This window comes from Aquarana catesbeiana, linkage group LG06, assembly GCF_042186555.1.
Source record: "Aquarana catesbeiana isolate 2022-GZ linkage group LG06, ASM4218655v1, whole genome shotgun sequence".
NCBI classification, from domain to species: domain Eukaryota; kingdom Metazoa; phylum Chordata; class Amphibia; order Anura; family Ranidae; genus Aquarana; species Aquarana catesbeiana.
This window is the reverse complement of record NC_133329.1, coordinates 100938589-101226946: the sequence shown is the minus strand read 5'-3', so window position 1 is coordinate 101226946 and position 288358 is coordinate 100938589. Positions and strand designations below refer to the sequence as shown.

At 44.6% G+C, this 288358-nt stretch overlaps 4 protein-coding genes across 14 annotated transcripts; 3 read left to right on the top strand and 1 right to left on the bottom strand.

Annotated features, from left to right (window-relative positions):
* Nucleotides 1-22537: 22537 nt before the first annotated feature.
* Nucleotides 22538-64468, bottom strand: ASB8 (ankyrin repeat and SOCS box containing 8). Of its 9 annotated transcripts, none has more exons than XM_073636539.1 (6): nt 64361-64468; nt 59618-59672; nt 46210-46260; nt 30874-30989; nt 27910-28014; nt 22538-27163 (listed from the first exon to the last, which is right to left on the bottom strand). In XM_073636539.1, the coding sequence occupies exons 2-6, from the start codon at nt 59646-59648 to the stop codon at nt 26531-26533; spliced, it is 936 nt and encodes a 311-aa protein (XP_073492640.1). In that variant the 5' UTR covers nt 59649-59672; nt 64361-64468; the 3' UTR covers nt 22538-26530. The 9 variants fall into 9 exon arrangements, with proteins under 9 accessions (XP_073492640.1, XP_073492645.1, XP_073492646.1 ...); XM_073636544.1 differs by lacking the exon at nt 46210-46260 and adding an exon at nt 34446-34532 and having other exon boundaries at nt 64361-64452; XM_073636545.1 differs by lacking the exon at nt 46210-46260 and adding an exon at nt 34446-34532 and having other exon boundaries at nt 64391-64438.
* A 32090-nt stretch (nt 64469-96558) lies between these two features.
* NHLRC4 (NHL repeat containing 4) lies at nt 96559-106467 on the top strand. The gene is made up of 2 exons (XM_073636538.1): nt 96559-96692; nt 104636-106467. The coding sequence occupies exon 2, from the start codon at nt 104637-104639 to the stop codon at nt 105705-105707; it is 1071 nt and encodes a 356-aa protein (XP_073492639.1). The 5' UTR covers nt 96559-96692; nt 104636; the 3' UTR covers nt 105708-106467.
* Nucleotides 96572-157553, top strand: PIGQ (phosphatidylinositol glycan anchor biosynthesis class Q). Of its 3 annotated transcripts, none has more exons than XM_073636537.1 (11): nt 96572-96692; nt 124002-124647; nt 126008-126139; nt 129335-129455; nt 131792-131918; nt 132232-132385; nt 138042-138153; nt 140827-140907; nt 143655-143769; nt 145697-145758; nt 152583-157553. In XM_073636537.1, exons 2-11 carry the CDS (start codon nt 124007-124009, stop codon nt 152733-152735), a joined length of 1698 nt encoding a protein of 565 aa, XP_073492638.1. In that variant the 5' UTR covers nt 96572-96692; nt 124002-124006; the 3' UTR covers nt 152736-157553. The 3 variants fall into 3 exon arrangements, with proteins under 3 accessions (XP_073492638.1, XP_073492637.1, XP_073492636.1); XM_073636536.1 differs by lacking the exon at nt 96572-96692 and adding an exon at nt 113311-113409; XM_073636535.1 differs by lacking the exon at nt 96572-96692 and adding an exon at nt 119235-119396.
* A 17675-nt stretch (nt 157554-175228) lies between these two features.
* ERN2 (endoplasmic reticulum to nucleus signaling 2) lies at nt 175229-280572 on the top strand. The gene is made up of 22 exons (XM_073636534.1): nt 175229-175526; nt 192839-192956; nt 221320-221353; nt 222620-222692; nt 224620-224692; nt 230726-230848; nt 235681-235782; nt 239447-239708; nt 241293-241371; nt 245334-245481; nt 249341-249459; nt 250336-250521; nt 250611-250851; nt 251715-251805; nt 251889-252078; nt 254865-254964; nt 256966-257165; nt 257719-257866; nt 258008-258135; nt 260288-260411; nt 264175-264242; nt 279749-280572. Exons 1-22 carry the CDS (start codon nt 175470-175472, stop codon nt 279929-279931), a joined length of 2847 nt encoding a protein of 948 aa, XP_073492635.1. The 5' UTR covers nt 175229-175469; the 3' UTR covers nt 279932-280572.
* The last annotated feature ends 7786 nt before the right edge of the window (nt 280573-288358 follow it).

Here is a 288358-nt window from a genome sequence, read left to right as displayed (position 1 = left end):
GAAATGTGGGTTGGGCCCATCTGAGGTATGGGAGTCCCTTCCTAAAAATACGGTGGTAACATCGGGGTATTAATTAGGTTGTATCTGGTAGTACATAAGTGGTTAATTGTCCCTGAGCCGGTCTAGTTGCGGCTGGGGGCCTTTGATTGGGTGGCAGATACAACTGGTTAATTGTGAGTATATAGGCCTTCAAAGATCTTAGGCCGGGCATAAGCTGAGGTTGGTTTATTTGTTATGCATTGACTGTATTATATTCATTTAACTTGTTTTCATGTGAATGTTGTATTTAATGGTTTGTAATAAAAGGCTGCTATGGCCATTCGAATCCAAATAAAATGTGTCATCTGGTCATTTTCGAAGGAGGGATTGGTCAAGTGTTTAATATTTTATAGATAATCAGAGCCTCTACACTCTGCAGGTCCCACAGTCAAGTACATGGCCTGGAACCTAATGAAATTAGGAGGAGGGCCAGCATGACTGGGGCATGCAGAAGAGGCGGAGTATTAGTTAGCGATTTTGATATGCTGCAGTCTGCTTAGCAGATTGAAGAGTTCAAGGCAGAGGGTGTGTCCTGTAGTGGGTAGAGAGGAGGGGGGGTGTTGGAAAAGTACAACAGAAAAGTTGTTTATAAACTGACTATATACTGCATATGCATAATGCCTGTCTAAGCAGCAGGTGGCGCTGTAGTATTATAGTGCATAGTTATGTTATCTAGTTATGTTATATAACAGGATGTTTGTCTATCCTCTCTCTATGTACTTGGATGCTCCTTGTTCCTGTGTTCATGTTTCTCCATTCTGTAAAGACATGCATTGATAAGCCGTATTACTGAACACAACAAACTTCCAGCATGGATTTCAATACCTTTCTAACAGGGGGATCGTGTCGGAGCTCAGTCAGAGCTCATCACAGCATCAGGCAGTTTTTTCCCACCTTCCCTCCCTTGTGTGTCTTGGTTTGGAGGAGACTCCTACTTTCTCAAGGTGCTGGGGTATTTGTAGTGGGTTTTTGGGTTTTATGTTAGCTTGCCATTCAATTTCGTGGTCCTTTTATTTAATTGTCATAGCAGCAGGCAGGTGGTCCATTGGGTATTTGAAGGCGGTGCAGGTTAAATATCGGTGGGAAATAGTGGGTTGGGCCCATCTGAGTTATGGGTGTCCCTTCCTAACTGTGAGTTGGGCCCATCTGAGGTATGGGTGTCCCTTCCTAACAATACGGTGGCAACATCGGGGTATTAATTAGGTTGTATCTGGTAGTACGTAAGTGGTTAATTGTCCCTGAGTCGGTGTAGTTGCGGCTGGGGGCCTTTGATTGGGTGGCAGATACTACCGGTTAATCGTATATAGGCCTTCAAAGACCTTAGACCGGGCATAAGCTGAGGTTGGTTTGTTATGCATTGACTGTATTATATACATTAAACTGGTTTTCTTCTGAATGTTGTATGTAATGGTTTGTAATAAAAGGCTGCTATGGCCATTCGACTCCAAATAAAAGGTGTCGTCTGGTCATTTTGGAAGGAGGGATTGGTCAAGTGTTTAATGTTTTATAGATTATTGGAGCCTCTACACTCTGCAGGTCCCTCAGTCATGTGAGTTAGGAACCTTAGATTGTAAAGCTCTTTGATGGCAAGAACTGATATAAATGTAAAAGTTCAGTGTAAAATTGTTAGCACTATATACTGTACATACCTGTAATAAATAGGAGAAGGGCATACAAGATACCTTTTTGACATCCTCAAAAAAATGATCTACAGGTTTGACCTGATGGCAAGCTTGGGTAACAATGGTATCCAAAACAAATCCATAACTATAGCACATTGTGGTATGAAATATGATGAAAATAAAAATGTTATAAAATGATAACCTCAGTTTTAGAAAGTTTTTTTTGCCAAGCCTTCCTTACCTTTCCCACCCTCCCTAAACTCCCTACCTGTCAGAAACGATGAAATCAGACCGAGACAGAAGTACAATTAAATCACACTTGTTAAATAAAAAAAATGAAAAGAACAAACATAGTCAAAAACATAGCCAGATTTCAGTAACTGGAATGGATAGTCAGCCAAGCCAGAAGTCAGGGATCAATGTAGTGGAACAGCAAGCAGGATCTGGAGCCAGAAGGGATGTCAGCAAAGCAAGTCTTTAAACAGGAACACAGGAGATAGGCTCTGTGATGTTGACCAAGGTGAAGGCAGAGATCCTTAAGGCTGGTCGGCTTAAGTAGGCAGGACTGAAGAGCAGGATATCATCAACAGCTGAGTAACTGTGGAGAGATAGGAGCTGGTAATTAGCCGACAGGTGAGCGGCCAACTCTGAGAAGGAAGGGCTGAGCCCAGCCCTGACACTACCAGAGCCTGATCATTCTCAAAGCAACAAAGGCAGAAGCCTATGGCCCAGTTGACACCAGCTACAACCTTCACACTCCTACGTAATTACAGGGAGTTAGGAATTTGGTAACAATTGTGCACCTGTCTGTCACTTCACAAGTGAGGATCAACCTAAAGGTAGTGGGTGTGTAAGGTCATGGACCATGCCAGGTTAGACTATGCAAATGGTGCAACTTCTCTTTGTCTACTGCAATCCTAATCAATATCAAGAGGATGGGGGAGCCAAGAAGAAGAGTTGGAGTGCATTGTTTACACTTGGTGTTTCTCAATAGGCCCCCAAAAAAAACATCTCTCTTTAGAGTGACAGTTTCTGCATTGAGGCTCATGGACAAAAGACTTGCAGGAAGATGGTTTCTCTGTTGGGGCCTATAGAAATAAACCATATATTTGCATTATGCCGCTGCCTCCAAACGGTAGCTAGGGGACTGCAGGAATCAACATAGGCCTTGGTGGGTGAAGAAGGTCCACAGCTAGTCTGTGGCCTGCGGTAGGAGGAATGGAAGGGTTAGCATTTTAGATTTTAAAAGCAAGCTTATCCTTTGACACATTAATAAGTAAAAAGTTACCATTCACTGTGTATAATTTTCTCCCAGTGTCTGTTTACTTATATATTACAGATATTTATATAGCAACAACAAACAGTCACTGCCCTCAAAGAGCTTACAATCTAAGGGCCTTATCCCACATGCATGAATATAGTGGGAAAAATAATTATATGATCCCCTGCAGATTTTGTAAGTTTGCCCACTTACAAAGAAATTAATGGTCTTTAATTTTTATCATAGGTGTATTTTAAATGAGAGAGACAGAATATCAATCAAAAATCCAGAAAAAACACGATACAAATGTTATAAATTGAGTTGCAGTTCAGTGAGTAAAATAAGTATTTGATATTCTACCAACCGAAAAACTTCTGGCTCACACAGACTGGCTACAGTATGTGTTCATGTGGTACACAGATTAGTTCCGTCAAGAAGGTGCTCCTAAGGACTACTCATTATGTGTATAAAAGACACCTGCCCACAGAATCTCTTTCTTCCATTCAAACCTCACCATCATGGGCAAGACCAAAGAGCTATCAAAGGATGTCAGGGATAAGATTGTAGACCTGCACAAGGCTGGGCTGGGCTACAAGACCATCAGCAAGAAGCTTGGTGAGAAGGAGACAACTGTTGGAGCGATTATTCGCAAATGGAAGAAATACAAAATATCCATCAATCGCCCTCGGTTTGGAGCTTCATGCAAGATTTCGCCTCAAGATAAAATTGAGGGATCAGCCCAGAACTACACGGGAGGAGCTTCTGAATGATCTCAAGGCAGTTAGGACCACAGTCACCAAACAAACCATTGGTAACACAATATACCATCATGGATTGAAATCCTGCAGCGCCTGCAAGGTCCCCCTCCTCAAGAAGGCACATGTACAGGCCTGTCTGAAGTTTGCCAATGAACATCTAAATAATTCAGAGAAGGATTGGGAAAAGGTGCTGTGGTCAGATGAGACCAAAATTTAGCTCTTTGGCATTAACTTGACTCACCGTGTTTGGAGTAAGGAAAATGCTATGACCCTAAGAACACCATCCCTACAGTCAAGCACAGAGGTGGAAACATGACACTTTGGGGCTGTTTCTCTGCTAACGGTACAGGCCAACTTTGCCGCATTGAGGGGCCAATGGATGGGGCCATGTATTGTAAAATCTTTTTATGAGAACCTTCTTCCCTCAGCCAGAATACTAAAGTTGGGTAGTGGATGGGTCTTCCAGCATGACAATGCCCAAAACATACCACCAAGGGAACAAAGGAATGGCTCAAGAAGAAGCCTCGCAAATCTCCAGACCTTAATCCTATAGAAAATTTATGGAGGGAACTGAAACTTTCGAATTGCTAAATGATAGCCAAGAAACCTTAAGGATTTAGAGAAGATCTGTAAAGAGTGGACGAAAATCCCTCCTGAGATGTGTGGAAACCTGGTAACCAACTTCAAGTAACATCCTACCTCTGTGCATGCCAACAAGGGTTTCTCCACCAAGTACTAAGCCATGTTTTGCTTGGGGATCAAATACTTAATTTACTCACTGAACTGCAACTACATTTTTAACATTTGTATCATGTTTTTTTTCTGGATTTTTGATTAATAATCTGTCTCTATCATTTAAAATACACCCATTATATAAATTATAGACCCTTCATTTCTTTGTAAATGGGCAAAAACAAAATCTGCAGGGGCTCAAAACGGAAAATTTATATCAAATACTTACCGTAATTTTCCTTTCCTGATAGGCTCCATGGCAGCATACGTGTGGGTAGGCTCCGCCTCCATAACTACCCAATAGGACCCCCTCTCCCATAAATCTTTGCTCTAGACTGCTATCCATATTCCGTAACTAGCCTACTCCAGACATTTGGGAGGGACTCCTGCTGCCATGGAGCCTATCAGGAAAGGAAAATTACGGTAAAGTATTTGATATAAATTTTCCGTTTTCCTGACAGGCTCCATGGCAGCATACGTGTGGGAAATAACTCGCCCAAAAATACACACGGGCGGGAAAAAATGTTTGCGCAAAGAAACCAAATTTATTTTACATTGTCAACCGACAATACTTGTAAACCAAAATTAATGGATGACAGAGCCGCAGGCTCAACACAGTAGTGAGAAACAAATGTGTTAATAGAAGACCAGGAAGCCGCTTTACAAATGATTTCAGGCGCGACATGCCGGGAAGCTGCCCACGAGGTCGAGATACTCCTGGTCGAATGAGCTGTCACTGCCTCTGGAGGAGCCAAGCCCTTTGCCTTGTATACCCTCTGAATGGTCTGCACAATCCAAGAAGAAATTGATCTGACCGAAGCTCGCATTCCCTTGTTTTTACCATGGAGAAGAACGAAAAGGAATTCCGTTTGTCTGAATGGAGCCGTGACCTCCAGATATTGTTTTAGAGTGTGGCCTACATCAAGTGGATGAACATCCTGATTATCCGTTGTTCTGAAAGTAGGAAGTACAATCTCTTGATTTTCATGAAAGACTGAGGTCACTTTAGGGTTTGACCCAAGCATGGGAATCAACACTACCCTGTCTGGAAAGAAGGTTAGGAAAGGTTCTTCTGAACCTAGACTTCTAATCTCTGACACTCTTTTAGCCGATGTCACAGCTACTAAGAAGGTGGTCTTGAGCGTGAGATCTCTCATGGAAAGAGGTTTGTCAGGATCTGATCCGAGATTGGAGAGAAAATCCAAGACAATAGGAAGGTCCCATTTGGGAAACCTAGGTCTTCTTTGAGGTTTACGCCTGATAGCTCCTTTAAAGAATTGACGGACTAATGTGTGATTAGCCCAAGATACTCCTGTGAAGGCCGAGATGGCTGAAACTTGAACTCTTAGTGAGCTGACTGCTAAAGATAGGTCCAGCCCTGATTGGAGAAAACTTAGAATGTCCTGTACTGCTGGAGAATTACACGGATTTGACCAGGAAGACATATGATCAGAGAATTTGGACCATATCCGTTCGTATACTCTGTTCGTAGTTCCCCTCCGGGCACTAAGAAGAGTTGGAATAGCTTCTTCCGGACAACCTAGAGATTCAAGCCTTTCCCTCTCAAGAACCACACCCTGAGGTGTAGGCAAGATGGGCATGGGTGTAACGTCGAGCCTTGCGACAGTAGATCCGGCCTGAGAGGAAGGGGTACTGGGTCTTGATAACTCAGGAGCGATAACAGAGGAAACCACGGCCTGTTGGGCCAGAAAGGAATCACTGCAATGATCTCCACCTTCTCTGTTCTGAGCCTCCGGAGGAATTGAAGAATCAACGGTACCGGAGGGAAGGCATAAGCCTTCTGAAACTTCCATTGATCTGAGAGAGCATCTATCCCATAAGTCTGAGGGTCTCTGAACCTCGAATAATATCTGGGCATTTTGTGATTGCATGGAGAAGCAAATAGATCGACCTCTGGAAGTACTCCCAGGATCAGAAGCCACTCGAACACCTCTCTGTGGAGAGACCACTCGTTGTTGTCCATTTGCACTCGCGAGAGGAAGTCCGCCTGTACATTCTGAATCCCCGGAATGTAAACTGCCGAGATGTTGGACAAATACTTCTGAGCCCAGCTCATTATTGGCTCCACTTCCTGTAGCAGAGAGCAGCTGCGAGTTCCACCTTGCTTCTTTATGTAAGCCACCGCGGTTGTATTGTCCAAACTTAGCATCACAGATGACCCTTCTATTAGATGGTGAAATGACAGGAGTGCCTGAAAGGCAGCCCTCAGCTCCGGAATGTTGGAGACAATCCCTCGAGCAGGGAAAATCCATTGGCCTTGCGCCACTTCTGAAAGGCAGTGAACGCCCCAACCTCGATTGCTGGCATCCGAAGTTAACGTGACCCATGAGATGGGCATGATTGAATGGTGATTGCGCAGATTCTTCCCTTAAAGCCACCAAGGGAGAGACGTCCTCATGGATGACGTAAGGTGTATGCGCTGGACTTGGCTGGAAGAATCCCATTGTTGAAGGAACCCTTTTTGGAAGGGTCGTGTATGCCATTGGGCCCACTTCACCATAGGAATGGTAGCTGTCATCGTGCCAATTACTTTCAGGCATTGGAGAGCGGAGAGGTGAGACGACGCAAGGGCTGCGTGTATCCTGTCTCGAATCACTCCAATCTTCTGCTCTGGAAGGGAGATGGTGCCTTCCAATGTGTTGAAGTGAGCCCCTAGAAACACCAGAGATTGTGTTGGTTCTAGATGGCTCTTCTCTAGATTCAGAAGCCACCCGAATTCCTGCAGGGTGGAGATGACTAAGCTCCTGTGCTCTAACAGTTGATCTTTGTTCTGAGCTAGGAGAAGTAGGTCGTCTAAATAGTGGTGGAGACGAACCCCCTTGATACGAAGTAGAGCCACAACAGACAACAGGACCTTTGAGAAGACCCGAGGTGACGTTGTTAGGCCGAAGGGTAGACATGTGAACTGCAGATGCTGATTGCCTACCGCAAAGCGGAGGAATTGTTGGAACTCTGTTGCCACTGGCACGTGAAAGTATGCATCTTTCAGATCGATTGAAATCATCCAATCTCCCAGATGTATTGATTGTTGGATCGTAATTAAAGACTCCATTTTGAACTTTTCTTTTCGGATAAAGGAATTGAGATGTGTTAAATCTATTACTGGCCTCCATGTACCGTTTTTCTTCTGTATCATGAACAGAGGAGAATACATGCCTTTGCCTTGTTCGTTTTCTGGAACAGGGATGGCTGCGCCTTGATCCAATAAACAGCTCACGTAGGTTAATAGGACCTGCTTTTTCTCTTCTGAACCTGGAAGAGATGTGGGAACAAATCTGAGTCTTGGGGTATTGTTGAAGACCCACTTGTGACCGGAGGAGACCGTCTTGATGGTCCAGTAATCTCGGATTGAGGCCGCCCAGACATGCCCGAAGTGGCGAAGACGAGCCCCCACCTGGCATGCCTGAGCGGGCCCAATCTCAAAAGGACTTTGTGGCATCCTGGTTGCCAGAGGAACCCCCTTTTGCGGGTTTCTTGAAAGAAGACTGCCTGGATTTCCAGGATCTTGAGAACTCCCGACCAGGTCTGTAGCTGCGCGCATCCCTAGCGCGATCAGAGTTTTGTCTTCTAGGAAAACTGCGTTTCTGATTTTGTAGGCGTCTGTCTTGAGGGAGGAAACCAGACTTCCCACCTGTGGCCCGGGTTATGGCACTATCAAGCTTATTGCCGAACAATGAAGAACCTTCAAACGGAATTCGGCACCAAGCTTGCTTGGAAGCTGGATCCGCCAACCACGGACGGAGCCATAAAGGCACAACGAGCTGAAACAGCTGCCAACATAACCCGGGACATCAGGCGGATGACATCAATAGATGCCTCCCCAAGAAAGGCTGATGCCAGCCTGATCTCTTGGATAGGAGAATCCTTAGCTGTTTCAGTAGAGATACCTCTTAAGAACTCATCCACATTATCAGACCAAGATTCCAAAGCTTTGGAGACTGCAGCTATCGCAAGTACTGGCTTACATGCCATCCCTGACGTCAGGTAGATCCTCTTTAAATCCGAATCAATTCGCCTCTCCAAAGGATCTTTAAAAGATACAGTGTCTTCTAAGGGAAGCGTTACATATCTTGCTAGCCTCATTAAAGCTGCATCCACTAATGGAGCTGATTCAAGGTGCTTTACTTCCTCTTCCTTAAAAGGATATAGTTTCAAGACCTTTGACTGCATGGAGCTTTTCTTGTCCATTTTGCTCCATTCCTCAGAAATGACATCGCCCAGCTCAGAGAGAAAAGGAAAATACTGTCGCTCCTTATTGAGCTGCTTGAAAAACTTCCTCTGTTTTGGGGGGGAAGTAACTGGATCTTCCCACTTCAAGGCCTCTTTTACTGCCTTCACCAAAGAAGGAACTAAAGCATACTCAAACCCCACGCCAGGATCTTCCAGATCCGATTCGCTATCTGAAACAGGAGCAGAAGGGTGACTTGGCTGGGAAGATTCCCATGTCTCATGCACAGAACCTTCACCCACTGGAGGGCATAATGGGTCTGGTGGGGAATCACGGGGCTGCTGGGCCTCTCTCTCCTGTAGAGATTCTTTCACAACCCGCCTCACCATAGATTCCAAACGCTGGTCTGCACCATCCCTCTCATCTGCAGCTTTAGAGAAGCAGTGATCACAGAGAGATTTGTCTGTTGGAACAGGCATCCTGCATCCCCAGCATGATTTTCCTGAACTCTCTCTAGAGTGAGATGAAGGGGGGTGAGAAGGATTTTTATTGCGCTGTTCAGATCTGGAAGGAGATCTATGATGGCTAGACCTAGAGGAAGATTGCCGGTGGTGTGATTTTGATGATCCACTTCCTTTATGGGAACTACCGTGTGGATCAGACCTAGAAGGGCTGTGAGGAAAGAAACACAGAGAAGACAGAGAAAGAAATCAGCTGGTGTCCTAAAATCCTACTCTCAATCCTTGTACAGGCAGAAAAGCAAAACTGCAAACATACCTGCTACAAGCGGGCTGGCCACTAGGGGGCAGTGACGAGTCCATAGTGTCAATACAATAGGAAGCTGCAGAGACAGATTCACAGATTCAGCTGACTGACAACAGACCTCCATCCCAGACAATAGAGATTGTCTTACCTTGAATCGCCAAGATAGTTGCCCCGGGAAGTCGCCGTATCCCCCACGATCATTCCCAGGGCTCTGTAAGCTTTCCACAGCTTTTAAAAGTGGCGCCCGTGACGTCATCGCCGACGTCAGACGCGAGACGCTCGCGCGCATGCGCGAACCAAGCCTCGACTTCGTATTGGGTCCGCGCATGCGCAGAGCACACGCCGGTACCCGGAAGTCACAGAGAGAGCGGCTGCTGGAACGCAGAGAGCGTCAGCGCCGATCTAGGACACCAATGAAGCAGGAAAAACACACAGAGGTATGATAACACATAAACACTGCTGCCATATGTGAATGAATGTAAAAACTTACCCCTCCACCTACGATCACCTGGGCCGAGGAACGCCATCCATCCACACACACACCGGACTTGGCAGCAGATAATGGTCGCCTGAAACATTAGGCAAACAGACCGTGCGCACATAGATGAACCGATCCAATCTTCAGCGCTACTCTGCTATACACTCCATACCCTGCTTAACAGTCAGGGCCTATCGGAGGAATCTTTGGCACTCGGCAGCATTGATCGTAGGGAGGTTTATCTTCAGGTAGGAGAACCAACACCTGGTCCTACGGAGGAGGACAAAAAAGGAACATGGATAGCAGCCTAGAGCAAAGATTTATGGGAGAGGGGGTCCTATTGGGTAGTTATGGAGGCGGAGCCTACCCACACGTATGCTGCCATGGAGCCTGTCAGGAAATAATTTTTTTCCTCACTGTACATACTAGGACCAATGTAGACAAGAATCAAATAATTTGACTTTAGAGTGTGGGAGGAAACCAGAGTACCCTGAGGAAATCAATGCCAGCCCAGAGAGAACATGCAAACTCCATGCAGATGGTGTCTTGGTTAGGATTTGCCAGTGTTGTTTCATACGCATGTGGATCATGAGTACGTAAATTATAATAAAGATCTTTTGGCAGGATACGTTACCATAAATTTATATATTGGACTGGAGTTGCCTTCTATAAGATAGCCTTGGCATTGATTTAATTTTTCATGTCCATGCAGCAGCCTTTCATCCGCTGGCAAGACACGGGGAAGAAGGTGACCCCAGCTAGTCCCTAAGACTGGTTCTGGCAGGGACAGGGCAGCAGAGAGATCTGATGATCAGAGAGAAGGAACTGATTAATGAGCCATTGCCCATGTCTCTTCTCTGCCAGGCCCTGAGGCATGATCTGCTAGATACTGACTGATAGTCATCTGAATAGGTCACAGGTGAGTTATGTTAAGTGGTGCGCGATCGTTTTTCCCATCGTTATGAAAAACCTATTAGCGTGCACGGATCAGTGCTCCTATCCCTGGCTCCTGTCCATAGGCCGTACGACTGGGTTTACTCCTATTCAATGCTTCTGAGCTGGAGCCGCTACAGCTGTGTTCTTCTACCATCATACCGTGTGCATGTCTGTTCATACGGATGGAAACCAACTGGAATTCCGCTTTTCCAGTTCTGACCTCTGCACATATTACATTGTTCTTAGGGGTTACATTGCTTCACACTGAAGGCCAAGGTGAGATATAGCTAAGCTGAGCAAAAATTGAAATACACAATTTAAATACAGATGACAGCAGATAAATAAAAAAAAACAAAAAAACAAACAGTTTACTGCAGTTGTGAAATTTTTAAAAATATTTAAATTTATCTTTACAGATAAGTAGTGGAAGTACGTAATCTAACTTAATATCAGCATTCTGTCATCTCTTTTACAGTAAAGAGGGAGGCAGTGCATATTCACAAGGAGGGAAAAGGGGAAAGTGCCCAGGACCCCCTTGATTGAAGGGCTCCCCCACTATACAAAAATAATATAAAAACAATAAAAAATAATAATAATAATAATAATAAATAATAGTATAATAATAAAAAATATATATTTTATCAAATGTATCTTGGGAAGTAATATTTTGCCGACCATCATCTCTAAAAGTTTTTACTTTGGACTGGTATATTGTATCATTTTTTAAAAATTTATTTTGACAGCTTAAGTGAACCACACATAGAGCACTTACACTCTTAAATAAGGTAGCCTATGACTGCTTGTGTGAGTATGCACACATGACATCAGAATGAAATTGTGTCATGCATTTTGAAAATGTGTGACCATCATTGAGAATGTAAACTAACTCTGTGTATGAGGAGCCCCCAGCCCAGAACCTGAAGTGCCCTGAGCCCCCCAAGGTCTAAATCTGGCCCTGGAGGTAGGGTTTATATTTTTAATCCAGTGTTGAGAGTTACTAGACAAGAAAACATGCAAAAAACAAAATGTTACGTTTTTCAGGCGCTCCCATTGAAGTTTATTTTTTGTCAAAATTTGCAACTCTTTCTCAAAATAACCTTTGAGCTTTAAAGTGGAAGTAAACCCATTGACTTAATAGTTTCAGGAAATAATTATCTTCCTGGCATGCCAGGATTGCTGGCTGTCACATTTGCTTGTGCTGTCAGTCCATCTGTTGGAAAAAGAAGGGTTCCCCCTTACGGGACTTTTAAGGTCCTGGCGATAGTAAGCACAGTCACCATGGATACTACATAATCATAGTAAAGAGTAGAAAAATAAAATATAGAAAAATAATATTTTTTATTCTTGTATAATGAACTCAAAATAAATGTAAATATAATACGTGGCTGTGCAAATGCATGTCAAAACGACACAATAAGGCTGTATACTACTAGAGGGTTCCGGACCACCAAGAAAGTCCTTGAACCACACCCAAAGCGTTTCAGAATTTCTTCTTTCCTCAGGGGTGTTTTAAAAGATGAAAAATGATCACACTAGGCTTCAAACAAATACAATTTAGACAGCCACAACAGTTTAAAAGCAGCAAAATTAATCCAGGGATCACTCAAGATCTAAAACCAACTCGCCACACTAACTAGTCTAACCACAGAGGCCCAGGAAGACTGGGTATAGGGAACACCCCCAGCAAGGTCCTGGAGTGGCCTAGCCAGTCTCCAGATCTCAACCCCATAGAAAACCTTTGGAGGGAGTTGAAAGTCCGTGTTGCCCAACGACAGCCCCAAAACATCACTGCTCTAGAGGAGATCTGCATGGAGGAATGGGACAACATACCACCAACAGTGTGTGACAACCTCGTGAAGACTTACAGAAAACGTTTGACCTCTGTCATTGCCAACAAAGGATATATAACAAAGTATTGAGATGAACTTTTGATATTGACCAAATACTTATTTTCCACCATAATTTGCAAATAAATTATTTCAAAAATCAGACAGACAATGTGATTGTCTGGATTTGTTTCCACATTTTGTCTCTCATAGTTGAGGTATACCTATGATGACAATTACAGGCCTCTCATCTTTTTTTAAGTGAGAGAACTTGCACAATTGGTGGCTGACTAAATACTTTTTTGCCCCACTGTATACAGTATAGTAAAGTTGGTAGAGTATATTATCCAATCATACTATTGATATTCACGATGTCAAATGACATAGAAGCATGATAATGACAAAGTAAATATATATATATATATATATATATATATATATATATATATATATATATATATATATACACACACATATACATATACATACACATACACACACACACACACACACACACACACACGGCTCCCAAAAAGTGAGTACATAATTTTTTATATATACAGCCAGATACTCATGGCAGGATGTACTAAAAGTTAAATAGTTGACAAGTTGACCATTTGTTAGACATGTATATGTATAAAGATGCATAAGGCTATAGCCGAGAGACAGGTAAAGCAATTAGACATAGACAGCCCATAGAAAATATCGCTGCCAGACTGCAACCCCCTGCCATATAAAAACCTCATTATAGCCCCATATATATTACAACAAGTCAGTAAAAGTTAGCTAAGCTGGGGAGCTTTGATATAGAAGCCCCCCTGGAAAGACAATCAAGCAAATAACTTACCAAGAGATTAGTTGGCATACAGCATGCCCTGGACGAGCAGTGTGAGGACACAGCAGATGGTCACAGAGAGTGAATGGCCATCATAAGTGCGGACACGCTCCTTAAGTAGCCCTACAGCCAGATCTCCACACGCTGCATTGCAGCGTTGGAACGCCATGCTGGGGTGGCGTGCGTTCCACCCAGTCCCCGAGAGTGCGTCACGCACATATGGGCGGAGCCATGGCCAAGCGATAGAGTCCCCTAAGGCTGCATTGCAGCCAGGGGAAAAGGGGATCACAGCCTGGTGTCAACGTCCAGGATGATACAGCTGCCACCCTATGCAGGAAGCAAACTGTCAAACCAGCCAATGGCTGGTCTCATAACTGATCACATGTGCAGTATCATGGCTGTTGAAGATTAAACAGAGGCAAAGATGGCAGCTTCTTTGGCTGAAAATGATAGGAGGGTTTACTTCCACATTAAGTGACCTCACCACTTAATATAATGTAAATCCCAATGTTGAGCATTGAAGCATTTCTCTTCAGCTTGCAATTCTTACAGGGAGGTGAAGAGATATATCTTTGGAAGAGACAGTTGTAGCAGATAGAACAAAACACCTCCTGGTCTAGCGACCACTTGTTGCTGTAAAATGCTTTTGAAAGGCATGGGTCTGGATTTCTGGAAGGTTGGGATGCCTTAGCCCAGCTCATAAGCATCACCACCTTCTGTAATAGGGTCTGGCTGTAGGTTCCCTGACATATTCAAGACCACCACTCAGTTGTCTATCTGGAGATGAATGGCCTGCCATGGACCAGCCAGATAAAAGATCCTAGAGGTTTGTACAGAATTCATAGTTCCAGTATGTTGGACACATCCACTACTGTCTTTAAATTCCATGTCTACAGAATCTTGTGGCCATGACACTAGGCTCCCGAGCCCTTTCAGCTGGCATCTATATTAATTATGGTCCAGGTTACAGGTCCTAATCAATGACTCCAATTCTCAGTCCGGTTCTCAGTTCAGGTCCACTACCACAGGATGCTCTTCATCCAGCTTAATATTATACAGGATCTATATAGAGCCAACAGTTTCTGAAGCATTTTATAATATAAGGGAAGACAGTACACTTACAATACAATCCTGCTCAAAAGGAGCTTACAGTCTGAGGCTCCATTCACAACAAAGCGTTTTCTCATGCTTTTTGCAGAAATGCAAGACATTTTTTTAACATGGGTTCCTATGGAACATGTTCACGTCAATGCATTTTTCTGCCTCTGCGCTTTTTGGAAAGGGTCAGGGACTCTTTTTAAACGCAAAATGGTGCATTTTTTTGGTTCAATAGATTTCAGTGGCGAAGCTGCAGAAAAACGTGCAGTGATTTGCGATTTTAAATCTGCCCAACAAATCCCCCCCCCCCCCCCCCAAAAAAAAACAAAAAAAACCCCAAAACATAAAAAGCGCAAATCGTGGCAAAAAACCTGCAAAAGGCACTGCAGAAACACTCAAAAGCTACATGCATAGATGTGAATCAAGCCTAATAGGGAGGGACATGAGGTAAAAAAAAAAAAAATGCTAACTGCGAGGGAGAAAGCTAAAGATTTTAGGTGCATATGTGAATAATCTGGACCAATGACGGTTTGTTCCACTGGGCTAGGAAGCCCAACTGAAAGGCACATAGAGGCCATTGGGCCAAATGTACCATCAGGATACAAAAAGACACAAGAAAACTTCAGGCAGAGGGATGCCCATACACTGTTCTCTGTAACAATGACAAAACCCTGGTTTGTATTTTCTGTATCTTCTCCTGGGGAGAAGCACTGATGCATCCCTGGTATAAAGAGTGCTCCTAAAAAAATAGATACCATGTGGGTGTTAGGTGCCTCTTCTATAAATTTTTCAGCCATCTGGAGGGTGGAAATAACTGTATACCTACAGTATATGCCATTAGAGATTCCTCGAATTTCACCTGCAGGAGAATGTCATTCAAGTAATGTTGCACTCATAGCGCCTACTTGCGCAGAATTAAAATATAACTAAAGGCAAAACACTTTATTTTTTTTTTTAAGTTTTGCATATAGTGGAAATGGATTAGAACATCTGTCAGTTTTTCTGTGTCACCGTTAAGGAGATTCATCCTCTCTCTCTGTCCTGTTTACCATTATCGATGAAAGTGAAAGTAAAAGAAAGTCCCAAAATGTGGGTTGCCCCCAGAAAAGTAATAGAGGAAAAATCTTCCAGTGGGGACACTAGTTCCGGTGACCTGGGGGCCCCCTTAATTTGCAGAGACTTCTTCTCACTTCCTGTTTGGCTATGGGACAGGAAGTGGAGAGAAATCTCTGCAATGGGACACAGATGGTGAAAAAAAAAAAAAAAAAAACCTATAACCCTCTAACCCTCCCTTGCTAAAAATTTTAAAAAATGTTTGCCTATAGTTCTAATTTACGATAGAAATGAGCACATCCTGGGGAATATGGACGGCCCAAACAAGAGACTGGTGGATTGCAGATGAGGGCCCTTCAGTGCAAACTGCAGATATTTCTGAATGGCAGGGAGTTGGGAATATACAAGCAAGTACCTTCAGGTTGATTGAAAATAGCCAGCCCCCTGGTTAGATCACCAAAATTATAGGCTGTAAAGACTCGGTCTTGAACTTTTTCAGGAATATAGTGCGATTGAGGTTCTTGAGATCAGCAGACACTAAAACCTACCGGTAACTGTATTTCTACGAACCTTCCAGGATGGCACACCTCCCTACAGGAAACACAATCAATTGACAGCTTGTCCCCACCCTTCCCCTTGCTCCTCAGTTTGTAATAAAGTACTCCTGAAACCAGTTCACAAGGGCAATCATTCCTCCTAGGTACTCACTACCTAGTGTTCAACAATTTACCCTCCTCCAATGGGCGGGAAGTAGGCCTGCCATCCTGGAAGGTTCGTAGAAATACACAGTTACTGGTAAGTCTAACATAGGTTTTCCCCTATCACCTTTCAGGGCGGCACACCTGAGAGGATAATAAAGTAACCACAGAGCTACCTTAGGGTGGGACCCCTGCCTGCAAGGCCTTTCTGCCAAATGCCAGGTTTTGAACTGAGTTTTACCTCCACTCCATAGTGCATGATGAAGGTATTCTAGCTGGATCATATAACTGATCTGCAGGTCTGCTCCACTGATGTCCCTGACTTCTCTTCGGATGAAGGATCTAGGTGGAATGGGCTCTTAAAGTTGGAATCTGTAAATTTTGTAAGTTAGAAGGATTGACAGTCTCAATCTTCTAGCAATCATTGTCTACCATGCCTGTAGCTGCTGCTTAGGACCACTAAAAAGACTAATCAGAGATTTGTTCTGTGAAACAAGGAACTACATTGGTCAACAAAGAGGATCTGGTTTTAAACCACTGGTCTGTTCAGGAGAATGATTTAGAAAAGGCTCCCTGACAGACAATCCTTGCGGGTCCCCTTTTATTTATTTTCCATAGTCACGGTCAAATGGAAAAACCCACTTAAGGATAATCGATTAAAGTGGTTGTAAACCCTTACAGACCACTTTGTGCTTTAGGCATACCTCCCAACTTTTTGAGATGGGAATGAGGGACACCCATCAGCAAAAGTATGCAGGCGTAGAACACACCCCTTGCCACACCCCCTTAAAGGAAAATTGTACAAAAAAACAAAGATTGGTTAAACCTACAAGTGCTTTTTTTACCACTAATATTCCTTTATATTGGCTTTTGGAAGTTATAAATGCAGCAATTTAGAAATTGGATGAAAGGTTTAGCACTGGGAAACACTTTTTGATAGATAAAAAGTGCATTTTATATACATATATAGATCAGACCAAAATGAGGGACAAATGAGAAGGAATGAGTGACAGAGGGATATTGGTCCAAATCAGGGACAGTCCCTCGAAATCAGGGACAGTTGAGAGCTATGCTACAGGTAAGCCTATAGTAAGGCTTACCTGTAGCTACCCAGGATATCTGCTAAACCTGCACGGTTTAGGTGATATCCCCTGTATTTGCATGTGCGAACGTCATCGGCACATGCGCACTGACACAAACTGAAGCAACGGCACATATGTGCCGTTGCTTCAGTGAGTGTGCCGTTACCGCGCGCATGCGCGAGAGTGACGCCGTCGCGGCTCTGGCCAATCACAGCGCCGGAGCCGCGATACTCGGAAGTAACCCCCGGGAGTGATGTCGGCCGCCGGAGCGAGGTCTTCGATCTCAGGTGAGTATTACATAATAAGCTATTATGCTATGCCTACCAGAGACTGGCAATCAGGCTCACCTGCACGAGGAGGGATAGGAGGAGACAGAGAGGCAGAGACAGGGTAACCCGGTAGAGAGAGCTGGAGGGTCCAGCTCTAGCAGGTTAGTTCAGCCCTCCCTGACCTCCCCTATGCCTGTCTCACAGGGGAACCATCCCCGGTCATCTGGTAAAGAAAATAACAAACATGCTGCTGTGTTCGGGAGAAACACAATCAATACTGAGGAGCAAGGGGAAGGATGGGGACTTATAACAAGCTGTCAATTGATTGCGTTTCCTGTAGGGACGAGCCCCTCATCTGTCAGGTGTGCCGTCCTGGAAGGTGAAAGAATGGTCTGTATTTTACCAATAAAATCAGAGAATAAATCTTTCTGAACCTGGTACTAGACATACTGCTTTCTGCTGTAACGTCTGAATGCTTTGGTATAGAATAGTCACTTTCACCCTGACATTGGAATGGAGGTTGGGAAAAAATATCCTGGGAGTCTGTTTATAGGTACAAAAATTGGATTTTTGTACTCACCGTAAAATCCATTTCTCTGAGTTCATTGACAGGTACAGCGCCTCCTTAATCTTGTCCATTGGGTTAAATCGCCTCCACAGGAGTAGGACTAGGCAGAAAAAAAAACACCTGGCTATGCCCATGAGCTGTCCTCAGTCAGTCCCTGCTCTAAGTATTCAGTTTAGTAGCAAACAGTAATAGAAGTATCAAAAACTCCATAGAGGGGTGGGTGCTGTGTCCGTCAAACTCAGAGAAATAGATTTTACGGTGAGTACAAAAATCACATTTTCTCTTTCGTTCATGGATGGACACAGCACCTCCTTAATCTTGACCATTAGGATGTCCAAAAGCAGTTCCGAAGAAACATGAGGGGTGGGCAAAATAACCCAAGGCTAACCACAAGAGCCCTAACCAGGACACAGGAGTCTTAACCGGGTCCCAGGAGCCCCATTTAAAAAAAAAAAAAAAAAATTGAAGAAAAAAATAAATAAATAAAACACCCCTCAAGAGGGAACCCCCTTCTTTAAACAGCAGCCTGCAAAACCTTGCAGCAAAAAAAACCGGAGTCCAGCCAAACCAAGGGAAAATGGCCGCCGTAATATCATTGGACCTCCCAAACATGGCCGCCGAACATTTGACATGCTGAAGCATGCTGCCTGGATCCTCTGTGCCCTCAACATCGCTGCACCCTCTGCAAGGGGGCCCCCCTCCAAAAAGGTACTGTACTCCACCAGGCAGGGTGAACGCTTAAGGGGACTTTGTTGTGCACTCAGCACCACTGTGCGCTCTGCACTGGGATCCCCAAACTGCCCAATACCTCACACTGCACACACAATTGGGCATGCACCTAGGGGTCTCCGCTGCACCCTCTGCACTGGAACCCACCATACAGCCAGGGCAGGACACACACCACCCAGAAGGGGAATGGGGGGGGGAGACCCCCAGGGGTCTCTGTTGCCTGCCCTGGGACTCCCACCAATCTGTGGGGGGAGGGGGAAGCCCAGCTTAACCAAGGGACTTTAGAATGGGAGGGATCCTGCAGGCAGGTCCATCCATCTCTGGAGGATACCCGCGTCCACCCCAAACTGCACAAATAGGGGACTGTACTTACCGATCCATGGTGTGGGTGACCCTCCAGACAGATCTCCTTGCCACCGAAGTGGCGGGCTTTCGGCCAAGGGACTGCTGCGACTCGGACCAGAGCCTGGTCGTATGTGACCTTGCGAGACGTTTAACTTGCGGGCCAGCCTCCGTCCGTTGAGGCTATGTCGCGGCCGACCTAGCGCGTAGCTGCGGTCTGCACGCGCTCGCTGGCTGGACTGGGGAGACCACTGAATCTAGATTATCCAGCCCGGCAGTTGATTGCAGATCTTCCAGGAGAAAATGCATGTAAAAAAGAGACAAAAAGTAAAATTTGCTAGGACCACAAGGTCCCAGCAATGACCTAGGTCCTTACTCCTGACTAGACAGAAATAAACTGAATACCTAGAGCAGGGAGGGAGTTATATACTGACGCAGGACAGCCCATGGGCGTAGCCAGGTGTTTTTTGTTCTGCCTAGTCCTACTCCTGCGGAGGCGATATAACCCAATGGTCAAAAATAAGGAGGCGCTTTGTCCGTCGATGAATGAAATAGAAAATGGCCTATTGTGCTGTGGAGCTTGCCCAAGGATCCTAAGATTTTATTGCCCACACTCACAAGAAGTGTTTTGGCCTCTCTCTCCCACTAAGCAAGCATTGGTGACCTAGGAGTTAAAAAGGCTTGGGTTTCTCCTGAAGGGCTTGCTTAGATTATGACGAATATGATCTCACATCCTTAAGCCGGATCGAATTTGGCCAGTTCAGCAGGGACCAAATTTTAATTAATATATGGGCAGGGTGTTTGTACACAAGTCAATCTATCAATTTACTTGTGTACAACCAGCCTGTTGGGTTTTTCCCAAAGGATCAGTGCTGCAAGCTATACCTGGCATTAAAGGAAGTGCTGCAGCAAACTAACTTACAAGGCATAGCAAGTCAATGAGTTTTTGGATCCCTCTTCTGGTTCTGCGTAAGAAAGCGCTTTCTTGATCATGGTAATAAATGACTCCAAGGACAAATTTGAAGCCTGAATATAACACATTGGCCTCCATCTCCTCCTGTTCCTAATGCCGCGTACACACGAGCGGACTTTACGGCAGACTTTGCCCGGCGGACTTTGATGGACTTTATGGCGGACTTTCCGAATAAACGGACTTGCCTACACACAATCCACCAAAGTCTGTTGAATTCGTACGTGATGGCGTACGACCGGACTAAAGCAAGGAAGTTCATAGCCAGTAGCCAATAGCTGCCCTAGCGTGGCTTTTTGTCCGTCGAACTAGCATACAGATGAGCGGACTTTTCGACCGGACTCGAGTTCGATGGATAGCTTTAAAACATGTTTCAAATCTAAGTCCGTCCAACTTTTGAGAAAACAAAGTCCGCTGGAGCCCACACACGATCGAATTGTCTGACAAAATCCTGTCCGCCGGGCAAAGTCTGCCGTAAAGTCCGCTCGTGTGTACGCGGCATTATCATCAGAAAGCTATCCTTCCTTTGGAATTGGCTCTTACCTCTAGGGAAGGGGGGAGGATGGTTGGGACAGAGGGAATGGGGCTTGGGTCAAGCCACAAGGTGTTTTGGTTATATAAAAAGTCCACATTTGAAGGACCTGGGCATTAAGAGAATTCCGCTACACATGACCTGGTGTAGGACAGAGACCTTTGCCTTTCTTTTGGCACTCTTGTCCCTGGCTACCTCTATCAGTCATGACACACATGCTTGTCCAGTAAGGCCAATTTACCACAAGCTCAGCAACAATTTTTCTGAAGACATAAACAGCGGGTAGGAACTCGGACTGTCAGTAGCTATTCTCTCTAACAGAATCTTTTCATAACTTTGGGCTCTCCATGATCCAAGCAGGACCTCTCATGCCTTTGATTAGATCTCTGGCTTCATTTCCGTGGTAAGCTCCCGGCGGTTAGGTGCTGGGCTAAACACAGAGAGCTTGGCAAGCACCTGAATGCACTCTTTTGGCTTCAAGCTACTTACCTGGGAGGTGACCCCTTATCTATGCCAACATTGTGGATCTTATTCATGTGGCGACTGCATGATCCAGACATCTGGAAAGAACACTCCTACAACATGCAGTGATAGGTCTCACTTCACTTGCTGGATTTTCCATTACATAGGATTTAATTCTTATTAAAGGACAAAATTATCCTAATTTTATATCTGGTTAATACTAAAAGAAAAATAGTACATTTGTTTACAAATGTTGGTATTCTAGTGAGCCTCTGGTTCTCAAGAGTCTTCTCAGTCATGGCAGTGATAGGAGTGAGACTCCTATAGTGAAGGTGGTTGGGGATCTGAGCTGAAAATTTGTACAAGGAGTCTTCACTGACTGTCCTGAGAGGGGCTGCCATGGCACCCCTCTCATTCTGCAAATGCTAGCTGCCTAGCTGGCATGCTGACTATCTTGGCTTCAAGGCTTTCAGTCATTGGGGCTGATTAACTAAAAGCAAATAGATTGTTCACCTTGCAAGTGAAGTTGCACGCTGCAAGGGAAGTTTCCCCAGAAAATAAGGCAGGCATACATGGGTCGATATTTGGCCAGTTCAGCAGGGACCAGTCAAATTTTGATCCATGTATGAGCAGGGTGGTTGTACAGAAGTCAATCTACCAATTGACTTCTGTACAACCTCCTTGTTGGATTTTTGCCCAATCAGCGCCACGGGTTCAAGCCGGCAGTGTTGATCAGTGTATTATGGCAGGGAAGCCTACCTGCTGTCAGAATACAATAGCTTAGCAGGAAAAATTCCCCCATCCACCTTGAATGTGTGGATGGGGGAATCGAGTCATTTTTTTTTTTTTTTTATTCATTCAACCCCTTGATGAAAAAAAAAAAAAAAATGACTCATCTATGGCCAGCCTTAGTGAATTTGGTGAAGCTTCACTTTGCAAAGCATACCCAATCATGTGCAAGGAAAAAAAACAGCTTTTTTGCTTGCACATGATTAAAGCTCCACCTCATTGATTGGAGCACCAAAGACATGCTGGTAGGTTAAAGAGCGCCCTGTGGCGATTCAGTTCGCATAGGTAGCGCTATACAAGTCACTCAACAGATCAACTCAACAGATCATTCACCAAGCTCTGGGGTTAATTCCCTTGTAAAGTGCAACTGTACTTCTAAAGTGAACAATTTGCTTTTAGTAAATCAACCCCAATATTAGAAATATATTAGAAAGCTGTTTCTTTTTCCTGTACAGACAGAGAATTAGCTCACTTTAACTCCCCAAGATATGACAAGTCACTTGATTAATTACAACCTGTGCAATACTTTATTTCAGTATTGTAATCTGCTGAGAGTCCGATATCTTGAGTCTAAATTTCATACAGTACAAAAGGGTTCATATACTCATTAGTTCTGTCCATTGGCAAAACATTAAAAGGACCAGTCCACCCAATACATGTATTTTAGTCAGGATGGATTCCATGCTTAACGGAAACCTTATTTAAGAGAAATAGGTAAGCTGCCATTGCTAACCCCTTTCCAAGAATGCTAGTTGCCTGCCTGTTATAGTCACTACTAAAGTCACTACCCCAAGAACAAGCATGCACATTAGGAAAGGCAAAGTGAAAACAGAATGCCTAATATGCATATTTATTGCAGGTCTGTAACTCAAGGGATTGAAGGCACTATATCAGCATGACAGGAAAGCAACTAGCACTTTCAGAAAGGACTGCCACAGCCCCCGTGTTTCTCTGTATAGGTCTCCCATCAGCTTCTTATATATTTTGTGGTCTCCAGGGTTCTCCAATCTTTCCACCTTTGAACACAACACGTAGATCTCACTTTCTAAGCTGGAGTTTCCTATGTTCTATATTGAGGCATGCAAAGTTGGAGGTTTCCTGATACATAAGGAAAAAAAAGTCTACATAGAGGAATGACACAGGTAAAGACCTGGAGGGAGCATCTTCCAGACACGGTTCCCAAGATATATATAAATAGCCAAGTGTGGTAATTCACCACTATCTGCTTATAAATGGAACAACAGTTTTGGGTGGCCTAACTCTTTAAAGACAACCAGTCATAACAGGGGTTATACAAGGACCTGAACATTCAGTCTTAAATTTTGTCTTAGGTTTACAAAAAAAATACAATTTAGATTTTTTCCCCCCCTTGCTTAGTGTAAATTGGTCTAACACTTCATATTGACTTGTCAGGGGTCACTTAAAACCTAGGAGTAGATGCCCTGCTAACTGTCTGGCCTCAAACCAGCTCCTAAGCATGTAAAGGGTAAACCATCTACAGTGCTCAGTTAGCTTAGGCTAGGTTCACACTTGTGCAGGTGGTTGCTGCTGGTCGCTGGTGCAGGAACACACGTTCCTGCACCAGCAACCAACCGCAGACAAAAATGTTCTGCAATTTAGAACATGCATGGGGGTGGCATTAATTTCTAATGGCAACCCCCTGCACTGGAAACTGCAGCGCAAGTTCCCCCCACACTGGTGGTTTGTGTGCAGGCTGCATTTTCAGAAAAGGTGTAGGGACCTTTTCCCTGCATTTTTAGGAGGCACAAATGAATAGGCTGCTGTGCCCATGCAAAATTTGGCTCGCAGAGCCGCACTGACAAAGAAATGACAAAACTGACAAAGAAATGATGAGTCTATAATTTTAATGGTAGATTTTAACAGTGAGAGACAGAATCACAACAAAAATTTCCACAAAAACGCATTTCAAAAAAGTTTTAAATTGATTTGCATTTTAATGCGTTAAATAAATATTTAATCCCCCATCAAGATTTCTGGCTCCCAGGTGTCTTCTATACAAGTAATGGGCTGAGATTAGAAGCACTCTATTAAACGGAGTGCTCCTAATCTCAGCTTGTTACCCCGTATAAAAGACACCTGTCCACAGAAGAATTCAGATTTCAAGCTCTCCACCTGGCCAAGACCAAAGAGCTGTCCAAGGATATCAGGGACAAGATTGTAGATCTAAACAAAGCTGGAATGGGCTACAAGAGCATCATCAAGCAGCTTGGAGAGAGGGTGACAACAGTTGGTGCGATTATTAGCAAATGGAACAAACACAAAATTGTCAATCTCCCTTGGTCTGGGGCTCCATGCAAGATCTCACCTCGTGGAGTTTCAATGATCATGAGAACGATGAGGAATCAGCCCAGAACTAACACGGGAGAATCTTGTCAATGATCTCAAGGCAGCTGGGACCATAGTCACCAAGAAAACAATTGGCAAGACACTAAGCTGTGAAGGACTGAAATCCTGCAGCGTCCCAAGGTCCCCCTGCTCAAGAAAGCACATGTACAGGCCAACTGAAATTTGCTAGTGAACAGCTGAATGATTCAGAGAACTTGGTGAAAGTGCTGTAGTCTGAGACCAAAATCGAGCTCTTTGGCATCAACTCAAGTCGCCGTGTTTGGAGGAGGAGGAGGAATTCTGCCTATGACCCCAAGAACATCATCCCCACCGTCAAACACGGAGGTGGAAACATTATGCCTTGGGGGTGTTTTTCTGATAAGGGGACAGGACAACTTCACCACATCAAAGGGACGATGGATGGGCCCCATATAGCGTCAAATCTTGAGTGAGAACCTCCTTCCCTCAGCCAAGGCATTGAAAATGGGTCATGGATGGGTATTCCAGCATGACAATGACCCAAAACACACGGCCAGGGCAACATAAGAGTGGCCAAACGTCAGCCTTGAAGCCGTAATGACTTGGCGAGGATCTTCAAAGAGGATTGGGACAAAATCCCTCCTGAGATGTGTGTAAACCTGGTGGCCAACTACAAGAAACATCTGACCTCTGATTGCCAACAAGGGTTTTGACACCAAGTACTAAGTCATGTTTTGCAAAGTGGTCAAATACTTATTTCACTCATTAAAATGTAAATCAATTTATAACTTTTTTGAAATGTGTTTTTCTGGAAATTTTAGTTGTTATACTGTCTCTCACTGTTAAAATAAAGCTACCATTAAAATTCTGGACTGATCATTTCTTTGTCAGTGGGCAAAGTACAAAATCAGCAGGGGATCAAATACTTTTTTCCCTCACTGTAACATGTTTGTTATTTTAATAAAAAATCAACTCTAACTTTACAATCACTTTAAGGTATTCAGCTGGTATTGTTCCTTATTTCGTGCCCCCAGTAGGCAAATTTCTGGATCAAGAGCAATATTTACTTGCAACACATTGTTCATTCCATATTCAACCTCCCTTCAATACCAGGATTAGTTTAGGGCATTTCCCCAACGCATGAAGTAGATTTCCTGGCCCTCTTCTATATTTAGGGCAGTTTGGTGTTTTTTTTTTTTGCCACACTGAAACAATTTTGCTAGCATACAGTAAATTCCAAGAAGGATAAAGCTCTAATGAGGTTTTGAGGGGGATGAAAGTGATACAATAAGGATTAATGTTGATGCTGTATTCCATGGTTACTCATCTTTCTCCCGGCCAGCGCTACTCAGCAGAGTAATTTGGATTTGATAAGACACAAAAGAAAGATATATGTGGGAAATCAGAAAATGTTTTAGTGAAATTCATTGAAGACAATGGGGAAGGTGAAATTAAAGGGCAAGGAAGCTTTCAAATAATATTTCCCATGATTTGCCACCCCTCACTGAGCTCTTTCACACTGGGGTGCAGGCTGCGTTAGGGGTAAAGCGCTGCTCATTTTAGCGACACTTTACCGGCGCTGTGCGGGCGGGAGTGGGGCGCTTTTAACCCCAAAGAAGGAGTTAAAAAAGCTCAGCTGCCGAAGCGCTTTGAAGGCACTTCGACAGCACTGCCCATTGATTTCAATGGCAGGGGTGGTTTTATACACCGCTCCCGCACCGCCCCGCCCCAAAGACGCTGCTTGCAGGAATTTTTTTCCGTCCTGCAAGCACACCGCCCCAGTGTGAAAGCACTCAGGCTTTCACACTGGGGAGACAGTTTACAGGTGCTATTTTTAGCGCTAAAACGCCTGTAAAGCGTCTTCAGTGTGAAAAGGGTCTAAACTATCCTCCCTCCACAGCTGCATACTTACCTACAGTAGTTCAGGTGCCCTGTCCAGCTGTGCATCTACTTCTGGCTGGCCGGTTCTCTTCTTATGCATGCACAGTAGAACTCAAGACTTCTATGGGGCTTTTTCCCATCCTTAGGGGAGACGCCCAGGTAGCGGACATAGCATAGAAAAACTAGGAAGGGGGCAAATACACATCTTTCATAAGCAAGCCTGTAGAGCTATAATTTAAGATGAATACTGATATTTGTGCATATACTCAGGCATGACTGGTTCTCTTTAATTTACTCTATAAGTAGAAGATAGTTCTGGATAGATTTAGGAACAGGCAGCTTAGTCACTACATTTGAGAGGAGGCGTTCTCCAAGACTACTCCTAACCACTCTCCTCGCCAGAGCTTTCAAAGAGCCAGGTTCTGAACACAGCTTGAGAAGGCGTTGGCACAGTTCAGCATGTCGTGCGGCCTCAGGGGGCACACCTCCTTCCCTTCTCATCCGCAGATTCCCACAAGCTCTGTGCAACAGTTCCAGACATTGCTCCTCCCTCTCACCTCCCAAGCCTCTGCCCATCAGAGCTGCAAGCCTCCCGGCAGGGTACATCCCTTTGAGGTTGGTGGTATCAGGCAGTGCTCCATAGTCTAAAAGCAACCGAACACTCTCCAGATTGCCTTTCATGACGGCCCAGCTCAGAGGTGTGTCCTGATTATAGTCTAAGGTGTTCACCTTGGCCCCGCCCTCCAAAAGCACCAGCACACAGCTGTCCATGTTTTTGAAGGCTGCCCAGTGTAAGGGTGTGTCCTGATTGCCGTCCAGTGCATTGGGGTTGGCGCCATACTCCAGCAGGATCTCCACACACGTTTCATCCTTCTCTGCTGCATAGTGGAGAGCAGTGCGCTGGTAACCATCTTTGGCATTTACCTATAAGAAAGGATAACTCAGATATGACAATGCACACTCTACTACCAAAAAAAAAAAAAAAAATGGCCGGGCGGCAAAAATTCTACCCCTCTTCTACGTTACACCTACTCCATCCTTTCTTTCCCTAAGCGGCTTCCTTTTTCTCTCTTTTCTCCTTTCTGTTGCGGTCTCTAAATGCCTATTATGAGATATCAACCAGCCATTCAGCTGGTGGTTTTCTGGTTGGTTACTTTTTTGCGCCTTAGTGGGCATGTGGTAATTTCTGCTTGGGATTTTTTCCCCTTAAGTGGAGAATGCCTGCAATTTATACTCTATTTTTCTCCATTATATGCAATGTTAGTGTTATTCTTTCTCTATGTCTTGGCTTAAGTTTGCAACTACATGCTACTACTGTTGTTCTTATGTGTCTGATTGTAACACATTCCACCTGTGTTGTGGACGATCACTTGTTTCTGTAAATGATCAACACCATTGTTCCGGTTTAACCTTTTTTATGGAAATCTTCAATAAAAAATGTAAAACAGAAAGACTATCATAAACATAGAATTATGAATTGCTAACTGGGATTCAGGATCACAGTTTGGCTACACAAAGCTAACTTTAGTGATGTGTACTCCCTTGATCTGTAGTGTGCGGCTAACTGAAACTGAAAACTGAAGGCATAAGATGCTATGGCAGCCATATGTAACTAATAGAAGATCATTGGTATAACTGTTTTAACTGAGAAAATGATTGGTTGCACTGACGTTGGCTCCATTCTCCAAAAGCAGCTCTACGCAGTCCGCGTCACACACCATACAGGCGCTATGCAGTGGCAACAGCGTGTCATGAGGAATGTTCACATCTGCTCCCTGCGGAAAGAGAAAGACAGGATATCACTGCTTAGCACCCTGAGAGTCAGTTCTTATAAAAATACCACTAGCTGCAGTAACCATACAGGTCTTGCTGGTCATTAAACTTCTCCACTTACAATTTTTGTTTACTCCAATTAATTCAACTTGGTAAATTTGAATATAATTTTTATTCACTCCTACCACTCCAATTGTAAGAGGAGTGTGCCAACTCTGATATGTAACAGATAGTATGGTCCCCACCAGCATTTACTCTAAAGCAGGGGTCTCCAATCTTTGTAAACAAAGGGCCAGTTTACTGTGCTTCAGACTTTAGGGGGCTGGACAATGGCCAGTAGGAGGAAGCAACTGGTATTAGGAATTATTAGTGCCCCCCATTCTTGGCGTCAGTGGGAGGAACAGCGCCCCATTCTTGGCGTCAGTGGGAGGAACAGCGCCCCATTCTTGGCGTCAGTGGGAGGAACAGCGCCCCATTCTTGGCGTCAGTGGGAGGAACAGCGCCCCATTCTTGGCGTCAGTGGGAGGAACAGCGCCCCATTCTTGGCGTCAGTGGGAGGAACAGCGCCCCATTCTTGGCGTCAGTGGGAGGAACAGCGCCCCATTCTTGGCGTCAGTGGGAGGAACAGCGCCCCATTCTTGGTGTCAGTGGGAGGAATAGTGCCCCATTCTTGGCGTCAGTGCATAAATAATTGCCTTAAAGTTTTTGTCAGTGGGAGTATGGTGTCCCATTGTTGGTGTCAGTAGGAAGAATAGTGCCCCACTGGTGATGTCAGCGCAGAAACGATTTCCCCATTGTTTTTGTCAGTGGGAGGAATAGTGTCCCAAGGGCCGAACAAAGGCAAGTAAGGGGCCACATTCAGCCCCTGGGCCTCAGTTTGGAGACCACTGCTCTAAAGCAAAAGAGGACATGATGTAGGCAAGACAATTGGAACATAAAGCAGATACGTGGTCTATGATGTCATCAAACAGAAAGGCTGTCTTTCCTTCTCATCTCAGACAGGTTATTACACTGGTAGTGGTACAAAAACACAGAAAAGCTTTTCCTCGCAAAGCGTTTATTGACAAAAGCTGCGTGACATGCATTGAATGTATGGAGTTTTAAATTAACTCTGTCACCAAAACTGTACAATAAATGCCCCCCTTCAATGAAAATATGGAATAATCACCTCTCCCACTGCTCATGCCACTAATCTCTACAGTAGAAAGAAAAAAGGGTTAACGATGATCATGCCAAATCTAACACTTCTGGGAGTGTCCATCTCCTGTTCTGCCAGTAGGGGACACTGTGGTGATGTAAAGTTTGGAGGATTAAATCAGCAATCAGAGCCACTACAAGCCGATCTGACAGCCTAAAATTTTACTGTTGTTCAGGGGCAAAATGGCAGCCTCCAGCAAGAAGAAACGGGAGCAATGCTGGAGGCAATTTAGAGCACACACTGATTTAGGTAGCATAATTATGAATGTGGAATGTATGTTCCTTGATAAAGAACATTTTTTAAAATTTTTTCTTAAAGCGGATCTTTACCCATAACAACTTGATAAAAAATAAAGAATATAAATGCACATATTTTCGCAGGAAAAATATATACATTTATAATTTTTTTTTGCACAGAAACTTGCAAAGCTTTGCACTTGTGATCAGTGGATTGCAAGTGCAATGTCAGGCCTTCCTCCCTCCAGCTCTTCCCGTACCTCAATAGCAGGGGTGTCAAACTAAGTTTCATCGCAAGCCGCATCAGAAATAGGATTGCCCTCAAAGGGCCGATTGTATCTGTAAGACTATATAAATGTATCTACTCTGTAGGATACCAGCGGTGTGCAACCCTCCCTTTTCAACCGGCATAGAATCGTATTATTCTCAAAATTATTATAAGCAAATGTCCTGAGCATGTAAGATGTCAAGAGTCCCCCACCCCATCTTACATCACAGTGTACCCCCCTAACCTTGTGCTGCGGCCAGGAAGAAGCTGAGGGTGAAGCTTAGAAGCAGAAAGTGCAGGGTCTGGAGGAGGACCAGAGGAGGGCTGGAATCAACTGCCGGAGTCTGCTGAGACGAGGGGGTGCTGCAGCTGCACAGAGAGGTGTAGAATCTGTAGGAGGAAGGAGGAGGAGTTCTGTCCTCCTCTCTGCCACTGACTGCTGAGAAAGGTGGGGGGGCAGAGACGAGCATCTCCGTGGATGCAAGGAGAAGCACAGGATCTGGCGGAGGAGTTCTGTCCTCCTCTCTGCTGCTGACTTCTGAAACAAGGTGGGGGCAAATTCAATAAAAAAATGTGACAAGCCGTAGCTGCAGCAGCGGTGCGAGGGCCACATAAAATGGCCTGGCCGGGCTTCGCCCGCGGGCCTTGTGTTTGACACATGTGCTCTACATGCTTTCAGGTGGAGAGCTGGAGGAAGTGTCAATGGACTACAAGTGTGCTGATTATTGCACTTCTATTCCACTACAAGTCTGTCTGTGGTCTGCAGCTGCAAATGGGACTAGTAGTTCATTTGTTTACAGATGTGTGTGAATGAATGACGTGGGCAGGGCTCTGTTCAGCCTCACCAATTTTAAAAGTAACAGCAGCTTCTGAAAAGGAGAACCCCAACACAAGTCACTTTAATACTACAAACTCCACACACGTCACGGGTGATGCTGGTCACTTGTGGACTTTGTCACAGGCCCCTGATTATATTAGTGATGATGCTTTCAGAATTCAAGTTTATTATTACGCTCTGCTTGAAGTTGAAGAGAATGATGCCGATCAGGTACTCTAACTTTACTTCTAGAATGCTTGCTCAGGACAGCCAGGCAGCTAGCATTTTATAGAAGACAGTAACGGCAGGTTACTTGGAACAATTCTACCTCTTTCTACTCACCTTGCGAATCAGAGATTCCACAGTGTCGCCAGGCAACGACCGCACGGAGGAGATTGTACGGATTAACCTCTCGGAGAGAGAGTATTTTCTATGCACCTCTATCATTTTTCGAATACCTGAAATATAAAAAAGGAAAAATATATACAATATAAAAAAGGGATTTTTACCCACAGATTTATCCAATAACTAATAATTATATTTGAATGTTTCATTTATCCAATAACCGTCTTAGCCTCTCAATACCTAAAAATTTAGAATGCCAAAACATTGACATTTTTGGCTGTTCAGACACCATAACAATAGTAACCAGAAAATCCCCAGAATGATCTCCTTTAGGGCTCCATTCAATTGATGTTCTTGTCAAGCGCAGCATTTGCTATTCAGGCACAAATGCATGTCTTTGAATAGCAAACAGTGTTTGCCAAGAAAAGGCTGCGAATGACCTGCTTTGGCTGCAGTTAACATGCACCTCTATAGGACATGCTGCGTCCAAATAAACGCAGCTCAATGCAAAACAGATCGAAATGCAGCATCTGAACTGCTATGTGTACTGTTCAAACTCAAGTCAGCAACATTTGACTCCAAATGCACATCAAATGCAGGAAAACAACATTGGTCAACATGGGCCCATACTCACAGACATTTGTTTATCGGGAGTAATCTATATACCAGGAGTCCTTATAGCCAAACTAAACTTATAGCCAAAATGCAGATCAGCTGCATCAAACCAAACAGTGTACAGACTTACAGTTAAAGTGTTACTAAACCCACAACAGTAAAATCAGTCTGTACTGTATATGCAGTAAAGCAGGGATATGCAATTAGCGGACCTCCAGCTGTTGCAGAAGTACAAGTCCCATGAGGCATAGCAAGACTCTGACAGCCACAAGCATGACACCCAGAGGCAGAGAAATGATGGGACTTGTAGTTTTGCAACAGCTGGAGGTCCGCTAATTGCATATCCCTGCCATAAAGAATGCTCTTTATACTCACTGTGGATCCTAAGGGGTTAATCCTCTGCTTTGTGTAAAAAGGCTGTTTGATCCTGTCTTCTCTGATCCTCCCCTTCTTTTACCATCCCCAAACCATCTTCTGATAGAACAGAGCCTTGGGGGCACTCTGCACATGCTTAGTTTGGTGTGTATTGCTAAAGTCTTTTTTCTTGGGAGGGTGCATGTGATCAGCACAGGGCCAATTAGCCCTGTCCAGACAGAGGGTCAGGGGCCCTGCAGCTTCATAGGGCAGTAAGAGGAGAATGAAAACTCCTCCTACAAGTTTTTACCAGACACTGATAGAAGTTACAAGACTGCTATATACTACTGATGAGAAAAGGTATTTAGCAGTTTATATTTACTAAAATAATTGCATTTCCATAGTGAATGCAGGGTCCTGGGTTTAGTAACACTTTAATTTTCCTAAGAAAGCAATCACAGCCCAAGTACGAAAAGCTGTCCCCAGCCATCGTACTATCAGAGAGGATCTTTGATTCTTGTAGGGAAGCAGTGGTCTCTCCTCCAAGGATTGAAACGCTGTCTGCTGCGTCAGACCTATAGTTCTGCAATCAGAAAGTAACTCGAGCTTTGCATATTGCAGAGAATTAGCTTTGCCTTTTGCACCTGCAAAGTGAAGTTGAGCGCTCACTATACTGACGGTTTAATTTTTTAAATTCAGTTTCATGCCACCACATGGTCTACATGCTAATACACATATTTGTAAAAGCGAGCTACCTGGTTCTTTTCCATTTCCCGATGGACCTTTGCTGCTCCTAATTATATATTTAGCTCGTCTCGATCATCACCGGGCTGCAACTGCCCGACCTCAGAGATCCCCTCAGCTCCAGATTCAAAATCAGCCAAAGTAAGTGTTAAACCTACATTTTTCACAGCTAGGTTCCATTAACATATATGCGAATTGGATGCTTTTGAACCGCATCTGATTTGCATTACATGCAAATCAAGCCGCCTTTCTATGGAGCCAGTTCACATATATGCGATGCAGCAGCAGTGCGAACTAGCTGCGAATTTAAAAAGAGTCCTGTACATTTTCTGAGCACTGTGGTGCGATTCAGATGCAAATTTCAGGCTCACTGCTTTCTATGGAAAAGCAACTGAAATCGCACATCTGATCAGTTTTGAACACTAATTCAATCCAACAAAAAACAGCGTGGGGGTCTCCCACCCCCACATCCTTTAGGTCTGGTATGGATTTCAAGTGGAACCCCACACCAAAAACAAAACAAAAAAAACAAAAAACGGTGTGGCCCCCCCCCCAACAAATCCATACCAAACCCCTTGTGATGTCACTGACCCAGCATGCACCAGTCGATAACGTCACAAGGGGGCGGCGCCACCGGATGACCCCGCTACTTAAGAACTGGCAGACAACAGAGCAGGCAGACGGCAGGAGCCTTCGGCGCAAGGTTTTTTTTTTTCGGGTCGGCAGGTGTCGCGATCGACGATGGATCTACACCGGGGGACAAGGTTTTTGATTTTTTAATAAAGGAATTTTCAGAAACGGTCTTTTATTTCTTTTTGACACTTTTTGGTGAATAAATCTGGGGACCAACCTTGTTAGATTCAGATAAGCCGACCGCAGACCCCCACAACCACCGGCCAGGGCTGTGGGGAAGAGGCCCTTGTCATAGGGACAAGGTTCCTTTGGGGTGGGGAGGGGGCTCGCTCACATGCCCCCCCCCCTTCTCTTTTTCTGGCCTGCCAGGTGGCATGCTAGGATAAGGGTCTGCTGTGGATTTAGGGGGAGACCACACCATTTTTTTGTTTTTTTATTTTGGCAATGGGTTCTCCTTAAAATCCATACCAGACCCAAAAGGGCCTGGTATGGATTTGGAGGGATCCCCATGCTGGTTTCTTCACAATTTTTTATTGTGCCCATAAAGTGACCCGGTCATTATACAAAAGTTGCTCATGCAAGGCAATCTTGTGAAAGTTGTCTGTAATCTTTCACACTGCCCAAGACACCAAATGCCTCTTCAATGCTGATAAATTGTACCCCAAAGTCTGAGAAAAAGAGTGTCAAACTTCTAGGTTCCCTGCAGCTCTTAACAGTTACAGTTCCTCCTGTTGACCTTCACATTACTATGGTATCCTGTAACGAGTGGGGCCAGAGGGAGAAGCCAGAAAAAGCTAGAGAGACCCAGGATCCTCAAATCAGGATCTGCGCAGTCTGCTACATTTAGGATAGAGTCTTCCAGAATGTTATTGCTATCTTTGTCCAAAACTGAGGAGATAAACCCTCTCTATTTGACCGAATGGAATATCAAAAATGTTACAGTTGTCCTCAGAACATGGGATAAGGGTAAATATTCCAGTGGGGATACCTGTTCCAGTGGCAGCTGTCTAAGAGGGGATTAAGTCTCAGGTTGGAGATATTTTTTTTATAGGTCACCATGGTGCCTTGAGGAAGGGAATGTGCGAGGCCCCCAAAATGTCAGTTTAAGATCTAATGCGGTCTTCACAATAAATATGTGAAATGTATTTGGAGCGTTATAGTCTTCGTATTTGGTTTTGGCAGGGCCTCATCCATAGAAGAAGAAGATCACTTCAAGCACTTACCTATTATCTAAAAGGTCAAGTGCTGTGAGGAGTGCAGCTTCTATGTGGACTTCTTGCTGTTTTCCAGGAAGTAAAAGGGAAATCTCTCTAATGGGACACAGAAAAAAATAAATAAATAAAAACACAATAGGAGGTTTTAAATCCAAAACATTTTTTTAGCCTTAGGCCTCTTTCACACAAACGATCCGTTCAGGTCTGCCTGTCAGTTTTTTAGGCGGACCTGAACGGATGCTCCATAGACTGCTACATGTCCGCTGACATCCATCCTGCTCCAATCCGAAAAAGTGTGATGGAGGAAAAACCCACTTTTCCATCTGTCTGCGGATCGGATCGGGTGACAACGGACTCTACGGTCCGTCTTCATCCGATCCCCCATAGGAAAGAGCGGCGCTCTGACAGGTCCGTCATTGCACACCTGTCATCTGCCTGCTCAGCGGGGATCAACGGAGCGATCCCCCGCTGAGCAGAGCAGGCTCCGTACAGGGACACATCCGTGTGAAAGAGCCCTAAAGCACCGTACACACGGGCTGAATATCAGGAGGTATCGGCTGGTTCAATAGAGACCAGCCAACATTCTGTGTGTACGGCAGCCAGTCTGGTTTCTGATGAAGGGCATGACCAAAAAAGGTCTGCCGATCAGCATCCAATGGCTGAGAAGGCTGAACGGTGTGTTCTGGCAGGGGGGCTGTCCCCCTGTCAGAACAGGATAGCTCGGTGGGGATATTGTTGTACTAACATCGGATTGTTAGTACAGTATCTCCTCCCGAACGTACCAGTCCACTGGGTTGAATGAAAAAAAAAAAAAAAAAAATACTGATCTAGCAGTGAGTCAGGAGGGAACAGGCCAGCCATCAATTTTCCAAGTCAGTATTTGCATATTACAACAAATTTGGAGGGTCATGGGGTGCTCAAGAAGATACTGATACAACATTCCAGTTGTGGGTTTACAGATGTTTGTCTATGGAAAGGCATGCTTTAACAACAAATATAAAAACTCTTGTGTAAGCTACATGACTAGTTCTCTAAGTTTTGCAACTGGTTTTCTTTAAACCTCTGACTGTGCACAGCATGCAGAACCTTTCACAATTTTTTTTATATCTGAGTCTTAATATAGAAAATATGATACTGGAGAGGATAACGAAGGTCTCTGAAAAGGCCAGATTAGGGCAGGATGCGTGACTGCCCATGTCCTGGTAAACAAGGTTACAGGCATAGTCTGAGGTCCCATTTCTATGCACTCTTCCTGACGCATTTGAGGTCTTGCGGAGGTGCTCTGTTCTCCCTCCGCTCCCCCTCAGGGAGGCTCCCTGCCTCTGGCACTCAGAAGGCACATGAGACAGTCCAAGGCGATGCCTCCCAGGGCTGCTTTTAATGGATGAAGAGCAGAGAGCATCTCCTTCCATTAATTCCTGCTCGGATGGGATGAAATATTCAGTAGCCATCAGAAGGAGGAGGGTAGGGGGGGAAATCAGCTCGGGCTCCCTCCTAGCCAAACAGACTGTGCTGCCAAATCCTCACACACAGCAAATATTAGGGGAGACGTTAACCAGTTTGTTGCCAGGGGAACCAGATGTAAAGTGCTAGTCTGGTAGTACGGAACAACATGACAGGACTTGGAGCTATAGGCTAACACACAGCAGCTGGAAACTGTCAGCTAGATTACAAGAGGGAGGCTGTATTCTCCATGCTGCTAACTTTGCCCCCTTTAGTAATTTTAGCACTTATGACATACAATGTTAGCATAAGAAAGCACATGCACAGAACTGACATGTAACATATTACACAGAGAAATGGGAAAGGTTACGCTGCATTGTAAGCCCCTCACAAGGAGCCATCACAAAATAAACGTATTCTGCTTTTTGGAGGACACCATGTCAAAGGAATCACCAGATACCTTGAGATCATTTCACCAATGAGTTGTTATAGGAACACAAAAAAAGGTTAAATGTCTCAAAAGCCCAAAGTAAAAACAGCAACCAATCTGATCAATGTATATCTAGCAAAAGTGAGGTGCACATGAAAACGGCACAAAATATAATTAGGATTATTTCCCCAGTGCACTTACCAGTTACTTAGCACAGAGTCCACTCTAAACTGTATGAACAATTTGTGTTGAAATCAGAGGTTTTTGTTGAAGTTAAGACAGTATAACCACACGTTATGGTTCGAAGAGACTAAAAGGAATCAAAAAGCCCTCCAACCGAATACTTAGCTACACTGATTCGATCGGAGGGCTTTTTGATTCCTTTAGTCCAGGGGTCTCCAAACTTTTGAAAACAAAGGGCCAGTTAACTGTTCTTCAGGCTTTAGGAGAGTCAGACTGTGGCCAGTGGGGTTAGAAAGAATTTTAGTGGGAGGAATGCTGCCCCACTGTTGGTATTTAGGGGAGGAATGGCGTCCTATGATTGGTTTCTGTGGGAGGAATGGTGCAGTATCATTGGTGTCAGTAGTTGGAATGGTGCCTCAAGGGTCGGATAAAGGCAAGCAAAGGGCCACATCCAGCCTACAAGCCACAGTTTGGAGATCACCGCTTTAGTCCCTTCCCATAATAACTTGTATGATTATCCTGTATAGTTGGGTCTCTAATCCATAGAAGCCACGGATTTCCATAAACTGCATTTATGATGGCCAAAAAGTCCGAAACAGCTGTATGCACTTTGAAATAAATGGCTCTATATTAGGCTATATATGAACTATACACCAGCAGTTTTGGATGTTTATCTAGCCAATGGGCCATAAAGTTGGCTCCACCCACTGTCCTGAAATGAGGAATGATCCTCATTTTTTGGATATGTGATGGAACAAGACATGTAAATACTTTATGTTCTATGAATGCGTTACTGCGTTACTACGTTATATATATTTGCAAATATATGTGTAGCCACGCTGTTGCACCAAAGCCCCTCTGCAAAGTGATCTTTCACTCTGGCCTAACAGAGCTCCCACCTTGGGACATACACTCACTGGCCACTTTATTAGATACACCCATTAGATGCTTGGTAACACAAATTGCTAATCAGACAATCGCATGGTAGCAACTCAATGCATTTAGGAATCCAGACTTGTTGAAGATGACTTGCTGAAGTTCAAACTGAGCATCAGAATGGGAAAGAAAGAGGATTTAAGGGACTTTGAACATGGCATGGTTGTTGATGCCAGACGAGCTGGTCTGAGTATTTAAAAAAAAAAAAACTGCTGATCTAATGGGATTTTCACATATATTTCATTCCTAGAGATGGCTGTAAGAACTCACCCAAGCTCTACCACAATAAAAGGATGATGGCCTGTGTGTCAGTGCTCTGGCTATCCTATTCAACATGAATCTATAGAAATCAAAAGCCAGCACACGATCGCTCTTTCTTATGAAATTTTATTTTGCACTGAAGCAGTTACAACAAGAATTTAAAAAGATGCTGTAACTGCTTCAGTGCAAAATAAAATTTCATAACAAAGAGCAATCGTGTGGCGGCTTTTGTTTTCAATACGACCATATCTAGGGTTTACAGAGAATGGTCCAAAAAAGAGAAAATATCCAGCGAGCTCCAGTTATGTGGACGAAAATGCCTTGTTGATGTCAGAGAAGAATGGTCAGACTGGATTGAGATGATAGAAAGGCAACAGTAACTCAAATAACCACTCGTTACAACCGAGGTATGCAGAATACCATCTCTGAACAGACAACACATCGAACCTTGAAGCAGATGAGCTACAACAGCAGAAGACCATACAGGGTGCCACGCCTGTCAGCTAAGAACAGGAAACAGAGGCTACAATTTGCACAGGTTTAACAAAATTGGACAACAGAAGATTGGAAAAATGTTGCCTGGTCTGATAAGTCTCGATTTCAGCTGTGAAATTCAGATGGTAGGGTCAGAATTTGGCGTAGAATGAAAAATGCAAGGATGGATCAAGGCTGGTGGTGGTGGTGTAATGGTGTGGGGGATATTTTCTTGGCACACTTTGGGCCCCGTAGTACCAATTGAGTATCGTTTAAACACCACGGCCTACCTGAGTATTGTTGCTGACCATGTCCATCCCTTTATGACTACAGTGTACCCATCTTCTGATGGCTCCTTCCAGCAGGATAATGTACCATGTCACAAAGCTCAAATCAGCTCACCACTGGTTTCTTGAAAATGACAATGAGGTCACTGTACTCCAATGGCCTCCACAGTCACCAGATCTCAACCCAATAGAGCACCTTTGGGATGTAGTGGAACAGGAGATACGCATCATGGATGTGCAAGCGGCAAGTCTGCAGCAACTGCGTGATGTGATCATTTCAATATGGACCAAAATCTCTGAGGAATGTTTCCAACACCTTGTTGAATCTATGCCAAAAAGAGTTAAGGCAGTCCTGAAGGCAAAAGGGGGTCTAACCCGGTATTAGCAAGGTGTACATAATAAAGTGGCTTGTGAGTGTATATCACAATTAATAAATTAGCAGCATGCATTAGAAATAGCCCATTTCTCCTTAAAGGTGCAGGGACACACCAGAAGCCCAGTCTCCCTCCATGGCAGTTGAACTGGTGGATATCAGCACTATAATAACAAGTGTGATTCTCTGCAGTATTCTCCTATCAACCCAGGGTGGATTGCAGATTGGCGAGTCTGCAAGGGACAGGCTCAGAGATAGGATGAGAATTTCACTGAGAGCTGTTTTTTTTATTCACAAATTACCAGGGCTATTTATTTTTCTAAAAAGAACATCATAAGCCGTATTAGGCTTTATAGTGGAAATAAAAATCATTGAAAAAAACTGCAAGCAGAGTGGGTCAGGGACCTCTTTGTCAGCTTAGCGTTGGGACAATGGCAGAAAAGTAATCAATATTCCTTTCAAGGAATACTGAATGTCTCCTTATTCAATGCAAATCACACAGAGTTGACTAGGTGGTACATATACACACACACATACACATACACACACACACACACACACACACACACACACATATATATACACATACACACACAAACAATACAACAGCCCCAAATTGCCTTGCTAAATTAACCTATTAAAAGGACACACCCCTTGGCTTGCAAAGATTAATCTGCTTTGATTTTCTGATGGCCACAATTACTGTATGTAAGCGTGGAAGGAAACTTCAGTCTCTATCTACAGCCAAACATAAGATCTCATGGATTATGATCCATGAAAAAAATAGTATTCATTATCAGTGGCAACTGGTGCTCCATTTTTTGGGGGGGGGGCGTCAAACAAACCATTCGCCAACCACTCCCACCCCCCCAGTCTCTCCCTCATGTGCCCACCAGCCCGGCACTTACCTCATCTAGGTCATGGGCAGCTTCGGCTCCTTGCTGCATCTTCCCTCCTTAGTGGCTTCATGGCAGCTTCCCTTGCGTCTCCTCCTCCTCTACGGTCACTTCTCCTCTCGGCCAATCGGGACCCACTTCCTGAATGGCCTGGAGGAGAATTAGGAGGACAATAGCAAATATTAATTTGCTATTGTCACACAACTGGGTGGGCCCCAAGCCCACCCTTTTTTGAAGCCAATTAGAGCCTCAGGCTCTAATCATGTGCCTCAAAAAAAACATGGATTAGGGGGGCGGCGCCCCTGTACCCCTTATGCCAGATAAACGCTTGTCCGGCTATTCTATTAATACAATATAGGCCTTAATATTATTTGCGGTCTCCATGTCCGGTACTTCTTTCCCTCTTTTTCCTTACTCGTCTTTTGTCTCTGAACTATTCAAGTATGGTCAAATGTTTGATATATTCATTACGATACTAATTCTCTGCACATACTGTCTACATATAACTACCGGTATATATCGTAAGATGAATATTCCAGCTCTATAACTCGTCGCATTTGAGTTTGTATTTTTGAGATATCTATCTAGATATAGCTATCTAGATATTACCATCTATCTATCTATCTATCTATCTATCTATCCCTTACGACCCTTGTTTATTCATGTGCCTCTTTTCACTGGTTCATACTGTAAATTCTTCCTACAAAATAATACGTAAAAATATTAAACCAAAAAAAACTGCAAGCAGGCAGGCTGTTTAATGCAGAAGAGACATTTCTGCAATAAAATAACCATATCTGCATGTTTGCAGTTATCTGTAGAATGTACAATGAGCTGCGCATGTGCATCTCAGGTTGCATCCCGACACAGGGCCAGTGCCCCAGGATGACTTTACTCCTGCGCACACGCGGGAAAGACTTCATCCTAAGCCCATCAATCAAGATGGTCGAAAACTGGCACCCAGGAGAAGCCAAGGGCAGGATGCCAGTGCTGGTGAGGGAGGTCGGACCATTGAAACAGAAGTATTGCCTTTAGTTCAGTTTTTTAAGACAAACCCAATTTTTGCTGGTTGAGGGATGTGCTATCATGTATGGCATACTTGCACATTATTGCAAAATGACCTCTTATGTGCCCTCCTGTAGCAGTAACAGGCTACAAGAACCACTCCACCATCTCCCCAGCCATGGCTTCCAAGGTGATCTTCTTTGGCCACTGATAATGCACAGAAGTTGTCTCGTCCACAGCACCAGATTCTTTTCTATTCTCAGCATACCAAGAAAGAGCCGGGATACATAAACAAAGAATTGTAAAAAGGGGCAACTTTTTCTTTTTTTTGGACAAAGAAACTTTGCATGTCTCCGCCAGCACACAGCTTTCGTAAACATCCAGAATATCCACACCCTAGAAAACCAGAATATGTAAAATATTGACCAGCTGGGGGCATGGACTGGAGCTGCATGGCGTAGGGTGTGCAGACTGAGAGCTCCGTCTGAGAATCCATCCTTTACATCGATCCTGTGGGGTAATCCTCCCTTAAATACACTGACCGGCTGCCCGTAGTGTCTCCCTGCACTCCTGCTGCTGCCGAAGCGGGTCTTTGAGGCTTTGGCCAAGCTTGATAAGTATCGCCATGAGGGACGAGAACATGTGGAGGAAGATGGCGCCGCTCCCATTCAGGAAGCAGAGGAGCTACCCTCCGGAGAAACTGCCAGAATCCTTGAGGCTGTCTCCCTGTGCCAAACTACCCTCACTTCTAAAATAGAGGAGGTGAAGGTCGACATCTCTCTCATCTGATATCCACAAATTGAGGGAGAGAGCGACAGACCGAATGCAGGGTAGGTCACATGGAGGCTGAAATCCCACCATTGCAAGTGACAACTGAACGGCTGCACCATCAGCTCAGTGTCGTCCTGAATAAGCAGGACATAGAGAACAGACTCCGCAGATGCAATCTCCGATTTGTGGGTCTACTCGAAAGAGCGGAGGGCTCTGACCACCCCCCCCCCCCCATTTCTTGAGAACCTACTTATTAAAACTTTCAGCAGAGAGGCCTTCTCGACAACGTTCTTGGTGGAGCGTGCTCATCGCCAGGCTGCTCGACCTACGCCCGCCCCCCCCCACGCACCTTTATTGCAAAGCTTCTAAACCACCGTGACACTGTTCTGCGCCTAACCCGCGAGAGAGGCAACATCCCATTCGGCAACATGAACGTCGAGGTGTTCCCAGATATCTCCGCCGAAGTACAAAAGAAGAGGGCACAGTCCACCGAGGCTAAGCGACAACTCCACATCCACCACTTAACCTATGCAATGCAGTTTCCAGCGAGGCTCCGCGTGGTCTGTGATGGCAAGGCCCAATTCTTTGAAGATCCCACAGCAGTCCTGTTATGGCTGGAACACCGCAACGCAGCTGGCCCTGCACCTGCCTAGGTCTCCAATCAACTCCCCTCTCTCGACATGTGAATGGGATTTCTTGGTAGTGGCTCCATTGTTTCGGCCCCGGACCGGACAATCTTCCACGAACCGCGAGTCAGGCACTGCCTGTTATTTCTCCCCTTCTGCACCCACTTTGATCTCTTTCGGCCAGTCCGGGCGCTATCTGCGCCCCTTGTACCAGTGTTGTAACCCGAATTACTTCCCCATCCTCTTCTACTCCCCACTTCATTGATCCTAACTGCCCTCAGACGCACTGTCTGCACCCACCTGAACTGTCTGTAAACTTTCCACCCCGCACCGTTGTGCGCGCTTCAGTTACTAGCCGTCCCCCTGAGCACGCCATGGTCACACTTGAACTCATGTTCCTTTTTCTGACCTGGCGACCACTGACGCTTTTGTTTCCCTGGCCAGCCGCTACCACCACGGCCATGGAGGGTAGTCGTTTGTTTATTCTGTCACGCTGGTCCAGAGTAGGCAAAGTTCACGTGTTATATGTATTAAGTTGCTTACATTTGACTTCCCTCGTAACTCAACCTCATTGTACTCAATATATACTGAATCCTTATGGTCATTCACTACCCTCCTTGGCTTTCTGTGCAACCAGTACTAAAAGACTGTTGGCCCCTGCAGTCTGCTTGCACAGACCCGCCGCACTCACATGTGTAATGCTTTTTTTTCCCCTTGTACTGCGTGCTGTTCTGCACTGTATTTGAAATGTTTGACTGCTCTGTGGGAGGCTGTTCCCTGTGGATTCGACTGCATGCCCAAATACCCCCGAAACTGCCATGGCTTCTCTCAAATTAGTTACATGGAACGTGCGCGGACTACGCACTAAACCCAGACGAGTAGCTGTCCTTTCCCACCTCAAGTCCTTGCGAGCAGACGTCTCTGTCCTTGTTGAGACTCACATCAAGGGTCAGATTCAGATGGCGCTCAAAAAACCCTGGGTCGGCTGGCTCTACCACGTCCCCTACACCTCCAATTCCCATGGGGTAGCTATTCTGATCCCTAAATCAGTGCAGTTCCAACTCCACTACCTGCAGTCAGATCCGCAGGGTCGGTTTCTATTTCTCCACGCCGACGTTGGTGGCTTGGAGGGTCTCCTTATGGCACTTTATATCCCACCACCATTCCAGTTTACTGTCCTGCAGGTGGAAATAGCCTTTATGGCCAAACATCCCACAGTACCTACCATCTGGATGGGCGACTTAGACTTAGCTCATCTGCCCAGATGCCACCCCTTTACCAGATTCGGGAGGTTTCTCTCAGAGTTCGCCATGATAGACACTTGGAGACACAAGCATCTGACCATGATAGCCTACTCCTGCTTTACTCCCTCACAATCTGCCATGTCCCGTATTGATCTACTGTTGATCTCCCCCGCCCTAGTGCCTGACCCCCTGAATGTGGGGTAAGGTGCTCTCTGATCATTCCCCGTATTATTATTTTATTATTCCCCGCTTATTAGGTCTCCCTTCCATCTCCGAAGAGGAGAAGTACCTAAATATATTTTTGCAAGAGTCTGGGTTTATGGCCAGAATGCAAATAGCCCAATCTTGGATCAAAGCGTCTCTTCTACCATTCAGCAATGGATCAGGGCAGTAAACACTACATTTCCCTATAAAAAAGGTACTGTATTCACACAGAGGCTGCCCAGCCAAATATAACAAAATCTGGGACAGGTGGTTGGAGGATTCCTCCACTTGCACAGACGAGCAATAACTCATTTAAAAGCTATGTTCTCCGATGTAGCTTACGTAATTGCCTTTCGCTCTCAGTTTGTATGCTTGTATGCCTTCATGTGACGTGCTATGATACGCTTCCTGCTATTTTTCTTTTCCTTTTAAAAATTTGCTATTCTTGCACTCGGGCACCATAGGCTCAAGTGGGTAGGTTCTTAGGACTATCCTAAATAATATGATCTGGTATGTACCCTGCACTTGCGAAGGTTATCTCAAATGCTTTATCCTTCTGAATAGTGCCTGTTGCACTTTGTACTTGTTTGCATATCCTTTTCATGCTCAATAAACTTCATTTTGGTTTAAAAAATAAAAATACAGACCAGCTCCTGTGCGTGTCTACTGATCCAGTACTATGATGGGCAGCCCAACTAACCAAGAGTGTGGCATGGGGTGGGCCAGAGTTCAACTTTGGCTCTGGCAGTATGAATTTGAATAGTAGAGCACCTTGGATTTCTGGACTCCCATGTGTTCTGGAACAAGGCAGGGGGCACCTTTTTCAGTAAAACTGTGGTCTGCTTGATACCCATATGACCCATTCGTTCCCAGTTACAACACAAAAGATACACCAAATGAACCTGCGGGATACTCTGTGGAGGTCTTTAGCCTCCTCCAAATCCTCCCAGGTTGACTCAAAAGAATCAAAAGTAGCTATGAGAGCTTGAATTAGCAGTTCTGTATTTTACCATAACTACAAAAACTTATTTTTTTTCCTCATTGGACGATATTTATCCATACTCTTTAATCCTCAAATTCAGACTACCACTAAGTGAGGGGGATAGGTCTAAGAGAGGCAGGACATCCCCTGGCCAGTGGCCATTGCTGGGCTCTAGCCAAAGAGGACTAAAGCAGGCCATACATGGATCAAAATTAAGCTGGCTCAGCAGGGTTGGGCTGAATTTTTGATCCATGAATGGCCAGCCAGGGCCATAACTTCCCCAGCGGCGCCCATCACTGTGGTTAAACAGAAATCGATCTACAGTCAGTTTCTTTCAGGTCAGTGACTGATGGCTAGCCAAAAATCAGAAGATAGCTTCACAGCCTGCATATTTAAAAACAAAGTCAGATATATGAGGGATTTCATTGCCAACCTAAAGGCTTTAATAATATTTTTAATCCCTACCCTAGAAAAAAAATTGTGGGGAAAATGATTATTTGATTCCCTGTAGATTTTGTAAGTTTGCCCACTTACAAAGAAATGAAGGGTCTATAATTTTTTTTATCATAGGTGTATTTTAAATGATAGAGACAGAATATCAACCAAAAATCCTGAAAAAACACATCATACAAATGCTATAAATTGAGTTGTAGTTCAGTTAGTAAAATAAGCATTTGATCCCCCTACCAACCAACAGTAATTCTGGCTCCCACAGACTGGCTACAGTATACACAGATTAGCCCTGTCAATTTAAGAAGGTGCTCCTAACAACAACAACTCATTATGTGTATAAAAAAAAAAAAAAAAAAAAAATCTCATCATCATGAGCAAGACCAAAGAGCTGTCAGGGACAAGACACATGGCTGGAATGGGCTACAATACCATCAGCAAAAAGTTTGGCAAGGAGGAGACAACTGTTGGAGCGATTATTCGCAAATGGAAGAAATACAAAATAATCATCAATAGCCCTCGGTCTGGAACTCCATGCAGGATTTTACCTCATGGGCAAGGATGATGAGAAAAGTAATCAGCCAAGAACTACACGGAAGGAGCTTGTGAATGATCTCAAGGCAGTTGGGACCAGTCACCAAACAAACCATTGATAACATAATACACCAACAGGGATTAAAGTCCTAAAACGCCCACAAGGTCCCCCTCCTCAAGAAGGCACATGTACAGGCCCATCTGAAGTATGCCAATAAACATCTAAATGATTCAGAGAAGGATTGGGAGAAAGTACTGTGGTCAGACGAGACCAAAATTGAGCTCTTTGGCATTAACTCAACCCGTCGAGTTTGGAGGAAGAGAAATGCTGACTATGACCCGAAGAACACCATTCCTACAGTCAAGCTCAGAGGTGGTAACATGATACTTTGGGGCGGTTTCTCTGCTAAAGGTACAGTCAGACTTTGCTGTATTAAGGGGCCAATGGACAAGGCCATGTATTGTAAAATCTTGGATGAGAACCTTCATCCCTCAGCCGCAACACTGAAGATGGGTCGTGGGTGGGTCTTTTATTGAGAATATTTATGGAGGGAGCTGAAACTTTGAGTTGCCAAGAAACCTTAAGGATTTAGAGAAGATCTGTAAGAAGATTAGACCAAAATCCCTCCTGAGATGTGTACAAACCTGGTAACCAACTACAAGAAACGTCTTACCTCTGTGCTTGCCAACAAGGGTTTCTCCACCGAGCACCAAGTCACGTTTTCCTTGGGGATCAAAATACTTATTTTACTCACTGAACTGTAACCTAATTTATATCATTTGTATCGTGTTTTTTCTGGGTTTTTGGTTGATATTCGGTCTCTATCATTTAATATACACCTATGGTAAAAATTAAAGACCCTTCATTTCTTGGGCATACAGTGGGGCAAAAAAGTATTTAGTCAGCCAGCAATTGTGCAAGTTCTCCCACTTAAAAGATGAGAGAGGCCTGTAATTGTCATCATAGGTATACCTCAACTATGAGAGACAAAATGTGGAAACAAATCCAGACAATCACATTGTCTGATTTTTGAAAGAATTTATTTGCAAATTATGGTGGGAAATAAGTAAAAGTTCATCTCAATACTTTGTTATATATCCTTTGTTGGCAATATCCTTTGTTGTCACACACTGTTGCTGGTATGTTGGCCCATTCCTCCATGCAGATCTCCTCTAGAGCAGTGATGTTTTGGGGCTGTCGCTGGGCAACACAGACTTTCAACTCCCTCCAAAGGTTTTCTATGGGGTTGAGATCTGGAGACTGGCTAGGCCACTCCAGGACCTTGAAATGCTTCTGACGAAGCCACTCCTTTGTTGCCCAGGCGGTGTGTTTGGGATCATTGTCATGCTGAAAGACCCAGCCATGTTTCATCTTCAATGCCCTTGCTGATGGGAGGTTTGCACTCAAAATCTCACGAAACATGGCCCCATTCATTCTTTCATGTACACGGATCAGTCATCCTGTTCCCTTTGCAGAGAAACAGCCCCAAAGCATGATGTTGCCACCCCCATGCTTCACAGTAGGTATGGTGTTCTTTGGTTGCAACTCAGCATTCTCTCTACTCCAAACACGACGAGTTGTGTTTCTACCAAACAGTTCTACTTTGGTTTCATCTGACATTCTCCCAATCCTCTTCTGGATCATCCAAATGCTCTCTAGCAAACCTCAGACGGGCCCGGTCATGTACTGGCTTAAGCATGGGGACACATCTGGCACTGCAGGATCTGAGTCCCTGGTGGCGTAGTGCGTTACTAATAATAGCCTTTGTTACGTTGGTCCCAGCTCTCTGCAGGTCATTTCACTAGGTCCCCCCGTGTGGTTCTGGGATTTTTGCTCACTGTTCTTGTGATCATTTTGACCCCACGGGGTGAGATCTTGCATGGAGCCCCAGATCGAGGGAGATTATCAGTGGTCTTGTAGGTCTTCCATTTTCTAATTATTGCTCCTACAGTTGATTTCTTCACACCAAGCTGCTTGCCTATTGCAGACTCAGTCTTCCCAGCCTGGTGCAGGTCTACAATTTTGTTTCTGGTGTCCTTCGACAGCTCTTTGGTCTTCATCATAGTGGAGTTTGGAGTGTGACTGTTTGAGGTTGTGGACAGGTGTCTTTTATACTGATAACAAGTTCAAACAGGTGCCATTAATACAGGTAATGAGTGGAGGACAGAGGAGCCTCTTAAAGAGGAAGATACAGGTCTGTGAGAGCCAGAAATCTTGCTTGTTTGTAGGTGACCAAATACTTATTTTCAAAATAATTTACAAATAAATTCTTTCAAAAATCAGACAACGTGATTATCTGGATTTGTTTCCACATTTTGTCTCTCATAGTTGAGGTATACCTATGATGACAATTACAGGCCTCTCATCTTTTTAAGTGGGAGAACTTGCACAATTGGTGGCTGACAAAATACTTTTTTGCCCCACTGTACATACCAAATCTGCAGGGGATAAAATAATTTTTTTTTCCCACTGTATAGAGATCAGATAATCTGACTTTATTGACTTTCCATTACTGCATGCTTAGTCTGGGCTAATGGTTTAGAAATACTGAAGCCAGAGGATTAGCATGACAGCCAGACAACTAATTTTCATAAGGAGGTCAGCAGTAGCATCCTCCAGTTAAGACTTCATTCACATAGGCATGTGTGTATTTTCTGCATGGTATGTGGGTTCTTGCTGGCAGAGCTAGCAGAAGATCCTGCATAAAATATGCACCTAAAAGTACTTGCTTTTTAAAGCGTATGATTCTTCTAGGGGCTTTTTGTGAATACACATAGAATCTACAGATATGTACAGCCCTAAGGTGCAGCTCTGTGCTAGTTTATTTGTACGCTGCTAAATGTATTGCACGTTGCTGTTTGTAGTTGCAGCTGTGTGTATGGACACTAAAGCTGAACTCCAGCTCTGTTTTAGGTCCCTGTTCAATACAGTGTTTGCGTTTTCCTAAAAGTTAAATGCTAAATACTTTCTTTGCAGAGCCCTGCAGTCCTGGGACATACAGTGCCTTGAAAAAGTATTCATGCCCCATGCAATTTTCAACATTATTCTTACAACCAAAAACGTAAAATTATTTTATTGGGATTTTATGTGATAGACCAACACAAAGTGGCACATAATTGTGAAGTGGAAGAAAAATGATAAAGGATTTTACCAAATTTTTTACAAATAAATATGTGAAAAGTGTGGCGTGCATTTGTATTCAGCCCCCATGAGTCAATACTTTGTAGAACCACCTTTCACTGCAATTACAGCTACAAGTCTTTTTGGGGATGTCTCTACCAGCTTTGCACATCTAGAGAGTGACATTTTTGCCCATTCTACTTTGCAAAATAGCTCAAGCTCTGTCAGATTGGATGGAGAGCGTCTGAACAGCAGTTTTCCAGTCTTATCACAGATTCTCAATTGAAATTAGGTCTGGACTTTGACTGGGCCAATCTAACACATGAATACGCTTTGATCTAAACCATTCCATTGTAGCTCTGGCTGTATGATTAGGGGTCCTGCTGGAAGGTGAACCTCCGCCTCAGTCTCAAGTCTTTTGCAGACTCAGAAGTTTTCTTCTAAGATTGCCCTGTATTTGGCTCCATCCATCTTCCCATCAACTCTGACCAGCTTCCCTGTCCCTGCTGAAGAAAAGCATCCCCACAACATGATGCTGCCACCATCATGTTTCACGGTGGGAATGGTGTTCTCAGGGAGATGTGCAGTGTTAGTTTTATGCCACACAGAGTTTTGCCTTTAGGCCAAAAGGTTTAATTTTGGTCTCATCTGACCAATGCACCTTCTTCCCCGTGTTTGCTGTGTCTCCCACATGGCTTCTCTCAAACTGCAAATGGGACTTTTTATGGCTTTCTTTGAACAATGGTTTTCTTCTTGCCACTCTTCCATAAAGGCCAGATTTGTGGAGTGCACAACTAATAGTTGTCCTGTGGACAGATTCGCCTATCTGAGCTGTGGATCTCTGTAGCTCCTTCAGAGATACCATTGACGTTTTGGCTGCTTCTCTGATTAATGTTCTCCTTGCCCGGCCTGTCAGTTTAGGTGGACGGCCATGTCTTGGTAGGTTTGCACTTGTGCCATATTCTTTCCATTTTCGGATGATGGATTGAACAGTGCTCCGTGAGATGTTCAAAGCTTGGAATATTTTTTTTATAACCTAACCCTGCTTTAAACTTCTCCACAACTTGGCCTTCATTAAGCTGTTTGGTCACTAAGGTTCTCCAACAAACCTCTGAGGGCCTCACAGAACAGCTGTATTTTTACCAAGATTAAATTAGAGACAGGTGGACTCTAGTTACTAATTAGGTGACTTCTGAAGGCGATTGGTTCCACTAGATTTTAGTGTGGGGTATTAGAGTAAAAGGGGCTGAATACAAAATTTACACCACACACTTGAAATATATTTATCAATTTCCTTCCACTACACAGTTATGAGCCATTTTGTGTTGGTGTATCACATAAAATACATTTACGTTTTTTGGTTGTAGCATGACAAAATGTGGAATATTTCAAGGGGTATGCATACTTTTTCAAGGCACTGTAGGTGATGGTCTTAGGGGAGTATAAAACAGGCTAGCCATTTAGTTGAAAATAATATGCTGATTGAGGGGCAAGAGAGCAATATGTTTTTTCCAAAGTTGGGCTTTCAAGTATACCTACTGGGAAAGAAGTATGAAGGCTCCTACCACTTACATTCTTAAAGTGGAACTTCACTCGCTCAATCCACATTGACTATTTTTAATCTTTATGCTTCTAGCATTAGTAAATAGAAAGGAAAATATATTATATTTACTTGTTTTAAAGTGTAACTTTACCCATAACAACTTGATAAAAAAATAATGTTCTTTAGCCACAAACATACATTCCACATTAATAATTCTGCTACCAAAATTGGTTTTAAAAACAGTATAAGCACTTCTTTTTAATCTTTTACATAACTATACCTGCAAAAGGGGCCATCCTGAAGTGATCTAGCAGAACTTCATTTTCTGACTAAAGTTGCACATTAACCACTTCAGCCCCGGAAGGTTTTACCCACTTCCTGACCAGGCCATTTTCTGAGACACGGCTCTGCGTCGCTTTAACTGATAATTGCGCGGGCGTGCTATTTTGTACCCAAACAAAATTGACGTCCCTTTTTTTACCCACAAATAGAGCTTTTTTTTTGGTGGTATTTGATCACCTCTGCGTTTATTTTTTATAAACAAAAAAATATTTATTTTCTGCTATAAAACACACCCAAAAAAAAAAAAAAAAAAAGTAAGAAAAAAATCTAATTTCTTCATCAACTTAGGCCAATTTGTATTCTGCTACATATTTTTGGTAAAAAAAAAAAAAAAAAACGTATATTAATTGGTTTGCACAAAAGTTATAGCGTCTACAAAATAAGGGATAGTTTTCTGGCATTTTTATTATTTTTAAACTAGCAATGACGGCGATCTGCGATTTTTAGCGTGGCTGCAACATTGCGGCGGACAGATCGGACATCTGACATTTTTTGACACTTTTTTGGGAAGCAATTTTAGTGATCAGTGCTAAAAATATGCACTGACATTATACGAATGGCACTGGCAGTGAAGGGGTTTACATCAGGGGCGATCAAGGGGTTAACCGTGTTCCCTCAGTGTGTTTACTAACTGTATGGGGGATGGGCTTCCTGGGACAACATCTTCCTTCATAGCAGAAAGACAAAATCGGTGTGTCATCCCCTGACAGAACGGAGATCTGCCTCGTTTACTTTGGCAGATCCCCGTTCTGTCACTGCAGGGAACGTTCGCAGGCAGATATCGAGTCTGCCAGACTCGTTGATTGGCTCCCCCGCTGGCCAATCGGCATGTTCGCGTCCACAGATCACTGTGTACGATTCCGACGTACACCTAAAGCGATTTGCGCAGCCGAGCCAACCTGCCGCAGTATAACTGCGGCGGCTGGTCAGCAAGTGGCTAAAGGTGAACCTAGCCTTTAAATATTCACTTTGCCCACGTATCCGTTTCACTTTAAAAAAATTTTTGTATTTTTTTATTTCTTCAGTTACTTCCTGGTTTCTGGCCTAGCCAAATGAGGTCATACACCCCAAGAATCTTCAGGGGGGGAGGAGGGGTTTTCTCAGCTAAGCACACCCTGTCTGCATGCCTGAGCTAAGGGCAGATGGATTCCAGGAAGTAAATGCTACATGAATTATCTGCCCTTACTTAAGATGGCCACAGCCAGAAATGCTAGAGTGTTTTTCAAAGTGATCCCTCAACAAAATAAAGCATTGGAGACATGGATGGATGGACAAGTTTGTGTCCAAATATTTAAAATAAATTAAGTAGCGTTTTTGGTTTGTGGTGCTCGGATGTGGCGTAGTCCTGCTTTAAATTTTTGCTAGTTGCCCAAATTTCTTAAATCAATACTTATGAATCACAGACCCAGAACAACCATACAGCAAGTTAAAGCCAGGGAAAGGTCAGAAGACCTGATGTTTACACTTATTCAGTATTAAAGCCGCAGCCAGGAAAACAACATGTTCATGCCAGGGGCACTTTAAGTGAGCCCATAATCTCCGACAAGCCTATCAGTATCAAATCCTTTCTTATCTGTCCTGTACAAGATTTACGGAATTGCTTCTTGTAGGAACCTGTCAGTCATTTACTGCAACTGTCACACCTTCCCGTCAAGATTTCAGAAACAATTCTGACTTGTGGATTGTCCATTTCTTCCACAAAAACAGCTGCCTTGGTAAGAAATAATAAATTATGTAGGTGTTAAAGGAAAATAAAAAAAAAAAAAAACATTCCCTGTATTTACTAAAAACAGCACCATAGTTAACCCAACCACTCCACAAATCAGTAGGAAACCTTACATGACAAGCTTCCCACCAGGTTCAGCAAAAATGGACCTCATGGCTACCTCAAGGCCCACATCCCCTTCGAAGCTTCTAACCTGGCAAACTACCCAATCCCATCCCACATTCTGTCTTGCCTCACTATAAATACCTCTAAGCTGTGGACAGGCAACGTGGATACCTCTGAGCTCTGAGCTGTGGATAGGCAACGTTGATACCTCTGAGCTGTGGATAGGCAACGTGGATACCTCTGAGCTCTGAGCTGTGGATAGGCAACGTTGATACCTCTGAGCTGTGGATAGGCAACGTGGATACCTCTGAGCTCTGAGCTGTGGATAGGCAACGTTGATACCTCTGAGCTGTGGATAGGCAACGTTGATACCTCTGAGCTGTGGATAGGCAACGTTGATACCTCTGAGCTGTGGATAGGCAACGTTGATACCTCTGAGCTGTGGATAGGCAACGTTGATACCTCTGAGCTGTGGATAGGCAACGTTGATACCTCTGAGCTGTGGATAGGCAACGTTACATAGGCACTCAGATCACCAGGATGGACACCACCCTCCTGAGGCACTTCCAGAACAGAGCAAGTAGCAGGTAGGCCACAACATCCTCTCTGGAGCCACCACACACCACCAGGCTTAAAGTGGTTCTCAAGGTAAAAGGTTTCCCCCCCCCCTTAAATACTCATCTGAACCTAATCTCAGTCCATCGCCGCAGCTCTTCTCTCGGCTCTGACATGCTTGGCTGAGAGTAGCCAGAGTCATTGGCCTGTCAAAACCTGTCAGCAGAGAGCGGGGGTGGGGCCAAGCCGAGCTGTGTGTCTAAATTAGAGATGGGCCGAAACATATCTATCAAAAATGGTGTTAACAGCTGTTTGCCGATAAGAGAAAAAGGTGCAGAAAACGCTCGTAATTTTGCAGCGCTTATGATGCGTTTTTCATAGGTCATGCAATTCAAAAACTGCATCAAAAATGTAACACGGGTGCGTTATTGATGCGTTTTCAATGTATTTCAATGGGGAGGTGCGTTTTTTTAACTGACCAAAAATGCAGCAAGCAGGATTTTTTAACACCACAGCAGACCAGGTGAAGACATACATAGAATTTAAAGGGATGCATTTTTCTTGAGCTAAAGGTGCTGATAATGGCAGACAACAAATTCACATTCATTTAAATTCATGGATATTCATTAAAAAGCCAAATATAATACAATTATATATAAAAATATATTGGATTTAAAAAAAAAAAAAACTGATTTTTGGTTTCGGCCAACTGCATCCTGCATTTTCGATACCAAAATATCAATTCGGTGCACCTCTAGTCTGAATAGAGGCAAACAGTCTGGCTCTGGATCGAGCACGCACGCGCGCCCCATGGTAAGCAGTTTTCTACAGCAGCACTCAGTGGGGGGACCCATAACCGCCGGCAGGGGGGACCCAAGAAGAGGATGATCCAGGCTGCTCTGTGCAAAAACCACAGCACAGTGCGGTAAAATATTACGTTTGTTGTTTTTCTTTTAATTCAAGCTTTAGGCCCCTTTCCCACGGGGCGGATCCGCTCAGCTGACTCTACTAGCTCAGCGGGAGATCGATCCATTAATCCCTGCAGTGCAGGCGGATGACAGGTCCGTCTCTGTACACTTGTCAGAGTCCCGCTCTCTTCTATGGGAAGATCAGATGAAAAGGGACAGCATGTTCTTTTTTATCCAATCCGATGGCGATCCGTTCGATAGGGTTTCAGTGGATCTTGTCAGATTGGATGGCAGGCAGGTGCATCTCCGCTGACATCCGCCTGCCCATACAAGTCAGTGGGTGGCCTGCTCGGATCCGCCTGAAAAACGGACAGGAGGACCCGAGCGTGTGAAAGGGGCCTTACAAACACTTAAGGCCAAACTTCAAGGAAGAGCCTTTATTAAAGGGGAAAGGTTAGGCCACCCAATGATACTTACCTGCCACTCCATTGGTCTTTGAGAGCATAAAAGGCTTGTTCACATGGGCGGCTAGGTTTTACCGCCCATCTGTTATTATTATACAGAATTTATATAACGCCAACATTTTGCGCAGCGCTTAACAAAATGAAGGCCGACAATACAGTTACGTTACAATATGGTACAAGAGGAATCAGAGGGCCCTGCTCGTCAGAGCTTACAATCTAAAAAGGGAGGGTCAATGGATACAAAAAGTAATAGCTGTGGGGGGTGGGGGGGGTTTGATGGAAAAAAAATAAAACAAACATCGAAGGAAAGGCATGCAGTCACTCAGTGCTGGTCACACGCCGTGGTCACTATGCTTTACTTCTCAGCAAAAATGAAACCGCATGTAGCATTCGGCACACGGTATCCCTGCAAACTGCAACCCAGTCATGCGTACGGCCAGGCCGCAACCATCCTGCAAACACGTGCAATGCACGGTTGCAACAAGGCGATTCAACCTTTTTAGGGTCAAAACAGTAAGGTGAGGAGGCAACAGATCACTTCCTTACTGCCTGTTAAACGCCCCCTGAAAAGTGTTCCACAGCAGGTCACTATTCAGAGGGGTGGCAAAGTCTGCCACAAGCAACTAGACCTCAAGCCTCGTACACACAATCGGATTGTTGGCCAACAAAACCGTGGAATTTTGTCCAAAGGGCGTTAACCCAAACTTGTCTTGCATACACACGGCCACACAATTGTTGGCCAGCAATTACCAACGTAGTGACGTACTACGTTGTTTTTCAGCTCTTTAGCGACACCCTTTCGGCTCCTTCTGCTAATTTCGTGTTCGGAGAAGTTTGGCGAGTGTTGATTCGCGCTTTTCATTTCGTGCTTTTCATTTAGTTTCTGAACGGCCGTTCGTCAACCAGCCATGTTGCAGAATCGGAGGAGATAAAGTGTTATTTATTATTGGCCTTGGAGTTATTGCTTTCACATTGTTTTTTTGGTTGAATAATGATTTGATTTGTTATATTTTCTATATTTTTGGATGCATAGAATGAACATTTTGGATAAGTTCTATTGGCAGATTCCATGTCTAATTTTATTTGTTTTCTTTTTTTAATGCACAATAAAATAATTGTGTAGAATAATACTTGGCTATGTGTTTTACTTCAAATGACAGTTTGGGAGTAGGCAGTTACATTTAAAAAATATAATGTAAAATTGACAAGAGACACCAACATAGCTGTATCTTTGTTCTTAAAAGCTACGGGATAATGGTGTTGTGGTAACTTGCCCTAAAAAAAAAAAAAAAAAAAAAAAAAAAAAAAAGGGATAATATCATTCTTCTTATCACTAGAAAAAAAAAAAGCCTTTGAAACTTTGATTGTAATAACTCCATCAGTATCACCAGCAAAGCAGCTTCATTATTATCCCATTAAAGAAGAAGAGAATTGTGCGCTGCATTTGGAGATTTCATAATTTGCCACGTCACGAATGTTAATTCTCCATTACGAACGCTAGTTTACAAGACCGACCGCTTCTGGCTCCTCCTTGCTTCCGAGCATGCGTGTTTGTACTTTTGGCCAACGGACTTGTGTACACATGATCCGAAAATCCGACAACACACATTTGCCCATGGAAAATGTTAAAGCCTGCCATCCAACATTTGTCCGCAGAAAATCTGACAACAATTGTCCAACGGAGCGTAAAAACAGTCGGATTTTCCGCCAACAGCCTATCATCGCACATTTCCCGTCGGAAAGTCCGATCGTGTGTATGAGGCTTTAGTCTAAACCTATGTAAGTTTTGTGTCAGAGGGTTCAACAGAGTTTCTGATCCTCTCCACTCCCCTATGTGACAGCGATTGTGGTGGTTCAGCCTTTCGATCGGCCCCTTAGATCTTTATTGCAGTCAGTGCCACCACTAGGAGATTCGCACCCTTTTTTGTGCACCAACACAGGAGAAATGAACACCTGTGCCACGCAATACAGGTCTAAAAAGGAAAATACCCATCATGTAGGAGAGAGTTCCTCCTACCTTTTTTTTTTTTTTTTTTTTTTGTGTGCATTACCTAGGATGGTCTGCAGGCAAATGCAGCCTAACAACATCAAATCCTCTCAAGAGCCAGCCCACTGCTTGGATTATGGCTCCAGGCTCTTGAGAAGAGTACCAAGGCAGGGAGCTGTGATGTTTTCGGGAAGCTACGTACAGCTCCCTGCTGACCCATACCTCCAGCCATGAACTGCCTGCATTGCATAGAGCAGCACATAGACCCAGTGATGGCATCATCAGGTCTAAAATAAGGTATGTAATAAAAACAAAAGGTTTTCTTATAAAATTGTCATTAGCGTGTTGAAGGTGGTGTGTGGAGGAAGACAAAATAAAAGCAAATTAAACTTTAGCTTTAAAAAAATAAATAAATCAGTCTTCAGAATGGGGAACAAGCGATTTCATTAGTAATACACCATTTATTTTTTTACGAAGGACCCACTATGCTCAAATCTGTTCACCTCACACATTTGACAGCCCTTGTCCTCTAAATGTAAAATTCCAGAGGGTGAATGTCATAGAATCAAGTCCAGGGATTGTCTGGATTCAATTATTTTTAATGGGAAGTCGAATGCAAGTAAAAGGTGAACTGAAATGCAAATACACTGATTGCTATTGGGTGGTTGAAGTGCTCACACCCTGTACATGGAAATATCAATCAGCTTATTGCAAAACAAAAAATAATAAGATCTCGATAACCTACCAAGAGTTTGTTGATTGAAAGATTGGAGGTGTAGGTGGACTTCAAATCTTCGATGTTTTTGCATTTGAAAACTGGTTAAACTGCCTGAAAACGAACTTATCTATGGCCAGATTCGCAGACCTGATTGCACTAAACTGAAAACTTATATCAGTGCGTTTAACCGCTTCCCGACCAGCCGCCATCATTATACTGCAGCAGGTTGGCTCGGCTGCGCAAACCGCCGTTGTGTGTACGTCGGCCGCTTTAAGAGCAATAGCAGACGTGCGCCCGCGGTGCCGGGGTGCGTGGCCAGCGACCACCCGTGATCGCTCCACACAGAGTCAGAACAGGGATTTGTCAATGTAAACAAACAGATCCCCGTTCTGACAGGGGAGTACAGTGAGATCGTCTGTTCCTAGTGATCAGGAACAGCAATCTCTCTCTACTCCCAGTCAGTCCCCTCCCAGTTAGAAACACCTCCCTAGGGGACACTTAACCCCTTGATTGCCCCCTAGCTTCACAGAACAGAAAAAGATGGGAAATCCCTGCCAGTGTCATTTCTACAGTAATCGGTGGCTATTTTTAGCACTGATTGCAGGAGCTGCACAATTAATCGTTAAAAAATCTTGTGATCTTGATTCAACCCCCCCCCACGATCTCTATGCAGAATTTCAGGATTCATTCATGTAACAAGTCTAGAAAGTTCTCTGCTCACTCAGCTATCAAAAGGAAAAAAAAAAAAAAAAAAAAAAAAAAAAAAACGGGCAGCCTGCCAAGATTTTCACAACATTGTCCACACAAGTAGATAACTATAAACATTGTAACATTTTCTTAGTTCAAAGGAATGAACTTCTGTGTGTAGATGAGGGAAGTTTACCCATTTAAAAACTAAACCTTTTTCTGACACTTGTTTCTTACAAAGTTAAAATCTATTTTTTGCAAGAAAATTACTTGGAACCCCCAAACATTATATATATATTTTTAGCAAAGACCCTAGAGCAGGGATATGCAATTAGAAGACCTCCAGCTGTTGCAAAACTACAAGTCCCATCATGCCTCTGCCTCTGGGTGTCATGCTTGTGGCTGTCAGAGTCTTGCTATGCCTCATGGGATTTGTAGTTCTGCAACAGCTGGAGGTCTGCTAATTGCATATCCCTGCCCTAGAGAATAAAATGGTGGTTGTTGCAATATTTTATGTCACACTGTATTTGCGCAGCGGTCTTTCAAACACAAGTTTTTGGGAAAAAATACACTTCAATGAATAAAAAAAAAAAAAAAAACTAAACCATAAAGTTAGCCCAATTTTTTTGTATATTGTGAAAGATGATGTTACGCCGTGAGGGAATTGTAATCTTTATTCTAAGCAAAGAAAAATTGTGATTCTCATTTTAGCCAGAATCGTGCAGCTCTACTGATCGGTGTATAAATGTCACTGGTCCCAAAAAAAGTGTCCGATCTGTCCGCCGCAATCCCGCTAAAAAAAAAAACGCCATTACTAGTAAAAAAAAAAATTATATTATATTAATATATATATATATATATAATGCAATAAATATATCCCTTATTTTGTAGACGCTATAACTTTTGCGCAAACCAATCAATATACGCTTATTGCAACTTTTACCAAAAATATGTAGAAGAATACATATTGGCCTAAACTGATGAAGAAATTAAGATTTATTTTTTTTTTTTTTTAATATGGGATATTTATTATAGAAAATAAGTTAAAAAAAATAGTTTTTTTTTTATAAATTGTCGGTCTTTTTTGTTTATAGCGCAAAAAATAAAAAATGCAGAGGTGACCAAATACCACCAAAAGAAAGCTCTATTTGTGGGAAAAAAGGCCATAAATTTTGTTACAATGTCGCATGACAGCGCAATTGTCAGTTAAAGTGGAGTTCCACCCAAAAATGGAACTTCCACTTTTTGGAATTCTCCCTCCCTCCGGTGTCACATTTGGCATCTTTCAGGGGGGAGGAGGGAGCAGATACCTGTCTAATACAGGTATTTGCTCCCACTTCCTGGCATAGATCACCGCGGTGATTGCAGTGACCTACGCCACTTCCGCCGCCTACCCCGTCCCGTGAGACACAGAATACAGCAGGGACCTGTGAGGACACGCAGCGCGGCTCGCGCATGCACAGTAGGGAACCAGGAAGTGAAGCCGCACGGCTTCACTTCCTTATTCCCTCACCGAGGATGGCGACGGCAGCAGCCGAGAGCCGAAGGACGGATTGGCTTCGGCTGCCGACATCGTGGGCTCCCTGGACAGGTAAGTGTCCATATATAAAAAGTCAGCAGCTGCAGTATTTGTAGCTGCTGGCTTTTAAAATATTTTTTTCAGCAAACCTCCGCTTTAAAGCAACGCAGTGCCTTGCAAAAATTGGCCTGGTCATTAAGGGGGTAAATCCATCCGGGGCTGAAGTGGTTCATTTATTACATTTTTTGCAAATTTTGTTCCTCTCTTTATTGAATAAGTGTGACAAAGGGCTGTTATGATAATATGGACTTGTGTCAATGAATGCAGGCATTTTGAAAGACACCTTCCCACAATACTGTAAAACAGCGAAGAAATAGTATGCACACAGTCTAGTTCAGCGGACCTACCTGTGAAATCACAGGATGGGTTTAGGGTCATAGTGCTGAAAAGCAACAGCACCACCTAGTGGAGAGAAGCACAAAAGACATTAGAAAATGGAAATGAATGCTAAGGTACAATGTGCCCTTTAAAGGGATAAGTTCACTTTTATAAGAAAAAAAAAAAAGATAAATGAACATATTTTAGCAGGAAAAAAAATGTGCATTTTTTCCTGCAGGAGCCTGGAAAGCATTGCAGCCTTGATCTATAGATCGCAGGTGTAATGTAGGCTCCTGCAGACATGTCCTCCTGCTTTCAGCCTTTGCCTCTGTATGGGCTTTCTGTTTAAATGTCGGAGGACATGGTCAGTGAACTATAAGAATGCTTATCAGCACCCCCTCCAGCCCACTGAAACTACAAGTCTGTCTGCTACAGTGGCAGAAAGTACTTGTAGTTTTATTAATTCAGAGGAATTTGTGAATGAATTATGTGGATGTGAAGGTGGAGCCCCACTGTTTTTAAAAAGTCACAGCGGATGCGGAGAGAAGACTCCCCACCTGCTGTCACAGCAAATATGGGTGGAACATGTAACATGTTGCAAAGGTTAACTTAGTCTTGCAAGCAGGGGTTCTCAACCGGTTGCCTCCAGAGCCCTTTGATTTGGCCTGGGACCTCATGCTCTGGGAGGGTGGGTCATCAAGCCCAGATCGCTAGTTGCTGACCCACCATCCCAGAGCATCAGAGGGGATGGAGCCAGTGCCAGACGAAGCAAGCGGCTGCGGAGGGAGCAGGAGCCGCATAAGCCGATGCTTCCTCTGGAGTGCCGGCTCCTGTCCAAGGTGAAGTGCATTTGGTATCACTCTGCCTGGGAAAGAAACCGCCTAGCTATGCCAGCAGAAGCTGAAAGACAAGAAGGTCAGTTCATTAATCACTTGCCGACCGCTGCACGCCGATATACGTCGGCACAATGGCAGCGGTGGGCAAATGGGCGTACCTGTACATCCCCTTGGTGGGTGCACAAACGTGCGGCATACAGTACGACCGTGCCCGCGGTCTCCTGCCGATCGTGTCACGGAGCAGCAGAACAGGAAGATTTCTATGTAAACAAGGCATTTCCCTGTTCTGCCTAGTGACATGACAGATCACTGCTCCCTGTCATCAGGAGCAGTGATCGCTGTCATGTGAGTTGAAGCCCGTCCCCCCCACAGTTAGAATCACTCCCTAGGACACCCTTAACCCCTTCATCACCCCCTAGTGGTTAACCCCTTCACTGCCAGTGCCATTTACAAAGTAATCAGTGCATTTTTATAGCACTGATCACTGTATAAATGACAATGGTCCCAAAAATGCGTCAAAAGTGTCCGATGAGACCGCCATAATGTCGCAGTCACAATAAAAATCGCAGATCACCGTCATTACTAATAAAAAACAAATAATAAAAATGCCATAAAACTATGCCCTATTTTGTAGATGCTATAACTTTTGCGCAAACCAATCAATATACACTTATTGTGATGTTTTTTTACCAAAAATATGTAGAATACATATCAGCTTAACCTGAGGAAAAAAATAGTTTTTTTATATATTTTTGGGGGATATTTATTATAGCAAAAAGTTAAAAATATTGCGTTTTTTTCAAAATTGACGCTTTTTGTTTATAGCGCAAAAAAAGGTGATCAAATACCACCAAAAGAAAGCTCTATTTGTGGGAAAAAAGGGAAGTCAATTTTGTTTGGGTACAACGTCACACGACGCGCAATTGTCAGCTAAAGCGATGCAGTGCCGAATCGCAAAAAGTGCTCTGGTCAGGAAGGGGGTGAAATCTTCCGGGGCTGAAGCGATTAAACATCACATAGTTTTGCAATGGGCATTTATTAAACATCATAGTTTTATAATGGGTATATTCGCAATTTAAAAAAAAAAAAAAAGAAAAAAAACAAAAGGGGTTTTTATGCTTTCACCCTGATCTTCAAGTGCAGTGCACCTGCGGTTTTCCTTTGGGTTAGCTACTCTGAGCCATAGACTTATTATATTATTACTTATTATACATTATATCCTGTGGGTTTGGTGCGCTTTGTGAAAGTGCCCCACACCTGCAAGATATAATAGAAGTCTATGGCAAATCGCAACTAACCCAAAGGAAAGCCACAGGTGCACTGCGTTGCGGGTAGACCCCACCACATCAGTGTGAAGGCAGCCTTATAGGGGGCTGAGCACAGTAAGGGATTATTTACATCTGTGGTTTGGAGGGGTGGTAAAACCCCATGTTTTTACAACACCCCCCCCCCAACCACTGGTGTAGCATCAGGGGCCGCAATAGTGACTCCGCTCCATGCTCCAGGGGGCCTATGTGGCCTCCCTGTCACATTCTGCTTTACACTTGGGGACAGGAGGGGCAGTGGGAGCGGCATATACAGGAACCAATCTTCTCCATTTTCCTCCTGAAAACGCTGAAATCCGGCTTCTCTTCCACTCCCTCCCGCCGGCACTCAGAGGTTGCAGGAGTAAAATGTTCATTATGCTATTTTGAACCATTTCATTTCATTGTGGCTCGTGACCAGTTACCAAATCATTTAAGTGGCCCTTGCTCTTCAAAAAGTTGAGCGCCCCGGCTATAGGGCATTTTACCTGTGATTAGCAGATCGCAGGTGCAATGCCAGGTACCTGTAGACTCTCAGTACATTGTCTGCCTTTACCTCCCATACGGGCAGGCAGTTACCGAATTGCAGGACGAATCAATGAAATACGAGAGCGCTCATCAGCGCCTTGGTAGTTCATTGAGAACTTTAAGCCGCGTGGCTAATGGTAGTTGTAGTTCATTCATTCACAGAAATCTTTGAACTAATGATGCAGCCGTGTTGTAAATTGTGACAGCGGGAGCAGGGAGAGGATCCTCCACCCGCTATCACAGGACAGAAGGCAGGAGATCGAACATGTTACATATTCTACCCTAAATACCGGTGGAACATGTTCCAAAAAGTGAACTTATCCTTTAAAGAAGAAAGGTGGTGGCACAGCACATAATATCGGGCAAGAGAAGAGGAGAACACTGGATCTATTGGGCTGTATGCGATTACAGCAGAAAACAATCACCAAAGGTAAGTGGGGGAATATTTAAAGGAGAAGTAACAAACACATACTCAACTCCATGCTGCAGCATTGCTGTTCCCCCGCCAGCTCTATTAGGTTGGGTTCATACTGCCGCGACTTTGAATCCAACATTCCTGCGTGACTTCATGTCGGCTTGCATACGACTTCTTTAACAGAAGTCAATGCAAGCTGTATTGAAGTCACACCAAAAGTAGCTCAGGAACACTTTTCCAAGTCGGAGCAACTTGAGCTGCACCGATTAGAACGGTTCCATTGCAGATAATGGGGTGCAACTTGACATGACAAGTTGCGGCAGTGTGAACCAGGGCTTACTGAGAATTGACTGATCACATGACCGCTGATTGCTCAGTTCTTGGTCTGCTCTGAGCAGCACCACTCTGCCCCTCTAGCACTCACTGGAGCACCAGGCTGAAGCAAAGGCAGGAGCGGTTGGCTTAGGCTCTTGGATTGCTGTCTATCATGCAGCTGGGTGGATCCCGACAATATGGTCAGGATCCTTTCAGATCCTGGAGCGGCTCTGTGACGTCAGCTGACTTTAGTTTACTATAAGTTGTCTCTGGGCCACCAGAGAGCAAAGGTGCCACCTGTGACCCACAAGAGAAGCGTGACCAAAAAAAGCTTTGGCCATACTTCTTTTAATTCGGGTGGGTGAAGTTTCTCTTTGAGGCTGGGTACACACTACTGCAAATTGGATCCGGGTTTTCCCCACATCCAATATGCATTTCAGGAGTCTGTGACCGGCTCTCTATGGAGCCGGTTCACACAGCACCAGTGCAAATTGCACAGGCGTCCTGTGCATCTTCTGGTCTGTTTCAGGTCCAAATTCAGCCAAAAAAGTCAGACCGAAAATCGGACCTGAAACGGTGAACAGGGATGCACTGGACCCCTGCTGTGAGCCGCTCCGCACGGCAATGTGAACCCAGCCTAAAGCTGAACTCCAGGTTTGGATTTAATGGCACCCAATGTAACTATGTACATACCATACCTGTGAATAACTGTGGAAGTGGAAAATCTCTGTAGTAGTCGGCACTACAACAGCGATCACTTGCAGGACCTGTGCTACATAGTGAGCACGGGGCTCATTCACTCAGCATGGGCACCATTTACAGAACACCTTGCATTTTTCCTCAATGAAAACAAAGCATTATCTGATTGGATAGGGTGGAGAGGCAGGGCTGTATAGTCACAATCTCCACCTCATCCAATCAGAGAATGTTTTGCATTTATTAGGAAAAAATACAAAGCCTTCTGTGAATGGCGCCCCTGAGGTCACTATGCAGCCCCAGAAGACCGCAGTGATCAGTGTAGTAGCAGTGACTACTACAGTGATTCTCCACTTCCACAGAGGTCCCATAGGTATGTCATATGTATACTTACATTGATCCAAGCTGGACCTATGTGACTATACAATAAATTCCATATCTAGGGTGCAGTTAAGCTTTTGCTGATCAATACAGTTCAATGTCCATGCTGTGCATGAGCCATGCCCCTCCCCCTTTGCATTGTGACGTGTTATCTTGGTGACAGGGTCACTTTAATCCCTGGGACACAGCCATTCTCTGCTACACTTGGGGTATATACAGCTTCATCCCCCCCTTCCACCATCCAAACCCACTCCATGCTCTTCCAGCACTGACACCGCAATGTAAACACACACTCACCGGCTCAGCTCTCTAGCACGCTGGACTCACCCAACAATCTACAGCTGGCTATAAGCTCAGCCAATCACAAGCATATCTGCTTAGATAGACACAGCTCTTCGCCAATCGCAGTGCAGCACACGCCTAGGCAGGGTCAAGCCAGAAAGACGCACAGTGTTCTGTCAATTTTGCGGCGCAACGTGCTTCCGTGTACGGCGTACGTACTATTTTTGACCGTGCGTTCCACCGTAGTTCGCCATATTTGGTATTGGCAATGTGTTATGCCCATTATTGGAGTGTAGGTACATGACTGTCTGTTGGTGTTTATTATCAGTAGTTGTGCCCATGAGACAAATAATGTAAAGTAATCCATAACAACCAATCTGTAATTGCACTAAAGTGCTGAAATCGAATTGTAATGATTGCTGCCAATGCCGTCCATACACATAACTGTTTTCAACTGATGTTATTTTAGAGCCCATTCAGATTTGTGTATTGCAGCAAAACACAATAAACCACGTGTTTTACTGTGCGTTACTGCAGTGCCTGGTGATAAACTAAATGTGGTACATCACAGTGCGATTTATTTTGGAAAGGGCCCCAATTCACCTAGAAAGAGCAACAAAATGCACAGATGTGAACCATAATGCAGGTCCATTAAGATATGATTGTGCTACCTTACTGCAACATGTGTTAATGCAACAAATGGGCAATCAATATAATACACATGTAACAAACAGACAGTCAATACAATACACAGGTAACAAATGGGCAATCAATATAATACACATGTAACAAACAGACAATCAGTACGATACAAGGTAACAAACAGACAATCAGTACGATACACAGGTAACAAATGGGCAATCAATATAATACACAGGTAACAAATGGGCAATCAATATAATACACAGGTAACAAACAGACAGTCAGTACAATACACAGGTACACAGGTAACAAATGGGCAATCAATATAATACACATGTAACAAACAGACAATCAGTACGATACACAGGTAACAAACAGACAATCAGTACGATACACAGGTAACAAACAGGCAATCAGTACAATACATAGACAACAAACAAGGAATTCGTACAATACACAGGCAACAAATGGGCAATAAGTACAATACACAGGCAACAAACAGACAATTAATATGATACACAGGTAACAAATGGGCAATCAATATAATACACAGGTAACAAACAGGCGATCAGTACAATACATAGACAACAAACAAGGAATCAGCACAATACACAGGCAACAAACAGGGAATCAGTACAATACACAGGCAACAGACAGGGAACCTGTACAATACACAAGCAACAAACAGGTGACCAGTACAATACACAGACAACAAGTGGGCAATAAGTACAATACACAGACATCAAAGAAGGAATCAGTGCAATACATAGGCAACAAACAGGGAACTAGTACAATACACAGGCAACATACAGCAACAAATACAGCATGTCTGCAACAAACGGACAGGCATCACAATATGTGGGTAACAAGTAGGCTGCTGTTACAATATGCAGGTAACAAGATGGCAAATGCGACAATATGTGAGAAACACATTTCCAATTGTATTACTACATGGACAACAAGTGAGCAGTCAGTACAACATGTGGGCAACAAACAGCAACTATTACAATCTGCGTAGCTCATATCACTGATGTCACTACTGCTACTACCCAATCAGTGGCTGAGCTGGAGGAAACGCCACTAGGCCCAAACAATCCAAGGCAATTAGTCGATACACAGGCAACAAACATGCAGTAAGTAAAATACACAAGCAACATAAAAAATAAAAAAAACAGTGTCCCCCAATGTAAATCCATTGTCAATCATGCCACTCGCCGCAGTGCCGACCCGAAAAAGAAAAAAAAACCTACTGCAGGCTCTGTTGTTTGACAGTTCCTTTTATAGGTAAGGGGTGAGGCTGTCTGGCGACATCACCTGGTGGCACTGCCCACTTGTGACTTCACGGATCATTGCATGCTGTGTCTGGTATGGACTGGGGGGGGGGGCACACCTTTTTTCTCTGTTCTGTTTTTTTTTTTCAATAGCCGGATGCCAGCAAATGCAACCTCGAGTCAATTTCAATGTGATTTGACTTGTTTTTTTTCTTCAGAAATGTAATTTTTGCTGCAGCATGTTCTATGCATGCTACAGATGTAGGCAGACTAAGGGGAGCTCCATAATGTGGAAAGTGCGCCACTGTCACTAAGTGACTTAGTTAAAGCAGGTGCACATTTTATACTACCTGTCTAAACTGGTGACCACTGTCACCAGTTGGCAAAAATTGGCAAAAAAAAAATTGGCAAAAAAAGGTATCAAAAATCATATTTTTTTGGGAGGGGGGTCCCTGAATGGCAGTTGGAAAAAGGGGTCAGAAATGTGGTCACCCTAGTACAATACACGGTCAACAGATGGGAAACCACTGTTTCACACAGGCAACAAATAAGCAATCAATATAATACACAGGCAACAAAACAACCAATAGATACACTGCAAGCCAAAGATAACCAGTCATTACAATACACAAGCAAGAAACAACCAATCATTACAATACACAAACAAAGAACAACCAATCATTACAATAGACAGGAAACAAACGGGCAACCAATATAATACATGGGCAACAAACAGCAATCATTACAATATGCAGGCAACATATGGGCAGTCGTCACAATACTCGGTAACAAGTGACTCATTTTTGCAATATGCAGGCAACAAAAGGGCAAATATAACAACATGCGAGAATCGGCCAGTTGTCTTATTTGTCTTATTACACAAGAAATTATTTGGCAGTCATTGTAATATGTGGGCAACAAATTGCAACCATCACAATCTGCACAGCTCATGTCATTTCTCTAATCATGATGATGAGTAAGCACGTCTGTGTAAAACACGTGCACTGAGCACCTTTTTTGTATTGATGTTTGTCGTGTTCACTTGATTTTATGGACTTTCAATAAATTCTTTTGATTTTACTTCCGGATGTGCTGCCATTCTTCTTTGTTTCCATTGCACTTCTCTAATCAGCCAATCGGTGGCCGAGCTGGAGGGGTCACCAAGGGGCCCGAACCAATCCCAAGGTGACTGACAGCCTGTCCCAAGTTTTTGTTAGTAAGAAGCAAGCAAGTTTTTTTTGGGAGCTATCTTGCTTTTTGAAGGGTTCCATACTTCAAAGCTAATGGATAATGGTTCGCTGTAAAGTGGCCTTTGAAGCTCTTAGTTGTAAATTCCTCCACAATACTTTATACTGCCTGATTGGGACATTCCATAGTCAAGGCTTATAGTGACACATTTTTGAAATCCAAATATCTATTGCTTTCTACTTTTCTAAAATATTTTTGGTGCTAATCTTGCTATCTTCAAATGCTTCTAGTATAATGTCAAAATACTCAACAGTGGTGGGATGTTTATGGCTCATAACCGTGAGGCCACCAATTAAAAAGATGGCAGAGGGTCTGACCTCTCTCCACACCAAAAAGAAGAATGCAACATCTAGGATTATGTTCCTCTTTATGTGAATGATAAGTGTACATAGACATTTTTCTGTGTATCTGTGAGACCTTACTGAAATCTCCATGTGGCATATCCAAAATAGAGCTGACTGACCCAGCCTAATCCAGAGCAATGGAAGTGGACTGGCGTGTATGTGGCTTCTGCCTGGCATGGTGTGGTAGATCAAATAAGGTGCCAAGTGATTACATCCTGTCTAAGGCTACATTCACATGGGCATTTTCCCACACCGAGTGCTTCCAGCAATGATCACTGCAGGTACCGTATATACTCGAGTATAAGTCGAATTTTTCAGCACATTTTTTTGTGCTGAAAGTGCCCCCCTCGACTTATACTCGAGTCAAGCACTTTTCTGCAGCAAAAAATTTAATTTTCCGAACCAACTTTGGGGCCTCGTATCTCAGGGCCACTTGGTGCTAGGAACCCCAAATTTGGTGTGCAAACCCAGTGGAACATATCCAAAGCTGAAGTTCCTAGCACTAAGTGGCCCCGAGATACGGGGCCCCAAAATCGGTTCGGAAAATGTCATTCTCTGCTGCAGAAAAGTGCTTGACATTTTCTGAACCGAATTTGGGGCCCCATATCTCAGGGCCACTTGGTGCTAGGAACTCCAAATTTGGTGTGCAAACCCAGTGGAACTAGCACCATAAAATTTCCAAAGCTGGTGTTCCTAGCACCAAGTGGCCCTGAGATACGGTACCCCAAAACCGGTTCGGAAAATGTCATTCTCTGCCGCAGAAAAGTGCTTGACATTTTCTGAACTTATTTTTGGGGCCCTGTATCTCAGGGCCACTTGGTGCTAGAAACCCCAGCTTTGGAAATTTTATGGTGCTAGTTCCACTGGGTTTGGGGTTCTTAGCACTAAGTGGCCCCGAGATATGGGGCCCCAAATTCGGTCAACTGTGTCCATCTGCAGCAATGTCATTTCGGGACCCTTTGGGTTCAGAGACCCCAAATTTTGGCTGCAGCTAGGGGGCATCTAGGAACCCTTAACTACCGAGTTTGAAGTTCGGGGGACCTATGGCTGCAAATGGGCACAGTGAGGCATGCAAATGGGCACAGTGATGCTGCAAATGGGCATTGTTGACCCTCTTTTCCACTTACAGTAGCTGTGCATTTCTCACCCTCGTCTTATACTCGGGTCAATACGTTTTTCCCATTTTTTTTTGTGGTAAATTAGGGCCTCTACTTATACTCGGAACGACTTATACTCGAGTATATACGGTAATCGTTGCCTGTGTGAACAGCCACAAACAGCTGCAGCCACTGACAGCCTGTAATTGAAATGTACCGGCTCAGCGGCTGCAGTTAGGCCCTCACACCTGTCAAACGGAGAAGCAGGAATGAGTTGATTCCTGCTGCTGCTATTTGCGCCATGCCAAAACACCCGTGCGATTGTAGCTGATGTTGCTTCATCATAAGTAATTAAATGTACCTAGTAGTTTGAATCCAATAAAACACAGCTAAACCTAAAAAAAAATGCCTCGTACTTACTTTGCCACAACGCAATGGTGTGAACCGTGGACATAGGAGACAAAGCATTTTGCCTTGTCATGCGGTGAAGTGGGCTTGGGTTTAAATATATTTTAACCATATGGAGATGGCTAATGCTAGATCTACCCCAATAAGCCTGACCATTGGCAACCAGGGGGTCATTTTTTTGTTTTACAATATATTTCAATAGGCATTTGCATCCATAGGTGCATCATATCTCCATCCTTGTGTGTTAAGCGCCAGTCAAAGAAAAAAAGACTTGTGATTGGACGCATAGTTGTAAGCCTCCCAGTGGTGATCACTGTCACCTGACACTTATGCCTTAAAGAAAGATGGCATGAAATGGTTTTTAATCAAAATTCTACCGCTCCTACAAAGTGAATTTGATTTACTAAAGCAGTAGAGCATGTTCATTTTGGCACGTAAACGGCCTATACGCTTTCAGTAAATCAACCCCAGTGTGCTCTAACAGCAGTTATGAAATGCATACAGTAAGGAACAGGTTAAGACTAAGGCCAGGTTCAAACTAGTTGTGGCTATGGCTCAGAGTATGGGGTCCGGTGCGTCTCTGTTCTCCGTTTCAGGTGCGACTCAGGTGAGAATTTTTGCCTGAATTTGAACCTAAAATAGAGCCAAAGATGCACAGAACTCTTTTCTAATGCGGGCTGCGGCCATCTCAGAGGTGGGTGAACCGTCTTCATTGAGAGCCGGTCATAGTCTCCTGTCATGCATAAGTGTGAACCCAGCCTTACACTACAATCTCTTAAAGCTCTATGATGATCAAAGGTTACTACAGGGCACACTGAAAATTAGCAAATCAGAAGACCAGAAATAGATGAATTTCTTGTTTGCTAAATGTATGGAGGTGCATTTTCATTAGCAGGAAATTCTGTTCATTATGGAAATAAGTGGAGATAAATAGAGAGCAGAAATTGTCACCACTATAAAGAGAGAGAGGGGGGATTCTAAAGCCTTGTACACATGGTCAGATTATTGGACACATTTTCAGCAGTTTTTTGTTTGATGCTAGTCTCAAATCGAAAGTGAAGAGGGTACTCACCATCAGAACATTTTTTGACAGAATTCAACGTCAGAAGTAACGTAATGTGTTGAATTGTTTTGTATGTGTTCTTTCATTTCTGAGCATGCCTAGTCTTGCTCTTCAGATTTTTTTTTTGTCAGAAAACCGTACTAATGAAAGGAAAATCGGACGTTGTGGTCACATCAGACATCATCCTGCACATCCACTTTCTGTCTGCCGAAAATTAGTAATCAGCTGTCAAAAGCAAGCATACTAATGATCAGAAAATCGGCAGATCGTTCATCAGATGAAATTTATCTTCAGATTTTCTGACCGTGTGTACGGGCCTTTAGAGAATCCACAAACTACTTCAGTCAGGATCAACATTTGAACTCTATGCCTGGTTCCTGCTATTTTTTTTTTGATCAAAACAAAGTTTTATTGAGCATGGAAAATATATTGACATACAAATGAGAAGTGCAACAGGCACTACACACAGGGTAATAATGTTGACATACATAGAGATTTATCAATTTTCAGTAAGGGTTCCGACACGTTGTACATTGTTGAGTGATAGGGCAGTAAAAACCCATGGGGTGAGGGGAGGGAGGCATACAACGTGCCGGGGGGGGGCTGTTTAAGTAGGGTAGGATTCAGTCCTCTGTATTGCAGGTGGTGGCATCTTCCAGCCACCTATCCCAGATTTTGTGGTATTTGTTTGGGCAGCCCCTGTGTAAATACAGTACTTTTTTACAAGTGAGGGTGGTGGTGATAGCTTTGATCCATTGCTGTATAGTGTGGGGTGTCTCCCTCATCCATGTCCTGGCGATTTGCATTCTGGCTAAGAATAACATTTCTTGCAAAAATATATTTAAGTATTTTTCGCCCTCGGAGAGAGAGAGAAGCCCCAATACACATCGACGAGGGAATAGGGTCAGTGGAGAGCCCATGCATCATGAAGGAACTGGACGACCTGTATCCAGTACCCCTGAATGGACGGGCAGGTCCATAGTAGGTGGTAGAAGGAGCTATTGGGGTTTCCACATCAGGGACATTTGGGGCTTTGCCCCGGCCGGTAGTTGGAGAGGCGATAGGGCGTCAGGTATGACCTATGTAGGACGTAGTCATGGGTGAGGCGATCAGAGAGCTTAGGGGACACATACATGCAGCGAGTGCCTCCTCCCAATCCTCATCCGTCACATCGCCCAGGTTGGGCTCCCAACGGGACTTCAGCTGATAAGCAATGGCAGTAGCCGTGGGCAACATGAGGTAACTATATATTTGGGAGATTCGTTTTTTAGGGTCCCGACCCGTGATAATGTCCACCAATAGTATGACTTTGAGTGTTGGGATGGACTTCTGGAATTGAGTGTTGAGTGCATGTCAAAGTTGGAGGTAGTGGAAGAGCATGTGGTTGGGTAGAGTGAAGCAGTCTTTTAGTGTTTGGAATTACATGACCGCCCCCTTTGCTACTACTTGTGCAGGTATATAACCCCCTTATTGATCCACAGACTGTGGTCAGGGATGGAAGATAGCTCAAGCATTTGTGGGTTGTCCCACAGTGGTGTTTGGGAGTGGAGAGTGGGAGCCTTACTGTGATGCATGGCCAGTTGCCAGATCTTGCGGTGGTGGAATAACATGCTGTTGCTATTGCCAATATGGGGCACTCCGCGGGTTCCACAGAGCAAGGTATAGAAAGGGTGGATCACTGTGCCGAGGGCCTGGGAGCAAACTAGGGTGGAGTATCGTTCTTTGTCAGTATGATTAAAGTAAAAAAAGTGGGAGAGTTGGGATGCAATGAGATAGGGAGGGAGAGGTCAGGTATTCCGGTGCCACCCAGACCAGTTGGACATTTCAGGACTCGTCACGACAGTTTGTGTCGGGAGGAGCCCCAAATGAATGTATTGGGAATGGATTCTATGGACTTGAATATGCGTGGTGGAATGTAAAGAGGAGCCTGACAGAAAACGTAAAGTAACTTGGGAAGGAGGATCATTTTTACTAGGTTGATTCATTTCATAACCCCGAGGGGGAGACGGGACCATGTCTGTGTTTTGGTTTTAAGAATGTCGTATAAGGGTTTAATGCTAAGGGTTGTGTAGTCTAGTAGGGAGCAGGAGATGTGAACGTCCAGATATTTAATCTTGCTAGCTCTAACCAGGGGGAGTGTGGATTGTTCAGCCGTAGGGGCGCCTAAGTCGAGTGGTAGAATGTGGGACTTGGCCCAATTAATCTGAAGGCCGGAAAATACCCCGAAGCCTTTAATGAGTTGCAGGGCAGCCTGTAGTGATGGGCCAGCATCGGTCAGATACAGGAGCATGTCGTCGGCATACAGACTAATTACCTCAGTCATCCATCCACAGCGGAGGCCCTTGACGTCTGGGTGGGTTCTAGGTGCGATGGCTAGGGGGTTCCACGGATAAGGCGTATAGCAAGGGGGAGATAGGGCAGCCCTGGCAAGTGCCGCGGAAAAGAGGGAAGGAAGAAGAGACTCTACCATTAACCTGGAATGCGCGCAGTGGGAGCCTGATAAAGGAGCTAGAGCCATCTGGTCAATTTTGGGCCAAAGCCAAATCTGCGGTGGCACACCCAGAGGTAGCTTCATTCCACAGAATCAAACTCTAGGCTGACCACTACTCTGGAACCGGTGTTATCGTGTTGGGATTGGAGGTTCATATAAAGCCGTCTGAGGTTGAACGCTGTGTTTTTGTTGGGCATGAATCCGGTCTTATCTGGGTGTATTAGGCTGAGGATTACTTTATTGAGACATAGGGCTAGGATTTTGGCAAGTATCTTAACGTCTAGTTGGAGGAGAGAAATGGGGCGGTATGGTTCGGGGAACAGTGGGTCTTTGCCGGGCTTGGGTATCAGAACAATGAGGGCTTCACCCATGGTCACTGGGAGTGTATCTGTGTCAAAGATGTGGGTGTACAGCTCGTGAAGTTTAGGGACAAGGATCTCCCCAAATTGACTGGGGAACTCGAGGGGGAGTCCATCCGATCCAGGTGCCTTGGAGGTTCGGAGTTGTGCTAGGGCCTCTATTATGCAGTCCGTGGTGATTGGTGCTTCAAGTTGGGCAACCTGTGGGGGAGTCAGCGAGGGAAAGGCGACATCTTGCAGGAATGCAGACAATTCACCAAGGGGGTGGTGGGCGGTGGAAGTGTATAGGTCAGAATAAAAGGATCTGAATTCCTCAGCCACCAGTTCGGGATCTGCTATCTTGGCCAGGGAGGCCGACTGGAGGGAGACCACCACCAAGGGTTTATGATCAAGGTGTGCCATGTAGGCAAGTAATTTGCCAGCTCGCTCACAGAGTTTAAAAAATGCATTGTTTGCTGAAAAAGATACCTTGTTTGGCTTTCTCAAAGTGTAATTGGTCGGTAAGTCTGGTCTGCATTCGTACAAGTGAGGCATTAGCGGCCGACAGATCTTTCAGGAAGACCTGTTCAAAGGATTTTTGGCGGTCCTCTGCTTGTTGGAGCACCAACTTGGAGGTAGCCTTATTTCTGTTGATACGTGAGGAGAGGATCATGTATTTTGAAAGCTTCCCAGACGGTCCCGTCCGGAGCAGAACCACCATTGATGCAAAAGTAGTGCACCCATTCCCTTTGGATGGTAGGTAAGACAGGGTAGAGAGCCAAAAGAGGTTCAGCCTCCAGATCTGGACCATGGGGGGAGCAGGCAAGTGCAGTGACCCAGTATGGGGAGTGGTCAGATAGCACCCTGACGCCGAAGCCCACATCAAGGATACTAGGTAGTAAAGAGGGGGTGACAAAGATAAAGTCTATGCGGGACATGGCAGAGCGGGAAGGGGTGAAACAGAGGCATGACTGTGATGGGTATTTATATCTCCAGGTGTCTACAAGGGTGAATTCTGTGAGGAACCTCCCGAATCTGGTGGTGCAACCGGGGGGGAGGTGGACTTAGTTTGTCTAAGCTCAGATTGATGACCATGTTAAAGTCGCCTGCCCAGATAGCTGGCACTGAGGGGTGTTGGGCCATAAAGGTCACTCCCAGCTGTAGTATGGCTAATTGGAATGGGGGAGGGATGTAGAACACCACTAGGAGAACTTCTAGGCCGTTAATAGTGGCATGTAAAAATAGTGACCGACCCAGAGGGTCCAACTGCAGGGTGTGGAGCTGGAATTGTACTGATTTGGCTATAAGGATGGCTATACCAAGCCCCTAACACCTTCAACTCCACAGGAGTTGGAGGTGTTAGGGGCTTGGTATAGCCAGCCTACCCAGGACTTCTTAAGACTCATCTGCATTTGACCTGCGAGATGAGTCTCCACTACGACTGAGACGTCTGCCCATTGGGATTTGAGATGAGAGAGGACAGCTACTCGTTTGGCCCTGGCACACAGGCCCCTGACGTTCCAGGTCACAATTTTGAAGGAGGCCACGGTGTATTAAGGGGGGCTTTGGTATGCAGTCGGACTCTCAGGGAACAGCCAACAGCATAAAACAGTAACACAAGCATAAGACATTTTGTAAATAGGTAGACATGCATTTGGGGCACATGTGACCCGTGGGATCCAGCAGAGTAGTAGTGGGCTGACACAGCCAGATGCTCATGAACATGGGCCAGGCACATATAGAATAGTGAACACATTAGGGCAGAGTAAATTGTATGAGCAACAGCAAAAAAATAAAAAAATAAAAAAAAAAGGGTATGAACATACAGAAAATAACAAAAAACAAAGTCTGCAGCAACGCTGGACCAGCAGAGCAGAATAAACAGGCTGCTGCCCACTGCAATTGAGAGGGCAGAGGCTGGCCAGGGAAACAAATCTTGTACCAAAAAGGTGGAGGGCAGGGGTAGCATGTGTTTGGGGTGACCGTTGGGGTCTTGGGGGCGATAAAACGCTGAAAAGTGCACAACGGTGCTGGAAGGTGTCCAATTGTGGAAGGTGGGGATGCAGGTGAGCCGCCCCAGGTTTACAGTGTCAATATGATGGTGGGGGAATACAGGGTGGGTTGCGCTGTAGTTGGGGGAACAAGGTGGGTGGAGGGCATCAGGATCTGTGAGCTGGGGTAAAAAGAGGGAAAAGTCACACACGCCTCCCGGTCAACTCACGTTTCGTGGGAAGGAGGGTGAGAAGCAGGTTGAGCAGTTCAGGCAATCTTCTATCAGGAGGCAGCTATCGGTGGCAGTAAGCGAGGGTCTAAGCAGGGGCCGGGCCGGCCGTGTCGCATTGCTCCAGCCAGGAGATGACAGCCTCCGGGTGTTCGAAGAACTGTGCTTTGCCGTCACTCACCACCCGGAGCCGTGCCGGGAAAAGCAGCACGTATGGCAGGTGGTGTATCCGGAGCTGCCGCTTTGCCTCGCTGAATCGTGCTCGCTTCTTCTGGACCTTGGCTGAGAAGTCTGGGAGCACTGCAACATGCACATTGCCGAGGGGGATATTACCATGCTTCCGGGTAAGTCGCAGGATGGTGTCCCGGTAGTTTAGGAACTTAGGAATGAATGTGCATGGTGGAGCGCCGCTAGGTGGAGGTTTCGCTGCAAGGCGGTGGGCGCGCTCCACCATGAACGTGGAGGAGAGGGCCTCTCTGCCATAGGTCTTGATTAGCAGGTTCTCCAGATAGAAGGGGGGGGGGAGTCAGAGCCCTTGGACTGCTCAGGGAGCCCCACAAAGCGGAGGTTTCAGCGTCAGAGGCGGTTCTCCATATCGTCCTGCTTGGAGAGGATGGCGTTCAGCTGGTGTTGCAGCCGTTTGGTGGTGACTTGGAGCAGATGTAGGCCGTCTTCCACGTGGCCGACTCGGCGTTCGGACTCAGTGACCCTCTCCCGCATCCTGTGGATGTCCTTCCTGATCAGGGAGATGTCGACCTTCACCTCTTCAATCTTGGAGGTGAGGGTGGATTGACACAGGGCGATGGCCTCCAGAACTCTGGCGGTGTCTCCAGAGGCTGGATCGTCTTCCTCCGGGAGCGGGGCGACGCCATCTTCCTCCCCCGGCGATATTTATCGAGTTTGGAGATGGCGCCGGATCTCTTAGGTGGAGACATGTCGGCGTGGGGTCAGATGGTTAGTATGAGGCTTCTGGTGTCTTTTTGTGGGAAGGATAACCCCCAGGATCGAAGAAAAGGATGTTGCTTGAGCAGAGCTCTCATACTGCACTCCTTACTCCATGCAGCTCCAGACCACGCCCCTGGTTCCTGCCATTTAATGAAAACACATGTTGGTACATGAAATTGTCTAGTGACCATGGGCTCAATTATCCGATCTGCTATCTACGAATGATTAAATAGCACAGGAGCCAACTGTAATGCCCCGTACACACGGTCGGATTTTCCGATGAACAATGTCCGATCGGAGCGTGTTGTCGGAAATTCCGACCGTGTGTGGGCGCCATCGGACATTTTCCATCGGATTTTCCGACACACAAAGTTGGACAGCAGGAGATAAAATTTTCCGACAACAAAATCCGATCGCGTCAATTCAGACCGTGTGTGGCCTGTTCCGACGCACAAAGTGCCACGCATGCTCAGAAGAAATTCCGACACGGGACAGCTCGTTCTGGTAAACTTAGCGTTCGCAATGGATACAGCACTTTCGTCACACTGCAATGTTCAAAATGGTTTAATACAGCGCACTCTCTTCTTCTTTATAATGTGACAAGAATTAAGTCTTTTTGCTGCTCATATTCACACACACTTCTCACAAACTTTTATTTGTGTTTTTTTAGTGGGATTCCCTGAATATATTGTTATTAGTTGTCACATCTGACAGTTTTATATTTTTTTTTTTTTTTTTTTATTTTGGATTTTAAGCCTTTTTTTTTTCTTTAATGTTAGGATTTTTTCCAAGGCTGATCTTTGTTCAATGTTATTTTTATTTTTACTCCAGAATATTTTTGTGTGTGTTTTGTGTGTCAAGTTACCCCAACACCATTGATATCTTTCATTATTTAATCTCAAGGAGATTGTTTGTTGTTGGTGTCCCTTGTTCATTTCACATTGTATATTTGAAATGTACCTGAATCCTCACAAACCAACTGTCCTTTTTGAAGTAAAACACATAGGAGAGTATAATTCAAAACAAAAATCCTTTATTAAGGGCTCAGAACCAAACAAAGAGGAAGGCAACACTGGATCAACAGGAGAAATTAGCGAAGCCTGGGACCCCCACGGCAGACATCAATTCTTCAACATTAAAATTGGTGGCCTGAGGAGTCCATATGTAAGGGAGGGCAGTCTGGTCCAGAATTCGCAGAGATCCGGATAGCAGCAGATGACATCTGTGTCCCCAGGCTGTGGTACCACAAGAGGCTGCATCTTTTGGCCGACCAGACTGAACCCAGGGCAATCACTGTCTGGTCTTCCTTCCACGCTTCCTTCCGGGCTGTGGCTGTGCAGTTGGAGATGTGGCAGGAGGAGGAGTAGGACCTGGAGGAGGAGTAGGACCTGGAGGAGGAGGAGGACTGGGGGGACCTGGAGGAGGACTGGGAGGACCTGGAGGAGAGGGAGGAGGAGGAGGAGGAGGACCATCCCAAAGATGTGTGTGAGGTGTAATTTGGCCCCTCATACCTTTCTCCAGAGCCTCCGATATGAGGGCCTCACACATGGCTTTTTGGCCCTCCTCCATCCTCTGCATTTTATAGGCTATGAAGGCAGCAATGTTCTCCTGCATGGTGTGGGGTGCTCCCAGGACCTCTGTAGCCCTCCAAAAGAATGCTATAGCAGCCTCCTCTAGGGTACTCCTCCTACTGCCACTTTCTGTTTTCAGGGGGGGTGGAGGGACCTTAATATCAGCCAGCTCGGCCCGGCCACCTCCTGGCTGAGACTTCCCTGTGTATGAAAAAGGGACATCGTTTTAGTTTTTGCATCATCAATCACAATCCTAAATTAGTACTCCAAACTAACATCTAGTTAACATCATTGATTGTACAAGCAGAAATATTTAGAGGAATGCTATACCTGGCTCAATCTGGGCTCCTCTACATGTGGCCTGGAAGGCCCAGGTTGGTCATCAGAAGCCTCAGCCGGGGGGCAAGGAAGCGTGGAAGGAAGACTGGAGAGGGATGGCCTGGGTTCAGTCTGGCCTGCCAGAAAGTGCAGCCTGTCATAGTACAACATCCTGGGGACATAGATGTCATCTGCTGCTCCGGATCTCTGTGAATCCTGGACTTTCTTGCGCTCCCTCAGATATGTGCTCCTCAGGCCACCAATTAAGATCTTAAAATAAGTGATGTCTGCCGTGGGGATCACCTGCTTCACAATTTCACACAATTGAAGTCATTGTCTTTCATTAAGATATCCATGTTCACTGCAAGACACAACACAAGACAAAGCCTAATGTCAGACAAAACTCTCCTAATCTTGTTACAATATAGGCCTCAATCTAGAAGCAGTATAGGCACAAGTTTGTCTCTTACCTTCGTTATTACGATCGGCGCGTCCAATGCTCCTTCCTCCGCTCACAGATCGTACGTAATACGCACGCGTGTTACGCTTTATACACACTGCGCATGCGTGTAACTCCGCCCGCCCCTGACGTTCTTTCTAGTGTATTCCCCGCCCCTTTTCGTTCGGCGCAGTGGGGGAAGAGCATGATGGCGGAGTTACAACAGGTGCGTGCTAATTCTAGCAACGAGGAGGAGGAAAGCCCGGATCCAGGCACGTCCCGATCCAGAAGGAGACGTTTTAAGGCCACAAATATGTCGTTTGGGGAGATGTTGGAGATGGTCGACATCATGAAGAAGTCCGACTATGACGGAAAATATGGGCCTTACCCCAACCCCAACATCCGAAAGGCCAAAATCATGGCGAAAGTGGTCAGGAGTCTTGAGCGGAATTTCGGGGTACGAAGGTCTAAAGATCAGCTCAGGAAGCGGTGGTCGGACCTGAAGTTGAGAGAGCCAGAGCAGTACCGAAAGATCCGGAGAGTGCTGCAAAAAAGTAAGTAGTTGTGCTGTGTTCCTATTCTTTCTGTCTTTATTACGTTCGTTCTGCTCCATATGCTTTTATTAATTGTAACGTTTAAAAAGGTCAACTTTAATGTTCATGGGCCCATTATTCGTTCGTATCAAACATTTTTCTTTTGGCCTCTAGAACACCATTGTTTAGGCCATATGCATTTTCACACATTTTTGGGGGCCTACTTGGATGCCAAATATTTGTTTGTGTAGATGGGTTTGTTACTAGAATGAAATGCAAACTAGATTGTGTGTAAGGAGAGGACACTGAGCAGCTGTTTTCACATCTGGACACTGGAGCACTAGTGTGGGACACAAGAACACCATTTTTATTAGGGGGGGCACACTGATGCTCCAGTGTATACTATAGGGGGGGCTACATCTGTGAAGCTTGTACTAAACAGGTAAAGTATTGCAGCTTGACAAAGGGCAATAAAAAATATACATCTTGGAACTCGGCTAAAATAGACAATTGTACCCCACTTCCAAGCAATGTTTCCTATTTCTAGTTCTGCCATCAAATATCTGTGTGCTAAGTATACCATTTTTGTTTTACATAGGGGAGAAAAGACTCGGACACCCCTCATCCCAGGAGACCAGAGACCCCCCCCCCTCTGGAAGAAGGGGAAATACCAACCCAAGAAGAAGAGCAGGAGGAAGAAGAAGATGTGGTGGAGATTGGCACCACAACAGGTGAGTGTCTGCGACCACAGACTCAGGTAAAAGAGATGGATGGTGGCAGATTTTTGAGACCTTTTTTTTTGTTCTTTATCTCTTTTTAGGTGATCGTGATCCAGAACGCTTTACATCTGAAAGTGCCCAGATACTGATCGGGGAGATCATGGGGTGTAATCTCCAATTGCAAAACATCCAGCAACAAATCAGTGATGTTATTAAAAAAAATAATAACATCATTGATGTTTTGGGGCGAATTTAAACCCCACAAAATCACCTGTTTTATCGTGGTCCAATCTTAACAAAATTTTTTCAATGTTTAGAAAAGCCAAATTTGGAGGATGCACACAGTGTGCCAACATGTGCTATCTGCCATCATGGGAGATCAATGGACGCGTTTTGGGGGTGCAACCCCTTCCTCAATTATAAAGTAGCGTTGAGGAAGGGCTTGCTCCCCCAAAACACGTCCCTTGATCCCCCCGATGGCAGATAGCACATGTTGACATTCGTAAATTGGTGTGCATCTTCCAAATTTGGCTTTTCCAGGGGTGATTTCCCCCCATCTGAACGCTAGATCAAACCCAGTTCCTAAATACTGATGTCTGATATAGCCTTCAGGTTTTACCATATGTGAACTTTGTAAGTTCAAGTTTTTTGGCTTTCTTGTTGGTTTTACACAGGCCTGTTTTATCTGAAATGGATATTTCGATTTTTGATAATGCTACTGCAAACATTGTTATACAACAAACATGTTAGTTTGTTTTAAAAACCTTTCGTAAATGCACATGTGATTGTGCAGGTATAAAAAAGTGCCTTACTCAAGAATGTGTGGATTATTGTCTCAACACTACAACACTTTTGGGGTGATGTAATTGCTGTTTTATGCAAAAATGGGGGTTATTTCCTAAGTGCAAATACACTTTGCACTACAAGTGCAGGTTCAGTGCAGTTGCAAGTGCACTTGTAGTGAAATGTGTTTTTGCATTTAGGAAGTACCAGCCAACAGTGTTTTTTATAAGGTTACCCAATCCCGACATTTTCTGCACTCAACACATTTCTGTCAGGGTCAGCTAAAACAAACACAAGCAGTAAATGTCCACAAAGAATTTCTTTTGGTTGTTTTTTATTTGAAAAAGGTGTCACAGATTGTCTGGCATATTGATAGCCCCCCTACCCGCAAAGAACTCCAGGTAGCATAACCGGACATCACGGGCATTCAGGGAGGGCAAGCCAGGACGGCCACTTTCAAGTTCCGTCAGTGTTGATGGATTTGGGATTCCGGCCTCAGGCCCAACTGAGCCAGCATAGTTGGCTGAATGTTTTCTTAAAAAATTATGGAGAACACAGCAGGCAAGTATTATATGGTTCAGTTTATACTCCGCCATATGGATGGGTGTCAGAAATAATCGGAACCGGTTGGCCAGGATTCCAAATGTGTTCGCCACCACTCTTCGGGCTCTGGCCAGCCGGTAATTAAAAACCCTCTGTTCCGGAGTGAGGGTCCTCATCGGGAATGGCCGCATCAGGTGGTCCCCCAGCGCAAATGCTTCATCAGCAACGAACACAAATGGGAGACCTTCAACATTGTCCTCTGGAGGTGGCAAGTCCAAGCTGCCATTCTGGAGACGCCTGTAGAACTCCGTCTGGGCGATCACTCCACCATCGGACATCCGGCCATTCTTCCCCACGTCCACATACAAGAACTCGTAATTAGCCGACACCACCGCCAACATCACTATACTATTAAACCCCTTGTAATTATAATAGTACGACCCCGAGTTGGGTGGTGGGACGATGTGGACGTGTTTCCCATCAATTGCCCCTCCGCAGTTAGGAAAGTCCCACCGCTGGGCAAAGTGGGAGGCCACAGTCTGCCATTCCTGTGGCGTTGAAGGAAACTGTTGAGGAAAAAACAATAAACATTACTATTTTTTCAAAGATACATGGCAAGCAGATTATACACAAACATTATGGGGCAACCTCCAGATAGCATTTACTAAGGGGAATTTAACAACAACAAAGTATAAGGTACACCTATCATATTCCCCCTCCCCCCCTCTCATGGGCCATTTCTAACATTATAGGGGGGGGACTCTTGGACAGGTAACCCTCTTCACTTCATTGAGAGATGAATGCCTCTCAGGGTATTACTTGGAACAGCCCCTCCTTAGTTACACTATTGGCAGACCACTGGACAGGTAAGAAGTGTCATAATACAAAGATATAAATACACACTGTACACATTTGAGCACATTTGAACATTCTGATATTACCTATCAAGATAATAGTAGGATACAAAAACTTTAAACAGTACCATTGGAAAGTATACAGGCAGGCCCTTGCACTACATGCTTTGGGGAATTCATCCATAAATCTGACCAGTAAAGAGGTGGGTATAGTGTGTATGGATTTGGCAAAGTCAGCAGATAGATGATTGAGGATAGAGAATTGGGATCAGCTGACTTAGCAGTTGGGGGAGGGAGGGTTACAAAAAATTTGGGGACACCACAAAAAACCCCTCTGGCACTCTGCCTGAATTTAAATCAAAAATAACATTTCCAAACATTTTAGGGGGTGTTTGGGGTAAAGCACTACTATGGAGCTGATAAAATACATTGTTAACTGACTACATGAGGTGAATATAGGGCAGGAGACACCATGCTGGAGAGGTTATTGAAGGGCAAATATGTATGAAGGACATAAAATAATAATTACATAAAAATCCAGCATGCATGAGAACAAAGGGGACATTCACAGCATATTACAATCATGGTAATTAGGGAATGAGGGAAGAAATACAATATATTAGCAAACATTCAATACAATAAAATGTGATATAAAAGGATAAAAATCTTACCTTCATATACTCCTTCTGCAGGACCTGTATGATGGCAGAACAGGTCTCTGGGATAATGATCCCCAGAGCCTGGGGGGAGATGCCTGTTGAGAACTTCAAGTCCTGCAGACTTCTCCCTGTGGCCAAATACCGCAAGGTAGCGACCAACCTCTGCTCCGGAGTGATGGCTTGCCTCATGCAGGTATCCTGCCTGCTGATATAGGGGGTCAGCGAAGCCAACAGACGGTGAAACACGGGGTCCGTCATCCTGAGAAAGTTCCTGAAATCATCAGGATTATTCTCACGGATCTCACGGAGCAAAGGCATATGACAGAACTGGTCACATTGAAGCAACCAATTCTTGGTCCATGAACTCCTCCTCACCCTGTTCATGGACTGGACTTGTGTCAAGGTCAGGACCCCAACACCAAGCCCCCGCACAGCACGAACTCTACGAGGAGTACGCATACGAAACATGGCTAGAAAATGGTCGGCTGCTCAGAACGAAGTAACAGAACGCACTGAAGAACAGCAAGGCCTGTGAAGAGCGACCTGAAAACCAGTAACGAACGAACAAGAATACAATGACTACTTAAAGTCACGCGGAACTTGCTTGCACGCACTGAAGAGCAGATACAAACCCACAAGCACAAACTGAACAGCAGAAAACGATCTGAAAGCCACGAGTCTGAAAAAGCGCGAATCGTCTCTCACCAAACTTTTGCTAACACGAGATTAGCAAAAGGAGCCCAAAGGGTGCTGCGCTTGGTTCTGAACCGGCCTTTTCTAGTCTTCTTTCTTTTCTTCGTACGTGGTGTACGTGACCGCGTGGTTGTCGATCGGAAATTCCGACAACTTTGTGCGACCGTGTGTAGGCAAAACAAGTTTGAGCCAACATCCGTCGGAAAAAATCCTAGGATTTTGTTGTCGGAATGTCCGAACAAAGTCCGACCGTGTGTACGGGGCATAAGAAACCAGAATCTGTGCTCATTACTCCTTATTTACATTTAAATGCAATAGATCAGAGGTCCTCAGACTTTCTAAACAAAAGGCCACTTCCCTGCCCTTCAGATCTTAGGGTGCCAGACTGTGGCCAGTGGGAGTAAAAAATGCCCCAGGTTTAGTGAGCAATGGGAGTATAAAATTACATAAACACCTCTGGTTTTATAGGGGAGGATTAACGGCCCAAGGTTGGTATCATTGGGAGGAATAGTGGCCCATGGTTGGCATCAGTAGGAGGAATAGTGCCCCACCACAGTTCCCAAAGGACTGGTTAAAAGTAAGCAAAGGGCCACAGTTTGGGCACCGCTGCAATAGACATTGTGAGAAAACACACAGGTGAAAGAATTTATTTTATTTCTAAAGTATATTATATACAGTATGCATGATGTAAAAACATGTAGTTGTACAACTATGTATTGTAAGAGTAAGTTAACGATTTACATATAAATACAGTAAATATAATAAAAATACAGTTTCCAGCATCTCAGCAACGCACAATATTGTGTCATTGAGGACAATAAAGGATAAGTGTAATTTTACAAGCTTTAGAAGTCCTAGTCTCCAGTCTTATATAGTTTTGGTTTAGTTTTAGTTTAGTCTTTGAAAATCAGTTATAGGCAAGCCTGCTCACCGCCATTAGGCTGCAAAGAGACTTCTGCTGTATGCGTGAAAGCAGTGGTCTCTCTGCAGTGGTCAAACACCCTCTCCTGAATCAGAGCTAATTAGTGGAGCTCATGCTGAATGTCCTAACCCAGTAGGATGGGGGTGTCAGACCGATGTTCCCACACAAGCAGCAGCAGTCCATCTGTACAGCCTGATGGAGGGGGAACAATATAATAAATATATATATATATATATATATATATATATATATATATATATATATATATATATATATATACATACACACACACACATCAAAAAACATTCCATATAGATAAAAGGTCATTCAGCAAATCTAAGTACATATGCAAATATAAATAAATGATTTAAAAAAATATTGGATTTGATACTTCTGTATAAAACTAATATAACAACTATATACAAACACAACACATCATACAAGGAATGACTTATTACAGTAAAAAGTCCCATGTAAAGAATTGATGTTCTATTCAATATGGAATTATGAAGGGAAAGGGGGTATTACATGGTCAGATCCAAATACCCTTCACAAGACCACAAGGAAAGAGACGGCAGGACTGTGGCTGCACCATAAATGCCGGGGGAAAGAGATGAAGGAAGATTACATGCATCTCCTGATGGTCCAGTTGCTGGTTCACATTTGAATTTTGCATTTTTCACGTTTCTAAAATGCAAATGAGTAAAGAAAAAAAAAACATGAGCTGATCACACACACAATGACTATGTGGTAAAACAAGCACAATTTCAAATACATTTTTAGATTTATATAGCTATAGCCCTAGAGCAATCACTTAAAGTGGTTGTAAACCCTTTTAAAAATTAAAAAAAAAAACCTGCAAGACAAAAAGGCATAATGTGCATAGCATACTAGCTCATTATGAATTACTTACCCGAGATCGAAGCCCCCGCAGCGCATGCACATGGGAACCGCCGGTAACTGCACAGTACAACTGAAGCAACGGCACGTACAGGCCGTTGCTTCAGTTTGCTTAAAGCGGTTGTATAGTCTTTTTTTTAACTTTTACCTACAGGTAAGCCTATAATAAGGCTTACCTGTAGGTAAAAAAAATATCTCCTAAACCTGTACAGTTTAGGAGATATTTCCCTTGCTATGAGCCGCTGACTGAAGCGGCGCGTGCGCACAGGGGATTCTCAGCTGAAGGCCCGCCAACTGCCGGACCTTGCCGGGAAAGAAATCTCCCGCGCGCATGCGTGGGAGTGATGACATTGCAGCTCCAACCACTCACATCGCTGGAATCGCGATACCGGGAAGACACGCCGAGGCAACATGTCAGCTACCTCGGCGTGGACCAGGTAAGATACCGACGCCTCGTTCTAAGGTAAGTATTTCATAATGAGCTAGTAGTAGCTAGTAGTTTGCTTTACAGGGGTAAAAAAAAAAAAAAATTTTCAGCGGGTATACAACCGCTTTAAGTGTGCATGTGCCAATGGCGTTGGCAAATACAGGGATATCTCCTAAACCGTGCAGGTTTAGGAGATATCCAGTGTAGCTACAGGTAAGCCTAATTATAGGCTTGCCTGTAGTATAAAGTGGTTGCAAAGGGTTTAAAACCACTATAAGGACCGAGCCTTTTTTGACACTTGTTGTTTGCAAGTTAAAATCAGTTTTTTTTTGCTAGAAAATTACTTAGAACTCCCAAACATTATATATTTTTTTCCTAACACCCTAGAGAATAAAATGGCAGTCGTTCCAATACTTTCTGTCACACCGTATTACCAGCGGTCTTACAAGTGCACTTTTTTGGGGAAAAATACACTTTTTTGTATTAAAAAATAAGACAACAGTAAAGTTAAACCATCTTTTTTTTATATTGTGAAAAATAATGTTACGCCAAGTAAACTGATACCCAACATGTCACGCTTAAAAATTGCGCCCGCTCGTCGAATAGCGACAAACTTTTCCCTTAAAAATCTCCATAGGCAATGTTTAAAAGCGTATTTTACTTTTAATTTTTTTATTTTGACAAAAAAAAAATTGGGTCACTTTTTTTCCTATTAAAAGGAATATTATCCCTTGTAATAAAATGCAATAAAAAAAAATAAATAAATAAATTCTCCTTTAAAGAGCTATGGGCTATGAGCTATTTGACGTTGCTTCCGCCCTCCCATCCTATGGAGCTGAGCGGGGGCCATCTTCCCCTCAGTCGGCAGCCAGGCATCCACGGGAAAGGACGCGATCATCTCCACCGCTACCGGCGGGTCCAGTAAGCGGCAGAGACGACTGCCACCAATAAAAGTGATCTCGCGGTGAGTACGCTGCAGAGACCACTTTTGTCCTAAAGAGAAACGCACAGCATTCCTGAAAATACTGGGGTTATGGCAGCTAGCTGCTGCCATAACCCCGGTATTTAGCGTCAAAGTACCAACGTACGGGTATGTCGCTTTGCGTGAAGTGGTTAAGGGAACCGTTAGGTTTAAAGTGTACCTGTCACCACTATAAAAGACACTGATGGGGCTGTGGTACTTGGTGCCCAAATCCAGAGCTATATAGAAGATTGAATGTTTTGACATTCCTGGTACTAGAATTGCCTCACCCTACTGCATGTTACTATTGGTTTATCGCTATGATGGGGGGCCTTGCTGTCCAATAAAAACAGAGGAGGCAGAAGAGGGCAGGCCAACTCTCCTCACTGTCAAAAAGTGCAAAACTGGTATGTTACATGAGATCTCAGGGCACATAAGGAGCTGGAGGGCTCATCTAATGGTTTGTGTAGGCATCACCCGGGGGAACGCCCGATGAGGGCGTCTCACAAGTGCCGTTCCAGTCCTTAGGGGCAGTGGGTGGTGAGTGCAAATGCAAATCTTTGATCAATTACTCCAATGTCATGCCCCTTTTTTCTTTCTTTTTTTCCTTACTGTATATTATGTATTTGTAATGCTGATTATTTCACTTTGTAGAAAAAGTGTACTAGGACGCCTCCTGAAGAAGCGGCTTGACCGCAAAACTGTCGAGGTTACGTTCAAAAGTACTCACAAACCTGCCTTCACTTACCCTTGCGGGCTTTGTTAACTGTTATCCCAATCAATAATACTGTGAAATTTGTTTTGTTGTTAATCCATATTTATGTCCACATATGGATGTTTTTAATATGACCACTTTTGAATAAACTGAAATTTTATCTACGTTGTATGTATTCATGAGGTACCGTAATAGTCCATAACCAATCTCCTGGAAGAGGCAGGACTTAATTGGAGAAGTCCGGGTTATTTCCTCTCCAAATCTTTCTCAATTACTCCCCTAGGATGATGGTACCAACTAATCATATATTATATTTTTTGTTTAATTTTGTAGCATTCACTTTACAATACTAGATACCTATGTTATACCACCTTTATAGTACCGACTAGATCTGCCCTAAAGAATATTGTCTGCAAAGATTGTAAGCAAATACTGACCACGTTCTAATAGTCATTATAATAGGTCCCAGCCCCCGTGTGATGATCTGATCACACTGCATGCTGCTAGGCAAGCCCCCATATGATGGCATTAGGGCCTGTATTGTGGGAGAACAGGGAGTGTCTTATGTCCCCCACAGCCACAAATACCAGACGGTTGGATCAGGGACCGAGGTGGTGGTGGGGGTTTATTTAAACATGGACATATTTTGAAACAAATCTGCAATAAACTGGGGCATCCCAAGTGGAGAATTTAATCATGACATATGGGCAGCAAAAGTTATGTGCAAATCTCTAGCTTTTCTATGATCTAGGCCCCGGCTCCCTCAACCCCACAAGCCACCCTACTGCTTTATCCACACAACACATGAGCACACTGAGAGGGATTCACAAGAGGTGGTGGGAGTAGAGTTTTAATGCAGACTATCCATTCATTAGCAGATCATATGAAGTGGCAATTATTAGCATAAGAAGCCTAAGGTCCACTTGTTATTGACTTAACCATTAAAACAGAAAACTCAAATACTTGGATGTTGCTCTACACTACAGTATAAAATGAAAAGTGTATGGTGGCCAAAATATTAAAATTGTCACTAGAATAAGAGGCAAGCGCAAGTCCTCGAGTCAGGGGCGGATCCGGGGGGGTTAACGGGGCAATTGCCACCCCCCATGCGTGTTGCCGGGAGGTTGAGAGAGCGGGCATCTCCACGAGCGGGTGAGAGCCTGCGGCTCCGTGGCGCCTCCACGGGTGGGCAAGAGAGCGAGCGGGCCGGGTGGCGCGGTTTGCGGGCAGTCGGCGGCTTGTGCGCGGGTGAGTGTGAGAAAACTGACTCGGTGTGAGCGCACAGCTGGCCAATCAGCTAGCTGGGGGGCGGAGGAGCAGAGAGATTAGATCATCTCTCACCGCCCCGCGCCTGCCCTGCATCCCTGCAGTAACTTCCGCCCTCACTGTGCAGGCAGCGTGGGCAGCAGAGAGATTACATTATCTCTCTGCTGCCTGACTCTGGGATAGCAAGAGACAAGCAAACACCACCTTAGCAGGCAAGTGACAATCTGCAAGGTGTGGCAAGTGACGTGGCAAAGTGACAATCTGCATCTGGTGGCAGGCAAGTGACAATCCCCAATGTGTGACAGGTGACTTGGCAAAGTGACAATCCACAACATGAGGCTGGTGACGTGGCAAAGTGACAATCCACAACCTGTGGCAGGTGACGTGGCAAAGTGACAATCCCCAACGTGTGACAGGTGATGTGGCAAAGTGACAATCCCCAACGTGTGACAGGTGACATGGCAAAGTGACAATCCGCAACATGTGGCAGGTGACGTGGCAAAGTGACAATCCGCAAGGTGTGGCAGGTGACAATCCACAATGTGTGGCAGGTGACGTACCAAATGACAATTTGCAATGTATGGCAAGTGACAATCCGCAACATATGGCAGGTGACATGGCAAGTGACAATCTGCATCTGGTGGCAGGCAAGTGACAATTCGCAACGTGTGGCACACTCAGGGCTCCCACTGATTCTGCATTATGGTGAGTTGAACCCTTTCATTTTATACTACAATGTATTAATAGAAATAATGCGCTTCAATCATCCTGACACCATAACAATCATGGTGCCAGGATGATTGAAGTGCCACCACCAGCCATTTCCCCGATAAATTGCCCGCAAAAAAACATTTTTTCTGGCAGTGCCCCTCCCGAGACAAGACTCTGGATCCGCCCCTGGTGCTGTTGCAATATGTAAAAATATTACTTTAGTTTAATATTTTAGAATGGGGTGCCTCGAGACTATGCAGAATTTTAAAGGATGCCTTGACTGGAAATATGTGGCAAATTCACAGGCTTTTTTAAATCTACAACTTGATTCATTTCACTACTGTCAAAGTTCAAAAGAACTAGATTTGGTCCAGCTCTGAGCATCTGAGTTTGACCACCCTTCTTCCATGGTTGCAAATACCACTTCCCGTGATCCCCCACAATCTGCAATGTGTTAACGTTATATTGTGAGACAGCCAGTCTTTAGTGAAGCCACAGCTGATACTTATTGGGTCACTTTTCACTCTTATAAAAAATGAGCAAGAATACAATTCAGATTTGCAACTAAAGTGACATTAAACTATGTTTTTAAAAAAGTCTGTTCAAGTATGTGTTCTTAACTCAAAAACATACCTTTTATTGCTCTCATCCTCCTTCAAATTCCTTTTTTTTATTGCTGCTGTGATCTAACTCCTTGTTAGAGGGTGGCGATGTTCGATCACCTTGGTACCACTGAGTGTTTCTTTCTCCCAAGATGGACTAGGACAAGGAGGTAGAAAACACAGAAAGAAACAATTTCATAAAAAGTAGATTATGGGGCCATTAAGTAATATATGAATTATATTTATAGAATAAAAATATTGGAGTGCGCACCAAGAGCCGGAGTGTCCCTATGAACACTCCATGCTCAGCTGATTTCACTCCTGCCACTGCATCTATCCCACGGATAGCACAATGGCCAAGCATTTTTGTAGCTGGGTGGGTGGAGCCTGATGGGGATTCAAAGACACTAGTTCCCCATCAGGTCCACTCTCCTTCTCCTTGACAGAAGGCAGTGCGAGGATGCATAGTCAATATACAGCCTACTATTAGCAATAAAATCTTCCTGTAGTCAATCACAAGGAGAGAGTGGACCTTATGAGGAACTAGTCCCTCAGCTTCCTACATCAGGCTTCGCCCACTGTCAGTGTCACTGATTGCTAGGAGGCTGTCTGCTGTACATCCTAAACAACCAGCGACAGGTGAGGTACTAGAATGTGCTGCAGGTGTCAGCAAAGCTACTGAAACGGGTGGCAGGGAATTTTTTTTAATCTGGCAGAGGCCATTTTAAAGTGGTGCTCCAGGCTCCTTCAGAAAAATACTGTAGCTGCTGACTTTTAATATTAGGACACTTACCTGTCCACGAATCCAGCAAAGTCTCCACCCGAGCCGATTTTTCAATTGGCTCTTGGGTGCTGCCACCACCATCTCGGCCTTGCGACTTCACAGCTGACTCCCTGCTGCGCACACGTGAAGCACACTGTGCTCTGTGAATGGACCCGGGGGGGGGGGGGGGGGGGCAAAACTTCTGATTGAGTTTGTCTTGGCGAACTCAGCTGTAAAACCAGGTACCTGCACCCCCCCTCCCCTTCGAAAGGTGCCAAATGTGGCAGCGGAGGGGGGAAGAGGCAAACAAGCAGAGCTTCCCCTTTTGGAGATAGGGTGTTATTGAATTCCCTACTCTACTTCTACTTTAGAATCCAATTAGGGGCCATTCAAATTGAATGGCACCTCACAATGGGTAGGTGAATTGCCATGCATTATGGTAACGTGCATTTAAGCATGCATTGCCACAACACACAAGAATGAATGGGCTCTCATAACAAAGGATCCTTCATTTTATTCTGTGCCATGAAATGATCCTGATTCTTCTCTGGGATTTATGTGTCATACTTGGCTGACTGGTTTCTATATCTATATATATTAAAGATGTATAGATGTGAACATTCCACACTTCCACATCAGCTTCCTAAGGATGGAGTGATAAAACACTAAAATGTCGTAAAAAACTGTGCTTTATCACTCTATCCTGAAGAAGTAGAAGTAGGAGGACGCTCTACCAGTGGTTATGCCCTCCGTTTATATTTGAGTAATATAATGACATAAAAAGCTATGGAAACTCAGTAGGGTATTGTTGGCATCAGGCGTTCCTCGTTTTTGGAATGGATTTTCCTTATCAGATGATGTACACTGATGTTGAGAAATTGTGTGCATTTTAGGATCCATACATTTTTTATCTTATTAATAAATGGAAATTGAATTTAACACAAAATTATTGTCTCTTTGTGACACATTTAAAGTCTGCATTTTCTTTCTTTGATTTGGATCTATGAATAACTAAAGCTGGCCAAATATTATACAATTTTCTTATTCAAATTTCTTCATGTTTACCTTCAACTACGTATTGCAAGGACTGCCTGGTTGCATACAAATTGAAAATATTTAGGTATGACCTGATATTATATGGTTTTGGTAAATGTAAAGGAAAATTGTACAAGAGGATAAGTATAATGTATGACCAGTGTAATAGATATGTTACTAGGTTGACCCATTTTTAACAAACATGTCATACTTACCTCCACTGTGCAGCTCGTTTTGCACAGCGTGGCCCCGAAAATCCTCTTCTGGGGTCCCCCGGCGGCTCCCGCGGCTCCTCCCCGCTTCAGATAACCCCCTGGGAGAAGCGCTCTCCCGAGGGGGTTACCTTGGAGGCGTGCTCCCGAGTCCAGCATTTGCGTTCATTGGATTTGATTGACAGCAGCGGGAGCCAATGGCTGCGCTGCTATCAGTCTATCCAATCAAGAGCCGGGACCCCGTGGAGAGAGGGACAGCGGGTCCCAGTGGCGGCTGGTGAAGTTTTAGGATGGGGGGCGCTAGATCCCGCCCTTCCTTTTGACCCCTCCCACTTGGTGAAAATGGGCGTGGTTTCAGCTAAATAGTGGGTGTGGCTCTAAGGTGATGTGGTTAGCGTCTGAGATGAACGGGGATTGAGGGAGAGGGAGAGAGGGATGGAGGGACAGCAGGCCCAGATCCTACACAACAATAGAAATATGTGTATTCCAGAAAGTTTAACAATTAGCAGATAAAGATACTCCAAAGACCTGGTGTTAGCACTTCAATCATCCCGGCATCATGGTTTTTATAGTGTCAGGATGATTGAAGCGCATTATTTCTATTATTACATTGTAAAATAAAATGAAATCATTCAACTCACCATAATGCAGAATCAGTGGGAGCCCTGAGCGTGTCGCCTGCCACCAAATGCCATAAGCTGTCCCCAGCAAAGTCCGTCCTTACATCAGGTACCCCCAACGGAGTCCGTCCTCACATCAGGTGCCCCCAGCAGAGTCCCTCCATACATCAGGTGCCCCCAGCAGAGTCCCTCCTTACATCAGGTGCCCCCAGCAGAGTCCCTCCTTACATCAGGTGCCCCAGCAGAGTCCCTTCATACATCAGGTACCCCCAGCGGAGTCCATCCTTACATAAGGTGCTCCCAGCGGAGTCCCTCCTTACATCAGGTGCACCCAGCAGAGTCCCTCCTTACATGCAGCCTGTGTCTCATCAAATGCAGCCTGTGTCACATCAAATGCAGCCTGTGTCCCATCAAATGCAGCCTGTATCACATCAAATGCAGCATCAAATGCAGCCTGTGTCCCATCAAATGCAGCCTGTGTCACATCAAACCCTCCCTTCTCCGCGGAAGGTCCGGACCGGCACAGCGGTACTTACCTTGCTGTGTTGTCCTCTCCTGCTCTGTCTCCTTCCACTGGCAGCAGCGATAGAGGAGTCCGCTCCTCATACTTCCGGTTTTCTCTCTCGGGCGCAATGGGAGAGAGAAAACAGAAAGTGAAATCTAAATCAGATGTCAATCAAACTGCCCTGCCATAATAAAAGATACTACGAGCGCTGGGCGGAAGCTACTCTGTGCATTGGAAAGCGTCACAAGGTGGGACAAAAGCCCGCAAATGAAGCGGCGCGTCTGCAATCTCGTGATTGCATAGACGTGGAGTTTCCCATAAGTGCACTGTGTCCGGCGTCCGAACACAGTGCACTTAAGGACCTTTTTATATATATATTTTTTTTAAGGGCCAGTTTTAAAATTTTTTATTTTTTTGTGACTGCCTGGAGGGGGGGCGGCGCCCGTGTGCCCCCTATGGACGGGCTACCACTGATCTGGACTGAACGGCTTACAGTGGTTGTACACCCTGTACAACCACTTTTACCTGCCGGTAAGCCTATAATAAGGCTTGGAAATAAAAAGAAAGAGGGGCGCACCAGCCATGTGCATTATCTTTTGTAAAACATTTATTGAAATAAAATGATAAAGGAATTACTCACAAGCAGTAGTAAAATCTGGTGTCATAGACTCGAACGACAACAAGCAGCTTGGTGAGGATGATGAGCGAAGCCTACCAAAGGTCTTAGAGGAATATGTAAGCTTCACTACTAGCTGACGCGTTTCGAAGGGCACGTCCCTTCTTCATCAGAGCACAGCGTCAGCTAGTAGTGAAGCTTACATATTCCTCTAAGACCTTTGGTAGGCTTCGCTCATCATCCTCACCAAGCTGCTTGTTGTCGTTCGAGTCTATGACACCAGATTTTACTACTGCTTGTGAGTAATTCCTTTATCATTTTATTTCAATAAATGTTTTACAAAAGATAATGCACATGGCTGGTGCGCCCCTCTTTCTTTTTATTTCCTTGTCTGGTAGGACTCCCCATCCTTGAGGGCAGCAAGGCCTGTGTTGTTCTTCTATCTATCTGGTCGACCACTTGTGCGCAGGAGTCAATTTGTTCTTTTGTATCGCCTATAATAAGGCTTACCTGTAGGTGCTTGAAATATCTCCTAAACCTCCACGGTTTAGGAGATATTTACTAAAAAGACGAGCGCCGATAACTACGGCGCATGCGCCCTTTAGAAAGGGCACATCGTGCTGTTTCTAATAGGGGTCATGCCGCGACTGGTGGCTCCCGCGTACCTCCACGTCACGCGACTCCAGACAATCACAGAGCCAGAGTTCGCAGCCCCGGAAGGAAGAGGGGTGAAGATGGATGCTCCCTGCTCGTGGGGACAACAGCGACATCACAGGCTTCGGTGTCAGGTAAGTGACACATAATGCAATGCATAGTAGCCCATTATGCTTTACCTTTGCAGGGAAATAAAGAGGAAATAAAACCCACCAGGTTTACTTCCTCTTTAAGTAGGCAGAACTAACGAGCAGGATATCATCAACAGGTGAGTCACTGTGGAGAGATAGGAGCTGGCAATTAGACGATTGCTGAGCAGCCAGCTTTGAGAAGGAAGGGCCCAGCCCTGAAATTTTGGTTCACAGTTGGTTCCACTTGTCATGCACACCTACTAAAGTCAACCGGAATGCACCACAACCACATACTGAATGCCTGGCACGCAGTAGAAATTTTTTTTATACCAAATCTCCTTTGGTATAAAAAAAAGGCATTCGGGGTGGACAGTATCGCCTTCTAAACAGCTACATACCACTGCTTCACCACCTGTGAAAAGGGATCCACTGCAGATCGCTTAAGCTTCCATTAAAATTAAATAAAAGAAGCAATCACTTAAAACAACAAAGAAAGTTTTTGACAAAATCTACTCAACTCCCACAGCTCTGCTTTCTGTACAGTGATGATGCCACTGCTACTTTAAAAGGTCAGATATAGGCTTGCAAAGGCTTTTTGTGCATACATTGGATTTTTATAATTTGTGGCTATTACCTGCTCTCAATGGCTGTGACCTAATTTTCACCCTCCAGTTCAAGTACCAACACATATTATTACAGTAAAAAATAGCAAATGCATGCAATCTAACATTATGTATGTAGCGCCCTGCTCCTGTTGATCAGGCGCTTATATGTAAATTTAGTGGGTTATCTTTTAATATATGATACAGATTTAATCTATGGCTAAATTTGCAGTTTCACGCTGTTGGCTGTAGGTGTCGTTGTCACCACAGGCCGGTGTTGAAAAGCAACAGGCTGAAGTGTATTGAGTGCTCTTCTTTCTCAGAAGCAACTCGGCAGAAGTGGTCCACTGCTATGTATTCTGGGAGAGAGTACTTAAGGGGCAGACGCCATTTTTGTTTTTTTCGTTCACCTGCTGGCCCTCCTGGCCTAGAGGTATGTGACGGCTTCTTTTCAGTCTCGGGGCCATGCTGACCCAAGGCTGCGTTACTATAAGTGGGCCCAGAGGTCGTCTGGGGCCCGCTGGTTTAGAGGTGGTCCTGTGCTGTCTGTCCTGCGGGAAGAAGCCAAGCAATTGAGAAGATCCAGGGGAGGACTGTGCGGAAGGCTGGTCTCAAGAGGGGCCTGGTGACTCAATTGGAGGATGCATCCTAACCTAACTTAGCGCACGGTACTGCCAGGTCAGCTTAAAGGTTTTGGTACTGTGTCGCTGTTCATCTAAAACCATTACGTCCTGTGGCAGAGGACTGTTCATCTAATATTACATCCAGTGGCAGAGGAATGTACAACAAATTTTGTTCCTTTAAAGTCTGTGGCAGAGACTTTTTGTTCGTGCTCCATTCTGGCTGCTAGGTCAGTGAGAGAGACCTATCCAGGTGGGTAAAAGATCTTTGGACTGAAGTTTTAATCGTCTCTAAGATCTTCAATCCCTCATGGATCTAAAAAAGGTGTTTGAATTTTTCTGCAACTCCCTTTCTACCTCTTCACTGCTACTTCTTTCAAATTCTTTCATTAAAGCATTGGAAATTTACTAAAGTGACTGGTGCATACATTGTTGGATACAAAGCTCAACATGGACTATAGGATCCTGATGTGGTGAAATTACAGGTAAAGGGGTGACGGCAACAACCCAAAATATTTCAGCAGCTCCTTCGGGGGTTAGTGCTACATGTACATTAATGTGTGTTTTATTTTATTCTTCTATCCTGAAGTTAGTTCTTTTTTTTTTTAAATTACCTCAAGTGTGTGGAGTCAGTAAGGATATATCATGAGTTAATAGGAAGTATTCGGTTATCTTTGTAAAGGAATGTGAAAGAACAAATACCAATTAGCCGTATCAGTGATTATCTAGTGATTCATGTTTATATAGTGTTACCTTTAATAGGTGTTGCTTAATCTTGGTCTCTAACAACATAATATCCAGGGAAGTGCGAAGGGAGGATTATAGGAGAGCGATTCGATTTTGTGGTGTACAAGAGATACACGTCTACCAGGAAGTTTAGAAGTTATCGGAATTTAGAATCACTTGTAAGTACTACAACCAATATCCATTCTATATATACTTTAAAAATGAGGGGAGGGATGCACTGTATGTGAAAAGGTTTGGTCTGTCTGACCCAAATATAGAAAACATAGAAAGAACACCTTGTACCGGAGGTACGGTGAGGAACCCCTTGGGGGCATTAATAGACAGATTAAACCACAAGTAAAAAAGTATAAATTTTATTACAAAATGTCAATAATATACATGTACAGACAATACATATGAAGCATAAAAGCCATATCTAATACCCTGATTGATACAATTGTATAGATTAGTCACCATCCTGGTGCAGGAAGGACTGGCGGCGATTGACACAGTGTATATAACACCTTACATGTTACGGACTGAAAGTCCTTCTTCAGAGGTTTTATGTTATTAATTCAGATGGGTATAGGTTTTCTACAAAAAAAGGGAGTATGCAGATAAATTTAACATTAGTGCAAAGGAATTATATCCATAATTGTTCAGCTAAACAGCAAACCATTCAATGTGTTAACATGACATGTGATATAGAACATGAACTAGTTTACTTACATGCCAAACAATTCACATTGAGCATATATCTGAAGGGATTGACTTGGTCAGGAAAACTCATTGGTCATTAGGGCATTCATCCTCCAAATCCACCAGGCAGCCAAACCGCATGAAAGAACGGGGGCTTGCTTCACTACGAGGACTCAGAAATGGTGGAGCATAGTAAGTCAACCACCAAAACTGGACCAAAGCTGCTCTAATGATATAAAAGATATATATGTATATCAGAATCAATTGCTATGGAGGTATGTCCAACAATCAATTAAAGTGGTGTTCCGGCCGAAATTATACTTTTTAAATAAAAATACCCCTATAATACACAAGCTTAATGTATTCTAGTAAAGTTAGTCTGTAAACTAAGGTCTGTTTTGTTAGTTTATAGCAGTAGTTTGTTATTTTATAAACTTACAGCAGGCCGTGGCCATCTTAAGTGTGGGCATCTGAAGCCAGACTGTATTTCTTCCTGGATCTCAACCTTGCAGATCTCGCACATGCTCAGTGCAGCACAAGCAGTGTAATAGGTTTCAGGTCAGGTTTCCATAGCAATGGCAGTGTCAGATGAAGTTGCCGCCCCTTCCCAGAAGGCATTGCAAACAGGAAATGATGCGATGGGCCGCGGCCAGGGAGGAGGAAGTGAAAAATAAATACAGCAAATATACAGTAGGTGCTGAGAAAAAAAAATTAAAAATATCCAATTCGTTTACAGTGCACAGTTTAGTGAGGGATGCTGAAGAGTTGTAAAAGTGGGTGGAACTCCACTTTAAAGATTAAGGATTAAAGCAATCATTTGCCCTTGCATCTCAAAAAGGTAATTATGCAGGGCAAAATGTACTAATTCCTATCAAATTGGGGGGACTTCAGGGAGAAGGATCTCATGATGATTTCGCACGGCCCCTCCCATTCTCTGCACCAGCTGATTTTAATCTCAATTAACATCGCGATTGGATCTTGCCTTCCTTACAGGTGTTCCTATACCAGCCCACAGGCCTCTTTTTAGATGCTGAGGGAGCGGTCGGTTAGGAGGAAGCACATTCCACTCTTAAGGTTGGTCTATTCAATTTGATAGGTATTAGTACATTTTGCCCTGCAAAATTACCTTTTTGAGATGCAAGGGCAAATGATTGCTTCAATCTGTAATTGATTGTTGGACATACCTCCATAGCAATTGATTCTGATATACATATATATCTTTTATACCATTAGAGCAGCTTTGGTCCAGTTTTGGTGGTTGACTTACTATGCTCCACCATTTCTGAGTCCTCGTAGTGAAGCAAGCCCCGGTTCTCTCATGTGGTTTGGCTGCCTGGTGGATTTGGAGGATGAATGCCCTAATGATCAATGAGTTTTCCTGACCAAGTCAATCCCTTCAGATATATGCTCAATGTGAGTTGTTTGCCATGTAAGTAAACTAGTTCATGTTCTATATCACATGTCATGTTAACACTTTGCATGGTTTTCTGTTTAGCCGAACAATTATGGATATACCGGTAATTACTTTGAAGTAATGTTAAATTTATCTGCATACTCCCCTTTTTTTGCAGAAACCCTATACCCATCTGAATTAATAACATAAAACATTTGAAGAAGGACTTTCAGTCCGTAACATGTAAAGTGTTATATACACTGTGTCGATCGCTGCCAGTCCTTCCTGCACCAGGATGGTGACTAATCTATACAATTGTATCAATCAGGGTATTAGATATGGTTTTTATGCTTCATATGTATTGACTGTACATGTATATTATTGACATTTTGTAATAAAATTTATACTTTTTTACTTCTGGTTTGATCTGTCTATTAATGACCTCAAGGGGTTCCTCACTGTACTTTCGGTACAAGGTGTTCTTTCTATGTTTTCTATATATATTTATATCACTTTTGTAATGAATCTGTAGATCAAAGAGCTGCAGAACAGAGGCTGTTCAGATTTTTACTTTTTAGATTTACACATATTTTCCAAGTAACCAACAGTGGAAAATGAGTTGTTTGTCATTTGTGTAAACCGGCCTTTCCAAACCTTTTTACCCCAATCAAAACCTTGAAATATTTTTAAAGTCTTGGGGAATCCCAGCTAAAACCAATTAATTTAGTGGTTAGGTGGTTAGTAGGAAAAATGCTCTGCATACAGTGGTGGTCAGAATAAAATCCTTACAGACAGCTAAAAATGTAATTGGTGTTATGCAGCTAGCTCTTCCAAGTACTAATGGCCCTGCACATATGCGTGCATCCTAGAATGGGAGATCAATCAGCCACAAGTCAAGAAATGCCCAGCAACCTCCAGAGCAGGAGACTCCAAACGTTCTAAACAAGGTTCAGTTTACTGTCCTCCAGACTTAAGGGGGGCTAGACTGTTGCCATTGGGAGTAGAAAAGGGTCCGACATCAGTGGGAATAAACAATGCCTCGTCTTTAGTATCAGTGGGAGTAATAGCGCCCCATCGTTGTTGTCAGTGGGAGGAATAGCGCCCTATCATTGGTGTAATTGGGAGGAATTTTCCCCATCATTACTGTCACTGGGCCACATTTGTTGGTGTAATTCGGAGGAATTGTGCCCCATCTTTGGTGTCATTGGGAGGAATTGCGCCAAGTATTTGGTGTCATTGGGAGGAATTCTGACCCATCGTTGGTGTCCTTGGGAAGAATTCAGCCCCTTCAATGATGTCAATAAGGGGAATTATGTCCCATTGTTGGTATATCAGTGGATGAAAATAGTGCCCCATGGGCCGTAAAAAGCAAGCAAATGGCCGCATCTGTCCCCCCGGCCACAGTTTGGAGACCACTGCTCTAGAGGAACCCTGGTTGAGAATGGCTGGTGTAAACTAAGGTGCACATTGAGGTGAGATGAAAGTCTCCCATTTTGGATGCTTTTGGCCATATCAGATGATGAACGCATGTCGACGAAGTAGCTACAGACAAGATCTGCTGGAAAGATCTTGATGAAGACTGGACAGATCTCGATGGATACCCTTACAAGGAGCTAATCATATCACTGGTGTCATGCTGCTGATTCTTCCAAGTGGCATTGGCTCTGCAACCATGGAGGCATCATCAAATGGGAGGCCAATCAACCACAGTTCAAGCAACACCTAGTAAGCCCTAGAGTTCCACAAAACCCTGCTTGAGAATGATTGGTGTAAACTAAGGTGCCTTTTTACATGAGGTGAAAGTCTTCCATTCTGGCTGCTTTTGGCTGTCAGGAGACAATCTCTTGTCTGTAGGGTAGATGTAGACAAGATCTACCAGACAAATCTCGATGGAGGAATTGATTAAATAGTTTATAAAATTATGCAGTGTTGGTCCCCAATGATTAGACAATAGCTGGACATTCTATAGCTTGCGGAGCCATACCTTCCTTTCCCTTAGCTTAAATAGGATACTTATGCAACACAAGTGTTCATAGGTATAGCTGTGCCAAAAAGACATCATGAGATGGTTAGACTTTGCTTCTCGTCCAGTTGTTATCAATGAGGGTTATTTACTAATACTGAGGAATGCAAAATCATGTTCAACTCTGCATAGAAACCAATCAGCGTCCAGGTTTTATTGCTAAAGCTTAAATGAACAAGCTGAAGTTAGAAGTTGATTGGCTACCATGCACAGCTGCACCAGATTCTGAGTGCACCAGTTTTAGTAAATCCCCCACAATGTGTCTGACTAGCAAGCTGATGAGCTTCATGAAGTTGGGAGCCCAATATGACAATCAGTGTAGGAATACAGAGTATTTATTCAAAATAGCTATTCTCATATTGTATTTATCAGTGCATTGTACAGTTAAACTAATCTGGATACCAACAAACAGAAACATAGATTTATCGAATTTGTGGATGACTGCATGGATTCCTTTAAATTGCAGACATATATGAGAAATCATAAAATTCTGCTATGCTGATCTTGGATCCAGTTGGAGGTTTGGATGTCCCAGACTTCAGGAAGCTTTCCCGCTGCTTGCCACCAATGTCACGGAACGTCCCACACTCCGCTTGAGTGCTTCCGTCATATACCACTTCCTCCCAGTCTGTATACAGATATCCCAACCTCTCTGAGCACAAACAAGGCGACACTTGCTTGTTGCTACCAAGAACTGACTTTATTTAGAATCACAATTACAAGACTTTATATGCTGTTGGAACCTCCTCTAACAATACAACTGTAACTTAATTAACATGACCTAATTATCTAATCCTTTATACAGCCTAGGTGACTGAGACATGACCTTTCGCCCAGACTTGTGGTCACCGAGCTTCACACAGTTATATCAACACAATAGCTGGAGCTAATTACAATTAACAATACAAACAAAACCTAATTAACATGAGCTCCAATAGGAGTCGTCCCGTCTCCTACATTGTATAGAGGACAATGTGATCATTCAATTAACATACATCCTGGGAGATATTGTGGACAAATATTACTGTCCCATTTTAAGTAGTCCAAGATATATTTTCTCCCTCACCCTGTGCCAGGATGGCACAGGGTGCCTTAGACATAAGATGTATTCTGAGTTCCACGGGCCCCCCCGTCACAATATTCACTAATAATCAGGGCTTTTTTTCTCAGAGAATAGGTGCAGGAACAGCAACAACAGATCCCCCCCCCCCCCCACAGACAGCATCAATAGGCCAGCTACAATAGACTGCTCCCTCAACAGTAAATCCAGTCCAACAGCTGACCCCCACAGCAACAATAGTTCACCCGCCAGCAACAACAGACCTCCCCCCCTGCAAAAATAGATTGCTTCCAGAGACAATAGGTCCCCCAGCAGCAACAATAGACCTCCCCAGCAACAATAAACCCCTGCAAAAAATAGCACCTCCAGTAACAATAGATCCCCCAGCAGCCAGCATCAATAGACACTGTAACACAATCCAGCACCCCTTGCCATTACATACATTCAGTGCTGAAGGTGCCGAAACCGCCTTCCCCCGCGTTCCCGCTGAAAAAAAGCCCTGCTAATAATATAGGAAATGGTCATAATGCTGTCAACAGACAAGCAGACCATCATGGCCAATTTGGGATTTTTCCAACTGAACAGTTTTGCATTCTTCTTATACTTAGACATACAGTATATGCAAGGTGTTGTAGAATAATTGTCAGTTATTGGAAAGTGTCAGCATGCTGTAAAATATTTGAAACAGATGGATGTTGGTGGTCAGAAACATCAGAATAATCCTCAATGACTTATAATTCTCTTAGTTTATTCTCTACTCAACTCACAAAATCCTCTGCTATTTAATCCAAATCCAAAAAATTAAACATGTAGTTTTACTACAGGCAGATCTGAATGGCTGGATTTCCAATGCTGGAGCCAATAGCCCTAAGCAACTCTACTCGGTTAGGATTACCTCTTTAATAGTAGGACTGCTTTCCTGGTCCTTTGACTATTTCTACTGATAATGGAAAAAATATATAACTACGAATACGAATATACCTTATTAATTATGTCTAATAGTAAATCCAGCTCTGCCAGTATGGGAACCCTGGATTACAACTCTGGATTACGCTGTGCCCCAACCTTCACCACCTTTCCCCCTCTTTTCCTTTAATCTTTCAGAGCCATTGCAAAACCCTTATGCCCTGTACACACGATCGGATTTTCCGACGGAAAATGTGTGATAGGACCTTGTTGTCGGAAATTCCGACCGTGTGTGGGCTCCATCACACATTTTCCGACACAAAAAGTTTGAGAGCAGGCTATAAAATTTTCCGACAACAAAATCTGTTGTCGGAAATTCCGATCGTGTGTACACAAATCCGACGCACAAAGTGCCATGCGTGCTCAGAATAAATAAAGAGATGAAAGCTATTGGCTACTGCCCCGTTTATAGTCCCGACGTACATGTTTTACGTCACCGCGTTCAGAATGATCGGATTTTCCGACAACTTTGTGTGACCGTGTGTATGCGAGACAAGTTTGAGCCAACATCCGTCGGAAAAAATTCTAGTATTTTGTTTTCAGAATGTCTGATCAATGTCCGACCGTGTGTACGGGGCATTAGTGTTTCAAGTGTTTCAAGGTATGAGCATGTGATGTCCTTCAAGGACTCAGTGGCAATCGCCAGGCTCATACACTGTCATGTGAGGAGAGGTTGACATCAACTCTGTGTAATCAACTATACAGAGGTTAAGTAAGGTTGGTCAGGGTTAAGTTAGGGCTCCGGGAAATTATAGGTTATAAGGGGGCTGATTTGGGCAGAGTCTCTTTAAGAAGTTGGCAAGTCAGCTCATTAACCGCTTGCCGACCAGTCATGTATCTGGTACGCCACCAGTGTTGCCAACCATCAGTAATTTTACAGACAAATCTATAGATTGAGAGGTGCTGGGTAACATGATATTCTTTACAGTTAAAGGTGGCAAGACAAGAGAGGCTATTTGATTTTATTGCTATTGTTTAGTTTTTTCACTTTTTTGTTTTTATTGTTTATTGTGATAACTGTCTATAAATATCAGGGGCTGATAATTTCTCATTCTGTGTTGACCTTTTCAGTGTAAACCAAGCAAATTACTTGTTATGGGTATTGTCAGTATTTCCATATTGTGTTTAGACTGTTTAAAATATCAATTGTCTTGAATAGGAGTTCTGTGATTTTTCAGGTCGCCAGTAAAAAATGTGTTCGGTCAGTAAATTTTCCATGTTTTGTCAGTAAAAAATGGAGGTTGGCAACACTGTACGTCACTGGACTTCAAATGGTTATATGCCTGTAGCTGCAGGAATAATCCTAGTAGCCGTCTTAGAGCCAACGGTTGGCTCTCTTTTAAAAGCAATCCTAGCAGCTAACTAGCCGCTGAATTGCTTTTACGCAATCGACCAGCCAGCGCTTTCACTGGCTGTTCGGAAAGCCGAACAAAAACTGGATATGCATTGTTCAGCTCAGGGTTATGATAACCCGAAAGCATTGACCTGACATCTTCCGGTTTACTTGAATGAAAACAATGTCATTTTCAAAATTTAAAAGCGTTCGAACACACCCATCTTAGTGTGATCAAATGCTTTTAAGGACAAAGGAGGGATTTGGAGTCTTATAGACCCCAGATCTCTCCATAAAGTGTACCTGTCACATGCCTATTGCTGTCACAAGGGATGTTTAGGGCCCTCTGATTCCTCCTGTATTGAATTGTATTGTAACTGTACTGTCTGCCTTTATGTTGTAAAGCGCTGTGCAAACTGTTGGCGCTATTTAAATCCTGTATAATAATAATAATGTTTACATTCCTTGTGACAGTGTGAAAATAAATAAATAAAGTATTCTGTCCCCCCCCCGTGCTCACGCACAAAGGCAAACTAATAGTGATTGTTACATGTAAACAAAAAGTGCCAGAGAAGGCCTGGTTTTTGTCCATTTAATGACAATCCCAGTTTTGGGTGGACTGACCTTTTACATCTATTTCCCTTTCAGCATGATGGACAGTTCTTTGGAGTTCTGTCGCCAAAAGGAAGATCTTGTCCGCACAGTGAGGACCCTGCAGGTTGCCACTCAGAACACGCTACAGAAAACAGTCCCTCTCCTCTCTTCCCAGATGGGTCTGGGGCTCCTAAGACCTTCCCATGTAAATCAGCTCTCCGAAAAGACCAGTCAGGTTTGCAGAGACCTAGAAAATGTTGGTAATCTGCTCCTATTTCGTCAGGATGAGCTCATTCAGACAATATCAGTGCCCAGGACAGGAGGCTCTAATTCTCTTCAATGGTGTTCAGATGGCTCTCTCTATGTATGTGGATATAATGGACCCTATGTTCACTTACTAAATAGCCATGGAAAACCCAGTCAAGCCCTTTATTGTCGTGATGATGACCTCTTCCTTCCAGATAGTATTGCCATGACCCGTCTTGGTTCTATAGTGGTCACTGATATCGCCAAAGGCGTTGTGCGTATTCACAATCCCACCTCACATCCACCTTGGGTGAAGGTCGGTGGTCATTTCCAGTCTCCAAAAGGTATCGCTGTGGACTCATCTGGGCAGATCCTAGTTGTAGAATACATGACTGGAACAGTCCAGGCTTTCCACATAGACAGAATTCATCGAGTACATGGAATTAAAAAGGTTTCTGGTCTTCAGGGTCCACAGAACATATGCGCTACGTCAGATGGGGGGTTTGCAGTGTCTGAGGAGTGTGGAGATGTTAAGTTATTTACAAGCAACTTAAAGCTTTGTGGTTCCATTTCAGAAATATACCAGCATAAGTTTGGGAATCCATCAGGAATTTGTGCTGACCCTGAAGGGAACATATTAGTGGCTGATGTCCAGAAAAGGAATGTCACCCTCTTCCCAGTTAGCGGGTCCCCCATTTGTATTGTCTCCAAGGGCCTTTGCAATCCATCAGGCCTATCATGCTCTCCATTTGGCCTCCTGTATGTGGCAGATTCTGGGGACAATTCTGTTAAGGTGTACAAGTATCGTGTAAAGCCATACTATGCTCCCATCAGCCCTAGGAAATCTGGAGACGCTCAGTCTCAGACCCCAAGGGCATGAGGGCACCTTCACCCACTGATACATACCTTCGCCATCCTTCACTGTTGTTGGGAGCTCTTTGAAATCCTGGTATAAAGAAACACATGGCCATCTTCTTGATCAGGCTGCAGTGTTTAGGCTTCAGGGGCCCTTTGCCCAGCCTGAATCCTGTCACATAGCGGAAGCTCTGACAATGACCAAGACTGAGCTTACACAGCAGTAAGAACCAGGACTCCTGCAGGTGAACCTTGTGGCAGAAGAGTACAGTATTTGAGTTGGCGGTGGTGGTGGTGGATCCCTATCAGGAAAACTTGTCACTTTGCCATGAAAAGACACAGTGGCAGATTTTCTCTATGAATGCCTCTCAGAAAAAAGATGATGTTTGTAGAAGACCATTTGTCATTTAAAAATTAATAATCTGGTTGTTTGCAGTGGGCAGGACCATTATGCAAAGAGCAATGGCAGACTGATAAAGGATTGGTTTTGATTGGTTGCTGTGGTTTATGAGGGGCATCATTATTCTTTGAACTACTTCATAAAGTATATTTTTATGTAACTGTCTGCAATCGTCTCTCTGATCTGGCACACCTAAATGGTATATTTCTTAGCAGAACAATGTAGTGATGATGTACAATCATAGGATGTATTGTATGCATTGTGCTTATAAGATTTTATGGGAAATATAAATGAATGTGGTGCAATATATGTATTTTATCGTGTATGTATGTACCTTGAACTGTATCCTGTGTATTGGGACAATAAACTCTTTTTTTTATCTTTATTGTTAAGTTTATTATTATTGTTAAGTTTACTTTATTATTAAGATTTTCAAGAAAAATGAACAGAGGTTACAGAGCGTAGTTATGACATTCTTCAAAACAAATAGACCTCAAAAGAGGATAAACACATACAAGAAATCAGCTGCTTAAATTTCAAAGGCAGGCCAAAGCATATAATGGAAGAACGTCAAAATAATCAAAATAATAAAAGAAATACAATAATGAGACATTTTGCTGTAGGAAGTTGTTACCAAAGAGGATGGATAAGCATTGATAAAGTAACATATTAGGGCATAGCAAGCGGAGTACCATACACTAGATTGATCCCAAGTTTCCCAGATTTTGTCAAATTGTGGTAGCGTTTGATTGGCAGTTGCAGTGAAATACTCCATTCCGTGGATCTCAGAGATAGTTTGGAGAAACAGGGAGTAGGGAGGAGGTTTCTTCGATAACCAGCACAATATAATATGATAACCCTACAAGTAGCCAATACTGACTTTTTAACCCAGGAAAGGGAAGACCCAGTAGATAGTTTCAGCAAGCTTTGGAGGGTAGACATCACCTTATGCCGCGTACACACGGTCGGACTTTCCGGCATACTTGGTCCGGCGGACCAGAGTGTGCCGGACAATCCGCCCGTGTGTGGGCGGCGGCGGACTTTTCCGGCGGACTTCTTCCCAAAAGCCCGCCGGACCTAGATTTTAAACATGTTTGAAATCTTTCCGTCGGACTCAGTTTCGGGCGGAAAGTCCGCTCGTGTGTGTGCTGGTCCGACGGAAAGCCCGCTCGTGTGTAGGCTGGTCCGACAGACCAAATACGACACGAGGGGATGGTATTGCATCTCGCGCTCGCTGCAATAGGAAAAACAAATCTTCCTATTGCGGCGAGCGCGGGGCATACCAGGCCCTTAGGTCTGGTATGGATTATAAAGGGGAACCCCGCTACGCCGAAAAAACGGCGTGGGGTCCCCCTAAAATCCATACCAGACCCCGATCCGAGCACGCAGCCTGGCCGGTCAGGAAAGGGGGTGGGGACGAGCGAGCGCCCCCCCCCTCCTGAACCGTACCAGGCCGCATGCCCTCAACATGGGGGGTGGGTGCTTTGGGGGAGGGGGGCGCCCTGCGCCCCCCCCCCAAAGCACCTTGTCCCCATGTTGATGAGGACAAGGGCCTCTTCCCGACAACCCTGGCCGTTGGTTGTCGGGGTCTGCGGGCGGGGGCTTATCGGAATCTGGGAGCCCCCTTTAATAAGGGGGCCCCCAGATCCCGGCCCCCCACCCTATGTAAATGAGTATGGGGTACATGGTACCCCTACCCATTTACCTAGGAAAAAAGTGTAAGTAATAAAACACACTACACAGGTTTTTAAAATATTTTATTAAACAGCTCCGGGGGGGGGATCTTCCTCCGGCTTCGGGGGTCTTCTTCCGGCTTCGGGGGTCCCTCCGCTTCATCTTCTCCCGGCGTCCGGTTGGTTCTTCTCCGCTCTCCGGCCTCTTCTCCCGGTGTCGCAGGTCTTCGGCCGGCCCCTCCGCTCTCTTCATGTAGCTCTATTGCGAGCGGAGGTCCGGACTTCTGGGCTTCTGGGCTTCTGGGCTTCTGGGCTTCTGGGCTTCTCTTCTCTTCCCCCAGATGTTGACACGACGCTCTCTCCGGCTGGACTGGTCTCTGAGGGCTGCGTTGTGACTTATATAGGCGGAGACCCCGCCCCCATATGATGTCACAGTCCCTGGGCATGCTGGGACTGTGACGTTTTAGGGGGCGTGGTCGACCACGCCCCCTAAAACGTCACAGTCCCAGCATGCCCAGGGACTGTGACATCATATGGGGGCGGGGTCTCCGCCTATATAAGTCACAACGCAGCCCTCAGAGACCAGTCCAGCCGGAGAGAGCGTCGTGTCAACATCTGGGGGAAGAGAAGAGAAGCCCAGAAGCCCAGAAGCCCAGAAGTCCGGACCTCCGCTCGCAATAGAGCTACATGAAGAGAGCGGAGGGGCCGGCCGAAGACCTGCGACACCGGGAGAAGAGGCCGGAGAGCGGAGAAGAACCAACCGGACGCCGGGAGAAGATGAAGCGGAGGGACCCCCGAAGCCGGAAGAAGACCCCCGAAGCCGGAGGAAGATCCCCCCCCCGGAGCTGTTTAATAAAATATTTTAAAAACCTGTGTAGTGTGTTTTATTACTTACACTTTTTTCCTAGGTAAATGGGTAGGGGTACCATGTACCCCATACTCATTTACATAGGGTGGGGGGCCGGGATCTGGGGGCCCCCTTATTAAAGGGGGCTCCCAGATTCCGATAAGCCCCCGCCCGCAGACCCCGACAACCAACGGCCAGGGTTGTCGGGAAGAGGCCCTTGTCCTCATCAACATGGGGACAAGGTGCTTTGGGGGGGGGGCGCAGGGCGCCCCCCTCCCCCAAAGCACCCACCCCCCATGTTGAGGGCATGCGGCCTGGTACGGTTCAGGAGGGGGGGGGCGCTCGCTCGTCCCCACCCCCTTTCCTGACCGGCCAGGCTGCGTGCTCGGATCGGGGTCTGGTATGGATTTTAGGGGGACCCCACGCCGTTTTTTCGGCGTAGCGGGGTTCCCCTTTATAATCCATACCAGACCTAAGGGCCTGGTATGCCCCGCGACGGGGCTAGCAAGGTGTCAATCTCGCCGATAAAAGCGGCAAGATTGACATCCTTTTCTAGTCCCGTCGCACCTGAGTCACGTTCAAAATGAACGGACTTGTCCGTGTGTGGGCAAGTCCGTTCATTCTGAAAGTCCGCCGGAACTCCGGCAAAAGTCCGTCGGAAAGACGGGCGGACTTAGCCCGCCGGAAAGTCCCGGCGTGTGTGGGCAAGTCCGTCCGTTTTAAAGTCCGGCGTATCTGGCGGACAAAGTCCGTCGGAAAGTGTGCCGGACCAAGTAGGATAGAAAGTCCGCTCGTGTGTACGCGGCATTAGCCTTGTATTAGGGAGCATTGCCAAAAAATTTGGAAAAGAGACCCAATGTCAGTGCCACCACGCCAACATATTAGAGAAATAGAAGAATCACAACAATGGAGCACTTCAGGGGTTCTGTACCAAAACATTAAGGTTTTGACAGTAGTCACTCTCTGCACCACACATCTTTATGATTTAAATATAGATGTCCAAATCTTATCCCAACAGGGTGAGAGTTGTGACCACTTGCACATATAAGAATGAAGTTCTGTATCAAGTGAGGTGGCTTCATGTAAGATTTTGTAAATATATGAGATTAAGTGGAGTTCATAAGGTCTCTGGGCACAAGTATATTCAAATATAGTGGGTTTACCTAGGTTACACGATGTCAAATATGGACATATGAGTAGTGCATTTGTTTGGGTATATCATATTTGGATTGTAATTCTCAAAAGGACAGCAACTTGCGAGTAAGTTATTTCAGCATCGTTGGTATTAGTGGGAGGAATAGTGTCCCATCATTGGTATCAGTGAGAGGAATAGTGCCCCATCGTAGGTATCAGTGGGAGGAATAGTGCCCCATCATTGGTGTCAGTGGGAGGAATAGTTCCCCATCGTTGGTATCAGTGGGAAGAATAGTGCCCCATCATTGCTATCAGTGGGAGGAATAGTGCCCCATTGTTGGTATCAGTGGGAGGAATAGTGCCCCATTGTTGGTATCAGTGGGAGGAATAGTGCCCTATTGTTGGTATCAGTGAGCGGAATAGTGCTCCATCGTTGGTATCAGTGGGAGGAATAGTGCCCCATCATTGGTATCAGTAGTAGGAATAGTGCCCCATTGTTGGTATTAGTGGGAGGCATAGTGCCCCATCATTGGTATCAGTGGGAGGAATAGTGCCCCATCAATGGTATTAGTGGGAGGAATAGTGACCCATCAATGGTATCAGTGGGAGGAATAGTGCCCCATCAATGGTGTCAGTGGGAGGAATAGTGTCCCATCATTGGTATCAGTGGGAGGAATAGTGCCCCATCAATGGAATCAGTGGGGGGAATAGTGCCCCATCATTGGTATCAGTGGGAGGAATAGTGCCCCATCAATGGTATCAGTGGGAGGAATAGTGCCCCATCATTGGTGTCAGTGGGAGGAATAGTGCCCCATCATTGGTGTCAGTGGGAGCAATAATGCTCCATCATTGGAATCAGTGGGAGGAATAGTGCCCCGTTATTGGTATCAGTGGAAGGAATAGTGTCCCATCATTGGTATCAGTGGGAGGAATAGTGCCCCATCATTGGTGTCAGTGGGAGGAATAGTGCCCTATTGTTGGTATCAGTGAGCGGAATAGTGCTCCATCGTTGGTATCAGTGGGAGGAATAGTGCCCCATCATTGGTATCAGTAGTAGGAATAGTGCCCCATTGTTGGTATTAGTGGGAGGCATAGTGCCCCATCATTGGTATCAGTGGGAGGAATAGTGCCCCATCAATGGTATTAGTGGGAGGAATAGTGACCCATCAATGGTATCAGTGGGAGGAATAGTGCCCCATCAATGGTGTCAGTGGGAGGAATAGTGTCCCATCATTGGTATCAGTGGGAGGAATAGTGCCCCATCAATGGAATCAGTGGGGGGAATAGTGCCCCATCATTGGTATCAGTGGGAGGAATAGTGCCCCATCAATGGTATCAGTGGGAGGAATAGTGCCCCATCATTGGTGTCAGTGGGAGGAATAGTGCCCCATCATTGGTGTCAGTGGGAGCAATAATGCTCCATCATTGGAATCAGTGGGAGGAATAGTGCCCCGTTATTGGTATCAGTGGAAGGAATAGTGTCCCATCATTGGTATCAGTGGGAGGAATAGTGCCCCATCATTGGTGTCAGTGGGAGGAATAGTGCCCCATCATTGGTGTCAGTGGGAGAAATAGTGCCCCATCATTGGTGTCAGTGGGAGGAATAGTGCCCCATCATTGGTGTCAGTGAGGGAATAGTGCCCCATCATTGGTGTCAGTGGGAGGAATAGTGCCCCATCATTGGTGTCAGTGGGAGGAATAGTGCCCCATCATTAGTATCAGTGGGAGGAATAGTGCCCCATTATTGGTATCATTGGGAGGAATAGTGCCCCATTGTTGGTGTCAGTGGCAGGAATTATTCCCCATTTTTAATGTCAGTGGGAGGAATAGTGCCCCAAGGGCCGGATAAAGGCAGGTAAAGGGCTGAATCTGGCCCCCGGGCTGCAGTTTGGAGACCACTGCTGTAAACTGATACATCTGCAAGAGAGCTTGTTCTTGCAAAAGCAACAGATTTATTGGCTGAATCACCAGGTGAAAATAGAAGAAACAAAGTCTAAAAAGAAAACGAATGCAGCCATCACATTTAAGAATTGGCAAGCTGCAATATAATGAATGTTTGTTTTTGGGTTTAATACTGATTTAAAGTGGTTGTAAATCTCAGACATGAAATATGAACAAAGCATACCCTTCTATAGTGTTTGCATGTCTCAATTAAAAGCACTTAGGCTCCATTCACACTTGTGCGACTTGTCATGCGTGTAGAGCAGGCGGCTGACACTTCCTCCATGTTCCCCATTTGCTCGTTGGGCGCCAAGTGTGGGTCACATAGGAGACCTTCCCCTGGCTGGGTTCTTTTGGCTATGCCAGGCGATGAACGGGGTCACTTGTCCTAGCACATGGGTAACACCTTGCCTGAAAGTGTGCTCACCAATGCCTGGGACCAGGCGAGGGCCATGGTCACGTGAAAGTCAAACATTACGGCAGTCCTCCAAGTCACAGATGAGCCACCTGTGAATAGTGTTAGATGCGGAGTTCCTCCAGAAGACATTGTCCCTTGTCCTACACACTTGGACAGGTGTTGCATTTGAAAGGACATGCAGAACCTATGCCCACTCTACCAGTCAGAGTACCTCTGTTACCTCACACCCAGTAAAAGAATGGGATCCCGCCGAACACATAGTGCGGACCTCATGTGGGCTCCACTTAACCCTTCTCATTCTGTACCAAGTGACCAGGTGTATGTCTCCGTAACTCCAATCCGCTCCCAGTAATCAATGGAGCTAGGGAGGGAGCCGAACACTAAACCCCCTCACTACCGGAGAACCTGTCACCGATCCAGGTACCATGTCCACAACATGTTCTATTTCTAGGTCCGTCAGAATTTAGGAAAGAAAAAGTCAGATGAGGCCCACACATGATTGGAATGTCCGATGAAACGATTCCGTCTGACTTTTCCTGCCAGAAAGTTCGAATGTGTGTACGTGACATAACTCTAACCCCTTACCCTAATGAAAAAAATAATTCATTAATAAAAATAATAAAAAAAGAAATAAAAATGAATGAAAAAGCTTAAAAAGCTGAAATACCTAGCAACAAATGATACATAGTAGTAGTTTTCTCTATTGGCTAATAAGAAAATGCCAAAGCTCAAAAATGCTGTATAAAAACACGCAAGTCACGCATAAAAATGCACCAAAATCGTGCATAAAAATGTGCAAAAAAACGCTAGAAAAAACACTCAAAGATGCTACGCTCAGGTGTGAATGCAGCCTTAGCTCTGTTCCCTCCAATCAGCTCTCAGCGCTCTCCCCACTGAGCTCTGCAGAGTGTAATTTCAGCATTCCGCCCCCTTTTTTTCTGAACTCTCAGACAAGCTTTATAATTCAGCACTTTGAACAGATGTAGAAAAGTGAAGACTGCAGATAGACAGATGTAGGAGGATTTGTATCACCGGAGGTTAGTCCCTTCACTGGGTATATGTAAGGGTTTACAACCATTCTTTCCAATAAACCCTTGTAATATTTGTGGTAGGAAGAACAGGACTAGGAGCCCAACCCACATTCCTCTAAATTATGGGCTTACCCCTTCACTTATCTGTACACCATATTGACACCATCAACACTAAATGTAGGACACTGGGCGGTTTCTTAGCGGCACTAAAGTCAGTAGGAGGGGGCCATTATCAGCCAGTGTTATCAGGAGTCAAAGCCTGTTCTGCCGTTACCAGCAGTTTGTAAGTATTTAAAATGTATTTTATATATATATATATATGTGTGTATGTGTATCTGTGAGTCTGTATATATTACCGCTATTACATGTATGCAAAAAACATATATTTATATGTTCTTTTGCTTTCAAAATATATTGCTGATTTCAGCCAAACACCAACGTCCCTATAATAAGTCACACTAAAATACTAAGTGACACTAAAATAAGTACCTTCTATTGCTCTCAGCCTCTATACCACCTGTTTTAATCCCTGAAAACCCAGCCCCATTCAGGTTAATTGGTTGCGTTTGGCAATCGCGACTGGGGAGATAATTTCCCCGCAATTTCTCAGCACTTTCTGTAGCTGTGACAGCGGTCACAAGAAGAAAGAGTTTGAATCTCTGAGCAAGGGCACTGACAGCAATAATGAAAACCTGACAGGGGGTTGCATAACCGACCACCGTACCTAGTACATGATCTGACACTTCCGGGGCCGGGGCCCGTGCGTGCGTGCCGCAGGCAGCCCGTACATAGCGGGAGCTGATATGCGAGTATGGCGAACTAGATGTCTGGCAACACATACCGATGCTTCGGTACGCATGCAGAATGGCAGTCTTCCTATGTAAACAAGGCAGAATGCCGTTCTGTTAGTACAGAAGGCATGGATCCTGTGTTCCTTTAAAGCATGAACACAGATCCATTGCATACTCCTGACGCTCCGCCTTACGTACTCCTGACCCCTGACTCTCTGCCTTACGTACTCCTGATTCCTGATATGTGAAGATAGGTGAACATCTGATACATGTTATGGAAGCAAGATTCTAATTAAGCTTTTATGGGATTGCTATGGAGGTATTGGAAGAGTTTTTGGGGGTGCCCTGGTGTCAGGCAGTGAGAAACCCGGGCAGAGGATGTAAAAACCGGACTGTCCGGGTGAATCCTGGACAGGTGGCAACCCTAGCACTAGATGACCTTGTCCCGGTGTTCTGTCAAATTAGCTAACCCGTCAGAACGGAAGTGACATTCGGTCAGCTGCGCATGCGTTCCATCTCTACCGGGTTTGCTAATCTGACAGAACACCTGCAGTCAGAAGGTGGCAGAGGACATCTTACTACACCCATCTACGTCTTGAATTCCAGAGTAATTTTAGCAATATAGTTAGCGAATATAAATAATTATAGTATATTGAAATCTATGATGCTGTTTTGATGTTACATTTTGAAAGAAGCTGGACGCCAGCAGGAAGGTGGTGGAGGCCATGTTGGTACACCCCGCACTATTCAGCGCTAAACCTTTAGGCTTTCAAAATTAAACATCACAGATGTCAATATACTATATTTATTTATATACGCTCACTTTATTGCTAAAATTACTCTGAAATTCAAGACTTGGCTGGGTGTAGCAAGATGTCCGCTGCCGCCTTCTGACTGCAGGTGTTCTGTCAGATTAGCAAACCTGGTAGCGGTGGAACGCAAGTGCAGCTGACGGAACGTTCACTGATCTGATGGATTTGCTAATCTGACAGAACAGCGGCACTGCTGTTATGTATATATCATGTCAGGGCAATGTCTGTCATGCAGCTCTGACACCATCCAACATCGGAGCTTACTCAGGGTCGACTCCTGCATTGGGTTGCATAGCTCCCAACTGTCCCGGATTTCGAGGGACTGTCCCTGATTTGGAGCAATGTCCCTCTGTTCCCCATTCCTCCTCATTTGTCCCTCATTTTGGTCATTTCTGATCTATATAGACCATCGGTTCTCAACCTGGGGGTCGCGACCCCCTGGGGGGTCGATTGCCGATTCTCCAGGGGGTCGCGGATGCTGGCCGAGATGCTGCCTGAGATGCTGGCCGAGACGGACCCGAAGTTACTGCCGGAGTCCGTCCGTCTCGGCCAGCGAGATGTCACTTCCTGCACAGGAGAGACTGCACGGAAGTGACGTTCCGTCGCCGCCATCTTGGTACTCTCGTCCACAGTAATGCTTAGACTTAGAAGTCGGCAAGCGGACATCTTGTTACACCCACCGAAGTCCGCTTGCTGTGGATGAGTGTACCAAGAGGGAGGCAACGACACACCTGAAGAAGAACACCTGTGTCACTGTGACATCTGGTAAGTCAGACACACAGGAGAAGCTGACAAGATAACATTTTTTTCATTATGTTACTTAACATTTATATATATATAAACGTATATATACGTTTATATATATACGTTTGCTGGCACAGTGGCGACAATTGATGGGCACAGCGGCTGCGTTTGATGGCACAGTGGCGACAATTGATGGGCACAGTGGCTGCATTTAAAGGCACAGTTGCAGCGTTTTAATGGGGGTTTTTATTTTCAGATTTTTTCAGTTTGTTTGCGCCCCCACCACTTATTTATATATAAACGTCCCGGTTGGTTCCTCAAAAGTGTTTATTCCGTGCCAGTGCTAGATACATGTTTGGGTGCTATACACTTTGTGTATCTAGCACTGGCACGGAATAACCACTTTTGAGGAACCAACCGGGACGTTTATATATAAATAAGTGGTGGGGGCGCAAACAAACTGAAAAAATCTGAAAATAAAAACCCCCATTAAAACGCTGCAACTGTGCCTTTAAATGCAGCCACTGTGCCCATCAATTGTCGCCACTGTGCCATCAAACGCAGCCGCTGTGCCCATCAATTGTCGCCACTGTGCCAGCAAACGTCGCCACTGTGCAGCCACTGTGCCCATTGTCGCCACTGTGCCATCAATTGTCGCCACTGTGCCAGCAAACATCGCCACTGTGCAGCCACTGTGCCCATCAATTGTCGCCACTGTGCCCATCAATTGTCGCCACTGTGCCAGCAAACGCCGCCACTGTGCCATCAAATGCAGCCACTGTACTCATCAATTGTCGCCACTGTGCCAGCAAACGCAGCCACTGTGCCCATCAATTGTCGCCACTGTGCCCATCAATTGTCGCCACTGTGCCAGCAAACGCCGCCACTGTGTCATCAAATGCAGCCACTGTGCCCATCAATTGTCGCTACTGTGCCAGCAAATGTCGCCACTGTGCAGCCACTGTGCCCATCAATTGTCGCCACTGGGCCCATCAATTGTCGCCACTCTGCCAGCAAACGCCGCCACTGTGCCATCAAATGCAGCCACTGTGCTCATCAATTGTCGCCACTGTGCCATTAAACGCAGGAACTGTGCCCTTTAATTGTTGCCACTGTGCCAAACGCAGCCACTGTGCCCATCAATTGTCGCCACTGTGCCAGCAAACGTTGCCGCTGTGCAGCCACTGTGCCCATCAATTGTCGCCACTGTGCCCATCAATTGTCACCACTGCCAGCAACACCGCCACTGTGCCATGAAATGCAGCCATTGTGCCCATCAATTGTCACCACTGCCAGCAACACCGCCACTGTGCCATCAAATGCAGCCATTGTGCCCATCAATTGTCACCACTGTGCCAGCAAACGCCGCCACTGTGCCATCAAATGCAGCCACTGTGCTCGTCAATTGTCACCACTGTGCCATCAAACGCAGCCACTGTGCCATCAAACGCAGCCACTGTGCCATCAAACGCAGCCACTGTGCCATCAAACGCAGCCACTGTGCCATCAAACGCAGCCACTGTGCCATCAAATGCAGCCACTGTGCCCTTTAATTGTTGCCACTGTGCCAAACGCAACCACTGTGCCCATAAATTGTCGCCACTGTGCCAGCAAACGTCGCCACCTGTGCCAGCAAACGCAGCCACTGTGCCCTTTAATTGTTGCCACTGTGCCAAACGCAGCCACTGTGCCCATCAATTGTCGCCACTGTGCCAGCAAACGTCCCACTGTGCAGCCACTGTGCCCATCAATTGTCAGCACTGTGCCAGCAAACGCCGCCACTGTGCCAGCAAACGCGACCAACGAAAATAATTTTACTGTTAGGGGTCCCCACAACTTGGGAAATTTTATCAAGGGGTCACGGCACTAGAAAGGTTGAGAACCACTGATATAGACAGACATCTCAAGTCTCCCGGAAGGTGCGGGAGACTCACACATTTCTGCGGCGGCTCCCGCACACCCGCAAGCGCCTCCCGATCTCCTGGGAATGATCGGTGCGGCGGGGATCAGCTGTGATCACCGATCTCCTTTGTATAGAGTTTTAGCTGACAGCTGCTTCTCCTTCTCTCCCTCCTGTGGCTATCAGATAAAAAGCTATACAGGGAGATCGGCCCCCTTCATGTCCTTCTCTGCCTCCATTCTCCTCCGACCCCTCCATGTCCTTCTCTGCCCCAGTTCTCCTCCGGCCCCCTCCATGTCCTACTCTGCCTCCGTTCTCCTCCGGCCCCCTCCATGTCCTTCTCTGCCCCAGTTCTCCTCCAGCCCCCTCCATGTCCTTCTCTGCCCCAGTTCTCCTCCGGCCCCTCCATGTCCTTCTCTGCCCCAGTTCTCCTCCGGCCCCCTCCATGTCCTGCTCTGCCCCAGTTCTCCTACGGCCCCCTCCATGTCCTTCTCTGCCCCAGTTCTCCTCTGGCCCCCTCCATGTCCTGCTCTGCTCCAGTTCTCCTCCAGCCCCCTCCATGTCCTTCTCTGCCCCAGTTCTCCTCCGGCCCCTCCATGTCCTTCTCTGCCCCAGTTCTCCTCCGGCCCCCTCCATGTCCTTCTCTGCCCCCGTTCTCCTCCGGCCCCCTCCATGTCCTGCTCTGCCCCAGTTCTCCTCCGGCCCCCTCCATGTCCTTCTCTGCCACAGTTCTCCTCTGGCCCCCTCCATGTCCTGCTCTGCTCCAGTTCTCCTCCGGCCCCCTCCATGTCCTTCTCTGCCCCCGTTCTCCTCCGGCCCCCTCCATGTCCTTCTCTGCCCCAGTTCTCCTCCGGCCCCCTCCATGTCCTTCTCTGCCCCAGTTCTCCTCCGGCCCCCTCCATGTCCTTCTCTGCCCCCGTTCTCCTCCGGCCCCCTCCATGTCCTTCTCCACCCCCGTAAACTGTGTTTACCCTGCTCAGTTTATGAATGGACAGGAGCCTCTGTCTCCTGTTCATTCATCTTTAGTGCCGAGAAAGGGACTGGGGAACGTGTGTCCTCATTCCCTTTGTCTGTCTCAAAGGGGAGATGTCAGGGGTCTGTTTAGACCCCTGACATCTCACCATAGCCCCCCAAAAAATATAAAAAAAAATTCTAAAAAAATGAAAAAGTGTAAAAAAAAATAAAATAAAAAAACTACTGACACCACTCTCCCCTGCCCTACCAACACTGTCCACTGCCCCAACCCCCTCCCCCCAAAAAGCATTGTGAAAAAAAATTAAAAACAAATGAAATTGTAAAAAAAAACAATTATTAAAAATAAAAAAAAACTACTGACATCATCCACATACCACCCACCCCCTTCCCCAGAAGCACTGCAAAAAAATATTGAAAAAGTGATTTAAATAATATTTTGCCGCGGGGGGTGGGGGGCGTTTGCGGGTGCAAAGCGCCACCTCCCTGAAATGAGTTTCTGGAGGTTGGGATGTCTGTATAGATGTATATAAAATGCATTTTTTATCTATCAAAAAGTGTTTTCCCAGCACTAAACCTTTCATCTGATTTCTAAATTGCTGCATTTGTAAATTCCAAAAGCCAATATAAAGGAATAGTAGCAACTCACTCATAATGGACATGTGACAGTACCTCTTTATAAACCCCTCCAGAGGACAATATAATGATCTTTTGCTCATCACAAAATTTAGAATCCCCCAATACAAAGGCAGACATCATAGGAGAAACTCTCGTTTATTTGTTGTTGTTGCCCTATAGTATATACTGAGAGGCACAAAAGTGTCTTCAGCCATCCTTTCTCCCGGAACCAAGAGACACGGTGCATAGTTCCCCCGGACACTTTAGACTTTCGGACCGCGTCCCTTAGTTACGGAAGTGGAGAAACCGGAAGTGGATGAAAATGTCTGCCTGCAGGGCCAGTGACCTCTTTATGCCACTAATTAACCTTTAGAGTGGCTGGACGGGAATGTGCCAGTGCAGAGAGGAGAGTCCGGGCGTCCTGTGAGTTCAGGTAAGGGGGGACTTTATGTGCACAGGAGTGTACTACTTACTGAACTGCATGGGGGGGCTCTGTAGCTGGGGAACTACATGCTCCAGCAAGTCATGTGATTTATTATGCAGAGCTGCATTCCACACAGGACCTGATTGTCAGGTGACAGTATTGCAGTGCTGGACACACACAATCACTTAGGCTACTTTCGCACTGAGGCGCTTTACAGGCCTTTTAGCAATAAAAATAGCGGCTGCAAAGCGCCTATTCTATCAATCCAGTGTGAAAGCCCGAGTGCTCTCACACTGGGGCGGTGCGCTGGCAGGACGCTAGAAAAAGTCCTGCGAGCAGCGTTTTTGGGGCGTTTTGGGAGTGGTGTATACACCTCTCCTAATCTGCCCCTGCCCATTGAAATGAATGGACGGCGCTGCTGAAGTGCCTGCAAGGCACTTCGCAGCGGTGCTACATGGGCGGTATTAACCCCTTCTTCAGCCGCTAGCAAGGGTTGAAAGTGCCCCACTAGCGGCAGAAAAGCACCGCTAAAACTGGCGGCGCTTTACCGCCGACGCTCTCACCGCCCCAGTGTGAAAGTAGCCTTACAGGCAGATTAACCAACTTTCAATTGCAAGAATGAGCAAATGAATGCAGACACACACACACACCAACATATGTGACTGTCGTGTATAATTTGTTGACGGCAGGGTGCTGCATTATTTGCCAGTTTTTGCAATCAATAATGGGTTGAAATCAGCCTCAAATTGTGTGCATGGGCAGCAGCATGCTTGTATCGTATGATTGTCTGATGATGAGTGTGGGGGCCTAATGTAGAACTAAATACACAACTTGTTTTCCTTTTTGATAAAGTAAGAAAGGGTTATAAACCCTGTCATCTTTTATTTTTTATTTATTTTATTTTTTTTTGCAATCTGTGTCTCATTGAGGGAATTTTCCTTCACTTCCTGTCCTGTAGCCAAAGCTGGAAGTAGCAAGAAATCCCTGCAAAATAAGGGAATCCTTGGTTGTCACCTAAATGAATGTCCCCATTGGAAGATTTCTTCTGTTTTTTCTGCGTTGGTGACAACCCAAAATTTGGTACTTTCCTCTCCCCAATGGGGACACAGACAGCAATAAAAACTGACAGGTGTTCTAATCTCTCTCTATCTAAAAAAAGAAAAGAAAAATAATGTACTTTAGTTATACTTTAAAGTGGAAGTAAACCCTCCTATGGTTATCAGCCAAGGAAGCTGCCATCTTGGCCTCTGTTTGAACTGCAACTGCCATGGTGCTGCACATGTGATTAGTTATGACAACAGACATTGGATGGTTTGGTTGAGGACACAACCGGTGTGACAGTTACATTTCACTAATTTTGGTAACATAATTATTAATGTATGTTCCTTGCTAAAGAACATTTTTTTTAACAAGTTGTTATGGGTAAAGTTCCGCTTTAAAGTGCCACTTACAAAGAAAAACCTGTTTGTGAACAGGCAGGCTTTTTAATGTAGAAGAAACACTTTATTGACTCTATTGACAAAGCATTTACAAGAGAATAAAGGATAAGTATCCACATGGCTATCTTAGCTATCTTTATTTTAGCCACATGGCTATCACTTTCAAATCTCATTGGACTTAAAGTGATTGTTAATGATCACAATTAAAAGACCAAACATTTGTGTATGGTTATAAAAAACATTATAAATAAAAAAAGCAGCAGCACACAGAGCTTCCCAGTGAATGGCTGTGCAGAGGACACGGGGGGGGGGGGGGTTCAGGACAAGTCTGATCATTGGAGGAGAGCACACTAAGTTCTCAGCATAGCTAGAGAACTGACCACGCTGTGGTCTCATGCTTAGTGTGGTCAGTTTTTACTGGGAAATCAGAGGGACTGACAAGAACACCAGGGATTTCACACAAAGGAAGCAATACAAAGAGAACGACATCCTTTCTCATACAAGTACATGGTACAGCAGGCACATATCAAGAATATGAAATGTTGGGGTAACAAACGCTTTAAGTGAAAATAACTGCAACTTTATTTTAAATTAAGGGTCTTTTCACACAGGCTTGTCCGCTGTACGGATTCTGCTTGCTCAGAGGGGGATTGATCCGCTGATCCCTGCTGAGCATGTGGATGATGGGTCCATCTCCACTCACTGTGGGGAGACGGACCTGTCAGAGTCCTGCTCTCCTTTATGGGAGATCGGATGAAAATGGACAGCCTGTCCGTTTTCGTTCAATTCCATCCAATCCGATCCTCCAGACGGATGGAAAATAGGTCTGGATTTCTCAGATCGGATATCGGTGGAGGTCAGCGAACATGTCAACACTGACATCCGCTGATCCATAGAGGCGAATGGAGCGTCTGATCAGGTCCGCCTAAAAAACTGACAGGCGGTCCTGATTGGAGCACCCGTGTAAAAGGGGCCTAAAGCAGAACAAACTGTGGGCAGGCAGGCTTTTTATTGCAGAAGAGACATGCAATGCCTCTTCTGCAATAAAATACATCTATCTGCTGCTCCCAGCATTATCTGGCATGTAAACTGAGCTGCACATACTCAGCTAACATCACCAGCATGGTCCCTGTGTACCCAGGTGACTGACTCATGCAAATGCACTGGAGTGATGTCTTCCTGTGCCATTGAATGAAGACTGACACCCAGAAGAGGATGTACAATAGGTGAGGGATGGGAACCATTGAAGAAGAGGTAAGTAAAGGTCTGCCTTAACCATCCACACCCTGGTGTGTTAGTTTTTTGAATTGAGCCTTATGTCTCTTTGTCTCTTCTGCACTAATGTATTCTTACCTGCCTGTTCACAATGTACACTGAGGTGCACATAGGCAGCTCAATGTACAATTTCTGTATCTGCCAAGATGAATGATCTCCAACCCTTGTGCAGAAGCGATGTCATGTCAGTCCAACTGATCAAAATGCCTGAAGATCAGAAGACCGGCTGAAGGTGTCAGTGGCCAGTGAGAGAACAAATGGACACAACACAACTGGAGTAGAGGTGAGTATAGTTCTGCTATAAAGTGGCAGCCACTGAATGGGACCCTTGTCTGTGGGGAAGCAGTGGTCTCTCTGCAGTGGCTTAAGGTCCAAAGACCTAACGCTCTGCAATCAGTAAAGCTCAGGGTCCCCCTCTGATTGGAGAATTCTAGCTCTGACTCAGAAGGGGTGGCATGTCAACCCCCTGAAGACTTCTCTATAGAGAGCATGGTGGCAGGGGACAGGCTTTTCCACTATAGGAAACAAATGGTAAGACTGCACACCTATGTTTTTTTTTGTACCTAGGGGTATTTAGTTAATTTGAACTGAAAGTTCAATTGTGCTTCAAGCTCAACTTTATACTGGAAAGTGCTCACAGTCTCATACCCCCCTCCCCCCCAAGTCCTCTTCCTTTATCAAAATTTTAATTCGTTTTAGCATACACCATAATACCAGCTTCCTTATGGCTGGTCACATGACGAGCTAAGGTCCTTCCTCTTCTTCTCCAGTGTCAGTGATGGGCAATCTATATTGCTGCAGAGCATTGCACTCATGTTGTGACATGTGAGTGGCATTCTCTTTATCTTTCACCTGTGTGCCCAGTCTGCATGATGATGCCCCCCTAGGGGGTGTGTCTTTGACAGTCTGCGCTTATTGGTGGTAGAATGACACTGTGCGTTATTCAAGCTCGAAGAGGACTGGCAACCAGAGACCAAGGAGGATGTGTAGGGCTGCACTAGAGCATAGAGAGAGGCAAGTATAAGTAGCACTTGAAAACTTTTTTTTTTTTGGAACAGAAGAAGTTGTGGGAAAGGAAGATGTTTTTGATTAAAAAAAATTGAGTTCTGCTTTGTATGGCCACCCAAAAGTGGAACTTCCACTCATCTGATCCCCCCCCCCCCCCCCCCCCAGTGCCACATTTGGCACCTTTCGGGGGGCAGGGACGAGAGGATACCTGCCTTTCACAGGTATCCTGTCCCCACTTCCGGGAGCCTGCGCCACGGCCCTTGACGTCACCGCTCGGCTCCCTCCTCCTTCCTCCTCTGTTGGGCCAATAGGAGAGAGAAGCGGAGCCTCGCACATGCGCAGTAGGGTTCCCGGCGTGAAGCCGTAAGGCTACACTGCCAGGTCCCCTTACCCGCAGTGGCGGCAGCAGCACCCGACATCTGATGGAAACATCAGCTGTGGGTGCCGACATCGCTGGACTCCAGCACAGGTAAGTGTCCTATTATTAAAAGTCAGCAGCTGCAGTATGTGCAGCTGCTGACTTTTAATTTTTGAAGCAGTGGGCGGACCACTGCTTTAAAGAACCTGTTATAACAATCCTCATTGGTTCTGAAAGTCTGGTGCATGTTTTCCTGTAGTGCAGACAGATCCATCTCTGCTCTCATTTGCCAGGAACAGGGTGGGCTGTAATGTCCTGGTCGCATGCATGCAAGTTAATGCTGGCTTCCTGCTCTGTGTCCTTATGCTTGCCATAGGCATGTGAGTTTTCTAGCAATTGAAATTATGAGGCTTGTTTAACACATAAAAGGTTCCCTTGAATTAATACAAATAATTGTTGATATGTAAAATGTACATCTAAAAAAGGGCAGTGTGCATTGATTTACCTGAATTCTTCTATTTGTTTTATTTGCAGTCATTATGGCTATTAAGATCTTCTTCCCCAGCTGCTGTTCTGCAGCAGAGAACGGTCTTCTTATTGGACGCTGGATGGCAGAACACAGGTCTGCTGTAGTACTGGCGACGCTGCATTTTCCTTTCATCCCAGCCAGTGTGAGGCGCTATCTGAGCCAGATGGAGAAGAAGACCGGTCTGAGCCTCTCTGTAATAGGGACGTGGAGCCACAGCAAGAAGGACAAGGACAAGGATGAGAAGATGGATAATTTCCTGGGAGAACTGGGCAATATCTTTAGTCACCAGCCTTGGCTGCGGATCGCTCGGGAGGCTTCCAGCAAGTTCTTGGATTGCAAGGTAGAGAGGATGGAAGGCGAAGAGTCAGAGGATGTGATCTTGGTGTACTATGACCAGACGAAGCTGATGCTGTCCGAGTTACATTCTGCGTCTGAATATTCTGAGATCACTGCAGTGTTTGATACTGTGGCCAAGAACCAGCCACTCTTTGCCATGGACAAGTATGATGAGGGGCCGGTGAACTTAACGCACTGGCAGTCTGAAGGGGTGGAGGCCAGTATTATTGTGGAACTGACCAAGCAGGCATCTGTGCCATTGTGTGCTGTCATCTCCTTTTTTGTCTCACTGATCACCAGCATATGTAATCTCAGGTAAGAGGCGAGTTCTGATGGACTTCAGAGGTTCTGGCACATGACCATAGTAAAATGCCTTGTTTGGGGTCCAGTAGGGCTAATGCCCTATAACATTAAAACAAATGTTTGTTGCTTTGCCTTTAGCCCTAATACCAAGAGCAGCTAGTTAGAATCGTGTTGGTCAATGATATACGCCTTTTAATACAATAACAGCAGTCACTTAGTGCCCTGGTTAAAACTGAGCACAATTTGGAGCCTCTGATGTCCTGTGGTGTGTGCATAATACTGTAGAGAACATTTGTGGGTCAAAGGAGAGCCTGTCACATGACTTTAACAGGTCATGTGATGGAAATTTCTCTGCAGAATTTCCTCCACCACCTTTATTAAAAGGAGTGGGACTTCACATGTGTCATAGCCCAAGAGCAAGTGCAGGGCAAGGCACAAAGGATTTTTTACATTTTTTTTGGAAAAGCATTAATTCGGTTAGGATGGTTTATAATTCTCCCCACTAAAGCTGGCCATACCTGGATTGAAATTTGTCTGGTTCAGCAGGGACCAGCCAAATTTCAATCCATGTTTGGGCAGACTGATTGTACCGAAGTCAATCCAGCAATTGACTTGGGTACAAACAGCTTGTCGGATTTTTCTACATACAATTAGTGCCAGCAGCTATAGACACTGACAATAATAGTATTCTGCCGGCCGAGAAGGCTCCCTATGCCCCACTGCCGGCAAAATACAGTAGTGCTGCGGAAGGCACTGGCTGTGTTGATTGGGGGATTGCGCAATCTTCTTTCCTTCCACCTGTGGTGGAAGGAAAGAAAATCGGTTTATCTATGGCTTGCCTAAGGCCCTATTCACACTTACAAATGGGATCATTTATGATTACATGTGGGAGACCCAGCAGGAGTTCCCATTGATTAGCTGCAGGAGGCAGCCCCAATTAAAGCAAGGGAAGGCTGAACGCTACATGTTCACCTTTGATTGCTCATTGAGAGATTACCTGTGAATGATCAGCTCTGGTGCTGGAGCTGTCACTGCTAGGTCTCCCGCATGTAATCACGGACAGCCCCATTCGAAAATGTAAGTAGGGGCCTTACAGTAATAGTGGATGTCAGTAGCTGGCCTTGTGCCTGTTATGACTGATTTCTGACTTTTATAAAAAAGTGTGGCAACAAGAAAATGTAAATTGCCTATGGAAGTGGTCAACAAACTGCGGCCCTGGGGCTGTATGTGGCCCTTTGCTTGCCTTTATCCAGCCTTTATCACACATCTGACCAGGCACTGATGGACCTCAGCTACTTGTGGGTGCTGGAGTGAAATAAGAGTACAGGTACTCCCTTGTCTTATTAAAAACTTTAATCCTCCTCTACTGCAGGATTCTTAGCGGGAAGCCTCTTTCTTTCCTATGGAACAAGATGTCTACTTGTGAACAGCTGGGGAGACGTTTGGAAAACCTTCGACTGGTCAGCAGCTCAGAAAAAGCCAAAGACCATATGACTTTTATGAGGTATGTGCTGCTTACCTTCCTGCTTTGTGCTGTCAATGGCTTCTTTTCACATCTGCCAGCCTCCTGTCATCTACTGCTTTTCCTTCTCTCTTGTCATGATCGTTAAGTGCATAACTATGCATGATAAAAAGGCTGCTGGACTTACCCTTTCCTGATTGTGATTGCAGTCATGGACAGATTTACTCACAAAATAATCCAAAATCTGCTCTCCTGCGCTCAAGTGATAAGCTTAGAGGTGCACAGTACATGGATTCTTTATCAGCGCCAGTGGCCTTGGTGCCCACTCAGATCAATGGGTATCCTTATAGACTGCAAAACAACAAGAGGAGGGTGCACCGACCTAGCACATTACTAAATAAGATTTTATTGAGGAATAAAAACAAGTGTTCTACTCAAAAAACACACAGCATGTATTTACATATCATAGCATATATGTGAGAACAATCGCCTTCCGGTCTGCTGTAGTCTACCAATAGTGTGGGAAGACCAGACAATGTCTGTAATGGCTGACGCATTTCAAGGGAGAACCCTCTTCATCAGAGCCAAAGAGAATGCTTTGCTTTTCTACTTTGGCTCTGATGAAGAGGGCTCTCCCTTAAAACGCGTCAGCCATTATGGACATTGCCTGCTCTACCCACACTATTGGTTGACTACAATAGACTTGAAGGCAATTGTTCTCACTTGTAATGTTTGTGAGTATAACACTTGTTTTTATTCCTTAAAAAATGTATTTTGGTAATGCGCTAGGTCGGTGTGCCCTTTTATTTTTGTGTTTCACAGCTACTCACGCCAGACTTGAGAGAGAAGCATTGGACACAAAGAACTATGAAATTGTTATCTCTCTTCAAGATAAGTATTGTAGAACATAGTACATATAGAATCGTGTCATTTTAAAAAGAGAGTTTCAGGAATTATGTTTGAAACAGATTGCAGGAGGTAAGCGTTATATTAAAACAGTTGTAAACCGCTGGGAAAAAAACCCCCTGCAAAACAAAGGCATAATGTTGCTAGTATGCATCGCATACTAGCACGTTATGAAATATTCACCTTAGAACGAAGCCCTCTCAGTGGCACCCGGTCACCGCTGAGAGGGCTAACATCTTCTCCTGTCCTTTCTTCCGGGATAGCAGGCTCCAGCGCTGTGATTGGCCAGAGCCGCAATGATATCACTTCCGCGCATACGCGTGGGAGCCCTTAGTTTTGTCAAGAAGCTCTGAAGTTCCGGTATGCCGGGCCTTCAGAGCGCATGCGCCGCTGACATCGGCTGCATGTAGGGTGAATATCTCCTAAACGGTGCAGGTTTAGGAGATATTCATTTTAACTACAGGTAAGCCTTATTAGAGGCTTACCTGTAGGTAAAAATAACAAAGCGGGGTTTACAACTGCTTTAATACATAATTACATTGGTTCAGCTTGGCCGATTTCCCCCCCCCCCAATAAGCAGTAAATCACTGAAAAAGATACTGCTACTCGCCACTATCTTCTGGGTCCCTTGCCAAGCAGTCAGCCTGATGCATTGTGAACGCAGGAGGTCAGCTCTCAGCAATCAAAGCATTCTTTGATTGGACGAGGTAGAAAGTGTTACAACAACTCCTCACTTCTCTTTCTCAAATCGGAGAATGCTTTGTGTTCTTTCCAGCTTTCAAGGTGATTTTCCAGGTAATGTAGCTGGCCCAATGTAACTTTGTATAAAATATTCATACCTGGAATTCTTCTTTAATGAATTACACTTACCTTGGTGTCCTCCTTTTGCTAGATACAGTTCTCCTAAAGCTGGGACTGCAGCACCAAAAGCTCACTGATTACATTCTCTGTCTACTTTTTGTCCCTGCAATTTTCTAAATGGAGTTAGTTGCAGCAATGGCGGCCCCACAGACTTCCAATGGAAGGCATTAATTCCAAAAAAACAAAAAAAACCATATGATATACACTTTAGTTATACATAGACCCCATGCTGGACACAGAGTCCAGAAGTAGAGGGTGCATGGACCAAAAGCTTTGCGTTAAGGGTTTACTGAGCTCTGGTCCCAGTTTTAGGAAATCTGTATCTTAGAAAGTACAGCATGGGGTCTATGTGTAACGAAAGTGTATATCAAGTGTTTTTTTTTTTTTTTTGTTAGAGCAGGGAAGGGGTAGATCACCTGTCAGGAATTGGTGATTTTCCCTCACTTCGGCTAGGTTCAAACCTAGTGCGTGTGGCTGCGAGTGTGGGAATCACATCTGTTCCCACACCTGCAGCCAAATCAAGCTGCTCTTAGCAGACACGCGGGGGTTGCCATTCTGAATGGCACCCTCACGCCTCTCAGCCCACAGCGCGTTTGCAGATGCAGAAACCGCAGGGAAATCTCATGGTAAAAAAGACCATGTGATTTCCCTGCAGCCACATATTTAAAAAAAGGTGCATGTACCTTTTTTTTTTTTTTTTTTTTTTTTGCAGAAACACAGGCACGACGCATTCAAATGAATGGGCTTCCGTGCCTGCGCGAACGCGGGACACAAAAACGCTAAGGTGTGAACCTAGTGTTCCTGTCCTGCTGACAATGTTTTTCCAGACAGGAATTGAGGGGAACCCTCCAACAGTAACACAGACAAAAATAAAATTGTTTTAGTAGAGTAGGGTAAGGCTAGAACCCCTGTCAGATTTTATATCTGTGTCCCTGTTGCAGATTTTTCGTCTTTCTGGTGAAACCATTTTCAAAAAGTAAGTATATATCTCTCTAAATGGAGCCATGGAGAGCAGTGAAAACCAGGCAGGGGTTCCAATCTGTCCCCACTCTATCTAAGAAAAAAAAAAAAGGTTGGCTTAACATACATGTTCGTTTTTTTAACATTTACCTTATTCTGCCTTTTCTGATATAATCCATGAAGCTCTCCTTTTGAAATCCAATTTTTATATGACATATATGAGTGGATGAAAAGCTTCTACATGGAGTTATTGGGGTTTATTTACGAAAGGCAAATCCACTGTGAACTTGGAAGTGCAGTTTTTGTAAATCTGAGGCGGATATACAAAAAAAACAAAAAAACTGCATTTTTGCTTGTACATGATAGAAATCAGCAGAGCTTCCCCTCAGATCTACAGTGACTGCACTTCCAAATGCACTTGTAGTGCACGGTGGATTTGCCTTTAGTAAATAAACCCCATTGTATTCCCACCTCAGTGTTAATTGTTTGTCTATGTTTTCTGATTTACAGAAAGGCTAGCACTTTCCTGTCGCTGTTTGTAGATGTAACTCTGGGCATTCTGTTGATGTGCTGGCTGTACCAGGGCAATCACATTGGTCAGATGGCTGATGCTCTCATCCCTGTTGCTGATGTAAGTGGGTTTTTTTTTAAGTGCTTATACCAGTGATTCTCAACTAGGGTTCCTCCAGAGGTTGCTAGGGGTTCCTTCAGCATCGGGCAATTTATGCCTCTCAGATAAGTTCCCACTCACACCATTGATCTTTTTAGCTATCTGTAAGGAGGTAATTCTTCTCAATGACCACAAGTGTAAGGACCATTCTTCCCACTGACCATCACACTAATGTATCATGAGTTGTAGATTTCTAATTTTTAGCAGGGGTTCCCCAAGACCAGTGAGCTATTTTGAGGGTTCCTCTGTGTTGAAAAGGTTGAGAAAGGCTGGCTTATACCATGCATCATAGAATCTTCTGCCAGCTTCCCAAGGCATATAAAAATTGACTATAGATTTCAAGCATGAAACTTTAATTTCCCTCTGTATACAGCAGGAGTTTCAAAACTTTTGTGCAGAAAAGACTAGGAATTTGTGAAGCAAGAGAAAGCAGCGACAAGCCGCTCTGAAGTCCACAGAATGCCCTCTGCCTCCAGATTCACTTTCTACTTTTGTGACAGGGCTCAGGCCTAGAAATTGCCTCTCGGGCATCAACCACTGCATTATGGGAGGGTAGGGGATAGTGTCACAACTTACCCCATACCTGAAACAGTTGCAATTTAAACTGGGTGGCAGCAGGAATTGGAGCTGTGGGTAGCAGTGCTTGGGGTGAAGGCACTGGATGGTGCCTAGCACACAGATGGGAAAAGTCATTTTTAGAAATGACAGTCTTGCTGTAAAATTTTGGCTTTTGGATATCTTGTTCAGACTGTGCTATTTATGTATGTAGTTTAGGGGTCTCTATTTAATATTGTTTCAAAGATATTGTTTCAAGATAATTAAAGCATAACTCCTATAACAACTTCTTTAGCAAGAAACATACATTCCACATTATCAATTATGCTATCAAAATGAGTGTGTGCTGTAAATTGCTTCTAGCATGATTTCTGTTTCTTCTTGTTGGAGGCTGCCATTTTGCTGAAGCCCAGAGCCCCTGAGCAGCAGCAAATCTTTACACTGTCAGCAGATTGGCTTCTACATTTTCAAAAATGGAGAGCAGCTGAGCATGTGCAGAGCAGGGCGAGACAGTGTATTACCGTCAGTATTTGTACTTTTTTTTTTTTTAATGTTTTACATAGCTATACCTGCAAAAGGGGCCAGCCTGAAGTCATCTAGCAAGACTTAATTTTCTAACTATAGTTTCACTTTAAAGGGAAAGCATGGCCAAAGCTCTTTTGGCTGTACTTCTCCTGAGGATCACAAGAGTGCAGTTCGTCCTGCACTCCTGTGACCCGTTCAGGCTGTGGAAAGATCCTGAGCATATAGTTGGGATCCACCCAGAAGCTTGGACCAACAGTTGGCTCAGACTTTCAGCAAGCCACTGAGAGCCTAAGCCAGATGCTCCCTCCCCCTCCACATCTCAGTGCTCTAGTGACTGCTGGGGGGGCAGAGCAGAGAGCCGGTGACAGAGAGTCACCGGCTCCCTGCTCACAGAACACTGAGAACTGAGCGATCAGCGGTCTTGAAGCCGGCGTGGGGACACATGCAGCATTGATGCACCTAGGTGAGTATAATTTATTTATTTTTTGTTAACCCATACTTCTCTTTCAAATGCAATATTGTATTTCAACATTTTTTGGAGAGGGACAGATTGTGATATAATATATTTGGAACACTGTGGGAGATCCATTTTGATCCTTACATGATATATACAGGCTGTGATTTAGTCCGAGGCCCTCCTGATCCACCCTCTTCCAAGCAATCGCCAGTCAACTGCCAAAGTATCTAAGTCCACTGTAGTTCTGACACTTAACAGAGGATGGGGCTTATTCCTGAACTGATTAAAACCTGGGGCCCTATATACAGCCTGGGCATTTCTGGCATTGATTTGAAGGATAACACTGGTTTCTGATAGCCCCACAAGGTGATGCATTTCAGCACTGTTGTACTTTTAAAATATTTTAGGATTAATTTAAAGGAAACCTGTGCTGAGAAAATTATGAAGCCTGCCATTGCTGTCCTCCTTCTGAAAATGCTAGTTGCCTGCCAGTTGTGCTGATCCTCTCATTTTAGTATTTGTAGTGAATGACCTGGAACAAACATACTGCCAGTTAAGGCAACATGACTGTCAGTGGCTTAGGAAGCATTGACGACATTAGATCAACAAGACAGTATGTTCAGGAGCAAGACAGCAGTGGCAGCCCCAAGACTTACTCACATCCCCAGGTTTTCTTAAAGCAAATGTTCAGTTTCCTAGTGTTTACCATTTCACATTTGTGTACTATGTAATGTGTTTTACTATATTGCTTTTTATTTAGCGAATAGCTCTAGAGCTCCAGGAGCTGCTGCAGTGGCTGATGGGAGCTCCCGCTGGGCTGAAGATGAATCGAGCCTTGGATGAGGTGCTGGGAAGATTCTTTATGTATCACATCCACCTCTGGATAAGTACGTTTTGTAGAAGATCCCAAGGGATCAAAACGTTTTTCCTTATAAGAAACCACTCTTCCTGTCAGTGCTAGACTCTGTTTTACTTCTGTCATTACTGGTGTGTTTTCTTTCTACACCATTCGCAATATGACCTAACATTTCATCAGGTATTTTCTGTACTAAAATATTAGTAATAGAATACACAGGCTGCTACTTATGACTTGCTTGTTCACACCACTTGCCAGCCAGCTCACTGCCAATGAATAATCTGATACCCCTGAAATTCTATGTACCTTGGCTCAAATGCATGACTTCATTATACTGTTTACAGGTTACATCCGCCTGATGTCTCCCTTCATTGAAGTGATTCTCTGGTATATCGGCCTGTCTGCTTGTCTGGGTTTGACTGTAGCTCTGTCCATCCTTTCTGACATCATTGCCCTCCTGACCTTCCACATCTACTGCTTCTATGTATATGGAGCCAGGTAGGAACACACTGGGGTGCATAAAAAGTCACAATAAATCCTCTGCGTGTGTGTACCCTAGGAAGAATCTGCGAAATGGCACAAGAAATTAAAGCTGAACTTCGCCCAAAAGGGGGAACGTTCAGCTTGTTTGCATCCCCCCCTTTAATAATTGCCACTTTTTGGGTGGGTGTGGAAAGCGGTACCTGTTTTTGACAGGTACCCGCTCCCACTTCTGGTCAGATCACTGCGGATTTTCGCCTCCACCCCCTTTCCTCGCACCCTTCTAGGACACATCACAGAGCCCAGAAGACTGTAGGACTAACCGCAGTGTGAAACCGGCTGTGAAAATGCAAGGCTTCACTGCTGGTTTCCCATAGTTAAGATGCTGGCGCCTGGACCCCGAAGCAGATTGAAGAATCGGCTCAGATGATGACAATGCTTGATCCCTGGACAGGTAAGTGTCCTTATATTAAAAGTCAGCAGCTACAGTATTTGTAGCTGCTCGCTTTTAATTTATTTTTTGGGGGAGACTGGAGCTACTCCTTTTTTTTTTTAAGGATGTTATTTTTTGCCATATTCATGCTATAACCTTTTACTGTTAGATTTTAATCGAACATGAACGTTTTTAAATTTAAGGAGAAAAGAAACAAAGAAATTGTGGTCTTATATCATAAATTACATTTCATAAATCACCATAGTGAGTAAACAAATCTTCATATGAATTATAAAAAAGGGGTTACCCTTGAAGACGTCAGATGTAGGCTGACGAAACGGCGTTGGGTGGTGTTTGAGATACGTCATTTTCGCTCGGCTGGAACGCTAACCGGCAATTCCTATGCAATACATGCTGATCCCGGTAAGTGCAATACAACCTTTTTTTAAAAAAATAAATTATTTTAATTCCTGCACCGTGAGAGTATTTATTCCTCTCCCTCTCTATATGGCAGAACTGGAGCCTTGAATAGGATATATATATATATATATATATAAATGACAGCAGCGGTTTGGTTCATTCCTGTGACCTCATGTATGACTTCTTGGATTTTCCCATATGCGTGTGTCTGCATGCTGGTGGAGAGGAACCTTTCCTATACTCACTGAGGATGTTATTCACGTGTGGGCTCTATACATGAACTTCACAATTTTTTTGTATTGTTCATAATTCAAATGAAGATTTATGTGTTTACTCACTATCTTAATTTATGATATAAGAGTGCAGTACTATTGGTGTTGGTATTTCCCTCTACTTCTGTGAGTCATAGACAGGAAATGGGAAGAAAATCTATCTCGGGGACCCAGACAGCATTGAAAACCTGATAGAGAATTTAACTATTCTTTATTCTATTCAAAACTCAAAAAACTGTTTTGGCTGGTGGGTTTACAGGGCCTTTTTCAACCTTTTGGGTTTTTCAGGGGTGGCTTGGCAAAATGCATATGAATTGCCCCAAAATTGTAAACATGCAAATGGGTGGATCATGACTGCTTTTTTGTTACACAAAGCCACAGTTTTTTATTGTGCAGTATTACAGCCTTGGGCACTGTACAGACCAGCCACTGGCATCCTAACAATCATGTCATTGGTTGATAAGGAGGATGTCAGGCGCAGCAACTTGTTTGTCCCTCTCTATCAGCACTGGGGTCACGTTAGCTGGGTGAGGAAGATGAATGCTGGAATATTAGTCAGTACCAGTGTGCAAGGGTATTTTTGCTTGGTAAGAATAAATTGTCTCTAATGTTGGGTGTCATGAGTGTGAATGCTATGAGAGCAATACTAAAGTGAAGCAGTGCTATAAAACTATAACCAATGAAAACACAAAACAGTAAAGTTCTAAATCCAAATACAAAAATGAAGTGCAAATGCAACTGTGTCAAAGTGCAAAAGTGCAATCATATAATGAAAAATAGTCCATCTCTTCAATTGTGCAAATAAGTGCAACAAAAAGGGGGGGAGGGGAGAAAAAGTGTCCCAAGTGCAAATCAACAGGGTAGGATGTGATGATAGCCTGTAGATAACCTTCAAAAATCTACACCCAGTGTGTTCTAGCCTCTCACCTCAGATATTGGATTGTGGCAATCTGTGCTGTCTTCCTCTTTATTGGAAGATATCCTCGCTATTAGTAGCGAGGAGATGTTGTTGGAAGTGGCAGCAGAGGAGGTAATACCCCGGATCTGGAGGAACATCGGAAGAGGTTGTTGTGGAACACATGGAAAAAGATCCATCTATCCCCTAATGCTGCAGTTGTTCCTTATCCCGCCGGGATATCTTCTATAAAGAAGAAGACAGCCCAGATTGCCACGATCCAATATCTTGATGCATGACTGGACCCATTGGGGTCTATTCCTGAGGTGAGAGGCTAGAACACACTAGGTGTGGATTTTTGAAGGTTATCTACAGGCTATCGTCACATCCTACCTTGCTGATCTGCACTTGGACACTCCCCCCCACCCCCTTTTTTTTTTTCACTTATTTGCACAATTGAAGAGACTTTTAATCATTGTAATATTTGATGCACATTTTTTCTACTGCCATTGGACTATTTTTCATTATATGATTGCACTTTGACACAGGATTTGTTTATTGCATTTGCACCTCATTTTTGTATTTGGATTTAGCACTTTATACTGTTTTGCATTTTCATTGATTATAGTTTTAAAGCACTGCTTCACTTTATTATTTATATATCTATTGGTGCTGGTGACACTTTAGAAGTTCAGCTGTATACACTTTGATTCACACTACTTCAAATCGCCAACATTTCTAGTAGCGCATAAGTATTTCACCCCTTTTTTTATGAGAGCAATACACTGCTGCTAGTTTTGACTTTTTTCTAAAAATGCTAATTATCTAGTTGTTATGTTGGTCTGCAGGTCAGAGAAAAGTCAGACATCCTTCACAAATTTTCGTCAGTGGTCCAAAGTATGGAGCAGGATGGGGAGGGTGGGGCTCCGATTTTTGTTATCTTGAGCAGCTGGCTGCAGTTCCTGTCAATTAGCTACCACCCTCTGTAGCTCAGTGTGAAATATAGGTTGCACAGATTCATGTGACAGGATGTTGCAGTCCTGTCCAGAAGCCTTACACAGCACTTGTTGATCTGGATATGATGAATTGTATTTAAGATTCTAAACATCTGCAGCACCACAAATAACATACCACAATTTACAATATAACAAAACAAAAAAAAAATCAACAATAATACAATATAACATATAAGTATCTTGGTGTCGTCTAATATCCAAAGTGCATATAATCATGAATGTGAACATAATCATATAAATATACAGTGCAATAAAAAAAAAATATGGTGCCTTAGTGCTCATATACATCAAGTACAAAAAAAAGTCCATAAAGTGATAAAGTGGCTTTTGTATTAGTGACTCATCCACCCACTGATCCGAACTGCTGCCCATTTGTCCAGTATCTGGACTGATCGCCAACCAACTGCCACTGGGGCAGAGACTTTTTTGCAGACGTCACGTCGCTGCACGATCTTGGGTCGACAGAGGCTTTACATGTGAGTTATTAGCGCATTTAGCTACAATGCATTGTTTCTTGTCAATTGGATGCTAGCTACGTACCTGTTCTAATTTTAATAAAATACCGCTCTCAGGGCCGTCTTTAATATTGATTGGACCCTGGGCAAAAATTTTCTTGGGCCCCCTCCCCCCCCCATGCAATTTCACTCTCCACCTGCTCTGAGACATACAATAAATAGCAGGTAGACTTAAAATCAGTTTACTGTATCAGATCAGGCAGCAATTGTGATTGGTTGCCAGCGGTTACAGCATATCATTACTGCTTACTTACTGGTTGCTAGAGGTTACAGCACACATTACGGCTCACTGATTAGTTGCTAGAGGTTACAGCAAATGATTTCTGCTTGTTGATTGGTTGCTAGAGATTTATGTATCATTTCTTGAATGGACTAGCGCAGCACCATATTTCTATTCATTTACTTAACCAATAGGGGCAGGGTGTACCCTATCTGGTGTAGACAGCTTTTCCCAGTTTTACATTTATTATTTCTATATTTTTTCTCTCCCTCCGCACATGGTAGCGCAGGAATAATTTTATTTGTTTGCTAGAGATTACTGTACAGTATTACTTTACTGATTGGTTGGTTGAGGTTACAGCACATCATCTCCTCACTGCAGGGGGGGCATGATATACATATGAATGCCGCCTTTATTTACATATCAATGCCACCGGCCGCTGCTATTTACATATGAATTCTGGTTATTTACATGTAAACACAGGGTCTGCAGGTGAGTCATCTGTACACAACAATAAGGCAGAGCTGGGCAGCATTAATACCAGTAATTCACACTGAGATATTGGGACACAGCACAGGACTAAAACTTAAAAGAACATAGGAATTTAAACTGGGATAGTTGGCAAGTATGAGGCAGCTGCTTTGGGCCCCACAACAATGACAGGGCCCAGGGCAGCTGCCCCTTTTGCCCTGCCTTAAAGATGGCCCTGACCGCTCTATTACGGCATTTACTGGCTCTGGTGTGAGCTTTGTTTGCTACAGCTGAAATCGAACCCGAGCATGGTACAGAGGAGATTACCATGAGCGGATGCATATGTTACCTGGGGTGACCCTTGCCTGGGATAACATGTTGAGTTTGCTACACGTATCGTCGCGTTGTCTTTGGTGAGTGTCCACTTCACAAGGTGGCGGTTAGTTGGTTGGTGATCAGTCCACATACTGTATAATTGGGCAGCAGTCTGGATCAGTGGGTGGATGATTCCCTAATACACAAGCCAATTTATGGACTTTTGTAGCACTTTATGTATGTGAGTACTAATGCCCCATACACACAAGCGGAATTTCCGTCAGAAAAATCTTGGATGGTTTTTCCAACGGAATTCCGCTCAAGCTTGGCTTCCATACACAGTCACTCAAAAGTTCTCTGAACTTTCGACTGTCAAGAACACGGTGACGTACAACACTACGACGAGCCAAGAAAATTAATTTCAGTGCTTCCGAGCATGCGTCGAATTGTTTCCGAGCATGCTTGATTTTTTGCACTTCCGAATTGCATACAGACGAATGCATTTTCGGATTGGAAATTTTTCCGACTGAAAAATAGAGAACCTGCTCTCAATCTTTTGCTGGCTGGAATTCTGCCAGCAAAAGTCCAATGGAGCATACACACGGTCGCAATTTCCGACCAAAAGCTTTCATCAGACTTTTGCTGGTGGAATTTCCGCTCGTGTGTATGGGGCATAAGGCACCTTTATTTTTTTAATTGCACTATATATTTATAGGATTGTGTTTTATATTCGTTGATTATATGCACATTGAATATTAGATAACCCTGCAGATCTTTACAATCTTAGGTTCTATAGGGTCTGTATATCAACCTATTCTGCTTGTATCACAGCACAGAAAAGACATTGACATATTATGGTTTCTATTAAACACAATGGCAAATTAAGTGGACTGTATGACTTCAGCATAAATCGTTAGAGCATTGCCAGCCCAGCTATTGATATTCTTTTAACATGAAGTTAATTTGATAGTCGGTTACTTTTATTACAACGGTTAGCTTACAGCTGTGCCCTGGCTAGTTTAGGAACACACATCAGATGACATGCCAGTGTTTACCTTTTCTTTAGAGGGCACGTGTTGTCTTTCTTGTTTTTGATTATTGTCCAATTGTCTATCAGATTATACTGCTTCAAGATGCATGGGCTCTCGTCTCTTTGGCGGCTGTTTCGTGGCAAAAAGTGGAATGTTCTGCGCCAGCGAGTGGACTCCTGCTCTTATGACTTGGATCAGGTATCTAGTCTTTTCTAGAACTGCAGTTCTACCACATTTCCAGCAGAGGGATTGTGAGCTGATGGAATTTCTGTCTTGCAATTTGAATGAATTGCTTATGCTGGGAAAAGCAGGAGGTTCATTTAAAGTGGAACTAAAGCCAGCAATACATAACTCTGCTCCAAAAGGCCAACGCCCATGAGGTCCCTTGCTGAAGCCAGCATCTTCTCCCTGATTTCTTCCAGGTGTCAGTTGTTGGCCACCTTGATTGTTCGATGCATGATGTTGTTCACCCCCACCCATGTGCAGAAGTTTTATTGTTCCTGGCACACAGGCACTGTGCCAAAATATAAACTGAGCTGCACATGCTCAGCTAAGTTTACATTTTAACCACTTCAATACCAGGCACTTATACACCTTCCTGCCCAGGCCAATTTTCAGCTTTCAGCGCTGTCGCAATTTGAATGACAATTGCGCAGTCATGCTACACTGTACCCAAACTAAATTATCATTTTGTTCCCACAAATAGAGCTTTCTTTTGGTGGTATTTGATCACCTCTGCGATTTTTATTTTTTGCGCAACAAATAAAAAAAGACCGGAAATTTTGAAAAAAAAAAAAGTTTTTCTGTGTTTCTGTTAAATTTTTTTGTAAATAAGTAAATTTTCTTCTTCAATGACGGGTACTGATATGGCTGCACTGACGGGCACTGATGGACTCTGATGGGCACTGATAGGTGGCACTGGTATGCAGCACTGATGGGCACTTATAGGTGACACTGATAGGTGGCACAGATGGGCACTGGGCATGGATGGGTACTGATGGGTGGCACTGATGACACTGATGGGTGGCATTGCTGGGCATCACTGAATTTTTTTGTTTTCATAATGGTGCCAGTCAGTGCCCATTTGTGGGCACTGATTGGCATAGATTGGGCATATGTTGGCACATGTGGATGGCCATGGGGGATGTACCTGGCCATCCACATGTTATGTGCTTCCCTGGTGGTCCTGGCAGCTTCCCTGGTGGTCCAGTGTGGGCATCCGAGGGGGGCTGCGCTGATAAACAATCAGCACAGACCCCCCATGCAGGAGAGCCGCCTATTGGCTCTCCTCTACTCGCGTCTGTCAGACACGAGTGAGGAAAAGCCGATCAACGGCTCTTCCTGTTTACATCGTGATAAGCTGTGATTGGACACAGCTGATCAGGTGGTAAAGAGCCTTCGTCGGAGGCTCTTTACCGAGATCGGTGCAGCGATGTGTCAGACCGACACACCGCACCACCGATCACCGCAATGCGCGCCCCCACGGGCGTGCGATGGCTGTTATCCTGCAGGACGTTATATGATGCCCAGTCAGGATAACTGAACCACCGCCCAGCCATCATTCTGCCATAGGCCGGGCAGGAAGTGGTTAATGAAGATGGTAAGCAGGTAGGTAGATTTTATTTTATTTTTTTTCTTTCTGTCTACAGCTGTATTTTGCAATACAAGCCTGCTTTAAAGTGGTTGTAAACCCTAACATATACACAGTGAAGTGACTAGCCCAAAGAGATGAGATAAATCCTCCTACCCAAGTTGTAGATGTTTATCTGCAGTCTGCTCATCTCTACATCAATTAAAAGTCCAGAATTTATAAAACTTGTCTGAGAGTTCAGAAAAAAGGGGAAAAGGGGGCAGAGAGCTGAATATACACAGCGCAGAGCTCAGTGAGGAGAGCTCTGAGAGCTGATTGGAGGGAAGGGACACATTCCACTTCACACGGAACACAGAAACAGAGCAGAGACTGTCAATCACAGTCTGTGTGCTGGAGCTCCCTCCCCTGTCTCCTTTTTTTTCTCTTGGTGTCAAGAAAACTTGTCAGACGTGATTCATGAAGATAGCAGAAGAATGAAGCAGCAGACAGAAATGACACTTAGTGCTCTTGAGACAAATAGACAATATGGAGGGCTATGCTTTGTTCATATTTCATGTATGAGGTTAATAACCACTTTTTTGTCCTCCCCAGCTGCACATATGTGCCTTTACATCACTCCTCATGCTGCTCCTTCAACTGTCAGAAGCAAACAGATATTTTTTACAGGGTTTCCCTGGCTAGTATTTATCATTACAATATTGTATTTATGTCTGTAAGGTGTAACGTTAGCACTGGGGGTTAGTTTCAGGTTGTTTAGGGATTAGTTGTGGTGGGTAATAAAGTTTATAGAGTTAAAGTGTATCTAAAACTAAAAACAAAAATGCAATATATTGCAGCTTACCAGTTTTTTAGATGTGATAACTGCATCAGTTTTATTTTTCTCTGGCATGTCTGCATTTTTGTTCATCTCCATTACAGGGTATGATGGGATTAGTAGTTTACATAAGAGAGAGAACTTGTTTTCAATTCCAGTTCTTTTCACAAGTGAGGACAGTGCATTTATGGCAAGATAAACCTGCATTTTCTGTACTTGCTGAAAAGGTTCTTAGTATGAAAAGTGAAAATCAATATAGCCAACACATCTAAGGAGTGGTAACCTACAATAATAATATACGTTTTTGTCTTGGGTGTAGTTATCCTCAGGTCAGTGGGGGTAAGTATATCTAGTGCTGGAACTGCTGTGGCAGCCACAAAAGGCCGAAAACTGTTGTACCCCATCCATTGTAATGTATTACTGCTACAATGTACTGCTGTGACTGAATTTCACCTCTCTCCTACAGCTCTTTCTTGGGACGTTGCTATTCACAATCTTGCTCTTCCTCCTTCCAACGACTGCCCTGTATTACCTGGTATTCACCCTGGTATGTACGATTCTTACACCTGAGGTCATTATGGCCTAGATGCCCAGACAACATTTTAGCAGCATCAGTATGCATTGGTTAGCTTGACAAAAACACTTATGCCCTGTACACACGATCGGAAATTCCGCCAGCAAAAGTCCGATGTGAGCTTTTGGTCAGAAATTCCGACCGTGTGTATGCTCCATCGGACTTTTGCTGGCGGAATTTCCGCCAGCAAAAGATTGAGAGCAGGTTCTCTATATTTATCGGAAATTCCGATCGTCTGTAGCAATTCCGACAGGCAAAATTCCTACGCATGCTCGGAAACAATTCGACGCATGCTGGGAAGCATTGAACTTCATTTTCTCGGCTCGTCGTAGTGTTGTACTTCACCGCGTTCTTGACGGTCGAAAGTTCAAAGAACTTTTGTGTGACCATGTGTATGCAAGCCAAGCTTGAGTGGAATTCCGTCGGAAAAACCATCCAAGGTTTTTCCGACGAAAATTACGATCATGTGTATGGGGCATTAGTATTTTTCCTACTGAAATGAGTTTTACATTTGTTTTTAAAGACATGGAAGGCTTTTATGCGGTATATTGTTTTAGTAAATGTCCTGCTTACACAGGCTGAGAAATGGACAATGCACTGTGACAGCCTGAGCTGAAAGGTTTGCCTTTAAACAAGTCTATGTGATCACCATGTCAAAGCTGTCATTGTGATCTTATGGTCGAAAACCACACCAACCATTAGGGGAGACCTGGAGCTGTCACCTGATAGCAGGGTCTAAGAAATAGGAATGCTCACAAATAGGCATTCCTAGTTCTCACCTCAAACTTTAATGTTCTAATGCTACAATCCTGAGAACCCTCACTTGTGCTAGCATGCTGCTGCTGCTACTTTTGAAATTTGCCCTACTGTGTGGGGCTGCGCCCGCACAGCCATTTCATTCATTCACAGAGATCCGTGAATGAATGAAGTACAAGCCCCAACCGCACCTCACTTGTAATCCTCCTCCGCCTCTCCAACTGAAAGCCTGTACCTCGGTACAGACATAGAGGTGGAGTAGAGTCTCCAGCAGCCTGACATTACATCTGCAATCCACTGATCGTGGGTGTAGTGCTTTGCAGGCTCCTGTAAAAAATAAATAAAATTAAAATAAATAAAGTGCACATTTTTTTTTCCTGCAAAAATATGTGCATTTATTATTGTGTTTTCAGGGTGGACTTAGCCTTTAATTGCCGGATTGCAAACACCATTTTGTGCTAAGTAACGTGAAATATAATTTGCCATTTCCTATAAGAGCAGCTCATAATATTTTTATAAATCTGCATCAAGAGTACAGAAAATTGTAAAGAATTTGGTATTTGCCATAAAATTGACATTTTGAAGTGGATGTGTTTCCCTAAAAACCGAACTTTTGTCTCAAACATTTTCGGTTCTGATGGCGTCCTGAAATGCATAAATAATAAAACAAATCTTTTTATTGACAATGTGTTTTAAAATAGATTTAAACACAATCACTAAAATCTCATAAAAGCTTTAAAAGGTTTGTAATATGTGGCAATATCTTCCTTTGTTTGGCACTCGCATTCATTGAAAAGGAAGCAGCACTTAACTTTAACTGGTAAAATGTAAATATTAGGTTTGTAAAGTCTGATTTATGATGAAAGAAATATGGAGCTGGCAGTGATGGTTATTTCACTTTGCTGAACTGCAAATATTTGCTGAGCGCTGTTAGCTTTTTTTGTAGCAACTAGATGCCCAGTTAGTACATTACAGAGAGCGAAAGCAGACAGTATGCATACGTGCAATCCTTGAATCTTCCAAAATGATGTGCAATCTTTATGTTTTGTAGAGATAAATTAGTATAATTAAAGGGGCATTCGGTTCAGTCAAAACTAAAATACCAAAGCCTCATTTACCAGTCAAATGTCAGCCCCCCCCCCCCTGTGCAGTGAGGCTGTAGCCCACACTGCACAGGTTAACTGTTTTTTTTTCTGGGGAGAGGACAGTGGAGATATACTTACCTGATCTGCCGATCCTCCCCGTACAAGACCGGTTTGGCACCCCTGAGCTCCAGCAGTCTTGAAAGTAGACTGACGTCAGTTCCTGACGTCAGCATGCCCAGAGCACGCTCCATAGACAGGAACAGTCCACCTCTGGACGGTGGGGGAGCACAGTTTTCTGGAGGATGGGCACATCAGGTGAGTATAAGCTTTGTGCTCACCCCTCAAAAAAATGAGCAGCTGACTAATTGTCAAACATTTAAAACCTATGGTGGGAGTTACCATAACCAATGGGCTGTCACAGGCTCTCATCAAGAGAGCCCAATGATGCCTGCCCTTTCCGCTCAGCTTCTCCATTCACAGAAATTGTACTACAGCTATTATGAATAATACAGGATCTCTGAATGGAGGATGGGTGGATAATAGATAGTTCCGCCCCCTCCATGCAGAGATTGTGCTTCATTTATATAATCTATAGTACAGCTTCTATGAATGGAGCAGTTGGGCAGAAAGGGCAGGCATAGTCGGGCTCTCTTGATATGAGCCTGTGACAGCCCATTGGTTATGTTAACATCCGCCGTAGGCTTTAGGTTTGACAATAAAAAAAAAAAAATCACAATCACAAAAATGGGAGTGTTGCCCCTCCAGACCAATCAGATTCAAGTAACCTGTAAGACTGAAACCTGAAAGCTAATTCTCATTATATATACAACAGTTTTCCACCTGCTTATATAACTCTCTATTTCCTCTTCTGTCTGACAGCTTCGTCTGCTCGTGATAATGGTACAAGGTGTCATCCAGATGACTATAAATCTGCTCAGCTCCCTCCCTTTTTATGCACTGCTACTGCGTCTCTGCCGTTCCTACCGGCTGGCAGGTGGGTCCTTTTATCACTTTAATCAAAACCTGTTCTTAAATAAGCATGGAGTCTGCCGGTAGTGACGTCCCACTGAAAATGCTGGTCTTCTGCCTCTCTGACTTTAATACCGCGACAGACTTGGAGCCAGCGTACAGCCAGTGAATCCATTGTGCAGCTAAAACATCTGATCTGCACGTTTTGTTTGAAGTCACCCGCTTAAAAAATTTGAAGCCATTGAATCAGCAAGGCAGCCAAGCAGCTAGTATTTTTAAGAGAAGTCTAGAATGGCTTCCTTTTGTATTCCTCTCAGCAAAGTTTTTATCTTTTAAGTGTATGTAAACTCTAATCATGAACATCTCTAATTTCCTCCTTTTTGGTCTGCTAAATATACCACTGAAAGTGTTTTTGTTATATCCATTCCATAATTAACAAAAAACTATTGATCCTGCCAGAAGTCTTGTAGGCTGATAACTTCCTGTGCTCTCTGCCTGTGCCCAAGTTAGGGTTATGGAGATAAGGAGGGGAGAGAAGGTGAGGAGAGATATGTGCTTGTAATCCATCAGAAACGAAGTAGGCAGAGCTGATAATGTGCTAAGGATGTTAGACCTACTGTATGTACATGTTGTCATGTCAATCAGGAAGAGCAGTGTTGGGACAAGGTCCCTTAGCACCCTTGGCGAAAAGGCCAAAGTGTACCCCCCCCCCCACCCCCATCTCCATGAGCTGTGAATTACTTTAGAAGTATAGGTTGCATGTCCTGCCCTTTTTTGCACAACCCCCTGTCCATTCCCCTCTTCCTGCTGAAGGTGCCTATGGCTGGCCATAAGGTGCCTATGGCTGGCCATACATTATACAATTTTCTTGCACAATTTTCCTTTAAATTTATCAAAACCATAAATTATGGAGGTCAAACCTAAACACTTTCAATTTGTATGCATTTAGGCAGGCCCTTGCACTACATCTGTGAAGGTAAATCTAAAGGTAATTGCATAAGAAAATTGTATAATATATGACCAGCCCTAGGCAGTCACCTCTCCTACCTAACCCTTGGCTCGACCCTGGGTAGAAACCTGCCATATTTCTGGCACATCAGCAGTTTTTTTTCTGTACTTGCAGTATGATCTTAAAGGCATAAACATGCAGGAAACGTGCATGTATTCCAAACATGTACTAAATATGATTTTTTTTCTTGCCTTGACTTTTTTTTTTTTTTTTTTTTTAAGTCCAACAACACAGATTATGTGGAATGTGTATGTTTACGTTCACATTTCAGTTCACACCAGCCCCCCAACATTCACACAACTCTTACACACCTGCTGAATTGTATTTTGAATATGATATAGCACGTTTACATAGGTTTGATTCCTAGAGAGGCAGTCCTGATATTATAGAACTGTATTGAGAGAAGTGTACATTTAGCCTTAGCATTTGGCCAGCACTATAATTATCAATATTTCTGCCCCTGCATGTATCTGGGGTCAGAGAAGAAAGCTGGCCATACATGGATCTAAAATCAGCCGGTTCAGCAGGAACTAGCTGAGATTTGATCTATGTATGGTCAGGCTAATTGTACTCAAGTTGATTCATTGATCGACTTAAGCACAACCAGCCTATCGTATTTTTTACATTCGGTTACTGCCAGCGGCTATAGCTGCTACCAGTAATCATAGTGTTCTGCCAGCCAGGAAGGCTCCCCGTGCCCTCCTGGCAGTACACATTAGCGCTGCGGGAAGCATTCAGTCAGTGTTGATGGGGAAATCAACCGATTTTCTTTCTTTCTACCAGTGGTGGAAGAAAATAGAGTCATCTATGGGCTGCTTTAGGCTATAGATATCTTAGGTTGCAGTAAACCATTTAGCAAAGAGGTATAGAAGAAGCTTGGATAAATGTTACCTTTATACCTTGCATTTCCCGCTGTTATAACTCCAGTTTACTTATGTTGCAGCGGGTGTAAAATTTTGCATGCTGGAGCAACAAAAAGGGAAGCCACTTCGATTGTTGATGCAGGTGAGTTTAATATATTATGTGATAAAAATGTATTATTCGTTGAATAAGCTGTATAAAATGCTGTTTAATTATGATACTAATGTTCTGATCTCTAGACTTGTTTGTTACGATTATCATGAAGGAAAATCCATGCGGTGGCTGCATTAGGTTTCTTTTTTCAGGCTTTTATCACTTGCGATCCTGCCAAGTGTACATTTTCCGTACTTTTAGAAAATGTACTTTGCTTGAAAAATAATGTAGCTGCCAATTTTTTTTTCTTTAAATACTCTATTAAACTTTTCCTATTTGCACAACACATATATACAATTTAATAAACAAAACACTTGTCTCCAGTTATCTTGATAGTTAGACACTCAATTGACATACAGTGAATACTTAATTATTCATAAAACACTAATATAACCATGAATATACGTACGTGCATACATATAGAAGCACATACATATACCCATACCCATATATATATAAAATAGATTTAACATACGATATCTAACAAAAGTGAGTACACCCCTCACATTTTTGTAAATATTTTCTTCTACCTTTTCATGTGACAACACTGAAGAAATGACACTTTGCTACAATGTAAAGTAGTGAGTGTACAGCTTGTATAACAGTGTAAATTTGCTGTCCCCTCAAAATATCTCAACACACAGCCATTAATGTCTAAACCGCTGGCAACAAAAGTGAGAAAGTGAGTACACCTCTAAGTGAAAATTTCCAAATTGGACCCAAAGTATTGATATTTTGTGTGGCCACCATTATTTTCCAGCACTGCTTTAATCCTCTTGGGCATGGAGTTCACCAGAGCTTCACAGGTTGCCACTGGAGTCCTCTTCTTCTCCTCCATGACGACATCACGGAGCTGATGGATGTTAGAGACCTTGCGCTCCTCCACCATCCATTTGAGATTGCCACACAGATGCTCAATAGGATTTAGGTCTGGAGACATGCTTGGCCAGTCCATCACCTTTACCCTCCGTTTCTTTAGCAAGGCAGTGGTTGTCCTGGAGGTGTGTTTGGGGTTGTTATCATGTTGGAATACTGCCCTGTGGCACAGTCTCCAAAGGGGACATTCTGAGCACCTTGCTTGACTTTAATGAAAACACACATCTTTGTACTCCTCACCTGGTTGCCGCCACACACGCTTGACACCATCTGAACCAAATAAGTTTATCTTGGTCATCAGACCACTTCTCTTCAGCAAACTGCGGACTTTCTTGTGCGTCATCTTTAGAAGAGGCTTCCTTCTGGGACAACAGTGATGAAGACTAATTTGATGCAGTGTGCGGCGTATTGTCTGAGCACTGACAGGCTGACCCCCCCCACCCCTTCAACCTCTGCAGCAATGCTGACTGCGCTCATACGTCTATTTCACAAAGACAACCTCTGGATATGACAATGAGCACGTTCACTCAACTTCTTTGGTCGACCATGGCAAGGCCTGTTCTGAGTGGAACCTGTCCTGTTAAACCGCTGTATGGTCTTGGCCACCGTGCTGCAGCTCAGTTTCAGGGTCCTGGTAAACTTCTTATAGCCTAGGCCATCTTTATGTAGAGCAACAATTCTTTTTTTTTTTTAGATCCCCAGAGAGTTCTTTGCCATGAGTGCCATGTTGCACTTCCAGTGACCAGTATGAGAGAGTGAGAGTGATAATACCAAATTTAACACCCCTGCTCCCCATTCACACCTGAGGCCTTGTAACACTAACAAGTCACATGACACCAGGGAGGGAAAATGGCTAATTTGGACATTTTCACTTAGGGGTGTACTCACTTTTGTTGCCAGCGGTTTAGACATTCACCACTTCAGCCCCGGAAGATTTGGCTGCTCAATGACCAGGCCATTTTTTGCAATATGACACTGCGTCGCTTTAACTGACAATTGCACGGTTGTGCGATGCTGTACCCAAACAAAATTGATGTCCTTTTTTTCCCACAAATAGAGCTTTCTTTTGGTGGTATTTGATCACCTCTGCAGTTTTTATTTTTTGCGCTATAAACAAAAGAAGAGCGACAATTTTGAAAAAAACACAATATCTTTTACTTTTTGCTATAATAAATATTCCACATTTTTTTTCAAAAAAACAATTTTTTTCTTCAGTTTAGGCCGATATGTATTCTTCTACATATTTTTGGTAAAAAAAAAAAAAAAATTATCGCAATAAGTGTATTGTATTGATTGGTTTGCGCAAAAGTTATAGCATCTACAAAATAGGGGATATATTTGTGGCATTTTTTTTTTGTTACTATTTTTTTTATTTGTACTAGTAATGGCGGCGATCTGCGATTATTATTTTTTTTAAAAAAATTTTTCCCCCAGGACTGCGATATTGCAGCGGGCAAATTGGACACTGTTGCCACATTTTTGGGACCATTGACAATTATACAGCGATCAGTGCTATAAAAATGCACTGATTACTGTATAAATGTCATGGCCGGGAAGAGGTTAACACTAGGGGGCGATCAAGGGGTTGACTGTGTTCTCTAGGTTTGTTCTAACTGTAGGGGGGATGGGACTGACTAAGGAAAGAGAGAGATTAGTGTTCATACTGTGTATGAACACACGATCTGTCTCCTCTCCCCTGAGAGAACCAGGATCTGTATTTACACACACAGATCCCGGTTCTCGCTCTGTCACGAGCGATCGCGGGTGCCTGTCGGTCATCGGTCGGGCACTCGCATCGGCTCAGGGCACACGCGAAGCGAAGTAAGGTAACATCGATTTGCCGAACCGAACCAACCTGCCGCAGTAAAACTGTGGCGGCTGGTCCGGAAGTGGTTAATGGCTGTGTGTTGAGTTGTTTTGAGGGGACAGCAAATTGACACTGTTATACAAGATGTACACTCACTACTTTACATTCTAGCAAAGTGTCATTTCTTCAGTGTTGTCACATGAAAAGATATAGAAAAATAATTTACAGAAATGTGAGGGGTGTACGCACTTTTGTGAGATACTGTATATGACTCTCTAAATATCTGAGAGATTCTCCACAATTTCCCATATTTCATTTTGTGTTAAGCAATTAATAGAACCACCATTTATGTACATCCTACCACCAATTTTATATATATGATAATCTTACAAACTCCCATCTATTAGCTTCCAAGTGCTTTATTGTTCCCCTCCACTTTCAAGAGAAAAAAAAAAGGGGGAGGAGAGTCCTATTTATGTGTTACACCCTAACAATTGTGACAAGATCAACCCTGGGGTGTCTAACCATTTACCCCAAAGTTTTTTAAACTTATCTGGGAATCCCCTGTGTTGATAAACCACATGTTCTCTTTGCAAAACTTCATTTACTGATTTTACCCACAAAGAGTGAGTTGGGGGAGTCGTAGAGATCCATTTCTGTGCGATCAACTTTCGCGCTATAAACAGCAATCTAAGAGTTGTCGTATAAATCTGAGGGGTATACAATTCTCCATCCAGCCACCCCAATACACACATCTTGGGTTCCATCAGGATATTATTCCTGAACACCTTAATAATAGTATCCAGGACTAAGGTTCAATACCTAACCAACTTCGGACATCTCCACATCATATGTACCAATGTACCAACCTCCCTCTCACATCGTGAACATAAAGGAGTATCCCTCTTATGCCACTTAAAAAGTTTCTGTGGGGTATAATATGCACGATGTATAATAAAAAGTTGAGTAAGTCTCTGGGATGTGGAGAGAGAGATACTTATCCTACATGTCCTACATTATTAAGGACATCTGACCACTCCTCATCTTTAAGGGGGCCAATGTCCATTTGCCAATATGTCCTGCACCTCAGAGAATTTGATTTTGACATTTTCTGTAGCAATGCACTATAATGCTGTCTACACACGAGCGGAATGTCTGACGGGAGCTTTTCATCGTATATTCTGATCGTGTGTATGCCCCGAAAATTCTGACGGACCTAGAAAGAGAACATGTTCTAAATTTTTCCAACGGAGCCAATTCCTATCGGGAAAACCGATCGTCTGTATGCTGTTCCGACGTAAAAAAAAACGATGCATGCTCTGAAACAAGTACGAGACGGAAGCTACTGGCTATCGAACTTCCTTTTTCTAGTCCCGTCGTACGTCACCGCGTTCTGGACGGTCAGAATTTGGTGTGATCGTGTGTATGCAAGACAACTTGAGCAGAATTGCGTCGGAACTCCGTCAGAAAAACCTTCAGCGTTTATTCCGACGGGTAAACCTGTCGTGTGTACAGGGCATTAGACTTTGTTGTTTGTCTCTGCTTAGAAGTTGTTACTAAACTTTGGTTAAGAATTGTAGGTGTGATATAAACCCAAGAGGTCAGTCTCGACTGTGTTTGAATAGCATGGTGGAGCTGTAAATATTGAAAAAAGCTTTAGTGCGAAAGCCAAATTCCTCCTGTAAAGTGTGAAAATCTTTCAAGAGTGTGCCATCATATAACTGTGTGATATACAATAAACCTCGCTCTGACCAATAATTAAATACCTGCAATTTTAATAACTCAAGGTAATTAAAATTCTGAAAAATTCAGGTGTATTTAGCATACCTATTATAATGACAGTGGTCTTTAATCTTGTTCTATATATTTTCTATCATGACTAATGCGGGGTACTGTCTAGTTATTCTAAATTTACCTTCCTCTAAACAGTCTATTAGCTTTTTGCCAAATTTAAGGACTTGGTAAGCTGCAAAATATTACATTTTGTTACAGGGGGTCCCCGGGTTACAAACAAGTTAGGGACTGTAGGTTTGTTCTTAAGTTGAATCTGTTTGTAAGTCGGAACAGGTACATTTTTTTAAGTGTAGCTCCAGCCAAAAAAAACTATTTTTAAGCTTTTTGGATAGCATAGGGAAGGGTTAACACCCCTGTAACATTTGTTTTGCTGTGTGTGCCCCTGTTCAGAAGATTTCACCTCACTTTCTATCCCAATGACAATTGGATTTTGAAAATTTTGGGTTGTTGTGGGAACAAGCCTTGGTGATAAAGTATCAGTGGAGGTACCTTTTCCCCATAATAGCTCTTAAGGCCTCTTTCACACGAACGATCCGTTCAGGTCCGCCTGTCAGTTTTTTAGGCGGACCTGAACGGACGCTCCATAGACCTCTATGGAGCGTCGGATGTCAGCGGTGACATGTCCACTGACATCTGACCTGCTCCGATCCGAAAAAGTGTAACGGAGGAAAAACCTACTTTTCCATCCGTTTTCGGATCGGATCAGGTGACGACGGACTCTACGGTCCGTCATCATCCGATCCCCCATAGGGGAGAGCGGCACTCTGACAGGTCCGTCGCTGCACAGTGTGCAGCGATGCACCTTTCATCTGCCTGCTCAGCGGGGATCCACGGAGCGATCCCCGCTGAGCAAGCGGATGTTCACGGGGCGGATCATCACGGATCCGTCCCGTGTGAAAGGACCCTAAAGGAGTGAATTTCCCTTCCTAGGAGAAGATTTCCTCTCACTTCCTGTTGTCTCCCTCAGTTTGTAAGAAGGAGTCGTTTTGTAAGTCGGATGTTTGTAACTAGGGGACCCCCTGTATTTGGTTTAGATATACTTTAAAGCTGTTATAATGGGATTTTTAAAAATTAAAATAACAAACATGTTCTACTTACCTGTTCTGTACAATGGTATTGCACAGAGCAGCCCTGAACCTCCTCTTCTGGGGTCCTGTGCCGGTGCTCTTGCCGCCTCCTCTTCGCCATGTGCCCACCATAGGAAGCCAATTCCTATGGGGGTGCATAGGTGGACTTGCACCTGAGTCGGGCTGTGTTCATCCATTAACACACTAACACACACACGCAGTGCGGCTCTGTCTCACCCCACAGGATTTGATTGAGTCATGAATTTATTATTAAAAGCAACAGCTGGACTCTCTCTGGATGATATGGGCAACACCCAGCTTTCTTTTCTTACATTATTTCGAATTTCAATGTGTCATGTGTCTTGATTTTGTTTTGGTGAAGTAAAGGAATGATAGAGATTATATATATATACCCCAAAAAAAAGAGCGATACTCACGGGTCTTGAAAGGAGAATGCACCATAGCGGTTTAAATTAGACAGTTCGATGAGGCACAAGATACACACACACACACACACACACACACACACACACACACACACACACACACACACACACACACACACACACACACACACACACACACACACACTAACAGTAGCATGACAATTTGATGTTGTAACAGTATCGACAATTCAAATAATAATAGCTACAAAGGTAACTAGAGGTAAAGATATACATGTAATACATTATACGATTTTATCAAATAAATTAAGTTAAAGATTGATTTAATGAGTCCTTGGATATATCGCTAGGCCATGGAGGGGAAAGAATAGGTTATTTGATGTGCAGGATATAGGACCAAGATACTTTGAGGTTAGGGTAGTGGTAGGGTGCAGGAGGGATGACAAATCAACGAAGACCAAGTGGTGAGAAATTTGTCCTGGAGCAGATGAGCTTTAGCGAACATAAATTCAAATAGAGCATGTACAGTTAGGATGTGTATGGTGGTCAAAATGTCAGAAGTGTTGCTTGTTTCCAGGATCTAGTTATGGTAAGTTTAGCCACTATAATAATGTGAGTTAATATACTGTAGTGTGAAAGTTAGGAGGTCATGAGTCCATGCCTATTCCTTAGGAGGCCAGTCTTGGGTTTGGTTTGGATGGGAGTTTGATGATGAGATTGCCTAGTTTTTAAATTAATTTTATTTTACAAATACATACACAATAAAATCTGTTATTCAACAGAACTAAATTTGTATGTAATTTTATAAGAGAACGGAAACACCATTACATTTTTTAAATCTTTTTTTCTATGCCGCTTCCTCTACAGATTAACCCGTTACCCTATGGGCAAGTGCTTGACACCTACAGGCTCCCATCCAGCAGATGTTACCCTAAAGACTCATGGGGATCTTTGTGCAAGAAGCTATTCATTGGGGAGGTCATCTACCCTTGGAAGCAGAAGCAAGAGAAACAAGACTGAGGGAGCACAGACAGTGTTTATTACATGAGGCACACTGCCAAAGGTCTTTGAGTTTAATGAAGTTCTCCAGGAAACAGTTAAATTCTTTCCACTTCCTTGTTTAGTGATTTATAGAGCCCAGCATATTAACTCCTTTCCGAACCAAGGGTTGTGTAAATCCTCAACTGACTGACTGTTACGGGATGTCCTACCCAAACTACCTATAAAAATCAATGTGGAAGTATCTCCCCTAATAACCAGTCCCTTACAGCACAGATACATTTAGATAAGAGCTTAGACTAAACACAGCCCTCAATTCCACTGAAAATTAATGAGCCAGGGGCCTTTAAATCCCTGACTAGGCTCCTCCCGTAGACTTTGGGCTTGTTCACACTTTGTCTATGAGCTGTGTTGATCAACGCAAGGGCACATAGAAAACAATTTTTGTACCTGTATTTTTACACAGTTCAACTCCCCACACTGCAATGCATCTGCCGAGGTACATAGGATTTGAATGAAGAGTTATTTTGTAACCATTTTAATAAAGTAAAAAAAAAAAACGAAAAAAAGGTAACAAAGCAAAGCACTGCCCCTACACAGCGTACACACTAGCTTGCCTGCGTTTTAGCTGGTTTGTGGAAGGGCTCTAACTTATTACTGGAGAACTTCTGCATAGGAGAGTTTTACTTTAAATGGAAATTGCTTGTCTGCTTGGGATTTTGTGGTCACACCTCCCTCAGCCCCCAGTAAAGGCGATTATAGATGTAAGAGAACGTCCGCCGCAATATTATGTCTGAAAATGTTGAGGATAATTATTATTAATATTGTTTCAGGTACTTGTATAGCGCCGTCCATTTACGCAGTGCTTTACATACATTGTACATTCACATCAGTCCCTGCCCTCAAGGAGCTTACAACCTAAGGTCTCTAACACACATACATATTAGGGCCAATTTAGACAGAGTCCAATTAACCTACCAACATCTCTTTAGAGTGTGGGAGGAAACCGGAGTACCCGGAGGAAACCCCCGCAGGCACATAGAGAACATGCAGATGGTGTCGTGGTCGGGATTCAAACCGGCCACCCTTTTTGCTGATAGGTGAAAGTGCTAACCACTACACCACTGTGCTGCCCGTATAATGAATTCTTTCCCTGAGAAGTCTCACCCAGGAGACTGGAGTGGCTTTCATGTGTTGGGAATACTGATGCCTTTATAACATGTACCCTCCTGAATGGGACTGATGGAATTGATACTATATTACAGTATTATATACTTCCATGGTGGCAGGATATACTTGCTGCATATGAGATAATCCTGGCAGAACAAGCTTCAGTGTGGGAATGCCTTATTGCTGTGTTCTTCTTAAATGCACATATGTGATGTTGGTATATTCCTTGGCCTCCTGGGATGAAGTCCCTTAAATTAATCTTCTGAATTGACCAGCTTTTGATTCTCATATATGAACATATGATTAAGAGGACTTGGAAGACACACAAGAGTCTCTTTATTGCCCCTGTAGCAGGGTTTGTCATTACTTGATACTCCAGTGCAACATGGTGAACTTGATTATCTCACATGGTTTTGGAAATGATGAAGGCCAACTCCTCATCCAGGTCCAAAAAAAAAAAACACTCAGGATTTGTCCCACAAAGATTTCTCTGGGATGAAAGTTTCTTTCCTTGCACCAGAAGTTTAAAGCGTGGATTTTTACAGTATCTAGATCACAACATATTGGTTTACAGAAAATATATATTTTTATTGACTACTTTAAAAACAATTTCTTAGTTTGTTGTTATTAATGTTATAATGTCTAAGACATTATAACATTAATAACTAGTAGGCCATTGTACTTTTGTAGTGATCTAACATTTGATCATTATCATATATACATTTTTACCAATTTCATCGTGTACAATATGTTGATATAAAAGAGGGGACAGGAGACTAGCTCAATGCATTTCCTGGAATTGGCCGGGTCGGATTTTCCTGACCAATCACTATCATGCGTTATTGCCTGAGCACCTCCCCTTCCTTTCCTTCATGTTGGACTGATATGCACAGGTATGTTTAGCAAATAATAGCAAAGCTGGTTCTGTAGCAGGATTGTACATATGTGGCTATCTTGCAGCTGTAGGCCGATTGTCAGTCTGTAGCAGTGATGCCTGGTCTTTTTAAAAGCAGATGGATGACGTAGTACGGGGAGGTGTGGAAATGCCGTGATCCCAAGCAGACTTCCATTGCCAGTTCCATTTTAAATTAACATCCTGTTAAGGGAATCCCATTCCAAATAATAGACTGGACTTAACAGCTTCAAAGCAAAAGTCCTGATTATTATTGCTATTGTTGTACTATGCAGCCGCACATTCCTTTTATTTCTATTCGCAAACTGATCTAAGCTACCATAAGATGTTGACCCATTTTATGGCAAGTACAGACACTGGAGATCTACTATGGAAATGAGTGCAGAAAAGCCAAACCGCTCAATGTATACATGAAACATATACAGTATATTTCATTTGATTGACCTACCAAAAGTTTTTAAATTCTGTTTAGTCAATCCCTCAATTCACTCTACAAAGGTGGTCATCAACCCTGTCCTCAGGGCCCACTAACAGGCCAGGTTTTATGTATTACCTTGGGGAGATACAGACTAGAATACTGCAATCACTGAGCAGCAAATGATATCACCTGTGATGTATTTCAGTTATCTTGCAAACCTGGCCTGTTAGTGGGCCCTCTACAACACTGCACAGCCAGGGCGTTGACACTAGTCACTTTTGCAGCTCTTTTCCACCCTACGTCATTTCCTCGATCATTGGACTATGAAAGAGCTTCATCATACTACTGAGGTTCCCCCTGTGCTTTCCATCTCCTGTGTGCCCCAACACCCAACCCCCCCCCCCCCCTCAGCAGCCTGGAAAAAAAAGCACTGAACACTGCAGTATGATTGGCTGACAGTGCATAACCTCCCACGCTGTCTGATTTCTGCTATGCAGGAACTTGTGGGAAGGTAATATAAAGGTGTATTATAGGCACTTATACAATCACTATTTTAAAATGCATTGAATTCATTTTTCCTTAAAGAATATGTAAATCCAACATTCCATATTCCTGATATGCATCTGCTGTACCTTGTACTTGTTTGAAAAAGTATCCTGATCTCTTTGTATTGCCTCTTTTGTGTGAAAAATCTGATGCTCCTGCAAGTCTCCCTGCTTTCCTATTAACCAATTCAGCCCCGGAAGGTTTGGCTGCTCAATGACCAGAGCATTTTTTGCAATTCGGCACTGCGTCGCTTTAACTGATAATTGTGCGGTCGCGCGAAGCTGTACCCAAACAAAATTGGCGTCCTTTTTTTTTCCCCCACAAATAGAGCTTTCTTTTGGGGGTGTTTGATCAACTCTGCGGTTTTTATTTTTTGCGTTATAAACAAAAAAGCGACAATTTTGAAATAAACACAATATTTTTTATTTTTGCTATATTAAATATCCCCAATTTTTTTTGAAAAAAAAAAAGCAAATTTTTTTCTCAGTTTAGGCCGATATTTATTCTTCTACATACTTTTGGTAATAAAAATCGCAATAAGCGTATATTGATTGATTTGCGCAAAAGTTATAGCGTCTACAAAATAGGGGATAGATTTATGACATTTTTATTATTATTTTTTTTTTTTTTTTTACTAGTAATGGCGGCAAGCTGCGATTTTTATCGTGACTTCGACATCACGGCGGACACAGACACTTTTGACACATTTTTGGTACAATTGACAATTATACAGCGACCAGTGCTATAAAAATGCACTGATTACTGTATAAATGTCACTGGCAGGGAAGGGGTTAACACTAGGAGGTGATCAAGGGGTTAACTGTGTTCCCTGACACTGTGTTCTAACTGTAGGGGGAGGGAACTGACTAGAGGGGATGACAGATTGTGGTTCCTAGCTTAGGAGCTAAATAGGAACTCATGATCTGTCTCTCCTCACAGAACAGGGATTTGTGTTCCTGTTCTGCCTCTCATGCCCGCGATCGCTCATGGCCAGCAGTCATCACGGCCATCGGCCACGAGCATCGGCACCCCCGCAGTGCAGGGGGCACGCGCCTCCGATTCCACTTAAAGGAGCCGATGTATAGCTACGCCAGCTTGCGGGAACATGCCGACCTGCTACAGTATAATGATGGTCGGCAAGGGGTTAAGAAACTGACCACAACGTGGTCAGTTCTCTAGCTGTGCTGGGAACTCAGCCTGCATTCCTCCAGTGATCAGACTTATATATATAGTTCGTTTTTTATCTATACACAAATGTTTTTGTTTTTCATTTCTATTTTAAACCGGATGGGTTGTTTTAAAAGGTGAGGGTTTACATATACTTTAAGGAATATCTTGATATTTTTTTGCCTTCTTAAATTATTAACTGTTCTTTGTATTTAAGTAGCACCAGCATATTGAGCAGCACTTTGTACAGTACACAGCAGCAGTCCCTGTCCCAGAGCAGCTGCCATATTAGCCAAGGCACAAGCGACAGCTGGGCAGCTCTTCCTGTTCTGAGGCCCCGCCTTCATGACATCATCATTATAAACCAGTGCAGGAGTGGGCAGGATATGCCTCTAATGATGTTGAACTCTCAATGGACCCCTGTGCACATAAAAGATACGAGGGTGCCTAAGCACTGCCACTGTACAGACGTGTTCTGCTGCTTCTTTTCAGGAATTATGTGTTGAAGATGTATTTTTACCTTGCTGATTTACTACACTAAAATGTTCTTACTGATCCTAGTTAGATAGATAAATGATAGATTTTAAAGTGGAAGTGGATCTTAAAAATAAAAAAATTACCAGCAGGTTGGGCCTTTTTTGTTTTTTTTTAAAGCGGAACTATACTCGCCTTAAATCCTGCGACACGCCGTCCCCAGGACTCACTGCCAGCAGTCAACGGTTTCTGGGTCTCGATCGCCAGCCTCTGTCATTGGCTGGGCCGAGGTGACGTCACTCCCGTGCGTGCGGGAGTTTTGTCAGATTCAGCATTGCTAAATTTGTGCAGTGAGCTGCGCTTGCTCAACTTACTGTACAAGGGCAGACAGGCAGGTAAGTAGCCCATCCACCCATTTTCATTGTGGAGCCTAAAGTTCCACTTTAATCTGTACATGGGGGGGTAGGCAGCCTCGGTACTCCAACTGTGATCAACTACAAGTCTCATTAACCTTAGTCTCTGAGGGCCATGTCTGTGGCTGTCAGTTTTGCAATGGCTCTTAGGATTTGTAGTTCCAAAACAGCTGGAGTGCTGAGGTTTCCTACCCCACCGTAGACTGGCTGGGGCACATGAGCAGAACAGAGTACAGTTCCAGCTTCTTATAGATGCAGGGAATGAATTCAGGTGCTGAGATAATGTAATTTTATTGTGCAGATGCCTTAGTTGCATCATGGGAGGACCAAGAAGACGGCAGACCCAGAGGAAGAGAAAATGAATATGCATGTGGGGGAGCTCAGACCTCACATCATTAGAGGAGAGCAAACCCAAAGGTAAAATCTATGCTGTAAATACATGCACTTTGTGGTAAATTCCTCTCCACCACAGTTTACTGCTTTTTGCTTTAATTATAGGTCAACTTAAACCTAAAAGTATGTCCATTGCATTCTTTAGCCCATAGCAACTCATTAGCTGCTTGCTTGCATTTCCTTCTGGGCTCTTTCAAATCTGTGGTGCCCTCTGAAGAGCGATCCATGTTTAGATTGCTTTTCAGAGGGCATTAGGCAATAAAGAGGTGTTTATATTGATGATGTAACCCTGTAATGCCCACTACCGTGCAATTGCATGTATTGTACGCTGTTGCAACACACCCCCATTGAACTTAATGGATGAATTTGACAAGTGGCACCGCTTTTTCAAACTATGCACCCCGAGTTAAAAATGCAGCTGCCACGATGCAAAGCATCACGACTGTGGTATGTGTACACTACAGTCCTGTTTTTAAGGCGCCCTGGCTGCCCATCCAAAAAAGCCCTAGCAGCGACTTTTACCGGGGATCAGTTAGACCCCTTTCACATGGAGGCAGTTTTCAGGTGTTTTAGCTCTAGAAATGGCGCCTGAAAACTGCCTCCCATGCTGCCTGAATGTGAAAGCCCGAGTGCTATCACACTGGGGCAGAAAAAGTCCTGCAAGCAGCTTCTTCGGGGCGGTTTGGGAGCGCTGTATACAGTGCTCCCAAAATGCCCTGCCCATTGAGATGAATGGGCAGCGCTTCCGAAGCGACTGAAAAGCGATTCGGAAGCGCCGCAACATGGGTGTTTTTAACACCTTCTTCAGCCGCTATCAGGGTTAAAAGTACTAGCGGCCGAAAAGCACAGCTTAAACAGCGCTGCTCAAACAAGTGGCTCGTTAGCGCTAACGCACGGGCGGCTCCAGTGTGAAACTAGCCTTAAGGTTTTTTTTTTTTTTTTTTTCCCCTGTTAGAGCTTATTGGACCACACTTTGATGTTTTTAGCCTTCCTATGGATCAGCTGTGAGTTTAGAGTCCTAAGGATTCAAGGTGTTTTGTGTTGCACTTAATAGGTCTGCAAAAAAAAAAAATGCATCTATGTGATTATAAATAGCAAATGGCATAATATCTACTTGCTATAGCTATTACCCCTTCCTCTAGAATAGCTTCCATAATGGAACCTCTTTGCTTGTATCTTTAAACTCATGTGACAAGTAGCTGTATGTAATGTCTACAGCATTTGGGGATTTTCTATTCTAGGATAGATTATGGCAGCTAAGCACAATAAACATTAATACAACATTAAAGAGTTACTAAACCCAGAACTCTGCATTCACTATATCTGGTCTCACACAATACACAGAACATGGAAATGAAATCGTTTAGTAAATATAAACCGCTAAATACCTTTTGTCATCAGCAGTATATACTGTATAGCAGTCTTGTGACTTCTATCACTGTCTGGCTGAGCACTGGTTAAAGCTTGAAGGAGGAGTTTTCATTCTCCTCTGACTGCCCTATGAGACTGCATGACCCCTGTCGCTCTGTCTGGACAGTGCTGATTGGCCCTGTGCTGATCACATGCACTCTCCCAAAAAAAAACCTCTAGGAATACACACTAAACTGAGCAGGTGCAGAGTGCAATCAGGGCTCTGTACTATCAGCAGATGGATTGGGGACAGTAAAAGAAGGGGAGGATCAGAGAAGACAGGATCAAACGGCCTTTTTACACAATGAAGAGGATTAACCCCTTAGATTCCACAGTGAGTATAATAAGCATGCTTTACTGTATATACAGACTGATTTTACTGTTGTGGGTTTAGTAACACTTTAATACAAGACAGAGACTTAATATGGAAGTGAAATTAGGCGATTGTATCTATGTGTATGGTCCATTTACTTGCAGTTCATTAATGTATGCCATGTTAAAGGCAGCCAATTAAAAAAAGAATGAGCTGTTGACGCTTCCTAACATAACCCTTTTTTGGTAATGCAACACAATTCAAGGCCACTTACTACCCTGCATTACCACTTACTTGGGTTGCCAACTGTCTGTAGATTTACAGATAGTCTGTAGAAACAGGGCAATTTTCTGCTGGCCGTAAATATTCGTGAACAGCAGAAAAGTGCCCGTAAAAATACCCGCTTGTCCCTGACTCCAGTTCCATTGCAGCCAGAGGAAACTGTATTGGTTTTTGGGCACTTTTATTCATATATTTTTTTTAATTAGTGTCCTCATCCACATAGAGAAATAGAAGGGACAATGTAAATTAAACAGTGTGCGTTTAGTATCACTTTCATTTCTTTGTCTCAAACTCAGTTTCTAACCGAATAAGTAAGTGCCTGATCCCCTGTGTTACTATGTGCACACCTGTGGAAAGGAAATAATAAAAAACCATAACAAACATAAAATGTGACCAATATTTGTGTTGGTGTCTGCTGCTGTGAACCGGGTAGTGTTCTTAATGGTTAAAATAGTGACAAACAGTGAGAAAAATGGTACAGCACTCCCCTATAATAAATATATAGATTCCCACACAAAGCACACTATATATGAGGCCCTATGTATATTATTATACAGGATTTATATAGCGCCAACAGTTTGCGCAGCACTTAACAAAATGAAGGCAGACATTACAGTTACATTACAATTTGGTACAAGAGGAATCAGAGGGCCCTGCTCTATGTATCACTTGAAACAAATACAATGTGCTGAGCTGGGTAAATAAATCATACAGACCAACAGCAGTAAATGCCATAAACCGAGACACCGCTGTGATACAAAATACCAGTGATTTACACTTCCAGAGATGTTGTATGTAATTCCAATATAGCAAAGAATCTACTCCATGAACAAAAATCTCCAGTGCACGCTTCCTTCCAAACTATGCGCTCCATTTACGACCTTCCGCAAGTCAACATGCGCCTTCCCCTTTAAGGGGCTTAAAGAACCTCTTGTAGGCAGATGGATAGCACCAGGCCCTGCCAGTTTTGTCACACATCATGTGACTTTATCAAGGAGTATATACACCTTGATAAAGTCACGTGACAAAGCGCATCGGGACGGGGCCTAGTGACATCAGCACGCACACACGGGAAGTTTGTACCCTTTTTGCTGGTGGCCATTACAACATCCAAGATCCGTAGCCTCCCTGGCGGTATTCCCGAGTGTGGCTCAGGGTTAAAATTCAGTACCATTAGCGGTAACCCCGAGCCACACTCGGGATCGCATTGCAGGATCCTGGGGCGGCGTTACTTACCTTGTCCCCGGGATCCTGCGATGTCACCCGCAGTGTCCGAGGGCTCCGTCCTCCTCCGAAGCCTCTCCGTGCCAGGCTCCGTTCCCTGCGAGCGGTGCGACGCACGGGGGTGGAGCCTGGCGGCAAATTAAAAAAAAAGTAAAAATCATAACACATACAGTACTGTAATCTTACAGATTACAGTACTGTATGAAATGATTTCACATCCCTTTTGTCCCCAGTGCTTTGGCCCATGCCCTGCATGCAGTTTTACATGATATACACTGTTCTTTCTGCCTGGAAACTGGAGATTGTCCATAGCAACCAAAAAGTGTCCCTTTACGTCAAAAGTGGCTTTAGACCATCTAGACAACAGCGATAGTAAATTAGAACACTTGCAGAATTGAGCGATAGTGAATTGTGGGGAAATTTATTTTATTACTATTTTTTTTTTTTTTTTAATTATTTATTTTTATTTATTATATTATAATTTATGTTTTTGTGTTTCAAACTTTATCATACCCGGGATATCTACTAGACTCTGGTTTGGACAGATTTAAGTGTGTTATTGTTAAGATTTACAGACCTACAATATAAAACGCAAAATTTCCATGCAAAATAATTGTACCGCTTTCAGCACCTAAAATCTGAAATAATCATACCGCCAGGTAGGTTAAGGGGGCTGCACACCCTAAATGTGCTATGCATGCTGTCTGAGTGCACCAGAGCCAGTGCACTGAAAAATGTGAGTTGTCAATTTTTATTTGTTTTAGTTTAAAGTGTTTTTAAACGATTCAGCACTATGTCAGTTTTCTGATTCCTTTAGGAGTACTACCATTAAAGGGGTTGTAAAGGCAGAAGTTTTTTTTTATCCTAATGCATTAAGATAATAAAACCTTCTGTGTGTAGCAGTCCCCCCCCTCCTACTTACCTGAGCCCCATCTCTATCCAGCGATGTACATGAGTGCCTCCGCCGTCTGAGACTCTCCCTCCTGATTGGCTGAGGGACAGCAGAGGCACCATTGGCGTTGAGAGAGAGGGGCGGGGCCAGACCGCGGCTCCGTGTCTGAATGGACACAGGGCGATGTGGCTCGGGTGCCCCCCATTGCAAGTTGCTTGCTGTGGAGGGCACTCAACAGGAGGGAGGGGCCAGGAGCACCAAAGAGGGTACCAAGAAGACCAGGATCCAGGCTGCTCTGTGCAAAACCACTACACAGGGCAAGTAGAACATTTTTTTTTCTTTAAAAATAATAAACAAGAGACTTTAGTATCACGTTAAGGCAGTGTTTCTCAACTCCAGTCTTCAAGGCACCCCAACAGGTCATGTTTTCAGGATGAAACAGATGTGGTAATTACTAAGGCAGTGAAACTGATCAAATCACCTGTGCAAAATAATGGAGAGCCCGAAAACATGACCTTGAGGCTGGGTTCACACTGGTGCGACACGACAGCCGTCCTACTTTGGATCCGACTTTGCCCTGCGACATGAAGCCGGCATGTGTCCGACTTTCAATGAACGGGGATCCGACTTGGATCCCCGCCAATGCCGGCACTGTGTTTGGTATGAATCTTTAGGGGGGAACTCCGCGCCAAATTTTAAATAAAAAACCGGCATGGGTTCCCCCTCCAGAGGCATACCAGGCCCTTGGGTCTGGTATGGACCTTGAAGGGAACCCCCTACGCCGAAAAAACGGCGTGGGGGGTCGCCCCCAATCCATACCAGACCCTTATCCGAGCACGCAGCCCGGCCGGACAGGAATGGGGGTGGGGACGAGCGAGCGCCCCCCCCCCTCCTGAACCGTACCAGGCCGCATGCCCTCAACATGGGGGGTGGTGCCTTGGGGGAGGGGGGCGCGCTGCGGCCCCCCCACCCCAAAGCACCTTGTCCCCATGTCGATGAGGACAAGGGCCTCTTCCCGACAACCCTGGCCGTTGGTTGTCGGGGTCTGCGGGCGGGGGGCTTATCGGAATCCGGGAGCCCCCTTTAATAAGGGAGCCCCCAGATCCCGGCCCCCCACCCTATGTGAATGAGTATGGGGTACAGCGTACCCCTACCCATTCACCTAGGAAAAAAGTGTCAATTTAAAAAAAAAACACTACACAGATTTTTAAAGCATTTTATTAGACAGCTCCGGGGGTCTTCTTCCGACTTCGGGGGTCTCTCCGGTTCTTCTCCACGCTCTCCGGATCTTCTGCCGGGCTCCTCCGCTCTCTTCTGCTCTTTTGCCGCTCTTTTGCTAAAGCGGAGGAGCCCGGTCTTCGGTCTTCAATCTTCTGCCTTCTGCCTTCTGCCCTCTTCTCCTGATGTTGACACGACGCTCTCTGGGGCTAGAATGCTCTCTGTGCGCTCTGCTCTGACTTATATAGGCGGTGATCCCGCCCCCTTATGCCGTCACAGTCCCTGGGCATGCTGGGACTGTGACGTTTTAGGGGGCGTGGTCATCGGGTGATGACCACGCCCCCTAAAACGTCACAGTCCCAGCATGCCCAGGGACTGTGACGGCATAAGGGGGCGGAGTCACCGCCTATATAAGTCAGAGCAGAGCGCACAGAGAGCATTCTAGCCCCAGAGAGCGTCGTGTCAACATCAGGAGAAGAGGGCAGAAGGCAGAAGGCAGAAGGCAGAAGATTGAAGACCGGGCTCCTCCGCTTTAGCAAAAGAGCGGCAAAAGAGCAGAAGAGAGCGGAGGAGCCCGGCAGAAGATCCGGAGAGCGTGGAGAAGAACCGGAGAGACCCCCGAAGTCGGAAGAAGACCCCCGGAGCTGTCTAATAAAATGCTTTAAAAATCTGTGTAGTGTTTTTTTTTTAAATTGACACTTTTTTCCTAGGTGAATGGGTAGGGGTACGCTGTACCCCATACTCATTCACATAGGGTGGGGGGCCGGGATCTGGGGGCTCCCTTATTAAAGGGGGCTCCCGGATTCCGATAAGCCCCCCGCCCGCAGACCCCGACAACCAACGGCCAGGGTTGTCGGGAAGAGGCCCTTGTCCTCATCAACATGGGGACAAGGTGCTTTGGGGTGGGGGGCCGCAGCGCGCCCCCTCCCCCAAAGCACCAACCCCCCATGTTGAGGGCATGCGGCCTGGTACGGCTCAGGAGGGGGGGGGGGGGCGCTCGCTCGTCCCCACCCCCATTCCTGTCCGGCCGGGCTGCGTGCTCGGATAAGGGTCTGGTATGGATTGGGGGGGACCCCCACGCCGTTTTTATCGGCGTAGGGGGTTCCCCTCAAGGTCCATACCAGACCCAAGGGCCTGGTATGCTCTTGGAGGGGGAACCCATGCCGGTTTTTTATTTAAAATTTGGCGCGGAGTTCCCCCTCAAGAACATCTGAGCACAAGTCGCGTGCCAAAGTCGGATCATGCAAGACGGCAATCCGACTTTGATCCGACTTCAATGATAGTCAATAGACTGAAGTAGGATCAAAGTCGGACCAAAGTAGTACAGGGAGCATTTCTAAAGTCGGAACGACTTGTGTCGGACCAGTTAGGACGGCTCCCATAGGGAAACATTAAATTTCACACGTCATGCGACATGAGCTCCCAATGTCGGAGCGTTTGTCGGACCAGTGTGAACCCAGCCTGAGGACTGGAGTTGAGAAACACCACAGGACACAGCGGTTATACAAATCAAGGATCCATCCGCCCACCGGAGGTTTTTTAAACCCCTTAAAGGGGAAGGCGCATGTTGACCTGCAGAAGGTCATAAATGGAGGTGAGCGCATAGTTTAGAAGGTGGTGGGCACTGGAGAATTATGTGAATTTTACACGGAATAGTTTTTTCATTATATTGGACTTTTGCATATTATGTTTTTTAAAAAAAATGTATATACAACATCTCTGGAAGTGTAAATCACTGTTATTTGTATCACAGCTGTGTCTTGGTTTATAGCATTTACTGCTGTTGGTCTGTATGATTTATTTATTTTGAGTTCAACACATTGTATTTGTTTCAAGTGCTATATAGGGCCTCATATATAGTGTGCTTTCAGTGTGGGAATGCCAGAAACCATGAAATTAGATGGAGACAGAAGTACAGTTAAATCACACTTTTTTAATAATAAAAGTAAATAGAACAAATGTAGTCAAAAAACATAGCCAGAGTTCAGGAACCGGAACGGATAGTCAGACAAGCCAAACGTCAGGGAGCCAGAGATGAGCGTAGTAAAAGAGCAAGCAGGATCTGGAGCCAGAAGAGATGTCAGCCAAGCAAGTCTTTTTTACAGGAATGCAGGAGATAGTCTCTGTGATGCTGACTAAGGTGAAGGCAGAGATCCTCTGGACTGGATGGCTTAAGTAGGCAGGACTGATGAGCAGGATATCATCAACAGCTGAGTAACTGTGGAGAGATAGGAGCTGGCAATTAGCGGACAGCTGAGCGACCAGCTCAGAGAAGGAAGGGCTGAGCCCAGCTCTGACAGGGAATCTATATATTTATTATAGGGGAGCGCTGTACCATTTACTCACTCTCGCCTCAAATATTACAGGTACTTTTATAGGGCTCACATTTATTTATATACATACTAGGGCCACTTCAGACTGGAGCCATTTAACCTACCAGCATGTCTTTAAAGTGTGGGAGGAAACCGGAGTACCCGGAGAAAACCCACGCAGGCACAGGAAAAACTATTTTAAAAAGGAATAGTCCCTCTTTGGGACCATGTTTCATATTACACCCATATTTGGGTGTAACATGGTTGTGTTCCCCCAAACTGCTCCCACGTTCACCTGAATTGAGGGTTGCATCTACCTGGAGCGCCCTATTGCCACTTGATTTTAATATGGCTGTGTGTGGCTCGACCAGCACAGCAACCATAGCAGAGGGACTCGGTGTACTTCCAGTAGCCCCATAACAGAAGGTCCGTGCCTCCATACAGCCTGGAGCTGGGACGTCAACCATGCAGGAACCTGTGTATTGCACCTGTGACACAATGATAATGGGCGAAATGCAAAAACTTTAAAAAAAAATTGCATTTTATTTTTTTTAAAGGTTATTAAGGCATGTGCATTTATAATTTTTTTTTTTTTTTTTTTTGACAAAAGGTGTTATTATGCCTTGAATCCATGTTTGTGTTCTGAATAGCAGATCAGATTACAGACTGTTCACAGCATAGAAGGAAATTGACTTGGCAACTGTGATAGACAACTGACTCGATGGCACAATCTGCTGGCTGTTTTTGATAAAGATCGATTCATAGGCTTTTTTATAAATATATATATATATATATATATATATATATATATATATATATATATATATATATATATATTATACGGACTATAAAGAAAATAAACACATTTTTAGCACTGAACTAAATAAAATATAGGCAACCTTATACATTCCGTCCTGCACTGTAAAACGGCAGTTGGAGAATGGAAGTTTGAATGCGATTCGTTTCCTGGGACAATACTGACAATTCCATTCTGGCACATTGACAAATAAAGGTTCTATGTTGATAAATAAGGCCCAACATGATTTTATCGTGAATGAGGAAGTGCCATCTTTTATTCTCAGATTAGAAATGTATTAGTCACTTTGCTCAATAAATCTGTTAAATATTTTGCCCAATACAGTTTTAGTTTGAAATCTGTGTTTAATCATTGCAGATATATTTTGACCAATCCTGTTTTGTAAATCTTGTAGATGTCTTAATTATTTAACAAAAAAGAAAAAAAGAAAATAAATCATTTTATAGCCAATACAAAATGACTGTTGCTTTTTTTTTTTTTTTTTTTTTTAAGGGCACCATACACAAGACAAAATTGTTGTACGGCGCAAATACTTGCAACACAATCACAAGACACTTCCACCTTTTATTAGAGAGCAAGTTTTCATATTGTTGTAGCTCTAGAATTTGGTTGTAGAAGTTGCCTCGATTAGGTGAGATGAATAGAGACATAGACAGCTTTGGGTACATTAGGCCCTGTACAGATCTTATTATTATTATTGCATCCTAATACCCAAGTTACCAAAGAGAGAAGTGGCATGGCACAGGAGTGGGTGACCTGATACAGTGGAACCTTGGATTACGAGCACAATCCGTTCCAGGAGAATGCTTGTAATCCAAAGCACTCGTATATCAAAGCGAGTTTCCCCAAAGAAGTCCATGGAAAAATCAGATAATTCGTTCCACATTGACTTCTATTGCATGCAATACCGCATGTGGCCAGAGGTGGGGGCGCGGGAGAGCCTCGGAAATACTCAGGGACAGCTCGGCTGAACGCGGAAAGGCTCCGAAACTGAGTATTTCTGAGTGATTCTGAGTATTTCTGAACGGCTCCGAACCATTCCGAGTGTCACCGGCGCCCCCCGCACCTCTGGCCAAATGCGGTACTGCACACCGCATTAGCTTGAATTCTGCTCGTGTTGCGAGACAGCACTCGCAAACCGAGTCAGATTTTTTTAAAAAAAATTGCTCGTCTTTCAAAACGCTCGTTAACCAAGGTTCCACTGTATGTTGTATTACCAGACTGATGTGCAACGTCACATGGTATTTTGAGCACAACACCCTTCCCTGGTGTGATGTATTGATACCAGTGTGATATTATGTTACTAGTGTGATTTAACGTGTGATGTATTGCTACCAGTGTAATTCTACGTCACGTGATATATTGTTGCCAGTTTAAATTCTACGTAGGATATAGGAGAGAAGTAGGATATATGGGCATTTTAACTAGGAGTCAGACATGAAGCTATATGAAGGGTGGAAGGGAGATAGAAATCTTTTATATTAAAGCAATACTAAAAGCTGAGCCTTTTTTTTTTTTTTTTTTCATGGATATGAGCAATTTAAATATAATGCACGCTTCTGGTAAACTTTTACTTTAAATGTAATTGTTATGCCTTCTATCACCTCCAGTCTATCAGCCTCCACCTTCTCTGGGTTCAGATGCTGATCTTCCCTGCTCAGTCTTTGTAATTTTTTTTTTTAACCGCTTCAATACAGGGCACTTATACACCTTCCTGCCCAGGCCAATTTTCAGCTTTCAGCGCTTTCGCAAATTGAATGACAATTGCGCGGTCATGCTACACTGTACCCACATTTTTTATAATTTTGTTCCCACAAATAGAGCTTGCTTTTCGTGGTATTTGATCACCTCTGCATTTTATTTTTTGCTCAACAAATAGAAAATGAACGAAAATTTAGAAAAAAAAAGTTTCTTTGTTTCTGTTAAAAATTTTTGTAAATAGGTACGTTTTATTCTTCAGTGGCGGGCACTGATGAAGTGGCACTGATATGTGGCACGGATGGGCACTGATGACACTTATGTGTGGCATTGCTGGGCATCACTGATTTTTATTGTGCCATAGAGGTCCCAGTCAGTGGGCACTGATTGGCATATGTTGGGCATTTATTTTCACATGTGGATGGCCATGGGGGATGTACCTGGCCATCCACATGTTAGGTGCTTCCCTGGTGGTCCAGGTTGGGCAACCATGGGAGGGCTGCGCTGATAAACAGTCAGTGCAGACCCCCCCTGTCAGGAGAGCCGCCGATCGGCTCTCCTCTACTCGTGTCTATCAGACGCGAGTGAGGAAAAGCCGATCAACGGCTCTTCCTGTTTACATCAATGATCAGCTGTGATTGGACATGGCTGATCACGTGGTAAAGAGCCTCCGTCAGAGGCTCTTTACCAGGATCGGTGTAGCGGTGTGTCAGATTGATCGCCGCGATGTGTGCTCCCACGGGCACGCGGCGGCTGCTATCCTGCAGAATGTCATATGACGCCCAGTCAGGATAACTGAACCACAGCCCGGCTGTCATTCTGCTATAGGCCGGGCGGGAAGTGGTTAAACAAACCTGTTATACTTACCTGCTCTGTGTAATGGTTTTGCACAGAGCAGCCCTGATTCTTCTCTTCTGGGGTCCCCCTCCGACACTTCTGGCTCCTCCTGCCTCCAGAGTGCCCCAATAGCAAGCTGAATAGTATAGTATAGAGTGCCCCTATAGTAAGGTAAAAAAAAATTCTGCCTTTAGAACCACTCACTTCCTGCCCAGGACTACATGTCCCACGAGACATTGCTCCTCACACATTCATAAGTTCTCAGGCAATTACTGACATATATGGACGGTGTACTGAGCTGTATGTGTGCTGCATTGTATTTTCAGATATGTAAACAAATAATGCATTCTGTATGCAGGCCAACTAATCAGCTGACCGACTATGAAAATAGTTAACAACTATTTTCATAATCGATTAGTTGTTTCGGCCCTAGCGGTGCTGCTTCCTGTGCAATTTAGGCCTCATGTACACTGCTGCTGCTAAATGTGACGTTTAGGAGCAGTTGGGCATTTTTTTCAGCTGCCCCTGAACTCTCCTCTATGTTATCTTATCAGTACATGTACACAGGGTTGTTTCTAAGCAGTTGTGTTTAGAAGCATTTTTTGGAACGCAAAAAAATGGGTCCAGATGGATGTTGAGAGGCATTTGAAACGCCAAATCCCTGTTACAGATGCTAAACGCGGTAACTCACGTTCAGTTTACAGATGTTTTTCATTCCAACCAAAAAAAAAAAAAATTGTCTTTTTTTACAAACGCTTCTAGACGCAAACGTGGCTAAACAGCCGTTTTTAGACACCGGTTTCTAGCTGTCAAGTTAAATCGTTCAGGAGATGTTGAACAACGTCCCGTGTACATGAAGCCTCAGGCCTCATGTACACTGCTGCTAGTAAACGGACATTTAGGAGCAGTTGGGATTCAGTTTAGGACGGATGTTCAGAGGCATATGAAAACGCCAGATGCCTGCAACAGCTTGTAAATGTGGTAACTTGCGTTTCATTTACAGGCTTTTTTAATGGAGATACATTTTTGACTATTTGGAAAAAAAAAAAAAAAAAAAAAAGCTTCTAAATGCAAACACAGCATGTAAACGTAGCAAAACAGACGTTTTTAAACATAGGTTGTTATCTGTCAAGTTAAATAGTTCAGGAGAGGTTTTAAAACGTCCCGTGTACATTAAGCCTAATGTGTGCCGTGCCTCCAGTGTAATACGGTGCGGACGGTGCCTCCAGTGTAATATGGTGCAGGCGATGCCTCCAGTGTAATACGGTGCGGGCAGGGATGGACCGGCCATCGGGACTACCGGGAGATTCCCGGTGGGCCGATGGCTCAGTGGGCCAGTTTCAGAGACAGGGAAGGAGAGATACATAGCGCCAAATGTAGCATTAAAACAACTTTTAATCCACTTAAAAAACGTTACTGACAAAGTAGGGTGAAAGGCATTGAAACACTGGCAAGAATCCAGGCTTGTCAACAATTTGAATTAGGAGCGGCCACCGGGAACCGATCGGGCCAGTAGATGCAGAGCGCATCGGTGTGTACTACTACTTCCTGGTGGTGGAGGAATGATGGCCTGAAGGATGCGTCAGCTCCCACATCTTGCATCATTTCCGGATGATGACATCACGTCCGCCCCATCATGCGTTCCACCGCTACCCGGAAGTAGTAGTACACACCGATGCTCTGCATCTACTGGCCCGTTCGGTTCCCGGTGGCGGCTCCTAATTCAGATCACAGTGTCTCAATGCCTTTCACCCTACTACCTTTGTCAGTAACGTTCTTTAAGTGGAATACAAGTTGTTTTAATGCTACAATTGGCGCTGTGTATCTCTCTCTCCTCCCCTGTCACGTTGTGTGTTGGGGGGGTTACAGAGCTGGGTTGGAGGTGCCCATCAAGTCATGTAGTAGCACTGCATCTGCCATCTGGTGACAAGTGACTTGGCAGGATACAGGCGACGGGGCAAGTGATATGCGGCATCTGGTGGCAGGCGACATGGCAAGTGACAAGCTGCCTCTGCTGACAAATGACGTGGCAAGTGACGTTTTGCATCTGGTGGCAGGTAACGTGGCAAGTGACATGTGGCATCTGGTGGCAGGCAATGGTGGCAAGTGACATGCAGCACCTGGTGGCAGGCGACGTGGCAAGTGACACGCTGCATCTGGTGGCAGGCGACGTGGCAAGTGACACGCTGCATCTGGTGGCAGGCGATGGTGGCAAGTGACATGCAGCACCTGGTGGCAGGCAATGTGGCAAGTGACATGCAGCATCTGGTGGCAGGCGACGTGGCAAGTGACAAGCTGCCTCTGCTGACAAGTGATGTGGCAAGTGACGTTTTGCATCTGGTGGCAGGTAACGTGGCAAGTGACATGCGGCACCTGGTGGCAGGCGACGTGGCAAATGACAAGCTGCCTCTGCTGACAAGTGACGTGGCAAATGACATTCTGCATCTGGTGGCAGGCAACGTGGCAAATGACAAGCTGCCTCTGCTGACAAGTGACGTGGCAAGTGACATTATGCATCTGGTGGCAGGTAACGTGGCAAATGACATGCAGCATCTGGTGGCAGGCGATGTGGCAAGTGACAAGCTGCTTCTGCTGACAAGTGCCGTGGCAAGTGAAACACTGCATCTGGTGGCAGGCAACGTGGCAAATGACAAGCTGCCTCTTCTGACAAATGACGTGGCAAGTGAAACACTGCATCTGGTGGCAGGCGATGTGGCAAGTGAGGTGGCAGGTGACACACTCAAGGCTCCCACTGATTCTGCATTATGGTGAGTTGAACTATTTCATGTTATATTACAATGTAATAATAGAAATAATGCGCTTCAATCATCCTGACACCATATGAACCATGGTGCCGAGAAGATTGAAGCGCCAACACCAGGTGTTTGGAGTAAAGTGGGCCGGTCTGGATGAAGTCCAGGGCCAAATTTTTGTCCCAGTCCAGCCCTGGGTGCGGGTGGTGCTTCCAGTGTAATACGATGCGGACGGTGCCTCCAGTGTAATACGGTGCGGGCGGTGCCTCCAGTGTAATACGGTGCGGGCGGTGCTTCCAGTGTAATATGGTGCAGGCGGTGCCTCAAGTGTAATACAGTGTATGGGCAGTGCCTCCAGTGTAATACAGTGTGTGGGCGGTGCCTCCAGTGTAATACAGTGTGTGGGCGGTGCCTCCAGTATAATACAGTGTGTGGGCGGTGCTTCCAGTGTAATACAGTGTGTGGGTGGTGCCTCCAGTGGTATACAGTGTGTGGGCGGTGCCTCCAGTGGAATACAGTGTGTGGGCGGTGCCTCCAGTGGAATACAGTGTGTGGGCGGTGCCTCCAGTGGGATACAGTGTGTGGGCGGTGCCTCCAGTGGAATACAGTGTGTGGGCGGTGCCTCCAGTGGGATACAGTGTGTGGGCGGTGCCTCCAGTGAGATGTGTTATGCTGCAGTGCAATGGAGCCCTTTAAGTGTAATGCAATGTTTTCCAGTGCAATGTGCTATGCTGCAGAGCGATGGATCTTTTTCAGTGCAATGAAGTGATTTTGATGTGTTTCCCGTACAATGGCATTTTTCCCCAATTTATAATTTTGGTTTACAGGGTCTTCTAACCATATCGTCCTGTTTTCTGTTAAATACAATACATGGTAAGACTTGTAGTGCACCGAGGACTGGATGACAGGCAGATCAGCCATTAGCTCCATGTAGTCAGGCGCCTTTGTTGATGTCATGAAATCCACTTGAACAGAAATGCAGCCGATTTATAATGTAAGCCATTTAATGAAGAACAAAAGCAGTCTTTAAGCCAAAAGATTGTGTTCTACAACCAGGATGTGATTTTCTAGTCCATGGTTATTATTTGACTTGTACAGGGAGCGGCTCTGACAGATCCTGTTACCGCTCATTCACCAAAGATCACACATCGATATTGCTGCTTTTGTGCTGAAATGTTTAGTTACTAGTCAGAGAGAGAGATATATATATATATAAACACACATACATACATACACTACATACTTTATAGTTAAAAAAATAAGCACTTAATTGGGGTACATTCCACACTGTACTGCGGCACAGCACATAAATACACCACATTACAATACAGTTCTAATCACACCATAAATTACATTTCCTCAGCGGCATGATGTCGAACGTGCAGAGCAAAGTTCCCCCGATCCCTCACCTCATGCATAATGCCACTTTATCTTATAAGCTGTATGTGGATCCTGAGCTGCCAACAAAATGCCAAGCAGCACACGGTCAGTTGACACCAATGATGGGCCACTGGGCACTATTCCCCCCACTAAGACCAATGATGGGGCACTATTCCTTCCACAGATACCAATGATGGGACACTATTCCCCCTACTGAAGCCAATGATGGGGCACTACCCCCCCACTGATACCAATTATGGGTGATGGGGCACTATCCCCCCCCCCACTGATACCAATGATGAGGCACTATCCCCCCCCACTGATACCAATGATGAGGCACTATCCCCCCCCCCCCCCCGATACCAATGATGAGGCACTATCCCCCTCCCACTGATACCAATGATGGGGCACTATTCCCCCCCCCCCCCACCGATACCAATGATGAGGCACTATCCCCCCCCCACTGATACCAATGATGGGGCACTATTCCCCCCCCCCACCGATACCAATGATGGGGCACTATTCCCCCCCCACTGATACCAATGATGGGGCACCATGCCTCCCACTGACACCAATGATGGGGGCACTATCCCACCCACTGATACCAATAAGCATGCGCCGGACTAACAAAAATGTGGGACTGGTGGAGGGAAGGGGAGCCATCATCAAGGGGATTCAAGTTCCTCTTTAATGGGTTAGGTCACCTTTATGTAAAGGCAAACTAACTCCACACACCCTCCCCACCCCCCTGGCCCCCGCTGTATTTGCCCTGGGTTGCTGAGCTGTCAGTTTTGCTGCAGCCAGTCAGATGGTTCAGGGATTTGCAATTCCCGCTTCACTTTGAGAATGGATGAAATCGGTGCACTGTGATGGCATAGACAACCTCGGCCCTCCAGCCGTTTTGAAACTACAAGTCCCATGAGACATTGCAAGACCCTGACAAATCACAGGCATGATGGGATTTGTAGTTTCACCACAGCTGGAAGGCAGAGGTTGCCCACCCCTGGTATAGGCCATTCAAAATTGACCTGGTTCATCCCGGAAAAGGGGAGATTTTACTGGACTGCTGGACCGGCTGCGGGGATGCTGATGGCTCAGGAACCACAGAGGTAAGTACAGCAGCAAACGGGGCTTGGGGAGGGTGCCCGGTGTTAGTTTACCTTTACATTTTTTTTCTGTAAAGGTGAACTAACCCTTTAACTGTTTATGTCTTGGGGGGGATGATTAAAGCATTTTTTCTTACCTGGTCTGCCAGACCAGTCCCTACAAGCTCTTCTCCCCTGCACTCCAGCATCTAAGGTCCCCCACCATCATCAACACTGATGCAAGGACCATAGCCCTGCACTGGATGTAAGAGCACCAAGGGACAGTCCAATGCTGTAGAATAGGGGAGTACTGTCTGCTGGGGGAGGATCAGGTAAGTAGAAGTGCTCTTATAGTCCCCCACCCCACCCCACCCCACCCCACAGAAACCACTGCAAGGAAGAACTTTAACAGAAGTCTGATTAGTAAACTGGAGTCCATCAGTCCAACGTGTATTATTGGTATTGGCCAGGGGCCAAACGCCCCACCTACCCACTCTTCCCTGTACTACACACACAAAGGAACAATCTGATCTTAGTGGGGGGAAAAAGAATATAAAGAAATGACTTCCTCCTCTTTCAATCCACCATTGCCCTGCAGTGTAATCCCCGATCTGACAGCAGTGCCTGAGCTCTGTGCGGATCTGATCGCGGATCTGATCACATCGATCATCGCTTCTCCCTTCCTGATCCTCCGACTTCCACGTGTCCACCAACAACACACCGCTCGGTTCCGGGTGACAGCCGGACACGCCCCCTGCACCCCCGGATTGGCCGGCCGGAATGACGCGCCGCCGCTGATTGGCCCCTCTCTGGCAATGATGCAATGGGGAACCCTCTGGACACATACAGGTGGATGAATGTTATTGTAGAGGAGATCCGCCTGACACCCGGAAACCGGGAGCCCATAGACACAGTACAGGTGGGGGGGCCACAGGAGATGACAGGATCCAACTTTATGTGGGGCCCACACTGACACCCCACTGAGCCCTCAATACCCAGGATGATAAGACCCCCTGTGTGCAGCTCACACCCCCAACAACATGACCCCTCCGGCTCTATGGATGACACTTGTCCTCTACATCACACTGGGGCCACAGGTGAGATATTGTTACATTTATTTCTAGGATTATGTATGAGAATGTCACTGCTAAAGAGGGCCATACACCATACAATCTGATTGTACAATCTCCTTTAGACTGGTCATACATTATACAGTATGATTGTACAGAACCCTGGTGGAAGAAAGGCTGAACTAGATCCCTGGGACCCGACCTGTGGCCCTGGTAATTGCTGTGTGGCCCTTGTAGACCCCAGATGTGGGAGTGAGAAAACTGCTGTGCAAAGGGGGCTGTAATGTAAGTGATCTCTAGCAGTCTTAGGTAATATATCCTTAGTCTCTGATCGTCTCTTCTAGTATATCCGCAGTCTCTGATCGTCTCTTCTAGTATATCCGCAGTCTCTGATTGATCGTCTCTTCTAGTATATCCGCAGTCTCTGATTGTCTCTTCTAGTATTTTTGCGATCTTTGACCATCTCTTCTAGTATGTCCGCAGTCTCTGATCATCTCTTCTAGTATGTTTGCAGTCTCTGATGATCTCTTTTAGTATGTCCGCAGTCTCTGATCATCTCTTCTAGTATGTTTGCAGTCTCTGATCATCTCTTCTAGTATGTGCGCAGTCTCTGATCATCTCTTCTAGTATGTCCGCAGTCTCTGATCGTCTCTTCTAGTATGTCTGTAGTCTGACCATCTCTTCTAGTATGTCTGTAGTCTCTGACCATCTCTTCTAGTATGTCCGCAGTCTCTGATCGTCTCTTCTAGTATGTCTGCAGTCTCTGATCGTCTCTTCTAGTATGTCTGCAGTCTCTGATCGTCTCTTCTAGTATGTCTGTAGTCTGATCATCTCTTCTAGTATGTGCGCAGTCTCTGATCATCTCTTCTAGTATGTGCGCAGTCTCTGATCATCTCTTCTAGTATGTGCGCAGTCTCTGATCGTCTCTTCTAGTATGTCTGTAGTCTGATCATCTCTTCTAGTATGTGCGCAGTCTCTGATCATCTCTTCTAGTATGTGCGCAGTCTCTGATCATCTCTTCTAGTATGTCCGCAGTCTCTGATCGTCTCTTCTAGTATGTCTGCAGTCTCTGATCGTCTCTTCTAGTATGTCTGCAGTCTCTGATCGTCTCTTCTAGTATGTCTGTAGTCTGATCATCTCTTCTAGTATGTCTGTAGTCTGATCATCTCTTCTAGTATGTTTGCAGTCTCTGATGATCTCTTTTAGTATGTTCCGCAGTCTCTGACCATCTCTTCTAGTATGTCCGCAGTCTCTGATCGTCTCTTCTAGTATGTCTGCAGTCTCTGATCGTCTCTTCTAGTATGTCTGTAGTCTGATCATCTCTTCTAGTATGTTTGCAGTCTCTGATGATCTCTTTTAGTATGTTCCGCAGTCTCTGACCATCTCTTCTAGTATGTCCGCAGTCTCTGATCGTCTCTTCTAGTATGTCCGCAGTCTCTGATCGTCTCTTCTAGTATGTCTGTAGTCTGATCATCTCTTCTAGTATGTTTGCAGTCTCTGATGATCTCTTTTAGTATGTTCCGCAGTCTCTGATCATCTCTTCTAGTATGTTTGCAGTCTCTGATCATCTCTTCTAGTATGTGCGCAGTCTCTGATCATCTCTTCTAGTATGTCCGCAGTCTCTGATCGTCTCTTCTAGCATGTCTGCAGTCTCTGATCGTCTCTTCTAGTATGTCTGTAGTCTGATCATCTCTTCTAGTATGTGCGCAGTCTCTGATCATCTCTTCTAGTATGTGCGCAGTCTCTGATCATCTCTTCTAGTATGTCCGCAGTCTCTGATCGTCTCTTCTAGTATGTCTGCAGTCTCTGATCGTCTCTTCTAGTATGTCTGCAGTCTCTGATCGTCTCTTCTAGTATGTCTGTAGTCTGATCATCTCTTCTAGTATGTTTGCAGTCTCTGATGATCTCTTTTAGTATGTTCCGCAGTCTCTGACCATCTCTTCTAGTATGTCCGCAGTCTCTGATCGTCTCTTCTAGCATGTCTGCAGTCTCTGATCGTCTCTTCTAGTATGTCTGTTGTCTGACCGTCTCTTCTAGTATGTCTGCAGTCTCTGATCGTCTCTTCTAGTATGTCTGCAGTCTCTGATCGTCTCTTCTAGTATGTCTGTAGTCTGATCATCTCTTCTAGTATGTTTGCAGTCTCTGATCATCTCTTCTAGTATGTGCGCAGTCTCTGATCATCTCTTCTAGTATGTCCGCAGTCTCTGATCGTCTCTTCTAGCATGTCTGCAGTCTCTGATCGTCTCTTCTAGTATGTCTGTTGTCTGACCGTCTCTTCTAGTATGTCCGCAGTCTCTGATCATCTCTTCTAGTATGTCTGTAGTCTGATCATCTCTTCTAGTATGTTTGCAGTCTCTGATCATCTCTTTTAGTATGTCCGCAGTCTCTGATCATCTCTTTTAGTATGTCCGCAGTCTCTGATCGTCTCTTCTAGTATGTTTGCAGTCTCTGATCATCTCTTCTAGTATGTCTGTAGTCTCTGACTATCTCTTCTAGTAGGTCTGTAGTCTCTGACCATCTCTTCTAGTATGTTTGCACTCTCTGACCATCTCTTCTAGTATGTCCGCAGTCTCTGATCATCTCTTCTAGTATGTCTGTAGTCTCTGACTATCTCTTCTAGTAGGTCTGTAGTCTCTGACCATCTCTTCTAGTATGTTTGCACTCTCTGACCATCTCTTCTAGTATGTCCGCAGTCTCTGATCATCTCTTCTAGTATGTCTGTAGTCTCTGACTATCTCTTCTAGTAGGTCTGTAGTCTCTGACCATCTTTTCTAGTATGTTTGCACTCTCTGACCATCTCTTCTAGTATGTCCGCAGTCTCTGATCATCTCTTCTAGTATGTCCGCAGTCTCTGATCATCTCTTCTAGTATGTCCGCAGTCTCTGATCATCTCTTCTAGTATGTTTGCAGTCCCTGACCATCTCTTCTAGTATGTTTGTAGTCTGATCATCTCTTCTAGTATGTCCGCAGTCTCTGATAGTCTCTTTTACTATGTTTACAGTCTCTGACCGTCTCTTCTAGTATGTCCGCAGTCCCTGACCATCTCTTCTTTTTTTTTTTTTAATCAGAAAAGATTTTATTGTGTCATAAAAAATAGATGTACATAGGATACAGATACATAGTAAAAAATTTTGTAGGATATACATTAGCAACAGTATTTTATACAGTTGATGGTTTAAAGCATGGAACTTAGTCATGACAGTTCTACCAATGTACTTCTATCAATTTAGTTCCTTTTATGCTTTTGGTTCCATATAATACTGCTAGTAGGTTGGTAACAATGTACACGATACACTAAAAGTTCTAAATCAAAAGAGGAGCTGTTAATGAACTATGTTCCTTCCAACGGGAAGGTGGAACTAACTGATGCCTTCACTCACAACCGGACCCTGTTAGGTCACAACAAACCATATTGCTGATTAACCCCCAGGATAGAAAATTATAGAAAAACACCCTAATTTTTTAAAAGGTAGACTCAGGGCTTTGTATTATTGTGACTCGGTATAGGTATATGATCACTACCCATATGGAGCCAGACGTTTACATTTGGAGTAGTCTATCAAGGACTAGCTGGGTGGGTGCCAACCCTGGAGTGTCCAGCCAGGGCTGCCAGATTTTGTAGAACTTATTACTCGCATTTCTATGTTGATATGTCAGTATTTCTTTAATTAGAGTGTTATTGACCTGTTCGATCCACTGTTTCGTTGTTGGGCTATGTGGTGTTAACCATAGGCGAGCTATCTGCTTACGTGCAATATATAATAGTCTAGAGACTGCTATTTTGGCCGGGGGGGCGTTTTCTCATCCACCGCACCCAACAAGCATGTAACCGGATGTATTGGAACAGTGGATCGATATATTGGTGATATGGTGTTACTTTATTCCAATATCTGAACAGTTTCAGGCAGCGCCACAGCAAATGTATAAGGTCCCCATTAGCCCCCCCACATCTGGGGCACCTAACCATCTCTTCTAGTATATCTGCAGTCTCTGATCATCTCTTCTAGTATGTCTGTAGTCTCTGACCATCTCTTCTAGTATGTCTGTAGTCTCTGACTATCTCTTCTAATATGTCTGTAGTCTCTGACCATCTCTTCTAGTATGTCTGTAGTCTCTGACCATCTCTTCTAGTATGTCCGCAGTCTCTGATCATCTCTTCTAGTATGTCTGTAGTCTCTGACCATCTCTTCTAGTATGTCTGTAGTCTCTGACCATCTCTTCTAGTATGTCTGTAGTCTCTGACCATCTCTTCTAGTATGTCTGTAGTCTCTGACCATCTCTTCTAGTATGTCTGTAGTCTCTGACCATCTCTTCTAGTATGTCTGTAGTCTCTGACCATCTCTTCTAGTATGTCTGTAGTCTCTGACCATCTCTTCTAGTGTGTCTGTAGTCTCTGACTATCTCTTCTAGTATGTCTGTAGTCTCTGACCATCTCTTCTTCTCTTCTAGTATATTTGCAGTCTCTGACCATCTCTTCTTCTCTTCTAGTATATCTGCAGTCTCTGATCATCTCTTCTAATATGTCTACAGTCTCTGACCATCTCTTCTAGTATATCTGCAGTCTCTGACCATCTCTTCTAGTATATCTGCAGTCTCTGACCATCTCTTCTAGTATGTCTGTAGTCTGATCATCTCTTGTAGTATATCTGTTGCTTCTGACCATGTCTGAAGTTGCAGACATTCTAGAAGAGATGGTCATGATACTTGATGCTCATAATGCATCGTTTTGGTTAATCTGAAGTTGACTGAACAATCAGATAGTAATATGCACGATGGTGATTCTAAGAAGTGTTGTGATATCACTGCAGCCTACTGATTCTGATTATAACAGAACTGTTCTCAGTACTGATACTTTCATACATCCGGCTCTGTAGTTTGCAGCTGTCTCTCTGTTTTTGAAGCACAGCCAGGTGTTTGAGGAATTGTCCTTGGAAATATCTGTCCCTGGTAACATCCTTGGTTTTCAGAGCTGGCTGGATGCACCATAAAATGCTTGTTAGATTTTAGTTCAGATCTATTTTTTTTTTTTTACATTTTCATTTTGTGTGTCAGAATTCAGAATGCTAAAATAATATTCTTTACATTTGAGAATCCAGTATTAGGACTTTTGTATGAGGGATTTTAGGATCACTTTCAGTCATAAATTGTAATTGGTTATTTTGTATTTTGTGGTCATGTCGGTCTGTTGAGTGATGACCTCTATGACATCTAGATCAGTAGCTGTCAAATTTTGGGGTATGGGCGCCTCAACAGTGGTCCCTGAAGGCATTGAGGCTTCATTCACACTAATGTGTTTTTTGGTGCTTTTTGCATTTTGCAGAAATGCAGGGAATTTTTATTTTAGCAGGGTTTCCTATGGAACATGTTCACATCAATGCATTTTTGTGCCTCTGCGTTTTTGGAAAGGGTCGGGGACTTTTTCCCCTGCAAAATGCAGAGTTTTGCATGTAATAGACTGCAATGGACCTGCATCCAAAACGCAAGTGCTGCGTTATTTCCGCGATATGAGTTTTTTTATTCACATTCACTGTATATAGCTGGTTGCTAAGGAGCGGGCCGGGAAGCCGGCCGCCGTGTCCTTAACAACCAATGAGTCATCAGCTGTCAGCGGGCTTTCCCACTGACAGCTGAATGTAAAAAAAAAAAAAAAAAGATTGCCAGCTTATAAAAATTCATCAAAAAAACGTTGTGGGGCCCCCCCCACAAAGACCATACCAGACCCTTGTCGGGGTGTGCGGGTGGAGGGCTTATCGTAATCTGGAAGCCCACCTTTAACAAGGGAACCCCTAGATCCCGCCCCCCCCCCTTTATGTAAATGTGTATCGGTTACATCGTACCCCTACCCATTCGCCAAAAAAGCAGTGAAATGTATAAAAAAAAAAACAAGAGCTGGTTTTTGACAAGTTCTTTTATTTAAAAAATAGCTCTGAGCAGTCTTCTCCCCCCAGTCTTCTCCCAGTGCCATCTTCTCCTCGAGCTCTCTTCTCCCACTGCCATCTCTCCTGCCACCATCTTCTCCCGGAGCTGTCTTCTACCGCACAGCTGTCTTCTTCTTCCCCGCCGCTGCTGTCTTCTTCCTCGCCGCCGGTTACCCGCTAAAAACAAAAAAGGCCGCTCTTGTTCACAAGGGGCGGGCTCTCTGGGTAACATCATCGGATGGCCACGCCCCATGGCTATATAAGAGATGTCAGACAGTGGGGGACGTCACAACGGAGGAAGACAGCCTCAGGACAAAAGTGATCTTTTTTGTTTTTAGCGGGTAACCGGCGACGAGGAAGAAGACAGCGGTGCGGGAGAGACTCAGGTGGGAGAATATGGCTCGGGGAGACTGCAGCAGGAGTAGACAGCTTGGAGCTATTTTTTTAATAAAGGACTTGTTAAAAACCGTCTCCTTGTTTTTTTTACATTTCACTGCTTTTTTGGTGAATGGGTAGGGGTACTATGTGCCCGATACCCATTCACATGTGGGGGTGGGATCTGGGGGTCCCCTTGTTAAAGGGGGCTTCCAGATTCCGATAAGCCCCCCACCCAAAAACCCAGACAGACACTGGCCAGGGTTGTGGTGAAGAGGCCCTTGTCCCCATTAACAAAGCACCCAACCCCCCCATGTTGAGGCCATGCGGCTTGGTATGGTTCAGAGGGGGGGGGCGCTCACTCGTCCCCTCTCTTTCCTGAGCTACCGGGCTGCATGCTTAGATAAGGGTCTGGTATGGATTTTGAGGGGGGGGGTCCACTCCATTTTTTTTTTTTTTTTTTTATTTTGGCATGGGGGTGTCCCCTCCAAATCCAGACCGAAGGGTCTGGTATGGTCTTTGAGGGGAGACCCCACGCGGTTTTTGTCGCAAATTTGCTTAGTTGCCACTTTTTTTTTTTTCATTCAGCTGTCAGCAGGTAAGCTCGCTGACAGCTGATGACTCATCGGTCGTTAAAGCAGAGTTCCACCCAAAAATGGAACTTCCGCTTTAAGTGATGGTGACCCCCTGACATGCCACATTTGGCATGTCATTTTTTTGGGGGGCAGCGGATTCCTTGTTTTTATGTGCACCCAGCTCCCACTTCCCCCCTGGACTCCATGGCGCTGGAAGGAAAATCACCTCTCCCCCCTCCCTCCCTGCAATCTTTTGGGACACGTCACAGGTCCCAGAAGATTGCCCGACCATTCACAGCGCCCAGCGCGGCCCGCGCATGCGCAGTGTGCGCCCGGCTGTGAAGCCACAGCCAGGCTCCCGCAGCTAGAATGTCGGTGCCTCGGATAGCAGGGGGAGAGGAGTGGGGCTTCATGAGCCTGCATTGCTGGACCGTGGGACAGGTAAGTGTCTGATTATTAAAAGTCAGCAGCTACACTTTTTGTAGCTGCTGACTTTTAGATGGGTGGAACACCGCTTTAAGGATGCGGCAGCGGCTTCCCGACCCGCTCTTTAGCAACCAGTTATATACAGTGAATGTAAAAAACCCCCCAAAAAACACACAAATTGCAAAATCGCGGTGCAAACACGGTTACAAAAACACAGAAAGCACAGCAAAAAGCACTGCAGAAATGCTCAAAAGCAACATGCATAGATGTGAATCGAGCCTAAAGAGACTGCAGACATACTAGAAGAGATGGTCAGAGACTGCGGACATACTAGAAGAGATGATCATAGACTGTAAACATACTAGACGAGATGGTCAGAGACTGCGGACATACTAGAAGAGATGATCAGAGACTGCAGACATAATAGAGGAGATGGCCAGAGACTGCTGACATAATAGAGGAGATTGCTAGAGACTACGGACGTACTAGAATACATGGTCTGAGACTGCAGACATACTAGAATACATGGTCTGAGACTGCGGACATACTAGAAGAGATGGTAAGAGACTGCGGACATACTAGAAAAGATGGTCAGAGACTGCGGACATAATAGAGGAGATGGCTAGAGACTGCGGACATAATAGAGGAGATGGCCAGAGACTACAGACATACTAGAAGAGATGGCCAGAGACTGCAGACATACTGGAATAGATGGTCAGAGACTGTGGACATACTAGAGGAGATGGCCAGAGACTGCGGACATAATAGAGGAGATGGCCAGTGACTACGGACATACTAGAAGAGATAGCCAGAGACTGCGGACATACTAGAATAGATGGTCAGAGACTGTGGACATACTAGAGGAGATGGCCAGAGACTGCGGACATAATAGAGGAGATGGCTAGAGACTACAGAGACATAATAGAGGAGATGGCCAGAGACTACGGACATACTAGAAGAGATGGCCAGAGACTGCGGACATGCTAGAATAGCTTGTCAGATTGCGGACATAATAGAGGAGATGGCCAGAGACTGCGGACATAATAGAGGAGATGGCCAGAGACTATGGACATACTAGAAGAGATGGCCAGAGACTGCTAACCTACTAGAGGAGATGGTCAGAAACTGCGGACATACTACAAGTGTTGTTGGGGGAAATCGCGGTGAAAACACGGTTACAAAAACGCAGAAAGCACAGCAAAAAGCACTGCAGAAATGCTCAAAAGCAACATGCATAGATGTGAATCGAGCCCAAAGAGACTGCAGACATACTAGTAGAGATGGTCAGAGACTGCGGATATGCTAGAAGAGATGGTCAGAGACTGCGGACATGCTAGAAGAGATGGTCAGAGACTGCGGACATACTAGAAGAGATGGTCATAGACTGTAGACTTACTAGAAGAGATGGCCGGAGACTGCTGACATACGAGAGGAGATGGTCAGAGACTGCGGACATACTAGAAGAGATGGTCAGAGACTGCGGACATACTAGAAGAGATGGTCAGAGACTGCGGACATACTAGAAGAGATGGTCATAGACTGCGGACATACTAGAAGAGATGGTCATAGACTGTCGACATACTAGAAAAGATGGTCATAGACTGTAGACTTACTAGAAGAGATGGCCGGAGACTGCTGACATACGAGAGGAGATGGTCAGAGACTGCGGACATACTAGAAGAGATGGTCAGAGACTGCGGACATACTAGAAGAGATGGTCAGAGACTGCGGACATACTAGAAGAGATGGTCATAGACTGCGGACATACTAGAAGAGATGGTCATAGACTGCTGACATACTAGAGGAGATGGTCAGAGACTGCGGACATACTAGAAGAGATGATCATAGACTGTAGACTTACTAGAAGAGATGGCCAGAGACTGTGGACTTACTAGAAGAGATGGCCAGAGACTGCTGACATACTAGAGGAGATGGTCAGAGACTGCGGGCATGCTAGAGATGGTCAGAGACTGCGGACATACTACAAGTGTTGTTGTAGATTAAAGACTTGCTACGGGACTGTCAGAGACTATACAGAGTATATGTTACGTGCAAATCAGTTCTCTCTCTCCCACTTCTGGAGTCTGCAGATTATATCAGTGATGTTTTTAGTCTCCTGTATGGGGTCCCTTCTACCACCAACCACCAATCTTAGGAGCTTTCTCTCCCACTGACCGCCATAGTAACAGGGCACTTCTCCACTGAATACCAATGGGATGAGGACATTCTCTTAGTGACCACCAATGTATGGGGACATTTCCTTACTGACTACCAAACTATGAGGACTTTTCCTTAGTGACTACCAATGTATGGGTACTTTTTTTTTTTTTTATAATAAACATCAAAGTAAGGGGATGTTTCTTTACTGACCTCCAATGCAAAGGGAACTTTACTTAAATGAATGGGCTGCCAGCACAACCTATTGTGCCTAAAATTGGTCATGACCCTTTCTTGTAGCACAATAAATGGCAATGCACTGTCGTTCATTGCTCTGTGTTGTAGGGTGCTACAATGCAGGTGCGTTGCTTCAGTGCATCAAAATGAATGGCACTGCAATGCATGTTATGTGTGTTACCATTTGTTATGGTAATGCATGCATTACTTTATGGAAGTTTAAATAGGCCCACAGGGCTCGTTTACACTTATAGCAGCCCTTGCTGCCCGACTGAAAAGTGATCCACACTATTCAGAGGGCAGTTGACAGGCTGCTGCGAGACAAATTGTCACCTCTTTACTCCTGTTTTAACCCTAAAAAGCCTGCATTGCACATGGTTGCAGAGAGGCTGTAGTGCAGCTGTGGCCATGAAGCAAAGCATTGCAGCCGTAGCATGTGTACAACCCCTTCCAGCCGCTGTGTTAGATTACAGGGGTGGTAAATTTGCAGATCATCTGCCTATTTTTGCCTCCCCCTGACTGCATGTATGAAAGGGTCCTTAGTGTGCTGTCTTTCATCCAATCAAAATGCTGTGGCCAGAGAGCGGACACCACTTTATTCTGTACAGAAAGGGGTGTCACCCACCTAGCTGTGCTGTCTGGCAGAGGCAGCTAAACAGACTTACAAATCCTTTGACAGACAGGACACATACAATATTACCAAAAGTATTGAGACGTTTACCTTTACACTCACATGAACCTTAATGGCATCCCAGCCTTAGTCTGTAGGGTTCAATATTGAGTTGGCCCACTATTTGCAGCTATAACAGCTTCAACTCTTCTGGGAAGGCTGTCCACAAGGTTTAGTAGTGTGTCTATGGGAATGTTTGACCATTCTTCCAGAAGTGCATTTGTGAGGTCAGGCACTGATGTGGTTGAGAAGGCCTGGCTCGCAGTCTCCACTCTTATTCATCCCAAAGGTTTTCTATCGGGTTGAGGTCAGGACTCTGTGCAGGCCATTTAAGTTCCACCCCAAACTTGCTTGCTTAGTGCAAATTATGGTTTGGGGTTGTTTTTCAGGGGTTGGGCTTGGCCCCTTAGTGCCAGTGAAGGGAACCCTTAAAGCGGAGTTTCACCCGAAAATGGAACTTCCGCTTTAAGTACTTGTGACCCCCTGACATGCCACATTTGGCATGTTATTTTTTTTTGGGGGGGGGGGAGGAGTGGGTACCTAGTTTTCACAGGTACCCGCTCCCACTTCCGCTCGGGCTGTCTAGGTGATCCGAGCAGAAGTTCTGCTCTCCCCCTCCCTCCCTGCAATCCTCTGGGACATGTTACAGGTCCCAGAAGATTGCCCAACCAATGAGGAGGCGCAGTGCAACTCGCGCATGTGCAGTGCGCACACGGTTGTGAAGGCGCAAGCTGTCACGACTGAGTGCCCACGCTTGTAGTGCCAGCTCCCACTTCATCTCCTGGCGCCGCATGGAAGTTCACTTCTCCCCCCTCCCTCCCTGCAGCCTTCTGGGACACGTCACAGGTCCCAGAAGATTACCCAACCATTCACAACGCGCAGTGCACGCCCCGCTCTTGCAATGCCGGCGCCGCAGAGAGGAGGGGGAGAGAAGCGAGGCTTCGGGTGCTGGACCATGGGACAGGCGAGTGTCTGTCAGGCCTTTTCATCTACATCAGTGCCTGATCTCAAAAATGCGCTTTTGGAAGAATGGTCAAACATTCCCATAGACACACTCCTGAACCTTGTGGACAGCCTTCCCAGAAGAGTTGAAGCTGTTCTAGCTGCAAAGGGTGGGCCAACTCAATATTGAACCCTACGGACTAAGACTGGGATGCTAATAAAGTTCATGTGCGTGTAAAGGCAGGCGTCCCAATACTTGTGGTAATATACTGTATGTAATTGAACTGCATTTAGTTGTTTGTCCGGAGTTCAGCTTAAAAGCCGAAGACAAACCTGCTGCTTAGAGAAAATGATTAAATCCTGTAATAGGAGACTGTTAGATTCTAATCTGTGAGGCTCCAGGTTCCAGGACAAAGCCTGTGCTGTGAAAACAGAATTGATCGCACGCTGTGGGGTTCTGCCGAGCCCTCCTGAACAGACATAATCATCATGTCACATTTGACATAGTGCAAATAATACTCCGCTCCTCCCATGGAAACACTCCTGTGTGAATCAATATTTGCAGTGAACAGGTGGATATCAGACACGGCTTTATCTGTGCACAGGAATCCAGAGGTGCTCCTTGTAATTAAAGTACAATGGATATAATAAGTCTACACCCCTGTTAAAATGTCAGGTTTCTGTGATGTAAAAAAAAAAATGAGACAAAGAGAAATCATTTCAGAACTTTTTCCACCTTTAATGTGACCTATAAACTGTACAACTTAATTTAACAACAAACTGAAATCTTTTAGGTGGAGGGAAGTAAAACTAAAATAATACGGTTGCAAAAGTGTGCACACCCTTACACTAATACTTTGTTGAAGCACCTTTTGATTTTATTACAGCACTCAGTCTTTTTGGGTATGAATCTATCAGCATGGAACATCTTGACTTGGCAATATTTGCCCACTCTTTGCAAAAACACTCCAAATCTGTCAGATTGCGAGGACATCTCCTGTGCACAGCCCTCTTCAGATCACCCCACAGATTTTCAATCAGATTCAGGTCTGGGCTCTGGCTGGGCCATTCCAAAACTTGAATCTTCTTCTGGTGAAGCCATTCCTTTGTTGATTTGGATGTATGCTTTGGGTCGTTGTCAGGCTGAAAGATGAAGTTCCTCTTTATGTTCAGCTTTCTAGCAGAAGCCTGAAGGTTTTGTGCCAATATTGACTGATATTTGGAACTGTTCATAATTCCCTCTACCTTGACTAAGGCCCATGTTTCAGCTGAAGAAAAACTGCCCCAAAGCATGATGCTGCCACCACCACCATGCTTCACTTTGGGTATTCTGTTCTTTTGGTGATTTGCAGTGTTGTTTTTGCGCCAAACATATCTTTTGGAATTATGGCCAAAAAGTTCGACCTTGGTTTTATCAGACCAGAACACTTTTTCACACATGCTTTTTGGAGACTTCAGATGTGTTTTTCGCAAAATTTATCTGGGCTTCCATGTTTTTCTTCGTAAGAAAAGGCTTCCATCTTGCCACTCTACCCCATAGCCCAGACATATGAAGAATATGGGAGATTGTTGTCACATGTACCACACAGCCAGTACTTGCCAGATATTCCTGCAGCTCCTTTAATGTTTCTGTAGGCCTCTTGGCAGCCTCCCTGACCAGTTTTCTTCTCGTCTTTTCATCAATTTTGGATAACTCTGGGAAAATGTCTCAGCAGTTGGGATCCCCAGAACACTCGATTACCGACAACAAGCAGTGGGGTGATTTGGTGTACTACAGCTGTGCCTGGGGATGTATTCAGTGTTCCCTATATGCGGTTTAAGGTTCAATTTTTCTCCAAAGAGAACCTGTAATCTCTGTATATATCACTGATCTAAAACATTTCAATCAAAGTGTATCTGGTGCCAATTTATTGCAGCTTTGGATGTTGTGGAGATTAGGGATTTTTTGGGGGGTTGATCAGACCCACTCACTTTCTGTCCTAAGTGACAATGTACTCTCTGTCTTACGGTGACCCTGCTCACTTGCTGTCTATCCTAGGAGAAACCACACTCACTCACTTCCCATCCTAGGGTCACGATGCTTGCTCAGTTTCTGTCTTTGGTTGACCCTGCTCACTTGCTTCCTGTTCTAGGGTGACCACACATACTTCCTGTACTAGCAGGACCCTGCTCACTCGCTTCCTGTCTTAGGGTGACCCTGTTCTCTCACTTCCTTTCCTAGGGTGACCATGCTCACTCACTTCCTGTCCTAGCAGGACTCTGCTCACTCACTTCCTGTCCTAGGGTGACCAAGCATACTCACTTCCTGTCTTAGGGTGACCGTGCTCACTTCCTGTCCTAGGGTGACCATGCATACTCACTTCCTATCCTAGCGGGACCCTGCTCACTCACTTCCTGTCCTAGGGTGAACCCACGCTCTTACTTCCTGTCCTAGGGTAACCATGCTCACCTAGTTTCTGTCTTAGGATAACCACACTCTCTTACTTTCTGTCCTAGGGTGACCACACTCAGTTCCTGTCCTAGGGTGACCACGCTCACTCAGTTCCTGTCCTAGGGTGACCACGCTCACTCAGTTCCTGTCCTAGGGTGACCACGCTCACTCAGTTCCTGTCCTAGGGTGACCACGCTCACTCAGTTCCTGTCCTAGGGTGACTACGCTCACTCAGTTTCTGTCCTAGGGTGACCACGCTCACTCACTTCCTGTCCTAGGGTGACTACGCTCACTCAGTTCCTGTCCTAGGGTGACCACGCTCACTCAGTTCCTGTCCTAGGGTGACAAGGACCACTCGATTCCTGTCCTAGGGTGACCACACTCACTTCCTGGTCTACGGTGACCACGCATAATCACTTCCTGTCTTAGGGTGACCATGCTTATTTTCTGTCTTAGGGTGACCACACTCCCCCACTGCCTGTCTTAGGGTGACCACGCTCACTCACTTCCTGTCCTAGGGTCACCACACTCCCTCACTTCCTGTCTTAGGGTGGCCATGCTTACTTCCTGTCCTAGGGTTACCAGGCTGTAGCTGCCTGCGGAGAACTAGGCAGGATTGATAACATGGTCTGAGATAACAGCGCAGAGAGCAGAGGAAGTTAGGAGCTCACTGGGTTTCTGGCAGGATCAATGTGTATTCTTCACACACAAAAGGAACAGAATGAGAGAAGTTCATAGTCAGGTGGACACTGGACACACACTGTAAGGCTGCCATTCATGACTGTGTCAGTGTTTTGTGTCCACATTGCTGGAACTGGACAATGGCCAGAAAACCAGTACCCGCACATGATTGCCGTGTCCCTCATGGTCCTCCTGTGTGTGACTTTGGAATGTTCCGGACACTGCCATTCATTTTCCTCCTGTGTGGGACAATAGCCGGGTCCCCGATGTCAGCAGCAGGACACCAGGTGGGGTCTTTTCAGGACAGAGACATGGTAACTTCTTGTCATCAAGCCTGGGGGGCCTATCATGTCATGTGTGTGTGTGGCAGCAGTTCAGTGTGACGTGGTGCTCCGTGTCATGTGACCCCGGCCTGTGCGTTCCATTGTTTGAGGTAATGGCGATAATCCACCCACAGTGTAAACATAGGAGCAGCCAGCCGTGTGAACCGTCTGCTGTGTACACTCAGAGGACTTCATAACGATGAGACAATCCTGTACTAGAGTCCTTGTTCTACTGCGTTTTTATGTGATTTTTGATGCCTTACAGTGCGTTCCACTGCATTTTTGATGCATTTTGACATGTTTTTGATGCATTTTGCTGTGTTTCAGATGCATTCCATACATAAAAAATGCAACATGATCTACGTTTGTTGACTGCACTAGAACTGAGTGCACTGGTGTGAACTACAGCCATTGAAATACATAGAAAACACTGTGCAAGCGATTTTGATGCAGATTAAAAATGCACTGGACTGCATCTGGTGTGAACCAGCCCTTAGAGAGTAATTGTGGAGGTTGCTATTGATGGCCTCTACTTTTGAAAATGCTAATTACCTGGCTGGCCTGCCAATTTTAATGGCTTCAGTACTTTATGAATGATTGACCTGAAACAAGTATGTCGATATACACTCACCGGCCACTTTATTAGGTACACTTGGTAACACAAATTGCTAATCAGCCAATAACATGGCAGCAACTCAATGCATTTAGGTCTCTAGCTGTGGTGAAGACAACTTCCTGAAGTTCAAACTGAGCATCAGAATGGGGAAGAAAAGGGATTTAAGTGACTTTGAACATGGCATGGTTGTTGGTGCCAGACGGGCTGGTCTGAGTATTTCTAAAAATGCTGATCTACTGGGATTTTCACACACAACTATCACTCCGCTTTACAGAGGATAGTCAGAAAAAGAGAAAATATCCAGTAAGCGGCAGTTGTGTGGAGGAAAATGCCTTGTTGAGGTCAGAGGAGAATGGACAGACTGGTTTGAGATGATAGAAAGGCAACAGTAACTCAAATAACCACTCGTTACAACCAAGGTATGAGGAATACCATCTCTGAATGCACAACACACCGAATCTTGAAGCAGATGGTCTACAGCAGCAGAAGACCACACCAGGTGCCACTGCTGTCAGCTAAGAACAGGAAACCAGCTACAATTGGCACAGGATCACCAAAATTGGACAATAGAAGATTGGAAAAACGTTGCCTGGTCTGATGATTCTCGATTTCAGCTGTGACATTCAGATGGTCGGGTCAGAATTTGGCGTAAAGAACATGAAAGCATAGATCCATCCTGCCTTGTATCAATGGTTCAGGCTGGTGGTGGTGTAATGGTGTGGAGGATATTTTCTTGGCACACTTTGGGCCCCTTAGTACCAACTGAGCATTGTTTAAACACCATGGCCTACCTGAGGATTGTTGCTGACCATGTCCATCCCTTTATGACTACAGTGTACACATCTTCTGATGTCTCCTTCCAGCAGGATAATGCACCATGTCACAAAACTCAAATCTTCTCACCACTGCTTTCTTTTTCAATTTTCTTTATTAAAGGTTTTACAAATTATACAAAATGGCATGAGCAATCAGTCTGCAATCATATTTTCTGTCAAATGACACAAACGCACCACTGGTTTCTTGAACATGACAACGAGGTCACTGTACTCCAATGGCCTCCACACTCACCAGATCTCAACCAAATAGAGCACCTTTGGGATGTGGTGGAACGGGAGATTCACATCATGGATGTGCAGCCGACAAATCTGCAGCAACTGCGTGATGCTATCCTGTCAATATGGACCAAAATCTCTGAGGAACGTTTCCGGCACCGTTTTGGATCTATGCCCCAGAGAATTAAAGCAGTTCTGATGTCAAAAGGGGGTCCAACACGGTACTATCCCGATTATATCTTAGCCAAAAAACGCTGTCTTAAGTAGATGAAAATTTCCAACATCACAGATGAATTTTTCTTTCCCTACAAAGATCATGTGTTCCTAAAACTTGCTACAGCCTGTCCATACACCGTACAATCTCCTTTTAGATTGATCAGAATGATGTCACATGAGTGCACACCTAAACAATCTATTCCATTAGTATCAAATCAGGCAGCCCCTTGCACTACATAGGTAATGGAGATTGTACAATCAGATTGTATAGTGTATGACCAGCTTTAGTCTGATTAAAAGGGAACCCGATCTGTACCTAATATAGAAGATTTTTTCTGACCTCTCTGTGGTAATGCTAAATCCCAGGCTGTCATGTTAATCCACTGGCCACGTCAGAGTCTCTGACTTGGAATACACTTCGCAATTAGGAATTCAGACTTCACGCCGACTTCTCTGATCTTCCTTTTATGCCAGGAGAATAAATCAGACACTGGCAGCCAGAGAGAGCCAGGCAACCAGCAGCTTCAGTATAAGATCAGCAGTAGTGGGATGTTTCTCTTAGTGCAGGTCTCCTTTTAATGGATCTGTTACCCAGAGTAACCAATCGGTTTTCATCTGTCAAGTTGCAGAAAAACGTTGATTTAGTAGCTGGTAAGTGAATGTTGGATGTGCGCGGTGTCACTCCTCTTACATGGTGTCTTGATGTCTCCTCTGTTGTAGTGTGATGCCGGGGCCTCCGTCTCCCTCCCAGAATCCCTCCTCTTCGTGTCCACACTGGACGGGAGTTTGCACGCTGTCAGTAAGAAGACTGGAGATGTGATTTGGACTCTGAGAGATGGTAAGTCGTCTGACTGTCTGCACTTACTTGTTTCCGAGATGAAAGCTCATCAAGCACCTTACAATCTGATTATGCACTCTGCTTTAGATTCAGGCATGTACTGGCCTATCGGGACTACTGGGAGTTTCCCGGTGGGCCGATGGATCAGTGGGCCGGTCAGGCGCAGTCCTGGAGCCGCTCCTCACTGACAGTGAATGATCGTGATTTCACTCCTGTCACCAAGGAGCAGCTGCCGGCACTTTTTGGAGTAAGGATTAAGCTTTCTGCTCCCTCCAGCCTGCAGGGGGAGATAGACAGCCAGCAAACTTTCCTTCCTCTCTCCCCTTATCACTTGACTGGAGAGAGGAATGAGAAGCTGCCTTCAGATCTGTGAGTACACATGGGAGGGGGAGGAGAGGGGGGACACTCTGATGTAAGGGGGTTCTGATGGGGACACTCTGATGTAAAGGGGAGCTGATGGGGACACTCTGATGTAAGGGGGTGCTGATGGGGACACTCTGATGTAAGGGGGTGCTGATGGGGACACTGTGATGTAAGGGGGTGCTGATGGGGACACTGTGATGTAAGGGGGTGCTGATGAGGACACTGTGATGTAAGGGGGTGCTGATGGGGACACTCTGATGTAAGAAGATGCTGATGGGGACACTGTGATGTAAGGGGGTGCTGATGGGGACACTCTGATGTAAGGGGGTGCTGATGGGGACACTCTGATGTAAGGGGGAGCTGATGGGGACACTCTGATGTAAGGGGGTGCTGATGGGGACACTCTGATGTAAGGGGGTGCTGATGGGGACACTGTGATGTAAGGGGGTGCTGATGGGGACACTGTGATGTAAGGGGGTGCTGATGAGGACACTGTGATGTAAGGGGGTGCTGATGGGGACACTCTGATGTAAGAAGATGCTGATGGGGACACTGTGATGTAAGGGGGTGCTGATGGGGACACTCTGATGTAAGGGGGTGCTGATGGGGACACTGTGATGTAAGGGGGTGCTGATGGGGACACTGTGATGTAAGGGGGTGCTGATGAGGACACTGTGATGTAAGGGGGTGCTGATGGGGACACTCTGATGTAAGAAGATGCTGATGGGGACACTGTGATGTAAGGGGGTGCTGATGGGGACACTCTGATGTAAGGGGGTGCTGATGGGGACACTCTGATGTAAGGGGGAGCTGATGGGGACACTCTGATGTAAGGGGGTGCTGATGGGGACACTCTGATGTAAGGGGGTGCTGATGGGGACACTGTGATGTAAGGGGGTGCTGATGGGGACACTGTGATGTAAGGGGGTGCTGATGAGGACACTGTGATGTAAGGGGGTGCTGATGGGGACACTCTGATGTAAGAAGATGCTGATGGGGACACTGTGATGTAAGGGGGTGCTGATGGGGACACTCTGATGTAAGGGGGTGCTGATGGGGACACTCTGATGTAAGGGGGTGCTGATGGGGACACTCTGATGTAAGGCGGTGCTGATGAGGACACTCTGATGTAAGGGGACTGCTGATGGGGACACTGTGGTGTAAGGGGGTTCTGATGGGGACACTGTGATGTAAGGGGGTTCTGATGGGGACACTGTGATGTAAGGGGGTTCTGATGGGGACACTGTGATGTAAGGGGGTTCTGATGGGGACACTGTGATGTAAGGGGGTTCTGATGGGGACACTCTGATGTAAGGGGGTTCTGATGGGGACACTGTGATGTAAGGGGGTTCTGATGGGGACACTGTGATGTAAGGGGGTTCTGATGGGGACACTGATGTAAGGGGGTGCTGATGGGGACACTGTGATGTAAGGGGATTCTGATGGGGACACTGTGATGTAAGGGGGTGCTGATGGGGACACTGTGATGTAAGGGGGTGCTGATGGGGACACTGATGTGAAGGGGGTGCTGATGGGGACACTGATGTGAAGGGGGTGCTGATGGGGACACTCTGATGTGAAGGGGGGGCTGATAGGGACACTCAAAATTAGAGTGGGCCTGTCTGAATGAAGTCCAGGGCCAAATGTTTGTCCCAGTCCAGCTCTGTTTAGATTTACCAATATGTAATGCAAGGACCTATCCGACTGGATACAGATTGGTTGGATAGTTTAGTTAGGTTCCCATATTACAGGAAATCTCATGGTCATATTGTAACGTATATGATTAGCTTAATGCCGCGTACACACAAGCGGATTTTCCGCCGGAATTCCGCTCAAGCTTGCCTTGCATACACACGGTCACACAAAAGTTCTCTGAACTTGCGACCGTCAAGAACGTGGTGACGTACAACACGTCGACGAGCTGAGAAAATGAAGTTCAATGCTTCCGAGCATGCGTGGAATTGTTTCCGAGCATGCGTAAGAATTTTGCTCGTTGGAATATGTACAGATGATCGGAATTTCCGATCGGAACTTTTTACGATCGAAAAATTGAGAACCTGTTCTCAATCTATTGCTGGCGGGAATTCTGCCAGCAAAAGTCCGATGGAGCATACACACAGTCGCATTTTCCGACCAAAAGCTCTCATCGGTCTTTTGCTGGCCGAATTTCCGATCGTGTGTACGCGGCATTAGCCTTTTCAGCCCACAGGGGCTGGTAACCTGGCCACGATACAATCAGATTGTACATTCTCTGTACAGAGATTTACCAAAACGATATGCTATAAGGACAAACCTAAGCAATCCATTAAGTTTGTTTTCAATCAGGCAGGCCTTTGCACTACATAGTTGATGATAAATCTAAAGCTCACCACACACATTACAATCTCCTGTAGATCTACCAACTTTGTATGTAGTACAAGGCCTGCCTGATTGGATAGAGATTGATTAGATAGTTCAGGTAGGTCCTCATATTACATAGTTTTGGTAAATCTCTACAGTTGATTGTACAGAGATTTGTATGGTCAGTTTGTAACCTGTATGGTGAACCTAAAGGAGATTGTACAATCAGATTGTATTCTTTATGGTCACCATACACAATACAATCTTTGCACAATCAACTTTAGATTTACCATAACTATGTAATATGAGCACCTATCCAATCAATCTGTTATCCAGCCAGGCAGGCCCTTGCATTACATAGTTGTTGGTGATTGGCCCAGGGGTGGAGAAGGAGAGATATATTACACACTTAGGCCCCTTTCACACAGGCGGACTCCGCCAGCAGATTTGCCTGCTCGGCGGGGGATCTGTCCACTAATCCCCGCTGAGCAGGCGGATGACAGGTCTGTGTCTGCTCCACTTATGCAGAGGGGACACGGCCCGATCTCCTCTATAGGCAGTCGAATTTAAACGGACCACCTGTCTGTTAACACCCGACTTCCATCCGATCCGCTAGACGAATTTAACCTCTGCAGCCCCGGAAGGATTTTCCCCCTTAATGACCAGGCCATTTTTTTTTGCGATACGGCACTGCGTCGATTTAACTGACAATTGCGCGAAACAAAATTGACATCCTTTTTCCCCCACAAATAGAGATTTCTTTTGGTGGTATTTGATCATCTCTGCGTTTTTTATTTTTTGCGCTTTAAACAAAAAAAGAGCATCAATTTTGAAAAAAAAATATTTTTTACTTTTTGCTATAATAAATATCCCCCCCCAAAAAAAACAAAAAACGAATTTCTTCATCAGTTTAGGCCATTATGTATTCTTCTACATATTTGTGGTAAAAAAAGATCGCAATAAGCGTATATTGATTGGTTTGCACAAAAGTTATAGCGTCTACAAAATAGGGGATAGATTTATGGCATTTTTATTTATTTTTTTTCTTTTACTAGTAATGACAGTTTCACTAATAATCTGTGATTTTTAGCGGGACTGCAACATTGCGGCAGACAGATTGGACACTTTTGACACATTTTTGGGTCCATTGACATTTATACAGCAATCAGTGCTATAAAAATGCACTGATTACTGTGTAAATGTCACTGCCAGGAAAGGGATTAACACTAGGGGGCGATCAAGGGGTTAAATGTGTTCCCTGGGAGGTGTTTCTAACTGTAAGGGGGAGGGGACTGACCTGAGGAGGAGATAGATCGCTGTTTCTAATCACTAGGAACAGCAGATCTGTCTTTCCTCCCCTGTCAGAACGGGGATCTGTCTGTTTTACATTGACAAATCCCCATTCTGGCTCTCTGTGGAGCGATCGCGGGTGGCCACCCCGCCAGCCCCACACTTACCCCATCCAGGTCACGGCTTTGGCGGCTCCCCCCCCCGCGTCTTCTCCCGAGTCCCAGCAGTCGCTCCTCGTCCTGACCAATCAGGACTTAGGACTCACGGCAAAATGGGGTCTTATGATTTGCGGTCAATCGAGTCTCGGGACCCGCTTCCTGATTGGCCGGGAGGAGAAACAGGAAGACGTTAGCGAATATTAATTTGCTAATGTCACACAACTGGGTGAACATACCCTTTTTGAAGCCAATTAGAGCCTCCGGCTCTAATTATAGGTTTAAAAAAAAAAAAAACAAAACATTGAAATCCGTGTGCCCGTCACCCTGCATGTAGATTAGGGGCCGGGCGCATGGATTGGGGGGGGGGGGCGAGGTTTTGTAAGGTTCAAATCTGCACAGCATACTCCATCTTCATTGCAGTTACCTCCTACAGCGGCCTCTTCCACCAGTCACTGCTCCAGCCAACACGGCATCTCCGCTGCCACTTCTTAAGCATCCTGCGAGGCTCCTCTATGGCCATTGGATAGCCATTAATGATGTAACAACTGCACATAGGTGAGCCAGGATGTATAGAGAACAATGAATGTGCTGTGTACATAGAAAAAAAAGGCTGCTGGGAGCCGGGGAGAGGTGTTTTGGGAAACAATACACGTTTCTTTAACTCATAGAGGTCTTTTATTGCAGGATTTTAGTTCCGCATTACATTTCTTCACATATCAATAAATTGTGTTTATTGGGTTTTACAATACATCTCATTCGTCTTACAAGGTCAAGTGCAATAAGACTTGAATGCCAAGCGTCAGTACAGACAATGTGAAGTGTCAAGGTGAATAATGCAGTAAACCATCATTGTACTGCACAAGCACAGGTGTGAGTGTAGAGCAACCGGAAAGGGAGTACTGCCGGGAATTAGAGCTGCAAGATTCTGGCCAAAATGAGAATCACGATTTTTTTGCTTAGAATAAAGATCACGATTCTCTCACAATTCTCGCGGTGTAAAATCTTTCACATTATACAACAAAAAAAATGGGCTAACTTTACTGGTTAGTTTTTTTGTAATTCATTAAAGTGTAATTTTTTCCAAAAAAATTGCATTTGAAAGACTGCTGCTCAAATCTAGTGTGAGATAAAATATTGCAACAAACACCATTTTATTCTCTAGGGTCCCTACTAAAAAAAAAAATATATATATATATGTTTGGGGGTTCTAAGTAATTTTCTAGGGAAAAGAGCAGAGAAAGAATCGGGAAATACTGTTAAGATCGCAAGGGGGAAAAGACCCCTTTTCACACAGCTTTAAACTTTACCGCCCACCTGAAAAGTGATCTGTGGTGGATTGTGTTTCAGAGGCGGCTGAGCAGCAGTTTGCAGATGTTCAGATGGTGATACTGCCACCTTCTGAATGCCTGTTTTTTTATTCCAAAGGAGATTATACATTGAAATAGTGTGTCACAACCATGTCCCATGTGCCTGCCAAACACGACATGCTGAGTTAAATTTGCCAAACAGTGAAGCATCAAGGCGGTGCGAGCGGACCTGAGCAGCTGCTGTGTACATTTGTAGGTAGGTGATTGGGGGCGGTAAGGTCACACCTGAGCATTTCTTTCTCGAACATCACAAGACACAGAGCCACAGTAATAACTGATGGGTTATGTAGGTACCTTTAGGTATTGGACACTGGTCACACCCTATCAGGAAGTTCAACCCCCTATATAATCCCTCCCCCTTGCAGGGATACCTCAGTTTTTACGCCAGTGTCTTAGGTGTTGGACGTGTAAAGATGTCCTGTGCTGAGCTCCAAAGGGAATATCCTGATATCCTATACTGGGGCAAGCCAGGCGAACCGGATCCATTCAAAGTGTCCTTTCATGGCCGAATTGGATGGTACCCGGGCCTCGTGTCCGAAGAAACGAGGTTTTACCCGTAACGCTTCTCTTTTTAGAGAGCTGGACCCCGCAGATCAGAAAATGGCTTTAAATCTCCTAATTTCCGGCTTGGTGCTTTACAGGGCCAGAACTGCAGGATCCCCCTATTTGTAGGGGGCCCCAGTCTCTCACGGTTTTTTTAAACAGAGCCCACCGTGAGAGGTGAAGATTGGGTCTGTAGATACAGCACCCTGTGGCTGGATAAGGTAAGAGGAGATTCCACAGAATTTTGAATTCTAGTAGGTTTTCTCCTTTAAGGTAAATGCATGCTATGCCTATTGTGACCACCGGGGGCTGCCAAGAGCACATACCTTCTCATGCTGATTTCTGTCTCAGCGTTCAACGCTGTACAAGCTCCTCCGACCGGCTCCAGGTAGGATGGGATGGGGGGTTTTCTCCTCTGGGATATTCCCCCCAGGCTAGGGGGAGGCCGCAAGTGGGCTGTGAGACGGTTTTTACACCGCACTGTCACCGCCACTGCCGCCGCCGCCATTGCAGGTATGCAGGCCCCATCGCTGCCGGCCTCTCTCCTTCCTCCTCCACCCCCAGCCTCCCTCCATGCTTTTCCGGAAGGGTCAGGCTCGCGCGGGAAGCGATTTTTCGAAAAAACGAAGGGGGGGCAGGGCGTCAGCACAGCGTCAGCATGCTCAGACGCCCACAGTGCCAGAAGCATGGCTATTTAAAGCACACTTTACAGGTGCTCTGAGCCTTGGAGGGACACAGAGCTGACAGTCGCATGTAAAGTGGGACACAGGCATTCTCCTAGGCTGCATTTACTAAGGTAACACCAGACTGGGCATTTGGTAGCAAGGCTTTTGCCAGACTAAATCGCTCAGCAGTCAGTTTTCATTTTGGATACCTCACACCTTGTTGCTTTGCACTATGGGTAGAAGAGGTTCAAGTACCCCCAGAACCAGAGACACTAGGGGATCTCGTTCAGGTTCTGAGGACCCCCTGTCTGCTACATCCTTCCCCCTGAGGGGCCAGGGACGGCTGGCCAGGGAGAGCCGTTGGGGTCAGGGGCTGTACCTGCTTCCGGCACTTCAGCCCCTGTATACATTACACAAGAGGTTTTTTCCTCAACCATTACTGGGTTAGAGGAAAGATTAATGGCCATGATTACAGCTTCACTCATTGGAACAAAACGTACTAGGCCTTCCTCTTTTTCCCAAGACCCTCAGGCAGAGGAGCTCTGGGATAAAGGATCCCCAGCGCCAGGGGCTTCAGCCTCCAGGCAGTCACGACGGCCTCCTCCGTCTGGGGCAAGAAACAAGAGTCAACCCCAGGGACAAAAGAAGTCCTGGGGGAAGAAGTCTTCTAGACAAGACACTAAGGCCTCTTCATGAAGGGGCGCCCCCGCTCGCTCGAGTGGGGGGAAGACTACTACAGTTCTCAAAGCTCCGGCAGGAGGACTTCCAGGACAGATGGGTAATCTCCACGGTAACCTTAGGGTACAAGCTGGAGTTCCAAGAATTTCCCTCTCCTCGTTTCCTCAGATCAACTGTTCCCAGAGACCCAGAGAAGAAGCAGTCGCTCCTTCTAGCGTTAGAGCGACTTTTGTCGCAAGAGGTCATTATGGTGGTTCCCACAAAGGATCAAGGATTGGGCTTCTATTCCAACCTTTTTACGGTCCAAAAACCAAATGGGGATGTCAGACCCATTCTGGATTTAAGGGATCTGAATCGATTCCTAAGGATTCAGTCCTTCCGCATTGAATCAATTCGGACAGTAGTCTCCATCCTGCAGGGAGGAGAATTTTTGGCATTGATAGACATCAGCGATGCATATCGACATGTGCCCATTTTTCCTGCTCATCAGAAGTTTCTACGCTTCGAGATAGGAGGACGCCATTTCCAGTTTGTGGCTCTGCCCTTCGGGATAGCCACTGCACCTCGAGTGTTCACAAAGATCTTGGCTCCTCCTCTGGCCAGATTAAGGGCTCAGGGTATAACTGTTATAGCATACCTAGACGACCTGCTCTTGATAGACCGGTCGGTAGCCTCCTTGAACGGGAACTTGAGGACCACGGTCAAGTATCTGGAACACCTAGGTTGGATCCTCAACCTAGAAAAGTCTTTCCTAAAACCAGTAAGAAGACTGGAGTATTTGGGTCTGATCATAGGTACAAGCCAGGAGAAAGTATTTCTTCCTCAGGCAAAGATTACTGCTTTAAGGGAACTGATTCTGAAAATCAGTACTAAGAAGGGTCCTTCTGTCCGCCTTTGTATGAGGCTTCTGGGGAAGATGGTGTCTTCATTCGAAGCAGTTCCCTATGCTCAGTTCCATTCAAGACTACTGCAACACAGTATTCTGTCGGCCTGGAACAAGAAGGTTCAGGCATTAGACTTTCCACTGCACCTATCGCATGCGGTGCGTCAGAGTCTCAATTGGTGGCTCATACCTGAAAACCTGCAGAAGGGGAAATCCTTTTTACCGGTTACCTGGACGGTGGTAACAACAGATGCCAGTCTGTCAGGTTGGGGAGCAGTTCTGGAACAGTCTGCGATCCAGGGGCTATGGTCCAAGACCGAGAGGACCTTACCCATCAACATTCTGGAGATCTGGGCGGTATACCTAGCCCTAAAAGCCTGGACTATCAGGCTACAGGGTTGCCCGGTCAGGATCCAGTCCGACAATGCCACAGCAGTGACTTATGTCAATCATCAGGGAGGCACCTGGAGCCGAGCTGCTCAAAAGGAGGTGAACCAGATCTTAGTCTGGGCAGAGATGCATGTCCAGGGATAGAGAACTGGCAGGCGGACTATCTAAGTCGCCAGCAGTTACTCCCAGGGGAATGGTCTCTGCACCCCGACGTCTTTTGGGCCATATGCCAAAGATGGGGAGTCCCAGATGTAGATCTCTTTGCATCCCGATTCAACAAAAAGATAGACAGATTTGTGGCAAGGACGAGGGATCCTCTTGCATGAGGGATGCGTTGGTGGTTCCCTGGCATCGGTTCTCACTGATTTATGCATTCCCGCCTATTCTGCTACTGCCATGACTCCTTCGCAGGATCAGGCAGAAAAGGAAGTCAGTACTTCTGGTGGCCCCCGCTTGGCCCAGAAGGACTTGGTATGCATAAATAGTAAAGATGACGGTGGGTTCCCCGTGGACCCTACCGGTACGCCCAGACCTGTTATCTCAAGGTCCAGTGTTCCATCCTGCCTTACAAACGCTAAATTTGACGGTTTGACTATTGAGACCCACGTTCTGAAGAGTCGTGGGCTTTCAGGTCCTGTCATATCTACCTTAATCAATGCAAGGAAGCCAGCTTCCAGAATGATTTATCATAGAGTCTGGAAAGCTTATGTATCCTGGTGTGAATCCAGGGGTTGGCATCCCAGAAAATATGTCATAAGTAGAATTCTTGATTTTCTACAATTAGGATTAGAGATGAAGCTGGCCTTGAGTACCATCAAGGGCCAGGTCTCGGCCTTATCAGTATTGTTTCAACGGCCACTTGCTTCGCATTCTTTGGTCCGAAACTTTATGCAGGGGATGATGCGTCTTAATCCTCCGGTTAGGGCGCCCCTAAACCCCTGGGACTTGAACTTGGTTCTGTCGGTGTTACAGAAACAGCCTTTTGAACCAATATGTCAGATTCATTTGGTCGTGCTGACGAGGAAGCTAATTTTTCTGGTAGCCATCTCTTCTGCTAGAAGAGTATCAGAATTAGCAGCTCTTTCCTGTAAAGAGCCTTACTTGATTATACACAAGGATAGAGTGGTATTGCACCCTCATCCTAGTTTTTTACCGAAGGTGGTTTCAGATTTTCATCTAAACCAAGACATTGTTCTTCCTTCCTTTTTTCCAGATCCCTGTTCTTCGGAAGAAAGGTCACTACATTCTTTGGATGTAGTAAGAGCAGTCAAGACCTATCTGGAGGCAACTGCTCAGATTCGCAAAACGGATGTTTTGTTCGTGCTGCCAGAGGGTCCCAATAGAGGACAGGCAGCGTCAAAAGCTACCATTACTAAATGGATTCGACAATTAATTATTCAAGCTTACGGTTTGAAACAGAAGATTCCTCCGTTTCAGATCGAGGCACATTCCACAAGGGCTATTAGTGCTTCTTGGGCAGTGCATCACCAGGCCTCTATGGCTCAGATCTGCAAGGCCGCAACCTGGTCTTCAGTGCATACATTCACCAGATTTTATCAGGTGGATGTGAGAAGGCATGAGGATATCGCCTTCGGGCGTAGTGTGCTGCAGACAGCGGTACAGGGTCCTCAGGTCTGATTGCACCCTACTTGGTTGTGATCCCCCCCCCCAGTTGGCATTGCTTTGGGACATCCCATCAGTTATTACTGTGGCTCTGTGTCCCGTGATGTTCGAGAAAGAAAATAGGATTTTTTATAACAGTTTACCTGTAAAATCCTTTTCTTTCGATGGACATCATGGGACACAGAGGTCCCGCCCCTCTTCTAATACACTTATATTGCTTTGCTACAAAACTGAGGTATCCCTGGAAGGGGAGGGATTATATAGGGGGTTGAACTTCCTGCTTAGGGTGTGACCTGTGTCCAATATCTAAAGGTACCTACAAACAAACCTAAGCAATCCATTAAGTTTGTTTTCAATCAGGCAGGCCTTTGCACTACATAGTTGATGATAAATCTAAAGCTCACCACACACATTACAATCTCCTGTAGATCTACCAACTTTGTATGTAGTACAAGGCCTGCCTGATTGGATAGAGATTGATTAGATAGTTCAGGTAGGTCCTCATATTACATAGTTTTGGTAAATCTCTACAGTTGATTGTACAGAGATTTGTATGGTCAGTTTGTAACCTGTATGGTGAACCTAAAGGAGATTGTACAATCAGATTGTATTCTTTATGGTCACCATACACAATACAATCTTTGCACAATCAACTTTAGATTTACCATAACTATGTAATATGAGCACCTATCCAATCAATCTGTTATCCAGCCAGGCAGGCCCTTGCATTACATAGTTGTTGGTGATTGGCCCAGGGGTGGAGAAGGAGAGATATATTACACACTTAGGCCCCTTTCACACAGGCGGACTCCGCCAGCAGATTTGCCTGCTCGGCGGGGGATCTGTCCACTAATCCCCGCTGAGCAGGCGGATGACAGGTCTGTGTCTGCTCCACTTATGCAGAGGGGACACGGCCCGATCTCCTCTATAGGCAGTCGAATTTAAACGGACCACCTGTCTGTTAACACCCGACTTCCATCCGATCCGCTAGACGAATTTAACCTCTGCAGCCCCGGAAGGATTTTCCCCCTTAATGACCAGGCCATTTTTTTTTGCGATACGGCACTGCGTCGATTTAACTGACAATTGCGCGAAACAAAATTGACATCCTTTTTCCCCCACAAATAGAGATTTCTTTTGGTGGTATTTGATCATCTCTGCGTTTTTTATTTTTTGCGCTTTAAACAAAAAAAGAGCATCAATTTTGAAAAAAAAATATTTTTTACTTTTTGCTATAATAAATATCCCCCCCCAAAAAAAACAAAAAACGAATTTCTTCATCAGTTTAGGCCATTATGTATTCTTCTACATATTTGTGGTAAAAAAAGATCGCAATAAGCGTATATTGATTGGTTTGCACAAAAGTTATAGCGTCTACAAAATAGGGGATAGATTTATGGCATTTTTATTTATTTTTTTTCTTTTACTAGTAATGACAGTTTCACTAATAATCTGTGATTTTTAGCGGGACTGCAACATTGCGGCAGACAGATTGGACACTTTTGACACATTTTTGGGTCCATTGACATTTATACAGCAATCAGTGCTATAAAAATGCACTGATTACTGTGTAAATGTCACTGCCAGGAAAGGGATTAACACTAGGGGGCGATCAAGGGGTTAAATGTGTTCCCTGGGAGGTGTTTCTAACTGTAAGGGGGAGGGGACTGACCTGAGGAGGAGATAGATCGCTGTTTCTAATCACTAGGAACAGCAGATCTGTCTTTCCTCCCCTGTCAGAACGGGGATCTGTCTGTTTTACATTGACAAATCCCCATTCTGGCTCTCTGTGGAGCGATCGCGGGTGGCCACCCCGCCAGCCCCACACTTACCCCATCCAGGTCACGGCTTTGGCGGCTCCCCCCCCCGCGTCTTCTCCCGAGTCCCAGCAGTCGCTCCTCGTCCTGACCAATCAGGACTTAGGACTCACGGCAAAATGGGGTCTTATGATTTGCGGTCAATCGAGTCTCGGGACCCGCTTCCTGATTGGCCGGGAGGAGAAACAGGAAGACGTTAGCGAATATTAATTTGCTAATGTCACACAACTGGGTGAACATACCCTTTTTGAAGCCAATTAGAGCCTCCGGCTCTAATTATAGGTTTAAAAAAAAAAAAAACAAAACATTGAAATCCGTGTGCCCGTCACCCTGCATGTAGATTAGGGGCCGGGCGCATGGATTGGGGGGGGGGGGGCGAGGTTTTGTAAGGTTCAAATCTGCACAGCATACTCCATCTTCATTGCAGTTACCTCCTACAGCGGCCTCTTCCACCAGTCACTGCTCCAGCCAACACGGCATCTCCGCTGCCACTTCTTAAGCATCCTGCGAGGCTCCTCTATGGCCATTGGATAGCCATTAATGATGTAACAACTGCACATAGGTGAGCCAGGATGTATAGAGAACAATGAATGTGCTGTGTACATAGAAAAAAAAGGCTGCTGGGAGCCGGGGAGAGGTGTTTTGGGAAACAATACACGTTTCTTTAACTCATAGAGGTCTTTTATTGCAGGATTTTAGTTCCGCATTACATTTCTTCACATATCAATAAATTGTGTTTATTGGGTTTTACAATACATCTCATTCGTCTTACAAGGTCAAGTGCAATAAGACTTGAATGCCAAGCGTCAGTACAGACAATGTGAAGTGTCAAGGTGAATAATGCAGTAAACCATCATTGTACTGCACAAGCACAGGTGTGAGTGTAGAGCAACCGGAAAGGGAGTACTGCCGGGAATTAGAGCTGCAAGATTCTGGCCAAAATGAGAATCACGATTTTTTTGCTTAGAATAAAGATCACGATTCTCTCACAATTCTCGCGGTGTAAAATCTTTCACATTATACAACAAAAAAAATGGGCTAACTTTACTGGTTAGTTTTTTTGTAATTCATTAAAGTGTAATTTTTTCCAAAAAAATTGCATTTGAAAGACTGCTGCTCAAATCTAGTGTGAGATAAAATATTGCAACAAACACCATTTTATTCTCTAGGGTCCCTACTAAAAAAAAAAATATATATATATATGTTTGGGGGTTCTAAGTAATTTTCTAGGGAAAAGAGCAGAGAAAGAATCGGGAAATACTGTTAAGATCGCAAGGGGGAAAAGACCCCTTTTCACACAGCTTTAAACTTTACCGCCCACCTGAAAAGTGATCTGTGGTGGATTGTGTTTCAGAGGCGGCTGAGCAGCAGTTTGCAGATGTTCAGATGGTGATACTGCCACCTTCTGAATGCCTGTTTTTTTATTCCAAAGGAGATTATACATTGAAATAGTGTGTCACAACCATGTCCCATGTGCCTGCCAAACACGACATGCTGAGTTAAATTTGCCAAACAGTGAAGCATCAAGGCGGTGCGAGCGGACCTGAGCAGCTGCTGTGTACATTTGTAGGTAGGTGATTGGGGGCGGTAAGGTCACACCTGAGCATTTCTTTCTCGAACATCACAAGACACAGAGCCACAGTAATAACTGATGGGTTATGTAGGTACCTTTAGGTATTGGACACTGGTCACACCCTATCAGGAAGTTCAACCCCCTATATAATCCCTCCCCCTTGCAGGGATACCTCAGTTTTTACGCCAGTGTCTTAGGTGTTGGACGTGTAAAGATGTCCTGTGCTGAGCTCCAAAGGGAATATCCTGATATCCTATACTGGGGCAAGCCAGGCGAACCGGATCCATTCAAAGTGTCCTTTCATGGCCGAATTGGATGGTACCCGGGCCTCGTGTCCGAAGAAACGAGGTTTTACCCGTAACGCTTCTCTTTTTAGAGAGCTGGACCCCGCAGATCAGAAAATGGCTTTAAATCTCCTAATTTCCGGCTTGGTGCTTTACAGGGCCAGAACTGCAGGATCCCCCTATTTGTAGGGGGCCCCAGTCTCTCACGGTTTTTTTAAACAGAGCCCACCGTGAGAGGTGAAGATTGGGTCTGTAGATACAGCACCCTGTGGCTGGATAAGGTAAGAGGAGATTCCACAGAATTTTGAATTCTAGTAGGTTTTCTCCTTTAAGGTAAATGCATGCTATGCCTATTGTGACCACCGGGGGCTGCCAAGAGCACATACCTTCTCATGCTGATTTCTGTCTCAGCGTTCAACGCTGTACAAGCTCCTCCGACCGGCTCCAGGTAGGATGGGATGGGGGGTTTTCTCCTCTGGGATATTCCCCCCAGGCTAGGGGGAGGCCGCAAGTGGGCTGTGAGACGGTTTTTACACCGCACTGTCACCGCCACTGCCGCCGCCGCCATTGCAGGTATGCAGGCCCCATCGCTGCCGGCCTCTCTCCTTCCTCCTCCACCCCCAGCCTCCCTCCATGCTTTTCCGGAAGGGTCAGGCTCGCGCGGGAAGCGATTTTTCGAAAAAACGAAGGGGGGGCAGGGCGTCAGCACAGCGTCAGCATGCTCAGACGCCCACAGTGCCAGAAGCATGGCTATTTAAAGCACACTTTACAGGTGCTCTGAGCCTTGGAGGGACACAGAGCTGACAGTCGCATGTAAAGTGGGACACAGGCATTCTCCTAGGCTGCATTTACTAAGGTAACACCAGACTGGGCATTTGGTAGCAAGGCTTTTGCCAGACTAAATCGCTCAGCAGTCAGTTTTCATTTTGGATACCTCACACCTTGTTGCTTTGCACTATGGGTAGAAGAGGTTCAAGTACCCCCAGAACCAGAGACACTAGGGGATCTCGTTCAGGTTCTGAGGACCCCCTGTCTGCTACATCCTTCCCCCTGAGGGGCCAGGGACGGCTGGCCAGGGAGAGCCGTTGGGGTCAGGGGCTGTACCTGCTTCCGGCACTTCAGCCCCTGTATACATTACACAAGAGGTTTTTTCCTCAACCATTACTGGGTTAGAGGAAAGATTAATGGCCATGATTACAGCTTCACTCATTGGAACAAAACGTACTAGGCCTTCCTCTTTTTCCCAAGACCCTCAGGCAGAGGAGCTCTGGGATAAAGGATCCCCAGCGCCAGGGGCTTCAGCCTCCAGGCAGTCACGACGGCCTCCTCCGTCTGGGGCAAGAAACAAGAGTCAACCCCAGGGACAAAAGAAGTCCTGGGGGAAGAAGTCTTCTAGACAAGACACTAAGGCCTCTTCATGAAGGGGCGCCCCCGCTCGCTCGAGTGGGGGGAAGACTACTACAGTTCTCAAAGCTCCGGCAGGAGGACTTCCAGGACAGATGGGTAATCTCCACGGTAACCTTAGGGTACAAGCTGGAGTTCCAAGAATTTCCCTCTCCTCGTTTCCTCAGATCAACTGTTCCCAGAGACCCAGAGAAGAAGCAGTCGCTCCTTCTAGCGTTAGAGCGACTTTTGTCGCAAGAGGTCATTATGGTGGTTCCCACAAAGGATCAAGGATTGGGCTTCTATTCCAACCTTTTTACGGTCCAAAAACCAAATGGGGATGTCAGACCCATTCTGGATTTAAGGGATCTGAATCGATTCCTAAGGATTCAGTCCTTCCGCATTGAATCAATTCGGACAGTAGTCTCCATCCTGCAGGGAGGAGAATTTTTGGCATTGATAGACATCAGCGATGCATATCGACATGTGCCCATTTTTCCTGCTCATCAGAAGTTTCTACGCTTCGAGATAGGAGGACGCCATTTCCAGTTTGTGGCTCTGCCCTTCGGGATAGCCACTGCACCTCGAGTGTTCACAAAGATCTTGGCTCCTCCTCTGGCCAGATTAAGGGCTCAGGGTATAACTGTTATAGCATACCTAGACGACCTGCTCTTGATAGACCGGTCGGTAGCCTCCTTGAACGGGAACTTGAGGACCACGGTCAAGTATCTGGAACACCTAGGTTGGATCCTCAACCTAGAAAAGTCTTTCCTAAAACCAGTAAGAAGACTGGAGTATTTGGGTCTGATCATAGGTACAAGCCAGGAGAAAGTATTTCTTCCTCAGGCAAAGATTACTGCTTTAAGGGAACTGATTCTGAAAATCAGTACTAAGAAGGGTCCTTCTGTCCGCCTTTGTATGAGGCTTCTGGGGAAGATGGTGTCTTCATTCGAAGCAGTTCCCTATGCTCAGTTCCATTCAAGACTACTGCAACACAGTATTCTGTCGGCCTGGAACAAGAAGGTTCAGGCATTAGACTTTCCACTGCACCTATCGCATGCGGTGCGTCAGAGTCTCAATTGGTGGCTCATACCTGAAAACCTGCAGAAGGGGAAATCCTTTTTACCGGTTACCTGGACGGTGGTAACAACAGATGCCAGTCTGTCAGGTTGGGGAGCAGTTCTGGAACAGTCTGCGATCCAGGGGCTATGGTCCAAGACCGAGAGGACCTTACCCATCAACATTCTGGAGATCTGGGCGGTATACCTAGCCCTAAAAGCCTGGACTATCAGGCTACAGGGTTGCCCGGTCAGGATCCAGTCCGACAATGCCACAGCAGTGACTTATGTCAATCATCAGGGAGGCACCTGGAGCCGAGCTGCTCAAAAGGAGGTGAACCAGATCTTAGTCTGGGCAGAGATGCATGTCCAGGGATAGAGAACTGGCAGGCGGACTATCTAAGTCGCCAGCAGTTACTCCCAGGGGAATGGTCTCTGCACCCCGACGTCTTTTGGGCCATATGCCAAAGATGGGGAGTCCCAGATGTAGATCTCTTTGCATCCCGATTCAACAAAAAGATAGACAGATTTGTGGCAAGGACGAGGGATCCTCTTGCATGAGGGATGCGTTGGTGGTTCCCTGGCATCGGTTCTCACTGATTTATGCATTCCCGCCTATTCTGCTACTGCCATGACTCCTTCGCAGGATCAGGCAGAAAAGGAAGTCAGTACTTCTGGTGGCCCCCGCTTGGCCCAGAAGGACTTGGTATGCATAAATAGTAAAGATGACGGTGGGTTCCCCGTGGACCCTACCGGTACGCCCAGACCTGTTATCTCAAGGTCCAGTGTTCCATCCTGCCTTACAAACGCTAAATTTGACGGTTTGACTATTGAGACCCACGTTCTGAAGAGTCGTGGGCTTTCAGGTCCTGTCATATCTACCTTAATCAATGCAAGGAAGCCAGCTTCCAGAATGATTTATCATAGAGTCTGGAAAGCTTATGTATCCTGGTGTGAATCCAGGGGTTGGCATCCCAGAAAATATGTCATAAGTAGAATTCTTGATTTTCTACAATTAGGATTAGAGATGAAGCTGGCCTTGAGTACCATCAAGGGCCAGGTCTCGGCCTTATCAGTATTGTTTCAACGGCCACTTGCTTCGCATTCTTTGGTCCGAAACTTTATGCAGGGGATGATGCGTCTTAATCCTCCGGTTAGGGCGCCCCTAAACCCCTGGGACTTGAACTTGGTTCTGTCGGTGTTACAGAAACAGCCTTTTGAACCAATATGTCAGATTCCTTTGGTCGTGCTGACGAGGAAGCTAATTTTTCTGGTAGCCATCTCTTCTGCTAGAAGAGTATCAGAATTAGCAGCTCTTTCCTGTAAAGAGCCTTACTTGATTATACACAAGGATAGAGTGGTATTGCACCCTCATCCTAGTTTTTTACCGAAGGTGGTTTCAGATTTTCATCTAAACCAAGACATTGTTCTTCCTTCCTTTTTTCCAGATCCCTGTTCTTCGGAAGAAAGGTCACTACATTCTTTGGATGTAGTAAGAGCAGTCAAGACCTATCTGGAGGCAACTGCTCAGATTCGCAAAACGGATGTTTTGTTCGTGCTGCCAGAGGGTCCCAATAGAGGACAGGCAGCGTCAAAAGCTACCATTACTAAATGGATTCGACAATTAATTATTCAAGCTTACGGTTTGAAACAGAAGATTCCTCCGTTTCAGATCGAGGCACATTCCACAAGGGCTATTAGTGCTTCTTGGGCAGTGCATCACCAGGCCTCTATGGCTCAGATCTGCAAGGCCGCAACCTGGTCTTCAGTGCATACATTCACCAGATTTTATCAGGTGGATGTGAGAAGGCATGAGGATATCGCCTTCGGGCGTAGTGTGCTGCAGACAGCGGTACAGGGTCCTCAGGTCTGATTGCACCCTACTTGGTTGTGATCCCCCCCCCCAGTTGGCATTGCTTTGGGACATCCCATCAGTTATTACTGTGGCTCTGTGTCCCGTGATGTTCGAGAAAGAAAATAGGATTTTTTATAACAGTTTACCTGTAAAATCCTTTTCTTTCGATGGACATCATGGGACACAGAGGTCCCGCCCCTCTTCTAATACACTTATATTGCTTTGCTACAAAACTGAGGTATCCCTGGAAGGGGAGGGATTATATAGGGGGTTGAACTTCCTGCTTAGGGTGTGACCTGTGTCCAATATCTAAAGGTACCTACATAACCCATCAGTTATTACTGTGGCTCTGTGTCCCGTGATGTCCATCGTAAAAGAAAAGGATTTTACAGGTAAGCTGTTATAAAAAATCCTATTTTTGGACCTCAAAGCTCCAAAATACTCAACATCCAAAATCACATACTTTTCCCATGTTCCAGTTCACACCTGAGCATAGGGATGCTTGAAGCTCGAAAAAGTACATGAGTTTCTTTTCGGGCTACAAGCTTCAGATGTTTTTGGCCCCATTAGGCTTCAGTGGGAAAGCCCTAGTAACTAGCTTTCCATTGGCCAAAAAATTATTAAAATAAGAAATGCTCAAGCAAAAAGCTAAGAAACGGCTGTACAAACGCTCAAAAAAAGCTTGTATAAATGACCAAAGACGCTCAGGTCAAGTGTGACTGCAACAAAATTATACAATAAGAGTGTAGGTACAGTAGGTATAGAAAAGAATCAGCCCCTTTAAAATAATCGGATTTTGTTGCTTTGCAGCCTGAAATGAAGACAGACAGTTCTTGTTTTATCCAGCAGTATTTACTAGTGCAACTTGTAACACCAACATGTCAGAAAAAAATTTAAAAAATTTAAAAATAGAATCACTGAGTTGGAAAAAGGATCACCCCCCCCCCCCCCCCCCCCCCCTTATGTCAGTATTGTGTTGAACCACCTTTTGCAGTATTTACAGCCTTTAGTCTGTTCGGATTTGTCTACTAACTTTGCACATCTAGACTTTGCAATATTTGCCCACTTTTCTTTGCAGAGCTGCTCAAGTTCAGTTAAATTTGATGGTGACCATTTGTGAACTGCAGTCTTAAAGTCATTCCACAGATTTTTAATAGGGTTTAAGTCTGGGATCTGACCATGCAAGGACATTCACCTTTTTCTCCTTCGACCACTAATTGGTCATTTTTGCTGTGTGCTTTGGGTCATTGTCATGTTGGAAGGTAAACCTTCTTCCCATTGACAACTTTCTGGCAGAGGGCAGCAGATTTTGATGCTATTTTACCCCATCATTTTTCCTTCTATCTTGACAAGTGCTCCAGTCCCTGCTGCCGAGAACCACCCCCATAACAGGATATTACCACCTCCATGCTTTACTGTAGGAATGGTGTTATCTGGATGGTGAGCTGTATTGGATTTCCACCAGATTTATCGTTTGGTGTTGAGGCCAAATAATTCAATTTTAGTCTCATCTGACCACCTTAAACGCACCTTGAAGATTCTGAGGCCACATGGAAAAGGGTGTTATGGTCAGATCAGACTAAAATTGAATTATTTGGCCTCAACACCAAACAATATGTCTGGCAATAATCCAATACAGCTCACCATCCAAATAACACAGTTCCTACAGGAAAGCATGGAGGTGGTAATATCCGGTTATGGGGATTTTTCTCTGCAGCAGGGACTGGAGAACTTGTCAGGATAGAAGAAGAATAGATGGGGCAAAATACCATCAAATTCTTGAGGAAAATCTGCTGCCTTCTGCCGGAAAGTTGTTAATGGGAAGAAGGTTTTACCTTCCAACATTACAATGACCCAAAGCACACAGCAAAAATGACCACACAGTGGTTGAATGAGAAAAAGGTGAATGTCCTTGCATGGCCTAGTCAATTAAAAATCTGTGGAATGACTTGAAGACTGCAGTCCACAAACGGTCACCATCAAATTTAACAGAACTTGAGGAGTTCTGCAAAGAAGAGTGGGCAAATATTGCAAAGTCTAGATGTGCAAAGTTAGTAGCGACATTTCCCAACAGACTAAAGGCTAAAATGAAAGCAAAATGTGGTCCAACTAAATACTGACATAAGGGGGAGTGATCCTTTTTCCAACTCAGTGATTCCGTTTTTTTAATTTTTTTCTGACATGTTGGTGTTATATCTTTCACTTGGATGTGATAAGTTGCACTTAGTAAATACAGCTGGATAAAACAAAAACTGTGTGTCTTTATTTCAGGCTGCAAAGAAACAAAATGTGATTATTTTAAAGGGGGGCTGATTCTTTTCTATACACATTGTACTCATATAGGGGGAACTCAATTAGCAGTCCAAAACAGCTGGTCACTGTCTCACTAAATAGTTTAGTGGGGTTCCTCTTAAGCTAAAACACACGACTATAATTACACCATCACATATAAACACGCTGACACTCATACATTTACCAGCAGTCTCTTAGCACTAAGCAGAAATATTAAGGCCAGGGTGACCTACCCAACCACAATATATGCTTGAAATCAGGCTAAATGCACATAGCAATTGCAGTCAGCAAAATTCATTGTGGTGCTATGTCGGTCCACCTGGAATTGGGTGCATAGATCATAAGGAAGCAGCATGTAACCAGCAATAGTGTCTTGCCTAAAGGGGAATGTTTCCAGCAATAATACTGAACAAAATAGTTTGAGCCCTCAAAGATGGGCACATATGCAGGTTCATATCATCTCCATATTAAATAATTAACCATGGCTAGGGTTGACCAGTTTGACATAGCTACTTAAGCAGTCCTATAATGTATAGTATGTCACGGGGCTGCATTGAAGTTATCATTAGTCAGCCTTAATGTCAGGTGGCTTAGTCCCTAGTGTAACTATATTAGTGTGAATGCAGCCTCAAAAACACAAATCAACTGCTTGTTTTTACCAACCCTTGGTCACCTATGTGAGCCTTAAAGAGGGAGAAGAGGTGGTTTTAGTGATAGGTATTTGTAGCCCGATGGGAGGCATTCGTTGTGTATTTTCCTGCAGTATTCTTGTGCATTCTCCTGTGGCCTTTTTGAGGGCTACCATTGTGCATTGTCCCTGGCTTTTTTGAGGGCCACCATTGTGCATTGTCCCATGGCCTTCTTGAGGGTCCCCATGGTGCATTGTCTCATTGCCTTCTTGAGGGCCCCCATGGTGCATTGTCCTGTGTCCTTCTTGAGGGCCGCCATTGTGCATTGTCCTGTGTCCTTCTTGAGGGCCACCATTGTGCATTGTCCTGTGTCCTTCTTGAGGGCCACCATTGTGCATTGTCCTGTGTCCTTCTTGAGGGCCACCATTGTGCAATGTCCCGTGGCCTTCTTGAGGGCCACCATTACACATTGCCCCAAGGCCTGCTTGGAGGTCACCCTTGTTCATTGTCCCTATGTTCCACAATTGTAAGAGTTGTCAATCAAAAGTGGGTGAAAGGAAATGCCTAATCCAAGGGTTTCAGATTATGTCAAAATTGGTAATTGCCTAGCATTTTTGTGGTCATCTTTTCATATATCGGGGTCTCCTTTATCCTGTTCTTTACTTTGTGAGAATTAACATTTAAATTACTTTTATTGCCTTAAACTCAATTGTTTCGAATTAGCTAGGGGCTGGAACAGGTGTATCCACCCCTTTCCACTTCTGGCAGGATATACCTCCTAAGAAGTGGCCCCCTTTTTTTGCCTATAACAGTGCAAGGCATCTCATTAGAACTGGGACCTTTGGAGATCCACTTGCACTCAGCAAAACCGACAAGCAGTAGGTGTGACTCATAAAGCATCTCATCCGGTTGGCTACGCTTGTCATAAACTCCTTTCACGGAACATATCCTAATTGTTACACACAAATGGAACTTGTTTGACAAGTTTTCGACCCTACAACTGTGCCCCTCCCATCATCTTATTTCTTTGTAACACCGGTTCCAAAGATTTATCATTCCTCAGATAAGACAGTAAATAAAGTGCAGAGAAGCACAAGACCTCATTCATAGAAAGTGTTCTAAGGAAATGCCTCACCATTGTCCACAGCAACTAATCAGCTTAGGGGATATTTAGTGACTACCTTTCTGAAAATTGGATGATTTGGTGTGGCAGTTTCAGAGCCAGAAATATTGGCACACAGTGTTTCAGCACTGATGCCTTTTACTGCAGGTGCTGAGTGGAAGCTAAAAAGATTTGGAACAATTTAAAGTTTATCTAAACCTAGAATAAAAAAAATAATATATTGCAGTTTACTAGTGTAGCAAGGTCCCAGGTCTCCTTTGGTCTAATGAGAACCTCCAGGGATAGCTGAAATCCTTCTGTATATGGTGCGTTGCATGGCATAGTGGGTGTAATGCAAGGTAGATTGATTGGGCACCAGACACTTCTTGGATGCAAAAGAGATTTTATTTCTCCTAACAGAACTTTGGGAGAGAGGGTTAGGGACAGGACACCCTTAGGTAGTTGCAAGATCAATTGGCAGACTCCGAGACTTCAACAGGAGGACAGCCATGCAGGGAAAGGCATCCCGCGAGATGCAACATCTGCATGTGTAGGAATGCTGTCTCCTATAGCAACAGTCTTTAACAGTTAAGTGTAACAAGTGTAACAGTTCTTTCACTTCCACTACAATCACTTCTTGTAGTTCTTCAGCACACTGAGCTCCCAGTCTCTCTCTCACTAGACTAGATGATTCACCACCACTGAATCACTTGAGCTCCTCCAATCTTCACGGTAGTATCTTCCTCAAGCGTGACCCCCTCTTCTCTGCTGGGTCCCTAGCTTGGCACTCAAGATACTTCTCAAGCTTCACCCCACTGGCTTGCTTGGTCCCTGGCTTGACACACAAGGCTGCTCTGCAAGCGCCACCTCTGCCCGCTGAGTCCCTGGCTTGGTACCCACTGGAGTTTCCCGATTCTTCACAGTCCCCGGTTTGTGAGAATACTGCTCCTGTACTTGCTTCAGCTACTCACTGTGGTCCCTGATATTAAGGTGGGTGGTCCCTTAGTGGCGACAGCTTCCCCCCCTACCTCCGACCACGACAGGTTCTCTGGCCTGCAAGCCGCAATCCCAACCCTGCTCTCTTGCTTCTGGATAGGCCCTCAGAAAGCCTAGCAGCCAGATGTGCCCGGGATAGGCCCAAACTCCTCAAGAAGACTTGGGATTCATCCCTAGGAAATCCTAAGCCTGCCATGGCAGTCACAGTGGTGGCTCGCAACATCGAGCACTGGCTGACGCACATAAAACCACTTATTGAGTCTGGAACCAAAACAGAAACGATTCTCTCCTCTTTTTCTATGCTTTTAAAGGGGGTAGCATACATTGCAGATGCCTCGGCAGAGTCGGATCGCATGTCCGCTAGGTCCTCCACCCTGGCCAATTTCGGCCAGAAGGGCTCTCTGGCTAATAACCTGGTAAGGGGACAATGCGTCCAAAGTAGGGAAGTTCAGGCTCATTTTGAACCTGAAACCTCTCAATCGATCCATCACCTACAGAAGGTTTTGCATGGACTCTTATCTTCTCTGTGAAGACACTGCTTCCTCCAGACTGCTACATGGCGTCCATAGACCTAAGGAACGCCTACCTGCACATTCCAATTGCAGAGGGCAGTCAGAGATTCCTCAGACTAGCAGTAAGGTCCCCGGGGAGGAGACAGTCCATCTACAATTTTGGGCTCTCCCCTTTGGGCTATCCTCTCCCACCCTCCCCCACTGCATATTCAGCAAAGTCATGGTGGAGACCCTGGCTTTCCTGCGACTATGGGGAATCTCGGTAATTGCTTACCTGGACGACCTGCTCCTTTTTGCTTTTGGTCCAGAATTTGCAGGAGGCAAGGAGAGTGTTGCAACATCTATAATGGGTTTTAAATTTGGAAAAATCCAACCTAGTCCTGTCCCAGAGGATCACCTTCCTAAGCTACATCCTGGACTCAACCCAGCGGAGGGTCTTTCTCCCCCAAGAAAAAATTCAGAAAGTGGACAGGGCTTTGGCAGTTCTGCAGAGCAATCACCAAGTCTCAATAAGACAGGTCATGTCAGCTTTAGGTCTGCTGACAGCTGCCCTCCCGGCCGCACTGTGGGCAGGATTACATTTCCGCCCTTTGCAGTGGTTCATCCTAGGAATTTGGGACCACACTCAGAGGTCTTTGGACTCAACGGTGCTGTCTTTTTCCACCACCACAGGGATCTCCTAAAGAGATCCCTGTGGTGGTGGAGAAAGACAGCAAATCTATCCCAGGGGCTGGGATGGGTGCCTCAGTGTCCCGGATCATCACAACAGATAAAAGCGACACTGGTTGGGAAGCACACCTAGGTGCGATCCTTGTGCAGGGTTCCTGGAGAGTCGAAGACGCAGGGAGGTCCTCGAACTGGAGGGTGCTAAGGGCTATTTCACTGGCCCTCAAAGCCTTCCAGCAGGAGCTCCAGGGACATCACGTTCAAGTCCACTCAGAAAAGTCCTCAGCAGTTGCCTACAACTACCGACAGGTGGGCCCCAGGAGCAGTTCCCTGTGAGCCCTGACAGAATTTTTTTTCAGATGGACCCTCTTAGCGGTACATCTAAAAGGGGAGTTAAACCAACTGGCAGATTTCCTCAGCAGGAGGATGTTGAGGGAGAGCGACTGGGTCCTGAGTCAGAACACTTACAGGATGATTACCCAAAAGTGGGGGTCCCAAGTGTGGACCTTTTTGCTTCAAGGGAGAACGCAAAAAACCCACTTCTCTCTGAACCGGTGGGACGGGGCAATAGGGGTGGACGCGCTCTCTCAGAGCTGGCGTTTTACCAAGTGCTATGCCTTCCCCCCTCCTGCACTGTTGTCCACAGTCTTGAGGAAATTCCAGACAGAGGACACGACCCTGATCCTAATAGCGCCACACTGGCCCAGGAGGCCATGTTTTTCTGTCCTATAACCTCCTTGGATATTGTAGGTCCGGGAAGACCTCCTCTCTCAAGTTCCAATCTGCTGTCCCCAGGTGGAGAGGTGGAATCTGGCAGCCTGGCTACTGAGGAGGAAATGCTGAGGAGTAAGGGGTTCTCCGAACGATTGGTGGCAACCCTTCTAAGTTGTAGGAAAAAGGAGACGCATGCTATTTAAAAGTCTGGAAAAAGTTCAATTCTTGGTGCGCAGAGAACTCCTTTAAAGTTCACTGCCCAGTAGCAGTACTGGAGTTCCTGCAAAGTGGGGCAGACAAGGGGCTGGCCCTCAGCACTTTTAAGGGCCAGGTTTCTGCTCTAAGTGTTTTTTTAGAACAACAGCTAGCAGTGAACCCCTGAATATCTAGGTTCTTTAAAGCCTTAAGTAGGCAGAGACCAGTTAGCTCCCACACCTTTCCCATGTGGGATCTCTCTCTGGTCCTGCAGGCTCTTACAGGGGAACCCTTTGAGCCTATAGATTCTTGTGCAGTGAAATTGCTAACTCTCAAGACTGTTTTTTTTAGTAGCAATCACTACAGCAAGGCGGGTTAGTGAGCAGGAAGCCCTCTCGATTAGGGCACTTTTTTTTCAATTGTTTCCGGATTGGGTTTAAAACCGATCCGGCCTTTTTGCCAAAAATGGCTTCCAAATTTCGCAAGAGCCAGGAAATCTGTTTGCCTACTTTCTGTTGAAATCCTGTGAGGGAACAGGAGCATGTTTTTCACAGGCTAGATGTTAGGAGATGCATCCTAAGTTACTTGGATAGTACGCAACAGTTTAGAAAGTCTGATTCCTTTTTTATTTTATTTTCAGGGGCTAGGAAGGGGTCCAAAGCCTCTTGGAATACAATAGCCAGATGGCTGAGGTTATACATTAGTCAGACATATATGGCAAAAGGGGTGGAGGTCCCGGAAGGTATCAGGGCTCATTCTACCAGGGCCATGGTGACATCACAGGCAGAGTGGGCTGGTGCTACACCGGAACAGATCTGTAGAGCGGCGATGTGGTCAAGTTTTAAAACCTTCGTTAAGCACTATAGGCTGGATTTATTATTTGCCCAGGACCAGGCCTTCGGGCGTAAAGTCCTGCAAGCGGTAGTCCCACCCTAGGGTAAGCGCTCGCTTATCCTCTCAAAGGTGGCTGTCCTGAAAGATAAAAGGGGGAAAAATGAAGTTACTTACCGGTAATGTCTTTTCCAAGAGTCTTTCAGGACAGCACCGGCACCCACCCAAATAACAATTCGCCACTAGGACGTGAGAGCATCAGGAAAATGAAGGTTGTATGATGTGTTCTTGTGTCTCCCTAGACTGGCTGAAAGACTTTTGGAAAAGACGTTACCGGTAAGTAACTTAGATTTTTATGGGCATTTGATTTTTTTCTTTTTTCTGCCTCTAAACGCTCCTCCACATTAGACTGTGTGCACACATACAGTATCTCACAAAAGTAAGTACACCCCTCACATTTTTGTGAATATTTTATTATATCTTTTCATGTAACAACACTGAAGAAATGACACTTTGCTGCAATGTAAAGTAGTGAGTGTACAGCTTGTATAACAGTGTAAATTTGCTGTCCCCTCAAAATAACTCAACACACAGCCATTAATGTCTAAACCGCTGGCAACAAAAGTGAGTACACCCCTAAGTGAAAATGTCCAAACTGAGCCCAAAATGTCAATATTTTGTGTGGCCACCATTATTTTCCAGCACTGCCTTAACCCTCTTGGGCATGGAGTTCACCAGAGCTTCACAGGTTGCCACTGGGGTCCTCTTCCACTCCTCCATGATGACATCACAAAGCTGGTAGATGTTAGAGACCTTGCGCTCCTCCACCTTTCGTTTGAGGATGCCCCACAGATGCTCAATAGGGTTTAGGTCTGGAGACATGCTTGGCCAGTACATCACCTTTACCCTCAGCTTAGGCAGCAAGACACACTTGTCTGTATTCCTCACCTTGTTGCCGCGACACACGCTTGACACCACCTGAACCAAATAAGTTTATCTTGGTCTCATCAGACCACAGGACATGGTTCCAGTAATCCATGTCCTTAGTCTGCTTGTCTTCAGCAAACTGTTTGCGGGATTTCTTCTGCATCATCTTTAGAAGAGGCTTCCTTCTGGGATGACAGCCATGCAGGCCAATTTGATGCAGTGTGCGGCGTATGGTCTGAGCACTGGCAGGCTGACCCCACACCCCTTCAACCTCTGCGGCAATGCTGGCAGCACTCATATGTCTATTTCCCAAAGACAACCTCTGGATATGACGCTGAACACGTGCTCTCAACTTCTTTGGTCGACCCTGGCGAGTCCTGTTCTGAGTGGAACCTGCCCTGTTAAACCGTTGTATGATGTTGGCCACCGTGCTGCAGCTCAGTTTCAGGGTCTTGGCAATCTTCTTATAGCCTAGGCCATCTTTATGTAGAGCAACAATTCTCTTTTTTTCAGATCCTCAGAGAGTTCTTTGCCATGAGGTGCCATGTTGAATCAGGAGCTGTTTGTTTTGTTTCCCTTTAAATTTATACTGCAAAGTTTATGCTGCATAATAGCTTAAAGAGCCAGAAGCCTTAAGCCTTAAAGTAGGGTTTATTTATGAGAAAGTCCTAACATTCACATTAACACATCTAAAGTACCCCTATGGGCACACAAATTTGAGATTTGGTATTTATTTATCTATGCACCTTTTAAAGTACATGAATCTTACATGGTATCAGTCCTTTGCAATCCCCTGTACAGTTGATCTCTGGAAAGATGCTGACTGGAAGAGATAGCAGAGTGAGCAGCAGGATGGGCTCATCAGGCTGCTGCCTCTTCTTCACTTGTCCAATCATAGGCTGGCAGCAGGGAGGTGATCAGGTTGTATTGCTTAACTTAACCAGATTGGCTATGCTGTTTAGGCAAGGATTACTACATTTCATGAAAAAATAAAATTACATATTTTGACTTAAAATTTTTCTCTTTGCTTTCAGGGCACATTTACCTTATCTTTTTCAAAAAATTGAATTTATTTTTTATTAGCCTTGAGCATTTATTCATTGAATTATTCATTCAGCTTTCAAAGATTGTTAAACAAAATAGTTTTTTTTTAGGCAAATACATTTCTGCATAATTCTCAACCGGGTTCTGTAATATTACCCCCATAATATATACACTTTCTATTTCAGATCCTGTCATCCAAGTCCCGCTCTATGTCGCTGAGTAAGTATTTTTGCTGATGTATGACCAATCAGATTTTATTATTTCATGAATAACTGATGGAATCCAGTAACTATTTTTTTATTTCAGGTACTTATATAGCGCTGTCAATGTACGCAGCGCTTTACATATATATATATATATATATATATATATATATATATATATATATATATATTGTACATTCACATCAGTCCCTGCCCTCAGGGAGCTTACAATCTAAGGTCCCTAACTTACATTCATACATATACATACTAGGACCAATTTTAGACAGGAACCAATTAACCTACCAGCATGTCTGTGGAGTGTGGGAGGAAACCCACACAGGAACAGGAGAACATGCAAACTCCAGGCATCTAGTGTCGTGGGTTGCGCATTACTTTCCCTTTGGTTCATTCACTTTTTATAACTACATTTTGTAAATTGTCTCTGTTGCCATATAGAGCAAAGCCTGAGACCTAAAGTATTTAATATATATATAGTATAGTATTGATTGCCTTTTATACAGGACATGTTATGATACAGGAGGCTTCATTTTTTAAGAATGTCTCTCTGGAAAAAAGAACTGTCTGTAGTACCTCAGAGCTATCAATCAGTGTTTAGTCTTTCACAATCCACAGCTGCTATTGGGTACAGCAGAGAGTTTTTCTTATTTCAGAGAGAAGATACATCAATGTCTTATGGTTTTATTAGTAAGGCTGTAGACCAGGGGTTGCCAAACTCTCTAAACAAAGGGCCATTTTACTGTCCTTCAGACTTTAGGGGGGCCAGATTGTGGTCATCGGGAGTACAAAATGTCCAAGCATCAGCTGGAGTAAATAATGCCCCATCCTTGTTATCAATGGGAGAATTTTCCCCGTCGTTTGTGTCATTAGGTGGAATTGTGCCCCATTGTTGGTGTCTTTGGTAGGAATTGTGCCTCAGCTTAGGTATCATTGGGCCTCGTTGTTGGTGTCATTGGGAGGATCTGTATTCCATCGTTGATGTAATTTGTAGGACTTGTGCCCCATTGTTTGTGTCCATGGGAGGCATTGTGCCCCATTGTTGATATCATTGGGAGGAACTGTGCCCCATCTTTGGTGTCAATGGTAGGAATTGTGCCCCTCTGTTGGTGTCATTGGAAGGAATTGCGCCCCTTCATTGGTGTCAATGAATGAAATAGTACCCCAAGGGCCAGATAAAAGCAAGCAAAGGGCTGCAGTTTAGAGACCACTGCTGTAGAGGATGGTCGTAGTATATTCTGATAAGTGACTTTTATCTGTGTTACAGACCCGCTTTCCTGCCGGACCCCAGCGATGGAAGCCTGTACATCCTGGGGGGAAGAAACAAGGAGGGACTCATGGTGAGTGCATACAGCTAATAAACCTTTGCTGGCCATAGACGGGGCAGATCATTCCCTCAATATGACAAGGAGAAATGTGATTATCTTCAGTCACATTGGAACACACTGCTGTACTTGTATGACTTATCTGACACATTGGTACAGTTTTTGCACAATTCATTGTAAAGCATAAGGATCCTTACAGGCCAAGGTAAGGTAAGTTGGTAAATCTTTTTTAATGAAAATGGCCACTTGCAACATTATAAGCAATAGTTCTCTGTACCAAGGTATACCCATAAACAGCCTAATCAGTGTCAGATCAGGGGTTGGGGTGGGGCAGTTATGGGCCATACTCATTAAAGCTGGCCACAGTTATATTTGTTTAATGAGTGGCCCTGTTGGCCCCCTTGCTTCTGACATTCTTTGTTTAATAAATTGTAGGAGCCGAGTGGAAAATTGTTGGCGGAACAGGGACTGCTTCCAATCAGATGAAGCCGCTGTTTGGGTATTCTGAGAGCTGTCAGAGAATAATAGCCCAACGGGCGGTCTTGTCCATCCGTACCGAATAGTGTGGGGGAGGAACCTGTTGTATTGCCAGCTTAAGGCTTTGTTAGGATATGAGCAGAGAAAGCATCTTTGAAGAAGACCTAAAACAGTGATGGCGAACCTTGGCACCCCAGATGTTTTGGAACTACATTTCCCATGCTGCTCAACTACACTGCAGAGTGCATGAGCATCATGGGAAATGTAGTTCCAAAACATCTGGGGTGCCAAGGTTCGCCATCACTGACCTAAAACAACAAAATAAGCTAGCTAGCTGCTTCAAAGGAATTTTGTCTCCCATGTCCATCTGCCTAGGTGGGCCTGTTCCTAAGATAGTGTGGTTGGAAGCGCCCGCCCCACTTTCCCTCCTTACTTTCTGATTATACATTAACCAAGGAGGCGAATATTAAAATTGGTGTTGATGGACGACAACGCTTGCCTTGCCTTCCCAAGGCAAGCGCTGTTACAGTCTATGCCGGTTGAAAGGGGGCGTGTATGCCGTAAGAACTTATTTTTCTGATGAATTTAAGGCGATGTGTCATGTGCATTACACATGGTTACAGAACAGTTATGACAAGGCTCAATGCACTTAAATGGGCCGCTTATGGTAGCGGTACTGCCTTCTGAATGCAACCTGTGTTATAAATTGCGTTGTCAGTGTGTATTAGCCTGGCCACTGGCCATGTTAACTAGCAGTTCAGCTCTGCCTGGTCTCCCCACACGTTCACCATCAGAACAAGGCTCCAATAATGTGCTGTGGGTATACTTTTGGAAATGGTCTGATGTCTGCTAATGATGGTCAACACACAAGCAACAAGCATGCCCCACAGAAGCATTCGCTACACAGGGGTAGTGGCAACTGAGTATTGCCACCACTGCACCATTGTCACACCCACAAATTGGGCTCTGATAAGAGAAGCAACCTGGGACCTGCTTGATAGTAACTGCAGAAAGGATTTTCTGTGTAATCCAGTAGAGGATCATTGGAGAGACAAAGAAAAAAAGATAATAGATGAATGTACTGAGATGCATTTGGCTCATTGACCATTATGGGTGTCTTTTTTTTTTTTTTTTCTTGACCAGTACTGAGTAGTCTCATTCTCTAAAGCAACAGTGTTGCAGAAAAAAAAATTTAAATTAAAAATTCCTGCTAAAGAAAAAAACTCTTACATATGTTTCAGGACAGGGCACAGTATGGAAGGCCAGTGGGTAGAATGACAGCAGGTATCCGATTCAGCCAGGTGAAGATTCTGCGTGCGGTTTTGCTCAACAGAAGCTAATTTTGCAAGGAATTTTTATTTTAATTCCAAGACAGGGTTGCTTTAATTGATTTGAAAATTTACAGGATGTAGTTTCATTAACATAACATAGCTTTACCTGATCCTTCTTCTTCCTTATTTTGTAGAAATTACCCTTCACCATCCAGGAATTGGTCCAGTCCTCTCCCTGCCGTAGCTCTGATGGGATCCTATATACAGGTAACACAGAGGATAATGCAGCCACCATGGTTTGTAAGAGTTTTACAGCAACTTACTCTAGCACTTTTTAACCGCTTCAGCCCCGGAAAATTTGGCTGCTGAATGACCAGGCCATTTTTTGCGATTCGGCACTGCGTCGCTTCAACTGACAATTGCGCGGTCGTGCGATGTTGCACCCCAACAAAATTGACGTCCTTTTTTCCCCACAAACAGAGCTTTCTTTTGGAAGTATTTGATCATCTCTGCGGTTTTTATTTTTTGCGCTATAAACAAAAAAAGTGACAATTTTGAAAAAAACACAATATTTTGTACTTTTTGCTATAATAAATATCCCCATTTTTTTTTTTAAAAGCAAATTTTTTCTCAGTTTAGGCAGTTATGTATTCTACATATTTTTGGTAATAAAAATCGCAATAAGCATATATTGATTGGTTTGCGCAACAGTCATAGCGTCTACAAAATAGTGGATAGATTTATAGCATTTTTATTATTATTTATTTATTTATTTTTTACTAGTAATGGCGGTGATCTGCGATTTTTATCATGATTGCGACATTATGGCGGACACATCGGACAATTTTGACAACTTTTTGGGACCATTGCCATTTATACAGCGAACAGTGCTATAAAAATGCATTGATTACTGTAAAAATGACACTGGCAGTGAAGGGGTTAACACTAAGGGACGATCAAGGGGTTAATTGTGTTCCCTGCTACGTGTTCTAATTGAAGGAGGGATGGGACTTGCTAGGGGAAGAGATAGATCGGTGTTCATACTTCATATGAACACACGATCAGTCTCTTCTCCCCTCAGTTTACACACAGAGATCCCGGTTCTCACCGTGTCATTCGCATTGGCTCCGGGGGCGTGCGCATGCCCCTAGTGGCCACAATAAGAAGCAACGTAACATGACAGCAATTCGTGCAGCCGTGCCATGTTGCTGCAGTACAACTGCGGAGGCTGGTCGGCAAGCTGTTAAAGGTATCTTTTTAAAGTGGTTGTAAAGGCTTTATTAGGTTGTTGCAGCTAAATAATTGCCTGAACGCAATCCCAATCCAGCGCTGTGCCCAAAAGTAGTGAAGCTGCTCTCTCTCTCCTGCCTCGTAGGACTCAGTGAGAGCAGCAGGAGCCATTGGCTCCTGCTGCTGTCAAGCCAATCCAGTGACGAGGAAGGCAGGGGCAAGCCCACGCATGTGCCTCCATAGAAAGCGGCTTACTATGGTGGCTTATAGAGAAGGGTAGGAGGCAAGAGCACCAGCGGGGGAGCCCAGAAGAGGAGGATCTCTTTGCAAAACCATTGCACTGTAACTTTACCATGTTTGTTATATGCAGTGGGTACAGAAAAGAATCACCGCCTCCCTTTAAAATAATTAAAATATAATAATAATTTTGTTGCGTTGCAGCCTGAAATGAAGACAGACACAGTTTTTGTTTTATCCAGCTGTATTTGCTAATGCAACTTCTAACAACCAAATGAAAGATTATAACACAAACATGTCAGAAAAAATAAAACACATGGAAAAAGGATCACCTCCTTGTGTCAGTATTTTGTTGAACCACCCTTTGCTTTAACTACAGCCTTTACTCTGTTGGGACGTATCTCTACTAACTTTGCACATCTAGACTTTGCAATATTTGCCCACTCTTCTTTGCAGAACTGCACAAGTTCAGTTAAATTTGATGGTGACCATTTGTGGGCTGAAGTCTTCAAGTCATTCCACAGATTTTCAATGGGGTTTAAGTCTCTGACTAGGGGCTCTGACTAGGCCATGCAAGAACATTCACCTTTTTCTCCTTCAACCACTGTGTGCTCATTTTTGCCGTGTGCTTTGGGTCATTGTCATGTTGGTAAACCTTCTTTCCATTGACAACTCTCTGGCAAAGGGCAGCAGATTTCCTCAAGAATTTGATGGTATTTTGCCCCATCCATTTTTCCTTCTATCCTGACAAGTGCTCCAGTTCCTGTTGCAGAGAAACACCCCCATAACAGGATATTACCACCTCCATGCTTTACTGTAGGAATGGTGTTATCTGGATAGTGAGATGTTTTGGATTTCTGCCAGACAAATCTCTTGGTGTTGAGTCAAAATAATTAAAATTTAGTCTTACCTGACCACCTTAAATGCACCTTGAAGACTCTGAGGCCACGTGGAAAAAGGTGTCATGGTTCAACAAAATACTGACATTTCACTTGGATGTTATAAGTTGCATGGCGTAAATACAGCTGGATAAAATGTGATTATTTTCAAGGGGCTGATTCTTTTCTATACACACTGTATATGTGTGTATATATATATATATATATATATATATATATATTTATTTATTAAAGGAGCCTTTACAATCACTTTGAAAATGACAAAACTGCAAGGAAGAAATACTTGCCTCTCCTGCTGCCCACACTGCTGAACTCTGCTCCAACCTTCAATCTCCTGGTTAGTCTCTGATCAACCTTCGATCTTAGATCTCTTGGGTCCCCCACAGCACTTACTGTTTTTTTCCTGCTGAACTGAGATCACTATTGCGTCCTGTAATGAGTGAAGGTCAAACAGCTGGAATACATATACCGTATTTATTGGCGTAAAACACGCACTTCTTCCCCCTTAAGATAGGGGTAAAATTGTGTGTGCGTGTTATACGCCGATATAGGCTGCCACCGAGGGGAAGGAGGGGACGAGCACTGCCAAAATAGACAGATATGGATCTCCTTTGTACTCCGCTCGGCACGCAGTCACGCTCAGTCCCACCCCCTGGATATCTCCTAGCATTGACTTCCTGACATTGGACCGGTGTTATGTCCATCATAGGATCTGGGCCAAGGGGCGGGACTGGGCGTGAGGCCGAGCCAAGTACACAGGAGATCTGGCTCTATTTCGGCAGCGCTCGTCCCCTCCTTCCCCTCGTGGCTGCCTATATTTCGGCAAGGCTGCAGATGGACACTGATCAAGCTGCAGTGAGGAGCAATGCTGCAGGTGGGCTCTGATTAGACTGCAGATGGGCACTGATTAGACTGCAGATGGGCACTGATTAGACTGCAGATGGGCACTGATTAGACTGCAGATGGGCACTGATTAGACTGCAGATGGGCACTGATTAGGCTGCAGATGGGCACTGATTAGACTGCAGATGGGCACTGATTAGACTGCAGATGGGCACTGATTAGACTGCAGGTGGGCTCTGATTAGACTGCAGATGGGCACTGATTAGACCGCAGATGGGCACTGATTAGGCTGCAGATGGGCACAGATCAGGCTGCACTGAAGCTGCAGATGGGCACTAATCAGGCTGCATTGATGCTCACTAACCATTATTTTGCTTCAAAGTGGTTTATTTTTTAAAAAAAAGTTGTTTTTTTTTCCGGAAACTTCCCACTTAAATTGGGGTGCGTGTTATAGGCCGATAAATACGATAAATGTGTTATTTTAAATGTTACATTCAAAAGGATTTGTGAATCTGTTTGGCCAGTCTTGTGATTTACACCCCATTGCTACGCCGGTGGCACACACATTTCCTATTTCAGCTTTGTAGATTTCTACGTTGCTGCCCACCTGCTAATTGGGTAATAGCCAGCCAGGCATCATCCATTGAGGACGGTGAAGTAGTGAAGTTGAAAGAAAAAGTAGTGGTGAGATCTTCCTGACTGTGAAATGTGTAAATCATAAGAATGACCACGCAGAATTAAAAATCATTAAAACCGTAACCATTTTTTGAACTGTTTCCACTTTAACCAGCAGTGTCTAATACATATTCTTAGACCCGAGCTATTGCCCATTTATTCTTCTGTGTTGATTCATTAAATAGCTCTGTAATTAGAGCCATCTTGGGAACTGAATTGCATTAATGCCGGCTGTTAATTCAGAGCCGGATATAGCAGCTGACTTTCGGGGAACTCTTTCTCAGTTTATTCATTTGTTAAGAGAAAACAGATGAATAAACAGCCAGTAGCTAATTTGTATATAAATATACGTCAGACACTATTGTTTCATTATTACCACTTGGAGTTTGTACAAAGATACTTAATATAACGCTGCTTCACTACAAGGATTCATTCTGCTGTTTACAACTAGTAGGAAATACAGCTTCTCCGGAATGGCTGATAACTCATTTCCAAATTTCAATGTAAGGCTCGGTTCACATATATGTGAATTGGATGCGTTTTTAATCACATCTCATTCGCATAACATGTGAATTTGTCTGGCTTTCAATAGGGGCCGGTTCACACATGTGCAGGGCGGCTGCGGTGCAGTTTTAAAAAGGGTCCTGTGCATTTTTTGGGTAAAAATTCGTACCTGAATCGCACCTGAAGCAGTGAACAGAAACGCACCGGACTGCTGCACTGAAACCGCGGCCGCATATATGTGAACCCAGCCTGTGAATTCCATTTTATGATCCAATTTTGTCATTTACAATGACCCACCAGTAGCTGTAGAAGTGTGCATAAATACAATCCCCATGTCTCAAATCTAAAGCAACTGTGTATAAATCTCTTCTGTTTTCATCAGTCCTTTATCTCCAGGAAAGTGATTGTGCCTAGGCTGAGCATTGCAGTCAGGGAGAATGATGTGATTGGTATCCTGCAGACAGGAAGAAGCATTTCCTTAGCCTTCTCTCCCCGGGTGATCACTCACTCTGACTGTGCCCTGTAACTTTGTAGAAAGATGGAGGCAGCATTGAGATACTGATCTGTGTGAGGCAACATTTAGGATTACACCCAAGAACGGGCATCGGGGGTTACATGATTGTGTCATCTTTGCTGGCGTTGTGGTCCCAGGATCAGTTGCTGACCCTGTTTGATGCTTGAACAAAGATGGTGCCAGCCTTCTAAAAAGAAAAGCAGATGAGAGCATTGCTTTGGGGGGGGCAAACCAACACCACCCCCTCCCCCCTTCGTGGCAGGAAACGAACATTTAACACACACACACACACACACACACCCCCCGGACAGCCTCCTGCCCAGACTCAGATCTCCCCTCCTCGAGTCGGGGAGTGCTGGATGACTGAGCTGATGGTGAGCCATCCCTGGCGTGGTGGCTGCTAGGGTCCGTCGGCCGTGCCCTTCCTTCTCCCTCCCCCGGCCATGCATTTCCTCCCCCCCCCCCCCCTTGGCCAATAACATTGCTTCTCTTTTTGGCCAATCAGGAAATGGGTCTCATGACACGCTTCCTGATTGGATGGGAGGAGAATCGGTGTGAGAAGAGCGCTTCTGGCTCTAATCACGCTGGAATCCATGGTCCGGTGCCCTGTATGTAGATCAGGGGGCTGGACGCATGGATAGGGGGGCAGCCCCTGTGCGCCTCTAATGGACGAGCTGCCACTGGTTACACTTAGATTTTAGGTAGCATGCATGTGGTTCATAGAAAAGATGACACTAGGTCCCCTTTTAATGATATTATTGTTTGGGAAATGCAACAGATATGCAAGTGGGAAAACGCTGATACAAAGAAGTATAGGTATCCACAAGAGTACAACCATTCACGTGAATGGCAGGCTGTACGCAGCCCCTGCAGCTCCCTAGTGCGGGAAAACACCGGAAGATTTACGCTAGGCATAAAAAATGCCTATAATAGTATATGTGAATGGACAAAGGAAGAAAAACCTCCACTTTTAAGGCTCATTCACATATGTGGCAGGCCTTGCCGCCCCTCTGAAAAGCATTCTGCAATGGATCGCTTTTCAAAGGTGTTTGTCAGTCGGTGACTAGGCGATATGTCGTCCCCTCACTGCCTGATTTAACTTTGTAATTGCCTCACCACCGATCTGCAATCACGTACATTGCACACGATTGTGGTTTAGATTCGTTTATGATAAAAATATAGTTTGGGTACAGCGTTGTATGACTGCGCAATTGTCATTCATAGTGTGACAGCGCTGAAAGCTGAATACTGGCCTGGGCAGGAAGGGGGGTGCAGAGATGTACTCTCCTGTTTTAATAGATCATCCCCATTGTGTCCCCATTCTGATTACTCTCTATAGGAACAAAGAGGCTCCTTACTTTTGAGGCCCATTGTTGTTCTTTGTCATTCTTGGTGCAGGTAAGAAGCAGGATTCCTGGTTTGTGGTAGATCCGAAGTCTGGAGAGAAGCAGACCACTCTGTCCACAGAGTCCTCAGACGGATTGTGTCCATCGTCCCCTCTGCTGTATATTGGACGCACACGTAAGTTGACCAGGTTTGCCTATAGCTGTCTATGAATCCACTTTATCGCAGCCAACTGTAGTGAAAGTCAAATCTTTTGTAACTGTTATCAAATGCTCATATCTTGATGAGGACAATATGCTTGAGGAATGTATACACATCTCAGTGTATTCAGCAGTGGAATCATTGTACCTTGTGCCCTGGGCTGTTTTCAGTATATTCACCCCCTGCCAGTTTAATGATATGATGTTTCATGGTCAGCTCACACAGCCATGTCATTGATTTCAGGTGGAGGGAGTGTGCATACATGCACTATATTACCAAAAGTATTGGGATGCCTGCCTTTACACACACATGAATGTTAATGGCATCCCAGTCTTAGTCCATAGGGTTCAATATTAAGTTGGCCCACACTTTGCAGCTATAACAGCTTTAACTCTTCTGGGAAGGCTGTCCACAATGTTTAGGAGTGTGTCTATGGGAATGTTTGACCATTCTTCCAGAAGCGCATTGTGAGGTCAGGCACTGATGTGGACGAGAAGGCCTGGCTCGCAGTCTCCGCTCTAATTCATCCCAAAGGTGTTCTATCAGGTTGAGGTCAGGACTCTGTGCAGGCAAGTCAAGTTCCTCCACCCCAAACTCGCTCATCCATGTCTTTATGGACCTTGCTTTGTGCACTGGTGCGCAGTCATGTTGGAACAGGAAGGGGCCATCCCCAAACTGTTCACACAAAGTTGGGAGCATGACCAGTACACAAAGCAAGGTCCATAAAGACATGGATGAGCGAATTTGGGGTGGAGGAACTTGACTGGCCTGCACAGAGTCCTGACCTCAACCCAATAGAACACCTTTGGGATGAATTAGAGGGGAGACTGGGACCCAGGCCTTCTCGTCCAACATCAGTGCCTGACCTCACAAATGTGCTTCTGGAAGAATGGTCAAACATTCCCATATACGCACTCCTAAACCTTGTGGACAGCCTTCCCAGAAGAGTTGAAGGAAGCTGTTATAGCTGCAAAGGGTGGGCCAACTTAATATTGAACCCAAAAGGCTAAGACTGAGATGCTATTAAAGCTTGTGTGAGTGTAAAGGCAGGTGTCCCAATACTTTTGGTAATATAGTGTATGTACATTGACGTGGAAAAGTATTCATGCCCCTTGAAATTTTCCATATTTTGTCATGTTACAACCAAAAACGTAAATGTATTTTATGTGATAGACCAACACAAATTGGCACATAATTGTGAAGTGGAAAGAAAATGATAAATGGTTTTCCAAATCTTTTACAAATAAATATCTGAAAAGTGTGGCGTGCATTTGTATTCAGCCCCCTTTACTCTGATACCCCTAACTAAAATCTAGTGGAACCAATTGCCTTCAGAAGTCACCCAATTAGTAAATAGAGTCCACCTGTGTGTAATTTAATCTCAGTATAAATACAGCTGTTCTGTGAAGTCCTCAGGTTTGTTAGAGAACCTTAGTGAACAAAACGCATCATGAAAACCAAGGAACACACCAGACAGGTCAGAGATAAAGTTATGCAGAAGTTTAAAGGAGAGTTAGGTTATAAAAAAATATCCCAAGCTTTGAACATTTCATGGAACACTGTTCAATCCATCATCTGAAAATGAAAAGAGTATAACACAACTGTAAACCTACCAAGACATGGCCGTCCACCTAAACTGACAGGCCGGGCAAGGAGAGCATTATTCAAAGAAGCAGCCAAGAGGCCCATGGTAACTCTGGAGGAGCTGCAGAGATCCACAGCTCAGGTGGGAGAATCTGTCCACAGGACAACTATTAGTCGTGCACTCCACAAATCTGGCCTTCATAGAAGAGTGGCAAGTAGGGATGAGCTTAGAGTTCGAGTTGAACTCAAAAGTGCTAATTTTAAAGGCTTATATGCATGGTATTGTCATAAAAAGTGTTTGGGCACCTGGGTCCTGCCCCTGGGGACAAGGATCAATGCAAAAAAAAGTTTTAAAAATGGCCGTTTTTTCGGGAGCAGTGATTTTAATAATGCTTAAAGTGAAACAATAAAAGTGTAATATCCCTTTAAATTTCGTACCTGGGGGTGTCTATAGTATGCCTGTAAAGGGGCGCATGTTTCCCGTGTTTATAACAGTCTGACAGCAAAATGACATTTCAAAGGAAAAAAAGTAATTTAAAACTACTCGCGGCTATAATGAATTGCCGGTCCAACAATACACATAAAAGTTCATTGATAAAAACGGCATGGGAATACCCCACAGGGGAACCCCGAACCAAAATTTAAAAAAAATGACGTGGGGGGTCCCCCTAAATTCCATACCAGGCCCTTCAGGTCTGGTATGGATATTAAGGGGAACCCCGGCCAAAAAAAAAAAAAATAAAAATTGCGTGGGGTCCCCCTCAAAATCTATACCAGACCCTTCAGGTCTGGTATGGATTTTAAGGGGAACCCTGCGCCAAAATTAAAAAAAAAAAAAATGCAATGGGGTCCCCCCAAAAATCCATACCAGACCCTTATCCGAGCACGCAACCTGGCAGGCCGCAGGAAAAGAGGGGGGGACGAGAGAGCGCCCCCCCTCCTGAACCATACCAGGCCACATGCCCTCAACATTGGGAGGGTGCTTTGGGGTAGCCCCCTAAAACATCTTGTCCCCATGTTGATGGCCACAAGGGCCTCATCCCCACAACCCTTGCCCGGTGGTTGTGGGGGTCTGCGGGCGGGGGGGCTTATCGGAATCTGGAAACCCCCTTTAACAAGGTGACCCCCAGATCCCAGCCCTCCCCCCTGTGTGAAATGGTAAGGGGGTACAAAAGTACCACTACCATTTCACAAAAAAAACTGTCAAAAATGTTAAAAATGACAAGAGACAGTTATAGAGCAAAATATAAAAATGACAACCATGCTTATATAGATAGTAACTGTATCAGCACAGAGTGGTACTGTGGATACTATATAGGTAAACAGTGCCACGTCCCATTTAAATTTGAGAAGAATTTGAAGAAAAAAGGCTTGGACTTTTTAGGCACGGCCAGACAGTAATTGTAGAAAAATATACTTTAATTATACACAAAGAAAAATTATATAATAAAATCCTCGTTAATGAATCAAATACTAATTCATTAATAGCCGCAAGTAGTTTTAAATGACTTTTTTTTTCCTTTGAAATGTCATTTTGCTGTCAGACTGTTCTAAACACGGGAAACATGCACCCCTTTACAGGCATACTATAGACACCCCCCAGGTACGAAATTTAAAGGGATATTACACTTTTATTGTTTGACTTTAAGCATTATTAAAATCACTGCTCCCGAAAAAACGGCCGTTTTTAAAACTTTTTTTTGCATTGATCCATGTCCCCTGGGGCAGGACCCAGGTCCCCAAACACTTTTTATGACAATAACTTGCATATAAGCCTTTAAAATTAGCACTTTTGATTATTCATGTTCGTGTCCCATAGACTTTAACGGTGTTCGAACAAATTTTTTGCCTGTTCGCAAGTTCTGGTGCGAACCGAACAGGGGGGTGTTCGGCTCATCCCTAGTGGCAAGAAGAAAGCCATTGTTGAAAGAAAGCCATAAGAAGTCCCATTTGCAGTTTGCGGGAAGCCATTTGGGGGACACAGCAAACATGTGGAAGAAGGTGCTCTGGTCAGATGAGAACAAAATTTAACTTTTTGGCATAAAAGCAAAACGCTATGTGTGGCGGAAAATTAACACTGCACATCACCCTGAACACACCATCTCCACCATGAAACATGGTGGGGGCAGAATCATGTTGTGGGGATGTTTTTCTTCAGCTGGGACAAGGAAGCTGGTCAGAGTTGATGGGAAGATGGATGGGGCCAAATACAGGGCAATCTTAGAAGAAAACCTGTTATGCTGCGTACACACGGTCGGACTTCCCAACGGCAAATGTGCGATCGGAGCTTGTTGTTGGAAATTCTGACCGTGTGTAGGCTCCATCGGACTTTTTCCATCGGAGTTTCTGACACACAATTTGAGATCTGGATCTCAAATTTTCCGACAACAAAATCCGTTGTCATAAATTCCGATCGCGTGTACACAATTCCGACGCACAAAGTTTCACGCATGCTCAGAATCAAGCAGAAGAGCTGCACTGGCTATTGAACTTCATATTTCTCGGCTCGTCATACGTGTTGTACGTCACCGCGTTCTTGACGTTCGCAATTTCCAAGCAACTTTGTGTGACCGTGTGTATGCAAGACAAGTTTGAGCCAACATCCGTTGGAAAAAAAACATGGATTTTGTTGTCGGAATGTGCGATCGTGTGTACACAGCATTAGAGTCTGCAAAAGACTTGGGGTGGAGGTTCACCTTCACCTTTAGGAAAGAATCCAGGCCTTTCCTGAAGCAATCTACTGAGCTGGCCAGAACCACCTCTGGAGGGAGTCTATTACACATTTTCATAGCTCTTACTGTGAAGAAACCTTTCCGTATTTGGAGATGAAATCTCTTTTTCTCTAGACGTAAAGAGTGCCCCCTTGTCCTCAGTGTTGATGGGGCAATCGAGTAATTTTCTTTCCTACAACCCATGGTTGCAGGAAAGAAATTTGCCCCGTGTATGGCAGACCTTACAACTCCTAGCTATACTAGAATAGTACTTTTTGCCATTTTTACGGGCCCTCCTGCAGTCTGGTGCCCCAGGTGTCCACCCATTCTGCCCTTATAATCTGCCTTCTGTGGCCACATCTTTTAAACTATTCATTAGACATCTGTGCATGTGTCTTACATATGAGGTAAATGTAGGATTCATCAATCTCTTCTCCCATGAGCAATTCATACATAAGTTCTAAATTATTTTTTTGCGCCAGACCATCAGTAAATATCGGTTTTGTTTTGCAGAATACATGATCACCATGTATGACACAAAGTCCCGGGAACTGCGCTGGAACGCCACCTTCCACGACTACTCCGCCCCTCTCTGTGACGAGAGTTATGAATACAGTAGGTCCCGGCCAAAAAGCTGGATGGAGTTCTTATATATTTATTTTTTATATTACGGTGAAGTGTTGGGGGCATGTAATGAGACAGTTCGGTACATAGTATTTTAGTTCCTTTAAGCTGAAGTTTAGGTATGGCAATTTTCAACTACACGGTTCCTACTACAGTGATGTCCAGCTTCCATAGGGATCCCACAGGTATGGCACATACATACTGTATTTACATTGTTCCAAGCAGGACCGATGTAACTATGTAAAAAGTTCAATATGTCGAATTCAGCTTTAAATCTATAGGTGAACAACAGTTGAAGGGCTAATAATATTCCCAACCTGTGTAAAAGCTGAATACCAGGCAAACCACTAAATACGTAGGTTTACATGTCATAGAATTCTGTAATACTGTTCAGCCAGTCTGGTAATTTGGGACATCCTGCAGACTACACTGGCAATACAGTCAAGTTCTCGGCTAGCCTCACCTCACCTGTAATTGGACAACAAAGGAGCAGCAGTATAATATAAGCAGGTTCATCGGTCAGACTGACAGCACCGTGGATAGCTATAGACCCCTAATGCCTGCCTCTATGCGGTAATATTTGAAATATTCAGGTAGCTGCTAGTTCTATGATTAAAAAAAAATAATGTTTGATTAACTGGATTCAGTTTGTTTTCTGTTGCCCAACTTTAAACCTCTACTTTGTACAAAAATTCTCATAACATTCGTTTGTCGAGCAAAAGATTTTGTTTTCTTTTAACACTTGATTTTGGAATGAATGGACGAAAACCACATATGCTGTTTTAGAAATTTGTTTGTTCGAGAAAATTTTTCCAAACCTGCTCTTTTCACCTTTCTCGTCACGGTGGTCGAAAACAAATCTTGGTTTAGAAAAACGAACAAACTTTCTTTGAACATTATTTTCCCAAGAATTTTCGTTCACATTTCTCCCCACCTATGGCCAGCTTTAGGCTGCCCATAGATCATTGGTTCTCAACCCCTCCAGTGTCGTGACCCCTTGATAAAATTTCCCAAGTTGTGGGGACCCCTAACAGTAAAATGTATTTTCGTAGCGTGTGTTGTCAGTACCCAAGGCAAGACAAGTGATTTGTGCCCCTAACCCATAGACATTTAGCGCTCCATGAGTCCCTTCCACTCGTACAGTATTAAAACCCCTTATGGTACATTTTAGGATGTACCACTCTTTCTCTTTGTTCTCCTTTCTTTCTCTTTTATCTCTTTCTATCCCAATTTCTTGTTTTTCTTCCCTTTCCCTCTCTCTAGCTGTCATTCTTGTTCTTTCTCTCTCTTTTCTTTGTTCTTCCCCCTCTTTTCCTCTCCCTTCCATGTATTCTCTATTTGTATACTTTCTCTTACTCCTTGCTTGGGGTGGGTGGGGGGAAGGGGATGGGTGGCAGTGCTGGTAGGGAGTTGAATGAGTGGCAGTGCTGGGGGGGAGTTCTGATCAGCCAACTTAGGTGCTCTTGATCAAGGTCATCTGCTGATCTGAGAACTGTAGTGTGGACTTTTAATGGCAACTATAATCACAGGTAATGTTACTCACTCTGTCTCCGGCTTCACTGTGTCTCCAACTTTGTGGTTACTCGCAGCAGTGACACCTATGCCAAAATCAGGAGATAGGGTCTCCTCCAGCCCCTCCCACTTCACATTCCTCACCAGTCAGCTGACCTCTAGTCTCTGCCCCCCAGCCATGCTGTGAACTGAATGGGCGGCTGCAAAGAGGCTGAGTGGGCGGCCGCGGATTCCAGGAACTGCCCAGCTGGGCAGCCACAGGCTCCTGGGACAGCCCTGCTGGTCGGCCACGAAAAGGCTGGGAGAGCGGTGCGGGATTCAGGAACAGCCCAGGATTCGGAGACCCTTGGCAAATAGTCATTTGACCCCCAGGTTGAGAACCACTGCCATAGACTATGCAATTTTCTTTCCTTCCACCGCAGGTGGAAGGAAAGAAAATTGCTCAATTTCTCCCATCAACATAGTGAGTGTGGATGTAGGAATCTATCCTGCAACTCTATTGTGTTCTGCCAGCAGGGAGCATTTCCTGCCAGTAGAACACAATGATCACTGTTGGTGGCTATAGCCACTGGCAGTGATTGCATGCAAAAAATTTGACAGCTTGGTTGTGCTGAAGTCGATTGATGGATCAACTTTAATACAACCAGCTTGCCCATAGACGGATCAAATCTCAGCTGGTCCCTGCTGAACAGGCTGAAATTTGATCCACCTATAGCCGGCTTTAGTTGGGTGTAGAAAAAAATTTGATGTTTCTTTGCTGAGCTACTAAATTCCCTTATATGTGGCAACCTTCAGAGTGCAGCTGAGCTGTCACATACTGACATTGCAGCCATTTTTAATAATAAATATATGTTTTCCTGAGTGATATTGCTACTTCCTCTGCAGCCTGTCTTCAAAGTGTACTGCATCTGCTGCCTTACCCTGGTGATACCCCCAGATCCTGATACTTGCACAGTCTTTGTACTTAGGTTGGCCATAGACTGTGCGAATTTCTTTCCTGCAACCTGTGGAATTCCCACAGTTCCCTCTTCAACACAGACAGTGTTGACAGAGGAATCCCTCCTGCCAAGACATTGTCTTCTCTGGCAGGCTGGTTGTACCCAAGTTGATCGATCAACTTGGTAAATTCAGCCTGCCCATACATGGTTCAAATCTCAGTCGGTTCCTGCTAAACCAGCCGAGATTCGAGCTATCTATGGCTGGCCTTAGTATTTACAGTATGTTACCCTAAAGTGGATGTAAACCCTCTCCTATACCCAGTAAAGTGAACAGCCTCAGGTGATACACAAAGATGAAACAAATCTCCCTATGTAAGTTTTACATGTATATCTTCTGTCTTTAGCTTGCTAGATTCTTTAGAAAGTGCACATCATGTTAAAAATGTTCTCTTCCTGTTCAGCCCTGGGAGTGTAGTTCGGCATACACTGTGTGACAGCTGATTGGAGGAAAGGCACCCCCCCCCCCTCCACATAGGTAGAGGAAGGAAGGAATGTGCTGTGAATAGACCAGCTCTCTGCTAATCGATTTATAGCACCCACCCCAACACAAATGTCCAGCTGCTTTTATCTCCTGTGTCAGAGAGCTTGTCAGAAGTTATCATGCTGATAACAGAAGAACGGAGCAGCAGAAAGACACAGGACTGAGGCTCGGTTCACATAGGTGCGGTGCGGGAACGCTGCTAATCCACTGCTGGTTTCTGCATTGCACCTGACTCGCAAAGCAGTTCACACTGCCATATGCGAACCACTTGGAGTGTCAATACAAAGTTAATGACACCCCCAGATCGGTTCGCATATCGCAGTGCAAACTGTCAATTCAGACATGAATGGGATCGCATTTGGTCCACACCAGAATTCTGGTGCGGACCAAAAAAAAAGGGTGCTGCATGACTTTGGTCCAAATGCGACACAAATTCAGCCATACAATGTGTATGGCTTGAAATCGCACAGATGTCGCATGTGATTTGCGCTGCAGTGCATAGCGTATCGCATGCGGGGTCGCACAGCACAGTAGTGTGAACCGAGCCTTAGGGCTTTGGAGAGAGATTTGAAAACACTGCAGATATATGTGCCCAGGTCAGATTTCATGAATCAGGTTTACATCCACTTTAACTGATCATGATATTTGTCTGTTTCCCGTACAGAGATGGCTCACTTCGCCTCCACCGGTGATGGGTTATTGGTCACAGCTGACCGGAGTAGCGGGCAGGTGTTGTGGATGCATAATTATGGCTCGCCTGTGGTTGGGCTCTTTATGTGGCACCAGGACAGTCTGAGACGGATCCCTCATCTCAACGTGGCCACAGAGACTTTACGCTACTTAACGTTCAACTCTCAGGACATCCGACTGATCAAATGGATATACCAGGCTGTGCAGGAGCTGGACAGCACCAAGACACATCTACTGTGAGTAGACACGTTACCCTGCGGCACAGCCGTTAGTTCAGCAGAGTGACTTGGTGATCATACTCGCTGTCATTTATCACAATGCTGTTGTAGGAGAGTCTCTTCTGTAGAATATCAATGATACTTTCTTCTATGGATTGATGGAAGCCCAAGATTTTTTAGGTGACATTTGGTAACCCCTTCCACACACCTAAATCAGAATTGAAAAATTAAAGTGAACCAGTGCATAGCCTGTGTAGGAAAAAGCATAAGGTTCACTTAACTGCCAGTACCCCAACTGTACATACTCACCTTCCTTTCATTCCCCCGATGCTCCATTCAGAAACAGAGAAAAAAAAATCCCTGTGTGAGCTCAAAGGTTTAGACTTGGAGCCTACACAGATCTAAGGACTTTTCCTGCACCCATGTTACAGTACTTGGTGCCTGAGTGACCCATAATCAAACACCAGCATTGCGGCCTCTTTTTCCTGTCTGAATGCCGCGGTGCAGGGGAATACAGGTCCGTAAAAAAGAGATTAAAGTAGTATTTAAAATATATATTTAAAGTTTGTCTAAAGCCAAAACTTTTGTTTAGTTTTGGATAGAGTAAGGAAGGGTTATCAACCCTGTCAAGCTATTTTTTGCCGTTTTTGTCCCCGGTGGGATGATTCACAACTCTTTTGCCCCGTACACACGATCGGACATTCCGACATAGATTTATTTCCAATGGAGGTTGGCTCAAACTTGTCTTGCATACACACGGTCGCACAAATGTTGTCGGAAATTCCAAACGTCAAGAACGTGGTGACATACAACACATACGACGAGCCGAGAAAAATGAAGTTTAATAGCCAGTGCGGCTCTTCTGCTTGATTCCGAGGATGCGTGGACTTTTGTGTGTCGGAATCGTGTACACACTCTCGGAATTTCCGACAAAAAGTTTTGTTGTCGGAAAATTTGAGAACCTGCTCTCAAACATTTGTTGTTGGAAATTCTGACAGCAAATGTCCGATGGAATCTACACATGGTCGGACTTTCTGACAACAAGCTCACATCGAACATTTGTGTGTGCAGGGCATTTTTTTTGCACTAGTGATTATTTTTATCTATTGAGTTGTCACTAGAACAGGAAATAGAAGGGAAGTCTCCTAAGGAAATTATTTAGTGGTAATAAAGCCAGAGACAGATAGAAAATTTAGCTGGTTCAGCAGGAACTGACCGAATTTCAATACATCTATGGGCAGGCTGGTTGTACTGAAGGCGATCTGTTGATTGTCTTCAGGTTTTTTCTATTCATTCACTGCTGGCAGCTCTAGCCGCCAGCTGTGATCATTGTATTCTGATGGCTGGGAAAACTTCCGCTATCAGAATACAATAGAGTAGTGAGAGTGATCTGAGCAATTTTCTTTCCTTCAATTGTTGTTGAAGGAAAGAAAATTGCATAATGCATGGCCAGCCTTAGGGAGGCTTCACCTCACTTTTGACAGGTTTACTTCCTAATGTGCCTGTGAGACAGGAAGTAAAGGAAAATCCTTACAACTTCTTTTCCTTATATCCTTGATCCTTAATGAAATGTACTAATCACACGTGTTTCTGTCTATCCAGGCCTTCACTGTATGTCGGGAAGCATGCCAGTGGATTCTATGCCTCCACCTCACTGATCCATGAGGGAGTCTCTATTGTGGTGAGAATATGAGTTAAAAGAACTGACAAACAAGATGGATTCACCCACAGCTGTCAGAATACACTAATCACAGCTGCGTATTGAGAACATTTTTCCAGGGTGTTCCTTCAACAGACTTCTGTTTATCGAGGACCACCACACACTGATCAGAATTTGGCCAGTCCCTGCTGCATGTGCTGAATTTAATTTAGTGTATGACCAGCTTAAGTGGCTGACCCAAAACAAGATCCTAATGCTTGTTCCAGATCAGTGACTCAAAGTATTGAAGAGAAGGGAACCCATGGACCAGCCAGACAACTAGTATGTTCAGAAGGCCATAGAGAAGTGGAGGCCTTCCATTGCTAACCTCCGTCTAAGAATGCTAGTTGAGTTGCTTTCTTTGGCTCTGGTATTTTCCCAGTTACTAACCTGCAACAAGCATGCAGATGAGAAAGTTCTTGTCCTGCTTACCTGTTCCAAATAAGTGCCTCAAAAGTTTTGAAGCCTTGGGATTGCCATGGCAGCCAAAAAAATTAGCATTTTTAGAAACCAGCAATGGCAGCTCCCTCAAGTAACATAAATGATGATGACAATACGGTGTAGCGCTGCTATTATTTAACCAATAAATGTAAGCGCTCAAACAATAAGAAATAGAATTCCACAGAACCAGTAAAAAAATCAATCTGTGACAACTTTCATATAAATCCACATATCATATATAACAGAAATTATAAAAAATCTGCGCTAGGTCACTGCAAAAAGGAAACGGTTGGCAGCCACTTATTTAACTGTTTTACCAGCTAATATACAATATAAAAAGGTGTATAAGCAGCGCTCAAAAGGTAAAGATGATTGTGCAAAAGAATTCAATAGAGAACAAATAAAGTGCAAAAAAATGCCTCCTAAAAGGACATCATAAGGTGCACTGAAAGACAAATAACATCAAAGTATGTAATAAAGTGCAAACGTCCATGTGCATATGATTTATATACAGCATGAAGATAACCGGCAATCTTCAGCAAGAAAACAATAGACAGTCCACAGATCCTGGATAATCCATAAGTGGGAACAATCAATCCATCCGGAAAATGCTCAGTGCAATTTAGACAGATAAGGGGATTCGTCACCATCAGCACCCTCCTAAACATGCCTCTTACCAGAAATGCAGGACCATAGGTTATAATGCTCAAACAGGCAGGAACAGCTGATCATCCGAGAGAGAGAGCGACCGTCAGTGGGTCACGCATCCCATTAGATGACTTGAAAAATATTGCCATAGTGAAGCTCATCAAGTGTTCAAATGCTTTAATAAAACATGGTGGCAACAATTACCCCAATATGGCTGATATACTGCATGTGGAATAACGATGTGAGGTGCAACAGGTTGTTGGCTTGTACGATATCGCTGGGTAGCGGCTCGTCGTGCGTGATGTCGTTAATATGGTTTATCTATTGTCTTTTTACTTTGTTTGATTGGGGATAGGGTAGATTTTTTTTATTACCAGTCTCTTGTTCCTCATCCGAAAGATTATTGCATCTTGTCTCTTGTTCCTTATTTTTTAATTTTTTTAATTCCTTATTATTAGTATCTTTTATTTTTTGTATTTTATGAATATCATTTTTCAATTTTATCTTTCTATGAAATTTATACCATTTATGATGAATTGTTAGAATGTATTTTTTACATTAAAATATATTTATCTTGCCTTTTTATACATCAGGTTGTCAGCTTACTATTTTTACTAGATGGTGCTCCTTCACATGAGCACATTATTTTAATCCTTTAACCACTGATCACATTGCGGACACATAGGTTGGTAATTAGCAGTCCATTTTCAGCAGGCATAGTCGCTATTTATTCTCTCTGGAGTGTGATGTTCGTCACTTGGCCCATCCCCCGAAGACGTCATTGGTGACGAAACACGCCAGGAGTGGCCTGTATGTGAACACATCACGCACGCCTAGCCGCCACCCAGCGGTATTGTACAGCCTGCTGCATCTCACATCATTATTCCACATGCTGTATATCAACTGTATTGCGGTAATTGTTGCCACCATGTTTTATTACAGCATTTTTGAACACTTGATAGGCTTCACTATGGCACTATTTTTCCTTTAACATTTTTCAAGTCATCTAATGGGATTCGTGACACACTGACGGCCGCTCTCTCCTTCAGATGATCAGCTGTTCCTGCCTGTTTGACCCTTTTAATCTATGATCCTGCATTTCTGGTAAGAGGCGTGCTTAGGAGGGTGCTACTGGTGACGGATGCCCTTACCTGTCTAAATTGCACTGAGCACTTTCTGGATGGATTGATTTGTTTCACTGATGGATTATCCAACATCTATGGACTGTCTATTGTTTTCTTGCTGAAGATTGGTGGTTATCTTTATGCTGTATATAAATCATATGCACATGGACACATTTGCACTTTATTATATACTTTGATGTTATTTGTCTTTCAATGCACCTAATGATGTCCTTTTAGGAGGCATTGTTTTGCACTTTATTTGTTCTCTATTGAGTTCTGTTGCACAATCATCTTTACCTTTGAGTGCTGCTTATACACCTTTTTACACATATATATAGTCCTTAGTAAACCAGTCCATATAGACAAAATATACATAAATCTTCACTAAGGTGTCCGTTTATGAAGCGGTGATCAGCGGTGATCCCGAGGATCACCGCTGATCACAGTCCATAAACAGTTTATGAAACAGTGATAATCGGGGGAGAACATGTTTGAACTTGTTCTCCCGCCGATTATCTCTACACGCGGAGAATTCTCATGAATGACACAGTAACGGCCAGTTTATGAAGCTGTGATCTCACCGCTTCACTGGCGATCTGAGTCAGAATTCACACTCCCAGGTTCACCAGCTCAGAGGTGGTGAACCGGGGAGTGAAGAGGAAATCTGGGGGGATCTGAGGGGGAAGGAGGAAGATTTTTAACTTCCTTATGCCTCGTTCAGACCCCCCAACACTGTTAGCATGTCCCCCTGTCATATTTATGTGTATACATATATATACATATATACATATAATGTGTATATGTATATATATATATAATGTGTGTGTATATACATGTATATATAATGTGTGTGTGTGTGTATACATATGTATATAATGTAGGGGGACTCATTATTTTATTAACATTAATCGTCCGTGTATTGAGCGGTGATAATTTATCACCGCTTAATAAACTGACATCTCTGTATTTCTGGTGCTGTAATCTCGTAAAGTCTCACGAGATTCCAGTATCAGGGGCCGTTCTCCACTGTTTGAAGCATTTGTAGATCTCTTCACTCCTCCGAAGGAGAAGCGATCTACAAAGCTTCATAAACTGGCACACAGAGGAGAAAAATCTTCACTGTGAATGCCGGAGAACGAAGCAGTGAATAGATTTCACTGCTTCATAAACGGACACCTATGTATCTTCACATAATATAATTGAAATCTTCCGTGATAATGTATCCCACACCGTGTAATTTAAGTGATAAATTATAACACCACGTGCTCCCTCCAAGCTCCCAGAACTCTCACCTCCACTTTGGGGACATACAGCTTGTATTAACAAACTATCCGAGCTCCTAAATCCTACATCTGGAACCACTTCCACCTCCGTCCACTAGAATCTCATTTGGTACACAGATAAATGCTTCCAGGTATAACAGCTGTGCGGCTCCTTTAAGATTCCTTAGGTTTCCATGCAGCCAAATAGGTGATGCTCGCAATATGACAAGCATAAATTAAGGGCTCTCATTGAGGTTTATTTAGCACTCGCAAATGCACCCGCAGAATATCCACTGTGGTGGTTGGTCACCCTATACTACCTAATTATTGATTGCAGAGCTCAGAATGGTCACTCGTAAAAACCATATGGTCCGACTAAGTTGTTTAATGTTCAGAACCCACCGATAATCAGAAGTCTTGTAATGCAATCTTTTCTAAGTTTGGGCTTCTCTTATGTCACATGATATAGCCTCGTGGAATCACCTTGGCCCGGATAGAGGGTCCCACCACCCAGGATGTCACACTGAAGGAGTCAACTGAATTTGATGTGACACCCAGCACAGATGTCAAATACCCACATGGTGGTGTGGTGTCTGCCAGCCAGTGGCTACTGATAGGTAAGAGGGTGGGACAGTCAAATCAGAAGGAACTGAGCTATCACAACATTGTTCTATGGTTGATATTTGGAAATGCTTGTCTGTTCATTAACTTTTGAAAGGTTGTTGCAGATATGTGTGACTCTAGGTTCACAGTTCTTCACTTTCTCTTAGTACCAGACTCTTTATAGTGAATGTAAAAATCTAAATTAGATGGTTCCTTTTTTGTAAACATGATGTTTCCTTTAAACTATGGGCAAAATTAAATTAAAAATTCTAATTCCCCCCCAGTAATGTAAATTATCTGTTGAACCCGTCAGTAGATCAGTTGATTTTCCACCTACTTCAACAGGGTGACAACATAGTTTGTTCTACAGTGAAGTTGCTCAGTATCTTTGTCAGTGGAAAAGGTATCCTTAGAAAAACATGAAACAAACTAAAGACCAAGTCCACCTAACACTTTTTAAGAACTACACTGCATCGGAGTATGACAGCCCAAAAACTCCATTTGATTAATTTTTAAGATTCAAAGCAAACTCTCCAATGTCACCATGCTTTATTTTGCAGAGGAATCACTTTGAAAATACCCCCTTGCATTTCTGGCCTTGGGCATCTTGAGTAAGGGCAGATGATTCATGTAGCGTTTTCTTCCTGGAATACACCTGCCCTTAGCTCAGACATGCAGACGGGAGAGTGTGCTTAGCTTAGAAAACCTCTCCTCTCTGCCAGAAGACTCCTAGCATGTATGATGCCATTTGCCTAGGCATAGAAACCAGAAGGTAACTGAAGAAATGTAAAAAAAAAAAAAAAAGTTTAAAACAAGTAAATAAGATATACTTTCCTATCTATTTGCTAACGCTAGCAGCAACAGATTTTTTTCTTTTGAAAAAGGGTTTAAGACTGTAGAATAAAATCTAATCATTTTAAGCAAACCTGGCAGTGTTCTAGTTTGTTCTAAGCCCTGTAAGAGTCACTTTTGTTGGATGGCTTGGTTAACACCATACAGTTACCAGAATGCAATACATTTATTTATATTGGCCCTTTTAAAGTGCCAATATAACAGTAAAACTTTTTTGGCAATAGAGTGGAGAAAAGTTAGATTATCAGTCAAATTTTTATGTGTCCCAGTTGAGGTGATTCGCTCCTCTATTATGTTGGTGACCACTTTCACCAGGACAGAAAGTAAGGGAAAATAGAGCATTTTAGGCCCCTTCCACACGATAAACCCATTGGCTTCTACGGGCAGGCGGATGTCAGCGGAGATGTGTCCGCTGACACCCGCCTGCCATCCGATCAGCTAAAAACAGACTTATGGCGATATGTTCAGCCATTCGTCTGGCGGATCGGATGAGATCTGATGAAAACAGACATGCTGCCCGTTTTCGTCCGATCTCCCCATAGAAATCAGCGGCGCTCTGACAGGTCCCTCCCTGCTCAGTGAGCAGAGGCGGACCTGTAATCTGCCAGCTCAGCGGAGATCAACGGAGTGATCTCCCGCTGAGCTGGCAGACTCCGCGGAGCAGATCCGCCTCGTGTGGAAGGGGCCTTTGAGTTGCCATCGGAAGAAAAGGTGAAGGGGAAACCTTGTTATGGGGCTACTGTTCCAGGGACAACCGTCTAAGAGCAATAATGAACAGAATAGGAACGCACTCAGCCACATCTGTAAATTGAGGGTAGGAATAAGGAAAAAAAGGTGTACTATAACAGTAAACCTAGGTCGGACTTTAAAGGCATAGGAAACAACGAAGAGGTATGATAATAAACACTATTTATTGAAAAATACACAACGTGAATAGAACAATACAGAAGTATTAAAAATCATGTATACTGTGATACATGGAGTTTTAAACAGTTACAGCAGTGTTGTTTCCATAATCATACCTATGGAAATAACACTGCTGTAACCTGTTTAAAACTCCATGTATCAGTATACATGATTTTTAATTTTTCTGTATTGTTCTATTCATGTTGTATATTTTTCAATAAATAGTGTTTATTCTCATACCTCTTCGTTGTTTCCTATGCCTTTAAAGTCCGACCTAGGTTTACTGTTATAGTACACCTTTTTTTCCTTATTCATTCCAACCGCCTAAGAGCGTAATTTCACTCACTTCCTGTTGTCTCTCTGGAACAAGAAACATAGGGAAATCTCCACAATAGCAAAAAAAAACAAACATTTTGGCACTTTAACGTGGTTGTAAAGTTAGTGATGACAATTACTAGCAGCCCCTCTGTTATAACAAGCTATACTACACGGTGTCTGTATTTTTAAAAAATGATGCAGCTAAATATTTTATTTCTCAGCGCCGCTGTGCGGTCACGTGACACTCCGCCTCTTTTCTTCCCTGATCTGAGGACTACAGCGGAAGGGGCTGAATTTCCCGTGACGTCAGCCGGGAGGTCACGTGACTGCACATTGGCACAGAGAAATGAGGTGTTTAGCTGTATAATTTATATTTCAATATTTTTATTGAAAAAGAAACAAAGTCTGGTATAAACAGATTAGCAGCATTAATGTAACAATTCAATTTTCGGGTTTTCAATATAGCAATACAAAGACATAGACAGATTTATGATTAGAACAGATATCTGTCATCTATCATCACATCAGAAAGCAAAAGGCATAGCAAAACTACTAATGGGAGTACTGATGGGACTGAACAGTTACTTCCCAACTATGATCAGGGATGCCACCATGTATGGTGGAGAGCCAGAGTAGGGGCATGATATAGGGAAAAGGGGGGGAGGGGGGGGGTGATGGTTGGGAAGTCATGGAGAAATCCTGGCAGCGATCCCTGAGGTTATCCCTGTTAGGTCCCAAAAGCTATTAACTGAATCATAAATGTAAATATCCGAAAGAAGAAAAAAAACGGAAGTAATAGGGAAAAAAGGAGAGAGAGAGAGAGAGAGAGAACCTGGAGTCGCCCCCCCCCCCCGGAATTGAGCGCACCATATCTTGTCTAACTTTTTGGAGTTATTGCAAAGTATATGAGTAAGCTGATCATTAATCATGATCCAATTGAGCTTACTTTTAACATGATCAAGAGGAATTACTGACCGTTTCCAATGCCTAGCAATTGTAATTCTCGCTGCCAGCAATATATAGGTGATCAATTTTACTGATTCTCTGGGTACGTCATCAGGCAGTTTGTGAAAAAGAGCGGTTTCTGGAGATCTACGAATGTTTACCGCCGTTATTGAATTTATTAAATTGAATATCCTAATCCAGAACTTAGTTATGAGGGGGCATTGCCACCAAATATGGTACATTGTCCCCAACCAGCCGCATTGGCGGAAGCAATTCGGCGAGGTAGAAGGATGCATTTTAGCTACCCTAGTCGGGACCAGGTTATCTGCATAATTTAAATAAAACATACAGACACGGTGTAGTATAGCTTATTATAACAGAGGGGCTGCCAGTAATTGTCATCACTAACTTTACAGCCACATGGAATATTAGCAGGGAGGGAAGGGCGGGTTTGGAGATCAGCTCACAGACTAGGAACTGACAGGCGGGGGGGGGGGGGGAGAGACTCTGAACACAGCGGGATGACAGAGGCACATAAACTGACCATGGTATCATAGATCAGCAGCCATGATTACAATGGTCGGTTCACCTAGGGGGACACAGGAACAGGCAGGATCAACCAGGTATTTTACAGCATAGGAATGGACAAATGACACAGCACAAGCACTATGCTGTTTAACATGCTTTAAAAGAATAGGATTTTTATTTATTTTTTTATTTATTTAAGTTACAACCGCTTTAAGTCATTTTGAATGAGGTTCTTTCACATTTTGTTCCCTAATCTCTCTCTCTATCTCTCCCAATACCATCATATGCATCTACTGAATAATGTCGACTTGTTTTTATCCCCAGGTCACCACGAGGTGCCACATGTTGTACATACCACAATGCTGCGGGCTTTTCCAGAGACTCTGCAGAGGGACACAGAGTCCATCATCCGAGGACCATCCCCAAGGACTTTGTTTGATGATGTAGGATTTTTGCTGAAAAACATAATTGTATTAAATTGCTTACCTGCGAGTATTTCCAAGTGCTGAAATAGAGACTTTACTGTTTGCCGAGAGTCATTCTTGTGTATGTAAACCCCAAACTATTTTAGGTTTGGAAAGAATGTGTAAGGGTTAGGACCTCTTTTAGGTTTAGAACTTTAACACTCCACCATCTTACATCCTCCTTAGGTTGTAAGAAGAGGCTGAATAGAGAAAACGAATGCACAACAGGTTGGAATTTCGTAGAACAATCAGTTGGGCAGAGTGTTTAAGCTTCAAACATTTTCTCCTATATCTATAAACTCTAGAGCAGAGGTCTCCAAACTTTCTAATCAAAGGGCCAGTTTACGGTACTTAAGGCTTTAGGGGGCCAGACTGTGGCCAGTGGGCGTAGAAAATGTTGTTGGTATGAGCGGTAAGAGTAGTACCCTATTGTTGGTATCAGTGCCAGGAATAGTACCATGTTGTTGGTATCAGTGGCATTAATAGTGCCCCAATGTTGATGCCATTGGGAGGATTAGCACCCCATCATTGGTGTCAGTGGGAAGAATTGTATCCCACCACTGGTGTCAGTAGGAGGAATGCTGCCCTATCATTGGTGACAGTTGAGGATGGAATAGTGCCTCAAGGGCCAGATAGAAGCAAACAAAGGGCCGCATTCAGCCCTTGGGCTGCAGTTTGGAGACCACTGCTCTAGAGGAAAGAAAAGTGTACTGTCCAAAGAAACCAATTCCAACTCTTACTAGTGTAGGTCAGGTTAGAAAATGAACATTTTAGTCTTTTGCTACCTTTTCTTGAGAGCTGGAATTTCTGTAAATGGACTGTCACATCCCTAATGTCCATGCCTATTCACTGTAGTTTAGGACCCCACAGAATCAAGGTGGGATTCCCCAGGGTGACACTGAAGGGCGGTTGAAGATGGAGAGCAACAAAGAAGAAGGTGGAATTGTGCTACCTGACTCATCAATCACAAATCTGCTTATCATGGGAATAGTGACACTTCTTCTGGGAGGATGGGTGCTCTTTGGCCTTACGTATCCAAAGGTAGGTGTTGTATAAACCTATTTAAACACTATTGCGCATTGGTTGGGCCAGCCATTATTATTTATCGTCCCTATTTTTATCTGAATCAGATGCAGGAGCAGCAGCGTCTGCAGCAACAACAATTACAACAGCAACTCGAAGAGAAACTACTGCGTCTCCAACAGCAGCAGAACATGACCACTGAGGCTGGTCCGTCCCTGTCAGCTGAAGAGACCACGGTGCTGTCTGGAGATCAGAGGACTGGCAGCGGTAAAAGACAGAGTGGAGATGTGGAACAGAGCCAAGCCAACGGAGCAAAACGGCTGAGCACAGATGATGGGGAGGGGGAAGGTGAGGGAGGAAGAAGGTCATGGATCAGTTTTGAACCAACTTATTATTTTTCATGTACATTGAACTGGATAGTTTACTGTATATAGACAGTGTAACTAAGCATACAATCCATGAGTAGGAGTGGGTTGAAACAAACAACTTCATATAATTCTTGGAGAATGCTGTGGAGGCATTTTCTGCAATGATTTGTGTCACCACTCCTCCATAAGGAAGGCTGTGCTGCCTTGCATCTTGACCCCTAAGTTCTTATATAGACCTATAGGAGGGACAACAGATTGCATGGAAGGAGAGGTAATTAGGTGGACCTAAAGGAAGAAGAACGGATGGGAGGGACTTATGTGGACCTATAGTAGGGTAACGGACACATCATCTGTCTTTTGGGTGGAACCTAGGAATAATGGAGAAATATCTCAACACTGGAGACCCAAGAGAAATAGAATTTTAGCGCCTGATTCAGCTTGCTGCAATATGTGAAATCTGGTTGTATTTAAAGTAGTTTAAAGAAAACCTGTCTCTTTGATCATTCAGGGCAGTTATAGGCCACAACCACAGATGCTCACCTTCCCTACACTATCCCACCAACCTGTTCTCCTGCGGGAGGGCTAAGCCTAATTCCCATGTAAGCAACACGATAGTTGGTGTCAGAGCTTACACAGGATTATTGGCCTTCTGCCCTTCCCGAGGTGACCGTGTTTGAACCTAGTTCATGCTCTGTATTCCAGGAGGAAGGAGAGAAAGTCACATGCTCACTCTATAGCGAAAAAGTACTGGATAACTTTTTCATTTGCACAATAATGTCCTTTTTAATGTGTCATTTAACTTCTACAATATAAATTCTCTGATGCTGAACTTTCTTCCTGCAGGCCAAGATGAGGAAGACATACAAGTGGGGAAAATCTCCTTTTCTCCCAAGGAAGTTTTGGGTCATGGAGCAGGAGGAACGTTTGTGTTCAGGTAAATGGCCTACAAACCTGAATTATAAGTGTCTGGTAATCTGGTATTCTTTGTGTTGGTAACATGGGTTCCTTGGTGTGCAGGGGCAGATTTGATGACCGCGCTGTAGCTGTAAAGAGAATTCTGCCAGAAAGTTTCATGCTGGCTGATCGAGAGGTTCAACTGCTGCGAGAATCTGATGAACATCCGAACGTCGTCCGCTATCACTGCACAGAGAGCGATAAGCTTTTCTATTATATTGCCTTAGAGCTGTGTGCAGCCACTTTGCAAGAGGTGAGAGACAATCTTTATGAATGACAAGAGTATGGAGTACGGTGACACCACTGAGCAGAGGTGATGAGGAAAGACTGGAAAGTGTCTAGCCTCATCTTGATTAATGTTGTTGGATTCAGCCTAATGTCATCATAATTTATCATAGTTTTGGAAATCTGTGTAAAATGGTGACAACAAACACTAAGATCTTTGATTTTTGCAGTATTGTTCAAAAATAAAAGGAGAATGTGCTTGGTTGTAATGCTAACACTAACCCTGTATCCTTAAACCTTCCTTTAACTCTAACTCTATAACTAACCCTCCCTGTAATCCTAAACCGAATCTACCTTGTAACCTGAACAGTAACTCTGTATCCCTAACATTAGCCTCCCATGTAACTCTATAACTAACCCTTTCTGTAATCCTAATCCACACTGAAACCCTAACACTAATCCTCCTTATAACCCCAAAACCTATCCCTCTTTGTAATCCTCACACTAACCCTCCCTGTAGTTCTAATGCTAAACCTCCTTGTAACCCTATCTTTAACATTGATCCTCCCTATAATCCTAAAACTAGCCCTCTCTGTAACCCTCATACTAACCTTCCCTGTAAAGCTTGGGGTAACCCTCCATCAACTCTAAGGCCTCATGCACACTGGACGTTTTTTGACATTTTTACAGCAGCTGTTTTTGGCTGTAGACGTTTTTTTCTACAGTCATTAAACTCTCCATCATGTTATCCTATGTATCCATGCACACATAGGCTGTTATTAGCAGTTTCGGGTAGACATATGCACAGCCAAAAAATTTGTTCATTTTCGTTTCATTCGTTTATTATTTTTTTTCGTTTTTCGGGTCATTCGTTATGATCGCGATTCGTAAATTCGTTCATTCGTAAATTCGTAAATGCGTTCATTCGTACATTCGAACATTCGTTCATTCGTACATTCGTTCATTTTTACATTTGTACATTTGTACATTCGTACATTCGTAAAATCGTACATTTGTAAATTAGAAAATTCGGAAATTTGTAAATTCGAAGTTTGAAAATCCAAAAACCCGAAAATTCAAAAATCTGAAATAGTAACTAACTATTAAATTATAGGTATTGTAATTTCCTTTTCAAATTTGACTGTCAGTGAACGTAGTAAATACGAATTTATCCGAAGTTACGAATTATCCAAAACGAATGCTGCATCTAAACAAATGAAACGGAACAAATTAATAATAAATAATAATAATAAAAGGTTGTTAATATTATTATTGTTATTTATTAATATTAATTCATTACGTTCCATTTCGTTTTTTCGGATCATTCATAACTTGGGATAAATTTGTATGTGTTACGTTCACTAACAGCCAAATTTGAAAGGAAATTACAATACCTATAATTTAAATGTTACTAGTAATTACTAATAGTTAAGTTATTATTAGTTAACTATTATTTCAGATTTCCAAATTTACGAATTCACTAATTTACTAATGTACGAATGTACATTTGTAAATTGCGAATGTACAAATGCCCGAATTTACGAATGTCCAATTTTATCGAATTTACGAATATTTGGAAAAAATTCATTAAACGGGTTTTCGTTAATTCGGATATTCCCGAATTAACGAATGTGTCGAAATTCGTTAGAAAACGAATTTGGAACGAAACGAATTGCACATGCGTAGTTTCGGGCAGTGGCGTTTTTGAGCAGTAAAAAAAAACCCAAAACTAGTCGGTTCTGAGAGATGTTTTTCAGCTGTAAAAACGCTCTAATGCTGATAAACGTTGATAAACACTCAAAAATGTTGCTCGCCAGCGGTTTTTAACGTTTTTAATCCATTAAAATTTTTTTTTTTTTTTAAAGCGCTAATAAACACTAAAAAACGCAATTCCAAAAACGTTGAAAGAAGTTAAAAAACGCACTGCAAAGCTACTGGTGTTTTTATAACGTTATTTTAACGTTCAGTGTGCATGAGGCCTAACACTTACCCCTCTTTGTAACCCTAAACTCTTAAACTAAGGCAGGTGATTTTCTTTCCTGCAACCACAGGTTGCAACTGTGTTGATGTGGGAACCCCTCCAGTGGAGCTGTTGTGTTCTCCTGCCGGGAGGACACAGTGATTTGCTTGTAAACATCTGAAATGCTGGTTGTACCCAAGTCGATTGATGGATGGATACAACCAGCCTCCCCATAGATGGTTCGATTATTGAGCAAGGCAAGAAGAGGATCCTGAGAAATGATGATAGAGAAGAGTGTGGAAACAATATGAAATATTTCGGCCTAGAAGCCACAGGCAACTGGGCAAGACTACAATATTTGATAGGTGTATACCATGACCTCTGCACTCTAGCACCCTAACTCTTCTTATGTCAATTTAACACTGTTAGATTGACCTCTCTTGGACTAGACCAGGGATATGCAATTAGTGGACCTCCAGCTGTTGCAGAACTGCAAATCCCATGAGACATAGCAGCCACAAGCATGACACCCAGGCAGAGGCATGAGGGACTTGTAGTTTTGCAACAGCTGGAGGTCCGCTAATTGCATATCCCTACACTAGACTAAAGACTAACTTTTCTGTACTGTAGTCAGTATTTAATATGGTGGTGATCAGACTTACAGAATTCACAGGGATCTGATGCTTTTGTGACCCGTGTGCCTGTACAATTGGAAACCAATGACGTTGTTGCTGTGGCTGCCGTAATGAAAGTTGCTATAATCTTTGAAAAAAACAGCTTTTATAGGTTGACAGCACTTGAACGGAACAGTTTATTTTAACCATGTCAACTGCTTTTTTTTTTTTTACTTACAGTACGTGGAGAACCCCGACTTCCATTGCAGTGGCTTAGATAATGTGACTGTCCTGTTCCAGGCCATGTCAGGACTGGCTCATTTACACTCTCTGAACATTGGTGAGGAATGGTTGATCATCTGTAATTTGTTACAATTTAAATTTATCCACAGCTTTTCATGACAGCAGTCCAAAACTGTACAGCTTAGTCACATCACTCTCTGTATGTTCTTGCCTTAAAGTGGAATTCTGGGGTAATACTAACTCAGCTTAAAACTGCTCCCTCCCCCTTCCTAACACCTATACTAACTACCCTGTAAAAGAAAGATGCATATACTTACCTATTCTCAGGGCACTCCAATCTTCTCTCAGCTATTAGTAGCTTCAGGGGAGAGGAAAGAGCGCCAACAATGGATGAAAGCTTTCCTATTTTTAGTCATCCATTTTCTTGGTCGTTTGTTTGGCTTTTCTCTGCATTCACCCAAGCACCACATCACTGGTGTTTCTTATTCACTTCACTTGCTTTTCCCCTTTTTCTCCCTTTTTCCACCCCCCCCCTCCTCCTCCCGGCCTGCGGGCCGGGTCTTCCTTACACCTCATGATCTCCTGGCTTCTCACCACTCATGCACATACCACGAATTCCTCAGGTCTTTATATTTGTTTCTGTTGGGTACCGGCCCATACATGCATGCATGCAATTCTGTCACCTTCCATGTCTTTGCTTTACATCACCCCTGTTGCACGGTCCCCTCTGGGTTTCTCTCTCCTTTTCTTTTCTATTCACACTTGATACCACACGGCCTTTCCCCTTCTCCCCTTCCCCCTCTTTTCTCCCCCCCCCCCCCCCTTTGTTTTATACCAAATTTGTTTTATACCAACAAAACTTCTCGACCATCCATCTTATTTTGAATTGTACTATATTATAATATTGGCTGCAGTAAAGCCCCATTAGGGGGTCTCCCGTTTTCCATATGCCAGTCAGATACCACTTTGCATTTTCTCAGTGAATGCAAAGTGTTCTCTAATTAGACAAGATGGAGAGACAGGGCAGTGATGTTGGGTTCTCCACAGCGTCCAATCAGAGAATTCTTTGCATGCATTAGGAAAATGCAAAGCAATCTATGAATGGGGCCTGTGCCTAGCGACAAACCTCCTGTGTTCAGGATGCTGCAGGGCAGCTGCTCGGAATGGGACCCGGAAGATAATGGAGTCTACTGGTGTAGCGGTGTCTCGTATAGTCATTTCCTGCTTCAAGAGGGATCCCACAGGTATGATATATGCACCAATGTAAAAATATCCATACCTGGATGTTACCACTGCCTTAAGTGCCCATTAGATATGCAGGCTCTACTTTCCTGCTTATCTCCTGGACATTGTCAATGCTTTACCGTTCCTCTCATTAAATGTTCCAAGAAAACGCTATACTGTAATGCAGTATGCAGTTCCTCAGTGGCACTCCCAGCCCCTCTTTAGGCTCGGTTCACATTGATGCGACATAGGATTCGACTTGTGAGACCTCAAGTTGGATGACATGTGAAATTTAATGTTTCCCTATGAGAGCTGTCTTAATTGATACTACACAAGTCTGTCCGACTTTAGAAAAGGTTCCTGCGCTACTTTGGTTCGGCTTTAATACGACTTTAAAGCCACAGAGTGTAAAAATGCACATCAAAGTCGGACTCGAAAGTTGCGCGACTTTGGATTTTGGCTAATGTGCACCAAGTCTTAATTGAGACCAGGAGCATCACTCAGAAAATTTCTTTCTAGCTTGAGTTACACACAGTCCTGAGTGGCTTATCCTTTAGTGTAGATAGCTATCCTACAGGAGTCAGTCAACAAAAATGCTAATTGCACTAATATATATAGATAGTCAAAATGGGTAATTTACAAATGCAATCCAAAAAAGAAAAAAAAGGGATATTTAGGTGTGCATTTGACTCACATAGATATCAAATAGGTTACAAGGTATTCATTTATTGTCATTACTCAGAAAAAAATGCAGATTCAGACACAGTATCCATCAATATGGTATCCCAAAGGACGCAAATGAATGTGCATATAAGTTTCCCTAAATCACATATTTATTTCTTGCACATTTTACTAATATTTTTACTTGTTGCAGTGCATAGAGATCTGAAACCGTGCAATATCCTCATCTCCCTGCCCAACGCCCAGGGCAGACAGAGAGCCGTCATCTCGGATTTTGGCCTATGCAAAAAGATGGGAATTGGGAGAAGTAGTTTTAGCCTGCGCTCTGGTATCCCGGGCACTGAGGGCTGGATCGCACCAGAGGTTCTACGCGATGGGCGAACACAGAACCCAGTAAGTATTTTATCTGTAGAGAAAGATGGCTGTTCTGAAAAGAGGCTACATTAGACGTGGTTTGAACTGGAGCTTCAGCCAAAAAATATTTTTGATTGTAAAAATAGAGTAGGGGAAGCATACAAAATATCAGGTTTTATTGCTGCCTGTGACTGCCTTCACTTCCTGCCCCAAAGAAACAACAGGAAGTGAGGGGAAATATTACCCAAGGAGAGATCCCACCAGAACAAGTGTCCCCATGGGGAGATTTTCCACTTATGTTCAGATGACAAGTGAAAAGAAATTATGTTTTCTTCTCTCTTTCTGTTCACTAGAATGTTGTCAGGTGAAAATTAATCCCCCCCCCAAAAAAAAAAAAAATTACAGACAGCACTAAAAACATCACAGTGATTCTAATCCTTCCACACGCTTCCCAAAACTAGGATAAGTTTTGACTGAGGTTCTACTTTAATAATTCAAGGATGCAGCTGGAGCTAAAGGAAACCATTACCTTCAAGGAAAAAGTGAAAAAGTGTGTTATCATCACATACAAGTTATTTTTTTTTCCTCCCAGACGTCAGCGGTGGACATATTCTCGGCCGGTTGTGTATTTTATTACGTCCTGGCACATGGAAAGCACCCGTTTGGTGACAGCCTCAGGAGACAAGGAAATATACTTAATGGGTCATACCAACTCCCACATTTGGAGGAGGAGACACATGGTAAGACACATGAAGATATGAGAACAGTAAAAAGAAGACCTGCAATGGGGACAGGTCCCACTCAGGCACTTTTTTAATAAAATGTGCAATAAATAGAGGTTACTCTGATTTAATTAGCATGTATTGTATCTTGGATCACAGAAAATGTAGTTGCACGGGATCTCATCGAGAAGATGATCAGCAACGACCCCCAGCTCCGACCTTCCGCTCCCTGTGTTCTGAGACATCCATTCTTCTGGTCCCGAGAGAAGCAGCTGCAGTTCTTTCAGGTCTGAAGAGCTGACTTCCCTGTAATTAACCTGTACTCTATTTTAAACTTTTAAATGTAAATGTTCTACCTGAGAGGAAACCGCACAAGATGCCTGCTACTACCATTATTAGCCAGGAAATCTTTATCCGCTCTGTGATTTAGCTTCACTACTGGGGCCTGAATTTCCATGCTATTCCACCTAAATGTGACTGTTTCAGTAGCCAGCAAGGGAAGTCTGCATGGACAAGAGGATGACAGAGGGTTAATTTTAGCCACGATTTCACTGAAACTCATGCCATAGTAATAAAGTGAAGCTAAATCAGAGGATAGCACAGAACAGCGTTCTCTGGTTAATAAATGACAGGCATCTTGTTGCATGGCAGTAGTTGCATGTTGTTGAAATGCACTGTATTTGCCTTTTCACCATGTATATGTTGGGTTTTGGATTTGATTTGGAAATGGCAGTTGAATCCAATGATCAATACCAGCGGGGTTGATTTACTAAAACTGGAGAGTGCAGTTCTGCATAGAAACCAATCAGCTTCCCGTTTTTTTTGTTTTTTTTGTGTGTGTTTTTTTTTTTTTTGTAAAAGCTTAATTGAACAAGCTGAAGTTACATAGTTGGTAAGGTTGAAAAAAGACACCAGTCCGTTCAGTTCAACCTGTGGTGTGTGCTTGTGTTTCTGTCAGTAGTACATTGTATATCCCTCTATGTTGAGATCGTTAAATTGCCATCTAATAGTTTTTTTTTTTTTTTAAACTATTGTCGCTCCCTAGTGATACCACTGCTTCTTATTCAATTTTCTTTAGATTTACCTTCAACTATGCAGTGCAAGGGCCTTCCTGATTGCATACAAATTAATAGAGTTTAGGTTTGACCTCATATTATATGCTTTTGGTAAATCTAAAGGAAAGTTGAACAAGAAAATTGTATAGTGTATGGCCAGCCTTACAGTAAAGAACAGTTTTAGGTTAAGCTACTTCTCTTCCAATTTCCGTGAATGGCCGCGTGTCTTTTTAAACTCCCTTTCACGGAAACGTTTTTTTCCCTATGCTAGGGTCACCAGTATGGTATTTGTACATCGCTATCATATCCCCTCTCAAGCATCTCCTCTCCAGAGAGAATAAGTTCAATGCTTGCAGTCTTACCTCATAGCAGAGGTCCTCCAATGACTTTATGAGCTTTGTTGTCCTTCTCTGGACTCTCTCCAGGTTCAGCACATCCTTCCTGAGGACTGGTGCCCAGAATTGGATGGCACACTGAAGATACGGTCAGACCAGTGTCTTGTAGAGTGGGAGAATTATTGTTTTATCTCTGGAGTGAATGCTCTTTTTAATGCATGCCAATATTCTGTTGGCTTTGCTTGCAGCAGCTTGGCATTGCATGCCATTGCTGAGCCTATCATCTACTAGGACCCCCAGGTCCTTTTCCATCCTAGATTCCCCCTAGCAAGTAACTTGCATTCGTATTTTTAGTACCCAAATGCATTACTTTACATTTTTCAATATTAAACCTCATTTGCCATGTAGTTGCCCAAACCATTATTTTAGGTTATTTAGTTAAAAGCTGATTGGCTTCCATGCAGATCTGCAACAGATTTTGTACTCTTCAGATAAAGTAAATCGACCCCATTTTTGTCTTGGAACTTTAGTTTCAAGTGAAACAAAAGATTGCAATCTCATAAATCCATAACAATCATAATAGCACTATTACTGGGTAAACACAATATCTACAGAGCGGGCTAAATAAATCATATTATGGACCTTTGTGAATTGAACCGTACAACAGAATTTATGGCCTTCTTCAGTTCCACCTAGCGGCTGAATAGATTGGCAGGAGAGTGAAGTAAAGGTGTGCGGATGTAGAAGATTAGGGAGGCAATTTACATGATCCCATCCATAACTTTGGTTCATGGGCAAAGCCCAGTTTCACTTTAAACTGACCAAGTCTCACAGAGCAGGGATTACTGAGCCACATACAACATAGATTCCAAGTCTGACAATCTTACCCTACAGGAAACAGGTGATGAGTGCACTATAAAATTTTTATGATTAGAAATGAATACCAGCGTATTATGAGTTGCTCAGAGACCAAACAATGCAGGTATATATGGCTATTCTGTATAACAAGCAAAAATATAAAACGGTATGTCTGTGATTGTCGCCTTCAGGATGTCAGCGATCGCATTGAGAAGGAGCCTCAGGACAGTCCAATAGTTGTTAACCTGGAGAATGAAGCTCGTTCTGTTGTTCGTGTCAACTGGCGGTTATATATATCAGTTCCTTTACAGACAGGTACATTTTATAGCGAGTAACTGAGGACATTAAAAAGCAATTTAATCCCGTGGGTGACAGGAAAAAGTAGCTGCTGGTAGCCTTAAAGCTGCTTTTTTAAAGGGAAAGAATGGTGTATCTTTTGTAAAAACAAATTTTGAGTTATTATTACTTGTATATAGAGGGGGAATAAAAGCTAAAACAGTGCTACCCTGGTAAAAAACCTTGAGTGTAAAATGGATGTGGTGCAAGGTAAAAACCTGGGCAAATATCCTGATTGATATAAAATGAAAGAAATTTCTATTTTTAGCACAATAAAATATAAATTGCAATATACAAAGAAGTTCCCGGAGGTTAGGAACATGGATAGTGCTATGAAATAGGTCTCTGGCTGTCACTGGTAATATGTGCAAGGCTGCCTTCTCAATAAGGACTGGGAATCCATGAACTGAAAAAGAAGGAAAGGACAGAGAGGCGCCAGGCAGGCATAGTGTGACACAGTTTATTAAAAAATTGAATTGTTATGAACAACAATAGCACTCACATGGTGGAAGGAGAGGCAGACTGTGGCTGGAGATGGCTAATCCAGGGCAATCCAAGTGTGCTGCGGTAAATGTCCGGAGTAGTAGTGTGGTCTGGTGATCCAGAGGAAGCCAGCAAGGCATGGAATCGGTGTCTAAATAGCCGATGCTGGTGAGACCAGGGACCGCCATGATACCAAGCCAGGATCGATGTCCAGGGAAAGGTCAGTGTAGTAAAGGTGCTGTCAGCCCAACCAGTGTAGTGGCCAATAGAGATGCGTTTCGAAGGCAAGCCATGTCTTCTTCATCAGGCTTGCAATCCTGGCTCGGCATCATGGCAATCCCTGGTCTCACTGGCATCAGATACTTAGACACTGATTCCGTGCCTTGCTGGCTTTCCCTGGATCACCGGACCTCACTACTTCTCCGGACATTTACCGAAGCACACTTTGATTGCCCTGAATTAGCCATCTCCCCTTCCACCATGCAAGTGCTATTATTGTTCATAACAATTTAATTTTTTAATAAACGGTGTCACACTATGCCTGCCTGGCACCTCTCTGTCCTTCCCTTCTTCTATTACTTGTATATACCTGTGTATATATATATGTATATATATATATATATATATATATATTCTACATATAGAATTACCAATTGCACAACAATTTTTAGGCTCAAATTTATTAACTGTTTGACGGTGGCAGTATGGCTCTTCCGTGCGATTCGCCATAGCTGCACGGCAGGGGTATAGGGGGCGCGCGCCCCCACCGCGTCACTTAGGAGCCGATGCGCGTGCCCGGTGGCCACGATGTCCGTCAGGCACCCGCGATTGCTCCTGACAGAGACAGAACGGGGATCTGTGTCTGTAAACACACAGATCCCCTTCTGTCAGGGGAGTAGAGACAGATCGTGTGTTCCTAGTACATTTGTATTTGGGAGCAGCGATCTCTCTCCTCCCCAATCCCCCAGTCAGTCCCATCCCCCCCACAGTTAGAACACACACTGAGGGAACACATTTAACCCCTTGATCACCACTAGTGTTAACCCCTTCCCTGCCAGTGACCTTTATACAGTAATCGGTGGCTATTTTTAGCTCTGATCGCTGTATACATGTCAATTGTCCCAAAAAAGTGTCTGATCTTTCCGCCACAATGTCGCAGTCCCGCTGAAAATCGCAAATCGCCACCATTACTAGTAAAAAAAATTTTTTTAAATGCCATAAATATATCCCCTATTTTGTAGACACTATAACTTTTGCGCAAACCAATCAATATACGCTTATTGTGATTTTTTTTTTTTTTTTAATCAATAATATGTAGAAGATAACATAATCGGCCTAAATTGATGAAGAAATTTTTTTTGGGGTATTATAGCAAAAAGTTTATAACACAAAAAATAAAAACAGCAGAGGTGATCAAATACCACCAAAAGAAAGCTCTATTTGTGGCGAAAAAAAGGACATACTTTTTTTTGGGTACATTATCGCACGACCGCGCAATTGTCAGTTAAAGCGACGCAGTGCCGTATCGCAAAAATGGCCTGGTCAGGAAGGGGGCAAATTTTGAAGTGGTTAAAGGAGAAGTAGGAACTAAGCTCTTTTGCTCCTGCCTCTCCTGGGGATCACAGGAGTGTAGAACGAAGTGCTGCACTCTTGTGACCCATTTAAGCTCGATGTCTGCTGATGTCACTCAAACGTCCAGCCTCTGGAGAGATCCCTACTTTAAAGCAGAGTTTCAGTTGTTTTTGTGTTTATTAAGAGTTAGCAGCTACAAAAAGTGTAGCTGCTGACTTTTAATAAACACACACTCATCTGTTCCAGCGATGCGGCCGCCCAAACCTCTCTTCTTCCTGGCGCCGGCACTACAAGTGTTGGGCACTCAGGCGTGACAGCGTGTGGCTTCACAGCCGTGTGCGCACTGCACATGCGCGAGTTGCACTGCTCCTCCTCATTGGTCGGGCAAACTTCTGGGACCTGTAACATGTCCCAGAAGATTGCAGGGAGGGAGGGGGAGAGCAGAACTTCCGCTCGGGCTGTCTAGGCGATTCGAGCGGAAGTGGGAGCAGGTACCTGTCAAAATTAGGTACCCACCCCCCCCCCCGCCCCCCCAAAAAAATATAAATAAATAAATTAAATTAAAAAAAGATATGCCAAATGTGGCATAGGAGGGGGGGAGAAATGCTTAAAGCGGAACTTCCCCTTTTGGGTGGAGCTCCGCTTTAATGTGAGGATCCACCCAGTTGCCTGAACCAGCAGCTAGCTCAGCCTCTCAGCCAACCGCTTCTGCCCCCTCCTCAGCCCAGCGCTCCAGTTAGCGCTGGAGTGACAGAGCAGAGAGCCAGTGATTTTCTGCTTACTGAAGACTGAGAGATCAGACATCTTTGATTGCTCGGTTCTCGGTCATAGAGGCTGTAGGGAACAGATGCAGCATCGGATCGATGCTGCATCCACCTAGGTGAGTATAATTGTTTTGTTTTTTTTGTTTTTTTTGTTTTTTTTTCTTATACCTGCACTTCTCTTTTAAATATGATTTGTTTTAGACTTTGCAAGGTAACAGTTAATAAAGAACAAATTGGTTGACAGTAGTCCTTTATATCAGCGTTCTGAGTAGGACACCACCGATTCAGCAGCAGAGTGAAAAATGTAGACAAATGTTTATTGGTAAATTTTATGTTAATGTTTTATTGAAAGTTTAAAATGCATAACCTGATCTTTTATCTAGTTATTTTGATAAGAGCCTTATTTTAGCAATAAACATTTTACATCGGGAGCTATTCGCTGGTGTATATAGTACAAGGTGGGTTGTCTAATAAGAAGCCCAGCACTTGCATTTGTGGATCGCTCTGGCAGACTAAAGATCTAGATGCGCATCCCTCCTCTGCATCTTTCAGATATATAGTATGTGTAACCAGAGATCCAGCTATTGGATCTGTATTCACGGCTCAGCAGTAAAACCAACAATTTTCAACCCGTGAAGACTTTTCTGCATATCACCTGCTGGGTTCAGACAGGTATACAGTATATAAACTATTCATATGCAGTATTTTATATTTACGTCAAGTAAAAGATATTAAAAAAAAGGGTTTTCTTTTATTTATGAACTTTATATATTTAAAATAGAAAATATACAGAATCTTTTTTTAAATGCTATTGGTTACTGAGGTTTGTTCTATTTAAAGTGACATAGTTCCTGGAGACAAAAGGTTAAAGCTCCCTGTATTTATATTTAATTTTCATCTTCTCTTTCCATCTTTCTACATAGATCTCAGAAAGTTCCGTTCCTACAAAGGGAATTCTGTACGAGATCTGCTAAGAGCTATGAGAAATAAGGTAAGCTTCGCTACATGAAGGATTTAAGCTGTTTGCTGGTTTAGTATAGAATGGGGGAATTGGGGTTGATTCACTAAAGGCAAATAGACTGTGCATTTCGCAAGTGCAGTTGCTCCAGAGCTTAGTAATTGAGGGAAGCTCTGCTGACTTCTATGGTCCAATCGCGTGTAAGCAAAAATGATGCAGTTATGTAAACAAGGCAGATCGCCATTCTGACAGGGGAGAACACAGTGATCTTGTGTTCCTGCTAAGCAAGAACACTGATCTCTGTGTTCTCCCAGTCAGTCCACCCCCCACACAGTTAGAAAGCATCCCCTAGGGACACATTTAAGTGAAGGGTTAAAAATCCTGTCAGTTTGCTTAATTACTATGTGTCTTGTTGAGGAGCTTTCCCTTCACTTCCTGTCTAGGAGATGCAACAGAAAGCGAGTAGTAAAACCTTTTCTAAGTTGTCACCAGGACATATATTCCCATTAATAGATTTGCCCTCATCTCTTGTTCTGTTGACAACTCTAAAATGGATTTCACATCACTTTTTGTCTCAATGACAATTGTCCCCAGGAGAAATAAGGTAAATCTACCCAGCTGGGATACAACCTGCAATCCAAAATTGGCTTTACATAACCTATTTGGCTTACCGTTTCAGTTTAGCTCAACATGACCGGTAAAGAATTTCGTATTGCATCGTGAATGTTTTTTATGGGAACCCTGTAGATGATCATTTTTATGTAGCTAGCTGAATATATTTTGAGGTGGGAGCTTTCAAAAACATAGGACATATTCATAAAGCAGTGTTTGGTGAATGTCAGATCCACTTCTTTACAAATATGCCCCTTAATTCCTTAATTTCCTTCTTGAAGCATGTGTAGTGGAGGGGGGGAGGGGGGGTAAGGAGGGTTGTGATGTGGCACTTTCTGCGACAGCCTGCCTTCCTCAGATATGCGCTATTGAGTAATGCCAGGCGGTACTACATGTCGGCGATCACTCAGGGCACAGAGAACTGAGTAATCACATGATTGCTACATGGCTCTGTGCACTAGGCAAGCCTTGCACAGGACTGAATTGTGTTCAGCATTGGGAACACTAGTAGGCCTATGCTGTGAGTACTTAAAAAGGATCTATTAAAGTGTATCCAGGCTAAGTGCAGACAGTATGCACGTGGCTGTGTTTCTCTTGGGAACAAGCAAGTAGACCTCACGCCTGAGGACAGTAAAATGTTGTCTGGCAAGAATATGAGAAAGACGGAGAAAAAAGTCATGTGCTTGCTTTCCCCCCCCTGGGGATTAGCATGTAGGCTACAGGCCCACAGAATAGAAAATAAATGAAAGAGCGATGGAGCGATTCTTCTTAAATTGACTCTAAAGGATTATTATTTATTTTAATTTTTTTTTTGTACCTAAAATAATAAACATTATACTTGCTATTGGGGCACACAGGCTCGCTCCCAAGCCACGCTCCTGTTCCATTCACACACTCAGCCCCTCCCTGTGCCCTCTTCTTATTGGCTTACTGGATGTGATTGACAACAGCCAATGGCTCCCGCTGTTGTGTAAGCCAGTGAGGGGAGCGAGACCTAGGAGAGACTCTGCTCTCATGCACATCGCTGGATCAAGATAGGGCTCAGGTAAGTATAGGGGGGAGGAGGAGCTGCACCCAAAAGGTTTTTTTACCTTCATGAAGGTAAAAAAAACTTCTGCCTATAAAACCAGTTTATTTCATTACTGTGAGGACCATAGCACCCCTCCAAAGGAACTTGATCCTGACAAAGTAACGCATAAGATTTAAATATTCACGTTCATGACTTTACACCAAGTTGCCGCAACTGTCACACAAAGCAAAGCATTAGTTACTTGGTAAACCGATTACTTGTTCAGTAAAATACATAAGCTGAAGAAGGTCTCGTTGATGTGTTCAGGAAGGACTATCTGCATCTGTAGAGGGCTTAGTTTGTTGTATGACTGCAGGCAGTTGGGAGCAACAGCAAGGCTGTATTTCAATATGCTGGACTAGTCATGTAGTCTTCATGATACAAGAGGGGCACAGCCAATAGAGTGCACTCCACCAGTCGGTTTGGACAGAGGTGAGCGTGGGTTTAATGATGGTGGGCCAGCCATTGGTGACTGGTAAAGTTCTTCCAGAGAACTGCCCTTGCAAACTGACCACCTCTGGAGCATGTGCCCCAGGTGTGGGACATGACTGTCCTAGGGATTGAACCTGGAGCTACAGTGGATATAAAAAAAAGTCTACATACCCCTGTTAAAATGTCAGGTTTCGGTGATATAAAAAAAAGACAAAGATAAATAATTTCAGAACTTTTTCCACCTTTAATGTGACCTATAAACTGTACAACTCAGTTGAACAACAAACTGAAATCTTTTAGGTGGAGGTAAGTAAAAATAAAAAAATAAAATATTATGGTTGCATAAGTGTGCACACCCTTACACTAATACTTTGTTGAAGCACCTTTTGATTTTATTACAGCACTCAGTCTTTTTGGGTATGAGTCTATCAGCATGGCACATCTTGACTTGGCAATATTTGCCCACTCTTCTTTGCAAAAATATTCCAAATCTGTCAGATTTTGAGGACCTCTCCTGTGCACAGCCCCCTTCAGATCACCCCACAGATTTTCAATCGGATTCAGGTCTGGGCTCTGGCTGGGCCATTCTAAAACTTTCTTCTTCTTCTGGTGAAGCCATTCCTTTTGTTGATTTGGATGTATGTTTTGGGTCGTTCTAATGCTGAAAGGTGAAGTTCTCCTTCATGTTCAGCTTTCTAGCAGAAGCCTGAAGGTTTTGTGCCAATATTGACTGGTATTTGGAACTGGTTATAATTCACTCTACCTTGACTAAGGCCCCTGTTCCAGCTGAAGAAAAACAGCCCCAAAGCATGATGCTGCCACCACCATGTCTCACGGTGGGTATGGTGTTCTTTTGGCGATGTGCAGTGTTGTTTTTGTGCCAAACATATCTTTTTTAATTATGGCCAAAAAGTTCAACCTTGGTTTCATCAGATCATAACAAATTTTTTCCCACGTGCCTTTGGGAGACTTCAGATGTGTTTTTGCTGGGCTTGGATGTTTTTCTTCGTAAGAAAAGGCTTCTGTTATGCCACTCTACCCCATAGCCCAGACATATGCTGAATACAGGAGATTGTTGTCACATGTACCACACAGCCAATACTTGCTAGATATTCCTGCAGCTCCTTTAATGTTGCTGTAGGCCTCGATTTTGGAGGGACATCCAGTTCTTTGTAATGTTACTGTTGTGCCATATTTCCTCTACTTGATGAGGACTGTGTTACATAGTAGATGAGGTTGAAAAAAGAGACAAGTCCATCAAGTCCTGTGATTATATGTCAGTATTACATTGTATATCCCTGTATGTTGTGGTCGTTCAGGTGCTTATCTAAAAGTTTTTTTAAACTAATGATGCTCCCTGCTGAGACCACCACCTGTGGAAGGGGATTCCACATCCTTGACGCTCATACAGTAAAGAGCCCTCTACGCAGTTTAAGGTTTAACCTCTTTTCTTCTAATTTTAATGAGTGGCCACGTTTCTTCTTAACCACTTGAGCCCCGGACCATTATGCTGCCTAAGGACCAGAGGTCTTTTTCCAATTTGGCACTGCGTCGCTTTAACTGCTAATTGCGCGGTTATGCAATGCTGTACCCAAACGAAATTTGCGTCCTTTTCTTCCCACAAATAGAGCTTTCTTTTGATGGTATTTGATCACTTCTGCAGTTTTTATTTTTTGCGCTATAAACGGAAAAAGACCGAAAATTTTGAAAAAAAATGATATTTTCTACTTTTTGTTATAAAAAAAATCCAATAAACTCAATTTTAGTCATACATTTAGGCCAAAATGTATTCGGCCACATGTCTTTGGTAAAAAAAATGTCAATAAGCGTATATTTATTGGTTTGCGCAAAAGTTATAGCGTCTACAAACTAGGGTACATTTTCTGGAATTTACACAGCTTTTAGTTTATGACTGCCTATGTCATTTCTTGAGGTGCTAAAATGGCAGGGCAGTACAAAACCCCCCCAAATGACCCCATTTTGGAAAGTAGACACCCCAAGGAAATTGCTGATAGGCATGTTGAACCCATTGAATATTTATTTTTTTTGTCCCAAGTGATTGAATAATGACAAAAAAAAAAAAAAAAAAAAATATTTACAAAAAGTTGTCACTAAATGATATATTGCTCACACAGGCCATGGGCCTATGTGGAATTGCACCCCAAAATATATTCAGCTACTTCTCCTGAGTACGGGGATACCACATGTGTGGGACTTTTTGGGAGCCTAGCCGCGTATGGGACCCCGAAAACCAATCACCGCCTTCAGGATTTCTAAGGGTGTAACTTTTTGATTTCACTCTTCACTGCCTATCACAGTTTCGGAGGCCATGGAATGCCCAGGTGGCACAACCCCCCCCCAAATGACCCCATTTTGGAAAGTAGACACCCCAAGCTATTTGCTGAGAGGCATATTGAGTCCATGGAATATTTTATATTTTGACACAAGTTGCGGGAAAGTGACACTTTTTTTTTTTTTTTTTTTTTTTTGCACAAAGTTGTCACTAAATGATATATTGCTCACACAGGCCATGGGCCTATGTGGAATTGCACCCCAAAATACATTTAGCTGCTTCTCCTGAGTATGGGGATACCACATGTGTGGGACTTTTTGGGAGCCTAGCCGCGTACGGGGCCCCGAAAACCAATCACCGCCTTCAGCGTTTTTAAGGGCGTGAATTTTTGATTTTACTCTTCACTGCCTAACACCGTTTCGGAGGCCATGGAATGCCCAGGTGGCACAAACCCCCCCCAAATGACCCCATTTTGGAAAGTAGACACCCCAAGCTATTTGCTGAGAGGCATGGTGAGTATTTTGCAGCTCTCATTTGTTTTTGAAAATGAAGAAAGACAAGAAAAAACTTTTTTTTTTTTTCTTTTTTCAAATTTCAAAACTTTGTGACAAAAAGTGAGGTCTGCAAAATACTCACTATACCTCTCAGCAAATAGCTTGGGGTGTCTACTTTCCAAAATGGGGTCATTTGGGGGGGTTTTGTGCCACCTGGGCATTCCATGGCCTCCGAAACTGTGATAGGCAGTGAGGAGTGAAATCAAAAATTCACGCCCCTTAGAAAGCCTGAAGGCGGTGCTTGGTTTTCGGGGTCCCGTACACGGCTAGGCTCCCAAAAAGTCTCACACATGTGGTATCCCCGTACTCAGGAGAAGCAGCAGAATGTATTTTGGGGTGTAATTTCACAAATCCCCATGGCATGTTTGAGCAATATATCATTTAGTGACAACTTTGTGCAAAAAAAAAAAAAAAAAAAAAAAAATTTGTCTCTTTCCCGCAACTTGTGTCGCAATATAAAATATTCCATGGACTCGACATGCCTCTCAGCAAATAGCTTGGGGTGTCTACTTTCCAAAATGGGGTCATTTGGGGGGGTTTTGAACTGTCCTGGCATTTTATGCACAACATTTAGAAGCTTATGTCACACATCACCCACTCTTCTAACCACTTGAAGACAAAGCCCTTTCTGACACTTATTTTTTACATGAAAAAGTTTTTTTTTTTTTGCAAGAAAATTACTTTGAACCCCCAAACATTATATATTTTTTTAAAGCAAATGCCCTACAGATTAAAATGGTGGGTGTTTCATTTTTTTTTTTCACACAGTATTTGCGCAGCGATTTTTCAAACGCATTTTTTGGGGAAAAAACACACTTTTTTAAATTTTAATGCACTAAAACACACTATATTGCCCAAATGTTTGATGAAATAAAAAAGATGATCTTAGACCGAGTACATGGATACCAAACATGACATGCTTTACAATTGCGCACAAACGTGCAGTGGCAACAAAATAAATACATTTTTAAAAGCCTTTAAAAGCCTTTACAGGTTACCACTTTAGATCTACAGAGGAGGTCTACTGCAAAAATTACTGCCCTCGATCTGACCTTCGCGGCGATACCTCACATGCATGGTGCAATTGCTGTTTACGTTTGACGACAGACCGCCGCTTGCGTTCGCCTTAGCGCAAGAGCAGGGGGCGACAGGGGTGCTTTTTTTTTTTTTTTTTTTTTTCTTTATTATTTTTTTGCTTTTTTATCTTATTTTTAAACTGTTCCTTTCATTTTTTTTTTTTTTAAATCATTTTTATTGTTATCTCGGGGAATGTAAATATCCCCTATGATAGCAATAGGTAGTGACAGGTACTCTTTTTTGAAAAAATTGGGGTCTATTAGACCCTAGATCTCTCCTCTGCCCTCAAAGCATCTGACCACACCAAGATCGGTGTGATAAAATGCTTCCCCAATTTCCCAATGGCGCTATTTACATCCGGCGAAATCTAAGTCATAAAATGCTCGTAGCTTCCGGTTTCTTAGGCCATAGAGATGTTTGGAGCCACTCTTGTCTCTGATCAGCTCTATGGTCAGCTGGCTGAATCACCGGCTGCATTCTCAGGTTCCCTGTTGAGACAGGAGAGCCAGAGAAAAACACGGAAGACGGTGGGGGGGGGGGCATTCCCTCCCACGGCTTGTAAAGGCAGTCTAGAGGCTAATTAGCCGCTAGGATTGCTTTTACATGAAAGCCGACCGCTGGCTGAAAAGAATGATACCAAGATGATACCTAAACCTGCAGGCATCATTCTGGTATAACCACTCAAAGTTGTGAATGGCGTACCTGAAGACAAAAAAATGGTTAACAATAAAGCACAGTAAACAATAAAGTATAAATAATTACATACCTGAAAAACAAACATGATAAAACATAATAACAATAACAATAACAATAACAATAACAATAAAACACTGCAGAATAGAATACAGTAAAAAAAGAGCAGAACAATAGAGAGAGAGAATAGAGAGAGAGAACAATAAAACGACAACTATTTTTTTTTATTTTATATATATTTTTTTTTTTTTTTACACTTTTTTTGTAACTAACTTTTATAACTGTAACCGGTTCCAGGTTCGGGTCTCTCAAAATGCGATGGCATCTTGGGAGACCCTGTGAAAGTGTGCCTAGTCTGTGCAATGCTGTACCCTACGCTAATACTCAACTAGTGTATGGTAGCGTTCAAAACATTCACCAATGCAAAGACCAGGATTGTCAGGACAGAAGGGACAATAATAGCGGGTGTCACGCCTATATCCGCGTTTGCTGCAGACACAACATCTTTTTGGGGGGGGTTCGTTGGGTAGGGGTACTCGGGAGCACATAAAAATGCCTCTCATGCAGCCGACTGCATTTCGTTGGGGGATGTGAATGGGGGAAGTACGGGCGCTGCAGAAGTGGTGGGTTCCCAATTAGGATTGGCGAATGCAGCAGGAAGGGCACTATGGGCACGACGGGCCTGTGTTTGTCTTTTTGGTGGCAGCGGGACACTACTTGTGCTTGCCACCTCACCAGCTTGAACTGCACTTATGGGACTCGCCACGTCACCAAGTGTTACTGCAGTGCTGGTTTGACTATGACCGGGGTGTACTAGGCCGCTGGTGCTTGCCAGTTCAATAAAAAGCTTCCAAAAAAACTGTTAGCGATCGCAGGGATCAGGCCTGACTCTGCGAACGCTGCAGTTATGCGTTTAGTGTTTTGTAAGTGACAGTGATCGATCGATACTGCACTTGGGTGGGCTGGACTGGGCCGGGCGGAGGGGCAAAACGCAGGTGCTAGCAGGTATCTGGGTTGATCCCGCTAACACTGCGTTTTTGGGAACCCTAAACTGCTGGGGACGCTAGTATAGATCTGATCTGATCGGATCAGATATTGATCCGTTCAGATACTATACCACTAAAGGAGGCGTATGCTGCGTGCGTGGGTGTTAGTGGTACTGGCGCTAACCTGACGCTGCCTGGGGCCGGTGCTTGCTAGTTCACCAAAATGCTACCAAAAAAACTGTTAGCGATCGCAGGGATCAGGCCTGACTCTGCGAACGCTGCAGTTATGCGTTTAGTGCCTTGTAAGTGTCAGTGATCGATCGATACTGCACTTGGGTGGGCTGGGCGGAGGGGCAAAACGCAGGTGCTAGCAGGTATCTGGGCTGATCCCGCTAACACTGCGTTTTTGGGAACCCTAAACTGCTGGGGACGCTAGTATAGATCTGATCGGATCAGATATTGATCCGATCAGATACTATACCACTAAGGGAGGTGTACGGTGCGTGCGTGGGTGTTAGCGGTACTGGCGCTAACCTGACGCTGCCTGGTGCTTGCTTGCCAGTTCACCAAAATGCTACCAAAAAAACTGTTAGCGATCGCAGGGATCAGGCCTGACTCTGCGAACGCTGCAGTTATGCGTTTAGTGTTTTGTAAGTGACAGTGATCGATCGATACTGCACTTGGGTGGGCTGGGCGGAGGGGCAAAACGCAGGTGCTAGCGGGTATCTGGGCTGATCCCGCTAACACTGTGTTTTTGGGAACCCTAAACTGCTGGGGACGCTAGTATAGATCTGATCAGATCAGATATTGATCCGATCAGATACTATACCACTAAGGGAGGCGCATGCTGCGTGCGTGGGTGTTAGCGGTACTGGCGCTAATCTGACGCTGCCTGGGGCGACGCATATCACCGCCGGGCGATCAGGGGGCTAAACCTTTATTAGGTAATAAACGGCGGGTGCCCTGACACTATAAAAAATAAACAAACTAACCAGCGTCACCCGTAACGGTTATACGGTGATCAGTGGTGAAAGGGTTAACTAGGGGGCAATCAAGGGGTTAAAACATTTATTAGGTAGTATATGGGGGTCCCTGTCACTATAAAACGCTGACGGCGAACCTAAATATTTACCTCACTAACTAGCGTCACCAGCGACACTAATACAGCGATCAGAAAAATGATCGCTTAGCAACACTGGTGACGGGGGGTGATCAAGGGGTTAAAACTTTATTAGGGGGGGTTAGGGGGGTACCCTAGACCTAAAGGGGGGTAATACTAACTGTCCCAACACTGTAACTGTCACAAACTGACACTATGCAGTAATCAGAAAAAAAAAAAAAAAAAAAAAAAAAAAACCTGCTGGTGTCAGTTTGTGACAGGGGGGGGGGGGGTGATTGGGGGGGGATCGGGGGGCGATCGGGGGGGGGATCGGGGTGTTTTGTATGCCTGGCATGTTCTACTGTGTGTGTAGTGTGTTGTGCACTCACATTGATGTCTTCTCCCCTCGGCGCTGGAACGGAAAATACCGAGCCGAGGGGAGATGACATCATTTCCTTTGCTGCTGTTTAGCATACAGCAGCAAAGGAGTGTTCCCATTGGCCGGCGGCGATCGCGAGGGGGGGGCCACGAACGGATGGCCTCCCCCTCATCTCGGATCGCCGGGGAACAGAACGGGACCGCTTCGGGCACCGGGGGGGGGTCCGATCGGACCCCCCACCCGCGAGAGGCAAATCACGTACATGTACGTGATTTTGCCTGCCCGTGCCGCCTTGCCGACGTAAATCGGCGTTAGGCGGTCCTTAAGTGGTTAAACTCCCTTTCGTGGAAAAGTTTTATTCCTATTGTGGGGTCACACGGTATTTGTAAAATGAAATCATATCCCCTCTCAAGCGTCTCTTCTCCAGAGAAAATAAGCTCAGAGCTCGTAACCTTTCTTCATAACTAACGTCCTCCAGTCCCTTTATTAGTTTTGTTGCCCTTCTCTGTACTAGCTCCATTTCCAGCACATCCTTCCTGAGGACTGGTGCCCAGAACTGGACAGCATACTCAAGGTGAGGCCGGACCAGAGTCTTGTAGAGTGGGAGAATTATAGCTTTATCCCTGGAGTTAATCCCATTTTTAATGCATGCCAATATTCTGTTTGCTTTGTTAGCAGCAGCTTGGCATTGCATGCCATTGCTGAGCCTATCATCTACTAGGACCTCCAGGTCCTTTTCCATCCTTGATTCCCCCAGAGGTTCTCCCCCTAGTGAGTAGATTGCATTCATATTTTTGCCTCCCAAATGCGTTATTTTACATTTTTCCACATTAAACCTCATTTGCCATGTAGTTGCCCACAACATTAATTTGTTCAGATCTACATGCAAGGTTTCCACATCCTGCAGAGAAGTTATTGCCCTGCTTAGCTTAGTATGGTCCTCAAAAACAGAGATTGAACTGTTTACCCCATCGTCCAGTTAATTTATGAACAAATTAAATAAGATTGCCCCCCCCCCCCCCCTTTCCACCCCTGACCATTCTGAGTACTCCCCATTTATCACTACCTTCTGAACTCGCCCTTGTAGCCAGTTTTCAATCCATGTACTCACCCCTATGGTCCATGCCAACGGACCTTACATTGCACAGTAAACGTTTATGGGGAACTGTATCAAATTCTTTTGCAAAATCCAGATACACCACATCTATGGGCCTCCTTTTATCTAGATGGCAGCTCACCTCCTCACAGAAGGTTAATAGATTGGTTTGGCAAGAATGGTTCTTCATGAATCCATGCTGATTACTGATAATGATACCGTTTTCATTACTAAAATCTTGTATATAGTCCCTTATCCCCTCCAAGAGCTTGCATACTATTGATGTTAGGCTAACTGGTCTGTAATTCCCAGGGATGTATTTTGGCCCTTCTTTAAATATTGGTGCTACGTTGACTTTTCTCCAATCAGCTGGTACCATTCCAGTCAGTAGACTGTCAGTAAAAATTAGGAACAATGGTCTGACAATTACTTGACTGAGTTCCCTAAGGACCCTCGCTTTGTGGAAATTGATCCTCTATTGGGACTTTAAAAGGGAACACCTACTTATAGGTCATAAGAAGTATAGAAAATATAGGGATTGTATGAAAAAGTGTTTATTAATAATGTGGATCTTACAGTAGATCTGTAGTACAAGGGGTAAATGTGCAGCAAACGTGATACATACAAAAATTGGCAATACAGAACATGCATGGATTAATTCACAATCCTAGAACTCCAATACACATAAAGTACATATGCGGGGAGTACCCGACGCGTTTCGAGCTATGCTCTTCCTCAGGGGTATCAGATTGGAATCAGCAAACAAACAGATGTGTCTATAAATTAAAAACAGTAATAACAGTCATAAACCAATTGTAAGGGAAATGTAATTAGTATACATCATCATAAAGCATATAAACAATATGAAGAAAAAATAATAATGGTAGGAAATGCGAGTATACATTATCTGTAAGAAGACACAGTGAATACTGACCATGTGGTATTGCTGGAGAGGCATGTATCTAATGCTGCATCCATAAAAAAGGAAAGAAAGGAAGGGGGGACATGACACCATCTGACGTAGGTCCTGCTCCTGGTCCACAACCCGCAAGGCCTGTGTACCCACCCGAGGCACGACAACCCGGGACCGCAATCCCCAACAGAGGGTGTCAAAAAAGCCACCAATAAGTAGAATGGTCCTGGGAGGGCTCCAGTCTGTAAGGAGCAAAGAGTGAGAGGGGGGTAGGGTAAATGAAGAGGCAAAAGGTGGTGATAAGGGGAGGGGTATTGGGGTTCGGTGAGGTCCCTGGGGGTAGAGTGTCCCACTAATAGGGGGACATCCAAACAAAGTTAGAGTAACATACCTAAGTGGGCCCATCAATTGTTTGAGGACGGAGGGTTAGAGGGGGTATGGATGAAGGACGTCTGTGCCTGAATCCTAAATGGATGTACTATCCCAAATGCTTGGATGTAGCCTGCCGGGGGTAATCTAGTGCCAGGCCAGCAGATGTACTGAACGGGGCCCGGCCAGGAAAGGCCGGCAGAGTCCAGTCTAGAAAAAATTGCAGAGGAAACGGTGAGTAAGAAAGTATATTGTGGCCCAGGTAGTGTGCGTCCAAGATATGGCTGTCTTACCTGGTGGGGACCCCCGTGCGAGATAGTGTATCCGGAGATGGCGTTCTGACAGTGCAGGACGCCGTAATGGTCATAGAGTCGCAGCCTCTTCAAATAGTGAGGTCGCGTCCGCAATTGGTTGCGGGCGCGACCAATAGGTGGAAAGGTAGACGCCCCCCGAGCCAGAGGCGCGCGCACCGGCCCCATTGGACACCGCCGCTAATACATATGAGCGGTGACACATACCCCAGGCGTGATGACGTGCACTGCATGGGGCGGAGCCAAGGCCCACGCCGAAGGCCCGCGGCGCGGGAGTCGGGAGATGCCTGACCTGATTCCGGTCCGGCGTCTCCCGACTCCCGCACCGCGGGCCTTCGGCGCGGGCCTTGGCTCCGCCCCATGCAGTGCACGTCCTCACGCCTGGGGTATGTGTCACCGCTCATATGTATTAGCGGCGGTGTCCAATGGGGCCGGTGCGCGCGCCTCTGGCTTGGGGGGCGTCTACCTTTCCACCTATTGGTCGCGCCCGCAACCAATTGCGGACGCGACCTCACTATTTGAAGAGGCTGCGACTCTATGACCATTACGGCGTCCTGCACTGTCAGAACGCCATCTCCGGATACACTATCTCGCACGGGGGACCCCACCAGGTAAGACAGCCATATCTTGGACGCACACTACCTGGGCCACAATATACTTTCTTACTCACCGTTTCCTCTGCAATTTTTTCTAGACTGGACTCTGCCGGCCTTTCCTGGCCCGGCCCCGTTCAGTACATCTGCTGGCCTGGCACTACATTACCCCCGGCAGGCTACATCTAAGCATTTGGGATAGTACATCCATTTAGGATTCAGGCCCAGACGTCCTTCATCCATACCCCCTCTAACCCTCCGTCCTCAAACAATTGATGGGCCCACTTAGGTATGTTACTCTAACTTTGTTTGGATGTCCCCCTATTAGTGGGACACTCTACCCCCAGGGACCTCACCGAACCCCAATACCCCTCCCCTTATCACCACCTTTTGCCTCTTCATTTACCCTACCCCCCTCTCACTCTTTGCTCCTTACAGACTGGAGCCCTCCCAGGACCATTCTACTTATTGGTGGCTTTTTTGACGCCCTCTGTTGGGGATTGCGGTCCCGGGTTGTCGTGCCTCGGGTGGGTACACAGGCCTTGCGGGTTGTGGACCAGGAGCAGGACCTACGTCAGATGGTGTCATGTCCCCCCTTCCTTTCTTTCCTTTTTTATGGATGCAGCATTAGATACATGCCTCTCCAGCAATACCACATGGTCAGTATTCACTGTGTCTTCTTACAGATAATGTATACTCGCATTTCCTACCATTATTATTTTTTCTTCATATTGTTTATATGCTTTATGATGATGTATACTAATTACATTTCCCTTACAATTGGTTTATGACTGTTATTACTGTTTTTAATTTATAGACACATCTGTTTGTTTGCTGATTCCAATCTGATACCCCTGAGGAAGAGCATAGCTCGAAACGCGTCGGGTACTCCCCGCATATGTACTTTATGTGTATTGGAGTTCTAGGATTGTGAATTAATCCATGCATGTTCTGTATTGCCAATTTTTGTATGTATCACGTTTGCTGCACATTTACCCCTTGTACTACAGATCTACTGTAAGATCCACATTATTAATAAACACTTTTTCATACAATCCCTATATTTTCTATACTTCTTATGACCTATAAGTAGGTGTTCCCTTTTAAAGTCCCAATAGAGGATCAATTTCCACAAAGCAAGTTTACCTTGGGATGTGGGTTCACCTACCCCTAGACCAACCCAGCACCAACCCCTGTTTTATTCTAAGGACCCTCGGGTGCAAGCCATCTGGTCCCGGTGACTTATTAAAGTTACGTTTTTCAAGTCTATTTCTAATTCTGTCCTCTGTTAGCCATGAGGGTGCTTCCTGTGATGTGTCATAAGGATAAACACTGCAGTTTTAGTTACTGAAGCCCCCCCGATTCTCTCGTGAAGACTGAAGAGAAGAATAAAGTCAATACCTTCGCCATCTCACCATCCTTTGTAAATAGATTCCCTTCCTCATTCTTTATGGAGCCAATATGGTCTGTCCTCCCTCTTTTGCTGTTTATATACATAAGGAATTTATTGGGATTTTTTTTCTCGCTATGTGTCTTTCGTGTTCTATCTTAGCCGCCCTAATTGCACCCTTACATTTCTTGTTGCATTCTTTGTAAAGTTGAATGCTGATGATGATCCCTCAGCCTTGTATTTTTTGAAGGCCTTCTCCATTGCTTTTATATGCATTTTTACATTGGAGTTAAACCACCCAGGACTTTTATTTGCTCTTTAAAATGTATTTCCTAATGGGATGCACTGGCTAATGCCCTTATTTAATATGCTCTTATGCAAACCCATCTATCCTCCGTGTTCTTTGTTCCCAAGATTTCCATGTGTTCCACGGTATATCTATTGCCTTGGAAATTCTTTTGTACCCTTCTCCTGACTGATACTTTTTAACAATGAGATCCCTCTGATGCTTTGTAAGCTCTCTGGGGACCATGGCTTTTGCTGTAGGAAAGAAAAAGTCAGGAAAGACCTACTAGAACAGAAACCTGACATTTTAAGAGGGGTGTGTAGACTTTTTATATCCACTGTACATGAAGAAGTCAGAAGCAAGCAAAGTGTGACCCCTGCCTAGGCCTAGGGCCATAGAAATGGAACCTGTGAATATGCATGGAGCATAGTTGGAGGTTTGACTCAAAAAACCTGCAAAGTTGTCTTGGAGACCCCAATGCCAGGAACTGTCTTAACAACCCAGTTGCCAGGGGGCACCACACATGGTTTCATCATGAAACCACTTGTCAAGTACCTGGTGGGTGAACCTGATGTGAAGAGGAAGGCCTCTCGTACAGCTCTGGCTTATGGGCCACTGATAGTGGAACAGTAGCCACAAGAGTACGGCGAGGTACGATTGCCTGTGGTCAGTTCGGTAATCTGCATTAGGAGTAGCCAATACTTCTCTGGGAGAACGTCAGGAAACGGGAACAGCAGCTAGATGTAGCAGGCTGGATGGGTCAGTGGCAGACAGACTGGCATAGAGCTTGGCTGGCAGCTGGCCGTTGGTGCAGGACAGGGAACCAGGTGACCGCGTGCAGGTCTGAAGGAACTGTAGCAGGCTGAATGAGCAGAATGCAGGGTCAGGCAAGCCGGGTCTGTAACAGACAGGCGGACCAGGCATAAGAGTAATCGGGTCACAGGTCAGTGTTGGCAACAGTGAGGCACATCAGGCAGGAACAGGAGGCAGAAGCAGAATCCCAGGACAAAGCCTAGGTCAGGGCAGGTAGCAGGCAAACGTAGTCAGGAGCATGCCAGGTCAAGATCAGAGGTCAGGCACAAATCTGACCAATTTGCCAGTGCAGTGGCCCCATTTAAATAGGCTGTTTGGCACTAATATTGGTGACGAGCGCATGCCTGGGTATGTGCACAGCTGTGCACATCTGCTTGGCCAGGGCATGCGCATACATATGTACCCGGGAAATCCATGGTGAAGCCTTTGCTTACACCTCATCTGCAAAAGATTGTGCCTATAAATATACTCTGTTGGCCACATGAAATATATTGCCTGTATATTTAGTTTCCACTACTATGCATGGCTAACAGGATACAGCATTCTACAGCTAATATCTTTTTTGTGTTTGCAGAAACATCATTATCATGAGCTGCCGCCAGAGGTCCAGGAGTCACTGGGCACCATTCCTGAAGATTTTGTATATTATTTTACCTCTCGGTTTCCACTTCTACTCCTTCATACACACCAGGCGCTGAAACTGTGCGCAGAAGAGAGACCTTTCCAGAACTATTACCACTGTGAAGCGCGGCGCTGAGGAGGCCACAGGAGGTCATGTGACAGGTCTCAGGCTGCCCAGAGAGCACTTGTGTTGGTCAGCTGGACTCTCCTGTTTTTATACAGTGAATTGCACTGCCTCATAGTATTTGCACAGTAGTTTTTGTTTTTTCACTGTATTTGCTTTTATTCCAGCGGCCTTCAAACACATTTCTCTTTTTTTTATAATTTTACCTTTGTTCATTTACCTTTCAGTCTGTTGAAGGGAGGTGATTACTGGAAGCCGGACTTTGCATTAAAGCCTCCAGTCTGCATAGTGATAGCGTTAACATGGTAGCCTATCTTCTGGTAGCCATCTTACGTTCCATAAAGGTGAAGGTTTTGCATCATGCACTATTCTGAAGTAAATTCCTGCATCTGCTCTGTGGACTCTATGAAGATATTTCAGTTGTTTTAAATCATGATGGGGTCATTCACATGGGTGCATGGATCCATTCACCTGTGCAGAGGGCTGTGCTTATCCACCCAGGAGGCACAGGCGGTCCATGCAGCCATCCTGTTAAAATCAAGGCCAGGCTGATGGCTTACAAAAAGGGAAGGAGAGCGCACCGACCTTGTGCATTACCAAAGATAACATTTTTATTTGTAAAATATAACAACAATAATACTCACAAACAAGCTTTAAAACAAGGCTTATCGATACTCCAGCAATTATGAACAGTATCTCTAGACACCTGCAACCTGGACCAGATGTTTGGAGGAACCAGATGGCATCACAAACGGCTTACGCGTTACGAGGGAGAACCCTCTTTTTCAGAGCCACAGCAATGGTACATCCGAGGGGAATTTAACCACAGGCAGACCCAATTCAGAGCCTCAGGCCTCCAAAGATGTACACACAAGGATGTGCATGAAGATCTGAGCAACCGTCAGCTTGTCATTGACATTAACAGGCTGGTTGCATGGACTAGCTGTGACTGCCAGGCAGATAAACATGTCCCTCTGCATGGGTTTATGGATCCATGCATCTCTGTGAATGACTTTTAAATATCTTGTTTTTTTTTTTTTTTTTTTTTTAAGAAATATTTATTTTATATCAGATTAGGGGAATTTTTGCTGTACAGTTATTCTTTTAAAAGATGGGAAAAGTATTAAATATGTAATTGTAATAAGAAAATTTGGTGTGTCTGTCATTCTTGAGGAACGACGCCCGGTCAAAATTCCCTTCCAGCTGCTCCTCCTCACCGCCACCATCTCAAAACATTCCGTGGTTGTGCAGATGTGCCGCAGGTCTCTGCCAGGTATTTTGGACCTAGAAGACATCTACGGCAGGACTGCGACAGGACAAATCTGACCCTGACACTTTTTGGTGACCAGTGACACCAACACGGTGATCAGTGCTATAAAAATGCACTGATCACTGTATAAATGGCACTGGCAGGGAAAGGGTTAACACTGGTGGTGATCAAGGGGTTAAGTGTTCGCTAGGAAGGTGCTTTCTTACTGTCAGGGGGGTGGGCTCACTGGGAGTATAGAGAGATTGCTGTTCCTGATCACTAGGAACAGCTGATCTCTCTCTTCTCCCCTGTCAGAATGGGGATCCAACTTGTTTACAAAGGAAGATCCCAGTTCTGCCTCTCTTTCCCGAGATCGTGGGCCACCGGCGGACATAGAGTCTGCCGGGCCTGCGGACAAGCTCCCACGAGGTGCAGCGGGCAAGCCCCAGCAAAAGCCGGTGCATGAACCGATGTACCAGTATGGCGATTCGCGCAGCCGAGCCACCTTGCCGCAGTATAACTGCGCTGGCTGGTCGGCAGCTGGTTAACTGACAATTGCGCGATCATGCAACACCCACAAATGAAATTTATATTATTTTGTTCACACAATTAGAGATTTTTTGGTGGTATTTGATCACCACTGGGTTCTTAATTTTTTATTATATAAATAAGAAAGATACAGAGAATTTGGGAGATTTTTTTTTTTTTTTTTATTGCATTTTAGTGTAAATATGAGATCTGAGGTCTTTTTGACCCCAGATCTCATATTTAAGAGGCCCTGTTATGCTTTTTTTCTATTACAAGGGATGTTTACATTCCTTGTAATAGGAATAAAAGGGACAGAATTATTTAAAAAAAAAACTGTGTAAAAATAATAAAATAAAGGTAAAATGAATAAGGAAAAAAAAAATGTTAAACCTGCCCTGTCCCGCCGAGCTCGCGTGCAGAAGCGAACACATATGTGAGTAGCGGCCACATATGAAAATGGTGTTCAAACCACACATGTGAGGTATTGTCACGATTGTTAGAGTGAGAGCAATAACCTCCTCTGTAACTCAAAGCATGCAACCTGTAGAATTTTTTAAATGTCGCATATGGAGATTATTAAGGGTAAAAGTTTGTCGGGCACAACTTTGAAGCGTGACATGTTGGGTATCAATTTACTCGGTGTAACATCGTCTTTCACAGTATAAAAAAAAAATGGGAAAACTTTACTGTTGTCTTATTTTTTTTAATTCAAAAAAGTGTATTTTTTCCAAAAAAAGTGCGCTTGTAAGACCGCAGCACAAATGCGGTGTGACAAAAAGTATTGCCATTCTCTAGGGTGTTAGAAAAAAATGTGTAATATATGTGTATATATATATATATTATAATGTTTGGGGGTTCTAAGTAATTTTCTAGCAAAAAAAAATATTTTAACTTGTAAACAACATGTTTGATAATAGGCCCGGTCCTTAAGTGGTTAATATGGTAACAGGGTTGCATTAGGACCTCAAGGGCATTTGCATATTACTACTTGTAAAATGATCTGTATTTTGAGACCCTGTCATCATGCAACATTTCTTCTTTTTAAAGATTTGATCAGTAAACCTATAATAGGATTTACATTTTCCCCTTTGTTTCTCTAATCTGCTCTTTTTCCTGTTATGCACAGTGTAGTTTTCATGGCAATCCAGCACTCCCCGAAATGTTGGATTCTGGGAGAGTCAGAGCTCCCTCTCTCCAGCCACTATGTCATCTCCTCCAGTGAGCAGCACCAGCACAACATTGTATGATACCAGTGCAGCGGCTGATTGCAGGAGCGCTCTGGCACACAGCTTGTAGAAATGATGTAAAGGGTGGGACAGTTCTGTCTGCTGGAGGTGCTAGATATCTCCAAAATGGCGGTGCCTCACAGGGCTCTGTAACCCAATGGATGGACATTCAACAGATATTTCAATAAATAAATAAGGTATTTGCATAGGGTGAAATATTTAAACATACTCTGTAAAGCCAAAAGTATGTGGCCACCCTAATGCCGCGTACACACGAGCGGACTTTATGGCAGACTTTGCCCGGCTGACTTTTCGACGTACTTTACGACGGACTTTCTGAATGAACGGACTTGCCTACACACAATCCACCAAAGTCCGTTGAATTCGTACGTGATGACGTACGACTGGACTAAAACAAGGAAGTTCATAGCCAGTAGCCAATAGCTGCCCTAGCGCGGCTTTATGTCCGTCGAACTAGCATACAGACGGTGGACTTTTCGACCGGACTCGATTTCGACGGATTAATTTAAAACATGTTTCAAATCTAAGTCCGTCCAACTTTTGAGAAAACAAAGTCCGCTGGAGCCCACACACGATCGAATTGTCCGACCAAATCCCGTTCGCCGGGCAAAGTCTGCCGTAAAGTCCGCTCGTGTGTACGCGGCATAAGAGTGAGAGTAAAAATTCTGGGGCCATCATTCATGGTAACGCTAAACTGAAGAACACCAAAAATATGGCTCCAGGTCAGTCCACCGTTGTCTGCCATGAGTGTCAGGTGCTGCCATAGAAAATGGATGGATGACTGCTATCCAATAAAACCACTTCTTTATTATATCATATCTATAAAGACAAAACTAATGACCTGTAAAGTTTTAAAGCATTGCCTATGGACTATTTTGGGTATCAAATTTTGCAATTTGAATTTTAATGGCTTGACACGTTGGCTATCTAATTGGATGAAAACTTAACTTTCTTATTTTACCCAAAAAAAAAAAAATTGGTGCTGAGGTAATTATTGTTGCTATCTACTGTTGTTGCTGATGTATCTACTGTTGTTGCTGAGGTAGGCAGCAAGCTGAAGTACACGGCAGAAGTACCAATGTAGTATTGCACCTCCACAGTGGTACTTGTGTTCAGTGACTTGTGTGTATAGGGATATATGCTCTGAACACAATCTACATTCAGGGCATATATCGCTGTAGGCATTTGTCCCTGTATGCAGTTATCACTGGGATGTGTAAATATGCATACAGGTCCTGCGTATTTCATTCTGACTTTCAGACTATAGAAGTGAATGCAGATGAAACGGCTGCACGGACACAGCCGCATGTCAAAATTTGACAACTGTGAAGGACCGGCTACACAGCCCAAAATGCTGATGGTGTGCATACAGGGCTGCGCAGATGCTCCTGCATGGCTGTCATATTTTGACAGATTTTGCGGCTGTGTCTGTGCAGCCCCTGCGTCTACATCCACTTCTATAGGCTGCTTGCATGCAGCTTGGGACAGATGCTAAAACAATGGCCTCCTTCATGCAGTACAGGTACAAGCACTGCCTGAGGGCCCCGGGCCAGTAGGGGGCCCCATGAGAGGCTCCTGGGCTTGTACCTTTTTTGGGTTGCTACTCGCCAGCTTTAAAGTCACTGCTTTCACTTCACCCCCTTCCATCAGACAGCACCTGTGCTTACATTTGGCTCGGACCGGGCGTCCTGACATCATGGGTTTCCATGGAATCGGGGGGCCCGGCCGGCCAACTTTTGCCATTGCTTGGATACAGGTGGCCACATAGAGCATGCGTGGCCGCCATGATCCTTTCTGATTGGAAGAAGGGCAGGTTGCCTGGCGACAGAGACACCAGACAGAGATGCTCACCTTCCAGTGCATCTGTCAGGTGTGCCCAATTGCTTTGGTGCCGTATCTACAACAGTTGTTTTATCCCACAATGATCAGTCAGCTCTATTCCTCCCCAGCTCCCTCCTTTGAACCGGAACCTTTTAGCAGTGACAGCCCAGGGGACACTGAGATCCCTGCCAAGTGAAGAGCACTACCCAATGGGGGCACAGAGATCCCTGCCAAGCGAAGAGCACTACCCAATGGAGGCACAGGGATCCCTGCCAAGAGAGAGCACTACCCAATGGGGCACAGAGATCCCGGCCAAAGAGAGAGCACTACCTAACAGCGGCACAGAGATCTTAGCCAAGGGGAGAGCACTACCCAATTGGGGCACAGAGATCCCTGCCAAGGGGAGAGCACTACCCAATACGGGCAGAGAGATCCCTGCCAAGGGGAGAGCACTACCTATAGGGCAGTGGTTCTCAACTGTCCTCAGGACCCACTAACAGGCCAGATTTTAAGTATTACCTTGGGGCAATGCATACTAGAATACTGCAATCACTGAGCAGCAAATTATATCACCTGTGATGTATTTCAGGTATCTTGCAAACCTGGCCTGTTAGTGGGTCCTGAGGACAGGGGTTGAGAACCACTGCAATAGGGTCACAGAAATCCTTGCCAGGGGAGAGCACTGCCCAATGGGGCACAGAGAACCCTTCCAGGGGGCACACAAAACCCAATGGGGGCACATAGATCCTTGACGGGGAGCACTACCCAGTGGTGGCAAAGAGAACCCTGCCAGGGGGCACACACAGCCAAAAGGGGGGGCACAGAGATCCTTGCCGGAGGGGAGCACTACCCAATGGTGGCACAGATATCTCTGACACGGGGAGCACTACCCATTGTGGGCACTGAAAACCCTGCCATGTGGAAGAAGTACCCAATGGGGGCACTGAGAACCCTGCCAGGGGGCACACCCAAGCCATTGGGGGCACTGAGAACCCTGCCAGGGGGAGCACTGCCCAATGGGGGCACAGAGAACCCTGCCAGGGGGCACAGAGATCACTGCCAGGGGGCACAGAGATCACAGCCAGGGGGCACTACCCAGTGGGGCACAGAGAACCCTGCCAGGGGGCATACACTACCCAATTGGGGGCACAAAGAATAATGCCAGGGGAGCACTACCCCATTGGGGGCATTGAGGACCCTGCCAGGGTGGCACACATTGCCCATAGTTGGTATTATAGATGGGGATATAGTGGTTTTGGTGTTATCTAAAAGTGGGGGTATAGGAGGTCTGGTGTTATTTAGGAGTGGGGGTGTAGGAAGTTTGGTGTTATCTAGGAGTAGGGGGATGCAGGTGGTCTGGTATTACCTAGAAATGGGAGGTATAGGGAATCCGGTGTTATCTAGGAGTAGGGGGTATAGTGGTTCTGGTATTATCTAAGAGTGGGGGGATGCAGGCAGTCTGGTGTAACCTGAGATTGTCGTTTGGAGGGTGGGGGGGGGGGGGGGGGTTGTCTGGAGTCACCTAGGAATAGGGGGATTAATAGGATCTGGTTTTGTTCAGGAGTTGGGGCAACAGGAGGTTTGGTGTTATATAAAAGAGTGGGAGATACAGCGGTTCTGGTGCTATCTGGAATTTGGGGGTCCAGGGATCTAGTGTTAGCTAAGAATAGGGGCTACAGGGGTTTTGGTTTATTTGGAAGGTGAGGAGTCTATACATGTATGTCTATCATTGTCCATATAACATCTTGCATTGTATACCTGTATGCGGGGTCAGCGCTACCACTAGACAAACTAAGCAGCCGCCTAGGGTGCAGCCACGGCTGCTGGTCCGCCGATGTTCCCCACCAGGGCAGAGCCGGTGCCACCATAAGGCAGCACAGGCAGCTGCCTTAGGGCGCCTGGCTGGGGGGGGCAGTAAAATGCCTCTACATCATGGCTGAATTAAGGGCCCATGGAGCTGCAAAGCAGGCAGGCAGAATGACATCCTGGCTCCAGCTACCATCTCCACAGTGTGAGAGAGCGGCTCAGGAGACAGATACCATGGAGAAGGAGAGCAGTGAGGGCAAGGCAAGCACCGATAGACTGGGAGGGAGAAGACCCCCGAAAATGCTGGCACAGCACCCCCGGCGCCTGCCAGAGCTTGGAGCCCCTGGACTCCTTCAACCTCCTCTCCGTTCCCAGGCCCGAAAGGCTGATCGGGGGGCCAGAGAATAATGGTGGGCCGAAGGCGTAGGCCGCCAGTGACCACTCCACCTCACATTGACCTGCTGAGAAGAGCACCTCCGTAACCATGAAAATGGGTCCTGCCTGCTGCTGGTCATCCTGCTGAAAGGTACTGTACTGGGTATCACACACACCTTCCGGCAGACAGGAACTGGTACATGGGGGCACTAGAGGGACTGCAGACAAGGCAAGGGATCTCTCTGTCACCTCTCCCCCGTCACCCTCCTCTCTCTCTCTCTGTCACCATTACCCTCTCCCTCCATCACCCCCTCTCTCCATTTGTCACCCTCTCTCTGCTTCACCCCCCTCTCTGTCACCCTCTCTCTCTCTCTTGTCACCCCCTCTCTCTCTCTGTCACCCCTTCTCTTTCCCTGTCACCCTCTCTCTCTCTCTGTCACTCTCTATCACCCTCTCTCTGTCACCCTCTCTCTCTCCGTCACCCCCCCTCTCTCTCTCCGTCCCCCCCTCTCTCCGTCACCCCCTCTCTCTCTGTCACCCTCTCTCCATCACCCCCTCTCTAGCCGTCACACCCCTCTCTCTATCACCCTCTATCTCTCTGTCACCCTCTCTCTCCCTGTCACTCTCTCTCTCTCTCTCACTGTCACACTCTCTCTCTCTCACTGTCACACTCTCTCTCTCTCTCTGTCACCCTCTCTCTCTCTGTCACCCTCTCTCTCCCTGTCACTCTCTCTCTCACTGTCACACTCTCTCTCTCTCTCTGTCACCCTCTCTCTGTCACCCCCCCTCTCTCTGTCACCCTCTCTCTCCCTGTCACCCTCTCTCTCCTTGTCATCCTCTCACTGTCACCCTCTCTCACTCCATCTGTCACCCTCTCTCTCTGTCACTCCCTCTCTCTGTCACCCTCTCTCTCCCTGTAGCTCTCTCTCTCTCTGTCACGCGCTCTCTCATTCTGTCACGTGCTCTCTCTCTGTCACGCGCGCTCTCTCTCTCTGTCACATGCTCTCTCTCTCTCACTCTCTCTGTCACCCTCTCTCTCTCTGTCACCCCCTCTCTCTCTCTGTCACCCTCTCTCTCTGTCACCCTCTCTCTCTCTCTCTGTCACGCGCTCTCTCTCTGTCACCCTCTCTCTCCCTGTCACCCTCTGCCTCTGTCACGCTCTCTCTCTGTCACGCGCTCTCTCTCTCTGTCACTTTCTCTGTCACTCTCTCTCTCTCTCTCTCTCTCTCTCTCTCTCTCTCTCCCTGTCACCCCCTCTCTCCCTGTCACCCTCTCTCTCCCTGTCACCCTCTCTCTCTCTGTCACTCTCTATCACCCTCTCTCTGTCACCCTCTCTCTCTCCGTCACCCCCCTCTCTCTCTCCATCACCCCCTCTCTCTCTCCATCACCCCCTCTCTAGCCGTCACACCCCTC

What these genes read in the sequence shown, in the direction of transcription:
- PIGQ (XM_073636537.1), top strand. Translation starts at nt 124,007, where the DNA reads ATGGCTATTAAGATCTTCTTCCCCAGCTGCTGTTCTGCAGCAGAGAAC. An exon ending in CTCTCATCCCTGTTGCTGAT is followed by an intron (nt 129,456 to 131,791) that starts GTAAGTGGGTTT and finishes CTTTTTATTTAG; the next exon opens with CGAATAGCTCTAGAGCTCCA. An exon ending in CCGTTCCTACCGGCTGGCAG is followed by an intron (nt 143,770 to 145,696) that starts GTGGGTCCTTTT and finishes CTTATGTTGCAG; the next exon opens with CGGGTGTAAAATTTTGCATG.
- ERN2 (XM_073636534.1), top strand. Translation starts at nt 175,470, where the DNA reads ATGACCCCTCCGGCTCTATGGATGACACTTGTCCTCTACATCACACTG. An exon ending in ACATCACACTGGGGCCACAG is followed by an intron (nt 175,527 to 192,838) that starts GTGAGATATTGT and finishes CCTCTGTTGTAG; the next exon opens with TGTGATGCCGGGGCCTCCGT. An exon ending in AGATGATGGGGAGGGGGAAG is followed by an intron (nt 250,852 to 251,714) that starts GTGAGGGAGGAA and finishes TTCTTCCTGCAG; the next exon opens with GCCAAGATGAGGAAGACATA.
- ASB8 (XM_073636539.1), bottom strand. Translation starts at nt 59,648, where the DNA reads ATGACCCTAAACCCATCCTGTGATTTCACAG. An exon ending in TGGAATCTCTGATTCGCAAG is followed by an intron (nt 28,015 to 30,873) that starts GTGAGTAGAAAG and finishes CTCTTTCCGCAG; the next exon opens with GGAGCAGATGTGAACATTCC. An exon ending in TTTTGGAGAATGGAGCCAAC is followed by an intron (nt 27,164 to 27,909) that starts GTCAGTGCAACC and finishes CCTTTCTTATAG; the next exon opens with GTAAATGCCAAAGATGGTTA.
- NHLRC4 (XM_073636538.1), top strand. Translation starts at nt 104,637, where the DNA reads ATGATGGACAGTTCTTTGGAGTTCTGTCGCCAAAAGGAAGATCTTGTC.